This window comes from Hippocampus guttulatus, chromosome 1 (genome assembly GCF_054856545.1).
Source record: "Hippocampus guttulatus isolate MCC_2025c chromosome 1, RoL_Hgut_1.0, whole genome shotgun sequence".
In the NCBI taxonomy this organism is placed as follows: Eukaryota; Metazoa; Chordata; class Actinopteri; order Syngnathiformes; family Syngnathidae; genus Hippocampus; species Hippocampus guttulatus.
The window spans coordinates 19,232,294-19,505,624 of record NC_141261.1 but is presented as its reverse complement, the minus strand read 5'-3'; the positions used below and the strand labels follow the sequence as shown (position 1 = coordinate 19,505,624).

Below are 273,331 nucleotides of genomic sequence, written 5' to 3'. Positions count from 1 at the left end.
GCTACCCGAAGATTTTTCAAAAATGTTTGAAAATGGAGAAAGATGGGGGAGGGAAATATATTATTTGTTTTAAGATGGTTTATGTAGGAGGAAAATCATGACACAAACATTCTTAACGTTTTCTAATGCTGCAAAAATGTGCGGAATACAATTTAAATTTCAACATTTCTGTCAACGAAGATTTGTGTCATAGCCTGCAACACAAGCTTCTATTAGCAGGGCGGGATGCCAGGCAGGTGGCTGTTGCAAAAAAAAAAAAAACAATAACAACAACGACAACAACAAGAACAAAAAACGGCTTTTCATGTACAATTCACCGAGGGTACTGGCAAAGAATGGGAATCTAGAGGGCAGATAGAAGCATTTTAAAATGGTACATGTGAGCTACGTAGTTAACACGCTTCACAAGTGTGTCGAATGCCTCCGCGTCTGGTCTCGATGAAGGTAGGTAGGCATGCATGTGTAAATGTGTGCGTATGCGCGCGTGTGCGGTAACGAGTCGATCGCGGGAGGTTGGTTGATCGAAAAGTAGATCTTCGGTCAAAAAATTTTGGGCACCCCTGCTCTACAGGATGCAGTGCAGGGAAAAATATAGTATTTGTCGCCAACTTAATCATTTTGGTAGTAGGCTAATATAGATAGATACATACAGCATGTGTTGCCTTCATTACACGGCTTATAGAAGGTTTTTGTTTAATTGCGGCTCCAGACAGATTTGTTTTTGTTTCTTTTGTCCAATACGGCTCCTTCAACATTTTGGGTTGCCGACCCCTGGGATAAACGGTTAAGAAAATGGAGGGGTGGCAAAGGCCCTAAAAGAGGTACAGTATATGATGACACGTATGCCAGATTGGACAGTATAGAATGCGAGAAAGATCTTGTTGAGATAGAGATGGAAAGTATGTGCAGCAGGTTAGGGTGATTCAGGATAGAGATGGAAATGTTTTAACTACTGCCAATACTGTGCTGGATCGATGGAAAAAATACTTGGAGGAGTTGATGAATGAGGAAAATAACAGAGCAGGAAAACTAAAAGAAGCAATTGTGGTGGATCAATAAGTAGCAATGATTGGCAAGGAAGAAGTTAGAAAAGCACTAAAAAGGATGAATCATTGAAAGGCAGTCGTTCCTGTGGTGTTTTGAGCAGGTTGGTGAGAAGAAACCTGAGAAATGGAGAAAGAGTGCGGTGGCGCCTATTTTTAAGAACAAAGGCAATGTGCATTGTACCAAGAACTATCGAGGAATCAAGTTGATGAGCCACACAATGAAGTTGTGGGAAGGACTTGTGGAAGTGGAAGTAGATTCGGGACAGAAGTGAGCATTGGTGAACAACAGTCGGGTTTCATCCCTTGGAATCTACAGTGCTACAGATGCGTTATTTGTCTTTAGTGCAGGATTGTCTCTTTGTCGCTCAAGAGAAAGCCTATGATGGGGTATCCAGAGGGGAACTGCACCAAGAAGTCTGGAATGGCGGAGAAGTATGTGAAAGTACGGGACATGTATGAGGGTAGCAGAACAGTGATGAGGTGTGCTGTAGGTGTGACAGCGGAGTTGAAGGAGGAGGTGGAATGTCCCACCCTCTTTGTAATGGTGATGAATAGGCTGACTGATGATGATAGGCTGAAGTTCCCATGGAACGTGATGTTTGCAGATGACATTGGGATCTGCAGTGAAAGTGGGGACAAGGTGGGGGAACACTTCGAAAGGTGGAGGGAGGCATGCGCTGGAAAGGAGAGGAATGAAGATTAGCACAAGTAAGACAAAATACATGTCTGAGAATGAGAGGAAGAGTGAGTCTATAGGGAGAAGAGATAGCGAGGGTGGAGGATTTGAAAGAGTTAGGATCAACAGTTCAGAGCGATGGTGAGTGTGGTAAGGCGGTGAGTTTGGACATATCCAGAGGAAAGATGGTGAGTCTATCGGTAGAAGGGTGATCAGTATGCAGCTGCCAGGAAAGAGAGCAAGAGGAAGACTTACGAGAAGTTTGATGGATGTCGTGAGGGGAGACGTGAGGGCAACTGGTGTTAGAGAAGAGGATGCCAAAGATAGACGTTGGCTGAAATTGATAACACTGAGCGGAACAAGCCACAAGGAAAAAAGAAAGACAGAAATGCAATGAATTAATGTCTCTTGTACATTTACTCGCGTCCTGTATTTATCAATCCATCCATCCATTTTGTGATGCGCTTCATCCTCACAAGGGCATGTTGGAGCCTATCCCAGCTGTCCTCGGGCAGTAGGCGGGGGACACCCTGAACCGGTTGCCAGCCAATCGCAGGTCACACAGAGACGAATAACCATTCGCGCTCACATTCATACCAAGGGATAATTTTGGAGTGTTCAATCAGCCTGCCATGCATGTTTTTGGGATGTGGGAGGAAACTGAAGTACCCGGAGAAAACCCACACAGGCACGGACGGGGAGAACCTGCAAACTCCACACAGCTAGGACTTAGCTGGAATCAAACCCGGTACCTCTGCACGCGCTAACCACTCCACCACCGGGCTGCCGTCCTGTATTTAATGAGTGTTAAAGGAGGCTTAAAGCACATCTTTTTAGCTTAGCTTTTGAATGACTTATTTCTGTACTTATTTTAATTCTTTTAATTCAAGGCTTTTTTTAAGCGCCGGTGTTTCCCCATGATCGGCGCATCTGTCAGCTCTTCAGAAGCCTGACATTCCACTCTGTTGGCCAGGTCCCTCTTGTATCTTATCCAAAGCCAACAGTCTCGGATTTGGGTTTGAAATTGAAGTTATTTTAAATTGGACAAATCAGTTCTGTTGTTAAATCCAGCTTGTTTCATCTGAGTCAACTTGCTCAGGTAAAAAAAAAAAACCTTGCTTTCTCAACAACTCTTATTTGGATTATTGTTATACTATTATGTAATATGTAAATCGCTTTGTTACAACTGCAGCTATTGTGAAATCCGCTATATAAATGAACTTATATTGTATTGTATTGTCAATCAATCAATCAATATCTTTTATTCAACTAGGTAAAAAAAAAATCTTGCGTTGATTTATTTGTATGATGATCTTAAAAGTTGGGAACCTGTGAAAACAAAGCACGAATTTGAGAAGAGGACACACACTGAATGTAGTAGTCCACTACACCAGGACAGCTGGGTTAGGCTCCAGCACTTGGGAAGATAAGCGGATGACAAAATGGACGGATGGATGTTTTGAGCAAGTGACTTTGGAGATGCCGTTGCAGACGCTTCCTGTGTTACCTTAATAGTATTGTGTTATTAGCTGAAGAAGAAGAAGGCACATTTCAAACAAATATATTGGAACATAGCCAATAACTAGCAGCTCACTCTTCAACTATTTGCCCATGCCCGATGCACTCGGCTCCGGTACGCCGTATTTAACGATCGACAGGCGAATCGGTGCAGCGTCGGCTGTGATGCGGACTTTGTATCGTTCTGTCATGGTAAAGATGTAGGTGAGCCAAAGGGCGAAGCTCTTGATTTATCGGTCTATCGACATTCCTACCCTCATCTATGTTCACGAGCTGTGGGTTGTGACCGAAAGAACGAGACCCCGGATACATCGGCCGAAATGAGTTTCCTCCGCAGGGTGTCCGGGCTTTCCATTAATAAGGTGAGAAGCTCAGTTGTCCGGCTGGGGCTCCGAGTCAAGCCGCTTCTCCTTCACGTCAAGAGGAGCCAGATGAGGTGGCTCGAGCATCTGATTAGAATGTCTCCTGGACGCCTCACAGGTGAGGTGTTTTCCTTGCATGTCCAACAGGCAAGAGGCCCCAGGGATGACCCAGGACACGCTGGAAATACTATGAATGCCTTGGCGAAGAGCTGGAAGAAGTGGCTGGGGAAAAGATAGTCTGGGCTTCCCTGCTAAAACTGTTGCCCCCACGACCCGATCTGGGATATGCCATAGAGAATGGATGGATGGAGAAACAAACAAACGGCAAATTAACAACGTCTTGAGTTTCTGAGCACTCTGAGTGAAGCAGCATGCTCGGAGCGTATTTCCAAAGGCACCCACAATGAGAGAATGGAGAATTTGGGGGGGCGATGAGCTCTAATTTTCATAGTCTCGGTTTTTGTCAAACAAATTTCTTCTCAAATTAAATGGACTTTCTTTTTTTTTTGGACCGGTCTGACTTTGAAGGAAGAAACCCACAAGAGATGAAGATATGATCGCACATGAAACCTTGCAATAGAGTGAAGCTGCAATAACTGAACCGCGATGAAGCAAGGGAACACCCTCTTCCACAATGCATCTTGAAAAGCAGTAAGCAACTAATGGCCATAAAACAAATAATTTATCCCATGATACATTGCACCCATTTTTTGTATCCTTTTCCTGGGTAATGTTTGATGAGTTGGGCGAGAAAATACTTTTTGATACAAGTCGAACAACACACACACACACACACACTACTAAGTGCTTAATTTTATATAATACACGCGGCTTAAACAAGATTATAATTTTTTCTTTTTTTTTCTTTGTTGAATATTTGTTACGGAAGTTGGGTATGGCCAGTGTAAAAAAAGGAATTACTGGCACACCGGAGTCGTGCTTCGGAGAGATTTTTCATCTGACTGAGGAGTTAATGAAGTCGTCTTCGACAGCAGTATAGTGACAGGTAGAAAACAATGTAGTGGTCTTCCATGATATAGCAAAAGTGACAATAAACTTGTTTATACACCTGTTGCCATTCATAAAACTAATAGCTCCCTGCGAGTATCACCTTTGTGTTGAAGTAATGCTCAGATGTAACACCGAGTGAGTCAATCTGTGAGTAGATGGAGACAAAATCATCTGACCGCTTTCGTGTGTGTGTGTGTGTGTGTGTGTGCGTGTGTGTGTGTGTTATGTTTTGTGTTACATGAGTGGTTGATTTCATTTGAGACTTTTGCTCTGAGAAAATCGCGCAAAGTAGTTCCATTCATTCCTCACACATTGTTGCTCACCAGCTGCAGATGTGGCTGTTTAACTCATTTCGTTTAGCATTTAGTGCTCCTACTCTCTACCACTGAAACAAATTCGAAGTTGAGCAAAGTTTGCAGGGAATCCACCGAGTTTGTCAAGTGTTTCGCTTTGTGTGGGACTTAATTGAAAACACACCCAGCCATTTTTCTCATACTTTTTTTTTTCACGCAAAAGAGAACCATGACGGTGTTTAGAATGGTTCGCGGTTAGCTGCAGGTTAGACAACAATCCATTCGGAGGTTTGACGGGTAAACTGCGTTGACTTTTAATGACTCTTACCACCACATTGAAAAATTCGATCCTTTGGATTTACTTCATTCAAACATGTACATGGCTTGAACATGGTTAAAATTAGGAAAGATGATGTAACTTTCTGTTGTTTTCTTCAAAATCAACACATGGTATGAGTTAGTATGACACATTTAAATCATGTGCAACTGAAAACCAAGTAGGTTGTTTTTCAGTGCACTGAACTTTGCATTGTCCTTGATTGACTCTCTCCGGGTTTGACAGACAAGACGCAGAACTTGGCCAGTGCTGGAGTCTGATTTACACCACGCCCATCCCCATTTTTCTCACACCTGAACAATCCCCATCGTTCAGCCATGCCCGTCAGCCATCCACCAATCATCTGGCCCCATCCATCCCAAGATTCACCAAACAGCCATTCACCTGCCGACCTTCCTCTTTACCCACAAAGGATCTGAAACCTTAAAACTTTGATGCATGACAGACAAATACTTTTCCATGAGTGGGGTCAAAAATGGCCCCTACTAGAATAAATGCATTTCATGCACGAAACCGAAAGTCATTTCTCTCGTGTTACTGAAAGATGGTGATTTTCATTATATTTGGTCAACCAAAGTATTATCTCATGTTTGGCATGGCATAGCTTTGATTTGGTTTGGTTTGGTGTTTTGCCCTGGCCAAAGGATTCTTCTGTGTCCAACTAATATTGGTGTGTGTTGTTACATCGTGTGGACCTGATGTTTTCAGCATTTTTTTTGTCCACGACATTCGTCAAAGGAGAAAAATCTGTGCTTGGTGGTTGCGCCTTTTCGGCAGCACGCGTGTACCAGCACTGATTTTGATTGGGAGGAATGTGGGCGCCATTTGACTGCCTCTAATGGGCAGCATTTTTCACAGCCCCGTTTTGTTCAGCGGAAATGTCCGTACTGTCGGGCGGTCTGCGGCTGGATGGATGGATGGATGGATGGCTTGTTGAGCCGACTGATGAGAAGAAAGGATCGTCAGCGCAGAGCGCAGATGCGTATGCGGAACTGGGAGTCGCCGCTTGGAATTTTTCGTCAATGGACGCTACATCTTCTTGTTTGCTTTCAAACTTAGCTTTTAGCAGCCATGTGCACATTTTTAGCATGATGTCTTTGATCCACTGGTGAAAGGACACTTCGATTCTCTCCCCTTTCATCTATAACTGCTTCAAACAACAACGCGTATACAGAAAAAGTGGTTAAGATACCATGACTGTCTGTGTCTTATGTGTTCTGTTGTATTATTTTGTCATTTTATGTTAACTGTTCTGTTGATGGCAGCGCAGGTACCCGCAGCGGGTCCTCTCTCTCCTGTGGTTGAGAGGAGAGAAATTTCATCTGTGCTGTATGTTGCACATAGAGCATATTTGACAATAAAGTTGACTTGACTTGACTTGACTTGAACAGGGCAAGGAGTGGTTGGGGTCAATTTCAATTGTGAGCCTGCATTTTGATGTGGTCTGACAACTCCAGATGGACAAATGTCCAGGTCCTCTTCATCTCAGATGTCAAATCCTGAATCAAAAGCAACGATAAGCTCAAATTCCTCAAGGATCATTTATACAGCAAGTCATCAAGGAATCCATGCGACCATGATACTCTAGAGAAGAACATAAATTACATTTTTGATGGTGCACAAGCATACACGTGTATAATAAAAGTACATTTTTAGAAATCCGTGTCTCAAAATTGTTGGAAGGACACTTCCCATGTGGCACGCCCGTGTTGACGGGACTGCTATTATGAGGTCTAAAAGTGATGATACTACTCCGACGTATGTTGGTGAGACTGAATGTGTGGATCAACAGGAAGTGTATATCCGAGTAAAAAAAGAAAAAAGTGCTAATACAGTAATAAATAATGTTGGCTAGGCCATGGTGAGAATAGAGGAACTCGAGGACGGTTTGCGGGGTGTTAGGTTTGTGGGGGTTCGGGTCAGTCAGTTCATGTCAAGGAGCGGATAAGGGGTTTGGGTTAGAAAAAAGGAATCATGGAATGATCGAGCCGAGGAGGAGCAAAATACACACCTGTTCTATCGAACCATCCTGACAGGCCAAACAACATAATTAGATAAAAGCATTCACATCCGGTGACTCACTGTCATAAAAGACTAACCTGTAAAAAAGACAACAGAGCATTGTTGGTTGCATTTTTAATTGTTACATTGTTTGTCTGTGAGTTTGGCAAGAACTGATTGCCTTTCAACGAACTGAGCGCAACTAATGATGCCATGTGACATGGGATGTAACTTTCTCCAACGATCAACGAATGATATAAAACGGCTGCTCTTCATCATCCCCAGAGTCACGTGTCGAGACAGCAAAGGTAAGATTTCTCAGTTTTACATTTGGATTTTTATTTCTATTTTTATCGATTTTTTTTACACGTCGTCACATGGAAACCACACAAATACAAATGATTTGATAACATTACTCGAGTTATTCTATCATTGCACAGATGGCTCGTCTTCACCTGTTGGCCGTCCTTTGTGGGATCATTGCCCTGAGCCAAGCTGTAAGCCAAAATATGATCGCACGCCCCTCCTTGATGTTTTGCTCCCTGAACTGAACATTGCGCTATTTTTCGTTGTCGTCTTCACAGGAGCGTGGCGCCAAAGACAAAAACAGTAGGTAGCCGTGATGGAAATCTTTCACGCCGCGACAGAATCATTTGATGCCCAACATTTATCTTGCAGAAAATCATTGCCCGAAAGGCTGGACTCAGCTGGACAACAAGTGTTACATCTTTATAAACGATCCCAGGTCCTTTCCAGATGCAGAGGTGCAAAAGGCTTTCACAGAGTTTACTGCTATTAGAATGCCAATCAACGTCTATATTTATTTGTTAATAAACCTAGCGCAACTATTTTTTTTCTGGTTATCATCTCTCTTTCTTTTTCTCCCCATCAGAGGGTCTGCAACATTCTTGACGGGAATCTGGTCTCAATCAACAATCTCTTAGACAATGCATTCGTTGTTGAGCTGATTCGGGAGGGTGCTGGTTCTGTCGTGGACACCTGGATTGGACTCCATGATTCACTTCTGGTGAGAACCCGACCAGTACAACAGTTCTGATCGAATCAAGTCACCGTGTTTACCAGAGGAGTTTTTGCCACATCGAAATTGAATGCGTGTTTCAGGCCAAGTCTTGTCGGCAACTTCAAGGAAGCGAGTGTCCAGTTTTGTTTTCATTATAGCTGTTTTAGGACCTCAAGGGAGGAGAACCTGGTGCCCTGGAACTTGTCCTGTAGCTTCACCTAGAGGTTGACACGTGTTAAACATCTCCAGCCAAGACTAAAACTGATGTCAAATTATTCAGACGTCATAACATCCTCAATAATGACCCAACATTTGTCTCCCGTGCCCCACGCTGCTGGCTCAGTCTTCAGCTGAGATTCGTGTCTAAAATGTGACTTTATCTTACAGGAAGGCGATTTCATATGGACAGATGGCGAAATCTTCAAGTTTTCAAACTTCGGTGGTGGCCAGCCTGACAACACTGGCGGAAATGAAGACTGTGTAGAGATTCAAGCGGGTTTGTATGCTTAAGAATATTTTGCAAGGAGAACGTTGTGTATCCTGATGTGTCATAAAATGTCTTTTCATATTGCAATAAGGTAAACTGATGTTTCTTTAATTCAAGTATGCGTTACTGACCCCATGTTCGTGTTTTCTCTTGCAGGCTCAACATGGAATGATGATGATTGCACCGCGTTAAACCCATATGTTTGTTGCAGACCTGCGGAGAAAAAAGATTGCCATTAATCAGCCCTCTTTGCTTCCATCTTTCATCGCAAATAATCTTTCCTTCATCACTCAACCTTTGAGACAACATCTGCCGTGTCGTTCAATGTCGCTTTGCCGGGTAATTCACTGGTTAATGATTGATTCAGTGGGATCTTTTCAATAAATGACTCCTTTTTTCTAAGCAAACCAATATGTTGGAGTGGTATTCCTTTCCCTTTGCACCCATTGCAGCGTTTCTTGCTTACTCACTAAATGGTGGTTGAACAAGAAAGAGCCAATCGCCTTCTTTTGTCGTTTGATCTCATCGGTCCCGCTCGGTTGCTTTCCTCATTCAGCCATTAACCGTGTCATCGTTTTTCACAATCGCAACACACACTTTCTTCTATCTGGCGGGACGGACACCAGGGGTGGGCGATTCGTTTTGCAAAGAGGTCCCACGAGAAACACAAACCGCTTGGCGAGGGCCGAGCCATCCTGCTTAAGTCCCCCTCGTTGGATATCATTTTCAATGAAGAGCTATGTGTACAGACGTTAGAATTAGGAAATACACATTCGAGGTGGTCATTCAGATTACAGCTTTACACATTGAAAATGCTCATGTTAATTGTGTGCATCAACCGTCAGCTCATATTCGTTGTTCCGAGTCAAGACGCCCAAATGTATTGTGGGGAGTGTAATATTATTGACGATGACGTATAATGCCGCAGCGATGACTGATAAAACACCCAAAGCATACAGTCGATGGTTTTGCCAATGGTTTTGTCAGGCCATATTCTTGTGGCCCACGATGCACAAAATAAGAATTTCGCTAACGTTAGAAAATCTGGTGTTATTTTTGCTAGACTCTTTTCGGAGAGGGACGGGTTTAATGATAGATCCGAGAGGGGCGCCGTATTTTACATCTAATTTTTTCCTGGTGGTCTAGGACAGGGTCAGTCACAAACTGCGGGTGGGCTTGATCTGGCCCCCAGACCATACTTTGCCCAAATCTTGTCATTAGACTAGATCTCGTCTGTTCAAGTGTCAGGAGACTCGTCTTTTCAGACTTCCAACATATTGACATTGTGCTCCGTTATAATTAACATGACAAATCGATAATTCGGGATACATGATGAAATGCTCCGATACACAAAATGAATTTTTTTTTTTGCTCATCAAAGCGTGTGAGATACTCTTCTAAATGTGACTGAAATGCTCTTATACACACTACAGTACTGCTTATCCTACCTATTCAGCGAAGGAGCAAGAAAGCGCTAGGACTTGCGCCTGCAATATTTCCAACATAGCAAGGTTTTCGTTAATCTATCGATTTTCCGACCCCTCCAGCAACTATTTCTCTCAATATATTTCATTTTTCATCATACATTTCTCAATGCATGTATAAAAGATCCACCAGGCAAACCCAACAACAACATTTTGAAGCAAATAGTTACTTTCTTTGTTTCTATATTTATATATCTATATTGTCTCTATATAATCTCACGAATGTTTTTCTTTTACGCTTCCTGATTCAAATCTGGACCCCTCAGGAGCCCGAATCGATTCGTAAACTGCAGAAAATAAATTAAACCCCTTCGAAGGAACTGTTCATCGCCTCCAGCCTTTATTTGGAGTACCAACATTCCCCTCGTCCGAAATTCAATGAACACGCGGGGAAGAGGAGGCCACTCTTCCCCCAACACTGTCAAACGATTGTGATATCGGCATTATAGTCGGGACAAAATTGCGCACTTGGACCTGCAATATAAATCCAACTTTAAAAAGCAAAGAGCACACCAACACATTTTTTATGCAGAAGCAGATTCCTTCATTTATTAGTCATAAGCCTGAAGGTTTTTTTATCGACTGACCACAACCAATGACAACTAAATGATGCAGAAGAAGCAATAGAAAAAGAAGAAGGAATAGATGATTAGACGGAGAAATCAGACTCTTATCCCTGAAGTATTTTTATTCTCATCCAGAAGGTTGTAAAGATGATGTGATGGTCGGATTAGTGTTTCTTGACATGCACATATTTGGCACAAACATATGGACTCAAATCTGCACAGTTGTCATCATGCCACTGTTCAGCTGTAAGAAAAACAAAACAAACATGCCATGAAATCCTCAGAAGACTGAGTTTTGATTCCATTTCTACAACACAAAGGAATGAATTCATTTTTACTTGACGCCTCGATGTCCACGCAGTCCTCAGGTGGGACACCTTCGTCTGGCTGCCCACTCTCAAAGTCAGTGAAACCTCCTGAGCTGCCATCAGTCCAAATGAAGTTACCCTCCTGGAAAATAAAAAGCCCCATTTGAACGAGACACGAGAAAACCCACTGCTTGGATTTTCATCTGATTTCAGGTTGTTTTGACGTGATACTGGGAACAGGAACGTGGAGAACGCAGTCAGGGGATTGGAGTGTGATTATCAAAAGTATCGTTTATCCTGAAAGCTAACTGCACTCATAACGTGTCGTCCCGAAGCCAGCGCGGATCTGACCAGTGTCCACCTGTCGGTGAAGCTCCATGATTTATTCAAGGGCACTGAGCTTTCCCCTTCTCATCAAGACCAATACTCAACTGTACGTGCTTCGGTTAAGCCGGTGACAAGGTTGAATCGAGAGAACACATTCATATTCTAAGAAATGTCTCGTGATCAGCAACCGACATGAATGAATCAGGACTTGAGTACTGAGCAAGGTTTTACCACGATGGAGTCGTGGTATCCAATCCAGGTGTCTTCGAAAACACCAGCACCTGCCCGAATTATTTCAATCACCACTTGGTTCTCCAAGGCACTGTTGATTGACACCAGATTCCCACCAAGAATGTTGCAGACACTCTGATGTGACAAAACCAAACCAGCAAAAGAAAAAAATGACAAAATAATCAGTGTGTATCATGACAGTAAACTGTTATGAACGATGCCGCAACTACTGGCTAAAAGTCTTCCAAACCTCTGCATCAGCAAAGCTTCTCTCATCATGTTGGTAGATGAAACAGCGATTGTTCAACCGAGTCCAGCCTTTAGGGCAGCTCCCTGCAACACAATGTTAAAACAACACAACCCTTTTAGGCGACAACTCAATCTGGGGAAGGAAGGTGAGGAAGGAATCCAAGTGCGATGCTAAGACTAACCTTTCAATGTTTGACATGACTGTGAGAAGAAAAGCAAGATGGCAAATCATGACTGATGAACAAACGCAATCGCACATATACATCCGTTGAAGTCACCGGCAGAAATTTTGACTTACGACTCCGGCCAAGAGTCCACAGATCCCGCAAAGGAGGAGCAAGGAGCGAAGAGCAGATGCCATCTGTGCGGTGACAGAAGAAGACAGTTTTTCATTTGCGCGTTTGACCACGAGGGGTACGAGCTGATCATATTGGTCATCTATCTCACGTGGTGATTTTTGAAATGTTCCATTTAGTGATAAATTTTGTTGCGCGAGGTTACCTTTGCAGTGGTGATGCTCGATGCTGAGAATGACGCCGAGCAGTCCTTTTTATACGTAGGCTTGACGCAGTCCTGGAATGATAAATATGGCAATCATCGTCTTGTCACGTGACACATCAGGCGAGTTCTGCAACAACCTTTGCAAACCCGTTCAGGTGAGTTACCTGTGTAGCTTTGAGGGGGTTTTAACAAACAAGGGTAACGTCTTTTTTCATATGATGTGCACCTGGGCACTCGTGCCGAAATGGAGACAAAATTAGAGGTGACAGGTCAAGTTGATTTGTGTAGCCCTGAACAACAAAAGAGGCTTCACAAGCCCACAGTTGACTCATATTTGCGACATCCCCTGATCTAAACACTCCAAGGAGAAATGGTTGGATTTGATAAGAATGTATTTCTTTTTTTTTTGCATGAACTCCACACACACACAATGAAATGTTACCATTTTTTGGGAAACAAGATTCGTGAAACAAAAGGCGCAAGATGAGAAGCAGGGCAGTGCACCTGCATACACGGGAATGTTCTCTTGACTTAATTGATAGAGCAGCCTAACCGAGTAACGTCAGCATTATTCATTAAGCACAAAACACACCTCGCACACTGCGGCACTTGCATTTGGATGGATCCTTACTTCCTTAATTAAAAACACACCCATTCACGCGGTTGTTTGGTATGCCGCTATCCCAGTCCAATGAAGTCACGATCATTTTCAAAGTATGCGCTTGTTCAGTCACACATTGGTAGACCACAGAAGGAAGGCTTGGGAGTCTAAAAACACCTGAGCAGGAGGTGATGTAAGACCCTCTTGGAATCTTTGTCTTCATAATTACTCTTCATAGTAGAAACCGCAACGTTTGTTGAATATGCATGAATGTGTTTCGACGTCTTGTCACACGCTCTGGCTAACTGTCCTCTTTCCTTTCAGCATTGCTTTCACGACTTTCTGAGCTCGCAACGACATCCCAGCAACACTGTCAGTGAACGGGGACTCGAAGAAGACACTTTTCTGCTTGGATGCTCAATTTTCAGTCACACACATGTTTTGTCATTTGATTTTAAAAAATGTGATTGAAAGTTTTGGCACATCAAATCAAGATTCAGTGAAAACATATCATTTCAGGGTCTCAACGGGATCCCCCTCACACAGTGCACCTTGGAAAGTTAGAATTTTTTTTTTTAATCATATTATGATGTCAGAAAAATTGATTGAACAGAGGGTCAGCCATTTTGGCTCAAATTCTAAGGGTCGTTCATTGACAGTTTCCTACAAGGTAATTCAGTCAAAAGCAGGTCCACTTTATTTCTCCAAGCACCCAGTCTGACTTTGTGAAAATACATGCCTCCTGTCATGATAGACAGCCGCCCAATTTCACTTTACTTTCCTTCATTGTCCATTAGGGCGCGAATGAGTGAGTTTTGGTGGCTATCGTAAATGGATGAGTTTTCTGGCATGCCGAGGCCACCAAATGGCAAACTATTCATGTGCGGGATGAATCGTAGCAAACACAACATCTCCAACAGTGTCTCTGAGATGTAGCACATAGTACATGTAATCTTTACTTGATTTTAACCTTGTAAAACGATTATGGTGGAAATGAAGCACTGTCATCAAAGTATCTTCTTGTAGTGCTTGTTTGCGTGAATGCCTTTAAACCTGAAAGAGGTCAGAGAGAATCCTCAAAAACAATCAAACCTAACCAAGAGTTTCAAGAGGCAAGGTGGCACTCCCGCGTTAGTGGAAATATCCTCTTTACTTCTCTGTTAATTACCAGAACGTCACAAGACAAAACACACCCTAGATAATGCATTAGGGTTGGGACTGATAATTATGGCACACCCAGCGAAGCAGCGTGCTTCGGCTGATGGCTTGGTATGCCACATATTCAGTTTCTTGAAGCCGACAACAGTGGCAACCGCCTCCACTCCTGAGTCCTTAGAGGAAAAAAAAAAAGATATCTATCAATATTAACAGCGAAACTGGGTTGATGTTTGCAGGAGCACGGTGAATGTTGTTTCAGTTCACAATGTTGTCATGTGGAATTGCCGGTCTGGGCTAGAAAAGCGAATCAGCAAGTCTTGCTCTGTCGACTTTTTGTGAATTTATTGTTCTGCCTTGATGTGAATGACCTGATGTGCTTCCTGTCCTGCTTGCAGATCAAACCTACTGTCACGGACGGTGGTAGTGAAGGACCCTAAAAAGCAGGCAAGAGGGAGCCTCCGAGCAGGGTGAATTTGACAAAATGTATTCACAAAATACTGAGAAAACTAAATCCAGAACAAAAAGTCCTGGAAACAACAAGAATCCAAAGTAACAAACGAAAAGCGATGGCACCAGCAAAATACTCACAGGAACAGAGTCAGCAACAGAAACAATGACCCGACACTGAGTGGTCGGGCCGGGAGTCCTTTTAACAGACAACCTTCTCATGACATCATGATGACCAACAGGTGTGCCGCTGTCGGAGGAGCCCTACAGCGCCACCTATTGGTCCCAAACAGACCAACCATAACACCTACCTTCCTGGTGTGACAGTATTCAGTCAATTATTTCGAGTGAAACCACTGATTAGGGGTTCCCTTGCAAGTAAATGCAATCTATTTTTTTAAACCTACAAAAACACTATAATGCTCTGTAGCACCGGAATCAATCTATAGGGGTGTTCACACGGCACACATTTGCTCCGGCGCTGCACCGATGTATTTTGTTGCGATATATTTTGCACCGCAGCAAATTGTGTGGAGCATTCACACGTACAAAGCCGCTCAGCGTGTCAGCACCGGCACAGCGTCGGCGCAGCCCCACTTGCGTTCACACGGCAGTTTCTGCAGCGGAGCAAAAACGACAGAAAACAAATGAGCTGTCGTGTTGGTTCTTTTTAAAACATGTACTGTACACAACTCAAGCGAATACTGGACAGGGACGTCCTTTTCCTTCTCGGTCTCCGTGCCTTCTGCTCGAGAGTGACCGCCCCCGAAAACGTAAATCAACGATGACTTCAATGACACTCAGAAAAGCAAACACTTAATGCGCCAAACAGAAAATCAAGAGAGGAAATCACAAAATAAATTATATGGGCGGCGGGGGGTTGTGAACACACAACAAAGGAACAAACTACACAAACAACTCCGAGACAGTGCAGTCTCCTACAAAAGGAAAGATGTTACCAGCCAAGTCTTGTGTCGTTATTAAACAAACACATGACGGAAGTCCCACAGAGCGCGAAAGCAACGCATTCTCGCCGTACGTAAACTCTTCACAATGGCCGCCCTACCCCCACTACTACTGTACGTGAGATATGAATGAATTTACAAATTTATATTTATTATAATATATTTCAACAACTATGAACACTTTGAACGCGACAACAAAAGCAGAGCAAAGTATGGTTGAAATTGCACATACTTCTCGTTCTTAGGTTGTCCATTATGTATTCAGTAAATGAAAAGTCATTACTTGTAAATATTTTCAAAATTGATTATCATTATCTTTGCACAAATACAAAGGAAAAAGTGGACTTATTGTTAGTTCTATGTAATTTTTCAATGAGTTTACTGGCCCAGCCCTCTTGGGATCAGATTAAGCTGTATTCTACCCCCAGACAAAATTAGATTGACCCCCCTGGGCTAGAACAGGGGTGTCAAACACTGTACAGGTGATGTGACATGTCAATTATCTGGGGTGGCGCCTGAAGGGTCCAATTAGATCACAGGTGATTCCACTGCTATCATGGCCCGCCTTCTGCTTCATTTCACTTTAATTTTTTTAAAATAAAAATAATCCGGCTCCCCCTAAAATAAGAATAAATAAATGTTTTTAAAATCATATTTTACTATGCACACCTCCCCAGGTCTGCCCTGTAGTGGTGAATGGTGATAGGATACAACAACTTCAAACTACAGTTGATGCATTTTTGCAGTTGGGCACTCCACTCACGAATCCACATACCTGTATTCACTTCTTTTTTTGTTTTGTTTTTCATAGATGGTTTTTTCCCTCGTTCTGCCGTTTTTCATGGAAACCGAATATTGAAATTGTCTCACCGTTATTTGAAGAATTTGGAGGACTGTAATCGCACACACGCACATACACGAACGTACATACACAGGCACGCGCGTACACACGCGCTCCCTACTGGTTGCCAGCCAATCGCATGGCACACAAAGACAAACAGCCACTCGCACTCACAATCACACTACGGGACAATTTAGAGCAGGGGGGTCCAAACTTTTTGCCAAGGAGGCCAGATTTTATGTGGTAAAATGTGTGTGTGTGGGGGGGGGGGCTTTGAACAATATATTTAAACAAATTTTAGTAAGCCAATTCGTGTTTCGCATTTGCCTTTTTATTTTAATTGCAAAAATCTTAAGCATGTCTTTTGGTTAATTTGAAACATGCATATTACATGCAACTAAATATTCCTGTTCCTCTCGTTTGAGTTTTCAGGCTCTGGAGGTCAAGTAGTTCTTCTGTAACGTTCATTTCATTGTCCACTCCCCTCAAAAAAATAAGTCACTGAGCAGCGTTTGGGCTCTCGTCGCAAGTCAGAAAAAAAAAAGGGTCAAACTCCTTTCCTCTGTCTCTCAGTTGTCTTTTGATGTCCGATGACACTTCTTCAATCCTGCGTGATTACATGCCAGGCAGACTTTGGCAAACTCTTGCTGCTTCTCAGGACAGATTTTCTTCTCCCTCGTCATCACACAGTCTTTGATAAATTCACCTTTGTTGAAAGGTTTGGAATGCTTTGCGATCATCGGTGCTTACGCATAACTCGCCACTGTGGCGTTCTCATTTGACCCTCGGGCTCCTGCAAAATACTGCTGCCGTGAGAGTAAACTACTTTCAAGCTGCTTCAATTTCTTAGTGACGTGATCTTGACGTACATCTCAGCGTGTCTCGTTTGATAACGTCGCTTGACATTATACTCCTTAAAAACAGCCACTGTCTCTTTGCAAATAATAATAGTAATAATAATAATAATACATTTCATTTATAAGCGCCTTTCAAAATGAGGCAGTCACAGTTGTTGCGTATTTCAGTGAATAAATAGTCAAATTTCTATCCATCCGTGAAGCGTCGTCGTCAACTTTCCTCTTTTTGTTGATTGTTGCAATTTTAGAAAATTAGGGGATAAAGTGTCACACGGGGTGATTTCACGTAGACTGCTGCTGCTATCCAGTGGCTAAATGAGTCATACCATTTAGTGTGTTCCTCCTATGACGCGCTTGCACATTGCGCACAACTTGCGCGAGCCAGACGTCACTGATTTTAGGACAGAGCCCGAGGGCCGGATGAAATTCGACAACGGGCTGCAGTTGCCCCCCGAGCCGGACTTTGGAAATGTCTGATTTAGAGCGTTCCATTAATCTGCCAAGCATGTTTTTGAAATGTGAGAGGAACCCGCAGTACCCAGAGGACTCCAGAGGTCTTTCACTTCATGTTTCTGCAACTTGTAAATGACAGGAAAGTCATTGATGTACAGTCCTGTATATTGATTGTCGGGAAAGGCAGTTGGTAAGGGAGGCTTGATGCTGACTGTAGCGCCCTCAGGATGCGACATTAATGACGACACGAAGTGAAAATGAAAAACAGGTTTTAATTCCTGGCAACCCGTGAGAACTAGTCCCACGAACATGAAAGATACAAAACAAGTGGCATTACAAAACAAATAAAAGACAAAACCATTATGACAATTGATTTCACAGAAGATGCACACAAACCTCGTGGGCTCACACCCATAAGGGGCTAAACACTCGCCGAAATCCTGCCTGTCTTCTTCTTGCCTCGTACAGTAAGTTCTCGGCCCTCTCGTCGTCTTACAAAAATGGTTGCGCAGAGCTCACAAAACGTGTCTCTAAGTGTGCGCCAGTGAATGCGCATGGCAACTCGTGTCGGGTGGCACCTTTCCATGCGATAATTGGTTATGTCCCACAATCACCACTAGAGGACGTTAGAACACCAACGGTGAAACAGCTTTATGGGAACTATAGACAGGAACACTGACAGTGATTTGAGTTGACGTGATGAAGGGTGCAGCAGAGGTTGGTGATGGCACATGTGAAAAATCAAACACATGCAGGAGCAGCAGTACACTTGAACCCACCCACTCCTGTGCTGTCAAACCACATTGACAGGGCGGGTAACATTCTTATGTTAATGACTCGTTCATATTGCTCCAAGACATTTTTCTCAAAGGCGATTGCATTTTTTTGTGTGTTTGGTAAATTGTTGAGGTGTGAAATTGGAAACGAGCCAAATACACTTTCTTTCCACTCAAAGAAAATACTTAACTCACCAGCTCAAATAAGCCCTTGAGTGCAAGGACATTTTTAGTCATTAGTCTTCAATAGCATCAGTCAATATGTTCTGCATTTTCATCATTTGTGTAGTGATAGCATAGTACTTAATTCATCTGACTTCCGTGTAGGCAACGTGGATTCAGTTCGGCAAATACTGTAGTTGTCTGTCCCGGTATGTTTCGTGTGGTTGACTCATGCCAACCAATCAAGGTCGAGTCTGAAATTTGGCTGTCAGCTGGGATAGGCTCCAGTACCCCATGACCCAGAACATGAATAAGCGATTTAGATAATGGATGGACGGATATTTTTTCCCCAGTTGATTGAGCAACTTCAGTTTCTTTTGTGAAATGTGATGAGCGAATTTACGGAATTAACGTTCTGAACTTGTCTAACGTGTCATGTGATGACCTACGAAATTCCAACATTGTCTATAAAATGTTTGCTGGTCATCATTGTCAGCATCCAAATGTCAAGCCTCCAAAGGTAAGATTACCCAATCTTACACCATAATTTGTCAAATATTTTTTTTTTAATTCTTATATGTTGAAGTCAAGATGGCGCCCGAGTAGGCAGCCGTCAGCAAGTGCTCTCATGAGCCTTGCTTTTTTTGTTGTTTTTGTGTTTGTTTTGTCACTTTGTGTTTGTTGTTACGTCGTGTGGACCTGATGTGGACTTTTTCCAGCATTTTTTGGCCACGACATTCATCAAGGAGGAAACTCTGTGCTCTGTGGTTGCGCCTTCTCGGCAGCATGGGTATACCAGCACTGTTTTTGACTGGGAGGAATGTCGGCGCCATTTGACTGTCATTGCTGGACAGCCCCGGGGCGCTTGTGTCTTGCGCCTGTAATGGGCAGCATTTTTCACAGCCCCGCTTTGTTCAGCGGAGAGATCGGTGCTGTTGAACGGTCTGCGGCTGGATGGATGTAAGTCTTGAGGAGCCGACGATGAGAAGAAAGGAGCGTTAGCGCGGAGCGCCGATGCGGATTTGGAACTGGGAGTCGCGGCTTGGAGTTTGAAGTGGATTACGTGGGACAGGAGAAGTGAACTAATCTCTTTTCGTCAATGGACGCTGCAGCTTCGTGTTTGCTTTCAAAACTTAGCTTGTAGCAGACGTGTGCACATTTTCAGCATGACGTCTCTGATCCACTGGTGAAAGGACACTTCGATCCTCTCCTCTTTCATCTAGAACTGCTTCAGACAACAAAGTGTATGCAGAAAAGTGGTGAAGATTGCACGACTGTCTGTGTCCTATGTGTTGTGTTGTGTTATTTTTGTTATTTTGACTTCAAAATGGCGCCGTGTGAGTGGCTGCCTTTCCAGCAGCTCCTATATTTTGTTGTTCTACTTCTTCCTATCATAACTTTGCTGCTGTGAATTGGGAATTTCTCCATTGCGAGACTAATAAAGGTTTTCTTATCTTATCTTATCTTATATACGGTCAAATGTCAACCTGATTTTTAACCACACAAATCCAAATCAGTAGAAAGCAATAATAAAGTCATTCTATCATCGCTCAGATGGCTCGTCTTCACCTGTTGGTCGTCCTTTGTGTGATCGTTGCACTGAGCCAAGCTGTAAGTCAAAATATGACCCAATCTGACGCCTCTTGATAGTTTGGTGTTTTGCTCTCTAAATTGGGCAATGTGTTCTTCTTCTTTGTCATCTTCACAGAGGTTCAGCAATAAAATAGAAGGTAGGGTAGGTTGATGATATCATGCTCACATTTAACATTGCGACGGAATCATTTGATGCCCAACAATTGTGTTGCAGACCATAACTGTCCTCAAGGCTGGACTCAGTTAGATAAGTACTGTTACATCTTCGAACACGAGCCCAGGACCTTTTCAGATGCAGAGGTACGGAAGACTTTTACAGAGGAGTTATGCATACAGTCTACTGACAGTAGAATGTCTGATACTGTCAACTTTCATGATATAATAAACCAACGTGCAACCGTTGAAAATGCTGTGCTTTTCTTTTTCTCCCCCACCAGAGGGTCTGCACCATTCTCGGCGGGAATCTGGCCTCCATCAACAGTCGCTTAGAAAACGCAGTGGTTGTTGAGCTGATTCGGGAGGGGTCTGGTTCTGTCATAGATACCTGGATTGGACTCCATGATTCACTTCTGGTGAGAACCCGACCAGTACAACAGTTCTGATCGAATCAAGTCACCGTGTTTACCAGAAGAGTTTTGCCACATCGAAAATGAATGCGTGTTTCAGGCTAAGTCTTGTCATCAACTTCAAGGAAGCAAGTGTCAAGTTTTGTTTTCATCATCGCTGTTTTAGGATTTCAAGGGAGGAGATTCTGGTGCCCCGGAATTTGTCTTGTAGCGCCTCCTTGAGGTTGACATGTGTCAAATATCTCCAGCCAAGACTAAAACTGATGTCAAATTATTCAGACGTCATAACATCCTCAATAATGACCCAACATTTGTCTCCCGTGCCCCATGCTGCTGGCTCAGTCTTAAGCTGAGATTTGTGTCCAAAATGTGACTTTATCTTACAGGAAGACAATTTCATATGGACCGATGGCGAAACCTTTAAGTTCTCAAACTTCGGTGATGGCCAGCCTGACAACACTGGTGGAAATGAAGACTGTGTAGAGATTCGAGGGGGTTTGTATACTTAATATTTCGGAAGGAGAATATTGTGTCTCTGATGTATCATAAAACGTCTTTTCATATTGCAACAAGGTAAATTGATGTTTATTTAATACAAGTATGTGTTACCTTTTCTGTGAAAGTGGTGAACTGACCACTAGTATGTGTATTTTTATTCTTGCAGACTCACTGTGGGATGACGATGAGTGCACTGACTTAAACCCATTTGTTTTGCATCAGACCCGTGGAGGAAAAAATCACTAATCAGCCATTTTACCATGTGATCTTCTAGAGTAATATATTTGCGAACTTTGAGATCACATCTATGCTGGCATTCAATGTTCATTAGAGGTTCAGTCACCTGTTTCCCATCAGTTCAGCTTATTTTCATGGGTAGCCTATCTTTTCAATCAATTAAAATTTTCTGAGCATGACAATATGTTTGAATGTTATCCCCCCAACCACCACCAACACCCTCTGACCAATTTTAACATGCTTCATCATGGAATGGTCGTCAAACAACAAAAAGCCAATTTGACCTTTTGCTGCTTTATTTCCCAATGGTATGTAGACAATAAAGGGTTTCTCTTCTGTTCATTTTAAATGTTTGTTAACACGGTTCTTCAATATAGGTTAGCTGAAACCCTTTTTATTACATTTAGTTTTCCGTCATTTTATCTTTATTGCCAATTGATCATCATCATCAAGTAATGCAGTGCATCTTTACCAATCAGTAAAATTTAGAATGTTTTTATTTTGATCATATTTTTATGATAAAAAAATACGTTAATGTGTGTGTTTAAAGGGGAAGTCACACTCTTTTTTTTTTTTTTACAATAATAAGACAATGCATTCTTGGCAGCCATACTAGTCTAAACACTATATTCACATTGATATAGTATTTGGGGAATATGAGTTAAGGAGTAAAATCCACCCGTTTTTGTCGATTTCAGTGGGCGGCCATTTTGCCAGTTGCTCTCCACTGAAAATGACATCACAGTTTCTCAGGGCTCATGTAACAACCAATCATCGCTTAGCTTCAGAAAACAGGTGAGCCGTGATTGGCTTTGAGAAGCATCCATTGATTTTTTTGAACCAGTCACTCTCAGTGGAAATTTAATGTACCCCCTGTACATGCCACTGTCTTATTGTGACGGTCCCAAGCCGGGATAAATACAGAGTGTTGTGTCAGGAAGGGCATCTGATATAAAATTTTGGCCATAACAAACATGCGAATCAAACCTTCGAATTTCACACCGGATCGGTCGAGGCCCGGGTTAACAATGATGGCCATCGATGCTGTTGACCTACACCAGGGGTGCCCATTACGTCGATCCTGATCTACCGGTAGATCTAAAACAGGTCCCAAGTAGATCCGAAGAGTGTAGAGGAGAAAAAACACAAACAACCATTTGTGTGTCTTTGTACATGTTAGTAATATACTTTTTTGTGTTAATGTACGCTGCACCATAATCATCCTATCAGTCTCCTTTTCACAAAATAAATATTTAAAAAATAAAATAAAGCAGGTAAATCTTGAATTTATGGTGGCGCGTGATGACGTCACCGGAAGTTGTTTGCGCTCAGCAGTCTGCAATTCCAGCTCTTTTATCGACATTATTCTCATTCAGAGTTTGCTTCGTGTACAATTCACCGAGGGCACGGGCAAAGAATAGAAACCTAGGAGGGCCCAGGGAAGCACTTTAAAACGGTACGTGTGAGCTACAATAGTTAACCGGCTGCAAAAGTGCATCGCCTGCCTCAGTTTCAGGCTGTTTCTCATCATGGCGTGTGTGTGTGTGTGTGTGTGTGTGTGTGTGTGTGTGTGTGTGTGTGTGTGTGTGTGTGTGTGTGTGTGTGTGTGTGTGTGTGTGTGTGTGTGTGTGTGTGTGTGCGTGCGCGCGCGTGCCGGTAAGGGTAGATCCCGTGAGGTTAGTTGATCGAAAAGTAGATCTTTGGTCCAAAAAGTTTGGGCACCCCTGACCTACACAGTGCCGGTGGAAAATGGACTACTGTTGGTCAAAGAAGGAGAGGAGGAAGGTGTGTCCGTAGGAATAGAGAAAAGTGGAATGCCAAGAGTATAGTACTGAGAGTAGGGATTTTGAATGTTGGAACTATGACAGGAAAGGGTTGAGAGTTGGTTGACATGAAGCAGAGAAGGTAGACATACTGTGTGTCCAGGAGACCAGGTGGAAAGGTAACAAGGCTAGAAGCTTAGGATCGGGGTTCAAGTTGTTTTATCTTGGTGTAGATAGGAAGACAAATGGATTAGGAGTAGGAGTTAAAGAGGTAATGATGAGTCTGAAGCTAGAAATTGAAGGTGTGATGTTGAATGTTGTTAGTGGGTATGCTCCACAGGTAGGATGTGAGTTGGAGGAGAAGGAGAAATTTTGGTTGGACCTTGATGAAATGACACAGAACATCCCTAGAAGGGAGAGAGTTGTAATCGGTGCAGACTTCAATGGACATGTTGGCGCAGGAAACAGAGATGATGGACTCCAGATGAGGAACGCAGAAGGACAGATGATGGTTTAATTTGCTAAGAGGATAGAAATGGCTATTGTGAATACTTTTTTCCAGAAGAGGCAGGAACATAGGGTCACCTATAAGAGTGGAGGCAGGAGTACACAGGTAGACTACATTTTGTGTAAACTGTGCACTCTGAAGGAAATCAGCAACTGCAAAGTAGTGGTAGGTGAGAGTGTAGCCAGACAGCATAGGATGGTGGTGTGTAGGATGACTCTGGTGGTGAGGAAGATGAAGAGAGCAAAAGCAGAGCAGAGGACAAAATGGTGGAAGGTGAAAAGGGAAGAGTGTCGCTTAACTTTTAGGAAGTAGTTAAGACAAGCACTGGGCGGTCAGGAGGTGCTTCCAGATGACTGGGCAGCTCCAACTAATGTGATTGGGAGACAGGTAGGAAAGTCCTTGGTGTATCATCTGGAAGGAAAGTAGAAAAGGAGACTTGGTGGTGGAATGAGGAGGTGCAGGAGTGTATACAGAGAAAGAGGTTAGCTAAGAAGAAGTGGGACACTGAGAGGACTGAAGAGAGTAGACAGGAGTACAGGAAGATGCAGTGCACAGTGAAAGTAGAGGTGGCGAAGACCAAACAAGAGGCCTACGATGACTTGTATGCTAGGTTGGACAGTAAGAAGGGAGAGACTGATCTATACATGTTGGCGAGACAGATAGATGGTAAGGACGTGCAGCAGGTTAGGGTGATGAAGGATAGAGATGGAAATGTATTGACAGGTACCAGTAGTGTGATGGGAAGATGGAAAGAGTACTTTGAAGAGTTGATGAGTGAGGAAAATGAGAAAGAGCAAAGAGTAGAAGAGGTGACTGTTGCGGACCAGGAAGTAGCAAAGATTAGCAAGGATGAAGTGAGGAGGGCACTGAAGAGGATGAAGAGTGGAAAGGCACTCAGGCCTTATGATTTTCCTTTGGAGGTATGGAAGTCTTTAGGGTAGGTGGCAGTGGAGTTTCTGACTGGGTTTTTCAACAAAATCTTAGATGGTGAAAAGATGCCTGAGGAATGGAGGAGAAGTGTGCCGGAGCCCATTTTTAAGAACAAGGGAGATGTGCAGAGTTGTAGTAACTACAGAGGAATGAAGTTGATGAGCCATACAATGAAACTATGGGAAAGAGTAGTTGAAGCTAGACTAAGCAGAAGTGAGCATTTGTGAGTAGCAGTGTGGTTTCATGCCAAAAAAAGAGTACAACAGATGCAGTATTTGCTTTAAGGATGTTTTTGAGGAGTACAGAGAAGGTCAGAGGGAACTGCATTGTGTCTTTGCAGATCTAGAGAAAGTGTATGACAGGGTGCCCAGAAAATAAATGTGGTATTGTATGAGGAAGTCTGGGGTGACAGAGAAGTATGTTAGCGCGTTGCAGGACATGTATGATGACTGTAAGACAGTGGTGAGTTGTGCTGTAGGTGTGACGCAGGAATTCAAGTTGGAGGTGGGACTTCACCAGGGCTCAGCTCTGAGCCCCTTCTTATTCACTATGGTGATGGACAGGCTGACGGACGAGGTTCGACAGGAATCTCCATAGACTAATATGTTTGCAGATGACATTTTCATCTGTAGTGAGAGCAGGGAACAGGTGGAGGAGAAAGTCGAGAGATGGAGGTTTGCCCTGGCTAGAAGAGGAATGAAGGTCAGTCGCAGCAAGACGGAGTGAGTACATGTGTGTGAATGACAGGGATGCAAGTACAAGAGTGAGGTTACAGGGAGAAGAGATAAAGAAGGTGGAGGATTTTAAGTACTTGGGGTCAACTGTCCATAGCAATGGAGAGTGTGGAAAAGAGGAGACGAAGCGTGTACAGGCTGGCTGGAACGGCTGGAGATAAGTGTCAGGTGTGATGTGCGATAGAAAAGTTTCAGCTAAGATGAAAGGAAGGGTGTATAAAACTGTGGTGAGACCAGCCATGCTGTTTGGACTAGAGACAGTGCCACTGAAGAAAAGACAGGAGGCAGAGCTGGAGGTAGCAGAGATGAAGATATTGAGGTTCTCTTTGGGAGTGACCAGGTTGGATAGGATCAGTAATGAGTACATCAAAGGGACGACTCATGTTAGAAGTTTTGGAGAGAACGTCAGAGAGGCCTGACTGAGATGGTTTGGACATGTTCAGAGGAGAGAGAGTGAATATCTTGGGAGAAGGATGCTGAGTCTTGAAGTGCCAGGCAGGAGGCCGAGAGGAAGACCAAAGAGGGGGTTTATCGATATAGTGAAAGAGGACATGAAGATAGTGAAGAGGATGCACAAAACAGGATGGCAACTGTAGCGACCCCTGAAGGGAAAAGCCGAAAGGAAAAGAATAAGACTCTCAGTGGAAATTTAAGGTATTTCCATTGCACTAGTCTTTATCTTTAAACAAAGAGCACCATCTACAGGAGTAAAAATGAGCGCAAATGCTTCATGAAGCTGTATTTGTTGACTGTTGCTGAGCCATTGAAAGATGTCATACCGGTGTTAACCACTGGATGGCAGAGGTAGCTAACAAGCACCTCCAACTCCGGGGCTAAATTGTGAAGAAGAGTGTGTCACGGCCTCAATCTCAAACGTACACAACCAATACAGTAGTGAAATGCTTTGTCCAAAGCATTCACAGTTTGTTTAAAGTGCATCAGGATTTTGTAAATTTGTCTCCTCCAAAAAAATGGACATCTGCTTAATGTTACAAAGGCATGCAGTTAATTAATTGGACAAATGACCGTTGTAATGGAAGATTGAAGTTGGGCAGTTGCTCTTTTCTACATGCATTTGAAAACTTAAGTGAGTATGAAGAATATGAAGATTTAAAAAAAAAAAAAACAGGCATATGCACAAAGAGTATTTTACATCTCGTTCGGAACTGCGCGGCCCTATGCTGCCCCCCAGTAGCACTGATGGAAAAATTGTGTCCCCCTCCATCATTTAAGTTGCTCATCCCTGGTCTTATGTTGCATTTTCACCTATCGCAGCAGGGTCCCAACGACTGTGCATCACATGATCAAGGGCGGTTCACTGAAACTCAAACGCATAATATCAGTCATCCAAATCTGTTTTGGACCTAATGGGTGAAATATGTCTAAACACGGCATTGATAGATCTGGAGTGCACTGTGTGTCCGTGTCCATCCATCCATTATCCGAGCTGCTTATTCTCACAAGAGTTGCAGGCGTGCTGGAGCCAATCCCAGCTGTCTTCAGGCAGTAGGCAGGACACACCCCGAGCTGGTTCCCAGCAAATCTCAGGGGACATATAGACGAACAACCATTCATACTCACAGTCACACCTAGGGACAATGTAGAGTGCTCAATTAACCAACCATGCATGTTTTGGAATGTGGAAAGAAACCAGTGTATGTCTGGTCTAGAAAACCCATGCAGGCACGGGCAGAACATGCAAACTCCACACAGGAAGGCCGGAGCCCGGAATAGAATGCCAGACCTCCGTATTGGGAGGCGTGCGAATCATTCGTCCAATCCTCCGTATGCAAATAACACATGCAGGGACAGCAACACACTCATAGTCATAGAAGCATTCACACCCAGTGGTTTGCACCAAAACAAGTTTGTCAAAGACGATTGAAAGTGTTCTTTTAAATGGTTAATGTTTGTATGTAAAATTGGACAAAAGCCCAATATTTGAAACCGCCAGGCATAGCAACCCCTTGAATACGATGACCATTGTCGTATAATTTCATTCGTCATTATGTTCCTATTTTTTTAACAGCCACTGATGGTGGAGTGCAAGGATCGGCAACTTAAAAGATGTTTTTGATACCGTTGCGAATGAAGGACCACATAGGACCCTGATCTTCCTCACCAGACGTATGACCAAAAAGCCATTTTAAATATGTACCGAATGTCGTGGTCCTGTCTTGTTTGCTTTTTGTTTCAGTCTCCAGCTGGCGAATGGGTGTTACCTCCTGAGTCACACCTCTCAAATCCGGCCTAATTCCCTGCCTGCTTTACAAACCAGGCCATCAACTCATTGTGAGATTATTCACACCTTTGTCTCCAAGTGCTTAATTCTCTAGATGTTCTTGACATTGTGCATCATAGCCTCTTGCCATGTTTTTCTTCTTGGTATCTTTTCGTGTAAGTAGTTCTTGGCATATTTTGGTTGACATTCTCGCGTCTTGGAATTCCTTGTCCTTTGAGTTTGACAAGTGGTTCTCGTTCCTTGCCTTTTGCAACCATTTTTCTTTTGTTTTCGCTTTTTCATGCTTCTTTGTTACCAGCGGCCTTTCGGTGTACTTTTGTCGGTCTAGCGTTCTTTTGGAAATAAATATTTCTTTATTTTTGTCAAGTCTCTTGACAACGTTTGTGGACTCCAATTCTGTCGGGGAGCATTCCACACACCCAACACTGAATAAGTCCCAGGCCGTGAATGAATGAATAGTGGAAATCTGTGTATAATTGACCGCCATTGCAATGCATTGTGGAAAATTGGGCAGTTTGTCAGTATGTCATCCTCGTCGTTGCGAGCCTACCTTGGATACATTTATTTCTCCGCAGCATTATTTTCTTTCTCGACAGCAAAAATAACACAGTATGTATGTAGCCACGCATACATATTTGTGTAATACCCTATGTTTGGCAGACAACTTGCCGGAAATACATAATCCAGAGGTAAAGGACCTCAGCGACGCAGTACACAAGCACATTTATGAGCAAGGAGGAAAGCGTCTGCTTCATTCCTGTGGTGTGTGACATGAACACGTGTTTTATTGATGGTAATAAAAAGCGTAGGCGGCCCGGTAGTCCAGTGGTTAGCACGTCGGCTTCACAGTGCAGAGGTACCGGGTTCGATTCCAGCTCCGGCCTCCCTGTGTGGAGTTTGCATGTTCTCCCCGGGCCTGCGTGGGTTTTCTCCGGGTACTCCGGTTTCCTCCCACATTCCAAAAAACATGCATGGCAGGCTGATTGGACGCTCTAAATTGTCCCTAGGTGTGAGTGTGGGCGTGGATGGTTGTTCGTCTCTGTGTGCCCTGCGATTGGCTGGCAACTGATTCAGGGTGTCCCCCGCCTACTGCCCGAAGACGGCTGGGATAGGCTCCAGCACCCCCCGCGACCCTAGTGAGGATCAAGCGGTTCAGAAAATGGATGGATGGATGGATGGATGGATGGATAAAAAGCGTAAATGACATCTGTTCTGTGCGTCACCGTTTAAATCGGCCTACTCACATGCGGGAGCCAGTTAGTCCACACACACATGTGAACAGGTTATTCAGAGTTCTGAATTTTGACCTTCACCCAAATATTAACTACACGTACCTGTATATGTAAGCAATCAAAAAGGAAAGAAGGGTAATTCCTGATCCTGTTCAATGCAAAACAAATCTCCATTTCTTGGCTCTCCAAACACATACTAAATTTCGACCACCATTAAAAAAATGTCCAAATGGTCCATCCTAATTCAACCAACAAACACAACTACACTAACTATAAGATACCTCATGAGAAAAATGACAACTTTGAAACTATTCATACCTCAGCATATGTCGAGGGAAGACTTTACCAAAGTGGGATCAAAACTCTGTTGTGCTCCTTGAAATTGAAAGGAAAGACATGCTCCCTCACAACACACAACCAATTGAAGACATCCCCATTTTCTTCCTGAGAGCAATCATGAAGAAACGATTATGTACACGACTTCCTGTACTACATTTTCGGTAAAAAAAAAAGTTGGCATTTGTTATAGCGGGTTTCACTTCACAGAGTGGTTTATGTGAAAGTTATTTAACACAATATTCTGAAATATGCCACCTTTGCATTGAAAAATGTCTTGCGTGGCTTGGGAACTTGTTGCCCCATTGGCGGTTGTAGTAACAAGCAGAAGAAGTTGAATCTGTGACTACAAGAACCTTTTGAACTGGCTAACGGGTTGAGGAGGAGAGAATGTTGTGTGTTGCACTTCCAGTCGCCTCTTGCGGCTGAAAATAGAGGGCAGCCATCTTGCATTGCCTCTGAAACTGACAACTTCTGTTTTGTTTTTTTCACTGAAAACCTTTTTTCAGTGCACGTTTAAAGCTAAGATCCCGTATGGCGTCATGAGAACCTCACAAAAACGAGCTTCACTGTTTGCATTGACAATTCAGAGCATATCATCTCCGTGCTATGATTCATGACTTAATAGGGGTTCACATTTCACAGCATTTAGAGCGTCTCTCGGGCTTTTGGGTACGGCCGTACACCACACGGTGTGGAATTTTTAATGTCGGGACAGAAAATAACGTCACTACGCCATGAAGAAATCACTGTATTCAAGTTATGGTCGCTTAGCAGGGCCAACACAAGATGACCACCGGTGGCTTTGCTGGTCATTATGGCGAGTAGGCATAACCTGGGAAAGCTCAGCATGTCATAGAATCATGTAACTAAACGGGCCAATCACGAGAGAGGATATACGCTACAGTGTGAACTGTACCTTGAACTGTCTACGCGCAGCAGCAGTTTCTGTCGTGTGCGTGCATTGTGTCTCAGACATGTGGCAGATGTGCTACGCAGCATAACGCATCAGTCACGTGATGCAATGCCGCCATTGTCGCCCATGCGAATGAGTAACAATCAAGACGTTTTAAGCTCATAAAATTCTAAATTTTACTGTGCGGACTTCAGACACCCCACTCCAACCTGCCACCTTCAGAAGTTCTCCGATGACTCTGCGATTGTTGGCCTCATTACAGAGGGGGCGATCGGGAGTACAGGGGAATGACGAAGGACTTTGTGGACTGGTGCCAGCAGAATCTCCTCCAGATCAACCCTAGGAAAACTAAGGAGTTGGTTGTGGATTTCTGCAGGAAACAGTCCTCACCGGCACCGATGAACATCCAGGGTATGGACATAGAGAGGGTGACCTCCTACAAGTACCTAGGTGTTCTTCTGAACAACAAACTGGACTGGTCTACAAACACGGACAACCTGATTAGGAAAGGACAGAGCCGACTCTTCCTACTCAGGAAACTGAGGTCTTTTGGGGTTCAGGGGTCGCTCCTTAAGACTTTCTATAACTCGGTGGTGGCCTCGGCCATCCATTATGGCATTGTCTGCTGGTCAGGCAGCATCTCAGCCCGGGACAGAAAGAGACTGGAGCGACTGGTCAGGAGGGCCAGTTCTGTCCTGGGTTGCTCCCTTGACACTCTGGAGGAGGTGGGCAACAGAAGGATGCTAACTAAGCTAAAAGCTATGATGGACAGTCCCTCCCACCCTCTCCAGCCCGCCCTGACAGCACTAGGTAGCTCCTTCAGCCAGAGACTGTTACACCCGCGCTGCAAGAAGGAGAGATACAGACGCTCGTTCCTACCAACTGCTGTCAGGCTGCTGAATAAAAAATAGCAACAATAATATTTAATAATTGAATGATGTGGAAAACAACTGTTTTATTTATATTGCACTTAATTGGACGGTGTTTGTTTGTTTTTTCTTCTTTCTGCCTACATTCTTGCTGCTGGAGGCTGTAAATTTCCCCAGTGTGGGACTAATAAAGGATATCTTATCTTATCTTATCTTATCTTAAATATCGGGTGGGGCCAATCGTTCTATTTGCGGCTGCTGAAGTTAACATTTAAGTGGAGGCCACCACCGAGTATATTACACCAAAATTCATTTTGGTGTAATATTTGCAGGTGTAAACTTAACATTCTTCCCTCAACACTTCCTAGGGTTAGCTAAATGAGAGGTCCGTCAGGTTTTTATTAATTGCTTAATACCGTATATATTAACATAAGAGTCCAATAAATCAAAATATTAGCTTTAACTTTGACTCACAAATAAAATTAAGAAAATAGTTTCATCAATTCACACACACATAAAAAAATATGTTTGCTTTTGGATTTGAGTGTTTAAATATGTTGTCTTGTCATGAACTTTCCACACACCCAGCAATACAGTCCCTTATACGAGGCTCCTATCTGTGTTATGACATTAGATGACCACATTTTGCAGATTTGCACCTGTCGCTGCTCGGTCTGGAAAAATCAGGATTGACTTTAACACAAATGTACAGTACTACTAGTTGTCAAAGTTCTTTGGTCCTCAAGGCTCAAAAGTTCTCAATACATGATTGATAGACTCAGGGAGCGCATGACGCTATTATGCAAACGCAGTGACGCCCTGACACACAAATAAATTCTCACCTGTGCCGTCAAACCATACCTCACACTAAATTGCACACTTATGTTAAAGAAACATTTAATGCCAGTGGCTCACTTTGTTCCAAGACGAGTTTGTCAAAGATGGTCGAATATTTCTGTTTAATTGGTTCATGTTTGTCACGATGCAGGGTGGTGGTGGACCCCAAAAAGCAGGCAGGAGGGAGGAGCAGGGTGTATTTGAAGAATTGTATTTAAAACAAAGAAAACTAAATCCCAAAAACACAAAGTCCAAAGTATCAAACAAAAACCATGACTAAAGCTAAAACATAACAATGAACTAAACATGACAGAAACTAAGAGCAAACAGCAACACACATGACAGTAGCAAGAAGCAACAATGACCCGACACTGAGTGTTCGGGCTGGGAGTCCTTTTAAAGCCTCAATTAGTTATGACCAACAGGTGTGCAGCTGCCGGGGGAGGCCTACAGTGCCACCTGTTGGTCCCTAAACCGAATCATGACAATGTTTGGGTGTGAAATTGTAACCGAGCCAAATATTTTTGTGTGCACTTATTGAACTCACCAGCTCAAACAAGCCCACGATTCCTGTATTATATTTCATGATAATTGGTGCTACGATGTTTGATATATTGAACTGAAGAAGACCAAAGTGGAGGTTTATGGATGTAGTGAAAGGGGACATGAAGGTAGTTAGTGTGAGAGAACAAGACAGGCTTAGAGAGGCAACTGATTCGCTGAAGGCAAAAGTCGAAAGGAAAAGAAGATGACGATGTTTCGCATTGATTATATTGCTTTTAGAGCCACTGACACTATCTTGGTTCAGTCACCTGACGTCTGTGCAAGCAGTGAGGAAATATATTTTCTTGTCTGATATATGACTTAATTCAACTGAACTTGTCTGACGTGTCATGTGACACGGGGACAACATTCCAAGGATGTCAACCTAATGTATAAAAGGTTTACTGGTGGCCAATTTTGACATTCAAGCATCCACACTGCAAAGGTATGCTTACTCAATTGCACATCCTACTTTTTCCCCCACCACTCATGCATAATTTTTTTTTAAATTCTTACACATGGTCAATTGTAAATCTGATTTTCAACCACGCATTCTATCATCGCTCAGATGGCTCGTCCTCACCTGTTGGTTGTCCTTTGTGTGATCGTTGCACTGACCCAAGCTGTAAGTCGAAATATGACACGGCGACTCTTCTTGATAGCTTTGTGTTTTGCTCTCTGAACTCAACATTGTGCTTTTCTTCTTCATCATCTTCACAGAGACACAGCCACCCAGAAAGTAGGTGGCTATATTTACTGTAAATCCTGCTCCTGCTTTTAACTTTGCTACAGAGTCATTTAATGCCCAACAAATACATTGCAGAAAATCAATGCCCGAAAGGCTGGACTCAGCTGGACAAGTACTGCTACATCTTCAAAAATGATCCTAGGACCTTTCCAGATGCAGAGGTATGGAACACTTCCAAACATTACTTTCGTACACAGTGTACTGCAATTAAAATGCTGGTTGATGCTTCGTGCGACTGTTTAAATTCTGGTCATTTCTGGTCTAATTTTATTTCCCCTTCAGCGTGTCTGCAACATTCTCGGCGGGAACCTGGTCTCGATCAACAGTGCCACAGAACACGCACTGGTTGTTGAACTGATTCGGGCGGGGGCTGGTTCTGTCGTAGACACCTGGATTGGATTGCATGATGCAATTCTGGTGAGAAACCGACCAGTACAACAGTTCTCATCGGATCAAGTCACCGTGTTAACCAGAGGAATTTTTGCCACATAGAAAATGAACACGTGTTTCAGACTAAGTCTTGTCAGCAACTTCAAGGAAGATGGTTGTCGTCATAGTCGTTTTAGGACCTCAAGGGAGGAGAACCTGGTGCCCTGGAACTTGTCCTGTAGCTTCACCTAGAGGTTGACATGTGTTAAATAGTTACAGTGAACACATGATGAACAAGTATAGTGAAAAAGTGAAAATGAACCAATCGTTTGTCTCATGTGCTCCATACTGCAAGCACAGTCTTTAGGTGTCTAAAATGCTCCTTTTTCTTACACAGGAAGGGGATTTCGTATGGACCGATGGCGAAGTTGTTAATTTCAGGAACTTTGGCGCTAACCAGCCTGACAACAGCGGTGGAAATGAAAACTGTGTGGAGATTGAAGCAGATGGTTTGTATGCTGAAGCACATTTTGGAAGGAGAATAGAGTGTATCTGGATGTGTCATAAAGTGTCTTTTCATATTGCACTAACGTATCCTGACGTTTATTTCATACAAGTACGTGTTACGTTCTCCGTGAAAGTGGCGCACTTAACCCTTTTGTGTTTTTTCTTGCAGACTCACTGTGGGATGATGATGAGTGCACCGACTTAAACCCATTTGTCTGTATCAGAGCTGTGGACGAAAAAGATTGCCATTAATCAGCCATCTTTCCCTTCTTCTCATCAAAAATAAGATATTTTCTGAATCATGTTAACTTTTGAGATGATTTCTGTGGGATTCTTCTGTGTTCAATACAGTTTCATTCGCTTGTTAATGATTGTCACCATTGGTTAGCCTTTCTTTTCAATAAATTTATTTTTTCTGAGCATTAAAATATGTTTGAGCGTTATTCCCCCCCCCACACACACACACACGCTCCCTTCACTTTCAACATTATTGTTTAATTATAGAATGATAGTTCAACAATAAGCAAATTTTTTTTTTACCTCTTGCACTGTAATATGTTGCACAGTCCTTATTGTAAAGGTCTTTTTTTCTTTAAAATAACATTGCTGAAACCCATGTATATATTATTTTCATGAGATCACGATATCTTTACTGGTAATTGATAATAATAATCATTTAAATCGTGGAGAATTGCTTTTGGGATCAGCCAATCCTCCATCAAGCATCTCCAGTTGATCCAAAATGCTGCTGCTTGTCTCTTGACATATAACGCCGACTCTGGCGTCCATTCTGGTGTGGACCTGATATGGACTGTTTTCAGCGCTTTTTGGCCACGACATTCGTCAAAGGAGAAGTATCTGTGCTTGGTGGTTGCGCCTTCTCAGCAGCACGCCTGTACCAGCACAGATGTTGATTTGGAGGAATGTCGCCGCCATTGACTGTCGGTGCTGGACAGACCTGGGGTGCTTGTGTTTTTTGCGCCTGTAATGGGCAGCATTTTTCACAACCCCGTTTTGTTCAGTGGCTATGTCGGCGCTGTTGGACAGTCGGCGTTGGTGCGGCTGGATGGATGGCTGCTGAAGTTGAGGATGAGGAGAGAGGAGCGTTGGCGCAGAGCGCCGATGCGTATTTGGAACCGTGAGTCGCCGCTTGGAATTGAAATGGATTTCCATGGGACAGGAGAAGTGAACCAATCTCTTTTTTCGTCAATGGATGCTACAGCTTCTTGTTGACTTTGAAACTTAGCTTGTAGCCGACGTGTGCACATTTTGAGCATGACGTCTCTGATCCACTGGTTAAAGGACACTTTGATTCTCTCCTCTTTCATCTGAAACTGCTTCAAACAACAAAGCGTGTGACGGAAAAGTGGTTAGGACTGCACGACTGTCCGTGTTTTATGTTATGTGTTGTGTTTATTATTTTACTTAATGTTAACTGTTTTGTGAAGCGCTTTGTTACAGCTGTCGCTGTTGTGAAAGCGCTATATAAATCTGCATGTATTGTATTGTATTGTATTCCCTGTCTCGATGTACATTTTAGAGTTCTTCTAAAGATTCCATTATTTGTTTTCAAAGCTTTAAATCGTCTCACCCTAATCTTACCTCTCTGGGCTCCTCCACCCCTACGCATATGCCTGATGCCTCAAGTCTGCAGACCAGATGCGACTGAAGGTGTGGAGGACAAAGCAAAGGCTCGGAGGCGATGGAGCCTTTTCCGTTGCCGTACCTGTCTTGAGAATGACCTCCTGCTCGACATGAGACAAGCCCCCTTGCTGCTCATCTTTAAAACGTATCTTAAAACTAATTTCTATTCTTTGGCTTTTGACTCAGCATGAAACTTGAGTTTTAATTTGACTCTTTTTTGCTTTTTCCTGTTGTCTTATCCAGGGAAACCAAGACAACAAGTATTATGCAAAAAATGATGAGATTTATTTGAGAAAGAAAAAAAAGCACAGTATTTTCCATACAGTTTATGCTTGCAAATTGTTGAGGTGTGTTGAAATCCATTAATGGTGTGTTTAAAAAGTCAAGTGACATATGTTCCATAATTGCTGTATCCGCTCTATTGGGATACATTTTGGATCATTTAGAATTAGTGAAATAGATGATCTAGACGACGTTAAATTGTATCAGATTGACCTTGGAGCAAAATTTGCCTTTATTTACTCACAAACAGTCCCGGCGGTGTCTATTGAAGGTGAAACATCAGAATGTAAATTTTTGGAGATTAGGCTTTCTTGATTTATGGGAATGTTCAAAATGGAGTCAATCACTGAGCAATGTGAGCTATACAGAAAAGAGCTGCTATGTGATTTCACAAAATTCCAGACCTGGAAATAACAGAAGAAGTAAGGTGGAAAGGTTTCACTGAGTATTACTCAAATTAACTAAATCTAGCAAAGATATTTTTAATAGAGAGATCCCTTACTTAGTCTGACAAGAAGACCTGAACTCTGCCACAGAAAAAAGGCAAGAATCCAGAGAGTCTGGAGAAATCCCTGAACATAAGCAACAAAGGCTAAAACCAACAACGAATGCCCGTTATCTTAGTTCACTCAGGTGGCACAACAAAAATCAGCATCACTTTGTAAAGTATATTGCCACGTGGGCTGAGGATCATGCAGGTTTTGGCGGCAACATATGAACACGCTTGAACCTTCGCCTGTGCTGTCAAACCATACTTCAGAACTAATTACATTCTTAAGCGAAAGAAAGCATTCACTGCCAGGGGCACACGTTGTTCCAAAGCAACTTTGTCAATCTACAGTATGGCTATAATGGTTGATGTTCGAGTCTGGAATTAGTCAAAAGCCCAATATTTCAGTGTGCACGTGCTGAAATCCTGAAACTGGAAGCCCAAACAAGGCCTTGAGTGCAGTGAGCATTCTAGCATTGCATTTCATGACTCATTATGTTCCATATTTTGTGTTACATGTGCTTTAAAAGCCACTGATGTGGTTTCACTCATGTGAGGGGTTCAGTTCCTACACTGGATTGTGTGAATGTGAGTGTCAATGGTTGGCTTTCTCTGTATGTGCATTGGGATTCATAGGTGACCAATCCAGGGTTAAGAGGACTTTTTGCCTGATGTGTACAAAACTGTAGAGTAAAATTGCTTCGCTCCATCCGGCAGAGGGCGTCAAACACGCGACTCAACATGTTAATTAGTTATGACATGCCTGCTTGGCAATCACTGGCTGCAGATGATCACATGACATTGCTTGTCCGATCAGTGCTGGGGAAAATTTAGTTTGCTTAGTAGTCAACGTGTGACTGTCGTGATAGTACGTCGTACAATTGAAAAAAAAAAAGTATTCTTATCTCCTGAGATTGCATTGACTTTTTTCTGTTTTTTCATAAATGTGTTTTTGAGATTTTGAATTATATATACAGTATTTATGTTTCACTCATGAAGTCTTTGGTTAATGTGCATATTAACTGGTAGGGTTCGGTACCTCTAAAAAGGTGAAGAACCACTGTTCTAGACTATAAAGGAACAATGTACTGCCCTGTGTCAGAAAGCTTGGCCTCAAACGCAGGTCACGGTTCTCACAATCATGACAATGACCCAAAACACAACGTAAAACACCCAAGAATGACAAAGGGCAAAACATTCGGCTCTACTCAAGTGGCCTTTGATGAGTTGTGATCTAAATTCTATTGAACATCTGTGAAAGGCGCCAAACATGCCGTCTGGAGAAAGCACCATTCATAGCTGAGACACCTGGAGCACTTTGCTCATGAAGAGTGGGCCAAAACACCTGCTGAAAGGTACAGAAATTTTCGTGAAAGTTGCAAAATTCATTTTCATGCAGTAGTTGTTGTGCAACAAAAAAGTAAGCTCGGGGCAGCATCATTTTTGTCAAGGCCTGTTTCAGGAATTTGTGTTTATTACAGCGAGACAGCGAGCCTGAGGGAGCCGGGAGACAACCAGCCAGCGCGCGTGAGAGAGCCGGGAGGCAGCCAGCCAGCGAGCGTGAGGGAGTCGGCGACGACCGCAAGGGAGCCAGCGACCACGAGGGACCCAGGAGACGTCCAGCCAGCAACCGCGAGGGAGCCAGTGATGACGGCGAGAGAGCGAGCGACGACAGCGAGGGAACCAACGACGACCGCGAGGGAGCCAGCGACGATCACGTGGGAGCGGGAAATTCACATCCCAAAAACATGGACTTCCAACCCTTTGAAGATATTGACTATAAGCCATTCGATCCCGAGAACAATTTGGACCCAGACAACAACTTCTTCCAGAACAAACAAAGGGTAACAAACTCTGACTATTACCTGGATGAACAATTCAACACTAATATAAAATTGGAAAATGCACTTTCAGTAATACACTTAAACAGTAGAAGTCTCCATAAAAACTTCACAAAAATCAAAGAATACCTGACTAAATTCAATACATTTAAAATAATTGCCATATCAGAAACTTGGCTTGATGAAGATAAAACAACTGAAATGGAAATAGAAGGTTATGAAATGTTTGCAACTAATAGGGAAAACAAAAAAGGAGGGGGGGTTGCAATATATGTAGACAAAGCACTTAAATGCAGTAAAATCGAGAGATTGACAAACACAATAGAAAACCTAATGGAATGTCTAACCATTGAAATACATAATAAAAAGGCATCAGATATCATCATAAGTTGCATCTATAGGACACCAGGATCATGTATTGACACATTCAATAAAAAACTAACAGATATGCTCAGTTACAACAACGATAAGAAAACACGAATAATATGTGGTGACTTTAACATTGACTTATTAAACCCAAATGGACACAAAAAACAACCGACTTCATAAATACTATGTACAGCAACAGCTTTTTCCCAGTAATCCTGAAACCTAGCAGAATAACAGTTGACACGGCCACATTAATAGATAACATATTTATATATAAGATTGATCATAAAATGGAAAGTGGACTTCTCATTAATGACATAAGTGACCACCTACCTGTTTTTGCAGTTTTTCATAATTATTTTGATAGAAAAGCTAAGTCAACAACTCACATAACAGAAATAAGACTAAGAACCCAACGCTCCACCGACGCCTTTAAGCAAGACCTAGAAAAACAAAACTGGACCGAAGTCTACTCAAACGAAGACCCAAATACAGCGTTTGAAGTATTTCAGTCTACCATAATCTCCTTATATGATAAACATTTTCCATTAACTAAAGTCTCCAAAACGTATAAAGACCCAAGTAAGCCATGGATAACGAAAGGCATAGAAAACGCATGTAAAAAGAAAAACTATTTATATAAATTGTTTTTAAAATTGAGAACTGAAGAAGCAGAAAAAATATATAAGACCTATAAAAATAAACTAGTAAATATTATAAGAACCAGTAAAAGAGATCATTATCATGCACTATTAGAGCAGAATAAAAGTAACACACAAGAAATATGGAAGATACTTAACCAAGTAATCAGAAATAGTCCTAAAAAAATGGATTATCCTGAGTATTTTGTCAAAGGCAAAGATACTATTTTGGAAAAAACTGCAGAAATAGCAACTGAATTTAATGAGTATTTTGTCCACATCGGCAGTAACCTAGCAAAACAAATTCCTGATCCAACAAACTTGTTTGAAATATCAGATATCAGATATCAGATAATAGATAGATATGTAGAAAAAAACTCCTCCACGATGTTCCTTACTGCTGTAAAACAAGAAGAAGTATCAAATATTATAAAAAAAAATTAAAAATAAAAAGTCAACTGATTGCTTTAATATTGATATGACAATAATAAAGCAGATTATAGAATATGTAGTGCGACCTTTCATGCACATATGCAACCTGTCATTCAAAGCTGGTATCTTTCCATCAAAAATGAAAATTGCTAAAGTTATTCCAATCTATAAAAGTGGAGAAAGACATCGGTTTACAAATTATAGACCAATATCACTACTACCACAATTTTCAAAAATATTAGAAAAACTATTTTCTCGCAGACTTGATAGCTTTATACAAAAGCATGCGCTGTTAAGTGAGAATCAATATGGCTTCAGGGAAAAACGGACCACCTCAATGGCAGTTATGGAGTTTGTGGAAGCAATAGCCACTAATATAGACAACAAAGAATTTACTGTTGGGGTTTTCCTAGATCTAAAAAAATTTTGACACAATAGATCACAGTATATTATTGAAAAAACGAGAAAGATATGGCATTAGAGGTGTATCTTATAAATGGATAAAAAGTTATTTAGAAAACAGATATCAGTACGTGCAACTCAACAATAAAAAAACGAATCAACTGAAAATCACTCACGGAGTTCCTCAGGGGTCAGTGCTTGGTCCAAAACTATTCATCTTATATATAAATGATATCTGCAAGGTCTCAAAACAATTGAAATGTGTCCTATTTGCTGATGATACAACTTTCTACTGTTCTGGAATAAATCTGAAACAGCTCCTGACAACCGTAGAAAACGAATTAAACAAATTAAAAAACTGGTTCGACAGAAATAAATTGTCACTTAACCTGAAAAAATCGAAGTTAATTGTTTTTGGCACAAGACCAATCAAACACCAAGCTAAAATTATGGTAAACTCAATTGAGATAGAAAGAGCGTATGAAACCAAGTTTCTCGGATTAGTAATAGACTCAAAACTATGTTGGAAGCCACATATCGATAACGTAAAAAGAAAAATAGCCAAAACCGTAGGGATCCTCTACAAAACCAAGGAAGTGCTAAATAAGAGATCTTTGTACACATTATACACTTCATTATTATTACCATATATGACCTACTGTGTGGAAATATGGGGAAATGCCTGCAAAACAAACACACTCCCTATTCTCAACCTACAAAAAAAAGCAATTCGAATTATTAATAGATCAAAATATACGGAACCCACAAATCCACTATTTATCAAATTAAATACGATGAAATTTTATGACCTGGTTGACTTTAAAATCGCCCAATTAATGTACAAAGCACACAATAACCTGCTCTGCCAAAACATTCAGAAGTTTTTCGAAATTCGAGAAAGCAGCTATGATTTAAGAGGTACCAATTTATTCAAAAAACTCAAAACAAGAACAAACATCAAGCAAAGAAGTGTATCTATCAAAGGTGTTAATCTGTGGAATAATCTCGAAACGGACCTGAAAATGAGTAAATCGCTTGCTGAGTTCAAAAACAAATTCAAAAAAATAGTACAAACAACCTACATCAATCAGAGTTAAAATGATAAATTCAAAACATTAAATATAATGATAAATCAGAACTAAGTTGATAAATAGAGAAAGGTATATAAATATCCATTATGAATACAAGAGAAAATTGACACAAGAGTGTCAGGGTGTGGAAGTATATAATCCCGATACAAACCAAAAGTTGTAAAAATATCACGGTTAAGGGTAAAGTATGAGCCTTAATGGAGACTTCTTTCTTCTTACTTTTTTCTTTTCTGATTGATATAAAAAAGATTTATTAGATACAATCACATAACGGGGTAGGACTAGGTAAGTTTTTTACTTCTTCCTTCTCCCTTGAACATAATAACTGTGTTGAATGAAGATTGATTTCTTTCTTTTTACTTTTTTTATCTACCTTATTTTCTGTCAAATTATTACTGTATATATGTTTTATGTTCAATAAACAAACAAACAAAACAAATATTATATATGATTATGTTGAAGCACAATTCATAAGCAGCATCTGGTTTTCATTGGTTAATTTTCATTTTAGTTATTCTATCATTTATATATTTTTTTCGTTCATGAGCAGAGGGGTACTAACAATTTTGTTTGCGTATGTGTATGAGACAATACCCATAGTATCTTTCAATATTCATGACCGCTTTATTTGCTTGTTAATGATAAGCGGTTCAGAAAATGGATGACAGTTGACAGTTAAGCTTTTTTCAATGGATATCTTTTTTCGTTTGAGTGTGATTTCTTAGCCGTTGCAAGAATTTCAACCTCTAATGTTTAATCACAAATATGAAAAAGCTATATCTTACCTTCTTTTTTTGTATTTTACAGTGTATGCAGTGTAAAGTAAGTGCAACATTTTGATGGGATATTGGAAACGGGCGGCCCGGTGGTTCGACTGGTTAGCGCGTCGGCCTTACAGTGCAGAGGGGCAGGGTTCGAATCCGGCACCGGCCTTACTGTCTGGAGTTTGTGTGGGTTTTCTCCGGGTACTGCCGTTTCCTCCCACATTCCAAAAACATGCAAGAACATTCTAACTTGTCCCAAGGACTGATTGTGATTGTGAGCGCAAATGGTTGTTCCTCTATGTGTGCCCTGTTCAAGGTCACACCACCTACTGCCCAAAGACAGCTGGGAAAGGCTCCAGCAAGCCCCGCAACCCTTGTGAGGATAAGCAGCTTGGATAATGGATGGATGGATGATTGGAAATTTATTTTATTGCTAGATTATAGAGCACGACTGAGAACTAAATTATAAGTAGTAGTAATATTAATGAGCCAAATAATGTATCAGCAGTCCATCAGAAGGATGTCTTCTACCATACCACTACAGGAAAAAAGTATATTATACTGTATAGTTTTTGTCTTCCGTTTGAGGTTATCCTAATTCCCCCAACCTCCCGAAATAGAGTGGCTATGTATAGATGGGTGAGGATTCCAAGAGCCACCGGTTCATGTTATGTGTGTCATTGCCGAGGTGCCTCACAAACCTTTGTTCACCACAGGTGTTAATATCTCATTAGTTCAGATCTTGTTGGGCTGAGGTAGTAAAGAAGTCCAAACCAGTTTTGTTTCCTGCAGATCATTAAAAAAAAAAAAAAAAAGACGATAACACAATGGCGACAAATGCCTCTTATTACCCACATTCACTTTTTACATTTTATTGCAATGAAATTCAATTACATTATTCAATTCCATTAAAATGGGGAAAAATAGGACAAAAATATAAAAGGAAATTTAGAAATGACAAAAAATGTGTGAGTTATCACGATTAATTATGAGTTAATTATGATGTTGCATTATTAATCCCGATTAAATGTTTTAATCGTTTGACAGCTCTCTCTCTCTCTCTCTCTCTCTCTCTCTATATATATATATATATATATATATATATATATATATAGCACAGCACAGCAACCTCCCTGAACAGAACCCAGTTACCAAAACAGTGGCAGACATACAGGAAAGAGTCTCAGATATGAAGAACTGGACAGCACCAGGCCCAGACATGGTCCACACCTACTGGCTAAAGAAACTCACAGCACTCCATGAGCGCCTAGCAGCACAAATGAACCAGCTGCTGAGGGATGGGACTCACCCAGGATGGCTAACCAAAGGGCGAACAATCCTGATCATGAAGGATCCCTCAAAGGGTGCAGTCCCATCCAACTATCGGCCAATAACCTGTCTCTCCACAACATGGAAGCTCATGTCAGGCATCATTGTGGCTAAGATAAGTGGGCACATGGATCAATACATGAGCGAAGCACAGAAGGGCATTGGTAGAGATACCAGAGGAGCAAAACATCAGCTCCTGGTTGACAGAACAGTCGCACAAGACTGCAGGTCCGACATACCAACCTGTGCACAGCCTGGATTGATTACAAGAAAGCCTATGACTCGATGCCACATACATGGATCACTGAATGCCACTCATCAGCATCCTCAATACGCTCGCCCCTGTCAAGTCCCGCTCTGTCCTTTTTACTCGGTCTGCCCCTTGGTTCACCCCTCATCTCCGTTCCTTGAAATCCCAAACCCGGCAGCTTGAGAGACTTTATAGGAAAACCGGCCTCACTGCTCACGAGGACATCTATGCAGCTCAACTATCCCTCTACAAGGATTCCATCTCTCAAGCAAAATCACATTACTACTCTGGACTCATCTGCTCCAATGCTGGAAATACAAAGACTCTCTTTTCCCTTTGGAACAGAATCACTCAACCCCCTGACTCCCTACCACCTCACTTTTATTATCGTGACACCTGCAACGCACTTCTCTTCTTTTTCAACGAAAAAATCAACAGAATCCACCAGCATCTGGGCTCCTCTGTACCTTTCCCCTCCTCTGACCTTCTCACCCCTTGCAAACTGTTCTCTTCTTTTGAACTCCCCCATCTCTCATTAATTTCAGACCTCATCATTAAATCCAAGTCCTGGGTACGACGTTAAACTGCATCCAACTGGTCCTCCAGGTTGGGGGTTGGGCGTGAGGTTAACAACCTCACCCTGTAAAACAAAACCTGTTACAGAAACGACGAGAGGAAGCCATTCCGGTAAACCACGGCGAAGAAGAGACGGCACATCCTTGGATGTATCTATGACGGGGCCGGGTGAAATCCAGCAGGAAGCCCGACCCCTGATGACCCCGATCTTTGGAACCAAAACCAACACCAGAGTAGGCACCTGGAATGTGCGCACAATGTTCCAGTCTGGTCGCATGGACCAGGTGCTGAAGAATATGAGGGACTATCGCCTGGACATCTTAGGCGTTAGTGAAATGAGGTGGACGGGGCAAGGGCGTCTCGTGGTTGATGGAGCAACTTTTCTGTACTCTGGGAAGCAAGACCACCATTCTCATGGAGTCGGCATCATCCTCTCCAATAGTGCAGCAAAAGCATTGATTGGATGGAAGCCGGTGAATGAACGGATTATTACAGCAAGGCTCTACACCAGATATGCCAAAGTAACCATCGTACAAGTCTATGCCCCAACCGAAGCTGCCTCAGCGGACGATAAAGACACCTTCTACAACCAGCTCCAGACCGTGCTTGAGGAGATCCCCAGACATGACATCAAAATGCTGATTGGAGACTTCAACGCAAAACTGGATGATGACAGAAGGGGCCTGAATGCCACAGTTGGACCACATGGGTCTGCAGGCTCCACGAACGACAACGGGGAGAGACTGTTGATGCTAACCAGTACCAACGGCCTGAGCATTGGCAACACCTTTTTTGAGCACAAGCGGATCCACAAAGTAACCTGGGTTTCACCTGGTGGCGGGACCCAGAACGAACTGGACTACATCTGCATCAACACAAGGTGGCGCTCGTCATTGCTCGACGTTCGCTCCCACCGAGGTGCAGATGTGGGTTCAGACCACTTCCTTGTGGTGAGTAAAATCAAGCTGAAGCTGAAGAAGGTGAAAAAGGTGCAGCCCAAGAGACCTTACGCAGTGGACAAGCTAAAGGATAACAACATCTCAGAAAGCTTCTGTGAGGAGTTGAGTAGGAAGCTCAAGGTATCACAACACCTTGCAAACATTGAGGAGCAGTGGAGTATGTTCTCTTGTGCCATTGCTGAAACTGCAGAAGCAGTTATCGGCAGAAAGAGGGGTACCAACAAAGAGAGATGGATAACAGACAACACCTGGAAGTTGATTGATGAAAGGAAAGTGGCCAAGATAAAAAGAGAACAAAAGAGGAGGCTCCGGAGCTGGAGGATGGAAGACGAGGAGTACAGGCGCTTGGACAGGGCAGTGAAGAAGAGTTGCAGGAAGGATAAAAGACAGTGGCTAGAAGAGAAAGCAAGAGAGGCACAGGAAGCAGCCGAGAACAACAACACGACGACCCTATACAAGATCGTGCGGGAGCTAACCAACTCCAGGAGCAGCTCTAGCGTGCCAATCAGGAGCAAGGATGGCAGGACACTTCTAAGCGACGAGGAGCAAGAAGCAAGATGGCTGGAACACTTCAGGGAGGTTCTCAACCAACCAATACCTCCCGTGCTCTTCAATTTCGATCAAGAGACACCAGCTCCAGCTCTAAATATTACATCGAAAGAGATATCCGAGACTGAGGTTGTCAGAGCAATCAAGGGCCTTAAGAACAACAAGGCACCGGGACTCGATGAGGTAGCTGCCGAGATGTTGAAACACGGCCAAGACGCTGTTGTGGAGAGCCTTACCCACCTGTTCAACCTGATTTGGCATACTGAAGAGGTTCCTGCCGACTGGAGACGTGGGGTCATTGTCACGCTTCCTAAGAAGGGAAACCTCGCAGACTGCAATAACTGGCGGGGCATTACACTGCTGTCAATCCCCAGCAAGGTATTCTGCAGTGTCCTGCTACATCGCCTTAAAGATGAAGTGGATAACATCTTGAGGGAAGAGCAAGCCGGTTTCAGGAAGGGAAGGTCTTGCGCTGAACAGATCTTTACCCTTCGAAACATCATAGAGCAGTGTCAAGAACTTCAGACACCACTCATGATCAACTATATCGATTTCAAGAAAGCCTTCGACAGCATCCACCGGGAGTCACTGTGGCAGATCGTCCAGCTGTATGGTGTACCCCTCAAGTACATCAACATCTTCAGGTCATTGTACCACAACTCAACCTGTTGTGTCAAAACCAACAGTGGCACAACTGATGATTTTGACATTGTCACTGGTGTAAGACAGGGTTGCATTCTGTCACCCCTACTCTTCATCATCATAATTGACTTTGTGATGAGGAAGTCCATCACAGGGGAGGAAGTTGGTATCAAGTGGGGAGGGAGCAGACTAGCTGACCTGGAATTTGCAGATGATTTGGCTCTGTTAAGTCACACCCAGCCCGCACTCCAGGAGTTGACCAACAATCTGCATGAGCACGGAGTTAAGGTCGGTTTACGAATTAGCCAGGAAAAGACCAAGGCCATGGCCGTCGGACAGCACCAACACCTTCAACCACTCACTCTACACCAACATGACATAGAGTACATTGACAGCTTCACATATCTTGGGAGTAACATCTCAAATACAGGTGGTGTGGAGAAAGACGTCAACAGTAGACTTGGTAAAGCTGCGGGAGTGTTCCAACGCCTCCGCAACATCTGGTCATCGAAAGCCATCACTACGACCACCAAGCTACGCCTCTATATGTCAGTGGTTATCCCAACAGCGATTTACGCCTGTGAGACATGGATGAAGACAGCCAACATTACCAACAAGTTAAATGTCTTTCATCGGCGTTGCCTGAGATCCATCCTGAGGATCTCATGGAGAGACCACATCACCAACGAGGAGGTGATGAAGAGGGCAGGAGTGGCTGAACTGTCAGACATTGTCTCTGAAAGGAGAAGGAAAATGATCGGCCACGTACTCCGGCTGCCAAGAGAGAGACCGGCAAGTGTGGCCATGGACTGGATGCCAGAGGGTGGAAAGAGGAAGAGAGGTAGGCCAAAGAAGACGTGGAGACAGACTGCCAAAGAAGACCTCAGTGAGATGGGTGTCAGCTGGCATGGAGCAAGAAAGGTCGCCAGTGACCGGAACAAATGGAGGAGGCTCGTCGCCCAATGTTCCAAATAGGAGCGGGCGGAACTAACTAACTAACATTAAATCCAAGACTTCCTCCTGTCAGCTCGATCCCCTCCCCACAGTTCTGGTCAAATCCTGCCTACCCTCTCTGCTTCCCTTCATCTCAGCCATTATCCATTCCAAATATCAAAACTGCAGCTCTCACCCCAATCCTGAAAAAACCCGGTTCAGATCCCAATGACTTCAATAACCTACGCCCCATTTCCCATCTTCCCTTCATTTTGAAAATTCTGGAGAAAACTGTCGCCTCTCAGCTCCACTCCCACCTCACCGACAATAGTCTTTATGAACAATTCCAGTCCGGCTTCCGTCCCCGTCACAGTACTGAAACAGCCCTCATAAAAATCACAAACGATCTTCTCATGGCAGCAGACTCTGGCCTAATCTCCATCCTCATCCTCCTTGACCTGAGTGCAGCCTTCGACACAATCTCTCACCCCATCCTCCTCAACAGACTCTCTACCATAGGCATCACCAACACCCCTCTACGTTGGTTCCACTCATATCTCACTGGCCGCTCTCAGTTCATTCAACTTGATTCTTTTACTTCACAATCCCTCCCCGTCTCTTATGGTGTTCCCCAGGGTTCTGTCCTAGGTCCGCTCCTTTTCATTGTCTACCTCCTTCCACTCTGAAACATTTTCCGCAAATTTGGCTTACACTTTCACTGCTTTGCGGATGACACCCAGCTCTACCTCTCCAGCAAACCCGACGCTTCTCTCCCACACTCATCCCTCTCTCACTGTCTCTCAGAAATCAAATCTTGGTTCACCCATAATTTCCTCAAGCTAAACAGCAATAAAACTGAACTCCTACTCGTCGGTACCAAATCCACTCTAAACAAAGCCGACAGTTTCTCCCTCATAATTGATAATGCCACTATATCTCCTTCCCCCCAGGTGAAGAGTCTGGGTGTCATCCTTGACAGTTCACTATCCTTTCACTCCCACATCAATAACATTACCCGGTCCGCTCATTTCTACCTTCGCAATATAAACCGCCTCCGTCCCTCACTCACTCCTCACACCACTGCTATCCTTGTTCACAGCCTCGTCACTTCCCGTATTGACTACTGTAACTCACTCCTCTTCGGTGTCCATCAAAAATTCCTCCATAAACTTCAACTTGTTCAGAATTCAGCAGCCCGGATCATCACGAGAACCCCCTCCTTCCATCATAACACCCCCATCCTCCGACAGCTCCACTGGCTTCCTGTCAAACTTAGAATCAACTTCAAATTACTTCTCTATACATTCAAAGCCATCCATAACCTTGCGCCCCCCTATCTGTCAGATCTTCTTCAAATCTCCATTCCCTCTCGCTCACTCAGGTCCTCATCCTCCCTCCACCTTTTTCTACCCTCTGCCCGTCTCAGTACAATGGGGTGCAGAGCCTTCAGTCGCTCTGCCCCCAAACTCTGGAACTCACTTCCTCCCAACATTCGTAATATTGACTCTCTTTCCATATTCAAAACCCAGCTCAAACCCCACCTATTCAGACTTGCCTACCCGCCTTAAATCTTTCTTTCTTTGTCTATTCATTTCATTTCTTTGTCTCTCCAGCCCGCCCTGACAGCACTAGGTAGCTCCTTCAGCCAGAGACTGTTACACCCGCGAGAGATACAGACGCTCGTTCCTACCAACTGCTGTCAGGCTGCTGAATAAAAAATAGCAACAATAATATTTAATAATTGAATGATGTGGAAAACAACTGTAAATAGCACTGCGATTTATCCATTTTGTATTTATATTGCACTTAATTGGACGGTGTTTGTTTGTTTTTTCTTCTTCTTTCTGCCTACATTCTTGCTGCTGGAGGCTGTAAATTTCCCCAGTGTGGGACTAATAAAGGATATCTTATCTTATCTTATCTTATTATTTTATCTGTGTTTTACTATTGCTCTTGGTTGTACAGTGTCCTTGAGTGTTATGAAAGGCGCTTGCAAATGTGATGTATTATTATTATTATTATTATTATTGAATGTTTGGAGTTGTATATGGTGAACAGGACCTTAAGAGCCTTCGTTGCGAACTCGATGAGAATGTGGAAAACCACACTTGACGCCAATGGCAAGCCACTTACCCAAGTGTCCGTCAAATGTGGCATATACCAAGATGATGCACTCTCCCCACTGCTGTTCTGCATAGGACTGAACCCCCCAAGCCAAGTAATCACCAAGACAGGCTATGGATACCGCCTCATAAATGGAGCTACGATCAGTCACCTCCTCTACATGGATGACATAAAGCTGTATGCTAAGAGGGAAAGGGACATAGACTCCCTGATCCACACAACCAGGATCTACAGCAGCGACATCGGGATGTCATTCGGGCTTGAGAAATGTAGTCGGATGGTGACTAAGAGAGGAAAGGTAGCCCGCACTGAAGGGGTCTCACTCCCTGAAGGAACAATAGCAGACATTGAGGGCAGCTACAAGTACCTCGGTATACCACAAGCCAATGGCAACCTCGAACTGGCAACAAGGAAAGCGGCTATGGCCAAATACCTCCAGCGAGTGAGGCAAGTCCTAAGAAGCCAGCTCAATGGCAAGAATAAGACCCGGGCAATAAACAGCTATGCCCTGCCAGTGATCAGATACCCTGCAGGAATAATAAGGTGGCCAAAGGAAGAGATTCAGACCACGGACGTTAAGACCCGAAAGCTCCTAACCATGCACGGAGGGTTCCATCCCAAATCCAGCACCCTGAGACTGTACGCAAGCCGAAAGGAAGGAGGCCGGGGACGAGTGAGTGTGAGAGCCACTGTCCAGGATGAAACATCCAAGCTCCATGAATACATCAAGGAGAAGGCTCCAACGGATGACGTACTCAGAGAATGTCTCAGACAATGGGGAACAGAGGATGAGGCGCTGGAAGAGGGACCATCATGGGAGGACAAGCCCCTACACGGGATGTACCACCGAACCATAACTGAAGTGGCTGATCTCAAGAAGTCCTATCAGTGGCTAGAGAGGGCTGGCCTGAAGGACAGCACAGAGGCACTCATCCTGGCTGCTCAGGAGCAGGCCCTGAGCACCAGAGCCATCGAGGCCCAGATATACCACACCAGACAAGACCCAAGGTGTAGGTTGTGCAAAGAGGCACCTGAGACGATCCAACACATAACTGCAGGGTGTAAAATGCTGGCAGGGAAAGCCTACAGGGAACGCCATAACCAGGTGGCTGGCATAGTCTACCAAAACATCTGTGTGGAGTATGGACTGGAAACCCCAAGGTCAAAATGGGAAACACCTCCGAAGGTGGTGGAGAATGACAGAGCGAAGATCCTGTGGGACTTCCAGGTCCAGACTGACAAGATGGTAATGGCGAACCAACCAGATATCGTGATCATAGATAAAGGGCAGAGGAAAGCCGTTGTAGTGGATGTAGCGGTCCCAAGTGATGGAAACATCAGAAAGAAGGAACACGAGAAACTCGAGAAATACCAAGGGCTCAGAGAGGAGCTGGAGAGACCATGATCTATTTGGAAGAATGTTCCAAAGGCATGATATCGTGAGTTAGTGCTTGTAATCACAAAGATGAGAAGCATACCATTTTACCGTCGCAGTCATGTTGGCACCTTTTTCATGTCATTAATCGGGTGATGGTAAAATTCCATCTAAATATTAGTGTTGTTCGCAACAATGGGTTCTTGACTCTTGTCCTTTGTTTTGGTGAGCAATTTGGGCTGTCAATTAGATTGGCTCATAAAACAAACAACCAGTAATGATCGTGAAGAATTTTGTAACCACTTAATTCTGGTCTCCTTTTTGTACAGCACGATCCTTTGGCGGGTATGTGCGTGCAATTGTTGTCAAAACAAAGATGCCAGCGAATGGGAATCAAGTGCTGATAGAACGTTCCCTTGTGAAACTACCCTTTGTGTGAAACAACCCATCTTCATTCTACACTGTTGTCCATTAATTAGTTTGATGGCATGACTACCACATTCTACATTCCAGAGCTGCCACGAGGTGTTTTAAAGCAACTGCCGTTCATTTGCTCACCTGCATTCTCAGCATTAAGCCTCACAACTGTCGAGGTAACACGAGACACCTTTACATTCTGCCTTGTTGAACTTAACGGGAACCGTGCCTTTTTCCCTAACTCCGGCAGACCAGGTACTTTTTTTTTCTTGTCGATCCCTAGATGGCTTTGGCTCTTCGCCCTTTGATCCTCCTTTGCGGAATCAGTGGACTGCTGACCGGAGCTGTAAGTCAGTCTCTTTTGCTGGATGAAATAAGCACATATTTTCCTGCAGTCGGATTTTAAGAATATGCTTTTCTTCTTCACAGTGGTCTAAGCCTTCCATTGCAAAGAAAGGTCGGAAATTGTTTCTCGAAACTTAAAAGCAAAATTTATTTTTGTCACCGTTTAATATCAGATTTGAGCCACATGTTTCTAATTTTCTTCCTAAAAACAATTGTGTTTGCAGACAATTGCTGTCCTAAAGGCTGGACTCAGTTGGATTGTCGCTGTTTCATCTATCAAGATAGCCCAAGGCAGTTTGCAGATGCAGAGGTATGGAAAACAGACTGGTGTCACAAAGCAATGTTCCATCTGTTTCTCGGATTATTGACTAAATATCATGGGTTCATCTAAATGAAGTATTCACATTCCGGACTAAGTTGTTGTTTCTTCTTGTAGAGCATCTGCAACATTCTTGGTGGGAATCTGGCCTCTGTCCACAGTGCTCTGTAATATTCTGTAGTTCTTGAAATCATTCGGGCAGCCTCTGACTCGACCGTCGATGTTTGGCTTGGACTCCACGAGGCAGTAGAGGTGAAACACATCCTAATTCTTGAAACAACTGTCAACAATGATTTTAAGATAAATCACCGCCCAATAATCATCAACTAGAGATTGACATTTGGGGGGTGGGGGGGGGGGGGTCCCATGAGATTCCCACGGGATGGGACTCAACATGATGTTTCATCACGGAATTGGGAAGGTACAGGAAAAAAAAGCTCACGGGATCAGGACGATCCAACAGAGGGAAAAAAAAGCACCGGATCGATGCGCAGCCATGTCCACTGAAAGTGTCACAACATCGGGACTTGCTATCTCAATCTTAAACCATACCTGTCAACTTGTACGTTTTCCCCGTATTTTATACGTTTTTTTTTATCATTTCAAATCATACGGGGAAAAAAAACACAATTTTAAAAAAAAACAATTGTGAACCGATCTCACAAAGACCATTTTGGCTGAAATCCAGATCGTCTCACCTGCCGGTGGACAACGACAATGCCGTCGTCAATCGCTACTATTGTCACGGCAAACCAGCAAAAGTAATCCTCAATGGTTTCTATTTTTTTTCATCGCTGCGTACGGTAGGATTGATAAAGCATGATGTGCGCATGCGCGGTAAGCCATCTGCATTTCCGCTTGTGTTGCGCAGTGCATGTTTTACAGATTTTTGTTGCTTTGTAAGGGGAATCGTAATCATTTATAAGGGCAGCTATTAGCTGAGTTTGACAGGTACAGTATGTCTTAAACAGAGTCAAGACAATCTTTTTCGGGCAGCATCAATTGTGCACCGCCCTTAGTGCCTTGTGTAATAAGAAAAATATTGATAATAAGTCATTCGGGCTGGGCGCTAAATAGATGACATTATGAATCGCGATAGACACGTGATCAATATCAACAGAAAAAATGTTCAACGACATGTTCTAGACAGGAAAAAAAAACCACGAAGAAAACACCAAGCCCGGACTGTTGCGCGTTCTGCGTGTTGTCGGTAGACACTACAGATTGGGATTAGATTTCTGCCACAATTACAAGTTCATACGAGGACATTTTGAGCACAAAAGTGTGTTTTCAGCACACGTCTGCCGATGCGAAGAAACAGCCGCTGAACCAATGACCAAGTGCACGCATGCAGGCAGTTTGTGCATGTGGAGTTCGTACGCTGTACAAAAAGTACGGCTTGTTTCAATAAATAACCTCAATGCAATTTTTGCCATCAGATTCTGTTGTGAAAGCCAGCACAATTAAACACCATCAGCAACAGACTGCTAAGTTTAAAGTAGACCCATGACAGTTGGTCAACAGTGATGCTTATATGCTGAAGTCAGATCTCGGACCAGCTGAGTTTTTCCTAATTTTTCCCCCAATTTCTACTCGTTGCAGTCAGTTACGGTTCGGTGCCGGGCAGTGCAGATGGACCCGGAATGGTACCGTTCGTTTCTGCTTTGCTTGTGCTGTAAAAATAATTTGTGCTGCTCCGGTTTCGCAGATATCGCGGTGATGACGCTCACACTCTGAGTGCCCCCCCCCCAAAAAAATCCTCAAATCAGTTTTGAAGGGTGCGGGGGGTTATAAACATGTTTCTCGACTACCTTGCCTCAAACTATTCGCAAATCTTTTAAGGAATTGTTTTTGGCTTTTTGTAAAATCTCTCTCTCTTTTTATCTATCTATCTATCTATCTATCTCTCTCTCTCTCTATCTCTCTGTCTCTCTATATATATATATCCATCCATCCATTTTCCGAACCGCCTGATCCTCACTAGGGTCGCGGGGGGTGCTGGAGCCTATCCCAGCCGTCTTCGGGCAGTAGGCGGGGGACACCCTGAATCAGTTGCCAGCCAATCGCAGGGCACACAGAGACGAACAACCACCCACGCCCACACTCACACCTAGGGACAATTTAGAGCGTCCAATCAGCCTGCCATGCATGTTTTTGGAATGCGGGAGGAAACCGGAGCACCCGGAGAAAACCCACGCAGGCCCCGGGGAGAACATGCAAACTCCACACAGGGAGGCCGGAGCTGGAATCGAACCCGGTACCTCTGCACTGTGAAGCCGACGTGCTAAAGTTATAGCTAAAGTAAAGCGATAGATAGATATAGATATCCATATATATGTATATATGTATGTATACATATACATACAGTACATCATATATATCGATATATATATATGTAATGTGTGTGTTTATACAGTATATATATAAAAAACCTCGATGCAATATATATATATTTACCGGTAGAGAGAGAGAGAGAGAGAGAGAGAGAGAGAGATCTATATATAGATAGATAGTTATTTATTTTTTTATTTGCACAATTTCTCCAAAGCATTTCAATGGTCACCAAATACACACAGATTTTTGCTATTCGCAGCCCGGCACTTGTTTTGTCTGTATTTAAAATGGCATCATTGTCATAGATCTAGTTCATAAGCATGTGGTCCTCCGTGGCTCCCCAATCATGCTGATGAAAAATTGTGGCCCCCCTCCATCATTTCAGTCACCCATCCCTGTATTATATTGTGACAAGCATGTGTTTCCCTTCCGTCATGCGTTCCTTCGACTTACAGGATGACAGCTTCATGTGGACTGATGGCTCAGAGGTTGATTTCACTGCCTTCAACAATGACATCGATCCTGGAGATTGCATTGAGGTTGAATTCGATGGTAATTATGGAATAAAAATGTCGACTTCCAAATTTGATCAGACTGGGCTCCTGCTAAAGAATGAGGGAAATGACAAATGATACTCCGAGGATTTTCATTGTCTTTGCACTGTTTTGTTTCCTTCTAGATGGTCTCTGGGACAATGACAGCTGCACTGACATGAACAGATTTGTTTGTGCCAGAGAGGCTGACCAATGCAAGCACTGAACTCCCCTCCAACTCTTATAGAAACTCCAAGCATACAATACCTTCGCTAGTACTGGGATTACTCTTCTCACAACAAAGTTCATTGGTGTCTGTAATCTTTGGTTTATTGCAATTCATTACAACAGATTAGTATATTCAGCTTTATTCATTCAGTCAAAGAAGTTTGACAAAAAAATATTCAGCTTTATTGATTCAGTCAAAGAAGTTTGACAAAAAAGTAAAACAAATTGATCATGCAATAAAACATTCTGGTATTCCATTCATTCACCTTTTTTTTAAATCTACACTGGTGCCTTGAGATTCAAGAATAATTTATTCCTCGACCACATGCGTAACTCAAAAAATTTGAATCTCAAATCATCTTTGCTCGCCGAAATGAACTGGAAGGCCATTAATCTGTTTCAGCCCCCCGCCCCAAAAAAACCCCCCACAAATGTGTTAATAAATAAATAAAGCATTTCTCAATTTAGGGCGACCCGCTGGTCCAGTGGTTAGCGCGTCACCTCACAGTGCAGAGGTCATGGGTTTGATCCCGGCTCCGGCCTTCCTGTGTGGAATTTGCATATTCTCCCCGGGCCTACATGGGTTTTCTCCGGGTACTCCAGTTTTCTCCCACATTCCAAAAACATGCATGGCAGGCTGATTGTACCTTCTAAATTGTCCCTTGGTGTGAGTGTGAGCACAGATGGTTGTTCGTCTCTGTGTACCCTGCGATTAGCTGGCAGCCGGTTCAGCGTGTACCCCGCCTACTGCTCAAAGACAGCTGGGATAGGCTCCAGAACCCCCCGTGGCCCTTGTGAGGATAAAGCGTGTGCCCTTGGTCATCCTCGGGGCTTTCCTCCAGTGGTATGTGCCAGAACACCTCACTGGGGAGAGGTAAAGGTGAACCTCACTGGGGAGAGGTAAAGGTGACATCCTAACAAGATGCCCGGGCCACCTTATGTGGCTCCTTTAAATGCCAAGGATAAGCAGCTAGATTTTGATGAGCTTCTCACCTCATTTCTAAGAAAGGGCCCAGACACGCTGCGCAGGAAACTCATTTTGGCTGCTTGTACACAGCTTATAATAATAGGTGAGTGTAGGAACTTAGATTGACCAGTAAGCGAGAGTTTTGCCTTTCGTCTGAACTCCTTCCTAGCCACAACATTCCGATACAGGGTTCGGATCACCATAGATGCTGCGTCATTCTGCATATCGATCTCCCGCTCAATCCTCCCTTCATTCATGATCAAGACCCAAGATAGTTGAGCTATCTTGGGGTCTTGAGTTGGGGATGAGATCCTGCCTCAAGACCCCGAGATAGTTGAGCTATCTCCAAGATAGTTGAGCTATCTTGGGGTCTTGAGGCAGGATCTCATCCCCAACTCGGAGAGAGCTTTCCACCCTTTCCCGACTGAGTGCCATGGTCTCGGATTTGGAAGTGCTGATTCTCATCCCAACCACTTCACACTCGGCTGCAAACCGCTCTAATGAGAGTTGAATATTGCCACTTGTTGAGGCCAAAAGAACCACATCATCTGAAAAAAGCAGAGATGTAATACAACGATCACCGAACCAGACCTCCACATTGCCTTGGCTGCACCTAGAAAATATGTCCATAAGTTATGAACAGAATCAATGACAAAGGGCAACCCTGGTGGGGTCCAACTCTCAGCGGAGACGACTCTGAATTCCTGCTGGCAGCAACCTGGACTTAGGCGCCCGGTACTCAATACCACATCCCTCTCAAGATCTCATGGTGTACATAGTCAAACGCCTTCTCCAAGTCCGCCTCACAGACGCCAGACTCTGCTTCCTCATGGGAAGACATGTCGGTAGAATCGAAGAGGTCTTCCAAGTATTCTCCCTGCCGATTCACCACGTCCCAAGTTGAGGACAGCAGCACCCAAATCTCACAATTCACAGTGTTGACGGTGCACTGTTCCCTCTTCCTGAGACACTGGGTGACGGACAATTATGCCTCTAAAGCCATCAAGAGGTTATTCTCCATGGCTTCGCCAAACTCCCACACCCGAGTTTCGACCTGCACGTCGCTGATGACACCTCGAGAAAAGACTGCAAAGAATTTTCCAGTGCACATGTTAAACTAAGGTTTGTCCTGTAATTAGCATAACTATTGTTTTATAACCCGTAATGACTGAAATTCTAAAGATAATCACACCAGTTCTGTTACATCTTTGGAAAACAAGAAAAAAATATAAACAAACAAGAAGAGTCCAGTTGCCTTAATGCAAACTTTGCAGATTTTCATGACCTGAATGTGAGAATCGACACAGACATAAAGAAAAAAATTACTTTTAATCAAGCACATTGGTCTTATTTAATGGATATGATGACAGTAATTTGTCCATGACTAAGGCAATTATGCTACTAAATAAAGCATACAGTACAAAGAAAAGCTCTATCTTCTGTGCCATGTACGGACCGACCACCATAAGGCCAGAGCTCGGTTAATGTTGTATATGTTAGTTGTTCCATGTACAGCACTTTGTAAGCAGTGATGGCTGTCTGAATGTGCTCTATAAATACAGTTGAGTTGAGTTGGTTTGGGTCTGCTCGGACCGGCAATTGCTTCCCCCATTGGAGCCAACACTCCACCAGGTCAAGTCAAGTCAAGTCAACTGTATTTATCAAGCACTTTCAAACAGCCATCGCTGCATACAAAGTGCTGTACATGGAGCAATTTAACATGCACAATAAACAGTCAGACAAATCGGTAATAAAGGCGGTAGAAAGCACCAAACAGTAAAACCAAGAACAAATCTAAGTCATGCTGAGTCAAATGCCAAAGAATACAAGTGAGTTTTGAGGAGGGTTTTGAAGATGGGTCTTGCCGAATGTTCAGTGGGAGGTCATTCCAGAGAGAGGGACCAGCAACAGAAAAGGCTCGATCCCCTCTGAGCCTCAGAACCAATCAGATGGTGATTGGTTGACAGCTCCGCCTGATCAGAACACTGTTCGGGTTCTGATCAGGCGCGCCATTCCTCCCAACCACACCCATGTCCCTAGAACCAGTTTGTGTAACTAGGGATCGGTCCGCCAAGTTCCCCCGCCTCCAGCCGCCACCCAGCTCTGTAATTATTTGGGGGAAAAAAAAGAAGCTGTGGCACTGACGTGACAAAGAGCATAAGTGCTTCAGTGATTTACACTAATGGAAGAATGGTATTCTACAAGTCCAGTTCTTACTTTGTAGCTTTGTGATTATTAGTGTCAACATATCATCGCTTTAAAAGTCTGAGATTAGGTGCTATCAATGCAAACTTTGAAACGACCGTATTTTCCACACCATAAGGCGCATCTCAAAGCATTTAATTTTCTCTAAAGCCACTTTGTGTAACTGGGGATTGGACCGCCAAGTTCCCCGCCTTCAGCCGCCACCACATTCTCTAATTATTTGGTAAACAAAAAAAAAAGAATATGTTTTACAATTTACATTCTTCAATGTAGGCACCTTTTGACACGATAAGAACTTTGCAAATCTGCTCATTTCTCAGTCAGCTTTGTGATGTGGATGATGCCTCATGACCGGGAATGACTTTGAGTTCATAACTGTGCATTATCAAGAGTTCGTAGCTCTTGAACCTCTTGACATCTTAATGTGTTTGAGACTGTTTGAGTTTAAAGGTGTATCCAAAATTTTGACCGGCAATCTAAATTAATTTCTGGAACATTCATTCCTCAGTGAACTGGAGTCTATCCCAGTTCACTTTGACGACGGACCATCCTGGACTGCTCGCCAGTCAATTGCCGTTGTTAAGGTCCATCTTTTCTTTCTTTCTTTCTTTCCTCTTTTTTCATTAGTTTATCATTTTGGGAAAAGGAGTAGTTTCAAAGTTTGCATTGATAGCACCTGTCTCAGACTTTTCTGCGACTCACCCTGCAGTACCATCGTGTTTTCAAGCGACGACACATTGACACTAAGAATCAGAAATCTCCAAAGTTGGAGCAGTTTTGTGTTGTGTAATGCAATGCGGCAATACCACCACTAGGGCAATTAATGACACAATCAGTAGGTGCGACCATATCACCAATGAATCCTCCACAGGTGTGTAGGAAGGCAGGTCGGACACCGTTTTCAATCGCAAACACAGAAGGATAGACAGGAGATAAAAGCACTGAATCCCTCAGATGCGTTTTTTTTTTTTTTTACTCGACCTTGCGGCATGACATTTGCACTGAAATGACTACGATGATAAATAACCTTTGACAATTAGACGCCACAAACAAAATCTCGCCATCAGCATCGAATCCTGTTAAAACAACAATTTCAACCCACGTTGAGTGCACGTTGACAATTTGCTTCACCGGCATATTGTTGTAACAACTGAACTTGTAGCATACCATTCTTACATTAGCGTTGTCACTGAAGCACTTGTGCGCTTTGTCCCGTCAGTGCCACAGCTTTTGTAATGTTGTGAGCTGACAAACAAAGACTCATTGGCTACTAATAACTGGGGGGAACACTATTTCGTGAAATGTGTTTTTTTCTCAAATTAGACATAGCATTTTTGAACGACAGAAGCTCCGTGGATCATAGTAGCCGACAACATGAAAAAAAAATTCAGATCTTGCTTATGCAAATTTATTGTGTCATTGTCATTGAATGCACCATGGTTCACACTCCTCCATGTCTCGATAAGATAAGATAAGATATCTTTTATTTGTCCCACACTGGGGAAATTTACAGTCTACAGCAGCAAGATTGTGGGTCGAAAGAAGAAAGAAGAAAAACAAATGCTGCAACGATGTTTTTTCTCCTCACCTTTTTTCATCTCCAATATCTCATTCAATCAAGCTGCTCAGATCTCAACTGTTGATGATTTACTTCTCTATTTTTACATGTTTGTTTGTTCTTTTTTACTTTGTTTGTTTTTTAAGTTGCGTTGTCATCCATGCTGGTTGAAAAAAGTAACAAGCTAAAAATTTAAACCAAATAAAGTCCAATATGTGTTTTCGAACGAAGACAGTAAAAGGGAAACGGTGAAACAAGAAGTTCCCTGTAATTGGGGCATCCTTTTGAAGAAAGAGAAAAAAATAACATGGAATTCACACGTCATTAAAAAAAAAAAGTCAGAAAATGATGTCACTCACCTTGCATGTCACTGATGATACCTCAAGAAAAGACTGAGAAAAATGTTCCATGGCAAGTGTTAAACTAAGGCGTAGTCTGTGATTAGCATGACTATTGTCTTACTGTAATGACTGGAGCGTTTCGGAGAATCACACCAGCACTATGATTATGAGTCATTAACGAACAGCATAATTTTACTTTCACATCTTATGCTATTTCATATTTTTAGAAAATAAACAAAAAAAAAACCCTGCAACAAATTCAACAAACAAGAGGAGTTCACTTGCCTTGATAGTCTACACAGGCACAAAAAAAATCTCACTCACACACACGCACACAAACGCACGCGCACACACACACACACACACACACAAACACACACACACACACACACACACACACACACACACACACACACACACACACACACACACACACACACACACATTAGCTGTCCATCATGTCTGATGATGACACTTGCTCCAAGGGAGGGGATGATGGGTAGGGTGGGGGATGGGGTGGGGGGTTCAGCGACTCTGTCGCTGGTGCCACTTCTCATGGGCATAGAGACCGGTCCTTGAGCCGCAGACTCGACCACAGATGGAGCAAGGGAAACCGGATACCAGGGGGGTACCAGCTGCCCGCTGGTGTCGTTGAATGTGTCTCTCGGTTCGTCTGGCTTGGTTAATTTGGTGTATTTGAGAAATTGCAGTGGCACAAGTGATCTGCCAGGTTGGTCTGTTGAGTGCAAGTGTTTCAAGCTGCGTGGGGTTGATGTTGGCTCGCTTTAGGAGGTCCCTGCTGTAGTCCTTGACGCGCCGCTTTTGCCCCCCAGCAGAACGCTTTGCACCTCTCAGTTGGCCATAGAGGACCTGGCGGGGCAGGCGGGTGTCGGGCATGCGAATGGTGTGTCCGATTCACCGAAGATGTTTCTTCGCCACGGCCGCTTCCATGCAGATGGAATTGGTGCTTTTAAGGATGTCTGTATGGGGAACTCGATCTTCCCAGGACAGGCCAAGGATCTTTTGCAGGTAGCGGATGTGGAAGGCTTCCAAGGTAGTAATGTGCCGGCGGTATGGAGTCCATGACTCTGACCCGTAGAGCAGAGTGGAGAGACATACTGCATTGAACACGGCAATCTTGGTACAGGTCTTCAGGTTTCGGTTTTCGAAGACCCTGCTGCGTAGGCGACCAAAGGATGATGATGCTTTATTGATACGGGTGTGGACTTCAGTGTCAAGGGAGCAGTTTGAGGATAAAGTGGAGCCAAGGTAGGTGAAATGGTCCACTACGTTTAGTGGAGTGCCATTAATGTGAAAGCTGGGGGATGTGGAAGTTGGGGTAGCGAGTTGGAACATGACCTCAGTTTTTTTAATGTTGATCTGAAGACAGATTTGGTCCAGATTGGAAATGATGTCCAGGGCGTGCTGCATAGAGTTTGAACTGTGTATAGTGCAGTCATCAGCATACTGAAGCTCACAGATCTGACAGATTTTTGTCTTTGTGTGAGCCTGGAGCCGTCTGATGTTGAAGAGGCTTCTGTCTGGGCGGTACTCCATATGTCTTCATGTCCCATGCCACGGTGGAAGAAGCACGTGGTGGCAGAGAGGAGGATATTAAAAAGCACTGGAGCCAAGACACAGCCCTGCTTCACCCCAACTTTCACCTTGAAGAGCTCTGACTGGAGTCCTCCGATGAGCACTCTGGCTTGCATCCCATCATGCAGCTGCTGGAGGATGCAGAGAAACTTGGGCGGCACCCCAAATTTGGAGAGGTGCTTCCAGAGCAACTCACGGTTGATGGTGTCAAAGTCTTTGCTGAGATCGATGAAGGTTATGTACAGGTCCTTGTGATGTTCTCTGCTTTTCTCCATTCGCTATCTTAAAACAAAGATCATGTCAATGGTGGATCTAGTCTTCCGGTAGCCACACTGAGTTTCTGGAAGCACACCTTCTGAGATGTGCTTGACCAGCCTGCTGAGCATGATTTTGGCCAAGATCTTTCCTGCGGTGGAGAGGAGAGAGATTCCTCGGCTATTCCCACAGGCTGCTCTGTCCCCTTTCTGCTTATAAATAACAACGATGTTAGCATCCTTCCAATCCTGCGGGACGGTCCCATGTTCCCAGATGTTTTGAATCAGGAGGTGCAGTCGGCGCGTGAGGAGATAACCTTCGTGTTTGAAAACCTCGGCGGGGATGCCATCAGGTCCAACGCTTTTGTTATTATTTAGGCCCGCAATGGCTTGCTGGGTTTCAGAATAGGATGGTGGGGTGTCGAGGCTCATGATTGTTGGCAGGTCTGGAAGATTATCCAGAATGTGTGAGTTGACAGGGTTGGTGTGGTTCAGAAGATTTTCAAAGTGGTTTGCCCAACGGGCAAGGATCTCATGGTGGTCCTTGAGTAGTGCAGAGCCATCAGCTGATCGGACTGGAGCAATTGCCCGCTTCTTGGGACCATACAGTGCTTTGATGGCATTGTTGAAGCCCTGGGTGTTGTTACAGTCTGCCAGGTTTTGGATCTCATTTGCCTTCTGCACCCACCAGGTGTCCTCCATGATACGGACTGCTCGCTGGGTCACTGTTCTAACTGCAGAAAAGGTGGCTTTACGGGTGAGAGATGTAGGGCAGGACAGGAGAGCTTTATGGGCCTCATGCTTTGCTTTCAGAAGTGTATGTATCTCGGTTGAGTTGCAGTCAAACCAATCCTGGTGGCGTCTCCTTGACTGGCCAAGCACCTCCGAGGCTGTGCTCTGGATAGCCTGGTGCAGAGCTGGCCAGTCACCTGATTCCTCCAGGATCTTCTCAAGGTTTTCAGCAAGGAGTCGCCGGAGGTTGGCTTTGGTGGCGGGGTTGTTCAATGCTGCACAGTTGAGCCTTTTGTTGGGAGCTGTCCTTGGATGATGGGGTTGAATGCTCATGAGGAGTTTGGATCTGACCATGAGATGGTCAGTCCAACACTCAGCTCCGCGCATGACACGGGTGATGAGGACATCCCGTATGTCCTTTTGACGGACAATCACATAGTCCAGGAGATGCCAGTGTTTGGAGCGGGGGTGCTGCCAGGTGATTTTAAACCTGTTCTTCATTTCAAATGAATCTGCACTCTGCAACGTGCTAATGTGAGTGGGGCTAGTTATGTTTTATTTTTATTTTTTGAATGGAGGAGATTTGGGGGAGTCATTTTATAATTGTGTTTGGTATTTTATGATTTGTTTACAGCACTTTACTATAAATGTGGTTGCTGTCAAAGCACCAAATAAATAAAGTCGAGTTCAGCAAAGACTCAAGGCTGGTTGTCATCCTGTCCAAATCATGAATGTAGAAAAGTTCATTCAGATCTTTCCGTGATATTTCGAGAGTCAACAGATAACCAGTTGGATCACAACTTAAATCAGAAAACTGGTTTAAGTGCGAGAAATGGGCCAGTGACCGGTTTGATGGGGACGCCTGAGCGGAACACAATAGGAATGGCCGCATGCAGAATTGAGTAGGAGGTGAGCCTCTTTGAAGTTAATCGCCTCCCAAGTAACTTTTTTTTTGTCCTTCTCAGCAAGCAGTTGCGTTACGCATGCAGGAGGAGGAGCGAGGGAGCAAGACGAAAGAGACACTGCAAACACCGATGCCTTTTTTTTGTGTCTGTTAATATGCATTGTCCTAAAATATGACGCCAGCTGGTACTAGTTCGCCCCAAGGACAACATGAATAGTCCACGGGCCTCTTGTCAAAATAGCTCACCAGTGATGGGACACTATGAATTACTAAGAAGAATTAAAACAGAAGAAGAATGTTCACATTAATTCAATTAATGAAACTTAGCATTGCACATGTTTCCCAAATATTCTATATATTTTGCTTAGAAATAAAATATATTGTGTTCAATGGAGAGGGGGTGCTGTTTTTATTTCCCCAAAGGTCATTTTAGAGCTGTATTTTTGATACGGTGATCGTTTTGCTCACGGTTGTCATGCCGTCAGGATCTAAAATTGGCACATGCCTACTTATCGCAAAAGCACAACGACTGCGTGAACGTTGTCCATACGTACCTCTGCATCTGCAAACTCCATGTGGTGGTCTTGAAAGACGAAACAGCGACCGCCCAGCCGAGTCCAGCCTTTAGGACAAGAATTGTCTGCGACACAATTTATTGTTGAAAGAAGAAAACGAGATATATCGCTTAAATATGAGCTCAAATGCTGACGGAACAAATAATGTATTCATCTATTGATTTATTTTGGTAGCCTTGCAAAATGTCTTACGCCCTTTTTTCTCGTGATTGTTTCTCCTTGACCACTGTGAAGAACAAAAGCATGCGATTGACAACAAGTTCATTTCATTTCTTAGGATCTCCATTAGATTTGGCAGTCCATTTCCACTGTTATCTTTCCAGTGCAATACATTACTACTACTGCAAAAAAAAAAAAAAAAAAAAAACGACAACCACCATACAACAATCACAACACGTAAGTACAGTACGGGAGCGAGCTCTCATTCACTGCATTTCGCAAGTGGATTGACATCAGCAGAAAGCCGGGCTTGATCTAAAATATTCTTTCGGTAATGTCTTCAATCGATGTTCGTTGTCTTGTTTGATATGTGTCGGCAGTGCATTCCACGTTTTTTACTCTAAACGTGGTATTACTTTAAAGACGATTACTTTTTACCTTTCTGCTGTGACTCGTCCGCATGCCATTGGGCCTCTGATGTCAATCAATATGACATCACTTGATGTTCAAGATTGCCGTATTGATGTTCAAGTGGCATCAGAGGCCCACTGGGATGTACATTGATAACTTAGCTTTCTTTAGGATTAATGGTCATTCATTAGTTGACATTGATGAAAGCAAGTGACAAAAGAAGACAGCAATAAAACATACAAAACAGTAAAGATGCGTTTGAAACCGGCAGCGAGGATTTGACTTACGACTCCAGTCAACAGTCCACCTTTGCTGCAGGATGGTGTCCAGAGCTCTGTAGAAATCCTCCTTTATATTGTGCTCGGCATTCAGAGTTGGTGCGTAAGCACTGATGAGTGTGGCGAAGCGTCCCTTTGCCAGGGGAATGCGCCATCAGCCTTTCATTGATGCTGGTAGGGGATTCTGGGATGCGCTTCAGCAGTTGGGACTTCACAGCAAAGCCAACTCCATGGTTTCGACGAGTGCCTTCAGGGACCCCTGTGCGTGGACCTATGCAGCGCGCTTGTTGTTTTGTTTCTGGTTTATTTAGAGAGCAGCGTAACATCCGCTGTGACGTGTGCCGCGTTAATCTCGCGAGAAAAAATCTAATCCCGTTAAAATTCATTTAAATTAATGCCAATAAAAATGCGCTAAACTGACACATTTAAAAAAAATACACCATTTCCAGCAACTATCACTCCAGTGTTCTAATGGTACAATGTGTTTGCTCATTGGCTCAGAAGGCTAATTGATGATTAGAGAACCCTTGTGCAATCATGTTCACACATCTAAAAACAGTTTAGCTGGTTACAGAAGCTACAAAACTGACCTTCCTGTGAGCAGATTGAGTTTCTGGAGCATCACATTTGTGGGGTCAATTAAACGCTCAAAATGGCCAGAAAAAGAGAACTTTCATCTGAAACTCGACAGTCTATTCTTGTTCTTAGAAATGAAGGCTATTCCATGCGAGAAATTGCTAAGAAATTGAAGATTTCTGACAACGGTGTGTACTACTCCCTTCAGAGGACAGCACAAACAGGCTCTAACCAGAGTCAAAAAGAAGTGGGAGGCCGCGTTGCACAACTGAGCAAGAAGATAAGTACATTAGAGTCTCTAGTTTGAGAAACAGACGCCTCACAGGTCCCCAACTGGCATCTTCATTAAATAGTACCCGCAAAACACCAGTGTCAACATCTACAGTGAAGAGGCGGCTGCGGGATTCTGGGCTTCAGGGCAGAGTGGCAAAGAAAAAGCCATATCTGAGACTGGCCAATAAAAGAAAAAGATTAAGATGGGCAAAAGAACACAGACATTGGACAGAGGAAGGCTGGAAAAAAGTGTTGTGGATGGATGAATCCAATTTTGAGGTGTTTGGATCACAAAGAAGAACGTTTGTGAGATGCAGAACAAATAAAAAGATGCTGGAAGAATGCCTGACGCCATCTGTTAAGCATGGAGGAGGTAATGTGATGGTCTGGGGTTGCTTTGGTGCTGGTAAGGTGGGAGATTTGTACAGGGTAAAAGGGATTCTGAATAAGGAAGGCTATCACTCCATTTTGCAACGCCATGCCATACCCAGTGGACAGCGCTTGATTGGAGCCAATTTCATCCTACAACAGGACAATGACCCCAAACACACCTCCAAATTGTGCGAGAACTATTTAGAGCAGAAGCAGGCAGCTGGTATTCTATCGGTAATGGAGTGGCCAGCGCAGTCACCAGATCTGAACCCCATTGAGCTGTTGTGGGAGCAGCTTGACCGTATGATACGCAAGAAGTGCCCATCCAACCAATCCAATTTGTGGGAACTGCTTCTGGAAGCGTGGGGGTGCAATTTCTCCAGATTATCTCAACAAATTAACAGCGAGAATGCCAAAGGTCTGCAATGCCGTAATTGCTGCAAATGGAGGATTCTTTGACGAAAGCAAAGTTTGATGTAAAAAAAATCTTATTTCAAATACAAATCATTATTTCTAACCTTGTCAATGTCTTGACTCTATTTTCTATTCATTTCACAACGTTTGGTGGTGAATAAGTGTGACTTTTCATGGAAAACACAAAATTGTTTGGGTGACCCCAAACTTTTTAACGGTAGTAGTAGTAGTATATATATATATATACAGTAAATATTCTCTAGTACGGACTCGTGTTTGCGCTGTCCAATTTGTCCTGATAACAGAAATTCCTCATTTGGGAAATGAGCATGGTACATGTCCTTTATGAACCTGCAACTATGTTGACACAATGCACGTGTAACAACACAATCAATAAAATACAAAAATATATTGTCCAAAAACTGTTTATATAATAAAAACTGCAATACAGGTGTATCCAAAAACAAAATCACAACAGTGAAATACGTACAGTATTTTAATGTTTATTTTTTTTCTGTCTTGGGAAAAAAATGTGTATTTTGGATTGTTTTGTTGGATGCATTCTTTGGTTTATGACAATGTTTGCCTGCGTGTCATACAGTTTTCTTGCTAGTTGCAAGTAACTGTCCCGTTGATCACCGATGTCTGGTAATTCTTGTGCATACTGAAGGATTTTTGTTGCCATTTTCATTGCTTCCTTGCTGGATGGTGGTTTGTCATCAGGACTTGAATCGATGCCTTGTTTTTAAAGTTTCGTAGATTTGCGTCTTTCCGACTCCAAGTGTCTGCTGGATCTTTTTAACTTTGTGTCCAGCCTCGCTCAAACAGATGCATTTCACTCGCTCCGCTCCAGTCGTTACAGTTCTTCTACGTTTCGATGCGATTATCTACACGACGTAAGTGAATAAAGTTAAAATCTTTCGCAATTACAGTAAAACGCACGGCAATAAAAAGGCGCTTACACGTCTTCGTTTCGAATCTGATGAATGAAAACGGCGAAGCAAACACGTTTCTTCGGTCGTGTCGAGTGGGTGCTGCTTTTAAGCTAGTGCCGCATTCTACAGGACGTAAGTGATAAAAGTTAAAATCATTCACAATTACAGTAAAACGCACGGCAATAAAAACTCACTTGCACGTCGTCGTTTAGAATCTGATGATCGAAAAACGCGAAGTGAAAACTTGTTTCAGCATTGTCTTTTCCGTCGCATCGGGTGGGCGTTGCATGTATTTAAGCTCCCGCGGCATTACACCTCCATCTGGGTTACGGGTAGTGGAATTTCCGCTTACGCAACTTCCGGTAACATGTAATATCGTAGTCAAAATGTTAATGCATAGGTTTTTATTCCGGGTGAAGGATATTCCTTTCCATAGAATTCCCTATGGAAAGGTGCTCTGGTTCCCCAGCACCTCACGCAGACCTTGTTTGGCAAGGCGACATCTGAGCCGGCATCTTTCCTCAAGGAGGAAAGAGTCTCAGATATGAAGAACTGGACAGCACCAGGCCCGGACATGGTCCACACCTACTGGCTAAAGAAACTCACAGCACTCCATGAGCACCTAGCAGCACAAATGAACCAGCTGCTGAGGGATGGGACTCACCCAGGATAGCTAACCGAAGGGCGAACGATCCTGATCATGAAGGATCTCTCAAAGGGTGCAGTCCCATCCAACTATCGGCCAATAACCTGTCTCTCCACAACATGGAAGCTCATGTCAGGCATCATTGCGGCTAAGATAAGTGGACACATGGATCAATACATGAGCGAAGCACAGAAGGGCATTGGTAGAGATACCAGAGGAGCCAAACATCAGCTCCTGGTTGACAGAACAGTCGCACAAGACTGCAGGTCCCAACGTACCAACCTGTACACAGCTTGGATTGATTACAAGAAAGCCTATGACTCGATGCCACATACATGGATCACTGAATGCTTGGAGTTGTATAAGGTGAACAGGACCCTAAGAACCTTCGTTGTGAACTCAATGAGGATGTGGAAAACCACACTTGAAGCCAATCGCAAGCCACTTACCCAAGTATCCATCAAATGTGGCATATACCAAGGTGATGCACTCTCCCCACTGCTGTTCTGCATAGGACTGAACCCCCTAAGCCAAGTAATCACCAAAGCAGGCTATGGGTACCGCCTCAGAAATGGAGCTACAATCAGTCACCTCCTCTACATGGATGACATAAAGCTGTATGCTAAGAGCGAAAGGGACATAGACTCCCTGATCCACACAACCAGGATCTACAGCAGTGACATCGGGATATCATTCGGGCTTGAGAAATGTAGTCGGATGGTGACTAAGAGAGGAAAGGTAGTCCGCACTGAAGGGGTCTCACTCCCTGAAGGAACAATAGCAGACATTGAGGACAGCTACAAGTACCTCGGTATACCACAAGCCAATGGCAACCTCGAACTGGCAACAAGGAAAGCGGCTATGGCCAAATACCTCCAGCGAGTGAGGCAAGTCCTAAGAAGCCAGCTCAATGGCAAGAATAAGACCCGGGCAATAAACAGCTATGCCCTGCCAGTGATCAGATACCCTGCAGGAATAATAAGGTGGCCAAAGGAAGAGATTCAGACCACGGACGTTAAGACCCGAAAGCTCCTAACCATGCATGGAGGGTTCCATCCCAAATCCAGCACCCTGAGACTGTATGCAAGCCGAAAGGAAGGAGGCCGGGGATTAGTGAGTGTGAGAGCCACTGTCCAGGATGAAACATCCAAGCTCCATGAATACATCAAGGAGAAGGCTCCAACGGATGAAGTACTCAGAGAATGTCTCAGACAATGGGGAATAGAAGATGAGGCGCTGGAAGAGGGACCATCATGGAAGGACAAGCCCCTACACGGGATGTACCACCGGACCATAACTGAAGTGGCCGATCTCAAGAAGTCCTATCAGTGGCTAGAGAGGGCTGGCCTGAAGGACAGCGCAGAGGCACTCATCCTGGCTGCTCAGGAGCAGGCCCTGAGCACCAGAGCCATTGAGGCCCAGATGTACCACACCAGACAAGACCCAAGGTGTAGGTTGTGCAAAGAGGCACCTGAGACGATCCAACACATAACTGCAGGGTGTAAGATGCTGGCAGGGAAAGCCTACATGGAACGCCATAACCAGGTGGCTGGCATAGTCTACCGAAACATCTGTGCGGAGTATGGACTGGAAACCCCAAGGTCAAAATGGGAAACACCTCCGAAGGTGGTGGAGAATGACAGAGCGAAAATCCTGTGGGACTTCCAGATCCAGACTGACAAGATGGTAATGGCGAACCAACCAGATATCGTGATCATAGATAAAGGGCAGAGGAAAGCCGTTGTAGTGGATGTAGCGGTCCCAAGTGATGGAAACATCAGAAAGAAGGAACACGAGAAACTCGAGAAATACCAAGGGCTCAGAGAGGAGCTGGAGAGAGCCTGGACGGTAAAGGTGACAGTCGTGCCTGTGGTGGTCGGAGCACTCGGGGCAGTGACCCCCAAACTAGATGAGTGGTTGCAACAGATCCCGGGAACAACATCGGACATCTCAGTCCAGAAATGTGCAGTGCTGGGAACAGCAAGGATACTGCGCAGAACCCTCAAGCTTCCTGGCCTCTGGTAGAGGACCCGAGCTGAATGAGGGACGGACACCACCCGAGGGGGGGTGAGACGAGGAATTTTATATATATATATATATATATATATATATATATATATATATATATATATATATATTATATTAAATATGGATCTCGCTGTCTCTCTCTCTCTCGTCTCATGACACCCGCCCAACAGATGGGTTAACCAATCTCACCTCAACACATTTTAAATTCCGTTTTTTTCCCTTTATTTCTTCCAATATAATTATTTCAAACGATATTATTATTTCAAACAATATGTGAAATTGCAAACTACTACTGCAAAAGTCCAACTGGCTGGGGAAAAAAGTTGTGCAAATCTAACAATTATTAAAATTGAAAAAAAAGAACAAATCCAAAGTTCACACAATTTATGGATTTGAAATACTGTAAAATAAATCCAATTCAAGTGTAAAAGGCCTCTCCAAGTAAAAAAGAATACAAATCCAACAACTACGTAAAACAACGTGCTACAGATAAATTAAATACAATTTTCTGCTCGACAGTTTAAAATGTCTCTGTCCCAACATAGCAATTCAATAGTTGTTGTCATCAAGACGGCTCTATAGAAAGCTGTATTGTATTCCTTTTCGCGTAGCTGCATCGAGTGGATGCATAATTCAACCGCAGCCACGATTGTAGCTTCTTTCCTTGTAATGCAGTGCGCCCTATAGATGAAAACACTTTTCAAATAGGCCTTATACTCCGAAGCGCCTTATATTGCAGAAAATACGGTATTATTTTTTGCTATCCCACTCTGTCAAATTTGACTGACAGCAATTAATCAATGAGAATAAACTAATCTGGGTTGAAGAGGTAAAGACAAGTGTAATAAACCTCAAAATACACACACAAATTTTACTTGAACTTTAATCTTAGCCAAGTCATCATGATACTGAGGAAGGCATTATTATAGTTCAGATTCGATTAGATTCGAATAGATTAGAGATAAGACTTGTAGGGAGGATCACGTTGGTCAGCTTCTCTGGCACAAACAAACTTGTTCTCCACACTGCAAGGGTCTTTGTCCCAGAGAACATCTAGAAAGAAACACAAAATTATAGTGTGACGACAGTGAAAATCATCTTCTCGTCAATTTCCTCCCTATTTAATGCCCCAGCCATAAAACATCAGAAATGCAAGTTGGAATAAATTGTAAGTAAAATGCAATCCACCATCATTTTCAATCGCAAGGCAGTCTCCAGAATCGTCGTCAGAGTTGAAGTTAGTGAAATCAACTGCTGAGCCATCAGTCCAGAAGAAGGTGCCTTCCTGGAAGGCAAAAGAACACATTTCAGTGAGTCACGCCAAAATTGAAATGCACGCGTGTATGTTTGTCACAATATAACAGGCCGTGCTGAGCATGTGGCATGATTGTCAAAGTTTGACATCTTGATTAGGAGCATATTCCAAATCTCCTGACACCAGCTGAGGCTGAAGAACAACGAGCTCCTGTGGCATCTCGACAGGATTGTTGTCGCTATCGACTGCCAGGCTGCTGCAACAAGTCTCCAAAGGCACGAGGACATGTCCACAGTGAAGCTGCTCGAGTACTGACAGATGCTGTAACAGCCCTCTGGATAGCTGGTTTCCATGACAAAGTCCACTCAATGTCAGCTCAGGACTTTTGGGTGCCATAAAACTTGTGCTTTTCCCCTTTAAACCCCAAACACAGAGGCTCTCCCAATCAGCTGCGATCAACCGGGTTGGTATCTTAACCTGAGGCAGCCGGAGACCTCTTGATGAAACTTTTTATTAAACAGGTTTTGTATTCTTTGCAAATCTGTGGGTATTATATTTTGTCTCCTTTTAGCTGCTAACCCCCCCCCCCCCACCCCAAAAAAAAAATATCTCAGAAACCTTTTGCAGAACATGTGAGATGTTACATTTCATGAAAGCTATTGTGAAGGCCACCAGAAAACCATAAGGTCAAATTACTAAAATATGCACCAATCTTCTAAACACTTGCAGATTTGCAATCTTTTTTGATAATAATAATAATAATAATACATTTTATTTATAAGCGCCTTTCAAGACACCCAAGGACACTTTCCAATAACAAAAAACACAAAACAAAGAAAAACAATCAGAATAAATAACAAATAACTAAAATAATAAAACAAATAATCACAATATGTGTGCGTGTATAAGATGACTGACATGAGCGTGACTGGATCACTGGATGGACCACTGCTTTGAAAAGACCAGCACCCAAACAACTGTGCCATTAATAACCGTCAGTCACGCAGAGTGGTGCCCTGTATTGTCACTCAATTAGCTTTTATTCAAACTTCGCAAGCGTTCGACTCCGCACATGCATTTTTACCTAAAATAACGAGTGACTTATGCCGCACTATAAGGGGCCCCCTGAAAGAGCTTTTCTTGGCTCCGTTCAAATTTTAGATGGCAGCATGACATCATTTGGGACTGAAGCGATTTTACAATTGTTGTGAACTTATTTATTCAATTTTATTTGTTAATATTTTTATTTTCAGAATTGAAAAGGGTTTCACCTCTATTGCCTCATGGAGTCCAATCCAAATGTCTGAACTGGAATCAGAAGTGCCTGCCGCATTCAACTGGACAATAATGGCATTTTCCAGAGCACTGTGGACCGAGGCCAGATTCCCACCAAGAATGTTGCAGACGCTCTACAAAGTAGAAACAAAAATCCACAGTTCGCTGCTTTTAGAGAGTAGCTCACAGGTTTAGCGCCACCGTGAAATTTCTGTGTGAAAGTCTTTCATGCCTCCGCATCTGCAAATTCCCTTTCCTCATCTTGGAAGAGGAAACAGCGACAGTCTACCTGAGTCCAACCTTGAGGACAGCCTGCAACACAAAAGGGGTTGGGATGAGAAAACGGGATCTGTTGATTCAATCTGGATTAAATGACAAAAAAAAGAAAAAAGTGAGAAATTGTTTTATTGACCTCTGTCTTGGCTGATAGGTTTAGACCACTGTGAAAAAGAGAATATTGTTCAAATCAAATTGCAGAAAATGAGCACAAATGAAGACGGCATTACAAAAAAAAAAAAAAAACATTTAAAATTGAGCACAATAGAAAAGGTGTGTTTGAGTTTGCAGCTGAGGTTGACTAACAGCTCCGATCATGAGTCCACCGATCCCACACAGGAAGAACGATGAGCAAATTGTCAGTACCATCTGGGCAATGACAGAAAATGGATTTCAATATCAGAGTTAAACATATGTTCAACCAAAAAAAAAAAAACTTGCAAAAGCTACGCGTGGAGTTGATTTGGAGAAGCAAGATGTCAAAGTGCGCAGTGTTACCTCTGCAGTGGAAACACTTGATCCTGAGAATCAAAGAAGCGTTCCTTTTCGATCAGCTTGCGAGGAGTCAAATGTGGTATCCACGTAGAGGAGTGCAAGTAATTTGACAACTAGGCAGGTGAGGCGAAACATGTTGTCAAATGTGCCAACAGTTTTGACTTCAGGGGATCTTTTTGCTGCCAAGTGTCAGCACACAGCCAAGAATACCATAAAGTCCAATTAGAGGACAAAAGCAAGTCATTTTTCAGCATTGACAGCTGTGAACTACTGAATGATTACTTCCAAAATCAATTCTTGAGACTTTAAAATGATTGAATTATCAATTTTGAATAAATGCTTCATGAAAACAAAGATTTACCCAAGAAGTTCACAGGCACACGAACACAGACCCAACAACGGCAGGCATCGTCTGACTCAATTAAATTAATTCAACATTCAATGACTTGTTAATTGAATCTTGGCATTCTACCTTAGGTAGCAAGTCGACAGTATTTTCAATCCAACTCTGTGGTTAGATTGCTGCAGAATCGGCACCTTCTCACAAAGACTCGGCAGATTAATACAGACATAAATCTGAAATTTACAGTACATCACCGAAATATTGAACGTGGTATAAGGCACTTAGGTGACAGTCTGAGTCAAGTGCATTTTAGTTTGACGAAACAAACAGCATTGGCGTTAAATAAAGTGCAGTCATTGAATGATTTAAACTTTTTTTTTTGCGCATAGACAACAACAACAACAAAAAACCCCAACAACAATATAAAAACCAAAAACCCAATTTATTTTCAGAAATTGTGAATGGTGAGAAGAGAAAACTCATACAGGGCTCGAAGAAAAGATCACACCTCATGATACAGCGTCATTTTCAGTGTACATATTTATATTCAGTATGAATCAAAGTTATAAAATATAGCATAGATAGAGAGAGAGAGGACACACAGTCGAGTCATTCCAGGCATACGGTTATGACACACCGAGGAAGTCAGTTTGTGAGTTTCGAGATAAGATCCTCCGTATTTCACCGAATATACTTTTGTGACATTTTTTGCTTTGGGGTCTGCCGTGAGAATTTTTCAATGTCACATGAATAAAACTGCGGGTTGGGAAACGGCATTCTTTCAGTTTTTGAACTGCAATGAATTGAAGGCGACACCCCCCCCCCCCCAAAAAAAAAGAAAAGAAAACGCTTTATTGTGTGACAGACATGTTTATCCTGCTTTGTCAAACTTATTTGACTGACAGCAAATAAAAAAATAAGTAAGTCGGTGGTTTGAAAAAGTACAGAACGCCTAGCAAATCAAAGAATACGACGAGAGCACAGATATTAAAGAACACAGACACGATCGATTTTATGACTTTTGGCGGACTCATCAGTGGCTGCATTGGTCAGCGCGTCTAGCACAAACAAATGTGTTCCTGTCGCCGCAGTTGTCGTTGTCCCAGAGATCGTCTAGAATAAAACCCAAGACAGGAATATTACTTTCGATCAAACATGCAAGGAGCCATGATCCCTCTTAAAGTAACGGTACAGGATATTTACCGCTGCGTTCAATCTCAAAGCAATCTCCAGCGCTGTTGTTGTTGTTAAAGGCGGTGAAATTGAATTCTGAGCCATCGGTCCAGAAGAAGGTATCCTGGAAGACAAAGGGTCAAATTTGCCACCACCCAAAGGAAATGTATGCTTGTCATAGCGTGAGACATGTTGATCACGGCAGCGCACGCATTTTTGGGGTCACAAAAACTCAACATCTTCTCTCAGTAGGTAATCAGAATCGGAATCAGAATCATCTTTATTGGCCATGTATGTAGAAAACACAAGGAATTTGTCTCTGGTAGTACACGCTGCACTCGTACCATCATAAACAAGGACATGACAAATAAGTATGGAAAGACGTTCCGCAACGTAAGGGTGCCGTTGTGCCGTGGTACCACCCAATGACAGCTGTGAGACAATTTGCAAAGTATCAAGCAGAGCTAAAGTGTGCTGAAAAATGCTGAAAAACTAGTAGCTCATACACTTGTGGCATCAAGAATCAAGATGCGTGAGACGGTCGCGCCGCAAGGAATTCCCACACCCCAATCCTTGGAATGTTTGTGGGTAAAGCTGCAATCAGACAGAGTTCCGATACACGAAACTTGTCTTTCATTGTTTAACACCACAGATAGGAAGTATAAAAACAATATATAGAACAAAAGCGCTGAGTCCTCGAAACAGTATTTAGTGCCACCATCACCTCAGCGATTCCCAGCCTCAACACCGATCAGTTCAAATATATGACATCAAGCCTTATTCTTATTCTTTTTTATATATTCTTCAACAGTATCATTGCAGAAAATGTTGCGTTATGCTTGTGGCGATAGTTAGTGTCACGTCATTCATCCTGGCTCTCATTTTTTTGTCAGTTGTTTGAAGAATTAGGACGTGTCGCACCTCGATTGTCTTGTGGAGTCCGAGCCAAACATCGACAGTTGGGTCCGAGGCCGCCCGAATCAACTCGAGAACTACGGCATATTCCGAAGCACTGTGGAAGGAGGCCAAATTCCCACCAAGAATGTTGCAGATGGTCTACATGAGGAAACATAAAACAAAAACGTTGAGAAAACATTCAATGAAGCTCACGGAAAGCTAAAGTTCAAGAGATCAACCGTTCTTTCTGTACTTGTTTCTCATCAACGGACAAACCTTCGGTTGTTAAAAAAAACAAACAATAAAAACGACCATTGCTTGGAGCAAACACGAGTCACGTCAACAAGTGGGAATGAATCTGCACTCTACAACGTGCTAATGTGAGTGGGTTTTATTTTTATTTTTTGAATGGAGAAGATTTGGGGGAGTCATTTTATAATTGTGTTTGTTATTTTATGATTTGTTTACAGCACTTTGCTATAAATGTATAAATAAAGTCGAGTTCAGCAAAGACTCAAGGCTGGTTGTCATCCTGTCCAAATCATGAATGTAGAAAAGTTCATTCAGATCTTTCCGTGATATTTCGAGAGTCAACAGACAACCAGTCGGATCACAACTTAAATCAGAAAACTGGTTTAAGTGCGAGAAATGGGCCAGTGACCGGTTTGATGGGGACGCCTGAGCGGGGCACAATAGGAATGGCTGCATGCAGAATTGAGGAGGAGGTGAGCCTCTTTGAAGTTAATCGCCTCCCAAGTAACTTTTTTTTTTTGTCCTTCTCAGCAAGCAGTTGCGTTACGCATGCAGGAGGAGGAGAGAGGGAGCAAGACGAAAGAGACACTGCAAACACCGATGCCTTTTTTTTTTTGTGTCTGTTAATATGCATTGTCATAAAGTATGACGCCAGCTGGGACTAGTTCGCCCCAAGGACAACATGAATAGTCCACGGGCCTCTTGTCAAAATAGCTCACCAGTGATGGGACACTATGACTTACTCAGAAGAATTAAAACAGAAGAAGAAGGTTCACATTAATTTAATTAATGAAACTTAGCATTGCACATGTTTCCCAAATAGTCTGTATATTTTGCTTAGAAATAAAATATATTGTGTTCAATGGAGAGGGGGGTGCTGTTTTTATTTCCCCAAAGGTCATTATAGAGCTGTACTTTTGATACGGTGATCGTTTTGCTCACGGTTGTCATGCCGTCAGGATCTAAAATTGGCACATGCCTACTTATCGCAAAAGCACAACGACTGCGTGAACGTTGTCCATACGTACCTCTGCATCTGCAAACTCCATGCGGTGGTCTTGAAAGACGAAACAGCGACCGCCCAGCCGAGTCCAGCCTTTAGGACAAGAATTGTCTGCGACACAATTTATTGTTGGAAGAAGAAAACGAGATATATCGCTTATATATGAGCTCAAATGCTGACGGAACAAATAATGTATTCATCTATTGATTTATTTTGGTAGCCTTTCAAAATGTCTTACGCCTTTTCTCGTGATTGTTTCTCCTTGACCACTGTGAAGAACAAAAGCATGTGATTGACACCAATTTCGTTTCATTTCTTAGCATCTCCGTTAGATTTGGCAGTCCACTTCCACTGCTATCTTTCCAGTGCAATACATTATTACTACAAAAAAAAAAAAAAAAACGACAACCACCATACAACAATCACAACACGTAAGTACAGTACGGGAGCGAGCTCTCATTCACTGAATTTCGCAAGTGTATTGACATCAGCAGAAAGCCAGGCTTGATATTAAATATTCTTTCGGTAATGTCTTCAATCGATGTTCGTTGTCTTGTTTGATATGTGTCGGCAGTGCATTCCACGTTTTTTACTCTAAACGTGGTATTACTTTAAAGACGATTACTTTTTACCTTTCTGCTGTGACTCGTCCGCATGCCATTGGGCCTCTGATGTCAATCAATATGACATCACTTGATGTTCAAGATTGCCGTATTGATGTTCAAGTGGCATCAGAGGCCCACTGGGATGTACATTGATAACTTAGCTTTCTTTAGGATTAATGGTCATTCATTAGTTGACATCGATGAAAGCAAGTGACAAAAGAAGACAGCAAGAAAACATACAAAACAGTCAAGATGCGTTTGAAACCGGCAGCGAGGATTTGACTTACGACTCCAGTCAACAGTCCACTGACTCCGCAAACGAGGAGCAACAAGCGAAGTGCGAAAGCCATCTGCGCAATGACAGAAAAATGTTTTCAATCTCAGAGTCAGACTCATATTCCAATGAAAACCCTGTAAAAATATTCAACTGTACAAATGATGTCAATTTGTGTCATGTTACCTCTACAGTCACGATGGTGGATGCTGAGGACGATGGCGACCCAGCGAAGAGCAACCCTTTTTATATGTCAGCACTGGAATGTTGATTGTTGCAATCGTGCCATCGGAATATTTTTTGAATTAGTTGACCATGAAGATGATGATATGTTTCAGAGAAAAGGTGGTGCCATAAGACAATGTCCTCCTGGTGTTTTAATTCAAGTCCCACACCCTTGAGGCCTTTGTGTTGACCTACTCCGAACACACCCAACCATTTAAAAGATTCAGTGGCTTTGAAAGCTACACCATCATGGCTTTCAAAGCCTTCGCTGTATACCCCAACACTATCAGAAGCACAGACCTACTTTTAAAACTTTAATGTACAACTAATCATTTAACAGTCTTTTTGTCTTTGTTTCATATCGTTTCTTGACCGCATAGCTTCCAATCCAAACGTTTGTGGGCTATATTGTTTTTTTTTTTTTTTTGTCTGATCAGATTTCTATGGCGCTCCATTTGTGCCCCAAAACAAAATTCGTCATGCGCACTGTCTATGTCTAGTGTGCACGCGACATGACATTTGGCTTTGTCTATTGAATGTTGAACGTGTCATCATGATGTGTCATTCAACAAAATGTTGCGAAAATGGGCTGCTTGATGGCGTCATGGTTGTTTAGGTGTGTAGTTTGGGTATGTCAATTAAAATGTGTGGTGTGGCAATTCATCATTTGACAATGTTATTATTATTCCAGCGAAGCCCTGTAATTAGTACATGTTGAGTTCCAGTTTGTTTGTTTTTTTTCCCCCTAACCTTAAGGGACATTTGGATGGGCTGAACATTGGCACATAAAATATATAAAATAGGTCTACTCTACAGTATATCAGCAGCTCGGATAATGGATGGATGGATGCAATGTCAGCAATAAAATTTACCTCCCTAAAAGAATCTGGTGTGATTGAAGGGATTTTTTTGTGATGAGTAAAACAAGAGATTGGCCCGCCAAATTTTGTTGCGTAGCTCGGAGGGTTTTTTTCAATGTCAGTAGCAATGTTGTTTCCCCCTGGCTTGGTTTAGTGTTTGAGGGTGACCAAATTTCATTTGTACTCCTGTCTACTTGAACCTGTAAAAACATAAAAGCAGTTTGCACAGTATTTTGCATTTATTCACAACTAATGTTCAATTTTGGAGAAATTACCTGCGCGATCTGCCAACGTTGGAGCCCAGTGAGCTGTCTTTATCGTTAACATCTTATTTTGTTGTTGCGATGTACCAGAGGGATCTGTGAGATGAATTCCCATGATGCAGCAGCCATTTTGTATTCCCATACCAGCAGACAGCAAATTATGTTGTGTTATTTCTAACGTGTCAGAAATATTGTCTTTTTACCATTTATTACAATTACAAGACGAGAGTGGAATGGGTTTACGGAACAGTTAAGATCATTTAGAGAGTTTGAAGGGCAACACATGGAAATTTGTCACACATTTACCGTTGTCCAAAAGGTGTACAGTATTTCATTGGGCCACCAGCATTTGCTCGGTCAACAAGGACTGCCTTTCCTAAGAATGTCCAAGATTTTACAATTCATAGGTGTCAAACTCAGGTCCTGGAGGGCCGCTGTCCTGCATGTTTTCCAAGTCTTCCTGCTGCAACACACCTGATTCAAATGAACAGGTTCAATATCAGGCTTCTGCAGAGCTTGCTGATGATCTGATCATTTGAATCAGGTGTGTTGCAACAGGAAGACTTGGAAAACATGCAGGGCAGCGGCCCTCCAGGACCCGAGTTTGACACCTATGTTTTACATCATCATGGGATTTTTAGCGTGGGTGTTTCGGCATGGCACCCATTCACACAATCATAAAAGATTGATTTTATGATTTTAAGCCGCGTGAGTGGCTGCCTTTCCAGCAGCTCCTATATTTTGTTGTTCTACTTCTTCCTTTCATAACTTTGCTGCTGTGAATCGGGAATTTCTCCATTGCGAGACTAATAAAGGTTTTCTTATCTTATCTTATAATCATGGCAGCATTAAAAAGAAATGCCAAATTAGATTTGTCTTTTTTTTTTTTTTTACAGGTGTATTTACCGTTATTGGATCAATAATGATGCCGTTAGATGAAAATGAACCAAAACATAAATGTTGTTTTAAGCAATGCCTGCAGCCTTGTACAGTCTTGTACGAGCGCACACTTTGAAGACAAAGTTGACCAGACCACAAACATCTTTTTTATGTTTTAATTAAAAACATATTTGTTTAAAAACACAACAAAGAAAAAAACCCAAAAGAATACAAAGAGCAGACATGCCACAAAGCAAATTAAGGAAAAACATTTTACAACATAAATTAAAGTAAGCTTAATTCATATTGGGTGTGTGTCAGAGAGTGAAAAAAAAGGTATCTATTCAGCCTCGCACAGTCACACCTTGCTCTTCAATTATTGTCCTTTGTTAGCAGAAGATCAGGTCATGAGTAAGTCAACGGATCTGGTATCCTGGCATGTTGTCACACGGGCGTGGAGCATCTGTTCTGGAAAAGCTGCTCTACCACCGAAGAGTCGGCCAGCGTGGAGATGTCGCCCAGGTCCCGCTCGCCGCCGGCGATCTTGCGCAGCACGCGGCGCATGATCTTGCCTGGAAGAGACAACACTTTAGGGATAAGGACTACGATACATAAATCAGGCATGGGCCAGTTAACCGATTTCAAGATATATCGCCGTCTCAAAACTGACAACGAAAAAGTCCAATCTTTGGGAAATGTTCCATTCCTGCCACTAGATTGAGGAAGGATTGGGTCATTTTCTTATACTTTGATCAATAATGGTAAAGGCATACCCGACTGAATTTCATTCTGAAAATCAATTCACTTTACTGTTGAGTATTTGAGTTATTGGCAGTGGTTATCATTGAAAAGGTGACTGATTCTTAGATAAACAAATGTCACCAGTAAAACGGGGGGGGGGGGGGGGGGGGCGTTGGTAAATTCACTCTAACACCTACAATCACTGAAAAAGTGTGTGTTTGGAAAGGCAAAGTGTCCTCCGCTCCCATTCATTTCCAAGGGTAGCGTACATCATAAAGCGATCAGCAGCTCATGCTTGAACGGTTTCCATGTGTACAGCCTGAGATACTGGGCTCCAGCTCTCCTTTACTGGTGCACTCTGAATAACCAAACGGCACATTTCAGAATCAGAATCAGAATCAGAATCATCTTTATTGGCCAAGTATGTAGAACACACAAGGAATTTGTCTCCGGTATAACACACTGCATTAGTATCATGGTAAACAAGGACATGACAAATAGGTATGCAAGGACATTTCGTAATGTTAGTGAACAAAGATCTGAGTTTCCGAACAATCGGAATGAAACAGTTGCGTGTTCAAAGTGTATTTTCGAAAGCACCCATAATTAGCGAACAAGGATTTTGGGTGCGAGTTTGAACTCCACTGTACTTGGTCTTGGTTTTTGTAGAATAAATCTCCCCCCAAAAATATGACTAAGGCTATGTTCACACCAACTCAATTCAATTTTTTTTCTCGCCCATATGCAACATGTATCAATTTTTTTCATGCAGTGCGAATAGTACAGTTCAGATTTTTTCAAATCCGACCTGGGCCTCTTTCGTCTCTTGGTATAAATTGGATATGTATGCGATGTGTCTGCAGTATGAACGTTCATCTGTAACCCATCCAACCTATAAGTCATCAATAGCCAAATATTGCCTCTGTGCGAGCGAAGGGAGCCAGTGCTCAGGAGACTACTGACAATCGTCCATGAATCTGCAAAGTTGTTCAGCATAACCAAGATGACTTTATCTAACTGACTTGAATTTAATACCACTTGTGATGTCTCTTTTTTTGAAGAATATTTACTATGTAATATCTACCGAACTGTCACTTGAAGTGAGCAACTCCCCTGTCACCACACAGCATAACTACAGCTACAATTGAGAAATTTCCAGATTTTTGCACCCCAATCCGTACCTGATCTGGTCTTGGGTAGCGCTGGAGCATCTTGAATGAAATCGGGTGTGGCAATGGCACCGATCTTTTCACGCACTGTTGACCAACAAGCAATTAGTTTACAATAGTTTTCAGGGAAAGTTTTTAAATCTTTTTTTTTTTTTTAATCAAAATGTTTTTGCAGTAAAAAATATTTCAACACTCAGCAGTATTTAATATCATGATGCACACCATACTCATACTGACCAAATATGCAAATACAGAAAAATAAAGATAAAACAGCACTTGTGTTTTTACACCCATCTTTTATGAATTGAACTCAAACTACTGAAATAAAAATCCACATTTCACAATGTCCTTTTATTGGGCCATCATTGAGTTCAATTCAAGAAAAATTACAACAAATACATAAGTGCTGACTTTATGAAAAAAAGGTTGAGCCAAGTCATGAAAACAACACAGAAAGAGAATTCGGAGCATTTTACTGAAGAGAAGCCACCTTGATTTTTGAGCTGGACCGCCAACGTGTGATTGAAGGCGACACCGTCTCGTAACGTCACAAAGCAGTAGAGACTTTCTCCTTTGACGGGGTGATGCCGACCCACCACGGCGGCCTCGGCGACGGCCTCATGCTCCACCAATGCTGACTCCACCTCTACCGTGCTTAGCAAATGACCTGCAAAGACGCATCAAACTACTGTCAGGTGAAGGCTACACAACATGGCCTTGAAAAAAAAAAAAGGGGGTTTGCATTAAATGAAAATAGAAAAAGTTTTGCCTGTCACCTCTCACGCAAATTTATTCTTGAAATTTTCAAATGTTATTCAACCTTTGTTTCTCTCAGAAAGGCAGTTGAAAACAGATTCGGACTTGCTCTGTTGACATTTGGCAGCAATCAGCAAATGTTAAATAATATTATACATGACTAACAATTTTTTTTTGTCTTGGAAAAAAATACACCTATAAGCTTACAGTAAAAAAAATACTAAAATAAAAATCCAACATTGCTATTGAATAAAGACATTTATATTCTTGTTACATTTCAATACTTCTATCCCCCTGACGAAAGCTCTTCAACCCTGTAAATTAAAACTTAAAAAATACATTTATACAAATACTTAATTTCTATAACTTTTTCCCCATTTGGGTAAAAATTTAACTTTTTGAACTCTGAAGACTCATTTATTTACTTTTGTGTATTTATTTATTTCCCAATTAAAAACATGAAAATGTTATGCTTTTTCTAGAAAAAAAAATTCTCTCTTAAAAAGGAAAACAAATTCTACCCGGGTGAATTCATTTTTTTCTCCCCTGAAGGGGGGAGGGGCGAACTAAACTTCCTTCTTTAATATTCCCCCATTTTTCAATGTGGATGTGGCCTGAGACACAGAGAGGTTGCCCTGACCTGAGACGTTAAGCATGTCGTCTATCCTCCCGGTGATCCAATAGTATCCGTCCTTGTCTCTACGGCAGCCTGCACATGGAAGAAAAACAAAAACCATACAAAACATCCACATCATCAGCATAGCGATGGATTGCAACGCCGCCTCACTGCTGCATCCCCTCACCATCTCCAGTCACGTAGTATCCCGGGAACTTCTTGAAATAGGTGTTTTCAAACCTGCCGTGATTGCCGAACACCGTCCTCATCACGCCGGGCCATGGCTGCTTGAACACCTGTTTGGAGTGACAAGTCAGACATGACGCCCTTCCTTCTGCTACCAAGCCGAGCAGAAATGCAAATGGCGGCGCTTCCTACCAGGTAACCTTCACTCGGGCCCTCCAACTCCTCACCCGACTCGTTCAAGATCGCTGGCACGACTCCGAAGAATGGAAATGTCTGAAAGAGACAGGTTTCGTGGTATCCACCACCAGGATGTGTGAAAAAAGTTTCAAGGACTCAAGTCCAACATTGATCAGTAAGGAAGTCAGCTATTTTGGTATGAAGCAGCCATTTTAGCCATTTCCCGGGTTGGAACTTTAGTTATTTGCATCTAGGAATTTCACACAGATGGGTCCAAATCAGAAGCAGGTATGAAGGAAGCTCAATTGAGAAGATTTTTTTTTGGGGGGGTTGGAGATGAGACCTATTGCAAATGGACTAACCGTAAGCTATTTCGGCTGCTGTTACAGGATAGCGCTATTATTTGAAATTCGATGCTGTGTCGTGCTGTACATTACACACGATGGGATTACCTACTTGATCCATGTATCCCCACTCGCACTGAGAGCACACATTTTAGGCGCTGATAAATGAAATGTGTTATTATTATTATTATTATCGTATGTTGGTGTCTTACATTGTCATTGCTAAGGCGGTTCTATTAGGCTGCCGGCCACTCCGCACATTATATCGGCAGCATTGTTCATTGCAAATCATTAAAGATGCATAGTTCCTAAGGGAACTATGCTTGAAATTGCTTTAGCTCTAAGTATTACTCAAATGATGGCTGGTCAAGTTTCCTTCACTCTTGACCTTTAAGTGTTAAAGTGCAGCATATTTTCCAATAGTGTGACAGTGGACTTCCTCACTTTATAATTGACTTACAGCAGAGCCTGGCTTCATGGGCGTGGCTGCCGGCAGAGGCGTCATCACGTGTCCGCCCTGGAAGACACAACGCACAGTTATAGAGATGTGTCCAGCAGGGGACGCCGCCGAGTGAACTCACCGTCTCTGTCTGCCAGAACGTATCGACGATGGGACATCTACCATCTCCGACCACCTTGAAGTACCACTGCCAGGCCTCAGGGTTGATGGGCTCTCCGACCGTGCCCAAAACTTTCAGAGAGTCTCGCTTGTATCTGTTCATACACAAACACACAAATGTCAAAGTGAAGTGGCGCCAAGATGTGGGGTTTGACAGAAGGGACATTAAGTTGCTCACTTCTGCACTGGCTCGCTGCCGTACTTCATCAACAGCCTGATGGCGGTGGGCGCTGTGTAGAACTTGCTCACGTGATATTTGTCTATAATCCCCCACATGCGGCTCACATCCGGGTACGTGGGAAGACCCTCAAACTGAAACACACACACACACACACACACACACACACACACACACACACACACACACACTCATTCACATACAAAGTAAACAACTCATGTTCAGATCTTGTTAAAGCCAGCCACGACCATCATTGACCCTCACGCAGCTCCGCCCCTGAGCATAGCATGACTTCGGCCCCCCACGCTATCTCACCAAGACGCTGGTGGCGCCATTGGCCAGCGGCCCGTAAGTGATGTATGAGTGTCCGGTGATCCAGCCGATGTCAGCCGTGCACCAGTAAACGTCGTCAGGCCGGTAGTCAAAGACCAGCTTGAAGGTGGCGGCGGTGTAGAGCATGTAGCCGCTGATTGTGTGAAGGACACCCTGGGGAATAATACAATGCCATTTTTTTTGTTGTTTTATTTTGGTTTTTTATTACTACGGGTACAGAATGAGCGACGACTGCGATAATCTATAAACTTGAAATTGAATTTATAACAATACATCACAATGTCTATGTCGGTGAAAAACACATTAAGGTGTCATTTCTGCCAGTAGGGAAAGCCATGACGTTCTCTCAAAAATGCCAACATTCTTTTCTTTTTTGTTTTTTTAACTGTCTTAAATTCTAGTGGGTTTTTTTCCTTTGCTTTAATTCGTTTTAATTATTTGATTGGTAAATGTGGCACGGTGTACAACTGCTAATCACGTCCGCCTCACAGTGCAGGGGTTCAATTCCGGCTTTGGCCTTCCTGTGTCGAATTTGCATGTTCTTCCCGTGCCTGCGTGGGTTTTCTCGGACAGTTGACCAATTATGGTTATTTAATGATGAGTACTCAAAATTCTTGACCATGATTTGAAAAAGGAAATGACAAAAATGTGTTTCTTTTCTTTTTTTTTTTTTTAAGAATTTTTGGAGACATCATGATACATCAAAGCTGATTTTCTTCCAACATTGATTTTTACTTGATTGTTCATCACCGGTAAAAAGATTAGATCTGCGAGTTACTCCGCCATTCCCACCCTTCGTGTTTTCACCAATGAATTCCACGTGGTTTACTCTACCTTGGGCTTGCCAGTGGAGCCGCTGGTGTAGAGGATAAAGAGAGGATCTTCAGACGCGCACCACACTGGTTCACACTCGTCTGACGAGTCAGCCATCAGAGCATGCCAACATTTGTCCACTTGCGGGTTCCACGGCACCTGGCGAGGGGTATGAGGATTCCAATGTTACCAACATTGAACAAGGAAACGCACAAGCTAATGTCTTATACCATCCGAGTCTCACAATAAAAGTGAAAAGTGAAAGGTTAGTCAGACAAATAAGTCTCCAAACACGCAGGAAACGACCCATCAGCATGAGCTAAGGAAAAACAAGTGATGTTTATTGGAGCAAAAAAGAAATAAAATCAACATCTATGTCTACCATACATGGGGTGGTTCTTTGCTGTGACATGTTTACAACAGTAGTGAGACAATCAATAGTGACAGCAGCTTGTGGTTTAAGTCGAAACGTGCACTGTGATTGTTATCACACTTCAAGTGCTCGGCAGACAACAAAAGTATTAGTTACGGTATTTGGAATGATGCAAAGAAATGCAAAATAAGTTGCTAGCTATTATCTTCATGCTGATAAAAATAAATCTGGATGCGTGAGGAAAGCAAGTGTGATGACGGACAGGAAAGAGATAAAAGTGTTCAGTTTATTTAAAAAGCCAACAAACATCTGAGAACATGGACAACCGTTTCTTCTAATTCGGGAGGGCTAGTTGACGCCAATCAATGAGCAATTAATACATTTTCATACATCAATCACAATTAAATTGTTCGGGGTCCACTTAATGTATTTATTGTTTTAAAGAAAAGTGGTTTGTTGTTACAGTAGCAATGTGTAAAAGATACTTCTGGTTAACTTACTGTTATCGGCATGAAAAATAAAAAAAATATTTCTTTGACAAATAAGAATATGTGGAAATTCGCCCATACCTGGCGGTAGACCCAATCTTTTTCGTTAGATTCCAGAAATAACCAAGCAGAGACATTGTCATCTTTTCAGATGTTTGCGCCTATCAGACACACAATTGGGAGGTCGGGTAAAAACAACAATATTTGTACAAATATTTTTGCGATAAGTCTTTGACATGTGTTGTGTGTAATTAAAGCTGCAAGCTTAATGATGACATCTTGTGTTCATCTGTCACTTTACTAGGAGCACCGCCAAATGACTTAAAAGTCATATTGGGGACCTCTAAAATACAGATACTTGCAACAACTGGTGGATTTTCAGGCAGGTTGTTATGGCCTCCAAAAAGCACCATAAAGACAGAAAACATATTTTAAAAAGTCAATTTAACTTCACCATTGTAATTTCATCTCAGTGTCAATGCCAAGTGTGACACACAAAAGGCATACGTGAAAAGCGCAAGCTTGATTGTTTTTACCCTTCAGCAGTTTTTTTTTTGTTTTGATTTGTTTTTTTGTGTGAGTCAACCCTGGTGGTGGAGAAGAAAAAACACAATGTGCGGCAGGGTTTTGGCTGAAAGGATGACGAGTACCTGTGGAACAGGACGAGTTTTTCTTACTCTGCCTGTTTCTGTCTCCTGCTGGAGGGAGGAGAAACGCCAAGCAAGGATGATCATGAAGGGGATGGGTTATTTTCAAAAGGAAAGTGAAAACAACAATATCACGAGATGGAACCCGTCTAAAAAAAAGTCCAAAGGCCATCAGTTTTGTAAAGGTTAAAACAATTACTGTGAAATGTAAAAATTAGAGGAAAGGATTTACAATTTTCAAAATGACAGTGACTAATACCTTTTATGTTTAACCGTTAAAACTTCTTTTGATACTCGTATGACATCAGAATCAATACAAAGCAACCAAATGAGCGTCGCAAACAGGAGAACATAAAAAGCCTTGTTAACTTAGCTGGCAAAGCCTTCAAAAACTACAGATAGCGACTCCGCTTTGTTTTACTTGTGCAGTAGGTGACCCAGGAGAAATACCTCAAATTTAAAAATGATATCTTTCAATAGGTTAGTTTGGGGATCCGACCAGTCGAAAATGTTTCACTTTTGGGATTCGGTGGTTTATCAAAGGAATGAGTGCGTGAAAAAGAAGCTCACCTGGAGGTCAGGACAAGGGCGTTTGGCGGGAGGAGAGCTAAGGCAAGGGTCTTGTTCTTCTTTGGATAAATGTTTCAATACGATGCACCTCTCAAGTGAGAATCCTCTGGACGCATAAAAAAAAAAAAAAAAAAAAAGAATTGACACTACATCGTCTTAACCGTTTTTCTTATTTGTTATAGGATAAATGTGAAGCGGCAAGCATCATCATGAATACCAGCCGTTTCTTTCCTATGAAACGCATGCATGGCAAAAAATAAATTAAAAAATGGTTTTTCGTTATCAGTAACTCAATTTTGTCATTTTTAAGGCAAAAAAAAAAGACAAAACAATAACAAATATTGAAATAAATGTGCGTGCGTCAAGAGTACTTGTCTGTGCATTTCTGCAGAGCTTCATCCGCTAAGAGCTTCAAATTGATCAGCTTGTCCCCACGGTAGAAGCCATCTAAAGAAGGGTGCCAATCACAATTCTTTTTAAACAAGGGAGGGGGGGGGGGGGTAAGAATCACACCCAATAATAACGAGTATGACTATATAGCCTCTTTCAAGAATTCCAACAGTTGGTACTAACTAAATAAGCCTCTTTAAGTGACATTTTACATTTAAAAGTGATAGAAACAGACTTTGCAATGCTTGGTCTACTGCAGGGGTGTCAAACTCATTTTTGTCGCAGGTCAGATTTGAATTATTTTCCCTTGGAGGGCCGTTATGACTGAAACCATATAAAGAAATCAAGAATAGCGGTTTATTCACCTATTGTTTAATGGAATACAACTTTGTCACATGTGCTGTACGTATGTGTAACTTACAGCACAGATGAAATTTCTTCCCTCTCAGCATAAGTTACAGTAATGACGAGTTTGGTAACAAGAAAAGGTTAAATTTGTGTGTGTGTGTGTATTATCACCGGAAGTTGTTAGCAATTACCAGTCTGCAATTGCAGCTTGCGATCAGAGCTGTTGCGATGTTTTTTATTTTATTTCTCTCATTTAAAGTTTGTTTCATCTGCAATTCACCAATGGCACTGGCAAAGAATGGGAATATGGAGCGCCAGGAGAAGCATTTTAAAACGGTACGCGTGAGCTACGATGGTGGTCTTGCACTTAACATCTTGAAAAAATACCCCTACGTCAGTTCTTTACTAAGGTAGGCAGTGATTTCCTTTTCACACACACTTGTATCTACTTTCTTTTTCCGTTTCGTTCATGTTCTGAGCCGTTATGACTGTTGCTCATCATGGCATGCGTGTGCGCGCGTATGTGTCTATGTGTACACATGCAGGAACGGCTCAATCTCGGGAGGTTGGTTGCTTGAAAAGTAGATTTTCGGTCAAAAGGAGTTGGGCACCCCTGATTTACACTATTCCATTTTATGCTGGCGCGGACAAAAAGGCATGTGAATTCACCTGCAGTGATGAGCAGCGAACACTGCGAGTCCACAATCCGGTCACACAGCGACTCAGCAGAGAAACCTGCAAACTATCAGAGGGCATTTCAACATAATTTCCCATCTGCACGCTCAGACCTGCGCTTCCCGCTCCCGACATACCACGATGGAGTGAACGGCTCCGATGCGAGCGCAGGCCAACATGGCCACCACCAACTCCACCACCATGGGCATGTAAATGGCTATTCGGTCCCCTTTCTTGACACCTGCCGCACACAAATGTACACAATGTACAATTAAATGAGCATCACATTTAGTCGCTGCAGATGGGCTCGTGATTAAGTGGAAGCGCCAAAAGTACCCTGTGACTTTAGGACGTTAGCAAAGCGACAGACACTGTTCAGCAGCTCTCTGTATGTCACCGTCACCTCATCACCGGGCTCGTTGCCTTCCCTGCAAAAACAAGCACAAACAAAATAATAATTAGCTTCAAGACAAAGATGTGGCAATTTCATTATGATTTTAATTCGCAAACAGTTCAAAGGAATTACTTTGATCTGATGCACATTTTACTTTTTTTTTTTTTAAGTTGGTTTAGTTGAGGGGTAGTAAGGTAGATAAGTGGTTGGCACATCAGACTCAGATCTAAGATTAGAAACTCTGATTTGAAACTCTGCTTGCCAGACAGCGTGCCGCCACAACTCATGGGGTGGCCGCTTCCATCCCCGCCACGGCTGGGGAAAGAGGCTGGAGGGCAAGAGGGGTAAATCAGGTGCACCTTCCAGTGTCTCTATCAAAATGCTCATTTCAATTATGTGACACAGGGAAAAAGTAAGCATGTCAGATAGCAAAAATAATGCCAAAAAAATGTTGAGGTTCTTTGAAAAGGAGAACATGGTCAAGTAATGAAAATGTTGGTGGTCAAACAAATGGCAAAAAAAATAATAATAAAAATAATAATTCATCAGCTGTTGTGTTTTTTTAAAGTGCTCTGGAAATAAAGATTGAGCCAAGTGGTTTTAATTTCATAAACTACAGAAAGATGTACAAGATGACTTTATCCTGAACACCCCACGCGAATTGGGCATACAACTACATTTAATAATGTTTTTTATCCTGTCTTGGATGTTCATCTATACATTTTGAATCAGGAATACTTTTTCCAAGGCTGAGTCACCAAGTATCCACTCCAATAACGTAGTTGCAGTCGTCATTGTAACAAAAACAATAATCAGCAATTACACGAGACACAAACGCCCCCCCCTAACTCCAAACACAGTGATTTCAAGTAGTGTGTGACAACTTATTGTATATTAAGTGGTCTGTGTTTCTTCATACCTTGTGGATTTTGACACAAGAACGTCTGTGTGCTTTTATTAGTACACTTGGGAACCCTTAAAACCCGAAAGTGCATAATGTTTCCATTACTACACAAACAACTTTTCAATACCTAACGATCAATCTTATGCAGAACAAGGTTTTAATTGCTGGGTTGTCAGGATCATACTGACCAGTAGAAGGCCACTTTGTCGCCCAACTTCCTGTCGTGTACGTTGCGGTCGAGGACGTTGTAGCAGATGTTGGTGGATGCTCCCTCCATGCACTTGATGAAAATCTCACCTTTGGTCACGTCAAAGTTGTAGTCCAGGAATCGACCCGTATGTTTGGCCTTCCAGAAGAAGTCCTTGGCCATGTCGCCCCAGAACTCTGTGGGCCCATGAGACAATTACGCATGCCAAGGAGCTAGGAGGTGGAGTTAATTGTGTTTTAAAAGAATGTGGGAGGGACCATAATAAGTATCATTGGGCACTACTCAATTATTTATTTGTGTCTTTTTAAATTAATGAACACAACATGCATGTTCTTTGTAATGCAGGGGAAGCTGGAGTAACCACGGAAGCAAAGTGAGAACACACAAACTCCACACAGGAAGGGCAGAGCACAGATTCGAACCCTGCATCTCTGAGGTGTGAGACAGACGTGCTAATCACTATTTCTGCCCTTTAAGATTTTTCATATTATTTTCTTTTTAAATGTTCATTTTCAGTGTTATCCAATGACTTTGTGCATCAGATAAATCATTTTTACGTGTTTTTTTCTTGCCAGTGCCCCTTGCACTAATTAGTACTTTAATGTTTCATGAATTATCAGTGATTGCAGTGGTTGTGCAGGAATTGCTTCAACACATAATTAATCAATTGCACACCATCGATTGAACGTTGACGAGCGACTAGTTGGCGGTCGCGTCACACTTACTGTCAGGGTCCTCGATGGATTGCATGTACATTTCCTTGAACTTCTCAAAGGTGGGGACGTGAGCCCCCCTGCGCATCTCCTCACCCCCGTAAAAGACGTCGTCCTCGGGCGCCTTGTCGGGAATCATATTCAGATGATGCCTTGGATGCTAACAAGAACCACAGAATGAATCACTGCGAGTGCGAGCAGGCGCTAGTTTAGCTACACTCAAGACTCCACTGGTTTGTTTGTTTTCCCCCGGGGTTACGTTAGCAAAACAAAGAGTGTCCCTTGCTGGTTTTGCGTCGCTTCGGTGTGATGATGCTTGGATTAAAAAAGAAAAAGAGAGACGAAGTGGTCTGCAGAAATGTTACGTGGAGGACGCAGGCGTCGCTAAGCTAACGAGCTAAAATAGCAGAGACGTGTTACAGGCGACGATGACGACAAGGTTCCGCCTTTTTGTCATTTGAGTTGTTTCACTTTGTTTTTAAAAGTTACATCGAAATTCCAAATGGGCCTCTGGCTCTTCGGGGGCCAAGTAGATGAGGAGTGGTGACCGAGTCCTTAAGTGAGCCTTGGTGGTGGCAAAGTCTACTTTTCCCCCTTATTTGACAAGCACAATGAGTGGCACTGACCTCCGTTTACACCCGGCCATAGCCAATCAGAAGCGTGGTGTGTTCGCTAAACCACCGATTTTGCAAAACTCTCAGTGGTCCAATAAAAGTAACAATGTTCGCTACTCCCGTCCAGCAGCCAATCAAGATGTTCAATGGATCATCTGAAAGCTCCGACTCTACAAAACCTTGAAAATTTTCTTTTTTTTTATTGTTCCTATCGAGATAAAATATTTTATGGCGATCCTACTCTATCATTTCCTGGTAATGTATAGATTATTAATAGAAGCGAATGCAACCATCCCAGGTAGTAAAATCACCTAGTTAAAATGCGTGTTCAAATGCTAGTTTCTCCAAGTATAATGTACTGTAATGCTCTTCAATGTGGTCAAGGATGCACGCAGTCGCTGATGCAATCTGTTCGATTTTTAATAAACAAAAAGAGGCAGCAATTAAGACACGTTCACAGGATCTGCTGCTAGCCACAACTCACATCCATGCGCTCCACACTCACTCACTGCTTGAGCCGACCCCCCCCCCAACCTGGCTCGTCCCCTCTCTATGACGTCACCCCTACTCAACTAACCCAGCCCTCATCCATCCATCCATCCATCTTCTACCGCTTATCCGGGGCCGGGTCGCGGGGGCAACAGCTTTAGCAGGGAAGCCCAGACTTCCCTCTCCCTAGCTACTTCTTCCAGCTCTCCCCGGGGGATCCCGAGGCGTTCCCAGGCCAGCTGGGTGACATAGTCACTCCAGCGTGTCCTGGGTCTTCCTCGGGGTCTCCTCCCAGTGGGACATGCCCGGAACACCTCACCAGGGAGGCGTTCAGGAGGCATCCGAATCAGATGCCCAAGCCACCTCATCTGGCTCCTCTCGATGTGGAGGAGAAGCGGCTCGACTCTGAGCCCCTCCCGGATGACCGAGCTTCTCACCTTATCTCTAAGGGAGAGCCCGGACACCCTGCGGAGAAAACTCATTTCGGCCGCTTGTATCCGGGATCTCGTTCTTTCGGTCACGACCCATAGCTCGTGACCATAGATGAGGGTTGGAACGTAGATCGACCGGTAAATTGAGAGCTTCGCCCTTCGGCTCAGCTCCTTCTTCACCACGACAGACCGATACAACGTCCGCATCACAGCAGACGCTGCACCGATCCGCCTGTCGATCTCTCGCTCCCTCCTGCCCTCACTCGTGAACAAGGCCCCAAGATACTTAAACTCCTCCACTTGGGGCAAGATCTCTCCCCCGACCCGGAGGGGGCACTCCACCCTTTTCCGACTGAGGACCATGGTTTCAGATTTGGAGGTGCTGATTTTCATCCCAACCGCTTCACACTCGGCTGCGAAACGCTCCAGTGAGAGTTGGAGAGCCCCGTTTGAAGGAGCCAACAGCACCACATCATCTGCAAAAAGCAGGGATGCAATACTGAGGCCACCAAAACGGACGCCCTCAACGCTTCGGCTGCGCCTAGAAATTCTGTCCATAAAGATTATGAACAGAATCGGCGACAAAGGGCAGCCTTGGCGGAGTCCTACCCTCACTGGAAACGATTCCGACTTACTGCCGGCAATGCGAACCAAACTCTGACATCGGTGGTATAGTGACCGAATAGCCCGTATCAGGGGGTTCGGTACCCCATACCCACGAAGCACCCCCCACAGAACTCCCCGAGGGACCCGGTCAAACGCCTTCTCCAAGTCCACAAAACACATGTAGACTGGTTGGGCGAATTCCCACATACCCTCGAGGACCCTGCTAAGGGTGTAGAGCTGGTCCACTGTTCCACGGCCGGGACGAAAACCACACTGCTCCTCCTCAATCTGAGGCTCGACTTCCTGACGGACCCTCCTCTCCAGCACCCCTGAATAGACCTTACCAGGGAGGCTGAGGAGTGTGATCCCTCTGTAGTTGGAACACACCCTCCGGTCCCCCTTTTTAAAAAGAGGGACTACCACCCCGGTCTGCCAATCCAGAGGCACTCTCCCCGTTGACCACGCGATGTTGCAGAGGCGTGTCAACCAGGACAGCCCCACAACATCCAGAGCCCTGAGGAACTCCGGGCGGATCTCATCCACCCCTGGGGCCCTGCCACCGAGGAGCTTTTTAACCACATCGGTGACTTCAACCACAGAGATAGGAGAGCCCACCTCAGGGTCCTCAGACTCTGCTTCCTCCAAGGAAGACGTGTTGGTGGAGTTGAGGAGGTCTTCGAAGTACTCTGCCCACCGGTTCACAACGTCCCGAGTCGAAGTCAGCAGTGCCCCATCCCCACTGTACACAGTGTTAGTGGTGCACTGCTTCCCCCTCCTGAGACGTCGGATGGTGGACCAGAATTTCCTCGAAGCCGTCCGGAAGTCGGCTTCCATGGCCTCACCGAACTCTTCCCACGCTCGGGTTTTTGCCTCGGCGACCACCGAAGCTGCGTTCCGCTTGGCCAGTCGATACCCGTCAGCTGCCTCTGGGGTCCCACAGGCCATAAAGGCTCGATAGGACTCCTTCTTCAGCTTGACGGCATCCCTTACTGCTGGTGTCCACCAGCGAGTACGAGGGTTGCCGCCACGACAGGCACCAACCACTTTACGGCCACAACTCAGATTGGCCGCCTCAACAATAGAGGCACGGAACATGGTCCACTCGGACTCAATGTCCCCCGTCTCCCCCGGAACATGGGAAAAGCTCTGTCGGAGGTGGGAGTTGAAACTCCTTCTGACAGGGGATTCCGCCAGACGCTCCCAACAAACCCTCACAATACGTTTGGGTCTGCCAGGACGGACCGGCATCTTTCCCCACCATCGGAGCCTACTCACCACCAGGTGGTGATCAGTTGACAGCTCTGCCCCTCTCTTCACCCGAGTGTCCAAAACATGCGGCCGCAAATCCGATGATACAACCACAAGGTCGATCATCGAACTACGGCCCAGGGTGTCCTGGTGCCAAGTGCACATATGGACACCCTTATGTTTGAACAAGGTGTTCGTTATGGACAGTCCGTGACGAGCACAGAAGTCCAATAACAAAACACCACTCGAGTTCTGATCGGGGGGGCCGTTCCTCCCAATCACGCCCCTCCAGGTCTCACTGTCATTGCCCACGTGAGCATTGAAGTCCCCCAGCAGAACAAGGGAGTCCCCAGCAGGAGTACTCTCCAGCACACCCTCCAAGGACTCCAAAAAGGGTGGGTATGCTGAGCTGCCGTTTGGTGCATATGCACAAACAACAGTCAGGACCCGTCCCCCCACCCGAAGGCGGAGGGAAGCAACCCTCTCGTCTACCGGTGTGAACCCCAATGTACAGGCACTGAGCCGGGGTGCAATGAGTATGCCCACACCTGCTCTGCGCCTCTCACCATGAGCAACTCCAGAGTGGAAGAGAGTCCAACCCCTCTCGAGAGAACTAGTACCAGAACCCAGGCTGTGTGTGGAGGCAAGTCCGACTATATCCAGTCGGAACTTCTCTACCTCACACACCAGCTCGGGCTCCTTCCCTGCCAGAGAGGTGACATTCCATGTCCCAAGAGCTAGCTTCTGCAGCCGAGGATCGGACCGCCAGGGTCCCCGCCTTTGGCTGCCGCCCAGCTCGCATTGCACCCGACCCCTTTGACCCCTCCCACGGGTGGTGAGACCATGAGAAGGAGGACCCACGTTGCCTCTTCGGGCTGAGCCCGGCCGGGCCCCATGGGTGTAGGCCCGGCCACCAGGCGCTCGCCAACGAGCCCCACCTCCAGGCCTGGCTCCAGAGGGGGGCCCCGGTGACCCGCGTCCGGGCAAGGGAAACTGAGTGCCATCGATTTTGTCTGTCATAAGGGGTTTTGTGAGCCGTGCTTTGTCTGGTCCCTCACCTAGGACCTGTTTGCCATGGGTGACCCTGCCAGGGGCATAAAGCCCCAGACAACTTAGCTCCTAGGATCATTGGGACACACAAACCCCTCCACCACGGTAAGGTGACGGCTCCCGGAGAGGAACCCAGCCCTCAAAAACACAAATAACAAGAAACGGATATTACAGAACAATGGAAAATCCATGTCCACCCAACGTGTGGCAGCTATTGTTTTCAACTACCTTGTGCACACGGTTTGCCCACATTACCTTTTTAAATCGCAAAATATGACCATATTTAAAAACAAAAGACTTATATTAGAAAGTAGGAATACTGGAGGGTGTGTTTCAACTACAAGGGTGTCACATTAATGGCTTTGTCAAATTACAAGCTTTTTTGTCTTTCACAACAGTCTCGCCGTCAGACAACCAGATAAATACCGTTCTTTGTCTTGGACCGGGCGAGATTCACACTGCCCAGACCCTGCCGAGTCGTTGCGTGCTGCTGTCAAGATTCAGTCCATCGTCGGAGGTTCGTCGGGGGCTCGGGACAAGCAGCTGTCAAAGTCATGTCAATGGAGGAATGATGTGCATGTGCGTTGGTTTCTATGTTAAGAAAAGACAAAAACGGTATAGACCCGTTCCTGGATGGAGGGGACTACATGAGGTTACGATGCCTCATGTAAGTTGAGGGGTTCGTTGTTTGTAGTGGATAGCTCTACTTTACGAACGGAAGAAGGAGAGATGGAATCCAAATGCAGTTTTATTAAAAGGGAACAAAATACGTCGGCACCGCAGCACGTTCGAGAACACAACTTTCGTAACTAAATCACTTTCTGCTTCTCTTCAACAGCCAATCAGAACATATCAACATAAAAACATGTCTAAGCAATTATTAAACAACAGAATATAAGTTAGGTATTCTTAACATGAAATAAAATAATAATGAATAATATAACTTGAGCTTACACGCCAAGACAACTCAAAATCGGCTACGAGACACTACGTTTGTCTCCGACATGTCTGTCGGCTCAAAACCGGGCTACATTCGTGTAGTCTGCCGTCGCAATAAGGAGGGTCGCGGGGTCTTGGATGGTGCAGAGGAGTTCACCCAACTGATCGACGCGCTTTGTCGTAGGATGCCGATGGCCTACAGGGGCAAACATCGGACTGCTGAAAAAAATGCAAACATCCCAAAAGACAAATACACACGTGCAAACTAAAAAACACACAAAACAACTGAAAACCAAAACGCGACAAGCAAGAAATGCTGCAAATGACTAAAACGCTGCAGACAGATGAAAGGTGCAAACAAAAGAAAACAAACACATAAAAAAAAATTAACGCAAAAAGGAAATGCTACAAACACACCAATAAAATGGAATCAAACATAACACTACATAACAAACGCAAAATGCCGCGTAAATCCTAAAATACACTAACCCAAAAACTACAAAACAAAATGATGCAATTTCGGACCACTAGGAAGCACCGCAGGACCAGTCCTCTGCGACCAGATCCTCTTAAAAGACCTGAGCGGCATTGTCTTTTGGAGAAAAATAAAATGTACGTTTTACTTCGTGTCTTTTTAAACATATGGACGTTATCTTTTAGAATAATGGAGCAACCGTTTATAAAAGCTTGTATGATATCTATTTAACGCAAGACATACAGGAAGTAAATTTACCCAATAGACAAAGGACTGTGGTGAATAGAAGTTCACGCGAGATCAGAAAATGGAGTGGATCTTGTTTCGCAGGACTGGTCCAAAGGTTATCCCGAGTGGCTTGAACAATCTCGTTTTTGAGTTGTCTTTTATATTACCGCGGCGTTTTTGTTTTGCATTTGCTTTGTGGGTTGTAATGTTTGCTTACACTTTGTTGCTGTGATTGCAGCATTTCTTTCATTTGTGTGTGTGTTTTTGTTGTTGTTGTTTTTTGCATCATTCCCGTTTGGAGCGTATGCCTGTTTGCTACATTTTTCTCACGTGCTGCGTTTTTTGTTTTTAATGATTGCATGCGTGTTTCCTTTTTAAATTCTTTTTCCATCCGTTTTGTCTTTGCAACATTCCTGTGTTTGCAGCGTTCGACAATTTGCAGTGCGTTTGTCTCTGTCGGCCACCTTATCGGACCACACTTCAATTAACGGTCCTTGACACAAGTTGCTTACTGCATTGGCGCCATCTTGTGGCACATTTGGACACATAGGTAAGAATAGTCAGGACTGGCAAGGACTCACTGTACTTTGGTATCAAAGTAGCCATGAAATTAAGACTACTGGGTGCATAAACTTTGCAGAGACATTGTTCCCGCTCCAAACACCCCGCAACATAGAATGAGGAAAAATGATTTGCAAACAGTCCATTTATTAATGAGAAGACAAAATAAAATAAAAAAAAGCAACATACAGGCACTGTCTGATTGTGTGCAACATTCACTCGGTTAAAGGCTTTCAAAGCATGAGACTGGGGCACGTCTCGAGGATTTGGCAGGACCGTCTTGATCGACGCGCTCAAATTTTTGCACCATTTCAGCACCCAAACCCCGGAGAAAGTCCCCGGCAGGATGCTCATAGGATAATGTCATGATACAAATATCTTTCTACACACACACACGCATGCATGCAGTACAATGACCACACAACATTTAACCTGGTTGGACTCAACACGACAGATAACATGGCTCTGTCGGTTAGACTTTTTTGACTATGGGTGAGAAGACCCAACTCACAGTCCCACACCAAAAGGGACCAATATCGCCAAGAGAAAAGAGAATTTGCTAAAAGTAAAAGTCCAATCAAATATGGAGCAAAACTGTGAGCTGTTTCTTTTTTGAATAGTTGGGCCAGTTGGGAATGTCAAAACAGGAGGCAGATAGAGAGACAGAGACAAGCAACCTGGTTGGTGAACTAAAAGTCAGGACTTCCAAGGACATCATTCCGAGGATCATTAAAAAACAAAAAACGTACAGTACATACAAGAACACGCGTGCTTAGAATTTTCTTACACACATGCACAGAATTTTCTTGCACTCGTGTATCAGAAACATCAGATACTTCCCAGCATGGAGGAAGAGGATTTTGTTGACAGAAGAATTGGGAGTCCGGCAGCAGTCTGTTTGCACAGGACTCCAGCGAGGACGTCGAAAATCGGCCATGCCGTCGACGTTTGGAGGGGATAGGGGAAAAAAACAACTTGTGGTCTATTGGTGCTAAAACTCTTCCGGTTCTTCGGCATCCGGGATCTCAAATCCCTCCTGGAGAAAGCCAGAAAGTGCAGATTGAATATTAATAAAACATCTGGAGTCAATCTTGAAGGGGACAGACATTACTGAGAAAACGCAGAGAACATTGGACTACTTGCTGTTCTCCAACAAAGAGCTGAATTGCCAAATTCACACTCAGTGTTTGATTCATGCTCCATCACCATTACAAAAAAGTCTTACTCCTTCCACACTGAAACAACTTAACCCGCACTTTTCTTAAAACACAATGTCAACGGATCTGCTTGTGAGTGCCTGGATGTGAGCTGTGGCCGACAGCAGCTCCTGTCTTCACTGTGTTTGTGTTTTACTACTCTCCTGGTTTCAATAAAGTGCATCAGTGACAGTAGCTTTTCTTTCCCACGTTATAATTTCATTGTAGCATCAAACACACGCACGCACGCACACACACACACACACACACACTTTTTCTTTTCTTTTCATTAAATTATTGAGTGCCCTTAGAGACTGTTCTCCAATTTGGTGTCGATGTGAATTTAAAGTTGTATCTGATTGGTCAAAGTCGGATACAAGCATATAATTCAATATGAAACATCTTTGCGATAAGTATATTGCATGGGCCATTATCGGGATCTTTTTTTCAATGTTTTGCACAGCCCTAATTCTTATCTAAATCATTTGTTTAAAAAAAAAAACCTTACATCGACAGCATAGAGAATATCCACAATCCTCTGCAGTGCAGGATCGCCCTGGCCTTCATTCTCCTGGCAAATGAGCTCGATGTTCCGCAGCTTACCGAAGTAAAAGTCTCTCTCCTTCTCTATGTCCTGAACGGTACACCTCAGTTCCTCCAGCTGTACACCAGCACACAAGCATCATTAGTCACACACTGGTAACACCAAAGATTGACTTTTTAAAAAAAAATATTTACTTCTGACAGGATCTCCGCCCCCTCCTTGTTGGCGGTGGCACTTGCGGACTTCCTGCCTGTTATGGGCACCACCTTCGGGGCGACTTTGGCAACTGGAGGCCTCTGAGGAGCTGAAGAGAACAACGAGAAATTAGATGAACGGGGAAGGATGAGAGAGTGGAAAAAAAAAAACTCAAAACACCCGGCATGCTTGATGAGCGGGGGGGGGGGGGGGGGGCGCCTACCCCGACTGATGGCCTTCTTCGGGGGCTTGTTCAGTGCCGACATGGCGGCATTGGGCGGAGGTGCCGCATCTTGGCCCTTTCTGGCCTCCACCGGGTCATACTCGCTCTCACAGTAGTTGGCATCGAAGAACTTCTTGAACCATTGCACAAACTCAAAGTTGTCTTGGAACTTGCCTTTCACCAGCTTGTCCACTGGAATGATCTGAAAGAAACATTTCTAGCGCATGCCTCGCCTCATATATTGACTGTACCTCAAGGAAAGAGTCACTCACTTTGTCGATGTTCATCTTTTTGAAGGCAATCTGGAGGAGCTTGAAATTGTGGATATACTCGTGCTCCAACTTGGCGCCGAATTTCACTTTCTTCACAGGCACCGAGCCCGGGAACAACATATCCATAAACTGACAGTAGGCAGCACCTACGCAAACAAGTACAGTGGTGCCTTGAAATAAAAGTCTAATTTGATTCGTGACCATGCTCGCAACTCAAGACAGCGAAATGAACAGAAATTCCATTGTCAGTCTTATAAAACCCCAAATTATTTCTAGGCTTGAGACATGGGCTTGGGTTTAGCTGTGAAATTACATTGCTGAGACGGGAGACTTCTCTAGATATCACAGGTGTCAAACTCAAGGCCTGGGAGCCAGATCTGGCCCACCACATCATTTTATGTGGCCCGCGTAAGCAGCTCAAACATGTCAACTTCCATGATCCTTTCTAAAATGTCTATCAAAATGTTAAATAATTATATGTAATAAATAAGAGATATATTTTAAGCATTTTCTTGTTACCAAACCCCTCATGATAGTAACTTAACCAAGAGTTGAATCAACGGTTATTCTTGACTTCTTCATATAGTTTCAGTAGTTAAAATGTGGCCCGCGCCAAAAATGAGTTTGACACCCCTGCTATATATGAAACAATGTTGTGTTCCCTGGGTTGCTGCCGCTGTCATGTGATTGATTCCTGCCTGCCGATTCGCAGACTGACGCATCACGTCCTCTTCCTTTGCTGTCCATGCATGCTGATTCTCTGAGTGAGGATTTTACTTACTTTACTTTTCATGCAATCTATAGACATGTTTGTTTTTGAATAGGTCCATGTTTGAGACAGTCAAGTCCACCTTTATCGAGTCCAAGTCACAAAGGTCCGAGTAGAGACCGAGTCCAGATGAGATCAAGAGTAAACCATAAGATGGAAAAATACTATTTTCACGGCCACACAATTAGAGAAATTTAATTCTGCTCAACATTCTCTTAGTTTACATAGTTTGACATGGTGTTGTATGTGTCCAAAAGTGTCTTCCTACAGAATCTGCAGATTGCTTTATGTTTTTTGACGTTGTGGCCAACCCTAGTTCTCATTGGTTGGTAAAACCAAATTTTATAACACCGCCGGCTGACATGACTGAAAGAAAAAGACTGCATGCTTTGGCGCTTGCAGTCAGGTTAACCAATCAGATGGCTACTTCGATAATCTGAAAAACTTCATTCCAAATTTCTTTTGAAGGAGGACATTCTCTTTCAGGAATAAAAATGTAGTTGGACTCGGTCGAGTCGAAAATGTTTTGTTCGAGTCAAAATCCGAGTCAAATGCCACGGAATCCGAGTCATGTCCAGGACAAAAAAAAAAAACAAAAAAACTAAACAAAAACGTGTCGAGTCCGGACTTACAAAAGCCCTGGTATTAATACTCAATTATGTAAAATTGCACATTTTGAAGGCAACTTTGACCATCATATCTAGGACTATATACAGTGCCACCCCTAGTGAAGAACAAAAAAAAAAAAAGATATATTGTATTGTATTCTAACTATACCACTTGATATTGTAACTATATTACTTGTTTCACGATATGGCCATAATCAACATAATCCAAGAAACAACAACAACAACGTCTACCATATTAATTAATCAAAATTCCCTAACTCAAGAAGCCAACATATTTGAGGCTCAATCTAATCCATTCATAAAATGTTGGACATGTATGAATGTGACGTGTGGCATGTACTGTTATCAGTAAAAACGGTTAAGAGTCTTACCTGAACACAACATCTCGATCTTGGTGAGGTTCATCTGTAGAGAGTCGTTGATCCACACGAGCATGTCATGGCGACTCAAGTTTTCGCTAGTCACCGAGGTGGAGTAGACATTCACGGCCATTGTTTGTCCGAAAGCAGATCACTGGAGGGAAAAAAAAATTCTAAATAATCATCCATCCATTTTACGATCCGCTTATCCTCACAAGGGTCGCGGGGGTGCTGGAACCTATCCCAGCTGTCTTTGGGCAGTAGGCGGGGGACACCCTGAACCGGTTGCCAGCCAATCACAGGCACACAGAGACGAACAACCATCCACGCTCACACTCGCACCTAGGGACAAACTGTTCCTCCTCCACTGATGTTTGTCCCACAAATAACCACAGTTGTCACAATCCAAATACATGACTGGAAATCAGAGCTGATCAAATCATTTCCAAAAAAATCTCTGTTAGGTAAAAAATATTTGATTTTTACATATTCTTTTTTTGGAAGGTCAAACTGACACACTGTTGTCACATTGTTGTGAATTAAAAAAAAAAGGAGACAATTTGGATGCACTATCTTAATGAATTGATGGGGTATCAAATTGGGACTCCTGAGTTACTCAAAATCAAGTGGCTCAGACGTGAGTGCACAAATAACAAACAAACAAAAAAAGTTATCGGGACCTTCCTACAATTAACCAGAATAAATAAGTATAAATCAGTATTTATCAACATGTTTTAAACTTAATCTGAGGTATGTGCTGCTACGTCACAAAATATTTCAAGCGGCACATATAAACAATCATTACCATTACAACACCTATAGACATTCAGTCTTAAACAACTCAAAAAGACTCCCCTTCTCCAACTGGCTGAGAAATTTCAGTTGAAAATAGCCACCAATAAGCTTGTCGGCTGACATTCCAAAGGGTTCTCCAAGTTGACACAAAACATTACCGCAATGTTTTAAAATGTGTTACAGAATCGATTGTTCCATCGATTCAAGGACTAAAAATGTACTTCGCATTCTGTTTATCAACACAAACAAAACCAAATAAACAACAATTGGGCAATATCAGATGAGACCGAGTGATACTGTACTCACTTGGGTTTTGAAAACTTATGAGGTACTTCTTGGGTACAGACTAATGAGAATTGCTACACTTCTGTGTTCCAGGTTCAACTATATGTCAATAACAGGTTATTCACACCCATAGATGAAACAAATTTATGCTTTACATAATTTGGCAGTTATTTAATTGCTGGTTGGGTCTGTAACGTTTCAGAAAATAGGGGGAAATGGTTGATCATTGTATAATTGAAAAACAGATGGCAATTTTTTTCAAGACAATCAGCCTACTTTTAGGAAAGACTACATAAATTAAGAAATAGTGCTCACTTAAGAGGTTGAAATCTGAGTATTTGGACATTTTAAGCTAAAAACGTCTTGAAAAGATTTTTCGATCATCAAAATAACTAGATTAATCAGATCATCGATTATTCAGCTAATTTTGACAGCTCTGAGTACAACTTTTTTCGGAAAAGCACAATGATTAAAAATATGTGGGCCTTGTGGTCATCTAAAAACACTGACAGGGTATGTAAACTTAAAGGCAAAATTGCATATTTTAAACACATCTCCCAGTCCTAATTACTGCTAGGAAGGACTCTCCCAATACAAAACAACAAAATAGGATGGTTGAGAATGTGTATTTTTTTTTGAAAGAGAGCAACACATTCACGTTACATTCCCACGTTTAACGCATTCGCGTCCACCTTGAATTAAGGGCCGCTTTTCGACAAATGCCAAGTACAGAAAGATGATTACTATTATATAACTGTTAGAATTTACGATACACCAGAGGGTAATTGTATCACAGCTGGTTATTCCTGTATATTTGGCTATGTGACAAACTTGAAACGGAACGATTTGGATTTGATTGACACAACAGGGCCGCGTTGTTAGCCGGTTAGCTCGGCTATGCTAAAGCCTCTCCAGACAACGAAAACTAAGCTCGAACGCAACTTTCTGCCCACGAGGAGCTCATACGGTCGGAACTCATCTCCACTAAAGCGACGTGTTACTCGTTTAATACGACTGTGAGTTGAAAGTTTTGTTTTGAAGTAACAGGGAAGTGAAACGGACGAGTTTTTTTTCGCTGCCTCAAGCTGGCCACTGTCGTTTCAATAGAGGCTTGGCGGCGGGTTAGCCACAGCCGACGAAGAACCCACCTCAATGGCCAAAGCTCTGACTCGTTCCGGTGTGTTATGTTAGGACCGGTTCTGTCCAACTCAAGTCTACCGGCAGCGGAAGAAAAAAATAAAATCGATGGGGGTTTTTTCCCTTCCTCTTTTATCTCTACTTTCTTCTTCGCCTTCTTTTAGTCTTAACGTCAATGTGCGAGTCCGCGTTCGCTACCTAGTGCCGTGGAGAGGCCAAGCACACAAAAATAACGGGAAAACAGACGTGTGTGTGCGTGCGTGTGTGCGCACGCACGCACGCGCACACACACTCACGGATAAATCTAGAATTGACATCCACACGCATGAATTATCCATCCATTTTCTGAGCCGCTTTATCCTCACAAGGGTCACAGGGGGTGCTGGAGCCTATCCCAACCGTCTTCGGGCAGTAGGCGGGGGACACCCTGAACCGGTTGCCAGCCAATCACAGGGCACACAGAGACGATCATCCACATTCACACTCACACCGAGGGACAATTTAGAATGTTCAATCAGCCTGCCATGCATGTTTTCAGAATGTGGGAGGAAACCGACGTACCTGGAGAAAACCCACGCAGGCCCAGGGAGAACATGCAAACTCCACACAGGGAGGTCGGAGCTGGAATTGAACCCAGTACCTCTGCACTATGAGGTCGATCACCGGGCTGCCCACACATAAATCATCTCCCCCTCCCAAAAAAAAAATTACACAATGCCATTTATTTTGCATTTCAATGTTTGATTTGGGGCTTTTGTACAATCTTTGGATGGGCATACAAAACATACGTATGTTTTTGCGACTCAAAACAAAATGAAAAATAAAGCACGTTAAAAACAAAACAACTCTACATTCAGGTTTCCTAACATCAAATACTTTAAATGCAAACTATAGGTTTGAGGTGCAACATGTCATGCTGATGGATGATTACATGTGGAAAAATACAATGATTTTAACAAAGGTAGGTGATGCACATAAATCCACAATCAAACGTCTCAGAAAAGAATAAAATCCACCGACTTGAGTGGCCCATCCACAGTCCTGACCTTAACACAATTGAGATTCTGTGGCATGATCCAACATTCCTCGAAAATTTCTGATTTGAAATATTTTAAGAGGAATGGTCCAGAATTACTCTTGATCAATGTGCAGCTCTGATCTGCAACAATAGAAAATGCTTGGTTGAGGTTATTCCTGCCCAAGGATGGTCAAACAATAAACAAATCCAAAGGTTTACCAAACCTTTCCCACCCTGCACAATTAACATTTACTTGGTATGTTTAGGAAACACATCTAATTGTTAGTGTGACATTAGTTAGAGCAGGCCACATCTTCAATATATTACAGAACACAATGGATAGGGTGTCCCCAAAAATGTATTTATGCTTTGACTGGCCATTAATCGTATATTTCTCACAGATTTAGTGTTAATTGATATAGATAACTCTAATGAGTTAAATTAAAGCGAATCACACTGAATTTAAGAAAATATAAAAGGCATAAATGAAAAAACATTTAGTAAGAAAAATGTGATTAGTGGGCAGTTAAAGAGTGAACACATTTTTGGGGCTGTATACAGCTGTAAGAAAAAGAGTGAACCTTTGGCTTTGATAACTGATTGAACCTTCTTCAGCAGCAGTTACCTCAAACATTTTTTTTGTAATCACACAGGAAAAAAGAAAAGGCAAAACCAGTGAGTCTGTTTTTAAAAGGCCGATGGCTTTTACCAACACTTCCATGAATCTTGTCACATTAAATAGAGTCTAGGTCGACTGACTCCTGACTCCGATTAGCACTTGGAAAAATCAGGGTTCATATATTTTTTCCACCCTGTACTGTCATGTTTACATTGCATGCACATTTTGTTCAGTAAAAACAGACCCAGTTGTTTGTGTGCCATTAGTTTAAGAAAGTTTTGACGGCCCATATTTGTGACATAGATGAAAATTTCTGTCTAATTTATGCAGAAATCTAAGCTGTTCCCGTCACGTTTTGCGTGATGGTAGTTGTAGGACCCCAAAAAGCAGGGAGGATTGACCAAAATGCATTTAACAAAAAATACACACAGGAGTACAATGGAAAAAACACGAAGTCGAAGTACTCAAAAATGCCTGGAAATCACAAGTATCAAACCAAATTACAGCAGGAAACAAAACATGACAGGAGCACATGTATGCTCACATACTCACAGCTCACAATGACCCAACCAAGACTGGCAGAAACTCAGGGAACTAAATACAAGCCAAGTGACGAGACAACGAGAAACACCTGGACAACACACAAAGGGTTGAGGGAGCTAATTGGTTACACATAAGGAACACTGATAACGAGAACAGGTGGCGAAAAAAGGGCACATGAGGAATCAAAACCAAACGTAATCAGATCGAAACATAACAGTTCCAAAGGGTTCACATATTTGTACTAGTTGTACTCGCAATTTTATGTATATATAAATATACATTTGTGAACTGACAAAACTGCAGGAAAGAATACTTGAAAAAAATCAACATGATTCCCTTTTTTTTTTTTTTTTAAGAAACTTTCTCTTCCTAGCTGAGCTGCTGCGTCAGTAGAGGGATGGATGTGGCGGGGGCTGGGCTGGGCATGCTGGAGGGGGAGAGCTCCTCGCAGGCAAAGTAGTCCTTGAGTGGGGCAAAGAGGTGCCGGATGACGGGAACACTCCAAGCCTTGCCCAGCACCTTCTGCCTCTGCTGCCGGTTCATGTTCCTCACGTCGGTGTAATGTTTGGGAAAGCCAAAGATCCTGACAATGGGTCACAGGTGAAAACTTTAGTCAGAATGTTGCCCGCATACATTTATTCACCCAATTTTTATAAGCACGCGCGCGCGCACACACACACACACGCGCACACACACACACACGCGCACACACACACAGAGTTTGTACTTTTCAAGTTCGGTAATCCAAAGGTTGTCTTCTTTGCTTTGGTAGAGTACTGGAAGTAGCGAGACATTTTTGCCCTGCTTCAGTGAGTTTGGATTGGTGGTGATGGTTCTCACTTTGGTGACCTGCATGGGGACCCAAAAAACAACAGCTCCGTTAACTTGGCGCTCTAGCTAACCCATAGTTGGTCAAGCATGAACTACACTTCATGTTCGTTATGCGTTTCATTGCGAAAACAAAGTCACAGACAATACAAGACCGGTGTGGGACCGTGATCAAATGTGAATTGTTATAATGTTAGTACAGCTAACTCATGCAAGTACCGACATTGAGTGCTAAGAGGCTGTTGTGCAAAGAGGAATTTGTCACTGTGCTAGGTTGTATGAGTTGACATAGGTGGCTTACTCGCAACTCTGACATGTGTCAGTCATCTACAACATTTTCAACAAACGTTTGAGTCACTGTGACTGATGAGACAACGTAGCAGTAAAGCCGTCCAATAAAGCATGATGTGTGTGGAGTCACTGACCCTGGCTTCCCTGCCAATCTCCAAACAGTCTTGCAGGCTCAACTTGTCACTCTGAGATGCTGCAATGGGCCTGGGAGAAAAAACACCACTCAAATGCAATGACAAAAGATGAAATGATACGTATAAATATTATGATGCTCTTCCAGTGGTCATGGATTGCACACATCCTCAATCCAACTATTCTTTACAAAAATGCCATATGAGAGTAATGTTTTCTTATAATAAGTAAAATATTTTATCAAACAAAAATCTGAATATTCTGATTTTTAAATTATTTTTTCAGAGCAGACAAATTGGGTTCTATAAAGATTATTGTAAAGTCCTATTTTTCCTAGATGAGTGTCATCATATTATGAGAATAAAGTTGTATTTTTTAAATAAAATCCATTGTAATACTACACGGGCAGAGTCATATTTTTCCAGAAGGAAATTCATAATATTACAGGGGAAAAAATGAGATTCTCCTCAAAAGAAATCAAATTGCAGTATTTGTATTTTTCGAGGAAAAAATTGCATTATTACATTATGTTGGATCTATTTTTTGTCAAAAATCATGGCAAAGTTGTAATATAAGATTTACGTTGAATTGTTTCAAAACATAATATAAGAATAGAATGGAGTTTCCTCAAAAAATGAACTCATATACTTTTCTCAAAAATTTGGAAAGTGGTAAAAATGCAAAAGCTTAAATTTTCTGCAAAAAAACAAACAAACCCAAAACTAAACAAAAAACAAACGTTGCAATATTATGAGATGATCAAAATGTTGTTTGAATCTATCTGTACAACTATCCTTTTTTAGAGCATTGTCTGAATAAAGCCAGTAAAGTTTTGAGAATAAAGCGTCAAGAGACTCCATCCATCCATCCATCCATCCATCTTCTACCGCTTATCCGGAGCCGGGTCGCGGGGGCAACAGCTTTAGCAGGGAAGCCCAGACTTCCCTCTCCCTAGCTACTTCTTCCAGCTCTCCCCGGGGATCCCGAGGCGTTCCCAGGCCAGCTGGGTGACATAGTCTCTCCAGCGTGTCCTGGGTCTTCCTCGGGGTCTCCTCCCGGTGGGACATGCCCGGAACACCTCACCAGGGAGGTGTTCAGGAGACATCCGAATCAGATGCCCAAGCCACCTCATCTGGCTCCTCTCGATGTGGAGGAGAAGCGGCTCGACTCTGAGCCCCTCCCGGATGACGAAGCTTCTCACCTTATCTCTAAGGGAGAGCCCGGACACCCTGCGGAGAAAACTCATTTCGGCCGCTTGTATCCGGGATCTCGTTCTTTCGCTCACGACCCATAGCTCGTGACCATAGATGAGGGTTGGAACGTAGATCGACCGGTAAATTGAGAGCTTCGCCCTTTGGCTCAGCTCCTTCTTCACCACGACAGACCGATACAACGTCCGCATCACAGCGCTGCACCAATCCGCCTGTCAATCTCTCGTTCCCTCCTGCCCTCACTCGTGAACAAGACCCCAAGATACTTAAACTCCTCCACTTGGGGCAAGATCTCACCCCCGACCCGGAGGGGGCACTCCACCCTTTTCCGACTGAGGACCATGGTTTCAGATTTGGAGGTGCTGATTTTCATCCCAACCGCTTCTCACTCGGCTGCAAAACGCTCCAGTGAGAGTTGGAGAGCCCTGTTTGAAGGAGCAAACAGCACCACATCATCTGCAAAAAGCAGGGATGCAATACTGAGGCCACCAAAACGGACCCCCTCAACGCTTCGGCTGCGCCTAGAAATTCTGTCCATAAAGGTTATGAACAGAATCGGCGACAAAGGGCAGCCTTGGCGGAGTCCTACCCTCACTGGAAACGATTCGGACTTACTGCCGGCAATGCGAACCAAACTCTGACATCGGTGGTATAGTGACCGAACAGCCCGTATCAGGGGGTTCGGTACCCCATACCCACGAAGCACCCCCCACAGAACTCCCCGAGGGACACGGTCAAATGCCTTCTCCAAGTCCACAAAACACATGTAGACTGGTTGGGCGAATTCCCACATACCCTCGAGGACCCTGCTAAGGGTGTAGAGCTGTTCCACTGTTCCACAGCCAGGACGAAAACCACACTGCTCCTCCTCAATCTGAGGCTCGACTTCCTGACGGACCCTCCTCTCCAGCACCCCTGAATAGACCTTACCAGGGAGGCTGAGGTGTGTGATCCCTCTGTAGTTGGAACACACCCTCCGGTCCCCCTTTTTAAAAAGAGGGACTACCACCCCGGTCTGGCAATCCAGAGGCACTCTCCCCGTTGACCACGCGATGTTGCAGAGGCGTGTCAACCAGGACAGCCGCACAACATCCAGAGCCTTGAGGAACTCCGGGCGGATCTCATCCACCCCTGGGGCCTTGCCACCGAGGAGCTTTTTAACCACATCGGTGACTTCAACCACAGAGATAGGAGAGCCCACCTATGGGTCCTCAGACTCTGCCTCCGCCAAGGAAGACGTGTTGGTGGAGTTGAGGAGGTCTTTGAAGTACTCAGCCCACCGGTTCACAACGTCCCGAGTCGAAGTCAGCAGCTCCCCATCCCCACTGTACACAGTGTTAGTGGTGCACTGCTTCCCCCTCCTGAGACGTCGGATGGTGGACCAGAATTTCCTCGAAGCCGTCCGGAAGTCGGCTTCCATGGCCTCACCGAACTCTTCCCACGCTCTGGTTTTTGCCTCGGCAACCACCGAAGCTGCGTTCCGCTTGGCCAGTCGATACCCGTCAGCTGCCTCTGGGGTCCCACAGGCCATAAAGGCTCGATAGGACTCCTTCTTCAGCTTGACGGCATCCCTTACTGCTGGTGTCGTCAAGAGACTCAAAAGTATGTTTTCAAGAAAAAAGTTGTAATACTACAAAATTAAAGTTGTATTTTTTTCAACAAGCTGTATTATTACTATCATTATTATTATTAAGATTATGCAGCACAGCGGACAACCGGTTAGCACGTCCGCCTCAGTACAGAGGTCCGAGGTTCGATTATGGGCTCCGGCCTTCCTGTGTGGGGTTTGCATGTTCTCTCCAAGCCTGTGTGGGTTTTCTCCAAGTACTCTGGTTTCCTCCCACATTCCAAAAACATGCCCGCAAATTGATTGATCACTTTACATTGTTCTTCGGTGTAATTGTGAGTGTGAATGGACGTTTTATTTATATGTGACCTGCGATTGGCTGGCTACCAGTTCAGGGTATACTCCGCCTCTGCCCAAAGACAGCTGGGATAGGCTCCAGCACGCCCACTATCCTTGTGAGGATCAGCAGACTAGAAAATGGATGGATGGATATTTTTGAAAAGAAATAAGACTAAAGTTGTCTTTTTTTCCCCCAATAATAAAATTTGAGGTGGAGGGTGATTGGTTGCAAAGAAGGTTGTCATATTACAAGCATACTACAAGATTAAAAACAAACTCTTTAGGATAATGAGATTATCAATATGTTTCCTCAGCGCGAGTATGTGAGTCATGTTAGTGACCTGCTCATCCCCGGAATGTTCCCCCAGAAGTAACGCGCTCTGTGGGCTGGGCTCACTTTAACAGCATCCACCAGAACCGGGTTGCACTGTCAATCAAGAGAGTGTCAGTGAGCCATTATGAAGGAAGGGAGAACGGATGACGGGGTGGGAAGAGGAACCTCGAGGAAACGGCAGATGTTGACTTTGTCATGTATGTTCATGAAGACGACATTCTCAAAGAGCCAGAAGAACGGCCTGTGGTCTTCTTCTTTGGGCTTAAGCAGCTGCAGGATGCGGTAGAAGTCGAAGAAGAGCCTGCCTGAACCCTCTGAGGAAGGAAATGCATGCAGTTCAGATGCCAGTGATCTTATTCATCTCCGAAAGAAATCATCGTTAACTCTGGCCTCTTAATTAACAGACCGTAGAGTCCTTTTCTGATGGGGTTCACGATGGAAAGGTCGTTACAGGGGCTTCCACCAATCAGCAAGTCAAAAGGACCCAATTTCTCCACCTAGAAGGGGAAAAAAGTGGATTTGGATGTAACTGAATCCAATTTTTTTTCATTCATTCATTTTCCAATCCGCTTATCCTCACTAGGGTCGTGGGGGGGTGCTGGAGCCTATCCCAGCTGTCTTCGGGCAGTAGGCGGGGGGACACCCTGAACCGGTTGCTAGCCAATCGCAGTGAATCCAATTTGATGCTTTTATTTTTTATAGCATTGTTTGTGTATATGTAGTTGCTGTGGACTGTTATTCACATTCACCTCTGTTGCCAGTATGTACTGTCGTACACATTATGCATATAACGTGGTGTACCAGTAGTATTCTGTTCATACATCATTATGATGGGTGTTCATTTCACTTTCATCTGTATTTACTTTCATGGTAAATACAATGCTGCTGACTATTTTCGCTCCTGTTCACATTTCCTGATCAATTTTAGAGTGTTTCAAAAAATCAAAGTCATGTGATTTCCAAGCGGTCCTTGGATCCTTTAATTTTTCTGCAGCCTCTGTCACCCCTGATCTGCTAATGACATGGGTGGGATACTTCCAAGTTAAGTGGAAGCATTGACACTTCAACCAAAGTGGGCTGAGTGTATGTGTGTGTGTGTGTGTGCGCGCGTGTGTGTGCGAGTGCTCGTACAAGTTTCTTGTCGATGCAACGGGTGTCACCAACGTGGACGATCTTCCCGTCGTGGTTGACGAGCCCAACTGCGATGGAATCCTCACAAATCTCTGAGGCGACATACGTGCGGATCTTAAAGCCGAGGTCCTTCAACACCTGGTATCCTGCGACAGGACGAGCCCATGTTAAGATACTGGGCAACTCGCAATTCAGCGGTTGTTAATATATTCCCACTTGGTCTGAAAACTCCACACTGAGCACGTAAACAGGCGTAAACAGCAAAGGTGAAAGTGCTAATACGGTGTGAATGTGTCAAGATCAGGTGTGAACCAGTTAACATGTTCAAACCAACACTACAAAATGTGAGCTTGTTGACAAGCTATTTACTGTATTATTTAGAATTGTTGTTGCATTGTCATGTTTGCACCCATTACTATTACCAATTATCACTTGTCATTCACACCTGAAACATATTCACACACTATACTGAAACATGTTCAGGTCCGATAATGAAACATGCTTACACCTGATAATGAAGCATATTTATATAATAATAATAATACATTTTATTTATAAGCGCCTTTCAAGACACCCAAGGACACTTTACAATAACAAAAAACACAAAACAATACGGGTTGAGCAGCGGCAGCCAAAACGCGCCAGCGTTCACTCAACCCGGAAGTCAGAAACAACTGATGTTGAAAAATAATAAACTCTGATCCCGAAAGATGCTCACAACTGATGATGAAACATGGTCATACCTGATACTTGTCACACTCAAGACCCAGTTCTGAAACATACTCACATTTGAGACTGAAACGCAATCACCTCAGATAGTGACATATGTTCAAAAGATAGACTAAAACATATCTGATACTGAATAAAATTGACATGGTTTTAGAACATGTGTGGATGTGCTGACCTGTTGCAATGCCGTCGAAAAGTGAGAGAACTCGGATGGGTCTTCGTAGGTTAGTGGGGATAGACGGGTAAACGCGGTGGGGCTCCTATAGTGAGAGATGACAGATGACAAAATGGAAAAATGTTTTGAATACTGCAATTTATCATTCCTTAATTCCCAAGCATATTTAATTGTATCGTATCATAATTAATGTATCTGAAATCGTGAATATTTGCATCATAATTAATTCTCTGGACACCTCAAGTGCAGCATATTTACATCAAATTATATGGTCTGTACACTTCGATTGGAGCATAATTACGTCATATCTATCATATATATCACCTCGCAGCATTAGTTTAGTAAAAAGAAAAAAAAATATTGTAAAATCTATATAAAAGTGTGTGCACAGGGAGCCAGTGGAGGGATCGGAGGATGGTCAGGTTTCTGGGAGCCATTTAGCGCGCGTGGCATCATCCAATCAAGGCTCAGATTCAGGTTTGTACAGTCTGGTTTTTATGGGAGCTTCACAGTCCAGTAAATTTTTGCAGACAGAATTAAAGCCATTGCAAAGTTCTTCAACTGATGCAGTAGAGCACTCATTATCTGGATTAAAAAAATTCAAAAAAATGTGCAGCTGTGGAAGGGTTAATTATGCAACTACTACCACAGGAGCGCACGGATTTGGTACAGTGCAATAGAGGGCAATTTAAAACTAGACAGGCAAATGCTGATACTTTGAAACGCAGAGGTACATCATCACCAGCCTGACATACACATTCCAAGTAGGAGCCATGTCAATGTGCATGTGGACTGCAAATTATGCTCTGGAAACCTCCGGATGCAATAATTAGTGACGAAAAATGGGACAAAGGATGTCAAGCCAAAACTCACAAACTCCATGGCGCTGTTGTTGGCAAAGAACTGCTGGACGCGAATGCTCCAGTCCTCTCTGGGAAGGAGGGCGCGGTGAGTTCGGTGGTCCTGACACATATAGCAGATCCACGGGTCCACATGCTTGAGCGAGTCAAAGGTCCCGCGGCCCACCAGGATGTTGAGGCAGTCATTGCAGTAAGATCTTGGACAAGAGGCAAAATAGTTGTTGGTGAGTGGTCTTGAAGGGCGGCAAAAGAAAACGCGCAAACGGACCTGCAGCAGCCGCTATTCCCGCACAGAATGACCTCCAGGCCATAGCAGCAGATGGTGCAGTAGGACTGATAGCCGTCTTCGTCGTAGCGATACAAGGTCTCTGTGAAGTTGTCCTGCAGCAAAACATTGTGAGATTGTGAAGGAGAAAGAGTGCAGATTCTTCTGAGTTTAGGAATCAAATCTCACTTAAAGCTTTCTGTTGTTATATTCGTACCGTGCTTTTGTTTGTTTTTCATCCCACATTAACTTAATTGAAGACGAAATTGTATGTGTGTGTCAATGTGAACGGTAATGCTTGGTCGCAGATACCTTATTTATCGAACTATTAGACGCTCTGGAGTAGTTGCACTATCCATCCATCTATTTTCTAATTCACTTATCCTCACAAGGGTCAGGGTGCACTGGAGCCTACTGTCATTGGGCAGTAGGCGGTGTTTATCCTGAACTGGTTGCCAGCCAATCGCAGGGCACACAGAGATGAAAAACCATCCATGCTCACACTCACACCAAGGGACAATTTAGAGTGTTCCATTAACCTGCCATGCATGTTTTGGAATGTGGGAGGAAACTGGAGTACCCGGAGAAAACCCACACAGGCACGGGGAGAACATGCAAACTCCACGCAGGAAAGCCAGAGCCGGAATCGAACCCTGCACCTTTGCCCTGTAAGGCGGACGTGTTAACCAGTTGTCCACCGTACCGCGAAAAAAATGCATGAAGAAGAAAAAATCTCACACTGGGCTGTAAGTCACATTCTTGGGGCAAAATTTATTTGACAAAAACCGAGACCAGAAAGAGTATAGGTTGGACTGGCACCCAAAATCCCTGTTACCTAATCGTAATGATGGCAGCAAAGGAGTTCGAGTTGGATTTGAAACTTTTGTTTTCAACAATGGAAATGTTTTTCATTTTAGTTTAAAATGGCTTACCTAACCTGAAGGAAGTGGCACTGCACAAAAGGTATTTGCCAACTGCTTACTACATTTCATCCCCTACTTTCTTTTGATGGTTGGCAAATACATTTGGTGCATTACTACCACCTTTACGTTAAGGTAAGCCACTTTAAGCAACATTTTTCCGTCATTCGAAATGGAAGTTTCAAAACCAATTGGAATTCGATCACTGTCATCAACACAATTGGGGAACCGGGTTTTTGGGTGCCAGTCCAAGCTCTGATTTTAACTCTTTTATTCCCCGTGATAATAATAATAATAATAATACATTTTATTTATAAGCGCCTTTCAAGACACCCAAGGACACTTTACAATAACAAAAAACACAAAACAATACGGGTTGAGCAGCGGCAGCCAAAACGCGCCAGCGTTCACTCAACCCGAAGGTCAGAAAGAAACCACAGGGGAGGGAGAGAGGGAGAAAAAAAACCCACGCTCGATGTTGATATTGATATGTCAATAGTAAAACAGATCATAGAATTTGTAGTGCGACCCTTTACATACATATGCAACCTGTCATTTAAAGACGGTATTTTTCCATCAAAAATGAAAACAGCCAAAGTCATTCCAATTTTTAAAAGTGGGGAAAGACAATTCTTTACAAAATATAGACCAATATCACTGTTACCACAATTTTCAAAAATATTAGAAAAATTATTTTCTCGCAGACTTGACAACTTCATATGTAAATACATGCTACTAAATGAAAATCAATATGGCTTCAGAGAAAAACGGACCACCTTAATGGCAGCAATGGAGCTTGTGGAAGCAATAGCTACTAATATAGATAATAAAGAATATACAGTCGGGATTTTTCTTGATCTAAAAAAAGCTTTTGATACTATAGACCATACTATATTATTGAATAAATTAGAGAGATATGGCATCAGAGGCACAGCATATAAATGGATTGAAAGTTATTTAGAAAACAGATATCAGTATGTGCAGTTCAAAAACAAAAAATCCAATCTACTGAAGATTAGCCATGGAGTGCCTCAGGGGTCAGTGATTGGACCAAAACTATTCATTTTATATATAAACGATATTTGTAGGGTATCAAATCATGTGATGTATAAATATGGCTTGAAAAACCACTCTGGCCACCTACCCATGACATATTTTTATGTCTTTTGTGTTTTTTGAGTCATGGTGTCCAAAGGGTATGACGCAGCCTTTGACTAAGGATCAGGATTGTCTTCATGGTAAATCATTTAAAGATCTGGCCAATATGGTAAGTTCCTTGACAGTGGCTGGTGACCAGTACAGAGTCTACCCCGCCCCTCGCCCTGAGTCAGCTGGCTCACCCAAGTGTTGCTATCTGACTCGGTCTATGATGGACGAAAATACTGTACATAACAACTGCCCCCACATAGAGTTTCTTGTCCAATTATTTGGCAACTAGGCTGGGTGAGCCTTCTTACTTTGCACCTCAAGCAGAGACCTCCTTTGAAGAGCGGGTGGAAGATCTCCACGTTGTCACTCCCGCAACACAGACAGAAGCCTGCGGATGCAATGACAAACTTCATTTCAATGCATGGCGCTGAAAATGATACCAGATTGCTGATGGGATTTTGGGACGCTTTTCTTGATCGAACACACAAACCTTCAATGTCTAGTTTCATGTCCACAATCTTCATAATCATCTCCTCTGCACACACAAAGATTTTTTTTTTTTAGCAACGTGTAAATGAGACGGCAAGAAACACTAAATCACTAAACTTAAAGTGCATCAAAAGTGGGGCACCCCTTAATTGTATAGTGTTATTAGAGCTATTTTACTTGATAATCCAGTAAATATACAATTAAATGTATAATGAAATAATCAAATTTAAAAACCCTTTTCTAGCTAATGAAATGAAATTAAAAACCAATTTCTAATATCATATGAAAAAGAGTCAAACAGTTTTTTAAATTAAAATATTGTTTAAAAAAGTATAGGTTCACATTGAACGAGTAACTTGTAATTTGTACTGTGAATGAAGCCAATCTCACCTCGGCGTGTCTGGTTGGGCTGAGTGTAGGTAACGCTGTTGGATGGGATGATCTTATTGTACACTCTAGTTAATGACTTCCTCTTGTGCGTATGGTCAGGCGAGTTGTTGACGTCCAATGCCATGCCCAGCGGAATGTTAACATCCTTTGACCGCCTGCGCCCACCTTTGCCTTTCTCACACTCGTCTTTGTCCTCCTTCCCCCAGTCTCCTGAATCGGCTGTGGATCTTTTCCTGGAGCTGTGTTTCTTGCGTTTCCGCTTGGCGATGCTCCGCGGGGTCTGTGACGGTGTACTGGTGGAGATGCTGGTCTCTCTCTTCATAAGTTTCTTATTTATTACTTTTTCGATGACTTCTGATTTGATCACACCTTCATGAGAAGCAACATGACAGCACTTAGTAAAAATAACTTGCCCATTGATTGTTTCAGTCCAAGCGACATTTCAATTGCGGATCACACATTGGATGAGAGGTGAGCGCATCTATCTGCCTTACAGTTCTGAAGTTCCGGCTTTGAATCTTGGCTCCCGCCCTCTTGTGTGGAGTTTGTATCTTGCAAGGTAGTCCAGGTTCCTGCCACATTCCCAAAATATGTGTCAGGTTCACTAAAGATTGAAAATTGTAGATTTGTAGGTGTGAATTTGTATGGACACTTTTTTGTCTGTATGGGCCTGGTGATTGACCAAGAGTTGAATTGGATCCAGCCCAGCACAGCCGTGACCCCAATAAGGAAAAGTGTGAGAGAAAATCAACGAATGGACATTTTATGGAAACTCACATTTCACTTGAGCATTATGTAACAAACAACATCCAAAAGTTAGGATCAAAATAAGTGTTCCCATCTTCATTTCTCGCATAGTCTGTTTTAGTCAAAATATTAGGAAAACATAATGCCTGCTTGTACCATTCTCACAGGCCGCAGCGTCGGACATGTTGATATCATCAAAATCATCTTTCTCATCGTCACTGCTCAGCACGTAGATTAACTCTGCCGGAGATCCATTTGAAGCTGGAACAACTGCAAATACACATGAGCTGCAGTACTACTCATGACATTTGATGATGTTTTGCCATTTCTGTTGAAGAGGATGTAAATGTAACATTGTCATTCTTTGTATAGACCTTTTTAAAATATTTGGACTGTTCTGTTCAGCTACTGTATATCCAAAATGGATTAGGGCAGGGGTCCCCAACCTTTTTTGAGTCATGCACCAGTTAAGACAAGTACATGCTGTTCCCATCACTACTTTTTTATCATTACTTTTAAATTGCCAGTCTTAAAGCGCTGGTGATGACAACAAAGAAAATTATAGAGTAATTGAACATTTTATTCAAATTTTTCACATTCCTTTCAAACATTCATTCATTTTCCGTTCCGCTTATCCTCACAGGGATCGCGGGGGGTGCTGGAGCCTATCCTAGCTGACTTCGGGGAGTAGGCGGGGGACACCCTGAACCGGTTGCCAGCCAATCGCAGGGCACACAGAGACGAACAACCTTCCGCGCTCACACTCACACCTCGGGACAATTTAGAGTGTTCAATCAGCCTGCCATGCATGTTTTTTTTTTTTGGAATGTGCGAGGAAACCGGAGTACCCGGAGAAAACACACGCAGACCCGGGGAGAACATGCAAATTCCACACAAGGAGGCCGGAGCTGGAATTGAACCCGGTACCTCTGCACTGTGAGGTTGACGCGCTAACCACTGGACCACCGGGCCACCGCCTTTCAAACAGTTTTATTCAATAGGACAGCAAATGGATAAAATAAACCAGTAAACTAGATGACATGATGGAATGCTACTTTCATCCGGTGGTTGCCGGCTAGTTATTTTGACTAAACTGCTAATGTTTACGTGATCAGGTTGTGCAAACTCTGCTCGCATTTTCATGCTGTCCACTTGGTCACTTGGGTGGTACTTGTTCAAACAACTCAACAGGTTTCTAGTATTGTCTTATTTTTGACGACATGCCATGCACAACAGCTTCCTCCACTCCACGTCGTATTCGAGATACTGCCAGGGGAGGAACTTCTTTTGAGAAAATAGCTTCATCTTTGGAAGTAATGGCCGCACACCACCTGCGCGTTTAGATATACGTTTTGTCAATTTGTTATTCTTACTTGCTGTGTACTGCTTTTCTTCTTTCATGTATTGGCGAATGCTGTTTATTTCAACTTGCAAACCAATGTTAGAATGGAGACTCAGATTAGTCAAACACATTTCTGCAACGTCTGATGGCGTAAATATATTCACAGCTCGCTGCTAGTCATATAATATCATGAATCTCGATCATATAATCTCCAGGCCCTTTTTATATTGCCCTTTGAAGGGTAATTGATGGGTTGGGTGGTGTATTTGACTGATGCTCAGCAAAAACAAAAAAACAAACAAACAAAAAAAGAGATCTTGGTCTTGCCCGGTACCAGTTTGTGGACTGGTGGTTGGGGACCTCTGGTTAAGGGTATTTTGCAATTCCTTAATAAAAAAGAAAAAAAATCTAAATGACTGCAGCGGAAACTGTGATAAATCAACTGAATATCGAAAATACCGGTAGCTAAAGTACATGATAGTGACAGCATCATTTCACCTCGCGAAAACTTGTTTTTTATGATATCTGAATAAAGACATCTAGATACATTTCATTTTGGTGAAATAAAACAATGAAAGGAGCTGCTTTCATCGTTTGTTGGCTGTGACCGCTCCTTTGCCAATGCAGCCCTCCCTTCCGCCGGCCTGTGCTCGTCTATGAAATTAACGACGTAGTAACAAAAGGATTTGTGCAAGTCGCCTGTATGGGCGTGGTGAGCAGGGGCTTATTTGCATGAAAACTCAACTCAACTATGCAAAACAACCATGACGGAATGAATGGATGTGGAAATACTAGGTCTTACTTTTTGACTGGAAACGTTCCCCAATCCGAAATTGTGTGACCATGTCTGTCACGTCAATCACATCTAAAAAAACAAATAAGGCAAAAATGAACATAGGGCCAAGTTAGTTTGATTATTGCCATGGAGTTCTTGTACCACACTGGAAAGAAAAAAAAATACATACTCTGAGAAAAAGACACAATATATTAAGGCAAAAGAAATTCAGAAACTAAATGAATAATGGGATAGTTTTCTACATCTTATCTTAAAAGATTAGTTACTTTTTCGGTAAAAAACATCTTTATTTTATCAGACTAAAGGCATCTCTTATTTTTCTAGAATGTCTTGATATTGCACAATAAAGATGTATTTTTTCGAGAGAAAAAGGTTTACGACTGCAAAATGAGTCACATTTCTCCAGAAAAAGTCTTAATATAACAAGATTTAAGAAGTATTTTTCTCAAGAATTGTCTGAAAATTACAAGATTAAAATCATTTTGTAGAAGAAGAGACAAAAGCCACATGTTAAGCCACCCCCCAAAAAAATCAGTCCCCAAAGACTGAGATTTTATATTTTCTGAAAAAAGTGGCAATTACAGTACAAGATTAAAGCGTGATTTTTTTCTAGAATGTCTCAATTGTTCATGAAGAAAGATTCTAGAAAAAAGTGCTTCCTAATACAAGATCTGTCATATAGAAATTGTCTAGAAAAACATCTTATTTGGCTAAAGCTGTACTTTTCAAGAAAAGTTATAATATACAGGTACTGATTATTTTCCCCCAGAAAGTATCATTATTGAGGGAATAAAGTTATGTTTTATCCGAATAAAGTCCTTTGATTACTACGTTAATCTCATATTAAAAAAAGATTTATATTATACTTTTCAAGAGAGTCGTCATATTACAAAAATATTAATCATACAATATTAAAATGTATAATTATTATTTGGTAAGATTCCAATGCCCCCCCCCCCACAATTTGACTTGATGTCAAAACTATTACTGGTACTTTTTCCAGGTAGCATAATTATTTGTTTGCTTTCCAGTGTGGCCCCAACACCCCTTGAATAGTGTCCCACCAGATGAATGGTCTGTATAGCCTGAGGAATCCGAATCACACAAGTCCCATATAACATCATCCTGTTTTTGTTTGGTCTTGACCAGCAGTTCATGTGCTGGAGGTAACGTTTTGGATGGCTCTTCTCGATTGTCTGACAGAGCCCAGGTACCCGTGAGAACCTTCAAACAGGAAAACATAAAATTAAAAGCAGTGATAAGAAGGGCCCTATCCTTTCTTTAATTTGTCCATCCTCACTAAACTGCATATTTATTGTTTGTTATTATATTGAGTACAGTATATTTCCATAAATATTCTCAAAGCTTTTGGTGTGGGACAAAACGCTGAGGACATAATGTCAAGGTACCGCAGAAAGACAGATAAAGAATTCAATGAAGTTTTTTTTTTCGTGGGGATGTTAACTTGAGCAAGATAACTCACTCGCTAATGTCTAAGGACACGGAAGATTTTTGTATTTGGCACCATTAACCACCAACCGCAATGCATCACGGGATAGTTAGCAGCCAACGCAGGAATATTCTATGCGGGAATTTCAATGTTGGTTCCAAAAACGGACTTCAAAATACGTAATAAATACAATATAGCAAATAAATCAAGAAAATTGCATTATTATCGGATTATTACAATCGTTTAACGCGGGCAGACATAAAATACATTCTTCGGAGTTGACGACCGAAAGTGGTGGTTTCTTGACCAATCACATTGGCGCGGGGAGCAACATAACCAATAGAATCAATGAGATTCGCGCATTTTCTCTAAACTGATTTGGAGTCAGATTAAATTCGCGTTTACGAACAATGTGAAGTACTCAAACCGAACTCAAGTCAGCTGACCGCTGATGTCCACACCAAAAGGCAACATGGCGAAAAGCAATCCAATGAAAGACTATCGATCCAAACAATACCGCAAAACAAGGTGGATAACTAACACACGAGATGCTTCATAACGAAATGTGGCACCGACGTTCGTAATCATCTCGACCATCAATTCTAATTTGTAGTAGATGAAGTAAAATTGTGGACAAGAGTACAAGTCACTCAACGAAATGAAGTTACTCCCATTCACGTGAACGTCTATCTTCGGCAAAAAGTTATTCAGTTACGCAACTCAAAACCAATTGGGAACGTGAGAGTATTAGGTTAATTTACCTAAACTGCTGTTTTGTAGTCCATTGAATAAAATGTGGTAAGTCAAGGTTGAACAAATATTAAGAAAAAGCACGTTGGTGGACTCACCATGGCGACTTCGCTCTGCGTGGACTGGGCATTTAAACCAGCGCAAAACTGAGGGACCTCGGGGCCACTTCCCCTCAAACAACGACCCCCACCCCGGCCCCTACGCCCCCACCCCCTCTCCCCGCCGAGCCTACTACCTGTATTAACCTCTATACCCCCAATTTCATAATTCCCACAAAAAATATATATACAGTATATTTGACTCGTTTAAAATGTAACGAATAAAAACACTATTCAGACTTTAAGGTCGGCGATGTTGTGCAAAAAAAACCAAAACGGTACTACGTCACCAAAAATTTGCGAGAACGCCCACAGCGGCTAGCTATGGAGTAGCTAACCGTATGTTTACATGCTAGTTGTAATAAAAACGTATGAGAACCCTTTGGAACTACTTGTGTCTCTCTGCATAATTTGGGTGCAAAATATGATCTGATCTTTGTCTAAGTCACAAGAATGGACGAACACAGTTTTCTATGTCAAATATCACACATAAAATAATCCATGTTGTGACTGATCATCTCGTAAACATCATGTGCCAGATAAATAAAGTCTGAAATTCTAACATTTAAGTTTCAAACAAGTTTCTGGAGCAAAAATCAAGCAAGTCACGTCCCCACTCAATTCAGGAAAAGTAGGATTTGAAGTAAGGATAAGTGGAAGTCTGGATAAGTTTATACTTTCTCATACCCCCTTTTGAGCATGTGATAATCTTCTTATCCTTTGCCAAAATTGTATTTTTCTTTATATGTATTTTCTTCCTTGACCGACACATAGAAAACTGTATATTTTCAATTTCCATTTTAATTTGAACATTACCTGATTTACATGTTCGAAATAAAGACAATAATTTTGATTCGGTTTATTCATGACAATAGGACAGGACTGTTTTAAACCAGCCGCAACTGCCTTTTATTGAATACAAACTCTACAGAAGATTTCAAAAAAATATACAGTACTTTTCTACTAACAGTTTAAATGAATGTTTAAAAAAAAGTATCAAAAATAAGCTAACTTGTTTAATGCTAGCAATGAAGTACTAAAATGCAAAAACCTTCTCAGTTGTAATTTTGTTAAATGAAAGGATCAAAAAAAATCTATGAGACATGATAACTCTATGGATGAATATGCTCTAAAACTGGTGTCAGCATTTTGACAAAACACACTCAAAAAGAGCAGGTTCAAACATACAACAGGAACATTTTTATGAGTGAAACATGTAAACAGTTCTCTTTTGGTCCCTTAAGAAAAAAAACAAGTAAACACAGACACTGAGTAGAACTTTTTTGTGTGTGTTGTCATTGTGAAAAGAATGTTCCAAACGTTCCAGTGATTAAAGACAATAGAAAGAAAAGATATTTCTTTGAGGTAATATAAGTTTGGTTTTGGTGACAGCCACAACACACCCACAAAAACAAACAAAAAAAAAAAAACCCAACACATGTTCCGTTATGACACTTGGAACAATTACAGTAGTACTAAAAATACAAAAGCTTAAGCTCTGACAACTTTAAAGTCGTCAGTGCTTGTCGGCACAGAATACTGCGTGTTTTTGTCGACATTACAGTAAACAGATTCGCATCAAGATACTTCCCAAACAATAAGGACTTTTCAAAAACTGGGGTAAAAAATACACCAAGATTCACCCAATCATTTTGTTGTTCTTTTTGTTTGCATTCGCTTATTTCAAGTATTGTTACCATAGAGCAGGGGTCTCAAACTCAGTTCCTGGAGGGCCGCTGTCCCGCATGTTTTCCAAGTCTCCCTGTTGCAACACACCTGATTCAAATGAACAGGTTCAATGTCAGGCTTCCGCAGAGCTTGCTGATGATCTGATCATTTGAATCAGCTGTGTTGCAACAGGGAGACTTGGAAAACATGCAGGACAGCGGCCCTCCAGGAACTGAGTTTGAGACCCCTACCATAGAGGGACCTTTCAGGAAGATGAAGCTAACTTTTAAACACGATAATCATACCAAAAAATAAAACACGTAAGTCTATCAACTCCTCATTTTTTTAAAGAAAACATCAGACTGTCTTCTCGAACAAAGAGAACAAAAAGTAAATCAAGACCAGCTAAAACGTGAACTGAAAAAAAAGAAGAAAATCCTTAATCTCACTATCTTCCTTTGCTATCAATTCTTCCTAAAGAGTTCTCACAAAAAAACCTCCTTCCACAGCCTTGCTATTAACTACAAAAAGTGAAACAAAGGCATACTGGCCAAGGAAAAGGGACGGTAATACCAACATAGTCCCTCCAGACTAAAAATGACCTTGAAAGACTGCTAAGCTAATGTAAGGTGGTTTGGTTTCCATTTCCTGGTGATTGTCAGTGTCTATTTGCGGGTAATAAATGCCCATTTGTTGGTTGTGCCTAGTAACATGTATCTTACGTACAGTATTTGCTAATGACAGGTTTGTTGCTGGTGAGGGTGATGACTATTTCCTGATAACAAATTGTGTCAAAATTATGGTAATGGTTGGCCACAATGCAGTGGCGAAAGGCACTGTCTATTCGTTGGTGATGTCACATGTATGTTTCCTGGTGGTGTCTATGTGCTGTGATTTGCTGTGGTATCTGTTTTCAGGTTCTGGCCTCGATTTGATGATCACAGGGTATTGTGGTGTCAATTTGCTGGTGACGTAGGATCTTTGTGCTGGTTCGTGGTGGCATCTAGTCGCAGGCAAAGAAGTCTTTAAGGGGTGCGAAAAGATGCCGGATGACAGGGACGCTCCAGGACCGGCCTAGGAGTTTCTGCCGAGCACCTCTTCCCATGTTGGACACGTCTGTGTAGTGGACTGGGAAGCCAAAAATCCTGAAAGCATTTTTTTCAAAGTTACAACTTAAATCGTGCCTCCCTGAAGGTGCCAAAACTGAAGATTAGGATGCTAGAATGCAACTGTCAATCAAAGCTACCATCTGATTGACTGTGTGGTTACCTCTCCAACTCAGTGCACCATAAGATGTCCTCCTTTCCATTCATCAAGACTGGGAAGTGTTGGTCCTTTCCCTGTTTGATGGAGTTGGAGCGTGTGGTGATGGTGCGAACCTTACCAAACTGAAAAAGATGACGTTTTGTTTGTTAAAAAAAAAAAAGGAAAAAAAGGAAAAAGGCTCACATCTGCGATTCACTCACTTTAGCAACTCGTCCGTGTTCCAGGCAGTCCTGAAGCTCAAGCTTGTCCATTCCAGATGCACACAAAGGTCTGGAATGGAAAACACTCATGTCATTGTAATTATTATGCGGAATGTACTGTAGTCTTGCAGAATGTGTATATGGCCTAAAGCGGGTTTAGAGCCTTGTTTCGCACCTGTTCATACCCGGCAGGTTTCCCCAAAAGTATCGAGCCCGGTGGGCTGCAGAGACCTCAATGGCATCAATCATCACGGGGTTACACTGCAACCAACGCAAAGAATATATTTCTAATGAGCAACTCAAAAGAGCGAAAACAAAAAAATAATGATATTATTTGTGTGTGTTCGCAGTGGTGACAGCTATTGTCTATTTCAAGGAGACAGGGGGTGTCAATTGGCTTTGGTGATGGTGGAATCTCAGAGCTAGGAATGAGTGGTGTCTATTCCCGGGTGACGGGTGCGGTCTGTTTGCTGGTTTAAAATGGTGTCTATCAACTGGTGACAAGCGATATCGATTACTTGGGGACGTTTGGAGTGTGATGTGATGGGTGGTGTCTCGTAGCTGTGTGTGGCCTTCATTTGTAGGTGATGGGGGGTATCAATATGTTTGTAATAGTGGTGTCTACTTGCTGCTGCTGGTGGGGAAAGAAACAGTTTGCCTTCTGAAACGAGTATTGAACTTTTATGTACTGGGGGTCATGTGTGACGTCTATTTCCAACTCACGGGACGTTCCATTACATGGTGAATGGTGTTGAGAAGATAATTGGTTGATAAGAAGTAGTGTTGATGTGCTATTGACAAGTGGTGTCTATTTGCTGATAATGGGAGTGTGTATTTTTGGCCGGATCTTGTCTATTTCCTGGTGCCAAGGTGGCGTCTATTTACTGCGTGTGGCCTCAATTTGTTGATGGTAGAGTATTGATATGCTCCTGGTGGTGGTGTCTTTTTCATGGTGACAACTGGTGTCCATTTGCTGGCACTGAGTGTCAAACCTTTGAATTATGTTGATTTCATGACAAAAAATCAACCATAGAAAAAAAGGACATTTTAGGAGACCATCAAGCCTCTCACCTCCAGATATCGTGAGATATCCCGCTTGTCGTTGACACCCATGGCGACCACGTTCTCGAACATCCAGAAGAATGGACGATTCTCTCCTTCTTTGGGCTTGGCCTCGCTGAGCAAGCGGTAAAATTCAAAGAACAACCTCCCTGTGCCTTCTGGAGCGACAAAACCTCATGAGAGTAAGCTCACTGTCACATCAACGCACCATAATGACATTACGTTTCTCTTTCTACAGTGAACAACCATTTGCATATTTTTGGGGGGCGACACTATTTGTTGAAAAAAATTGCATGTTTGCTGTTTTGTGCAACCCAAAGTATATGAAAGTGAAACCCAAAGTATATTTTTGCTTTTCTTCCAAGTAGTTTAGTTTGCCTGTTTTCGTTAACATTTATTTCTCAACTCAATTTTATTTAAAAACTACCGCATCTGCATACCAAGGGCTGTACATAAACTGACAATCAGACATACAGAAATAAAAACAGTTAAAACAAAAAATAAAATTAACACGTAAACACAACAAAACACAAAAAGAATGCCAAGTCTCACAGTGAATCGAAAGCCAAAAAATAAAAATGTGTTTTCGGATGAGTTTAAAAGATGTACAAATGTATGTAATGTAAATTATGGATGTAAAATGCCAAAAGGTGACCTCAATGACTTTCAGTTTGTGTCACGTGTTTGTGAGCAAGTGACACAAACTGAAAGTCATTGTTTGTCCATGTCTGATAGCATGCGCTAGCATGCTATTTTGGCTAGTGGAATGTTCGCTAATACGACAGTTGAGCCTCGTGTGAAGGTGGTTTGTTTGTGTTGACTAACTCATTTTTTTTGTGTTCATACACACATACAGTTAATACATGCAAGAGCAATACCAATATGTTATTTAACTTCACATCTTGCCACTCTAAATATTTGAATTCCTGGAGACATAATCCAACTTGCTTTGTGAGATCCTCTGCTTTGCCGCCATTTTGAGGCATCTATAGGCAATTACAAATGCCTTTTCCGTGGGACATCAATTACTCGCATATTTTTTGCTGTTTGCAGCATATCCCTCCCTTAGCCGTCAAAGAGCAGGGGCTCACTGTACCTCAAATGCACCTTATTCACATCATATTTCTGGACTTACCAAAGAGGCCCTTCCTGGCTGGGTTGACAATAGACAGGTCGTTACATGGACTTCCTCCTATCACCAAATCAAATGGCCCCCATTCCTGAATCTGAGGAAGAGAAGCAGCACCGTGTCAAAAGAATGGAGAAACAGTTTTAAAGAAGTCCAACATGGTGTTCCATTGTGGCGTCATAGAACAACAACACTGTCAACATTTTGGCCCTCACGTTTTTCCTGGTGATGTCCCGAACATCGTGCACGTATTGGATCTTTCCTTCATGTCGGACCACGCCGACAGAGATGGAATCCTCACACACCTCGGATGCCACGTATTGGTCCACCTTAAAGCCCAGATCTCTTAGGACCAGGTAGCCTGCAAGCAGTAATACACAATTAATGTGAAGAGCTTATTATGCTTTTTTGTAGCGCTCTCCTGTCCCTGACTTACCGGTGGCGATGCCGTCAAACAGTGAGAGGACTCGGATTGGTCGCCTCTGTTCTGCTGGGACTGCCGGATAAATCTTTGGGGTCTCCTGGAAGGACAGTCAACAAATTAATAAGTGATCCTGCTTCATATATACCAGGGGTCTCAAACGTAATTTATGCGGGTGTTGCTGGAGATAGAATCTAGGCCACATCAAGATGTTGACAATGGTGACAGGTACTGTCTATGTCCTAGTAAAGGTTGACGTCAATTTCATGGTATCGTGGTTTCTGTTTGCTGCTACCAGGGGATGCCTATTTTTTGTGACATTTGTATCTACTTTAGGTGCTCGTGATGGCTGTTTGCTGGTACAAGCTGAAATTCAACTCACAAACTCCTGTCCGTTGTCATTGCCAAAGAACTCCTGCAGTTTGACGCTCCAGTCGTGGCGCCGCTTGAGGACGCCGTATGTCAGCAGTGGCTGGCACATGTAGCAGCGCCAAGGGTCCAAGAAGCGCGCATTGTTCGATGCCCCGCGGTGCACCAGAATGTCGAGACAGTCCACACAGAAACACCTGCAAGGGAGGCACAGTAGAAGCTTCAACAATTAGTCCTATGTGCGTGTAATATGACAAATAAGCCAAATTCCCAGATTTATGACATCAAATCTTAGCTTTGAGCTGCTCTTGACTGAATCCAACTGTGATAAACCTGAAAGGGCCACAAATTTACAAAGGCAGTTGGAATTTGGTAACCCGTTAAATAATCAACACATGCATTGCTGTTTTGATGTCCTGCTCGTGAAGACAAATCCAGAAAAAAAATCGACAAGCAATTTATGGGATGAAGAGTCTGGTTGAATGTTTTTTCAGTTTTTCAGTCCACCATGTCAGTCCAAAAATTCCACATGTCAAGGTTGACTGACTTTGACAATTGGGATACAAGACCAGACCAACAAGACAAACTGACACGAGGACAGAAGCTTGTGACCTATGTGCCACTCATTTAAACTTTCAAGCAGCATATGCCAAGCAAGCCATACAAATGGAATAAAGATATGGGTAATGTGCTTGGACAAGTTGGGACTGGAAAAAAATTGCAGACGGTGCTTCTGAAAAGAACCGAGTGAAGCAAGCGGCACTGGAGATGAGTGCAGTTGACAAGGGCCACAACCTCCATCCATCCATTTTCCGAACCGCTTGATCCTCACTAGGGTCACGGGGGGTGCTGGAGCCTATCCCAGCTGTCTTCGGGCAGTAGGCGGGGGACACCCTCAATCGGTTACCAGCCATTCGCAGGGCACACAGAGACGAACAACCATCCACGCTCACATTCACACCTAGGGACAATTTAGAGCGTTCAATCAGCCTGCCATGCATGTTTTTGGAATGTGGGAGGAAACCGGAGCACCCGGAGAAAACCCACGCAGGCCCGGGGAGAACATGCAAACTCCACACAGGGAGGCCGGAGCTGGAATTGAACCCGGTACCTCTGCACTGTGAAGTCGACGTGCTAACCACTGGACTACCGGGCCGCCCGGGCCACAACCTATCATTTTAAATTCTTCACCTCTTGCACTCATGATGAGGAGTGAAATGAATACAGCATGAACGTTAATAAATGTTTCGGTTTTAATTAAGAATAAAATGGACATTTTTGGCTTTGGTTTTGATTTCGATTAAGCCATCCGGAAAAAGCCATTATGTCATTGTGTTGCCATCTGTGGATGTGTGTGTGTGTGTGTGCGTGTGCAACCTGCAGCAGTTGGCGTTGCCGCACAGCAGAACCTCTCGGCCGCCGCAGCAGACGGTGCAGTAGGACTGGTAGCCGTCGTCGTCATACATGTAGGACGTCTCCAAGTACACGTCCTGCACAGACGTCGACTGCTACATTAGCTTCACTTGACAGCTAGCTAACACAAGCTTTTTGTACAGGGCATTGCAATCTTGCTCAACTGAGTGTAGGACATTGGAGTCCATCAATACTGTTTGCCAAGAACTGAATGAGGATGTTAACTACTACATTAGCTTCCTGTTCCCGTGTGAGCTTGGCTGTTACTGTGTGTTTTGAGTGTTCGCTGTTGCATTGTTACCTTGCACGTTTGGCACAGGCCTCCTTCAAAGAGCGGGTGGAAGGTTGCTGCTCTCATCTTGCCACACGAGAGACAGAACTCTGACACACACGCAACCCAACCGCTCAATGAGCACCTTACTATACAGTTCAGAAAGTGTGTCAAGTGAGAGAATTGTTTACCTTCGATACTTCTTTTATTCTTCAGGACTTCATTGACCATTTGTTCTGGATGAAGAACAAACATGACGATGAGATGCTGTCAATTGCATAGCTGCACGTGAAAACTTGGGCTGGGCGATACGTCTTTTAAATGTCGGTTTTACTGCAGCAATTTTCTTTTTTCCCCCGCTGCATTGGATTAAATTCCACTTTTTTTTTCTTTACGGATAACAATAAAACGTCTTTTATCAAAACATACAATCCCATTCAAAAGTTTGTGGCAACATTTACTGTGCTTTCATAAATTAGCTGCATGGATACGGTTTGAACTCCTGAAGAAGAAAGAACCAATTTAAGAAGAAATAATTTTGAATAAAATTGAACACTATTGGCCTTTTCATGATGATTGTAATGAATACAGTGATCCCTCGCTATTTTGTGGTTCGTTTATCGCGGCCTCAGTGCATCATGGATTTTTTCAAACATATTCATAAAAAAAAAAAAAATATATATATATATTTTCATATACATGGAGTACAGTACTGTATATGTTGCTCTATGTGACTCGCTGTTGTTTTGCAGCTTCTCGCGGACCGTTTCCGGACCTTTTGTGGACTTAAAAAAAATTCTATGTTTAATGGCTGCTACTTCATGGATTTTCGTTTATCGCGGGTGATTTTGGTCCCTATTAACCACGATAAACAAGGGATTACTTTATGTGTCAAAGTACTTGACCTAATTTGACGTATTTGATTTGAAATGAAAATAATGACAAAAGCTTGCACTATACCTCTCCATATATCCATCCATCCATCCATCCATCCATCCATCCATTTGCTAATCTCCTTATCCTCGTGAGGGTCATGGAGGTACTGGAGCCTATCCCAGGCGTCATCTGACAGTAGGCGGGGCACACTGAGCTGGTTGCTAGCCAATCGCAGGGCACACATAGGCAAACAACCATTCACACTTGCAGTCAAACCTCGGGACAATTTAGACCAGTCAAAGACTAAGAGACAATTTTTTAAAAACTGTTTTACTGCAAAAAGCCACATCGTACACATGGGCAAACATAAACATCACTCCATCCCTTCTTCACCCACACCAACAGGCACGCACACACGCACACACACCAAAATGTTTAATTTTCTTCGGTTTAAAAAAAAAAATAATAATAATCCAAGCGAACTTGTGTGTGAGGAGGAGAAATTGAGTGAATGTCGTATAGAATTGTCCAGAGAAGATTGACAAATTGCAAAGCCACTTCCACGGGGACAAACTGGGGACATTTTTTATCCATCCATAATCTGAACCTCTTATCCTCACGGGGGTCGGGGACATGTTCGAGCCTATCCCAGCTGTCATTGGGCAGTAGGTGGGGTACACCCTGATCTGGTTGCCAACCAATCGCAGGGATCACGTTGATGGACAACAACATTCACACTCATAATCACACCTAAGAACAATATTGTCTCCAGTTAAGCTACAATGTGTGTTTTTGTAATGTGGGAGGGAACCACAGTACTGTGCTTCCGATACTTAAAATCATTTATTTTTATTTGTTTCTGTGTCTGTCTTTGAAAACATGTCTCCAATTTGTCTATTAGCTAGTCCCTCAATCATTATGTTAACTATGTTTGAATTCCAAACACGTCTATTCAACAAGACAGAGTTCCGTTTCCGTTGGAAGCAATTTACCTCACTTAACACCTTCAAATTACAGCTAAAATCATTATTCAAGCCATTTACTCTGTTTTATCAATTGCTCTTGCTTTATCAAAAGACAAAGACAGATGTATTTAGTATTAGCATCCGGAAGCATGTACAAAGGTGAAAAGGTTGACTGTCATTGAACCTTACCTCTGCTGTATGACTCCTCAGGCCCAATCTTGCTCTTGCACACGCTGAGTCTGGGCTGCTTGGCACTGGGGGGATACTCAGGCAGGGACACGTCCAGGACTTCCATGTTAAGCGTGGCACTGTCTGCGCGCGCACGCATGCACACACACACACACGCACACGCGCACGCGCACACGCACGCGCACGCGCACGCACACGCACACGCACACGCACACACACACACACACACACACACACACACACACACACACACACACACACACAGTCAAGCCACCAGCAAATAGTGGCTGTGGCTGATCGGCCTCTGCTCACCAGCGCCGCGTTTGGGTTTGAGTCCCTCTTGGCCTTTGGGCAGGAAGCCTCCTTGCGCCCAGTCCATTAAGGGCTTAATTTGTTCATCCGGGTTGTCTGACTCACAGAGGGGGAACTTCTTCTCAGCCCGGATGCTGGCCATCTGGACCATCATGAGATGACATAACACAAATACAATCACTTCAACAATTCGCTGCTAGCAACTCTACCAGTGTTACTGCAATCATGTATGGTAATTTAGTTAACATGTCGCTCCGTTAGCAAATAATCTAAACAAAAACGTGAGTAATTGAGGCTCCCCAAAGCAATGTTTATTTATTGTCTACATTAATAGTTTAACGCATAAATATACTACAAACAATGATTCTCAAAATGGCATGCAGATTATTTAAAACAGAAACAATGCGCTGGAAGTTTGCATGTTTGTATATCTATCCATTCATTTAATATCAATCGACCTATTTGATGTATGAACTGGAGCCTATGGCAGCAATTGTAGTGCAAAGTGCAGTCTCACTGTGCTAGTGGCTGACCTTATCTTTCTTTTGGTATTGTGGACGGGTGAAGGTAAAAAGGGGCGTTTGCAGCATGTGGGAGTGAACACAGATGACTTACTTTGTACTTCCTAGCCATTCCCTTTAAAGTCAGTGTACTAGAGGCACACACAGTCTTTGACATTGTACAAGCAGAAATAGATTCCTGTATAGAGGTATGAGGCGAAAATTTACCTCTAGAGCTTGAAAGATGGCCCTGCGGTAGGACACCAGTTTGGTGTAAGATGCCTGATTGAAGAACTTGGCAAAGGCAGTGATGGAATCCAGCTTGTCAGCAGAGACCTGTGAGGACACAAAGATGGTCAGTCAGCTTATGTCAGGCTCGATGTGGCCTTTCATCTTCTGCTACTCACCTCGGAGAACTTCCCATCCCCGAACCACTGCAGCCACCTCATGCCGTGGTTGGCCTGCCGTTTCCCGGTAGCGCGCCAGGTCACCACCATGCCGGGCCACCAGGAGAAGCCCTTAATCTTCCCCCACACCAGCTCACCAACGCTAAAGCCCTTGTTGTCCTGCAGACACCCAGAGGAGGCAAAACGACTCACAGGCCGCACTTAAGTAGTTCCTTTAATTCAGGGGTGTCAAACTCATTTTTGTCGTGGGCCACATTGTAGTTACGGTTTCCCTTGGAGGGCCGTTGTGAATGTTGAGAAACCATATAAATGTTTAATCATCTCCACATATTACATACACAGCGCAAAACAAATTGATGGTTAACCAGTTTTAAAATCAGAAGTCAAGAATAATGACTGTTATTATGGAGTACATATGACAATTTGAAATTTTGGTTCAGACTTTAGCAAGCATCATGGAACTTGACATGCTTGATTTGCTTTTGCGGGCCACATAAAATGATGTGGCAGGCCAGATCTGGCCCCAGGGCCTTGACTTTGACATCTGTGCTTTAATTCCTTTATTTAACTCATTTAGTGTAATGGGCGTCCGTATTTGTCAACTGGAATCCAAACATTTGTGCCACAGACGAATGTATTCGTCAAAAGTTTTTTTTCAGTGGGTGAGCACAGAAGTGGTGTGAGTTTCAGATCATTAGAGGTAATAAAAAGAAAAGAACAAATCAAATTTAGGCGGAGAATCTCAGCTTGTCAAGTTCATTATGAGGGAGACAAATGCCTACATGTGGAAAGTCGTATGGGTTTCGAAACTTCACACTCGAACAGAAGTATGTGTAGGTATGGCATTAACAGTGTATGTGTCGCAGTCGGTCCTTACGTTGTATTCAGTGTGGGCGTTGCAACTGGACATGGTGGTGGCGCTGCTTTGGGCTGAGTCTTTGGAGTCATGCTCCAACAACTCCAGACGTAGCAGCTCTGCGACCCCCTTGGATGAGTCCGCCCGAGAAGATGGGCCACACTGACGGAGGAAGCCAAGAGTGAGTAAGAGCTCCACAAGGTTCTCGCAATGAAAAACAGCCATACAACATGGACAACAATTTGGGGACACAGTCCAAAGTTGACTCCCAAGATCATCAAACTCTTTCAACATCAGCAACCTCACATATCAGGATTTTCCCTGCATTTAAAATTATGTGATGGCCACCTCCAGCTAATTTTGTGTCTCCCACAACCCGACCGATCGATATCGCTCAACACAGCGTCAGGCTCCTGCTGCATTTTAACTGCAGTTGCAGCATTGCACCACTATTGAGGTGCTATACCAACAGCAGTGCAGAGTGAAGACCTGAAGCAACAACCGAAGAAGAAACAGATCAAATCATGGTTTTCCCCGCTAGTCGGTGCTATTAAGAATAAGAAAACCTTTATTAGTCTCGCAATGGAGAAATTCCCAATTCACAGCAGCAAAGTAAAATATAGGAGCTGCTGGAAAGGCAGCCACTCTCGCGGCGCCATTTTGAAGTCAAAATAAAAGCAAGGCTCATGAGAGCACTTGCCGACGGCTGCCTACTCGGGCGCCATCTTGCAGGCCATATTTACAAATGGGTAAATATGGCCTTTTTCCCCTTTTTTTTGCCTCCAAGCATGCCATGTTTAATAAAATAAAAGTATCGTTCGTGTCAACGTAGCTTTTATGAGTTTTAGAGGTGCAGAGAAATCAGCCTTTTTTTTCGTGGTTTTTTTTTAAAGCAAGGAGCAAAAGTCAAGGAGGGACGATGACGGAATGGTACCCAGGTTGCAGACGAAAGACGGAGGATGGACTGGCAAAATAGTGTGAAGTGCCATTCTCTGTGAATACAGTTGTCACATACACATCTGGTCTCATTAGCTGATATTCTAAATATGTGCACAGATATTTTGATTCTTTGATATTATTCTTTGATTCCCCCATTCAGGAGTAATACACTTTTTCTATCTTAGTTCATGTTTTCACCATATTGGCGATGACCTCGTGTTTCCGTGTCTGTCTGCGAGGTTTGGCGTGCGGCATCAGACCAGCCTGGAAGATGGTTCGAGTGCGCGGCCTCTCTCTCAAAGCAAGCTGAGTCTTGTTCTAAATACACGCACATAAACACCCCCCCACCCCCGCGCGCGCACGCACACACACACGCACAGCGTGCGTTGATTAATGCGGATTCAGCGTTGGTTCATGAGGATTCGTGTTGTCCGCTTACGCCCGCCGTACTTTATTATACGGGTCCCAGTCACCATCATCGCCCTCGGACCTCTTCCTGGTCCTAGCCCGTCTTTCCAGATCATCTGATGAGACAAAGAAATGGAACTGAATGAATAAAAAATCAATTACATTTAATTTTGGTATAGAATATCATTTTCAACCAAGTTTGGTTTCATTTTAAAAATATATATTTAAGATATAAATGAGGACAATCAATTAAAATTAAAGAATAAAATAATATGTATATATTACTATATACAATATTCCATTACACAGTATGACAAATAAAAAACATTAAAATATATTTGAATCAAAATTAAATGTAAATACATGCTATAATAAAGGCGTGAAAATAAAATAAATTAATAAACAATCAAATTGAACATTGCAAATGTATTCAAGTATAATACATTAAAATAATAAACATAATTCAATAGAAACTCAATTCAAAGAAAATACAAAAAATAAATACATTAATAAATACAAAATAAATACTGTGCATTAAGATTATATGATAATGTTTTTAATTATACCCCGAGGTGATGAGGCACCCCCGCTCTGTTTGGGGCTGAAGGGCGACGGTGGCTCAGCCCCTGCCAGTGGGCTCCTCTCATTGGTCAGCTCCACGCCGCTGTCATTCTCCAACATGCCCTCCGGCGGCGGCTGGATCACCTTCGCCTTGGGTGGAGAAAAAAATATGCATGTATCAACAAATTGTACACATACACACGCGCGCATGCACGCACGTACACACACACGCGCACACACACACACACACACACTAACGTATGTGAACTCTTTATTTTTATTCCAATAGTGCTTAAGTATGAGCATACACTTATTTGACACTTCATATAGTCAGTGTAGAAAGACAAAAAGGAAAGAAATTGTGAAAATTACTCAGCATTCACTTTCACTTACATCAATTTCTTGGAAAATGTCTTTTATTTTGCTTCCTCCGTCTTTCATTTTGATCACTTTTACCCTCTCTTCCAGCGTCAGAGCTCTTGTCTTAGCTGCTTGACATCCAATGGTCCGTTATGTAGCCATTTTAGCAATGCAACGTTCTTGCTGTGTCTGAAACTAACAATAACAAATACTTCCTGGACTACTGCGCATGTGGAAATCAATGTGGTGGTTGCTGTTGCCATTTCCGAACGAAGCAGTAGAGGTCACTGTTGGATTAGACTTTGTTGTAGTGAATCTTGTCGGAGGCAAGAGCAGAGAAAAAGATTTCGTATAACGCAACAGGGTTTTTTTTTCATTGTATAAGGGGGCAGGAAAGTGAGAATGGTGTTAATGCATGAAGATTTTTTCACACTCGGGGTATTTTCGTTGTAGGTTTCGTTGTAGAGGAGTTTCATTGTATAATCTAGAGAATTTAATGTGAAGTGCAGACAGAATAGTCAGCAGCATTGTAATAAATATACTGCACATGAATCAATACATGTAATCTAATACAGTACATATCATAAGCGATCACAAATAGATATATGCGCAGACGTCAATATGAACAGCAGCAAGAATAGTAAGCAGCATTGGATGTAGCAAAAAAATAAGTATATGATCACTGCAATTAGTCTATGAACAAGCAGTACAGGATACATTTATCGCTGCTGACTATACTTGCTGTTCACATTCACAACTACAGTATAAGTAAAGGATCAATGTATTGGTGCTCGCAATTTGATTTATTAGTCTTTCATTCTATACTTTCTAAATGAAGTTGTTCCTTATACTATGAAGGGACAAAATAGAAGAGGTTAAAACATGTTTTAGCTTGAAGCTTGGCGCGCCAAGGAAGAGCTGCGAGTCAGGAATGCAATCCGGGGAAGCCGAGCAGAACTATTTTGTTTGGCTGCATGCTCTATGACACATTTGATTGTCAGATGGTCGAGTGCCACACTAAATTAGATCAATCTTTGGTGTGTTTGATGTCTGAAAAGGTGCAGAGGAGACACCCTTGAAGAAATCACCTCAAGGAATATTTGAGCAGAACCTTCCAAATCTGACTGGGACACCTAGACAGTCACACAGGTGCAGTCAGAGACTTCTCCACGGGCTGATGATATCTTGCTGTATGATAACATACCGACTGTTAGCATGTTAGCATTGAATCAACTGCCATTACAAATGATTCCTGATTACAGGGACATATGTCCACATCTATATATATTTTTAATCGATCTGCCTCGGCACTTTTTCAACTCAGGCTGCTATCTTTCTACATGTTAGCACAGCAATTGTAAGCATTTGATCAAGCCTCAATCTAAACTCTACTTGACCTCAAGGCATAACAGGAAATAAAAACAAAAAAAAGTTGCATCTGACAGAGGCTGTCATCAATCATTAGCGAGCTTGTCAAAAGGCAAGACAATCAGCAACAAACGCAAGTGATCCGCAGAAGGAGCAACTTGTAGCGTGCTTCCCGCTGTGGGTGAAGGTGTTTCAAGTGGGCCACGTGACTAAATACTAGCAACTACGGAGCGCCTGTCAAGGAATCTCTCAAGGTAGCTGAAAATATGCTAATTATACACGGTAAGATGGCTTGTAACTGCTAATGGAGGGATGCTCACGGATGTACATACTGTACACTACTCATTTAATGTCAAGGATATTTAAAATTTCTGGATGAACCTAAAATACACTGTAACCTTTATGGGTGAACTTCATTTGACCTATTGTAAACTTTTGTACATACAATTGCTGAATGCTACACCATTTTTTGTTGTTTCACAAGGGGCGAAACGACAAACTTCACAAACAGGTGCTTGATGCAAGACTTAACACATTGACATGGATTTCACATTTTGGGGGCCGTTGAAAACAGAAATCAAATAGGAGCAGATGGTGGAAGGAAGCAGACCCCCTCTAACACCCTGTCCAGACTAAAGTGATTTATGAGCGTGAAAAAGAGGAACAAACGCCAACGGCTACCACCACATTTCACTCTGTGAAGCTTTTGAGTGAAAGGGGCCAAGGTGAGCAAAGTGACGTTAGCAAGAGCTCAGTTCAGAATACATGACAGGACGGTAAAGCTTTATCAAGTTCCTTTATCTTGTTTTATTAGCACAGCAACTGTTACCATCGCTTTTCAGCGATTCTTATTAGAAATAGAACCTGAAAGTTGGACAGATATGAAATCCTAATCCATCTATCTTAGTGCTTTCATGACTTAGGTTGCTATTTTACCATACTGTAGCGATGACAAACGTGTTGTCGAGTAGCCCGCGAGCCTATTCTAAAAAAAGCTCACCAGTGACGGAACATTGTGATTTTCTACATATAGTACTGTATTTTCCACAATAAAAGGCGCACTGGATTATGAGGCGCACCTTCAATGAATGGCCTATTTTGTATTTTTTTTTTCATACATTGTGCCCACCGCATTATAAGACGCAATCTACAATGCATCCACTAGATGGAGCTATGCTTAAGGAAACGCCAACAGAACGATCAGATGTCAGTAAAACTTAATTCATAAATCAGCGACACAGTTCACTTAACCAACAGCAGGTTATAACATTGACTCATTAACTTTGAAAACTCTCTTGCTGCTGCTCTATTTCCGTGTTCAACTGCATAACCGATCGCCTTAAGTTTGAACTATGCGTTGTCAGCATGTCTCGAGCAAGGAGCCATTTTGGGGGGTCGAAATATTACCGTAATGACCATACACAAGGTGCATCATATTTTAAGGCGCGCTGTGAGCTTTTAAGAAAATGGAAGGCTTATACATGTGCCTTTTAGTGCGGAAAATACAGTATTTTTCTGTTTAAAATGTAAACACAAGTAAAGCTTTCAATAAATAAAGTGTTGCATATTTATATTTATGCTTAATAAAGATAAACTTTTTCAAGGTAATTTCATAAAATGCATTTCTGAAGCGTGTATCAAACTGTAGCCCTTTTCCATTGTACTGTTGAGTGAAAGAATCACAATGCCCAACCTCGTTGAATGGTTGCTGGTCTGTTCGGAGCATGTACATGTATTTGGATGAACTAGTCAGTGGCACAAAAAAGGTTGGGGACCACTGATGTAGTGTGGTACAGTATTCTGTTGATAGTGTATATCATACACATAACTGCACTGAATGCAATGCGGACGGCATGGCCAGATGTGAGACTTACCATAGCGGCCATGTTGTTGTTGGTCTCCATGGGGACAGCAGAGTATTGATCAGAGGGCATCGCTGTTGCGGTGGCGGATGGTAGTGATGACCTTTTTTCAAACCTATCAATCAAGAAATCAAGCAATCAAACCAGTGATCTTTTTTATACAGTATTTCAATATGATTGTATATGTCAAAATAAACATGAAATTGTGACTGAATTATTCACATCAATTAATTTATGTATAAAATAGTCCATTAATAAATCCGAATGTGAAATATCAAAATATTAGCATTGCAGGCTACAAACTGTGAGTCATGACTGATTTATTTCTCTTTATTTTATTCTCTTTTTAAAAAAAATAAATTTATGGTGTATTTAAGTGTTTATTGTCACTTCTCATTTTCTGGCACAGCAACACATTAAACCACCAGGAACTCATTGCTGCTTTATCTTATTTAACAAAATTAATAGTTTTATAAATGACATGAAACAAATACATCATTGGTAAAATCAATATTTAAATAAATACTACTATGTGTCATAATCTTTTGTCTTTCAATTAATTAATTGAAATTTTAAGGATGTTTATTGATTACATTTAACTGTGAAAGGCCACGGTAATTTACTTGCCGTGGTTTGCCCTTTTAGCATGGGTTAAAGTGACCCGTCGACTTGAAGAAATACAAAAAAAACAAGCACTGACATGCCGAAATGAACCTCCGACAAAGCCAAAAAACACGCCACCGTGTGTTCGAGCCACCTTCTTTTTTGCATTGTGTGAGGATTAATTACATTCAGCCTGCATGCACATGAGCAGCATAAGTCAACACTAGACTGTGTGTGCGTGTGTGTGTGTGTGTGTGTGTGTGTGTATACATGCCAGCAGACCTCAGGAAACCCTCAGCTTCTTCGAAAATATCCATCACAAACACAAACATTACAAGAGGGGAAAATTCCATGAGAGATGAAATTCTCAGAAAATTTGACATCACGATTGTGTTGAACCGAATGATCACTTTTGTTGAATCCTGGCATATTTGTGGTTCAGCATTCGCAAATTCACAAATTTGTTTTGGTCTCTCAACCTATCCTCTTGTTATGCGCTGAAAATCTTACCGAATCACTGTTTTTGTCCTCAGGCCAGAGGAATAAAATTATTACTTTGAAGCCATCTTGTGGATTCGGTGGTATTGTTTTATTAAATTGTTTATCTGTCTTTGTTGCTGCTACTTCAATGCATGGTCAAAAGAGAAACTGAAAGTATGGACCTCTTAGAATTCTCGTTTTTGCCGAGGAAATTTCCTTTCCTGTCCTTTGCAAGCGAGATGACCAGGACGTACTTAAAGGATAGGATCATTTGAATTCTACAAATGCTGAGGAAAGGTGTCGAGCTGCAATTTTGAAGGCCCCTTAGTCATCGACTACTCCTGAAGAACCTTTGCAAAAGGATTTCACTCACAATTCTTTAAGGCAGCAACATTTAAAGCAACAGGAAAACGACGTTGGCAGACACTCGATGCACTTATATGCTTTCAATCAAAACAGATTTTCATGTTAAAATCTTGTTTGTTAAACTCGTAGTAGCGACTTGTCATTGCTGAAAATTTTAACAACAAATTTCACTTCAACATAGCAAGCAAGTTCATTATCTATTTTGCAGAGCATAATTTATGTTGTTATCGGTATCGTAGTAGTGGAGCATTTTTTTCCGACTCAAAGGACAAACCTACAGTATTGACATTTTTTTACATGAACTTTTTACTAAAGCAGTGGGTGCAACAACAGAGGTACCAGAGGGGCCCATCAAGAGGTGGGGGGGCATCGAGGGAAGGGGGGGTCCACATCAAAGACTGCTGGCTGGAGATTATGGAAGGGTTTGTTCACTTCCTAAACGTGTGTGCGTGTAGAGTTCAATTTGTATGCGTGTGTGTGTGTGTGTGTGTGTGTGTGTGTGTGTGTGTGTGTGTGTGTGTGTGTGTGTGGAGGGGCGGGGGCATGGGTTCACGCTGGGGGCCAAATTCCTTGTCAGTCATGTACTTTGGGATCACTTTATGCTCGGTCTACTCAACAAAATGGCAGCCATTCTGCATGCAGGCGTCTAACGTGACTCTGCTGAGCAAAAACATACTTCCTGTATAGGCTTCACATAGGGTGGACCCCCAGTCCCTTTGCAGTCTCAAATCTCAGTATGCTAAAATTGACAAAAAAGTGTGTATGGGTGTATATTTGTACTGTATTTGTCCATGTGTCTACTGCATGTGCTACAGGCACGGTCTGCTACAACAGTGGTTCTCAAATCATTTTACACCAAGTACCACTTTTTTAATTAGGAAAGATAGCAGTACATAATATTGTACTTTATAAAAAAACAGACAGTCATAACAAAATGATCTAGAAAAAAACATTTTTGCGACACTGCATCAACTGAATGATGATGGGCCTGGTGGGCCTGTCATGGCCGCCTTTGGGTACCATAATCACCTTGCCAAACCGCACGACTTTTTTGTCGTTCATGCTGTCAGACTATCAGATAAATATTCTTCTGTGTCTTGGACTGGGTGAAATGTCTCACTCCAAGTCCATCACTGACCAGACCCAGCCCAATTGTTGCGTGCTTCCGTCAGAAATGAGTCCATCGACACAGGTCCGTGGGGAAGGAGGGACAAGCAGCTGTCTAAATCATGTTCACGGAGGCATTATTTCCATGTACGTTGTTTCTATGTTCAGAAAAGGCATACAAAATAAATAAAATAAATCATGGACGCGTTCCTGGTTGGTGGGGGGAAGGCGGTATGGAATATCTATTCTCCAAAAAGAACTTGAGGTAATACATTTGTGTTCAATGCACCTTGTTTGCTAATTAGTTACTAGCTTTGCAGTTAACAAACTTAGCATGAGTTGAAAAGCTATGTATACTTGGCAATATTTCCCATTTTGTTGAAGTCACTTTTTAAATACGGTACGCCACATTCTGATTGTGTGTGCCACATCCAGTCTCTCGTCATCAGTAGGAGGGAATTGTCTTCCTATTAGTCAATGCCGAAAAACCAATCAAAGGACAACGTAGGATATGTCACACTATGCAGCAACACGAACAAAAATTCGGACAAGCCAGACTTTCGGCGTCGACTTCATATAGCAGCCCAGACGCCTCACAACCAACCAATCGTTGAGTATGTCACACTATGTCGGGAGTGCTGTTGGTTTACCTACTGTCTTCCTGAAACGTTTGGGTTAAATCTGTTGCTTCAAGGGTTATAGACCTGCAACAGAGATGCTATTTAAAGCTGGAATCAAGGTATCTGACTGAAATACTAAGCTATATGGTTGATTCAAGGTCATGAGGTCTAATTCTCTTTGTTTTATGTTTAGTTTGATTGTAAACTTCAACTGGGGTGACAATAACCGACTTGAAACCTCTTGGCTTTTTTTGTAATTTGCTCTAGTGCTGCTTATTGTGAAGGGAGTTAAGTTAGCTGACAACATACAGCATATCTGAAGTCTTTTCCACTGTAGTCTTGTGCATGATATTTGGGTCAAAAATTTCCAACGTATGCTAAATCACTGCTTTTGGAACATATGAGTGAGCACCATGTCTTGACATCTGTGATTGTCTTCCACCGTCCTCCTTTCTTGTGATAATGACAACAGTGTGAAAAGTATTAACAAATCTGAGTTTTTATGTGAAGGCCATAACACCCACCCTTAGTAGCTATAAAATGAAAATGACAGAAAGTACACCAAATAGACCAGCCTTGTAAATGATATTTGGGTCAAAAGTTTTAAACCTATGCTAAATCACTGCTTTTGTATCATACAGTATTAATGAGCACCATGTCTTGACATCTGTGGTTGTCTTCCACCATCCTCCTTTCTTGTGATAATGACAACAATGTGAAAATTATTAACAAAATCAGACATTTTAGGTGAAGGTCATATCACCCAGCCCTAGTAAGTATAAAATTAAAACTACAGTATAAAGTACACCAAATAGACCAGCCTTGTAAATGATATTTGGGTCAAATGTTTTAAACCTATGCTAAATCACTGCTTTTGTATCATACAGTATTAATGAGCACCATGTCTTGACATCTGTGGTTGTCTTCCACCATCCTCCTTTCTTGTGATAATGACAACAATGTGAAAATTATTAACAAAATCAGACATTTTAGGTGAAGGTCATATCACCCAGCCCTAGTAAGTATAAAATTAAAACTACAGTATAAAGTACACCAAATGGTGTTTTTTTTTTTCAAAAAATTTTTTCAAAATCATTTTGTTTCAATTTGAGCTTAAAAGTTGGCCCACTCGTGTTCTCCTGAGGGCAATTCAGCCAAAGACAGCGTGGACTTCAGCGTCCACAAGTCTCACCGCCATTTCGACTCAAGTTTTCTGCTTAATACTCAAACCATTTACTAGGTTTACAAAAACAAGAACGTGTCGGAAGGGCAGAAAAGTTTCGACACCTACACGTGCGTGTGCGTCCTGTGCTGTAAAGCATGCATGCATGGAACACGCCACATTGTCGTAACGCGTCAATTACAGTAAAATAGTCAGGTGGACATTATCATGTGTATATGGAAAGGAAAACACTTACATAAGCATCCAGGATTAAAATAATTGCGCTTTCTCGCCGTGCAATGTTCCACAAGTGGACGTTGTTGTGCACGAGTTTATCACGCAGAGGGAACGTGCTACTGCAGATCCCCACGGTCTCACTGCCGCGCTTTCAATCACCCCCCAAGGAGCACCCACTTCTCGGCCACCTCCTCCGTGGCGGGCGGGGCGTTCTCTCTTCCATTGCGAAAAAAGCCAACCCGCAGGTGAACTTATGGCCTCAGGTTTCACCAGGTGTGGCACAACTTTTGTGCTCAAATGGAGAGTTGGACCAGGAAGTCGATGAGGTTAAAAATAATAATGGTTACATGTAACGCGTGTAAAATAGCTTACAATTAATTCATTAATTATACTCTGCACATTGTCGCACAGCTCTCAGTGGGTGGTACTACGGCACAATGATACCCTTACAACGTCTTTCGATACTTGTATGTCATGTCCTTGTTTATCATAGTTGCTTGTTGTTGCAATACTAGTGTAGCCTGTAATACTGGAATCAAATTCCTTGTGTTTTCTACATACATGGCTAAGAAAGATGATTTTGATTCTGATGAATTAACTAATAGTTAAAAACGAATTTCTCAGATTCAAATTTATACACGGCGGCCCGGTAGTCCAGTGGTTAGCACGTCGGCTTCACAGTGCAGAGGTACCGGGTTCGATTCCAGCTCCGGCCTCCCTGTGTGGAGTTTGCATGTTCTCCCCGGGCCTGCGTGGGTTTTCTCCGGGTGCTCCGGTTTCCTCCCACATTCCAAAAACATGCATGTCACTCTGATTGGACGCTCTAAAATTGTCCCTAGGTGTGAGTGTGGGCGTGGATGGTTGTTCGTCTCTGTGTGCCCTGCGATTGGCTGGCAACTGATTCAGGGTGTCCCCCGCCTACTGCCCGGAGATGGCTGGGATAGGCTCCAGCACCCCCCCCCCCCCCCCCCGCGACCCTAGTGAGGATCAAGCGGTTCGGAAAATGGATGGATGGATGGAAATTTATACACAAATTTATTCAAACTATACACCCAACATACGCAGTGGTTCTTCCCTTTAAACTCGGATGCTTACATCCTGTTAGCGTTATTCTTGGTGGTAGTGCTTTAGGGGTCACCAACATGGCGCCCAAGGCATCACAAAACCCCTAATGTTCAGATGAGTAACCTGCTGTCTTGTTCTGAAATTGCTCACAAGCAGCAGGATATTGTGATTCGGATTCCATAGGAATGTTTGTAGAAGTGATTTTTTTTGAAAGTGTACATTATTTATCGAAGTGTCACATGTTGATATTTGTTTACTAACTTGAAAAATTGTGGCTATTATATGGTTCAAAAGAAATAATGTGATGGTCTTTATTGCTCTTTTTTGTAACGAGATTGATGATTGTTATGAGCTCTTGCAATTGTCTCCCCAAACCTAAACACAATATTGTAAATATGGGAGAATCATCAATTTGTCAGATTTTGCAGTTTATGTTTTGGTAGTAAAATAAACATGTTAGTTTTTTTTCTATAAACTACTGACAAGATGACTCCCAAAATCAAAATCCAAGAATGTCATTTGGTCTGATATTTTCCCCCTCCAAAGCTATAAAATATGACGGGTTGAAGATTACTATGACACATTGAAGATGGCAACGATGTTGACGTACAATAAGCACAAGGATATATTTACTTTCTCAATCCGACAGGCGTAACCCGGAAGTGGATATGAAAAGCTTCTTCAGTCTTTTCCGGGTTTGCGGCGAAGTTAAAAAAAACAACGTTAGGTGTTTTAAAAAATGCAGCTTCACTGCACTAACGATGCTTTACCGCATTCTGTCAACGGCGACTTCCACAACCTTAACAAATTCAACGAGCAGGTAAACCGAGCGAATTTTTTGTGGACATCCGACTAATTTTGCCAAAGGTTGAACGGATGACATAAAATCACAAGCCATCCTTTCAATGCTTGTCGAGCAATGATCGATTCGTCACAAACTTTTGTTAATTTACAGCAATTTCTTCGTCTGGTGGAAATCCTCTTCCAGTTTTTGTTAGAGCCTAAAGAGGTAAACACACACAACCAAATGACTACATGATTTGCTGTGTTTGACAGAAATATAGTCGAAGGATCCTGAGGGAAATGTAGTTAGACTTACGTTAATAACATCCACTATGTGCACATTATTATGTTTTATTTCGTACCTTTTAAAAGGCACGAGGATGCTAAGAGTATAATACAGTGGTTCTCAAACATTTCAGTACCGTTCTCGAGATACTTTATGCAGGTATTGGATCGAAGTCAAAATGTTGGTGTCCTTAAAACACAACAACAGAACATTTTGGGGGAACAAAAACCCACCGTCCTTAAGTGTCGTGTTTTGGGGTTGTAAGAAAGCATTTTGAGAAGCGATCGTTTCATGCGTTCATTGCTAACAACTTTCATAGGTACCACGCACACTGAGTACCGCTAGAGGAAGTCCGCGTAGGAACCTGAATAGTGAAATTACGAGAAGGATTTGAACACACAGCATCATATTGAAGAGAGTAATAAAAGCCCAAAGATAAGCATGTTAGCCCAACGAGCAGATACGTTTGCTTAATAATATTCTACACGTGTATAATAATTGGAGAATATATTTACATATTATAAGGGGACGAGTTAATTGAATTTGTGCATGTGTACGTGTGTGTATAGACAGAGAAGTTGATGCAGCAGCTGAGCGACTTTGCAAGTGAACATAGGATGAGCACAGGACCGCTCAAGAACCTCATGAAGAGTGTCATTCTTGTGCCACAGGGTGACCTTGACACACACACACACACACGCGTATTATAATGTTATGACTTTAATCTTGAAATCCTACTACTTTCCCCCCGAAAATACATAACTATTGTCATAATAATAGAACTTAAATGTAAGAAACATACACAATTAACCCTTTAATCGCAAAAGTACACTACTTTTTTTCTTAAACAGAGACTGACTACTTTGTTTTCATATTTTTATGACTCCAGTCTTGAAAATTGACCACCTTTTATCTTGGAAAATATTTGACTAACTTTTTGTTCTCCTTAATATTATGTGTTTAATTTTGAAAAGACACTACTTTATTTTGAGAGGTGACAACTTTTATTTCCTTTTAATTGTGTTCTTAATATTCATTCAATGCCATGTTAATTTATATGTCACGTAAGCATAAAATGATTTTATGGTGAAAAAAATAAAAAGCAGGTTTGTTTCTTATTCAGGTGCAATGAAGAGAAACCTGACGGCTGAGCAGCTGAAAGAAGACCTGCAGACTTTAGGTCTATATGATTTAATGTTGTAATCCATCTCATTGTGCTGCTCCCTCTGGTGTACCCTCCTCGGCCGCCGGGTGGCGGTTTAATAGTCATGCAGACACAAACAAAGAATAGTATTTCTACTGTAAGTGACTCAATAATATTGTGCTATATTAGTCAGAGATAGATCTACAAGAACAAAGAAAGTTAAAACAATCATATTTAGTTGGTCAGTAAACTTCAGATAGGAGGGACAACAAACTGCCTGCAGCTCATAAGGGGGTTCACGCGTACTTCAAGGCACTGCTGTATACTCAAATTCTTGTTTTGTTTTTTTGTTTGCTGCTGCAGGACTTCACGAGGACAAGGCTGCTCACTTTTCACAACAGGTCTCTCTGTTTCTCTCCTTGTCATGAATATCCCTGGAGAACCCAAGAAGCCTTTTCTTCTTTGAAAAATGATGAATTATATATTAAATGACTGCTATATGTTCACTGAACACCAAAATATGTTTTTTCAAATATTGAATGATTTAATCCTAATTTAGGATTAGGGCCAAATTTGACCCTTTGGGATTTAAGAGTAGCATTTGAGTAGCAGAATTTATAGGGGTCAAATTAGACCCCGTGGGTTCCCCAAGGATATACTGCAATGTCACATATTCTTCTATTTTGAAGGCAGTCCTCCCCTGGGGGTCGGTCCAGTCTCACTAACGCCTGTCCTACCTTGCAGTGGGCAGAACATCGTGTGACGCTGTGCCGACTGGCCATGCGGCAGACGCTGACCGTCAACCGGCTGGTGGACATGGAATGGAAGTTTGGTGGTGCGATGAATTATGATAATAGTCATGTTAATTTCCCCATTGCGGGACAAATAAAGGATATCTTAATCTTAACTGTAGTAATATAAATATTATTACAATTATTCTGTAGAGTTACAATATATCAGTTTACTATTTAAAAAAAATATTTTTATAATTATTTACATAGGTGTTATAAAATAAAGACAAGGCCCCATGGATACTTCCGGTTCAGCATCCACAAATCTGCATTTTCTCTTGTTTATTTATTTTTTTTAGGAAAACACAACCTAAATGTCTTATCAGTGTTTTTTGAAGAATATTTTACTTTTAAATGTATTTTTATTTATTCAATGGCCAACACTTAAATGCGTCTTTTTGCTATTTGTAGGCTGGTCCAGTTCCTACCCGCCATGAATTGCGGGGGTCTGCTGTCTCCAGTTTGTATTATGTAAAAAAAATAAAATAAATAAAAGGCTTTGCTGCCATTGTGAACAGAGGATTAAAATATGCAAAATATGCCAATGATAACAGAAATAAAATTACACCATACTTGTATGTATTCTTTCAGATTGCACTTTTTGAATGCCAAATACTGGTGCTTCTTAAATTGGCACGAGACACAAGACATTTGCCACAAATCATTCTTCGGAGCCCTTAAATAAGCCAAGAATGCAGAACAGATATCTGTTTTTGAATGTAGAGTGTAAAAGTCATAAGTTGTCAGAAAAAATAATCAAGTAAAGTACACATGCCTGAAAAGTCTACTTAATTACAGTAACAAAGTATTGGTAGTTGATTCACATCACAGCCATGCCGCTCAGTGACAAAATCAGAGACACTATGTGCAATGGATGAGAAAGACTTGCGTGATATAATGTTTGTCTTAGAAGATTTGAACTTTATATATATATATATAGTTTGATTTGAAGCCTTGATTTTTTGATCAATAACGTTTCAGTTAAAAACGTTTTGTGTTTTGATGTACAACATTTGTGACTCCACAGTGACTGTCGGTACTAGCGAGATTCAAAAAATGAGCAACATCTTTCTGCAGGTAATACACGCACACACACTCACACACACACACTCTGTTGACCGTGGAGCATAATAATGTGTGCTTTTTTATTTTGGACACATTTAAATGAGTCTGTGTCTGACCAAATAGTACCTAGGCCTCATGTTTTCATTGTAACGTGAGCATTAGCAAAAAAATGGCGTAGTTGGACATTGTGCGTTTATGCCAAATGGTTTCTTTGTCTTCTTGTTTGCAGCTCAAACTGGTTGTCCAGAAGGGGAATACCACCGAAAACCTCTACATGGGTAAGGAATTGTTCCTTGTGAGAAAGCTAGAACATGTGGCCATTTTTGGGGAGAGATTTAAGGGGCGGGGGTTGAGGGGTTTAACTGGATAACAACAAACTAAGTGTATTGTGGGTCATTCAAATGGCACTGACGTTTGATTCATTTTCTTTGGATATTTTAGAATTGACACTGCCCCAGTTTTACAACTTCCTGCATGAAATGGAGAGAGCCAAAGCCAGCATGGACTCGTTTAGCTGAGTGGGTGTGTTTGCTTGTATAGTCTTTCGTCTTTTTGTGTGTATACCTGTATGTATGCCTTGTGTGTTTGGGCACAATTTCCACTTTGTACAAGCCATGACACATTTTAGTCTCAAACGTGCCACAAAGACAATGAACATCCATCCTTCCATCCATAATCTGGATAATCACGGGTGTGCTGGAGCCTATCCAATTAGATTTTGGGCGAGAGGCAGTTTACACCCTTAACTGGTTGCCAGCCAATGACAGGGCGCAAATAGACAAATAAGTGTTCACATTTGCGTTCACAGGTACGGAAAAATTAACCTACCATGCAGGTTTTTGGAATGTGGCCGGAAATGAGTACCCAACAATATACAGGGAAAAGAAATCTATTTACATTAATAAACTTCCATTGAAAAGTTTGTGGTTACCCTGCCAAGTCATGTTCTCCAAAAATCCCACTGTGATATCTACACGTTACTGTTAAAAAACAAGAAAATGTGTGTTTTTATTTTTTATTTTTAAAAGAGACACACATAGTACATTAACAATGTAGATCAGGGGTGGCCAACCAGTCAGAGACGAAGAGCCAATTTTCTTACTGTGTTACTGCAAAGAGACAGAAACACACAGACACACAACTATGCACTCGCGCACATATGCATGCACGCCACGACGAGCAACAGCCGGAGCGCCTGAACATAAATAAAACCTTAAAACACAAACACACAACCCCCCCCCCCCCCCCCCAATTTCCTCCTCCCACCGGTCGACTTAGGTTCAGTCTTCTGGCTCTTGGTTGATTGCGATCGATGTATTGGGCACCCCTGCCCTAAAAAGAGAGGTAATTCGCTGACTAGCTGAGCACTTCGCACCGTTGTCTGCGCATGAGCAGTGATTCAGTCATCTGATTGGTTGACGTCTATGTCAATCAAGTAACGGGATGGATGATAGGCTGACGTAGTACGTTCTGTGTATTAAGCACCGTTGTTTGAATGGCAGCGCCATTTCCGAGGCATTTTCGACAATTGTACAATTGTCGTGTGAAAGTCGGGGAGCCGCATGGAACCAGCCAGAGCCGCGGGTTGGCCACCCCTGATGTAGATTGTATTTCTGATTAATTAATTTACCCAAATTGAAGAAAAAAAAAAGAGGCCCACAACAGTTGTGTCATCCACAAACTTTCGGAAGTACTGTAATTTGAGCTGTATATGGGACTACAGGTAAGGGGGTATCGGTATGAACAGCAGGGTTTTTTTAACAAAGCCTTGCGGAGCACCCGTGTTCAGGGAGATGACGCTGGAGATGTTGTTTTTCACACATACAGATTGATTTCTGTTGGTGAGGAATTCTCATGGCCGTTTGCATTGACCCACTTTGCATGTTCGATGCTGGGGGAGGATTTGTTCATTGATTAAAAATTGTGTGAATGTGAATGATCATTTGTCAATATGCACTATAGAAAATGGATGGTCTTGCATCAGCGTTCTGATTTGGACTAGTGGAGGGTGGCATGAAAATTTCAAGTCTGTTGAAGAAGAAGCAGCAGATGGAGGAGGAACAGGAAGTGAGAGCAGTGTCCTTCAAAACAGGTGGCGGCTGGCTGATGTGGGCACCAGCATTCTTATTAGCATCATGTGACTGAGACAGTAATGAAATAAATAATATTTAAAAAAAGAAATTCACATTTCATTTTAACTGTGATTAAATTTGGTTTTAGCAGGGCAAGAGAAAAAATGCATTTTCGGGGGTACTCCAACTTATTTGGTATTTTAAAAACTATTCTCAAGCGTTCTTTTCGTTTGTTTTAAGATTTGGTCTCACAACTCAACTCAACTGTATTTATAGAGCACTTTCAGACAGCCATCGCTGCATACAAAATGCTGTACATGGAGCAACGAACATATACAACAGTAAAGCAACAAATCGGTAACAAAGACGGTTGATAGCACCGAACAGCAAAACCAAGAACAAATCTGAGTCATGCTGAGTCAAATGCCAAAGAATACAAGTGAGTTTTGAGGCAGGTTTTCAAAATACTACACCTTTTTTATTATTTTATATGTAGATTATTTAAAATTTGATGGGTGGGACATAAAATGCCCCCCAATTCTGGAATGACTAATTTGTGATTCATTTAATAGTTTAGAACTATGAAGAACTTCATTGTTAGAAGTTGCTATTGTGTTTCGATCTAGTCCCAGCTTCCTTGTTTGTGCTGCATTTCATCGATTTTTATTATATATATATATATAAGAAAATAAAAAAAAATCCTCGTCTCGGTGTCCATCCCTCATTCAGCTCGGGTCCTCTACCAGAGGCCAGGAAGCTCAAGGGTTCTGCGCAGTATCCTTGCTGTTCCCAGCACTGCACATTTCTGGACTGAGATGTCCGATGTTGTTCCCGGGATCTGTTGCAACCACTCATCTAGTTTGGGGGTCACTGCCCCGAGTGCTCCGACCACCACACGCACGACTGTCACCTTTACCTTACAGGCTCTCTCCAGCTCCTCTCTGAGCCCTTGGTGTTTCTCGAGTTTCTCGTGTGTTCCTTCTTTCTGATGTTCCCATCACTTGGGACCACTACAACGGCTTTCCTCTGCCCTTTATCTATGATCACGATATCTGGTTGGTTCGCCATTACCATCTTGTCAGTCTGGATCTGGAAGTCCCACAGGATCTTCACTCTGTCATTCTCTACCACCTTCGGAGGTGTTTCCCATTTTGACCTTGAGGTTTCCAGTCCATACTCCGCACAGATGTTTTGGTAGACTATGCCAGCCACCTGGTTATGGCGTTCCATGTTGGCTTTCCCTGCCAGCATCTTACACCCTACAGTTATGTGTTGGATCGTCTCAGGTGCCTCTTTGCACAACCTACACCTTGGGTCTTGTCTGGTGTGGTATATCTGGGCCTCAATGGCTCTGGTGCTCAGGGCCTGCTCCTGAGCAGCCAGGATGAGTGCATCTGTGCTGTCCTTCAGGCCAGCCCTCTCTAGCCACTGATGGGACTTCTTGAGATTGGCCACTTCAGTTATGGTCCGGTGGTACATCCGGTGTAGGGGCTTGTCCTCCCATGATGGTCCCTCTTCCAGCGCCTCATCTTCTGTTCCCCATTGTCTGAGACATTCTCTGAGTACGTCATTCGTTGGAGCCTTCTCCTTGATGTATTCATGGAGCTTGTATGTTTCATCCTGGACAATGGCTCTCACACTCACTAGTCCCCGGCCTCCTTCCTTTCGGCTTGCGTACAGTCTCAGGGTGCTGGATTTGGGATGGAACCCTCCGTGCATGGTTAGGAGCTTTCAGGTCTTAACGTCCGTAGTCTGAATCTCTTCCTTTGGCCACCTTATTATTCCTGCAGGGTATCTGATCACTGGCAGGGCATAGCTGTTTATTGCCCGGGTCTTATTCTTGCCATTGAGCTGGCTTCTTAGGACTTGCCTCACTCGCTAGAGGTATTTGCCCATAGCCGCTTTCCTTGTTGCCAGTTCGAGGTTGCCATTGGCTTGTGGTATACCGAGGTACTTGTAGCTGTCCTCAATGTCTGCTATTGTTCCTTCAGGGAGTGAGACCCCTTCAGTGCGGACTACCTTTCCTCTCTTAGTCACCATCCGACTATTAGCCACTTTCCTTGTTGCCAGTTCGAGGTTGCCATTGGCTTGTGGTATACCGAGGTACTTGTAGCTGTCCTCATTGTCTGCTATTGTTCCTTCAGGGAGTGAGACCCCTTCAGTGCGGACTACCTTTCCTCTCTTAGTCACCATCCGACTACATTTCTCAAGCCCGAATGACATCCCGATGTCGCTGCTGTAGATCCTGGTTGTGTGGATCAGGGAGTCTATGTCCCTTTCGCTCTTAGCATGCAGCTTTATGTCATCCATGTAGAGGAGGTGACTGATTGTAGCTCAATTTCTGAGACGGTATCCATAGCCTGTCTTGGTGATTACTTGGCTTAGGGGGTTCAGCCCTATGCAGAACAGCAGTGGGGAGAGCTTGTTATATGCCACATTACATGGACACTTGGGTAAGTGGCTTGCCATTGGCTTCAAGTGTGGTTTTCCACATCCTCATCGAGTTCGCAACGAAGGCTCTTAGGGTCCTGTTCACCTTATACAACTCCAAGCATTCAGTGATCCATGTATGTGGCATCGAGTCATAGGCTTTCTTGTAATCAATCCAGGCTGTGCACAGGTTGGTACGTCGGGACCTGCAGTCTTGTGCGACTGTTCTGTCAACCAGGAGCTGATGTTTGGCTCCCCTGGTATCTCTACCAATGCCCTTCTGTGCTTCGCTCATGTATTGATCCATGTGTCCACTTATCTTAGCCGCAATGATGCCTGACATGAGCTTCCATGTTGTGGAGAGACAGGTTATTGGCCGATAGTTGGATGGGACTGCACCCTTTGAGGGATCCTTCATGATCAGGATCGTTCGCCCTTCGGTTAGCCATCCTGGGTGAGTCCCATCCCTCAGCAGCTGGTTCATTTGTGCTGCTAGGCGCTCATGGAGTGCTGTGAGTTTCTTTAGCCAGTAGGTGTGGACCATGTCCGGGCCTGGTGCTGTCCAGTTCTTCATATCTGAGACTCTTTCCTGTATGTCTGCCACTGTTATGGTAACTGGGTTCTGTTCAGGGAGGTTGCTGTGCTCCTCTCTCAGGGTCACCAGCCATTGTGCACTGCTGTTATGTGCAACCTCCTTCTCCCATATGCCTTTCCAGTACCTTTCAGTTTCCAGTCTTGGTGGGTCAGCTCTGTTGTTAGGACCCTGCCACTGAGCGTACACTTTCGCAGGTTGTGTTGCGAACAGCCTGTTTATTCGTCTGGCCTCATTCTCTTTCGTGTACCGCTTTAGGCGGCTGGACAAGGCTTGGAGCCTTTGTTTGGCAGTTTCGAGTGCTTCAGGTATGGTCATCTGGATGTACCTCTCGGGTATCGGCCTTTTCATCACACCTCTCTGGGCCTCCGTCAATTGATTCACATCTTTCCGAGCCGCCTTGATCTTAGCCTCCATGGTGGGTAACGTACCTCATGGCTTCCATGGTTGCTCTTATAGCCAAGCATCTCTAGGATCACTGATGCTGAAGTGTATATCAGCTCATTGGTTTCCGTCATCGTTACGGTAGGGATCGCCCTCAGTGCTGCATTCACACTTTCCATGAGACTTTCAGGTGGTACTTCACATAGCCGTTGTAATCGGTTTGTAGGTTGCCCAGCTTTCATTTTCGCCATGATCTTAGCTTTCAGGTCAGTTGCTGCCTCGCTCAGCATTTCATTCATTGGGGCTGGCCTCCCAATCTCATCATCTGCATTCATTGGGGCTTGCCTCCCAATCTCTGGTATGACCTCCTCCTCTGATCTGGCAGCCTGGGGCCCTTCACCATGGAACCTGCGTTGTACCTCATCAATCTCAAGTTGTGACAGCAGTTGCCGTTTGTGGATGTTGGAAGACTGAGCTACTAGTTGTTTCGTGGTCAACCGTGACTGTGGGTTTCGAAGTAACCATTTAGCCCACATTCTCTGCATGTAACCCCTCTGACTAGGGTTGCTTGAGTAGTAGCATTCCAACAGAGCCATGTTATCGCATCTCGCCCATCTCCACTTTGTTCCAGTAGCCCATTTTTCATCAAGGTGCTCTGGTTCCCCAGCACCTGACGCAGACCTTATTTGGCCGGGCGACGTCTGAGCCGGCATGTCATTCATTTTACTGTCTCTCATCATTGTATGAGGTAGGCATTAGCGTGAAGGATCTTGCCCAAGGACCCACACTGGATGGTGTTATGTGCTCATTTTTTGCCCCAGGCGGGATATATATATATTCTGTATATAATTTGGACCTACATTATTTATTCGTATTAGGCAGGGGTGGGCAATTATTTTCCCGGGGGGGCCAAATGAGAATCAGAAAATATTGTGGAGGGCCGGGCCAAAAGTTAGAAATCACTCCTGATTTCGATTTTATTTCTACGTTGAAATAAGTTAATGACATTGTTTACAGAAGCTGATAAGAGTATGTATTATTTCTAGATAATGAAAGTGCAGTTATTTTACAGAAAAATGATTTCTTCAATGAAATTATGCAAAAAATTCTAATTGTGCAACACTTGTAACACTTTTTCAGTAAAATGAACACTACAATGCTTTCTGATTTTAAATTTCCCATGAAGATAGCACAATGTCTTTGTATGCCAGTAATAATGTCACAGAACTCACATTTTTTTTGTCCCAACTGCCAAACAATGTAGAAAAAATATAAGCAAGCATGTTTCAGTGTTTTGATTTTTTTTCTTGTTCAGGAGAGATGAATCTAGCCCAGGGGTGGAGAAACTTTTTGGCTCGGGTGCCACATTGATTTCTAAATTTGACAGGTGGACCGGGTCAGCACAAGATACGGTACGTATAAAAAAATGTATATGTTGACAGTCCATACCAAACATCAACAGAGCAAAAGTATTAAAGTATTACCATCCTTTTTTTTTTTTAAATGAGAACAGTGAAACAGCTGTGATGAACGTCCAAGTATGTTAACAACATACTGTACATGTGCGACAACACAAGCAAACAAAGTGCAACAATATATTGGCCATAAACTGCAGCATACAGTACAGGTATATGACAAAATATAACAAAATTAGGACTATTTTCTCCAAAATGAGACAAGTAAAAGACCTGGTGGCTTTCTTTCCACTCACTGTCTCAAACTTGACCTCCCCTCAATCACCACACAAGACAGCGTTGCTCAGCTGATGTCGTGCATCGAACTTTTGAAGCCAGCCACGGGACGCTTCGAAGTCTTCGATGCCCATACCGCTATGGAAATCGATTGCTCTCTTATTAGCGGTCCCATTTGCGGAAAGTTTTTAGCACGATAACAGTCAAACCATTTCAGGAAACGTTTATTTACTCGACTGTCCGTCGAGCCGCATACATTTCACCCTGAGCATGGAAACACCCAGAATCGGACTGGGCAAGAATCGCTTCCTTGTTTTTCAAAGTCTCGTAGATTTGAGTCTTTCAGACTCCAAGCGTCTCTTGAATGTTTCGTACTTTGTAACCCGCTTCGTTTAATCAGATGCACTTCACTTACTGTTCCTCTTCGTTTGGATGCCATGATCTACAGGACGAAAAATGTTCGCAATTCCAGTAAAACTCAATGCAATAAAGAGTCACTTGCATGTCGTCGTTTTGGAATCAATGATTGAAAATAGCGGCGCGGACACACTTATTCCGTCGTATCGAGCGGAGTTACTTGATTTAGCGCTACTACTGCGGGCTTCCGTATCGTCTCCTTCTTGACCGCGGGCCGTAATTTGCCCAGGTTTGGCCAACCAGTAACCAATAATACTATTAGGCATACCCAAGTTTGGATGGTGTCTTTTTTTGTTTCTTGCATGTGCGGGGCAGAAGTCGTTCGCCTGCAACATGCACGCGCACATTATTTAGCACACTTCGTTTTCCCACTTTAAAAGAGAAGTCAGCAAGGTGCTTCAGTCCAGTCATGTCAACGAGCCACACTTCGCAGAACCTGGAGCAGGATTACGATCACGACAGGGGCCGAACGTTCCGGCAGTGGTGCCTGCGGACGTATGCGAATTCCGGCAAGACGAAGATGGTGACGCGGCGCAAGTACGCATACCTGTCAACTCATACGGTTTAGCCATAGTTCATACGGATTTTGTGGTGAATCTTACGTATATGGCCGCATCGCACAAATCATACGGATTCTGAAAATATCCGCCCCCCCCGACAGGTAGTTCCGTTTGCTTTTGCCCAGAACGGTGCTCGTCTACTCGAATGCTTTCATTTCCGGAATACAACTCTGAACACAGTAATGCCACTAAGTAGAATGAGGATTAGACATTAACCAGACATTGTATTATGGAGATCTACAATAAATATCATTGAAAATTTCGTGGTTTTTTTTCTGTGCCGTTATTTTGACATAAAATGCTTTGGTATGTTATAAGGATTTTTTGCTCTTTATAAGGATTTTTTTGGTAGTTTATACAGGTTGGCGCTCCGAAATGTTGACAGGTATAAGTACGACAACATCTTACAGGCTCTGTTGCAAGACGACCACAAACGGCAGAAGCACAAGAACGGCAAGTTCAAAGTGTGGATCAAGTCCAAAGGCTTTCGGGCCGGAACGCTGCGGGCGGCCGGCAGCACCGGCCGCGCTGACGCCAAAGTCCTGCTCGTGCCGGTCAAGACGACGGTTTGTGGCTCTGCTTCCTTTTTCCATTCACTTCATGCACTCTGTGTGTTTGTGTGTGTGTTAACATTTTTAATTTGAAACCAAATTAAATGAAAGCTATTTATATAGCCCTTAATCAAAGAGTCTCAATTCGGTTGACGATGGTGTTAGAATTGTCCACAGTATTTTATTGCCTGATTTAATTTCTATATCAAAAAAATATTTTAATAATCTATCAATGTATTTATTTTATGTTGTTCTGTAAAGCTACACAATGTCCGAACTAGTCTTTTGCATCACAAATAACTATGAGCAATTTATTTTGATAAATAATTCATAATTTAATGTTTAAACGGTTAACATGAATTTAAAAAAACCTTAAAACCTTAATTTATTAATTTTACTCTGAACATGTAAAAGATCTTTTAGGGGGATGAATAATGTGAAATTATAAATGTTATACTGTACTTCAAAAGTATTCTTCCCGTTAAAAAAATGTACAAGTAATTTTGTTTTATGAGCTGTTTTTCCTTTACAGACTTTAATTAGATTAAAAGGCTGTTGTTTTGAAAACAAGCATTTATTTAGCATAAAACAACAGGTCATATTTAGAATGGATGAAATGACGCAAAACATGTTTTCAATTCTTTGTACAATAAGAAAATGAACGTGCACTTGAATGCACCAACGAGTCTGCCAGCTCGGAGATCATCTTCAGGCAGTAGGTGGCGCTGACTTGACTAAGTGCAGTCTTGGAAACATTTGCCTGAACAAGATTTGTACGCCATAAATATTTTTAACACATTTTCTTCTTTACGTTTCACAAAAGTGTCTCTAAGTCACATATGCGCAAGTCATTAGTGAGATTTTGGTCTTGAAATTCAAGTTACAACACTGAAAAAAGAGATCCTTTGGATTTACTTAATTCTATAACGTACTAAAGTTGCACAGGATCAAAATGTGGTAAACTGATGTACTTGTAGATGTTTTCTTAAAAAAAAAACTAATGTTGGGCATTTGTTTAGCACATTTTAATCATGTGCAACTGAAAATCAAATACTACCTGTATTCTTTTTCAAGTCCCATGTAAGGTTCTTATTATAGTTAATGAAAAGTAACTAGAACTAAAACTGAATAAAATAACATCAACAGAATATCAAGCACATTCGAGAAACATGATGTATTTGTTTTAAACAAGCCATGAGTGAAGTTCAGTCTTTAATAGATTTGAAGCAATACAAGTCCTAAAATAGGCAAACTGAGCCAGACTTGAGACAAGTCATGTTACTGAAGTCTACAACTTTGGGCATTACCATTTAGCATAAAGCTTTATTGAAAACTATTATTTGAATGCTACAAACTGTTTTACTATGGCTTGTTTTTGTTTTTTTTGTTGCATGGCTGGGATATATGCGACACGTCCAGAGTGCGGATGCAGTGTCCCTGAAGCAAGTGGCCGTGGTGGAGGATTTCTATGACATCATCTACACCAGGCGTCCCCAACCTTTTTTGCCCCACGGACCGGCATATGTCAGACAATATTTTCAGGGACCGGCATTTAAGATGTGGATTAATACAACAAAATAATATGGTATGAGCTGCATGAAAACTGTGGTGTTTTCGAAATATAGTAATAAACACAAGGAGCGTCTAATCTGGCCGCAACACTGATCGCTATGGTAATGTTTAATGCCTTCAAAATAAGATACAACGCAAATTCAAAGTGCATGAAAATGACGACTCACCACAGCCCCGAGCTTGATTTTCTGCAACTAGACGATCCCATCTCGGGGTAATAGGAGACAATGACACCTCAAGTGTGTGGTTTATGCCCAGTCTACTTCCTAATTTTGTTTTAGTCGCCGTTGCTGCAGAAACCCGCCACCTCACACAGGTCGGATGTCGGAAATAGCAACAGTGCTATTATGACAATCTCAGAGTATTCAGCCATAACTTTAATCCAGTTGTCTCGAACGTACTTTTAAATTTTGCCCTGCGATTGGCTGGCAACCTATTCAGGGTATCCCCCGCCTACTGCCCGAAGACAGCTGGGATAGGCTCCAGCACCCCCGCGACTCTAGTTAGGATAAAGCGGTTCGGAAAATGAATGAATGAATGACTCCAATCTCACATTTTTTCCACTGCATCAATTGAATACTGTTCTCTGTGGTGTGCCTGCCCTGGACACCAGTAGGCAGTATAAGACTGATAAAAGAGATGTCTTAATTCCTCCCACCTCATAGGTACGACACTAATATTAGTTGCTCTTCACAGAGGATAAAATGTACATGACTGAGTACAGTTATATTTTCCATCTACATGTGTTGCTGCACCGTTTATATTCAAGTTAAGATGGAGAATTTTGGAAATATTGCAAATATTCTATGGAAGTTTGGGGAATTGAGGATAATTTAATGGGAACGTATTATTTTCATCTACAGTGTTCATAGAAATATGTTGTTTTGTCATAAGCACACTTTCATGAAAAATAGAGAGAGCACCCTCCATATTTTCAACCCTAGACACTCCAGTTTCATGCAAATGGTGACAATGGCTTTTTTAGCATGACAACTGAGGATGGAGCTAGGGGGTTTGAATGAAGAAATTAGTTTTTACTTGTGGAAGTGTAACCCAGAGTGTGGAAAAAAATCAAGCTCCGTTAATGTCAATAAAAGCATTTTCACTTGTGGAGATAGCACTTCATGCTCAACAGTTTGTACACTTTCTAATTGGTGTGAGGATCTGTGCATGTGGCGCATGCAACAAACACATTGCTAAACAAATTTCAATTCTTATTCTGATGATGATTCTGAAGATGTTCGTTTAAAGCAGTGAGAAGACAAAGTTACTGACACTGTTCTCCGCTGGCCTCATGGAGGTGCCACAAAAAACATTTAGTTTTCTTTCCTTGGTCTCACAGGCAGCATTTTCCATCAATCAAATTTTATTGTCCTCATATTCTCGCTAGGTTGAGGGATGAGCTGGACCCTAAGTCACCTGACTGATAGCGAAGCGGTATACCCTGGACTGGTCACCAGTTAATATCAGGGCATGTGTGTACAAATAATGAACTGGTTGCCAGTCGAGCCAATCGGCTGAGATTCAAACCCCAGAGATCCAAAATGTGCATCTTGCAGCTCCACCTTCAACTTTTAATTATTGGTCAAAGGCAAATTTGAATTTTAGATGGGTTGATGTATTGCTAAACTTATTTTTGTGGGTGATTGAGACATTGTCATGATGTTTCAGAAAAAAATTCCACCAGCTGATGAAAGTGACCTTTAGTTCATAAATATGATTCAATAAATATGTTACATTTTATTTTAATATATTGTTATCATGATAATCTGACGTTCTTGAGACAAAATGAGGCAGATTCAGAATCAGAAAAGTTTACTTCTATCTCTGCTAAAAGAAAAGTCCAAAAAAATTGTTGACTAGTGTTATTTTTCAAATTCTTACAAGCACAATAGCCTCAATATTGTTAGATTTGTTCCATTAAATGTTTTTACTTGGCGTTTCTTTTTTCACTTCAACACAGATAGCAAAGACGTACGCCTTCCTGCCCCGAGAGGCGGTGACACGCTTCCTGATGAGCTGTGCTGAGTGTCAGAATAGGATGCACGCCCGCGTACACTGCTCCGAAGGTAAAGACCCACGTACACGTACATGCACACACACACACACACACACACGTGCGCGCACACGTGCACTTTTATCAAAGATCAAGAATACATAGCTAATGGAATTGATGCCATAGTGATAGATGGTTCTCAGATTGATAGATACAGTAGATAGATAGAAGTTATATGATACGTGGATGTAGCTCTAGAATAGATACTTCAGAATATGAGTGCATTTGACAGAGATGCACAGCAAGGGGTGCCCTGCAGAAAAGGGAAACCCACAGATTTATTTTCATATTGAAGAAAATAATTATGCATTAAGTGTAGATGTATTTAAAATGATTTTCGAGCAACTTTATATTGAACATCTGGTACTTAAAAGAAAAAGCAATATATTAGGATAATTAAAAAATGTAAATGCAGCAAAAATGCAACCAAATCATTTACAGGAGGCTTAACATTTTAGGGGAGCTTCAGTCACCCGAATGAGACCTCAGCTGTATTTAGATAAGTGTGGAATAGTCCCACATAATCTTACATTCACATTGAAAGAAAATGCATTGAAAAATTCACTCCACTGCACTACAGATTGTTCAACTGTCAAATCTTTGCTTTCTACATGCAATCATCCAGAGAGCTCAATGTTTTTAATACAGTATTTGACACGTTCTTCTGTGCTTTATGGTGTCCTCTTTGCTTACAATGCAATTTGCCCTCCCATCCTCCACAGCCTCCCCCGAATGGTGCACAGCCAGCCCCTCGTTAAGATAGCCACCTCATTAACAGCTTCACACAAAGAACACTGGCCAGGAAGCATGCCTGGATTTAGAAGGGGAGGGGTGGGGTTCAGTCACACAGACAGGACTGCCGCATGATTTCACAAAGCATAAGCATACAAACATGACACAACTCTGCTTGCATGCGTGTGCAGGCGCTTGTGTATGTGGACCCTAGCAGGGGAGCAAGGCAATTAACAAGATTGTGTACACACACACACACATTCTACAGTGATGATGACTTCTGTTAAAGTTCAGTGGTGAATTATTAAATGCAATTAATCAGCATGGAATAGAGCCACTTAAATAACCATGTTAGTGTGTGTGTGTGTGTGTGTGTGTGTGTGTGTGTATTGGAGGGAGGGTGGTTGTATGTCTGTGTGTGAGCAAAGAAAAATGTACTATATACCTGTATATATACAGGTATATATTTACTGTGTTTTATATATATATATATGTATATATATATATATATATATACACTGTATGTATATATATTTTTAAAATCCTTGTCTCACCCCTCGGGTGGTGTCCGTCCCTCATTCAGCTCGAGTCCTCTACCAGAGGCCAGGAAGCTTGAGGGTTCTGCGCAGTATCCTTGCTATTCCCAGCACTGCACATTTCTGGACTGAGATGTCTGATGTTGTTCCCGGGATCTGTTGCAACCACTCATCTAATATATATATATACAGTATATCCATCCATCCATTTTCCGAACCGCTTGATCCTCACTAGGGTCGCGGGGGGTGCTGGAGCCTATCCCAGCCGTCTCCGGGCAGTAGGCGGGGGACACCCTGAATCAGTTGCCAGCCAATCGCAGGGCACACAGAGACGAACAACCATCCACGCCCACACTCACACCTAGGGACAATTTAGAGCATCCAATCAGCCTGCCATGCATGTTTTTGGAATGTGGGAGGAAACCGGAGCACCCGGAGAAAACCCACGCAGGCCCGGGGAGAACATGCAAACTCCACACAGGGAGGCCGGAGCTGGAATCGAACCCGGTACCTCTGCACTGTGAAGCCGACGTGCTAACCACTGGACTACCGGGCCGCCCATATACAGTATATATATACATAATTATTAGAGCTGTCAGTTTAGCGCGTTTTTATTGGCATTAATTTAAATGAATTTTACTGGGATTAAAATTTTTATCGCGAGATTAACGTGGCACACGTCACAGCGGATGTTACGTTGCTCTATAAATAAACCAGAAAGGAAACAACAAGTGCACTGCATAGGTCCACGCACGTTTGTTTTGCCAGCCACGGCAGCGCGAGACACCGGAAACGGATACTTATGGAGTTTATGAATGGAAAGTTTACTTTTAAAAAGTTGCCAGATTGCTCCACTGACAAGACCAAAGTTACCTGTATCATACAGGTATACGATGTATGCCACTGACGCGATTGTTACTTGTTTGGAACTATTTTGTGTGGAAGGTTTCAGTGTTCCGTGTCCATATAAATGGAGCGGGTGGATCTTCTCTGTGTTCGTCTGACAGTGACGGTGCACTGAGGCAGTGACATAACAACGAAAGTTCAGCGGTGCAGTGGTAGCGACCCAGCGAAAATAAAACGTCTCCAGTGTTGTCATTGAACCAAGTGTAGTCATCCGAAATGATGTCTACACAAAACCGTAGAGAGACTTCCGCGCAAGAAGGACCAACAGAATCAACATAGCCTGACTGCTGTGTTCAAAGCAAACTTGAGAAAAACGAAGTATGCAACCATGGCTTAAATCCACTATAGGCTGAGTACTAGTTTACCTTAGATGTGCACTTTATAATGTTATATTGCTCTGTTTTGATTCCATAAAAAGAGCTGTCAAAGCAGCTGTTGTGTGACAAAATATTTTTTTCACTGTTGTTGATGGACAGTAATATTGTGTGAAAGATTATGTGTGAATAACTGCTCCAAGTGAAAAATGTTCATGTAAAATTGAAAATCGAAATTGTTATTTCAGTAAATATTTGCATTTTGCACATAGAAAACTGATTCATGGTTCCATGTTGATGAGAGCATTAAAATGGGGAAAAATAGAACAAAAAAAATATAAAAGGAAATTCAGAAACGATAAAAAATGCGTGAGTGATCAGGATTAATTTTTTGTTCATTTGAGTTAATTATGACAGTTGCATTTTTAATTAAATTAAATATTTTAATCGTTTGACAGCTCTAATATATATGTATTAGAAAAATAATTTAAAAAAATAATAACAAATATATATTTTGTCACACAACAGCTGCTTTAACAGCTCTTTTTATGGACTCAAAACAGAGCAATATAACATTATAAAGTGCACATCTAAGGTAAACTAGTACTCAGCCTATAGTGGATTTAAGCCATGGTTGCACACTTTGTTTTTCTCAAGTTTGCTTTGAACACAGCAGTCAGGCTATGTTGATTCTCTTGGTCCTTCTTGGGTGCAAGTCTCTCTACGGTTTTGTGTAGACATAATTTCGAATGACTACACTTGGTTTGATGACAACACTGAAGACGTTTTATTTTCAGTGTAATCGCTACCACTACACTGCTGAACTTCACCGTCACTAGGGGTGTTCACACGGCACACATTTGCTCCGGCGCTGCACCGATGTATTTTGTTGCGATATATTTTGCACCGCAGCAAATTGTGTGGAGCGTTCACACGTACAAAGCCGCTGAGCGTGTCTGCACCGGCACAGCGTCGGTGCAGCCCCACTTGCGTTCACACGGCAGTTTCTGCAGCGGGGCAAAACGACAGAAAACAAATGAGCTGTCGTGTTGGTTCTTTTTAAAACGTATACACAACTCAAGCGACTACTGGACAGGCACGTCCTTCTCCTTCTCGGTCTCCGTGCCTTCTGCTCGAGAGTGACCGCCCCCGAAAACGTAAATCAACGATGACTTCAATGACACTCAGAAAAGCAAACACGTAATGCGCCAAACAGAAAATCAAGAGAGGAAATCACAAAATAAATTATATGGGGAGCGGGGGGTTGTGAACACACAACAAATGAACAAACTACACAAACAACTCCGAGACAGTCCAGTCTTCTACAAAAGGAAAGATGTTACCAGCCAAGTCTTATGTCGTTATTAAACAAATGCGTTCACATGTGCAAATTTACACTGGTGCTGCTTCGCTAACGAGCATTTGCTCTGGAGCAAATTTTTGAACCACCTCCCTGAGGTGGATCAAATTTGGTCCGGTGTAAGCTGTTTTCCGGGGCTACGCTGGAGCTAATTTGTACGTGTGAACGCTCTACTGGGGCAGCCCCGTCGTAGCACTGGACCAAATCTTGCCGTGTGAACACCCCTACTGTCAGACCAACACAGAGAAGCTCCACCCGCTCTATTTATATGGACACGGAACACTGTAACCTTCCACACAAAATAGTTCCAAACAAGTAACAATCGCGTCAGTGGCATACATCGTATACCTGTATGATACAGGTAACTTTGGTCTTGTCAGTGGAACAATCTGGCAACTTTTTAAAAGTAAACTTTCCATTCATAAACTCTATAAGTATCAGTTTTCGGTGTCTGGCGCTGCCGTGGCTGGCAAAACAAACGTGCGTGGACCTATGCGGCGCGCTTGTTGTTTTGTTTCTGATTTATTTATAGAGCAACGTAACATCAACATGTGACGTGTGCCGCGTTAATCTCGCGATAAAAATTTTAATCCCGTTAAAATTCATTTAAATTAATGCCAATAAAAACGCGCTAAACTAACAGCTCTAATATATATATATATATATATATATATACCTGTATATATATATGCATTCATTCATTCATCCGCCGAACCGCTTGATCCTCACTAGGGTCGCAGGGGGTGCTGGAGCCTATCCCAGCTGTCTCCGGGCAGTATGCGGGGGACACCCTGAATCGGTCGCCAGCCAATCGCAGGGCACACAGAGACGAACAACCATCCACGCTCACACTCACACCAAGGGACAATTTAGAGTGTTCAATCAGCCTGCCACGCATGTTTTTGGAATGTGGGAGGAAACCGGAGCACCCGGAGAAAACCCACGCAGGCCCGGGGAGAACATGCAAATATATATATATGTATTGAGAGAGAGAGGTGTGTGCGTATATCTACAGAATATGTATACAGTCATACCTTGCCTTATTGCAGTTCACTATTTGCAGTCTCGCTGAATCACAGATTTTAAAATTGTACAAATCAAATTTTTTGGATTGTTACTGTAGAGCAAAAATTGCAAGGCAGGAAGAAAGAGTGCGTAAAGACAATGTTGAAGGGTTTGGGTTGATTTGACACTTAAAAAGAAGTCCAAGTGCAACATGTCTGCTGCAAAACAAAACTGCACGCCTATTGTAAAGTAATTGAAAATTTAATCCAGCCGACCACTGCTAGTTACAACAGAGTGTAATCCCAAGCAAACACATGGCCGCTGGTGTACTTTAAATGTCTTTATTGAACAAACGGTAAGAAAATAAACACGTAACAAGCACATTCATAGGCTTGCTGCACAGCCAAAATTGACACAGTCTCACAACACACAAAGTGGGTAATGGGTTAGCCAGTTAATAGCCAGCTGACTCTACATTCTCATTCACAAATCATGAATAATATCCATCCATCCATCCATTTTCCGAACCGCTTGATCCTCACTAGGGTTGCGGGGGGTGCTGGAGCCTATCCCAGCCATCTCCGGGCAGTAGGCGGGGGACACCCTGAATCAGTTGCCAGCCAATCGCAGGGCACACAGAGACGAACAACCATCCACGCCCACACTCACACCTAGGGACAATTTAGAGCATCCAATCAGCCTGCCATGCATGTTTTTGGAATGTGGGAGGAAACCGGAGCACCCGGAGAAAACCCACGCAGGCCCGGGGAGAACATGCAAACTCCACACAATGGACTAAAAATAAACATTTGTTTACATAATTTGAATTTGATATATACACATATCATAAAGGCGACTCTCTTCTGATGCCGTCTCTTTGTGTCCCTTAGCGAATGAGACGATCCAGGGCTTGCCGTCGGATGCCATGGACATCCTTGAGTGGAAGCGAGAACACTACAACAGCAGCAACACTGTGAGTGAAGACACACACACGCACGCACGCACGCACACACACACACACACACATCCATATGTAATCTTTTGTGTAAAACTACAGGATTTATACTTTAATCATTCAAGCATGAGTGCCCACACAAACATTGCAAAACCACTTAGTGAACCTTGTTAGTAGCCTAATGTTAGCATATTGAGCTAAGAAGAACATCGCATTGTTTTACAGCTAATACAAGTATTTGACTCACCTTTGACTAGGCAAAGGTGATTTGACGCATTCAAATGTCAATGCAGACGACTGCATAGAAAACCATATATTTATTAAATTATTTGCAGCTTGTGAGGTGCAGAGCTTCTTTTTGTCCATGTGGTGTCACGATCTTCACTTTCTACACAGTAGTCACGATGACATGAATGTGTGCATGTGAATGTGAGTGTGTGTGTGTGTGCGTGCGTTTGTGTGTGTGTGTGTGTGTGTGTGTGCACGCACGTGCCCACACGCGTGGTCCTGGCCTCTTGAGTGACATGGAAGTGAGCAAATGAGGATGTCTCTAAAGAGCTAAAGCTATAGCCACCGAGCAGGGTCCAACATTAACAGTGGCCCAATAGTCCGGAGCCAAATGAAATTCACTGATGCTGACCTGACCTGGCCCCCAGTATGCATTTTATAAGAAAATGTGATGAAATCAACATGTTCTTGTGTTTTTAATGTGGATTTTAAAAATTTTGAGTTTTATCCACTTAAATTGATCAATAATAGTTGTTGTTTTACCCCCTTCTGTGCACATTTGATGGTCCCCATTCACAGACGCATTGTGTGCTACATCCTCATGTGCATTTTGGCTACTAAGTCTACACTCGTCAATATTTCACCCAAATGTAGGCCTACATATGTAATTATTTCGTTCAATATTGTTTTGAATTGGAATATCTATATACTGGGGAATGGCGAGTGTGTGTATTTTTTTAAGAAGCTGGCTTAATTGGCCACTGACCCCAGGTATTTGTAGGCCAACATTTAAAATTGATAATTTCATCAATGTTAACTACGTGGTAGTTATGTAACTTAAGGCAGTTGTTCTTTGCAGGAGGCACATAATAATATAATAATACATCACATTTGTAAGCGCCTTTCATAACACTCAAGGACACTGTACAACCAAGAGCAATAGTAAAACACAGATAAAATAATAAACAAAGAAAGAAAGATTTAAGGCGGGTAGGCAAGTCTGAATAGGTGGGTTTTGAGCTGGGTTTTGAATATGGAAAGAGAGTCAATATTACGAATGTTGGGAGGAAGTGAGTTCCAGAGTTTGGGGGCAGAGCGACTGAAGGCTCTGCACCCCATTGTACTGAGACGGGCAGAGGGTAGAAAAAGGTGGAGGGAGGATGAGGACCTGAGTGAGCGAGAGGGAATGGAGATTTGAAGAAGTTCTGACAGATAGGGGGGCGCAAGGTTATGGATGGCTTTGAATGTATAGAGAAGTAATTTGAAGTTGATTCTAAGTTTGACAGGAAGCCAGTGGAGCTGTCGGAGGATGGGGGTGATATGATGGAAGGAGGGGGTTCTCGTGATGATCCGGGCTGCTGAATTCTGAACAAGTTGAAGTTTATGGAGGAATTTTTGATGGACACCGAAGAGGAGTGAGTTACAGTAGTCAATGCGGGAAGTGACGAGGCTGTGAACAAGGATAGCAGTGGTGTGAGGAGTGAGTGAGGGACGGAGGCGGTTTATATTGCGAAGGTGGAAATGAGCGGACCGGGTAATGTTATTGATGTGGGAGTGAAAGGATAGTGAACTGTCAAGGATGACACCCAGACTCTTCACCTGGGGGGAAGGAGATATAGTGGCATTATCAATTATGAGGGAGAAACTGTCGGCCATGTTTAGAGTGGATTTGGTACCGACGAGTAGGAGTTCAGTTTTATTGCTGTTTAGCTTGAGGAAATTATGGGTGAACCAAGATTTGATTTCTGAGAGACAGTGAGAGAGGGATGAGGGTGGGAGAGAAGCGTCGGGTTTGCTGGAGAGGTATAGTCATTGCATTTGCCAAACGATACGGCTTCGTCCATTAGTGCTCATCCTAAACCCAAGCCATCTTCCTCATCCCTTGCTGCATCCGCACCTCTGTCCCAATTCAATAAGGGGAGGAAATGAGCTGCCATGCTTCCTGTTTGTGCGTGTGTTTGTGTGTGTTTGCAATGCTCGCATGCAGGTTTAGTCTGTTGCACAGACACTCTTGTTGGTTCACCATATTGCTTCTTTGCTTTGGGAGATATAGTAGCAGCAGTAAGAGTAGTAGCAGTTGCAAACTTAAGATATGAGCGCAATGGTGACAGCACACTCAGCCGACTTCACAATAAGCGACAATATGGCAGGTAGTGAACAATTCTTGAAAAAAATAGAGGCTTCTAGCTATTTTTGCCACTTCAAGTTAAAGCTCCACCTCAAACTTAACATACAACAGAGCATTAAACCTGTATTTTAAACAACAGAACAACTTTGCCATATGAATGCCCGCGTTAGCTTAATGCTAACACATAATGGAAAACTGTTTAAATGGGCTAATGATTGGCATTGATAGTTGCCATGTTACAGCCCTTTATGCAACAGATATTTTAACATCAACAGTGGAGCAACACACATGGAAAGATAAACTTACAATACTCACTGGCATATATTCTTTATCCTCTCTGAAAAACTACCAATATTATTGTGCCTTACTAAGTCACACGCACAAACACACACACACACACACACACACACACATATATGTATATATACTGTCTATATATATATATATAATGTATATTTATATTCCTTTCTTTTGAGGTAGGCCGGAACTTCTTGAGTACAGGAGAAACATGAGAAAATTCTGACATTGTACTACCAGACAAAAATGTCGAAAATAGTTTGTATCCTGAAATGATGACTTGTGGGGTTACTCAGGGAGCATTTGTCACTTTATGTCGCTGGCATTACTTATCGTAAATAAATCATAAGTTCCGGACCATTTGAGTGAAATTGGATGATTGGTTTGAAATTCATGGATTTACTAAATGTCCACCAAGTCTGGAGACGTTCGCAAAATGGATTTGTCAAGTCAGCATCAAAGCATTTGAAACCAATAAGACAGTCACTCAGGAGCAGACCTGAACTTCCTTACTTAGCCGTTAGGTGGCAGCTTGCATCAATAAAGAGTGACAAACGCGCCATCACACATGGCAGTCACTGTACAGGAATGATACTCAACCGTCACATGATAAATAAATAAATATCCATCCAGCTATTATCCGTGCCGATAACCCTCAGTCGCATATATTAACTGCAATTGACATTATTACCAATACAGGCAGTTTTTGAAGTCACACTTTTTATTATTAATTGGCATACAAGTGAATAAAAGAAGCTCAGAATTATTTATTTTAAAGGGGAAAAATCTGCTTCATGCGTCTTCACTGACATGCACTGCTTGCACTAATCCAGTGTTTCTCAAATAGAGGGGCGCGAGGCTCCGTCAAGGGGGGCGCGTTTGACCTCGGGGAACATGCTTTTTTGTTTTTTTACTGTCCTAAAATAACGTGCAGTTGCACCTCCACTACGTTAGGGGGCAGTGTTGCTCTCATTTGCAGAGTTTGCGCAGGGAGCATGCTCAGTGAGGAAATATGACGGGGCGTATGTAGCGCTTGGCTTCAATGTGACTGCAGTGGCAGACGAGGAAAGATCGATGTGCTTACTGTGTCTAAAACTTTTGGTTGCGGACAGCATGAAGCCAAATAAATGAAGGCGTCACTTAAAGACATCACACCCCAATCACGCTGATAAACTGCTTGAGTTTTTTTCAGCGAAAACGTGCCGAATATTGCCAACAATCCAGAGATGTGTTCCGAGAGCCGGTCCTTGGCCTCGAGGACCGGCTCGAGGACCGAGGGGCGGTCCTTGGTCCTCGGCCTTGGCCTCGGAGTCAAGTCCTTGGTCCTTGGCCTTGGATTGCCGGTCCTCGTACACAATGAGGGATTAGAGCCTCGAATCCCTTGTATAAGGACCGTAATACTGTAATCTAATAAATTCCATCCAAGGAAGCCCATATTGATGGATTAACTCTGGTGCTTTAAGAAGGGCGGGTCTACCACTGACAGATAACAGTTAGCGCAACGTATAAAGAGCGGCATCACAGTTAGTTTCAATCACGGTTTGTTGCGTTCGCGATCGGCAGTTTAAATAGCGTGTAAAGCCTTTCTGTAACAGTGGTGTCTTTTATTTAGTTATTTTTGCACAGTCGTCACGTTTGTGCGGTCGCACTAGAATGTTTGTTTGAACCAAGTAATTTGCGTTACAGCTGGAGTCAATAATGTCGGCAGTTCACTTCCGGGTTTGGCCGTTGGGATTTGGAGTCCTTTTGCTCGATTCCAGTTTTGTTTGCTGAATGCTTTCTCATGTTTGGAATAATGAATATTGATAATACATAGTTTAAAATCATGGTTGATTTAATTATTTATTATTATTATTGTGAAGTTGAAGGTATTAATTAATGTAGTAATAGTGGTAGTGGTAATAATAGTAGTACTCAGAGCATGGTTCGAGATTCAGCCATCTCGTTACCGCTGCGTCCCGCGTTCTAGACGCATAATTTTCCCACGGGACGCACAGTTCCAAACAATGTGCGTTTTTGGGACGCAAGGAAATTTCTGTCAAAACAAACAAACAAACAAAAAAAACTACGGCAAGCCTGAGGATTTCACAGTAACAATCGTTACCGGTAGCGTGTCGTTTCCGTGGCGTCATTTTTACGGTACCGAAAAATAGTTTAATTATAAAAGTCACCGCACTTGAATTGACTGTGTGATCGACGCGATTTCACTGCGCCTGTATGTGTGTTTGTGATGTGGTGTGGTGTGTGAGTGTGTTTCTTCTAATTTACTTTCATTTTGTTTTGTTTTCAGTGTTTCGGGGGACACAACAGATGACGTTATGTGCGCATGCGGGTTGTTATTTTAGTCCGCAAACTGAGGAATCGCGCGGATGAAAGTTTGAGATGGCGGCGAAAAAAACTCACCAAGGTCTACTAATTACGATATTTAAGAAATGGGAATGCTTGTCTGATTTTTCCTATGAATCGTCCAAAGGGCGTATCACTAAACTCACCTGTGACGTAGGCACAGAACGCGAGAGCGAAATACGACGCGAGGCACGATTACGAGGCAAATTGGTCATTAGATTTGTAGGCTAATCGCTGTGAAAAATATTATGAAACAGTATTGGTTATTCTATAATTTACTGGTTGTAGCATAGTAACTTTATGAATAAAACATTCGTCACAAGGTGTAGTAATGCTAATGTTAACTGTTGGTAGAACGAATGATGACGTGTGTTAAATTCTTTCGTCAAATTGATCGTAGATTACACATGCATCGTCTTGGGAAGAGGATGTCAAGCCACATCAATACTTACCTGTATTAATGATTACCAGTCAATTAATCTTTGCAGTGTGAGATTGGAAAAAATACTCTGATGATGCCACATGAGTACACCAGTTTTTGATCCATTTATTTTATGGAATAAACCTGGAGTACACAGCAGCTGATGTAATGTTCATTGTTAATGGATCGTTTTCAAACATTGACCCTTGAAACATTATACTTTTGAGTTTCGGAATTCTTGATTATCAATATCAGTCAAAATAGAAAAATGGGTTCCCATGATGAACGTTTACGGAACCCAACATTTGTTATCGTTGTTTCCCATTGGGTAATCCGACGGAACCGAAAAACGGTTACCGTGAATTTCCGAAATCCTCAGGCCTGCTCCTGAATTATTTAAATTTTTGCAGCATTTGTTTATCATTGTATGTATATGTTGTTGTTTGTGTTATTATCATATGCAATTGAATAAGTAGACCCTTTCAGAATTCGAAATTTGGGACTCTCTCAATCCATAATGGCACTCATACTTTTCTGAGCAGTGAGTCCCTGGGACTCGCTGCCGGTAAACTGTAAAATTATCACTGAGAGATTACCGCTTTTTCTGCAGTCAGTGATAGACTTCTATGCAAAGTCATTTCTCAACTTGTGTTCCGTGCCATGTCATGCCTGTTGAGTGTTGATTTACTTCATATTAAGAAACTACTGCACTAAAACATTAATTCATAAATGTATACCATATGATTTTATTTTTTTTTCTCAGTATAAATAACACGTACCCTGACTGTTCTACTGTTTGAATAAAAACACTTCATTCAAGCGTGAGGGAGTGCAAAGGGTTATGATGGAGGGGTGTTGCAAATCATGAAGACCTGCCAAGTGGTATGATAGCATTGTTTTATACATGTCCTCGGCTAGGCCTTAGTTTCAAAATCAGTCCTTGGTCCTTGGCCTTGGCCTCGGAGGCAAGTCCTTGGTCCTTGGCCTTGGCCTCGGAAAATTTCTCCAGTCCTTGGCCTTGGCCTTGCCCCGGAAAATTTTCCAAGTCCTTGGCCTTGGCCTTGGCCTCGGGTTGCCGGTCCTTGGACACAATACTGCAACAATCATGCCGCTTTGTGACTGCTACTTCAGTCAACTAAAATACAGGTCCCGGCTAGACATTGAGCAGGAGCCGAGAGTTGCTGTGTCCTGCTTCAAACCTCGCCTCGAAAAGCTGTGCATTGAAAACATGTTCATTGTATCCATTAATCCAGACATCATCTTTGATTTAAAAAAATAAAGCAGAAATTATTTGATATTTTTTTTGTTTTGCTGGTTGAAGTTTTTTTTTTTTTTAAATATTGTGCTCCTGAGATAATGTTGCTAATTAGTTTGAATGCTTTATTAGTTATTGATTTTATGTAATTTTATTTTTCAGTATCGTATGTTTTGACATGGTCAGTCCAAAAATATTTATTGTTAAATTAAGGATTTAATGTTATTTTGGAATTTCAGTTGCACTTTAAATCTTTTCTGTTCCAGTTACTAAAGCTTTTCTTTGTTGTAAGTTGGTCAATAAAGTTGGTCCATATTTCTTTCTTTTTTTTTATTTTCTTATACGTTAATAAGGATACAGTGTTATGCAAAGGTGGACTTATAACAATTTCATAGACAAATGATAGATACGATTTATAGTCATGCGGGGGCAGGGGGGTGGGTGCGAGATGTTTTCCTCTTCCTTAGGGCATGACAGAAAATAATTGAGAACCACTGCACTAATCATATGGCTGAAAATTAGTGCCAGTGAGTGAACGTTTTCAAAGACATACTGCCCATTTACTTAACGTATTGGAAAGACCTGATTTTCCAACTTTTGACACGACGGACATGTTCCAAGATGGAAATATTTTTCAGAGGTTGCAACATTGCACTTAAAAATAAATTAGTGAAAGGTACATTGTGTGAAAAATGTTTGATTTTTCAATGTTGATGATTTCCCCTATTAATTTCAAGATGTAAAAAACACGTTCTATCACATCACCGTAATTGTTTTTACATAATAATAGGTGATGTTATGTCTAATTATACCTGCACTACATCGGGAGCATCCCCCTACAAGAGACTGCCATGTTTCGCCGCCATTTTTCTGCTATGGATACTCAAAGGAGAAAAACGTAGCCAGTGTAGTTTCTCAACATTATGACTACAACATGTGTAACAAATGTAATAAGATATGCACGTACTTATTCACTTGAGGGAATAGATTACTACATGTCGTTTGTGATGACACTTTGCTTGCACCTCTGCTGAAGAAATTGGTGGTAGGTTCTCTGTAGCACTGTAGTGCATATGCTTGAAAATGCACACACTTCGAGTTTAGGTCATTGCATTCTGTTAGTTCACCATTAAATGGCACTAGATTCTACACACCGTACCTTTAAAGATAAACAAAAGGAAATGGCTTCTAGATAATTTGATTTTGATAAAAATGAAATCTAAAAACTTCCACTAACAACCCGGGCTAAACATAGCTTCTCTCCGACATACAAAGCTGATCTCTCATCCGAAATGTATCACTTCAACAAGCTTCCTTGACACCACTTTCGACAGGGCTTCGGCATACAGTAGTATCTCTACTTATGAACGTCTCTTCGTACAAAATTTTCAAGTTACGAAACGCCTCAACAGGAAAATATTGCCTCTCGTTACGAAAGAAATTTCAAGATACGAAAGGTAAAAATACAGCATGGGTTGCTACTCGCAGCTCCGAGTTTCCTGACTGCAACATACTTATAGCTACTCTGCCATTAGCTATTTCCCCAGCATCATCCTGACATCCCATTGGCTAAGAGGGACTTCTACGTACGTGTCTTTGTGTATCGATAGATAGATAGATAGATAGATAGATAGAAAAGAAAATATATTGTGAAATCGATTGTTAGTGAAATTGTCATTAAAGAAAGAATGTTTATTTTAGGTCGCCCAACCCCAATACAAATACTGTACAGTCGCGCTCTCTTTCTCCCTTTCTCTCGCCCACAGTGACGTCATCCCGGTGACCACGCCCCCACTCGCGACAGCCCAGCCGAGTCTTGGGGTCGTGCGCGCCGCTGCATCCTCCGTCCTGGCGCAGGCAGCACGTTCACGAGTAGATCGGAGACATAACAACAATAATAATGCATCATCACAATAATTGCTATTATTATTAATAATACTGGAGGTATTGAAGAAGACACGTGAGGCGCAAGAAAACAAACATCCGCTTTCTCTCCTTTCTTCGTTGCAAGGGAGTGAAGGTAAGCGCTGCTCTTCGTCTTCCTCCTCGCCCTCCTCATCGGCAGCTGTCATGTTGCGTTCATTTATTCGGTTTCGTAAAGGGCGGACGTTTTTATATTTCCGTGTGTGTGCGCGCGCGCGTCACGCACATCCCAGCTGTTGGTCACTGCGGCTCCTTGTGCGCCATCACTGCTGCACATTGTTCTGTGTATGTGTGTGTGTGTGTTCGTGGGTGCGTGCGTGGGTGGGTGCCTGGTACACGCTGCCCAACGTCCACGCTCACGTGGGGCGGGACAATCGTCAATTGACTCAACCTATACATCTGTTTTAGAGCTGGCTTGCTAGCCAGCTGTGTTCGAGCTCTATCAGTTTGTCTGTGTTTGCGTGGATCAATAATCAGTATGAATGTTTTCTATCTATCTATCTATCTATCTATCTATCTATCTATCTATCTATCTATCTATCTATCTATCATGGCTGCCCGATATTGGAAAAACATGCAATATGCGATGTAGGTGTCGGAAATTGCAATGTCTATTTTTGTGATATCTAACGTATACCTAAAGAAATGAAATGTTTCATTACAATGAAATAAATGCATACCTGTCAACTTTTCGGAGCGCCAACCTGTATAAACTACCAAAAAAATCCTTATAAAGAGCAAAAAATCCTTATAACATACCAAAGCATTTTATATGTCAAAATAACAGCAGAAAAAACCCCACGAAATTTTCAATGATATTTCTTGTAGATCTCCATAATACAATGTCTGGTTAATGTCTAATCATCATTCTACTTAGTAGCATTACTGCGTTCAGAGTTGTATTCCTGCGTTACTTTTTTGGAAAGTTGCCGGAAATGAAAGCATTCGAGTAGACTAGCACCATTCTGGGCAAAAGCAAACGGAACTAACTACCTGTTAGGGGAAGAAAAAAACCCCGGAAATTTTCAGAATCCGTATGATTTGTGCGATACGGCCATATACGTAAGATTCACCACAAAATCCGTATGAACTATGGCTAAACCGTATGAGTTGACAGGTATGTAAATGTTAAAAAAATCATGCAGTAAAATAAGTGGTCTCAAAGTATTCTGAGCTAATTGTAAGAACTAAAACGTATTCTTACCAAATTAATTGCAATAACTTACAATTTATCGATCCATCTAGCCAGCCAGTTAGCGATCTGCATCACAACTCCCCCAAATTTCACTGACTGGCATCCCCTGGAAGGTTTGAAAAACTAAGCTCCTGACACCAGTTTGACAGATTAACTTTAATTTCAGCAGACATGTCTATCATGACACAAAGCACAAAAATGAACCCATGCCCCAAACTGAAGAGAAAAAAATCATCCATTTTGGTCCAACCTAGCAATTTTGGATGGTTCTACCCAAATGAGCCCCAGTGGAAAGCGGGAATCCTTCACTGATGAGCCGAGCTTGCATGACTTTGTTCTCGAATGTGGCATCCAGTCAGAGTTTTGATGATTTTTTTTCAAGGATTGGCCGTGAAAAGAGGGAACGAGGGCCCGTTCATCGCTCCTTGAAGCTCCCATTATTTTTATTGTGTATTCACTCAAGTCAGAAACAGTGAGAAGTTGTAAAAGGTGGCTTTGTTTTTCTGTTGTGAGTGAGCGGGTGGGTGGACCTCGTAGATAAGGGGCATAAAGTTCAGGGTTCAAGGATTTAATGGGCCCTTCAGCAGTATTTCATGAGCTCATGGGAAATGGACTCCCTTGTTGGTGTTCCCATTGGCTACTTGTGGTGCTTGGGGGCTACCTGTTACCCACAGGCACTATGTTGGTGACCACTGCACTAGCGGTATATGGGCTCCTACTGAATTAAATCTTTAAACTGAGCAAAATACACAGTTAGAATGGCTTCAACTTGTTTCACACCACTACAATTCAGTTATATTTAGCTTTTTACGTACAACACGTTTACATTCAACCTTTGAGAACTCTTTATTTTCAAACATTTATTGAGCGACAATTATGCGCAATACTGCCCAAAGACAGCTAGGATAGTCTCCAGCACGCTCGCGACCCTCGTGAGGATAAGCGGATTAGAAAATGCATTGATGGATGGATATTATGCACAATTCATTTGAGCTGAATAATTATTTACCGGTAATTAGGTGTGTATTGTGCAATTTTCTTATTTTCCCATGTTTAAAAACCATGTTGATGCTTGAACTATACGTAATGTTACAGTGGTTTCAAATACACTTTTTAAGACGAAACCTTGTTATTGATGAACACGTGAGCCAAGTGTATTTTAATGATGGTCATTAGGGTGGTACCTGGAGTGGTAAAAGATTTTTAGGGGGTAGTTGGTGTCAAATATTTGAAAACCGTGCCGAGTAACAACTGTTAGCCTGTTAGCATGTACGCGATCCTCTTTCAGGATATTACTTGATCACAACACAGGATAAAAAAAGCTCATCAAGTTTCCTCATCTTTCTATACAGGATGTTAGCATAGCAAAAGTTAGCATTTTAGCATTATATCAGTTCTCATTGGAAATACAGTAGTACGCAAACCAGAAAGAGAAATGGTCTCAATCTTCCTCGGTGCTTTCTCTTATTTTGCTACAGTGTATGTTATCATTTGAGTACCTGATCACAGGACAAAAAGTTCATCCTTATAAGATAAAATAAGAAAACCTTTATTAGTCTCGCAATGGAGAAATTCTCGATTCACAGCAGCAAAGTTATCAAAGGAAGAAGTAGAACAACAAAATATAGGAGCTGCTGGAAAGGCAGCCACTCACGCGGCGCCATTTTGAAGTCAAAATAACAAAAATAACACAACACAACACATAGGACACAGACAGTCGTGCAATCTTCACCACGTTTCTGCATGCATACACTTTGTTGTCTGAAGCAGTTATCCATCTGTCTTTGTGTTCTCTGCATTCAGGATGCAATCTTGCTCAATGTTAGACTAAACTGTGTGCAGGAATTGTTCTGCCCAGTAATACTGTTTTTGTTGACAGTGCCGTAAACCTGACATTGGGTGCTTGCTCAAACTTCTGTTAATTCTTGATTACGAAATGGAATATTTTTGTCTCAACGTGCTCCATGACTTTTTTGTTGCAAGTGGTACTTAACTTGTAGAGCCATTTTAAACGTTGGCCTCAACCAAATGGAAATTCTTCAAGTACAGTGTTATTGCAGCATCTCTGTTTATTTTGTAGTGAATTTGCAGCTCTCAGGAGTGAGTCAAAGTGTGACCAAGCTGTGTCGGGTCACACCCTCTGAGACCCTCGCATGTCTTTTCTCCTCCTTCGTTCAACCCTTGAAAATAAAACATTAACTCTTTTGCTAACAGCACACAAAGTCAATCAATTACTGTATATCAATACATCAAGTTAGGATTGTTGTGGGGAAATATGTCAAATGTGGGTGGGGTCTTGGGCTGGTTAGTCTGGCCTAAAAATAAAGTCATTTAATTTTGTTCTTTATTTTGCCTCATACTTCATGTTCAGCGTAGACACATTTTAGCATAAACATTTAGTTTGAATTTTTAGAGCAGTCATTTTCAAGTGTAGTACATTAAACTAGTAGTGGCACGAGAAATAATCAATTTCAATACAAACATTTCGTGCAACATAAACAATGTTTTAAATGTGACAAGAAGTTTTGATATTGGTGAACATTGGAAGTGTTGTAAAAATGGATGGATGTCATGTACAGTGCTGTGAAAAAGTATTTACCCCCTTCCTGATTTCTGTGTTCTTTTCATATTTATCACACACAAAGGTTTCAGTTCATCAAACCAATTTTAACCCTTTCAGGGATAGCGGTTACTACAGTGGAAAGCTTATCATATTATCAGGTTACAGGGTGCATGAAAGGGTTAATATTACACTGGGACTCCCCACGGAAATACTAAATGCAGTTTCTAAATGCCAATTTAACTTATTAAGGTACCGGTACAAAAAAAATCCCTGCTGAAATAGTTCAATCACAAAGTAACTGTGACAAACGACAGTGTTGGGAAAGCCGAGTTCAATTTCACAGGCAACACCCTAGCACCACATTTGTGGAGCTATCACATAAATAGAATTTCTCAGACAAAGTGTAGCTATTGAAATTATCAGTCTGGAAAAGGTTTCAAAGCCATTTCCTAGACTGTGGGGCTTCAGCGAACCACTGTCAAAGCCATTATCCACAAATGGAGAAAACTGGGAACAGTGGCATATGACCAGCTAAAATTACTCAAGAGTGCAAAAGAAACGAGAACAACATTGAAAGAACTCCAGACCTCACTGGCCTCAGTTTAGATCAATGCATTTTTTTTTGTGGCTTAATAAATTAAATTGGCACATAGAAGCTACATTTTGTATTTCCCTGGGTTGTCTCTGTGTGATATTAAAATTGGTTTGATGAATTCAAACCTTTCTGTGTGATAAACAGGCAAAGCACACAGAAATCAGGAAGGTGGCAAATAGTTTTTCACGGCACTGTACAACAATGACAGCTATAAAGCGTCCTCGTTTTGTCTTGTACAGCACTTAGGCTGTCTAACCTCAAAACCCTTTAAGTGACTCGGACCACTTCACTTTGGCTTTCTCAGAGACGCCCGGTGGTCACACTAGATTACCCCTTTCACACTGTGCCGGAACAGTTTTGCTGTGCTATTGGAAAGGCGGACAGACAGAAAATGGTTTGAGAGAGGACAGACGGATAGGAAAGACAGAACATAGAAAAATAACAGGGAATTCAGTGCCATTTTTAAAAAAGCACATGACAACATTGACGTCATATAGGAGCTCTGTGTGTATGTGTGTGTGTGTTGCACACACACACACACACACACACACACAAAGCCGTTGTAGTGGATGTAGCGATCCCAAGAAAGAAGGAACATGAGAAACTCGAGAAATACCAAGGGCTCAGAGAGGAGCTGGAGAGAGCCTGGAAGGTAAAGGTGACAATTGTGCCTGTGGTGGTCGGAGCACTCGGGGCAGTGACCCCCAAACTAGATGAGTGGTTGCAACAGATCCCGGGAACAACATCGGACATCACAGTACAGAAAAGCGCAGTGCTGGGAACAGCAAGGATACTGCGCAGAACCCTCAAACTTCCTGGCGTCTGCTAGAGGACCCGAGCTGAATGTGGGATGGATACCACCCGAGGGGTGAGACGAGGAATTTATTTATATACTGTGTGTGTGTGTGTGTGTGTGTGTGTGTGTGTGTGTGTGTGTGTGTGTGTGTGTGTGTGTGTGTGTGTAATACGGTAGCTATATATATATATATATATATACACACACACACACACAGTATATATATATATAAATAACCGGGTGACCCAAAAAAAAAAAACGGGCCCCAACTCTAATTAGGCCCTGTTTCTTAGTGTTTTGAAATGAAACTTTGGCCAAAACTAGTTTATTATATTCAAAACATCACATCAAAACACTAGGGTCTTTGGCCTTTTTTTCTCCGTTCGACAGCATATGTTCTAGCTGGCCCCCATTTAGCTCCGTGCATTTCTTGAGGCGCAGCACGAAGTTGTCCATGACGTTCTTACAGAGTGAATTGGTAATGGCTCTCATCTCCTCCCTGATGGCTTTCTTGAGTTCCGTGATGGTTCTGTGTTTCCCTGCGTAGACTCTGTCCTTAAGATAGCCCCAAAGAAAAAAATCTGGGGGGCTTAGGTCCGGGCTATGGGGTGCCCACTCAAAATCAGTCTTGAGACTGATCACTCGGCCTCCGAAGTTCTCTTTCAGCAAGTCTCGGGACATGTTTGAGGTGTGAGAACTTGCTCCGTCTTGCTGGAACCAGAACTTGCTCATGAGCGACGGGTAGATGGTCTGGAGCTCATTCTTGAAGGTTTTGAGGACCTCCACATACCGCTCCTTGGTGACTGTCACTGCTGCGCCAGATTCTTCGATGAAGATTGGTCCAATGATGCCTCTGGCCGAGATTTCTGGTTCCAGCAAGACGGAGCAAGTTCTCACATCTATGAATCCATGAGTGTTTCCACTTATGTTGTTGGTATGGACCAATAACAGCCGTTGCTCCAGGCCCTTGATTAGGACATTTGGAAATGTCCTTGTTGTGTCTAAAGCAGTACCATTGTTTTGTCAGTGAGATGGGTCGAAGTCGGGCATCTCATTTAGTTCGGGGCCCAAGTCAACTGTGGTGGCTTTGAAGACAGGACGGTAGAAGTGATCCAGACTGTGCTATGTCCTGTGAGGGAGGGAGTGGCTTAGCAGTTCCAAACCCTGTGAAGAATTTGAGTCGATAATACAGGACAGTCCACTAGTCTAGTTTAGTGCGGTCACTGTTGTCTATGTGGCGAGTAACTCGTGGCGGCTGTGTGAAGCTAGCTCGACGGGCCAGTGAGCTTTGTCAGGTGTAATCTAGTCCTATGTTGGAAAGGCAAGAGCTTAATAGTGCTCAGGCAGATTTGTGACTGACTGGATTAAGGGCGGGCTCAGCGTGCTCACCATTCGGCTAATCTCTGACATGGCGACTAACCTAGCGTCTGTGTGTATATGATGCCTAATGTTTTATGGAGGCTCTCCTGTTGATTCAGCGCCTTATAGCCCGCCGCTCCTTGACGTTCAAGTTAATGATTGAACGTCACAGCGCGCACAGAGGACACCTTTGAGTATGGAACGCCCCCAAAAATTGGGCATAGGGGAGCAAAATATTGGTGAAATGTCATTATCATACGTGACTGCATCATAGCATGCCAGCTGTCAGCACGCCTCACTAGATCACTTTGAAGCCATTCCAACCATTGTTGTTATTGTGTTTTCCACCATAAGAGTGGAAATTAGTAGTTATACATTTCAATACGGTATGCATCATCTGCGATTGGCCGGCAACCAGCTCGGGATGTACCCCGCCTGCTGCCTGAAGACAGCTGGGATAGGCTCTAACATGCCCCTTGTGAGGATAAGCATATTACAAAATGGATGCATGGATAGTATGTGACATGATTGTCTTATAACATTTAAATTTCATTACAGCGCCCTTTTAGGGAAGGGTGTCAATTATTCACAGATTTTCTGTATTTGCAGATATTTGCAGATGTATTTACGAATTATAGGAGTTCACTGTGTGTGCAGTGTTGATCCAAATCGAAAAAAGCATCGATGCCACGATTTATCATATCACCTTCAGTTAAATATGAATACCACTTGATCAAATATTGATGTTGTGACGTGTCACATAGTTCACAGTTACACTATGTTGAGACACCAGGATCAAACATCCACATTGCAAAATATCATATTCGCATAAGCTACAGTATAACTGTCATATGCTTATTTATGTGCTAGGGTCTTTTTTATCCTGGACTTAAATTATCCTCAGAAGAGGATAGTTTAAGCGTGTTTTTTTTTCCCTCTCCCTACCCAGCGTTTTCCTTTCTGAATTCTGACTGTAATTTCCCCATTGCGGGACAAATAAAGGGATATCTTATCTTATCTTATTGTTATACAGTACGGTAACTATCAAATTTTGATATAGTGTTGTATCATATCGGTTTAATGATCTCTCTCTCTCTCTCTCTCTCTCTCTCACTCACTCACTCACTCACTCACTCACTCACTCACTCACTCACTCACTCACTCACTCACACACACACACACACACACACAGTCAACAATTCTTTCTCATTGTTTTCTCAGCGATCAATAGTCTTCAGTGCATTTCCCTTGACCGCAACCCCTGGTCACCCCTGCAGGATGTGTGTTGTGGGTGGGTGTGTGCGGGTGCGTGTATCTTACAGCCAATAAGAAGCCTGAAGCAAGGCACATCTGGAAAACAATCACAATAATAGTGAACGGGAGTTCACCAGCATTTGGATGCCAACTCTTGAAGCCAACACAAATAGGTTCAAACAACTTCCATCGCATTATTTGTAAAAGAATACAAATAATGCAATGGTATTCTTCATTGAAGACTACAAAAGGGGTGGGCAAACTTTTGTGCTCAATGGCCATATTTGTTTTTTTGATACAGACAGATGTGCCAGGTCTTTTGGAGGTGAATCTCATCATGAAAGAAAGTTCCAATGTACTGAATGTGGAAATGTGTACATTTTTATATTTTATCAAGAAAGTAATTAATTCCCATATTTTAATTATATTTTTGATTAATTGCAGTCTGTTTAATTAATCAATGACTTCATAAAATTAATGGCAATGGTAATTGTACATGCAAAGCTTTTTTCTTGTGCTACTTTTTTGTTATTTACAATGAATAAATGAAGCAGTCTTTATAAAATAAATAAATAAGTGAAGTTGAAAACCCTAAATCAGGTGTGCCCTTTTTTGACCGAAGATGTACTTTTCAAGCCAAGGAACCTTCCGCAATCGACTGTTTTATATACAGGTATATATATATATATATATATATATATATATAATATAGGCGGCCCGGTAGTCCATTGGTTAGCACGTCGGCTTCACAGTGCAGAGGTACCGGGTTCGATTCCAGCTCCGGCCTCCCTGTGTGGAGTTTGCATGTTCTCCCCGGGCCTGCGTGGGTTTTCTCCGGGTGCTCCGGTTTCCTCCCACATTCCAAAAACATGCGTGGCAGGCTGATTGAACACTCTAAATTGTCCCTAGGTGTGAGTGTGAGCGTGGATGGTTGTTCGTCTCTGTGTGCCCTGCGATTGGCTGGCAACCGATTCAGGGTGTCCCCCGCCTACTGCCCGGAGACAGCTGGGATAGGCTCCAGCACCCCCCGCGACCCTAGTGAGGATCAAGCGGTTTGGAAGATGAATGAATGAATGAATATATAATATATATATATATATATATATAGAGAGAGAGAGAGAGATAGATATATATACAGGTATATATCTATATCTATATCTCTCTATATATGTGTGTGTATACAGTATATATATATATATATATATATGCACGTGGACGCATACACACATGCACGCATGCACACGCACATTTGCTCAGCAACAGTCTACGGTCCCGAACATGAACAAAATAGAAAAATAAAGGAGATACAAGAGTTTGTGAAAAGGAAATCACTGCCTACCTTAGTGGGAGACCTGACACGGAGGCATGGGTAGCACTTTTGCTGCGTGTTAAATGCATGAACATCACTATCGTAGCTCGCGTGTACCATTTTAAACTGCTTCTCCCGGCACTCCAGATTTCCATTCTTTGCCAGTGCCATCGGCGAATTGTAGACGAAACTAACTGAATGAGAAGAACAATTTAAAAAGATATATTGCAACAGCTCGTTTTTAGTGAAAGAGAAACTGTTAGGATGCTTAGGGTGCAGTACAGTATACACTAACACAAAAATATATCATATTAAGAACATGCATACAGACATGTATCCCCATTTCCCCCAGTCCTCCCGCAATCGATTTAGGACTAGTCCACGGGTTACCGGTCGATCGTGATCGCCTGGTTGTGCACCCCTGTTCTAAATTGTCCCTATGTGTGATTTTGAGTTTGGTGAGAATGGTTGTTTGTCTATGTGTGCCATGTGATTGATGGCAAGCAGTTCGGGATATACCCCACCTACTGCCCGAAGATAGCTATCCTGTATGTGTGGCCCTCAATGGAAAAGGTTCAACAACAACAACCTTTTTTACTGACGGAAAGTTACTTTTATTGGATTCATTTTGTACAGAACAAAAAATGCCCACATTCAGCATATCCCAGGTGGCCGACCGACTACACATCCGCTGGATCAGGCATTTTCTGATGTACGGTGTTTTTGATCTTTTTCATGGATTTCATTGACATTCACAAGTCTCCAGTCAAGTTGTTGTCTCCAGGGTTCCCAGGGAGACTGGAATGCCAGTGCATCGTGGTTCTGCTGTTTGCGCGCTTATGCCAGGTTGTGCGGTAGGTGTGTCAGAAGTCTGGACAGGAGAATCTGCATAGAAAAAAAGCACAAATGGGAGAATATAGCACATAGCGAATAGCACCGAATCATCTTGGTTGTAATTTTAGGTTGCCAGGGTAACATGGCAACACCATGACAAAGGAGGTTGTGTGTGTGCGCACGCGTGTGCGTGCGTGGGGGGCTGCTCGGAGGCCGAGGTGCTGGGAGTTGTCAGGATGAGAGGATGCAGGCATGGGGGAGGGGCAAGGGAGGGATAAGCGGGGTGGGTGGTGGTGCTGATGGTAAAGGCAGTGGGGGGTGGGTTGGGAGTGGTGATGTTGATGCCAGCTTGAGGGTCCAGCAGCTCTGCACCATGACAACAAAGAGAGACCCTTTCCACCCCCCCATAAGATCATAAACATTCATTCATTTCATTCATAAAATGGACAAACACGTTTCGCGCTCACTATACAGTAAATATCCATATCAGTGTGTTTTACATTACTGTTTGTCCAAGTGGATCAAATATCATTGTCATTGTTGGAATATATCGTTATGGCTTGCACTTTTGTGTTAATACAATCCAAAACTGATATTACACGGTATCGTATTGATTTCACTTAGGCTACAGTGGCAGTGCAACCGGATCAAACTTCGATATATTGCATTGCTGTTGCACACTTGACTCAAATACCAATTTGCTGCTGTGTTGTGTTGTTATCACTTGCAAAACACTATCACTACAGCTGGATCCAGTCTTGATATGCTGTATTATATATAAGCATCGCTTGCGCTGTAGTGTTGACACAAGTGAATCAAATATCAATATTGTGTGGTACGATATTGTTATTGCTTCTACTACAGCATTAATATAACCTGATCAAACGTTAATATTATGTATTGTATCATTATTGCTTGTGCTCGAGTGCTAATCCAACTGGATCAAATATCAATATTATGATGCACACTGTATTGTATTGTTGCTTGTCCGACAGTATCAATACAATGTGAAATATTGATGTTGTGATGTATTTTTGCGACGCACGCGACAGTATCGATACAAGTATAATAATATAAAAATATTTATCCGAGATTTATCGTATATTTTAGATCTGATGTGAAAGCATTGCTGCGACTGGGACAAATATCAAATCCTGATGTACTGTATCTATATCAATTATGCTACAGTGTTACAACATCTGCTTGAAACATCCATTTTGTGATTTATTGTTGTTACTTGTACTACAGTTTCGATGAAAGTGGACCTGTATTGACATCGATATTTGATCCACATTTGTATCAACCATGTAGCATAACTGATAACAATAGCTCACAATTCCTGTAGAAAAAACGATAACGATACAATATACACCACGTTATCGATATTCGATCCAGCTGTGTGTGCGCTGACGTGTAAGTGATAACGATACAATAGCAATATTTGATCCAGTTGTTGTAATGCTGAATGGGTGGGTAATAAGAATACACACTGAGGTTTTGGATATTTTGTCCTGCCTTGGTGGGGATGTTGCTGAGCAGATGAGCGCACAGAGACAAAGATCCTTCCGTTTATCCATGGGCTAACTTGATTAGCTTAGCAATGTCCGTCCGGCCACTGCTCTGCTTTGGATACACACACACACACACACACACACACACACACGCACAAGCCCAGCAATACCTGCTATAGCATCTTTGTGTGTGCTGCAGAACAGCCTTCAACACACCCAATGTGTGTGTGAGTGTGAGCCTGCGCACTGATCGGTCAGTGTGGCCAGCAAATGGATGCTCACGTGGCGAATCGTCTGAAAAGCATCGCGGGCCAACAACAACACAGCACCGGAGAGAAGCGCTTGTTTGAATTTTAGTGATCCATTTGAGCATTTCAGCAAAAATTATGTTACGTTGTTCACGTGTTAAGCCGAGAAGTGCAGCGGTGCCTTGAGCTACGAGTTGAATTGGTTGCTAGACAACACTCATAAATCAAAACACTCGTGTCTAAAATCATTTCCCTTTGAAATTAATGGAAATGTCATCCAATCTAGCTTTCCCAACATAAACATCATATTGTACTTGATAAAAACATACAGTAATGATGAACTTTGTAGTTAAATAGAATTAAAAACAATTGTTTCTTGCCACACTCATAACTTGTGAAATCATTTGTGTGTCGATGCACCAATGGATGGCATATGATATACATCAAGGAAGTTCCACAAAGACAAACTACACAACATGCGCACGTGTCCGAGTGGCTTTACGACTCATTGTGACCGCTTCCTGTTTTGTGTGCGTGGAGCCAGGATGACGCGTCAGTGAGCAGCGAGGACGAGGCCGACATGAGCGAGCCCTCGTGGCTGCCAGCCGAGCCGGGAACGACATCGCAGCTTAGCCTGGCCGGCCGAGCAGAGACCATGCGCCACAGTCCCAACATTGCCGGCAACAGGGAGGACGATGGTAAGACTCCGCTTTTTTTTATCCACACTGGTGTAGTTAATTCAGTCCAACCTCGTTGGGTGCCCAAATGAGCAGCCGCAGACATCAAACCAGTACAGTAAATATTCTCTAGTACGGACTCGTGTTTGCGCTGTCCAATTTGTCCTGATAACAGAAATTCCTCATTTGGGAAATGAGCATGGTACATGTCCTTTATAAACCTGCAAGTATGTTGACAAAATGCACGTGTAACAACACAATCAATAAAATACAAAAATATACTGTCCAAAAACTGTTTATATAACAAAAACTGCAATACAGGTGTATCCCAAAAAAATCACGACAGTAAAATACATACAGTATTTTAATGTTTATTTTTTTCTGTCTTGGGAAAAAAATGTGTATTTTGGATTGTTTTGTTGGATGCATTCTTTGGTTTATGACAATGTTTGCCTGTGTGTCATACAGTTTTCTTGCTAGTTGCAAGTAACCTTCCCGTTGATCACCGATGTCTGGTAATTCTTGTGCATACTGAAGGATTTTTGTTGCCATTTGCATTGCTTCCTTGCTGGATGGTGGTTTGTCATCAGGACTTGAATCGATGTCTTGTTTTTAAAGTTTCGTAGATTTGCGTCTTTCCGACTCCAAGTGTCTGCTGGATCTTTTTAACTTTGTGTCCAGCCTCGCTCAAACAGATGCATTTCACTAGCTCCGCTCCAGTCGTTACAGTTCTTCTACGTTTCGATGCGATGATCTACATGACGTAAGTGAATAAAGTTAAAATCTTTCGCAATTACAGTAAAACGCACGCCAATAAAAAGTCGCTTACGATTCGTTTCGAATCTGATGAATGAAAACGGCGAAGCGAACACGTTTCTTCGGTCATGTCGAGTGGGTGCTGCTTTTAAGCTAGTGCCGCGTTCTCCAGGACGTAAGTGAATAAAGTTAAAATCATTCACAATTACAATAAAACGCACGGCAATAAAAACTCACTTACACGTTGTCGTTTAGAATCTGATGATCGAAAAACGCGAAGTGAAAATTTGTTTCAGCGTTGTGTCTTTTCTGTCGCATCGGGTGGGCGTTGCGTGTATTTAAGCTCCCGCGGCATTACACCTCCATCCGGGTTACGGGTAGTGGAATTTCCGCTTACGCAAGTTCCGGTAATACGTAATATCGAAGTCAAAATGTTAATGCGTAGGTTTTTATTCCGGGTGAAGGATATTCCTTTCCATAGAATTCCGGGGATGGGAATATTTACTGTAGTTGCCGGTTGTATTACGGAGCTTTTGTGCTAATAATAGAAACTAGAACAGTGATTCTCAAAGAATTATATCAGTTGCGAGACAAGAAAGAATCACTTAAATGTTCTGTGTTACTTGGCTTACATTTTGCATTTCCACCCCACCCTTTTTTTTTTTAACCCAGTTCACTTATGTTTAAGTACAGTTCAGTTGTATTTAACTTTGAAGTATCTGAAGACAAATCACTGCAAATATTTATTTCGGTATAGTTTGCACTTAACTTTTGTTTGCAAACCATCCATCCATCCATTTTCCGAACCGCTTGATCCTCACTAGGGTCGCGGGGGGTGCTGGAGCCTATCCTAGCCATCTCCGGGCAGTAGGCGGGGGACACCCTGAATCAGTTGCCAGCCAATCGCAGGGCACACAGGGACGAACAACCATCCACGCCCACACTCACACCTAGGGACAATTTAGAGCGTCCAATCAGCCTGACATGCATGTTTTTGGAATGTGGGAGGAAACCAGAGCACCCGGAGAAAACCCACGCAGGCCCGGGGAGAACATGCAAACTCCACACAGGGAGGCCGGAGCTGGAATCGAACCCGGTACCTCTGCACTGTGAAGCCGACGTGCTAACCACTGGACTACCGGGCCGCACTGTTTGCAAACCATTTTAAAGAAATCATTATTTAGGTATATTTGCTTGTTTTCCTTTTTTTAAGATCAGTGTTCCTGTTCAAACTGCATAATGTTTCAGTGTCTTACAATCATACTAAATATCCTTCTTGGGCTCAGCCTCGTTTTTGAGGCCGACTCCCCTACTATATTTTAGCATTGGCAATTATGTTGGCACTTGGAGAGCGATGCATTTTTGAGGTGGTACTTGATGTAAAAGGTTTGAGAACCACTCAGTGAGGGAAAGCAATTTCTGTGGAAATTGCATGTGAATAATGAGGAGCCGACGGACCAGAGAATGCTGTGCAATCAAATGAATTGTTGAAATGCTGGATGTGGGATTTGAAATTGGGATGCTTGCAATCGGTCAAGAAATGTTGATGTTTATTATTAAACATTAACTTGCTCATTTAGTAGTGAAAATATGTGGATTTGCGGCCGATAATTAGTAGCATGTGTCCTGAATGAGATGGACATTTCTATACACACCCCTGTTGAAATGCCAAAACCACAACCGCAACATTCATTCATTCATTTATTTTCCGATCCGCTTATCCTCACAAGGGTCGCGCGGGGTGCTGGAGCCCATCCCAGCTGTCTTCGGGCAGTAGGCAAGGGACACCCTGCACCGGTTGCCAGCCAATCGTAGGTGATCAGTGTTGTGTTTGTGCCAAACATTCTGGCCAGCAAGTTCAACTTGGTTTAAATGAAACCTCCCCAATACATGTGGCCCAATGTATTACAATCCAACAGTAGGTGCGGTAAATGTCAACTAAAATTAGTGATATTTGATATGTGCAGTTTGCGAACTTAGATTATCATCTGTGTCACTGACTCAAAAATGAAATAAGATACCTTATAGGAAAGTAGTTAGTGATATTTTTGTTGTTTGTGAAGCGGCAACATACAGTACGGAGAGCATTCTGGCCCTTTTACAATTTTTAGAATTCCAAAATTAGTACATAAGTAACTTTGAACCACAGCCTAAGTGCTGTGGGAGGAGCTTAGCAATGTCAATGAATTTTTCATGAGCTCTTTTGTCACTATTTGGCAACAACTATTCATGCATTCAATATTGATGACTGCTCACATTCTTGGTCACATGCATCATGAGCGCCAATTAGTGACATCTCAGCTTATATCTTCCACACACTTTGTTTGGATTTGGTCCGCTAGCTTCCTGGAGCCAATCTTCAACGCCACCCTGCACGTCAGCTTAGTTCTGCGGGAGTCAACAGACTGGAGCTGTGCGTGTGATTAGCTTTTTGTATGGCATCGCATTTAAAGCAGCAACTGTAGCAGAGACTCTTTTATGGTTTTTAGGATAGGAAATGTTATTTGCAGCACTGTCTTGGTGCACTTGATGAAGATTTTATGATATGCGCACATCCATAGTGCGCACCTTAGTTGAGTGTGGTTTCAAGTGTTATGAGTGACAAGAGCTGCCAGGCTGAGTGGAGAAAGATTTAAAGGATGACAGACAGCCCGCAACCCACCTGCCAGTTTCGCAAAAAGAAGAGCACTTGGGGGGGGGGGGGGGATCCTACACCCATTACCTCCTGTTCAGCAATTCGGGTCACTTGTACAGTATTTCAAGGGCAGGGAGAGGGTTCACTCTTTATCAAGAATTGCGGTATGGTATGATCGACAACATGAACAATGATGGAAGATAACATGGAAATATGGAGAAGATGAAGAACAGTGCTCTAACTGACAAGATGGTGAAATGTCCATGATGTGAAACTTTGCCATGGAATGTTGAAAAAACAAGTTTCATCTCATTTCTGTCTTTCCTAGAATCGGTTTTACGCAAATGTCCCGCTCCGAATTGATGTCCGTTTAGCTTCCAAAGTTCCTGACGGGCAGATGTTTCATGCGGAGTAATCCGGATCATGACTTGCATTACCAGACCGGCGATTCAAATGTGGAATTGGAGCAGCCGCCATCATTGGACTGTATGATGGTGGATATGCCTAATCCTTGGATCACATGGACCTGCAGCATCTTCTCATACTGACTACATACAGTAGTGCCTTGACGTACAAGTTCAATTTGTTTCATTATCGCAAATCATCTTTTCCCATTGAAGTGAATGGAAATGCCATTAATCTATTCCAGCCTCACCCAAAAACCCAACATTACAATTTTTTAATAAGGTAAATAACACTGTATCATATTTTAGTTCATGAAAACCTTTGGTCATAATAATGTACACAATTAAAGCGTTTGTACATCATGATTAATTCATTGCGGCTCCGTGTGGTGTATGTAACTTGGCCACCGGGGGTGCAATATTAATCCACACTTAAAACAAGAATTTCACAGCCACTGGGCTGCAGTAAATATTAGCAAAGAATAAAGAATATACTGTATGCATGTGAGTTTGTTCTGTTATGAATATTGCTGTATTGTCGTTCTATTTTTATGTTCAAATGTTCTGTTGTTGACTTTATATTTGGTCATTGTAGCAAATTGCCAGCTTTAACGTAGAAAGTACATGTTTACAACCAAATTAAAATATACAGTATTTTGTTCATTCATTTTGAGCATTTTCATTAAATAGTACAACAAATATGGAACAAAATAAAATAAACAGTGAATAACAAAAAAATTGAACCATCAGGAATAAAGAAAATTCCAGAAAATGTGTACATAATTTTGAAGTTATGATCCTAAATATGACGTTAACATCATTGCTACTTGTGAATGTACATAACAATTTTTTAAAGTACCCTCTAAATGATCTGGCCCATTTGTCCATTTTAAAAATCAGTTGTAGGCCCTTGAGCACAACATTTGCCTACCCCTGGTCCACATCTTCACCACCGTCCCCAATTGATGACTTAAAACGCACCACATCCTTCGAGCAAGATCCACTGGCACCATATATATATAGACTACCCAAACCTCTGGGCAAACATATTGGGAAACCTGCGACCCTCTCTGCTTGGAATGCCGGTTCGCTGACCTCATGCTGGCTTCCTTTGGACACGATTCTTCGTTTCTTGTAATAACTGCGTGTGTGTGTGCTGCGGTGCCGGAAAGTAGGACAGTGTCATCAATGACCCCCCCCCCCCCCCCCCCCTGCCACCTCCATGCAGGAGTGAGATTGAGGAGAGGGTGAGGAGGGACAAGGATGAAGGGCTGTCCATTAAAATAGGGGGTGGGATGGTCTTCGCAGTCTTTGGGTGCGGGCGGTGCAGGGGGAGGCAACAAGCATTAGATGAAATCCTATGAAAGTGAGCCTGATGGTGTTCCACACCATTTTGTCTTTTGTCTTTCTACGAGCAATAATCAATGAATCAATTTTTTTATTGATGGAGTAATTGAGTGATTGTGCAGAACTCACTGGTGAGGAAGCAAAACATGAAACTGAGCTAAGATACGGGGCAGCTCAGCTACAGCTGGTGTAGAATTGATGCAGTCATAATAGTGTGCACCACTTGTCTGTGACCAGCGGAGGCGCTCTCGATTTACTCTCAATGTGAATTAAGCTCGGCTAAACTCAAATAAACAAAGCTACATTCACGGATTGATTGTATTTGGAGTGTGTGTAGTTAATCGATCTGCTTCTGTCGCATTCCGAGCAGCATTCCTCACTCGAAAACACTCACTTTAACTCACACAGAAGCACACCTCCGAACTGTCATGTTTCGGTTTGTGACCAACAGGTGGCACTGTGGGGCTTTTCATGCAGCTACACACCTGTGGGTCGTTAGGTTTTTTAAAAGAACTCCCGGCCGACTACTCTTGGTCGGGTCATTGTTGCACTTTGTTGCTGTCATGTTAGTTTGTTTGTCATGTTTAGGTCATGTTTTTGATCATGTTTCTGTCATTGATAGTTTTGAGCTTCAGGCATGGTTTTTGTTTGATACTTTGGACTTTGCTTGTTTAGGATTTAGTTTTCTGTGTTTTATCAGTACACTTCTTCAAATACACCCTGCTCCTCTCTCCTGCCTGCTTTTTGGGGTCCTCCACCACCTGGACCCCGCATTTACTAAGGACTAGTCCCTATTCCACCATGTGCCTGGCGGCGCTACGTGACACCAACATGCTCGAGGACGTCACTTGAAACAGTCTGAGAGATGCCTTAACTGCCTCGCCAGGTCCTTCTGTTTTGGTTGACAAGAGGTATGTTCGCATGTTTCTTTTAGGTGGTAAGTGTGCTGCAACTATTTTGGGACGGAATTTATTTATTTATGTGGCTAACCGGGCTGTGGCATTTTGAGACAGAGACGGAGAGACCTTGGTAAGAGATGCGTAAATTGCTTTATGGTTTTTGGGAGATTGTGCAAAGGTTGCAGCAATAAAACGTGTACTCAACATTTGAACTTATCTCTCTCTCACACACACACACACACACACACACTCACAGTTCACGCCGAGGTTCAACACATTCAAACAACAACATTCAGTGTAAAACACTTTTAACAGCTTCAAACATGTTCACATCAGGTTTTCTTCTGCTCAGTCATGTTACCTGTCTTAAAACCTGAAAATATTTGAACCAGATGTGGAAATGTTTCAATTTTTTTTTTGCAATCACACCTAGTGTGTGAATGTAGACCGCACGCCTCTCCTGTGCTGAATTTAAAGGGAACAAGTCGCCTCTGTCATGATTCGGTTTAGGGACCAACAGGTGGCACTGTAGGGCTCCCCCGGCAGCTGCACACCTGTTGGTCATAGGTAATTAGGGCTTTAAAAGGACTCCCAGCCCGAACACTCAGTGTCGGGTCATTGTTTGCTCTTGCTACTGTCATGTTTGTTTGTTTGTTTGCTGTTCCTTTGCTGCGGTCTTGTTTGTTCTTGTAGTGTTTTGGTTATTGATAGTTTTTGTTTAAGTCATGGTTTTGTTTGTTACTTTGGACTTTGTTTTTGAATTTAGTTTTCTGTGTTTTATCAATACACTTCTTCAAATACACCCTGCTCCTCCCTCCTGCCTGCTTTTTGGGGTCCACCACCACCTCGCAAACGTGACAGGCTCTGTTCACCCCCACTATGGTGCAAACTCACATTTCTGACTGCGCCCGTCGTCTACCAAAAGAAACCTCCATCCATGTGCACAGTTAGACTGCACTTTGCGCAAGACTTGCGCTGGGTACGAAAATAGGGTGCCCGGTTTCACCTACTTCACACAAAGTTCAAATATGTTCACGTCTGGTTTGAACACTAGAACACCCGTTTCAACTGATCCTACCTGGTTCTTGCATGATTATTAGATGGTTTAAACATCCATCCATTATCTGATCAGGCTAATCCTTACAAGAGTTGTGAGCATGCTGGAGCCTATCCCAGCCATCTTTGGGCAGTAAGTGTGGGTATACCCTGAAATGGTTGCCAGCCAATTGCAGGGCACACATAGACAAATAAGCATCCACATTCACAATCACACCGAGGGACAATTTAGAGTGTTCCATGAACCTGACATGCATGTTTTTGGGTGTGGGAGGAAACGAGAGTACCAGGAGAAAACCCACGCAGGTATGGGGAGAACATGCAAACTCCATACAAGAAGGGTGGGGCCGGAATCAACCCCACGGCCTTCTGCACCGTGAGCCGGACGTGCTAACATGTTCTCCTCTGGTGTAAACATGTTTACGTCTGTTGCCCCATTTTCACACTGTGTACCAACAGTATGTATGAACATCTGGTCCTGGCCATCAGTTTAGTACAGTGATCCCTCGCTATTTCGCGGTGCATTGCGGATTTTTTTAAACATTCATAAAAATAATATATATATATATTTTTTTTTTTGAAGTCCACAAAAATCTAAGTGGTCTAAGTGTGTTTACTAAGTGTTGTTTACTATGCGTGCTAGTGTGTGCGCACTCTGCTCATGCGCGGAAGGTCCACGTGAAGCATGTGTGTGTGTGTGTGCGTGTGTGTGTGTGCGCGCGCGCGCACGCGCTCTGGTCAAGCGCAAAGGCCCACGTGGGGCTTTTTTTTCTTAAATATATGTTATTTGGTCGCTATTTCGCGGATTTTCGTTTATCGCGGGTGCTTTTGGTCCCCATTAACCGCGATAAACGAGAGATTACTGTACTCCCAATTTATTAACTGAAAGCCAGAGAGGCTAAGAAAGCACAAAATGGCTACCCCTTTGGACCGTACCATGCGTTGAGTTGTTGATCATTCGCTTTATCGATTCCGTTGTGTTATTTTATTTTGAAGCCACATTGATCCACAGCACTGTAGTTATTTGTCTTCTAGCAACCGTGCAGTGTATGATGTGCTATTCTATACCAGGATGTACTGTGATTTTATACCAGGATGTACTCTGTAACCTCCACCTCGTCGTCAAGGAAACCTCTCCTCCATCTCTACTGAGTCTCTGCGTGCGCGCACACACACACACACACACTCTGGAAGTGATAATGTACTCACTGCTTTTTTCCCCCCCGAGGTCATCCTTTTTCAGCAAAGAACCTGGAGAAGCTGAAGGAACATCTTTAAAAAAAAAAAAAAACCTCACTTGTACATTATCTTCCATGACTAACAGTGGCTTCAATAGACTGAACATTTTGATGTTAGAATTGTGTTAATTGAGAAACAAAAAATGTGGATGGATTATGCAAATTTTTACAGTAGCTCAATGTGCAATGCTAACAAAAGCATGGCAGTTAGCTGAATAGCAGAAGTGCTAAGGCAGATTGTTAATGCCGTTTAAATATTGACCTGTATTCAGGCACTATTTTTTTGAACATTGATAAAATGCCAGATGTTGTATGCTAACATCTAGCAAGATAGCATTCGAGAAAGGGCTAAAACTGATTCATAAGGCTTTCAATCTTGCCCTAATCAGTGACTGCTTCGATTGAGAATTGATGACAGGCTAACATGCTAACAGCTAAATGCTAAGATGCTGCATAACAGATAGCAACCTGAGTAGTAAAAGCATGCCGGCAGATTGATAAAGCTTTTATATCTTGCTCTGAAATCACGTACAGTGTCAAATGAGCAGTGTTGCCTGTAACGCATCACCGCGAATATGGCAATTTTTTGCCACTATGAAGAGTCATTTAAAAAAGACAAATAATTACTTTTGTAAAGTCAAAAAAGGTTTTATTTTTAATTCAAAAAGAAACTTTATTCTTAAACGCCGCTGTTCAAAATGTACTTCCAGTTTAGTATTTGCAAAGCCGGGTGTGAACTTTATGTTAAGCGTGGTTGTTGGCATCACCTAAATTAACTTGTAATCGAATTTAGTTAATTCTAATATCTAGTAATTAGTGAAGTAACTACGTTACTTTTTCATGCTAACCTTTGGCAACACTGCAGAGGAGAATTGGTCATATGATAGCAGTTGGTACATGTATTCTAATGTCTTGTTATTATTTTGAGCCTGCATCTAAATGAGAGTGTTACCTCTCTGAGAACGTACATTTTTGTACTGGACCTCATCGGAGGTTGTACCTATTGCACTGGGCTGTGTGTGTAGATGGCTGATAAATACAACTGTTACATGATGTGATGTGTTTTTGTCTTGACACTGTATATAGCAGTGAAGATGGAGTTCATCGTTGTTGTCGTCCACTCAGTCAGCATGTGTTAGCTCTCTCTCTCTCTCTCTCTCTCTCTCTCTCTCTCTCTCTCTCTCTCTCTGCTACGTGGGTTTCTTTAGAAGTCCCGCCTCCCTGCACCAACATTGGCTGGCTTCTCTGTGACTGTTGATTCGATGTGCCATTGGACAAAGCAGATGTCAGTCAGTATGGCTGCACTGCCACTTGTCCCAATGTTGATGACGGGTTCTTGACATGCTGATGACATGTTATCGCCACGTTGTCTCTTGCCAAGTGGCTGTCCCCGTTTGGCAAACTGTCACAATCTTGCGTTTGCCGACAAGTCCCTGTAAAACCTTTAAATGTGTTGCCACATTATTGCTCATACGTTGTCGTGTTGCTGCCGTCTTGGCCGTGTGTTGCTGCCTTGTTGTTGGCTTCTCCTTTTCTGACAAATTTTCAAAGGCAGGTTGTTGCTATAATTTCTGTTTTGTGTCGGAATATTACCAACATGTTGCCACTGTGATGTTTCTATGTGGCTATAATTTGTGTCCTCAGTTGATATCACGCCTTGGTGTTCAGTTCGGGGGTGCAAAGGACAGTACTGGTTTAATTTGTGAAACAGAAAGTTATTCAATTATGATATACTACTACTTCCATCAACCAGAGGAGGGTGTGTCACCTGTCAATAATTTTCTCTGAAAGTCATGCAGCAGATGGCACCTTATTTGAATACTTTATGCACACGTACGCACACACACACACACACACACACACACACACACACTTTGCTGTGTATTAAGTAGGTCAGGAGGGCATTGGCAACCATCACTGTTGCAAGCAGCTTAGGACATTCACTAATAGTCGACGCAGGCCCACTCACTCACGCGCGCGCGTACACACACACACACGCACACACACACACACCCCGTTTAGGGATTTTGACACCATGGGTAATACTTTTGTAGACAGCACATGTGTGCTCAGATGTAAAAACTGGTGCATCTTGATTTTCGTGTATGTGCGAGCCTGGAAGTGATTCGGCTATGTTCACGACCACAACGGCGCGAACGCCGATCTGCGCGGTTCTGCGAAAATTACGAGAGAAAGAAAACTCCACCCATGCACACAGTTAGACAGCGCTGTGCGCTAGACTTGCGATGGCCATGAAAACGGACCCCAAATACAAGGAACGGGCGTGTGCGTGTGCGTGTGTGTGTGTGTGGGTATGTGAGTGTGCGCACGAGTATGTGTGACAGCAGTCATTAAATAGTCACATTGATGACAAAAGTGACACTCAATGTTTTGCAGCTCTGAAAGGCTCATTTACATTACAATATTTGTATTCTCCTTATCACACGAGACTCAATGTCAGTACAGTAAGAGCATTTACAGAATTCTTTTTAGATTTTATGTTTGAGGGTGGCCCATATGGAACCGCTTGTAATGTTTTTGCCACTGTATAATGTTGACATTGTGCCATGTTCTCACGTCACGACAGCTGTTTTTCTCTCATGTTGTCATGGTGACATGTCCTGATTTCACAATGTCTCACATTCTTGTGTTGTCCTTTTGTGTCATGTTGTGATGGTGTCTTCTTGTCATGGCAGCATGTCGTGATCAATTTTATTTTGGTCAAAGAAAACTAACAAAATCTCAAAAACTAAAATGGGATAAACATTTTCGTTCAGGAAATAAAATAAAAACGAATATGGTTTTAGAAAAAAACAATAACTGAAACTAAATTTAAAATTTTGCACAAAATAAAAAAAAGAAAACCAATACTAAAACGAACAAAAACGTAACTAAAGCCAATGGTTTTTGAAAAACGTAAGACAATTAAAAGCGAACAAAGTCACCTTAAAAACATGTTAAAAGAAACTAAATTTTAAAAAAATTATAACGAAATAAAAACTGACCACAATGACAATTCCCAAGCTATTATAACCATGACCAGAATGAAATAAATGTTAAATAATCAAGTAAATATGATAGCAGTGTATTTTTTTAGAATGGAAACATACTGTTAACGTGTGTGATATGCCAACTGTGGTAGAAAGTAAGCCTCGTTTTTTGGGCCGTACGTCCCACAACTTTACCCTATCAAGTCAAGTCAAGTCAAGTCAAGTCAAGTCAAGTACATCGACCTTGTGTGTGGGCGGGGTAAGGATAGGGAGCGGGGTGGGGGGGTCAGTTGCCATGGCGATGCCAGGTATAGGCAAGGCAGTCGGAGAGGGGCCGTGACGCCTCTCAGGGTGTTGCGCCGTGGAGCCACCAATCGCCTGCCAGCAGCTCGTGCTGTGTTTTAGAAGGATAATCCATTGTAATCCTGCGTGGGCGTTGAGTGGATGGGTTGGTTTTGGTGGTGTGAGAAGTGGGAGGCATGCCATCCCCATCCTCGTCTCCTGGGATGTGGTGAGGAAGAGACTGAGAGGAGGGGGAGCGGTGAAGGAATTAGCATCTGTTAACACTCTCGCCCCCTCTGAGGGGGAGGAGGGATGAAGCCGCAAACGAAGCATGATGGACGGATGACCCAATCAAGCATCCCCTCACCCCACCATCGTCCATGCATGTATTCCTCAATCCTTCTCATGTTGTCATCCCTCTCTCTCTCTCTCCCTCATCTCAGCATCGTCCCTCCATCACTGACTCTCATCATCCATTTTTCTTTATCGCCATCTCTCCCTGCGTCCATTCTTTCCCCCTCATCCCTTCCTTTATTATTCCCACATTACCAAACCTTTCTCAACCCATCCTTTCATTTTGGCTGACAGCTGTATCTTTCCGCACTTCTCTCCAGCTTCATCCCTTTATTCTGACTGTTTTCCCATTTTCTCTGAATGCCTCCAGCAAGGAGTCGGGATTCCCCGTTTAGTGTGGGGAGGCGTTGAAGGGCTTTCAAAGGGAGATGGGGCCATGGGGTGGGGATGCTGATATGTTAAGGAGTGCGTGCTTTGTCATCCCAAGTTCAACGATCTCCTTGGTGTCATGGTGCTCGGATCCGGACGAGGTCACGGCGGCGTCCATGTGGCGGTGTGATGTGTGTGACACACACACACACACTAGCGTGGTCAGAGGGCGAGGTCATATGATGCATCTGGCGCTCACTCACACAGAGCGTCCTATTCACACACACACAAGGTCAGACTGTGACTGAGAGGCCCAAACTCCAGTAGTAAATCACAATGTATATATGTATGTATGTATGTATGTATGTGTGTGTGTGTGTGTGTGTGTGTGTGTGTTTCAAACAAAGTGGGGTTTTCCAGATGAAAACATGTTTCCTCACATGTTACATGTGATGTACGGGAGAGTGAACACTCGCTTATTTGCAGTTCGTTTATTTCAAATCTACACTCAACTATTTGCTGAAGAATTTACCATGTGTCTGTGTTTTTATGCTCCTTCTGTAAATCCTATCTGAATAGGAATGTGTTACGGTAATTGGTGTGAAGGAAACATGCTCAAGTGACATATCTTGACTGAGAGACAAGCTTACTGAGGAGTAGCTAAATTTAGCATGGGTTGTTAGTGGAGGTCCATTTTCCATTCCGCTTATCCACCAATCGCAGGGCACACATAGACAAACAATCATTCACGCTCATAATCACACCTAGGAAAATTTTGAGTGTTCCATTAACCTGCCATGCATGTTTTTGGAATGTGGGAGGCAACCGGAGCTCCCAGAGTAAGCCCCGCCCGCCCCGCCCAGCCACGGCCACTTCGAAGCCTGGATGGTCTTGATGTGTTGCGTCAGGATGGGTATCTTGACGTCGAAACTGCCAAACAGATCATGGGTAGTGACTGGCAAAACAGTCTTAAAATGTGTTTGTTACCAGAAGAAAGAAAAAGCTAAACTTGCTTGGAATAAATTTGCAGTCATTTGGTTTTTCTATAAACAAAAAGAAGAAAATGGGTTGAAATCGGACATCTGACTTCAATGAATAATTCCGACCACATCGCCCAGCCTCTTTCTGGTCATAAGGTGTCATTTCATTGTGCATGAGCAGAAATATTCCCATCTGGCCCACTATGGCGTTCCCTTGTCCTCTTAAATTGGAAACCATTTCACACAAGTTGATTTGGATGGTGGGGGGTGGGCGGTTGTTTTACATCCTCCCATCAGTCCTCCTCCTTTTTGAGAGAGTCACATTATAGCTGCTGTCTTAAACGCACGCACACACATACTGTAAATACAAACATCTTAGTCCACCATTTGATTTTTTGTTTGAGTTTTGCCATTATTTAACTAGAATGTCACTCACTAGCACATAGCTTTGTCAGAGTGAAACTGCACATAAAAGTGAAAAAACAACAACAACAAAAAATGAATTGAGCACCACATTTGTGTTTGTTAGTCCCAGTATTGAATTTGATTCGATGACATTGGGTGGTGGACAGGTTGCATTGACGTAATAGTGACACCATTTTCTTTCTCGTCACATCACGCCCTGAACAAGTTTTGTGGACATGGGCGTTGTTGTAATCATGGTAAACTATTTCATTGGTTCAAGTGACAAAATAATTCCTGTTAAAAATATACAATAGAATCAACCATTGTGGTGGCCCAAGACTTTTGCACAGTACCGTACGCGTATAGTTTACCAATAATAATGCATAACATTTGAATGAAGTATCATATGTATGTGCATAGATGTATACAGTATACCTCATGTGTATATCTATGTAACTGCAGTATAGGTAAATGTGTACAGTATTTGTATGTGTGTATATATATATATATATATATATATATATATGTACGGTACATTTACATATTGTACACATATATGCACCTATATTGTGTGTATAGATTTCTCCACCCTTCCCCCATAATCATCATAATCATCATCGTCATCCTGCAACATCCTCCCCCCAGCCGTGTCCCCCGTCCAAAGCGAGCCCTCCCACCCCCACCTGACCTCTTTCTCTTGCTAGCTCCTTGCTCTCCAGCCTCCCCGCCCCTCCCTCTCCAACTAGTCCCGACATCCTTCGTCTCCATCTTTCCATTTCGTCTTCCTGCATCCCTTCGTTATGTGTCCTTGCATTATCATGCCGAGACGAAAAGGTGTATCGCCCGTCTGTTCTGCTGCAGTATCGACATGCTGCCGTCAAATATCAAAATCATGATGTGCACGTCTGATGAAGACCAAGAAGGTCGCTCTGTATTTTTTTTTTGCCCTGATCGTGAGACAATATTTTTACCAAATAGAGCATTTATAGCAATTCCTAGCAGACACCTTTCATCCACTCAGTAGTATCAGTAGTAATGGTAGTAGTTACATTAGTCGTAAGAGAAGTGGTGCTATTTGTAGTGCTGATAAAAGAACTACTCACAGCATATGTCTCACTGCTAATACCAACAGTACAAGTACGTCAGAGTACATGCACTTATAAGAATATTATCAACAGCAAGGGTAAGAGTAACAGTATGCCTGAACTGTACTGGTAAGAATATTGCTTATATTGTCTGCTGCTATTTTGTAACATAATCATCATCTGTGCATTCTTCAGCAGCCCACTTTTTCACTCGTCCGTCCATCATCCCGTTTCATCTCTCATCTCTTGCCAGCATTCATTCATCCACATTCCATCTATCCATCATAAAATGTTTATGTCCATTAAAGTGCATGGTGGTGATGATGATGATTGGAGGAAGAGAAGGGTATGGAATGAGCAGTGGGATGCGGAGAGAGGTTGATGCTGTTGTGGAATTGGAAAGCACATAAAATGTGAGATAAATATCCGTCTTTACACTTCCTGTCTGTTTTCAAGATGCACAATTTGGTCCATTCGCTTCTGCTTGGTGATGCTATGTTTCCGCCTGTTGGACATTTTGTGAACTTGCTTTATTGCAAACGTACGCTGTTTTATTACAAACTCCATTTAATTAACCAAATTACATATGGTCAAAAGAAACTACATTCATCAGTACAAATTTAGCTTGCAATATCTTAAATAGGATAATGTTATTTTGGTACAGTATATTACATACATGTAATGTAGAGATGGGCAGCTCCAAAACAAAATATAGTTTGAGATTTTTATTATTTTTTGAACAAGAATTCTTCAAAATCCACAGATAAACATTCAATATACGTTTTCCACAGAAAATGTTGAGCAATGGGAGAAAAAAGAACAAAAAAGAACCATGAATATGCAAATCTGCGGGTACTGAATGGCAAATACATGCGCATTGGTCGTCTGTAGTTTTAAGTTGTCATATCACCAGTCACCACTAGATGGCAGAAATATCGTAGTTGCACTCACACTGGGCTTTATACTGCCCTATACAACAAGGCGAGTAGGCCTAATATTTTTTTGCGGAGTGTTTTTTTTTTTGTTATTGGGTGAGGATAGTGAAACATTTATACATGCATAGAAAAAATTATCAAAAATGAAATATATTAAGGGCACCCATTTTGCTCAAATGCACATATTTTTTTTCCATATTTAAAATATTATTTTTGTCATAACCTGGTTAGGAAGTGTGTCATCCTATGTGGCTCCTCAGCAGCAAAGACAAAACATTGTTGCCCAACTCCAGCATGTAATTGCCCATCCCTGCTCTAACGAATACATATAAAGATGTATGAATGAGGGCGGCCCGGTAGTCCAGTGGTTAGCACGTCGGCTTCACGGTGCAGAGGTACCGGGTTCGATTCCAGCTCCGGCCTCCCTGTGTGGAGTTTACGGGCCTGCGTGGGTTTTCTCCGGGTGCTCCGGTTTCCTCCCACATTCCAAAAACATGCATGGCTCTAAATTGTCCCTAGGTGTGAGTGTGGGCGTGGATGGTTGTTCGTCTCTGTGTGCCCTGTGATTGGCTGGCAACTGATTCAGGGTGTCCCCCGCCTACTGCCCGGAGACGGCTGGGATAGGCTCCAGCACCCCACGCGACCCTAGTGAGGATCAAGCGGTTCGGAAAATGGATGGATGTATGAATGATAGTTCGATAAGTAACTTTCTCTCACCAAATCTTTCCCTCCCGTTATTCCAGATGATTCATCGTCCGAGAGCGGAAGCGGCCTTCCCGCCCTCACCCCTCCATCCTCCTCCTCAGCCATTGTCATCAGGGAAGCCCATGTTGTCAATGGCAACTGTGGCCCCGCCCCGCTCAATTTCAGCACACCCACATCCTGGGCCTCGTCCTCCGAGGATCAGCAGCCCGTGAACCTGAGCGAGCCGCCCCCTCAGAAGCCGCCGCTGGGACCCACACACCTGCCCGTTACCGTGTCAGCAGCGGCGGCGGCCCTGCTCGGCGCCCTGCATCCCAACGTGCCTGAGGAGCTCCGCAGAAAGTATCCGCTGGCCGCCAAACCTCCCCTGGCTCCTCATCCCGCACTGCCCGTGCCGCATGCGCATATCCCGCACACGCACGCCTTGCAGGGCAGTGAGTTGCGACTGGACCGCGACTATGGCGGCAAGGTGAGGGGACTGTAGGGCAGCCTTTACCAAACTTTAGTGAGCCATGGAACATATATTACATGAGATAAATGTCAACGGACGTCAACAAACACAAATGTGTCCAAAAAAATGCTCTTTTAGGAATAATAATAATAATAATACATTTTATTTATAAGCACCTTTCAAGGCCACTTTACAATCAGGAACAAAAACAATAAAACACAGTACGGGTTGAGCAGCGGCAGCCAGACGCGCCAGCGTTCACTCAACCCCGAAAGTCGGAAGAAACCACAAGGGAGGGAGAGGAGGAGGAAAAAAACCACACTCGAACTATCCTCATTTTGAGGATAGTTTGAGTTAGGCAAAAAAAAACTCCTGCACAAGCATATGATGATTACAACAGGTCACAAGACAATGGACAAACAGGAATGGAGACCCTGCACCTTAATTTACACTTCTCAGCACGCACTCTTTTGAGAAGCTTGATTAACTGCAAAAGACGAAATATCTGGCCACAAAACATAACTGCATCTCTACTTTCACTGCGAGGTCACATGTTAAATGATAGTGACGAGATGTTATGAGGTTTGCTGCCGCCACCTGCTGTCGGAGTGACTGAAGCTCACTCAAAAGTCTTTTCTTTTTTTCCTCAAAAAAAAAATCGATTCAGTGATTGTTTGCAACACTCAAGGTCAATGCAATCAGACGATGGCAAAGGACTACTGTTATGTAGATCAGGATTCTTTCAAATATGGGCATTCACGACTGCTGTATAGTAAAGTATACTGACCATGAATGGCAAAAACAAATAAATAAATAAAAACACTAGCAATTAACATCCCCCCAACGATTTATGATCGCCATTATGATCTTGTTTAATCCACGAATATAACAAAACCTATAATCCCAAAACATTATGATTCCATACTGAATCACTTGTATCCCCATATTCATTAAGAATCCCAACATTCTAATTAGTAATGTGTTTGAGTGTGTGTGTCTGTGTATGTGCCTAGTCTCCCATGTACAGTTCTGGTGGCAGCTACGACAGCATCAAGATGGAGCCGAGCGCCGAGGACCTGAGTACCAGCCGTCTTGGAGGTCCTGTTGCCCCCGACGATGACGACGACGAGCATGATGAGCACGATGACAGCGACAAGATTAATGACACAGAGGGTGTCGACCCGGAGCGGCTGAAGGCCTTCAATGTGAGTGAGCGCAGCTACGAGTCTCCTGCATGATGATACGGTGTAGCTCATAACATCGCCATCTTCGGTGTGCTCCTTCAGATGTTTGTGCGTCTGTTTGTGGACGAGAACTTAGACCGGATGGTTCCCATCTCCAAGCAGCCCAAAGAGAAGATCCAGGCTATCATTGAGTCCTGCAGCAGACAATTCCCAGAATTCCAAGAGCGCGCCCGCAAGCGAATTCGCACCTACCTCAAATCCTGCCGACGCATGAAAAAGAACGGCATGGAGGTACTGCATCATGATTATGGCTGATTCCAATATTTGGCAGAATTTTAAAAAAAAATTATATATATACAGTATATATATATAAAATAACCCCTTTTTGTTCCCTTTAATGCTTCCAATAAAGATTTGAATTACAAGCAGAAAATGTTGACTGTTTTACAGTAGTTGTCCTTTGGTATTTTGTCAGCCACAGAGCATCATTTTTTATACAAGACAAAAAAAACGCAAAATTTTATTTTTTACTGGGTAATTTTCCTCTGGCTTACTTGTTCAAGACTCTGCATTGTTTCTGTGTATTATTGTGTTTATTGATTTTATGTTATTAATTTGTTTCCACTGCCCTGGTTTCTAGATGTCAAGTGCTCTATATCTAAAACTGATAGAAAACCCCAATACTGCAGTACTGCGCTCAAGTGTCTTGATTGTCTTGAGCAAGTGTTGCAAGTGAATGAAGCTCGCAAACATTTCTGATGCCATCCTCACGATATCGTTTACCCCAACAGACCCGGCCCACTCCGCCTCACCTCACTTCCGCCATGGCGGAGAACATCCTGGCCGCCGCCTGCGAGAGCGAATCGCGCAACGCTGCCAAGAGGATGCGCCTGGATGCCTATCACGTGAGTCACCACTATTACGCGATCACCTTTCAAGTGTCAAGCATGGCATTTTCTGAAACGTCATCACTATAAATGTTTGTTTATTGAACATAAAACATATATACAGTAATAATTTGACAGAAAATAAGGTAGATAAAAAAAGTAAAAAGAAAGAAATCAATCTTCATTCAACACAGTTATTATGTTCAAGGGAGTAGGAAGAAGTAAAAAACGTATCTAGTCCTACCCCGTTATGTGATTGTATCTAATAAATCATTTTTATATCAATCAGAAAAGAAAAAAGTAAGAAGAAAGAAGTCTCCATTAAGGCTCATACTTACCCTTAAACTTTTGGTTTGTATCGGGATTATATACTTCCACACCCTGACACTCTTGTGTCAATTTTCTCTTGTATTCATAATGGATATTTATATACCTTTCTCTATTTATCAACTTAGTTCTGATTTATCATTATATTTAATGTTTTGAATTTATCATTTTAACTCTGATTGATGTAGGTTGTTTGTACTATTTTTTTGAATTTGTTTTTGAACTCAGCAAGCGATTTACTCATTTTCAGGTCTGTTCACATCTGTTTTCTAAATAACTTTTTATCCATTTATAAGCTAATGCCATATCTTTCTAGTTTTTTCAATAATATACTGTGATCTATTGTGTCAAAAGCTTTTTTTAGATCTAGGAAAACCCCAACAGTAAATTCTTTGTTGTCTATATTAGTGGCTATTGCTTCCACAAACTCCATAACTGCCATTGAGGTGGTCCGTTTTTCCCTGTTAAATTACAATGCATGGTAAAATCCGTCTTTGCCAGGCTTTTATCAGTCAAACATAAAAACAAAAAATAAAAATACAGTGTATCAAAAATCTGATGTGCTAAAAAAAAAGGAAAAACATTTTTAAAAATCAGAAATACATTTCAGGGCACATAAAACCATCTCAGATTAAATAACACTGTTATTTTTCTTGTTGGCAAATTAAGCCAACTTTAACTTTGTGTTTGGTTGTTCCAGGATGAGCAGATCTCACTGGACAAACCCTCCAGTGGTAGCGGCGCCCCAAGGGAGCCAGCGTCACTCGTTCCCTCCGCCTACTCGCTAGCCGCGTCCGCGTTCTCCAACCAGGAGCCACAGGTCTACATCAACGGCGCCGGACTCAGCTATGGTTACCGTGGATACCTGGGGCTGGGCGGAGCGGTTTCTTTGACGACTGGTGCCGCCGCTCAGAGCAACGGTGAGAATGCCGTAAAGAAGTGTTTGTACTTTGTTTCTCCTCATCACTGCCAAGGTTTTTCAACTGATGGATTGACTCCCCTTGCTCATCAGGCCCCACAGACCTGAGCATGAAGTCGCTCTCGTCCACCAACATGGTCGCCGCCACCAACCACTGTCTGGGTGGGCGGGGTGGCGGCGGGGCCTCAGCCCAACTCAGCCAACCGGAGATCGCGGCCGTGCGTCAGCTGATTGCCGGATACCGGGAGTCAGCGGCTTTCCTGCTGCGCTCCGCTGATGAGCTGGAGAATCTCATCCTGCAGCAGAACTGAAGTGCATACACGCACTCATATTCAGCCTTTCTCGGACACGTCCGGGAGAAACTGTGGGAAAAGTGTGACTTGGTAAGTACTTGTGAGGAGGTTATCCTGCTCTACCCACAATCAGCGAACCTCCGATGAAGAGGGACTTTGATATCCCATACCCTCCATGTGTTCCGGCACCCTCTTGGACACGTTGGCTTGTACATAGAAGCACTTTTCCTGCTAACCTTTCCGCCACTTCATATGCACCTCAAACTCCTGTTGACCAGAGCAGGAAATACCTCAATCATCCGCTTTCTGCCTCGTTGTTGTAAATATTCAGCTGAAGATGCTGAGGATGAAGATGTGTGTGTGAGTGTGTGTATGCTAAATGCTAATGACCGCTCCTTTATTACCTCCCACGCTAACGTGGTCGGCACGTCTCTTCGGACCTCCTCCGTCTCTTCTCGATGGACCTAAAGCTCCTGCTCGTCCTCGCTAGCGTCCTCCACAGGAAGAGGAGAGCACTGGGACATTGCTGCTAAAACGAGAGGCGGAGCTTCTGCCATCGACATGCACGAGACCTCACAAATGGCGACGACAACGGACCCCCAAAAGCTTTCTTGTGTTGCATATCTTTGCCAATTTGGCAACAAGTTGCAACATCTACGTTATTGGCTGCAGGGCTGTTTGTTTTCTGGATCAACCGCTGAGCAGCTTCAGGTTGTTGCGAGGAGAACGTTAGCCTAACTTAAAATTGTGTTCTTTTATTTAAAAACGGCACTCTAAGTCCAACATTAACTTTGTTTCACATTGTACAACTAGTCAACAAGATGACCACATCACTGGATGTCGCTATTGTATTTCATCTTAGATAATAGGTACAATTACCTCGGTCTGGATCAGTCAATGAGCAGCCTCATATTTGTTGCGAGGAGAGTTAGCTGACGTTAAAGTTGTGTTAATGTCTTTAATTTGTCCTTAATTTTGTTTTATGTCGCACAGCTACTCAACAATTTTATTTTAAAAAACGTCTGACATGGACTTCGTACTTCCATTGTACAGATAGTCAACAAGTTAGCGTCACCAGATTTCACAAATGACTTAAATTTTACATATGAGATTAGCATGGTCTGAAACAGCTACTGAGCAGCCTCGAATTGTCATGAGGATAAAGCCAGCTTGGTTTAAAATCCTATTAATTTATTTGAAACAAACTTGAAATTTGCCCACATGTAAACACATTGTACAGCTATTCATTGAGTCAGTGGCATCATTGGTCAAATCTTAGCAAAACATCTTATTCTTTCATTAAAACCAGCATTAATGGTGTCATCTCTAAGTACATCGAACTTTCCAAATGCCTCCATTAGGATAAGCACCATCTTGTAATGCTAAAACAAAATGTTTTATGCTAAGTTTATATAACTACAGTAATCCCTAGTTTATCGTGGTTAATGGGGACCAAAACCACCCGCGATAAACTAAACTCCGCGCAGTAGCGACCAATTAACATATATACCTGTATATTAAAAAAAAATTGCCCACGTGGGCCTTTGCGCTTGAGCAGAGCGCACTAACACACACGCACACGCACACACACACACACACACACACAGGCCAGCAATCCCACAGGCGTGCAGCAAGCCGTGTTTATGTCAATTAAGGTTGTTTAGACAATTATGGATGGAGAGACCTGCTTTTGTTCTTATATGTCTCTCTCTCTCTCTCTCTCTCTCAACATAAGACACAGATTTTCGCGGACTTCATAAAAAAAAAATACTAACAATAAAATTACAACAATTTTTTTTTTGAATGTCTGAAAAAATCCGCGATGCATCGAAGCCGCGATAAACGAACCGCAAAATAGCGAGGGATCACTGTAGTGGTAAGTGGGCAACTTTGCTCATGAGCGACTTTGTGTTTAATATTGATTTTTTTTCCCACCAACAAGACAAACTAGCAAGTAGTTTCCAACTTCATGGGGCAAGATGTTAATATGCGGCCTTTTTACTTAATGAACTTACATCTTTTTATCGAGACTTTCAGTACAATGATTGAGGTTGACGTGAGGAAACAGTGGTAGTGGCATAAAATCATGTTATTGTTTAATTGAAGCCAACATTGATGTTGTTCTCACAGCACGTGAGTATGTCAAGCAGTCTTTATACAGTAAGCTAGGCTAACTGACAAATCATCAAATGAAGGTCGTGACTTTGCTAATTGATGACTCTTTGTGTTTCCTTATAAAATTTTTGTGCAAAAACAACATGTTAAACATGTAACGCTGATGCTTGGACAGAGGAAATTTTAAAAGGTGACTTGTTTCCGACTGATGTATTGATTTTATGGTGAAAAGGGGGCAGACGGTGTAGTTCGCACTTGTTTCTCTTGGTCTTTATTTGATTTTTTTTTTACACAATGCAGCTGATAATCATGATGTTCCCTCGACATTAGGCGGTCTCACACTGTGAGACTTTAGCATTTGCCAGAGCAATGAGAGTTAATGTGACTTGTTGTCTTTGTGGAACATTCCCGATTTGAACTGTGAAGGTTATTGTTTTATTTGTTTGACCAATATGCAAAAAAAAAAAAAAAAAAAAAGAAAAAAAAAGAAAGTGAGCATGAGAAGGGTGCTGGTGGGAAGTTGGGAGTGATGATGTCACATGACTCGCGTGTCACTGCGCTACAATCAGGTTCTTAAGGTTCTAAGCCAAGTGTTGGGAAAATATGGCCTGAGGTCACATGATGAATTATTTAATTATAGTTAGAGTATTTGTTGCATTAATTAAAATTGGCCGGGTTTTTTTATTCACTTATCTCCGTTCATTATATTTCTTGGAAATAAAGAAATACAGCATCACTTCATAAAATTAACAATTTCAACATCTACATTTATTTTATAAAATAATTGGAACTCATTAAATTAGTTATTAAAACTACAACTCAAATTAAAATGATTTTTTTTATTGCAGTATACTGTACTGGTTTAATTTTTACCTCATGTACGAATGACCTGGCCCATCGACACATTGTCTGAATCAAATGTGGGTCTTGTGTACAAAGGTTTGTCCACCCTTGTTGAGCATTTGTTAGTACAGTAAATAGAACCAGAACAAAAAGAAATGTGAGTCTCAAACCTACTAAGGCAAACAACAAAAACCAAGCAAAGGACAATCTTTGCCAAGTTGTAATTTGCTGTTTCGAAAAATAATTTTTACTCTGAAATTCTGCCTCCTGATGCCAGATTGTTTTTTATTTTTTCAAAATCAACTTTGTGATTTAAGAAATATATATATATTTACGTATTTGTCTTTTGTGGGGTTTTTTTTCCAAACACAATATTTGTCAGTGTTTGCCTCAAGTACACATTCCGAAAGGTTGCCCAGCATCCATCACATGTCTATGTGCGTTCCTTGAAGAGAAACATCTTTATTGTTAATTGAGTTTATTCCGTCAAATAAGTCCTCATCGGACTCTGAGAAAAATAAGGTTAAGCTGAGCTACGATGCTGGTCGAGCAATCACGAACTTTGTGAACAAATGTCAACATAAGAAGGTTGAATTTGTTTTGTTTATTTTTGTATGGGACAGCACAGTGGAGTGGATTTAGTGATGAGCATGTCTGTCTCACAGTTGAAGGGTTCTTGGTTTGAATCTCTGCTCCGGATCGTCTGTATGCATGTTCTGCCTGTGCTTGTGTGGGTTTTCTCCGGGTATGTCGGCTTCCTCCCACATTCCATAAATGTGCATGCTAGGTTCATTGAATACTCGAAATTGTCCACAGGTGTAAATGTGAGTGTAAATGGTTGTTTGTCTATATGTGGCCTGCAATTGGCTGGCGACCAGTCCAGGGCTGACTTTCGTAACACAGGATACAGCTAGTCAACAAGTCTCGCTAAAAGTCATTTTAGATTAATTAAAGACTAAAAATTGCCCACTGGTGTAAATGTGAGTGTAAATGCTCGTTTTGTCCCCTGCGATTGACTGACGACCATTCCAGGGTGTATGAAGCCTCTCGCCTGTGTCATTTTAGAAAGACTCCCAACTCACTGAGGACACATACACAGGCCAGCTACTTATTAGTGTCTATATTACAAGTTAGCATCAATATTATTTTTCTTCTATTCTGTGGTGGTGGTTTTTGACTTCTGGATTATAATCTAGATCGCTCGGCCTCGTATCGCTCAGTGGAAGTGTGATGTTTACATGTACAGAACTATAACTTTCTGCCCCGTTTTCCCCTCGTATTGCCCAATTTCTTTCATTCTCCGACCCCCAACAACACCCCCGAGCCGCAACGAGGGAAATGAGAAGACCAACATGGAAATAACAGTTAACCTGAGACATGTTTTCAGTTAAGTCTTACACTATTTTTTATTTCAGTTTTTTAAATTTTTTAATAGGCTACCACTTTCTCCAAACACTCCAAACAATTTCTTAACATTTAGCCATTTGTGATTAAGGGATGCTAACAGCTTGCTACAATCGCACATGCCTGAATGAGGAATGCTAACTGCTTGTTAATGTTTCTCCAAAGTAAACGAAGGGATGCTAATAGTTTGTGTGATTGAAAGGATTCTAACAGTTTGCTACCATTAACGTCATGAGTTAATCTGAGAGGCTAACTGCTTGCTGGCATTTAGCTAAAAGTCACTGAAGATATAAGTCATTTTTGAGTGTAACTAAATGATGCTAACTGCTTGTTGGCATTTAACCAAAGGATACTAGAGATGCCCTTTGTTCGGATTTGGAGTTGAAAGGGGAATTAAACCCAAGATGTCAAAATTTGCTTCATTTTAAAAGTGTATATCTTCTTTATCTGACACCGTTTACTTAAATGTAAAGTATTCTAAAAATTATATGTTTCAAACATTGCATTTGCTCATCTATGGGGGGTGCCATTTTTACATCTTTTCACTCTCACAAGTTCAAATTTGCGAGAATGTGAAGCTTCCTTTTAACTTTGTTTACGAAGAAAAACAGTCAGAGTTGGTAAATACTGGACAGACCTACTTAGCTAGCCAGCTAATGGCAGACGTGACTCGGCTGTCTCGCATCGTTCAAGTTGGTTGGTTCAAGTTGCCGTCACTATTGCCACCAACATCAACATAACACCATCTTGAAATCATGTTCAGTCAAAATGCCTATTAATTACGCTGTCATTGATTAAAATGCATTATGGCACTGGTCTACATTAGCAGCTAGAGGTGAACAGCTTGCCGGGCAGCTTTTCATCAAGTGGTGAGTACCCGGAAGGGAGCAACAGCTTGCGGACTATATTTCAACGGCAGTTTAATAGCCAAAAATGAATCTGCACAATTTTACCTTTTGATGCTGACAGCCAGACTCTGTTGCAGTACGTACTGATCCATTTCCAACAAACTGGGCTTTCTCACGTGTTGAATTAGCAGGCAAAGCGCATTGGTAGTTTGAACATCGCTTATGCTGGTATGCGGCTGCGCTCGGTAAACATGGCAACCCGCTGAAGTTGATTGGTTATTTTGTTTTATCACATAAACAATTTTTTGCCGAAAAAATATTTGGTTTTAGGTTATCTTCAAGAGCTTGCTAGCATCCAGTTATGCATCAGTTCGGGATTCTAACTGCGTATTAGCATTTAGCCATAGGCCACTGAAGGAATGCCAATAATTTAATGTTTCTCGACATGTGACTAAAGGATGCTAACATGTTGCGAGCATCTAGTGCATGTGTACATTACAGACTGTAAATGCTTTTTAGTATTAAGCCATACAAATAGTTTATTAGTCTGTCTCCATGCGTGGAGTAACATTTCTCCAAGTGTGCTCATGGATGCTAACAGTTGCTATCATCTACTTGTTCATCAATTAGGATGCCAAGAGTGAGCTGAGTGCCAGTTTGTGAAGAAATGAAACTAGGTTTAAATTGAAAAGCAAGAACCGGCCTCCTATCACTGTTGTTTTTTATTTTATTTTGGGGGTGTTGTAGGGGCTCACACACTCATATACACACACATCAATCGGTGTGAGAGAATGAAAAGCCATTGAGACCCACTTTGGGGGTCTATTAGTATATTTTGCGATCGAGAAGGCTGCAGACGACACACGTCAACCTCAGGAAACAAAAACAAAGTTTTGTACAAACTCTCATTTGCTGCCCTCTTTGATACCATTTTCTATTTATTGTCTTTCTTATTTCATACGACAGTGGACCTACTGTGTTCATAGATGTAAATGAGACTTTCTGTTGTGTTTTGTCAAAGAGAAAATATCATGTCAAACAATCTAATGGTGACTTTTTTTTTTAATGTGCTGTCACTGCGGACATTGTTTTTTTTTCCTTCGGACCTCCTGAAATGTACAACACAAAGCTCAATATACTAATGATAATAAAAACTGTGTCCTAACCAGCAAAGCCTGTGTGTCTTAGAACAAAAGCAATTTAATATATAGAAGTTGAGACTCAAAGGATTGAATAGATTGTTAGGTCCACACAAGTACCACAAAAAAAGAATACTACTGTACCAGAAAAAAAGTCATTCACAAGAATAAAGTGGGACTGTTACGAGAATAATTATTTGCATAAAATGATACATTTATGGGAATTATCTCAACAGTTTATTTTGCTGATTTAATCAAGCACATTTTATGGGACTAATATATGAAAAAAAGTGTGTCCTGCCCGTGCCTGTGTAGGCATTCACTGGGTACTCCTGTTTCCTCCCACATTCCAAAAACATGCATGGCAGGTTAAATTGTCCCTTGGTGTGATTGTGAGCTTGAATGGTTGTTCGTCCATATGTGCCCTGCAATTGGCTGGCAACCAATTCAGGATGCATCCCACCTACTGCCCAAAGAAGGCTGGGATAGGCTCCAGCATGTCTGCGACATGAGGATAAAGCAGGTGAGATAACAGATGGATTAATGTGTGTGCGTATGTTCGTGTGTGTGTGTGTGTGTGTGTGTGTGTGTGTGTGTGTGTGTGTGTGTGTGTGTGTGTGTGTGTGTGTGTGTGTGCGCCCTGGGTAGCTCCTTCAGCCAGAGACTCTTACACTCGTACTGCAAGAAGGAGAGATACTGCCGCTCATTCCTACCGGCTGCTGAATAAAGACATGAAAACCTGTAACCATTGTAAATAGCACAGCCACCTTATGCTGTGTTTTTCTATGCTATTTATTTATTATATTTATTCTATAAATATATTGCTAATGCTATATTTTATATTGCACTTATATTGAACTGTGTACAGTTCTTTTGAAACACTTTGTCGCCCCCCCCCCTCCAATTTTGCTGCTGTACATTGCAAATTTCCCCAGGGTAGGACAAATAAAGGTTATCTTATATATCTATCTATCTATATCTATCTATATATATATACAGAGAGAGAGAGAGATAACTCAACATGGAGCCTGTTCTGGGGTAGGCTCCAGATTGCTCGCGACCCTTGTGAGAATAAGCGGATTAGAAAATGGATGGATAATGAGTACTTAAAACAATCGAAAAATGTTGCCTTAAGAATACCGCTGCTAGCTTAATGCTAATGCATAATCGAGAAAAAAAAAAATTTAACGGGCTAACGGGTAGCATTGCTAATAATAATAATACATTTTATTTGCTTTCTAAGCACTCAACAGTAATGGTGTTATAACCCTTTAAGGAATGGATATTAAAACATTTTTTGTAAGGGGAGGCTAGAATGGGGTGGTCCGGTGCTCCAGTGATTAGCACGTCAACCTCACAGTGCAGAGGTACCTTTCAATTCAACTCCCTGTGTGGAGTTTGCATGTTCTTCCCGGGCCTGCGTGGGTTTTTTTCTCCAGGTACTCTGGTTTCCTCCCATATTCCAAAAACATGTGTGGCAGGCTAATTGGACACTCTTAATTGTCCATAGGTGTGAGTGTTGAGCGTGGATGGTTGTTCATCTCTGTGTGTCCTGCGATTGGCTGGCAACCGGTTCAGGGTGTCCTCTGCCAACTGCGCGAAGACAGCTGGAACAGGCTGCCGTCTGCCCCGCGACCCTTGTGAGGATAAAGCGGATCAGAAAATGCATAGATGGATGGATGGATGGATGGAGGCGAGAATGCATTAATGGGATTTTGGTTTATTTTAGGGTGGAAAGATGAGTGGAGACACGAGTGTTTAGAACGTTGTATTTCAACGCACCATTGGATGCAATCTGAGTTTCTGCCACTCGAAATTACATGTGACGTCACACCGAAAAGTGCCATTGCTCATTGTTGAGAGTGTGGGCGACCGTGAGCCCGCGCACCTGTCAGGTGTCGCACACCCAAGAGCCAAACATACTTTTAAGGAGGCACGTTCACGCCGTCTTTCGTCACGCGTTCAACTTTGTATCTGGCACGGCTCGTGTCAGCCGGTCCAGAACCGAGCGCGAAGCCGCCACCTCGGGAGTCCTCGGCCGCTTCCGCATTCTCGCGGCGGCCCGCGTCCATGCGCCCAACAGGGAAAAAACCGGTCGGTCCGGCTTATCTGGAGCCCGCCGTTGCTGGCCCGGAACAATGCTTCATCCCCGCCGCGCAGGAGAGCAGCACCGCGGCGCGGCTACTTCTGGGCTGCGGTGGCTCGCATTCAGCGGTTGAAGGACGGTCGTAAGATCCGGAGGTCATGGAGGGCTGCTGCCGCTCCTGCATGCCGTGTTTGAAGCGCCTCTGGGACTGCATCTGGCCAGACTTCCGCTACCCCAGCGTGTCGAACCATGTGATCGCCAACCGGGCCGCGCAAACCGCCGAGATCCGGACGGTGTCGGGCGACATTCGCGTGCCGTCGCCCAAGAAGAGGCCGGTCCAACTGTACGCGGCGCTCTTCGACTTCGAGGCCCGCAGCGATGACGAGCTGACGGTGCGGGAGGGCGACAAGCTTTCGGTGTTGGAGCAGCGAGGCGACTATGTGCTGGCCAAGAAACTGACCGGGTCACTGGACTCCGGACTTATTCCTGCCAACTATGTGGCGGTTCTGCAGGACGAGTTTGCCAAACACAAGTGAGTGCGCGCCGCCTAATTTCAGGTCGGTTAATGCCGCCTGGATGATTCACTTCAACGATAGCGAACTGATTTCAGGTCAGTTTCAAGGCTGTCTCAGACCTGCTCCATCGTGATTGAGTTGAAGAACCAACACGAATAAGACACACGAGCAATTAGAAAGTGGCATTCCGTTCTTGAAAAAAATATAAGTTTTGCTTTCTATGTAAAAAAAAATTCTGTTAACTACTGACAACATAACTTCAGTACCCCCCCACCCCTCCCACCAACAGATTTTCATTTAGACAATTTATGTGCAGGAAATATAAATTTGTCATAATACCAGAAAGGACCTGATTTTTTTTGGTTCCATATTTTTCGCCCCAGAGCTGTATATGTTAGCCTTCACACAATCAGGATCTTGGAGCCATCAAAAAAAAAAATAGTAATAATAACAATGACCACTCACCGATTCAATCAGAAGGTGGACCAATCTATTTAAACAATTTGTTAATACTGTACAGTTGACCCTATTCTCAGGGAATTGGGCCTGGTCACGAATAGCCAAACTTCATGTATATTGGCAATTTGAAGGAAAATGTGACTTCCTAAATGGCCCAAAACCTGCTGTTCATGAGAGTTGAGATAACAGAGCTTCATGGGGTTAACATGTTTCGCTTTTGGTTTGGCTTTTGTCCCGATGACATTTATTCTTTAAGAAGGTGTGGCGTCAACGAGGCCGCTAAAAGAATAATAGACATGAAGTGACATTACTGCACGCCTTGTCAATTTTAACACTAGTAGTGTCTTTTCTTGTGGTTATCTTATTTTTACACATGTATGACTATTTGACCCTGCAACAGATTAGGACTAATGGCTTTTATTTATCATCTGAATTTAGATAACCAATATATTGTTGTCTGAAATCAAGTTTATGTACTTGGGCTGTTTCGCCCAGGCCGAGAACAGAATATTTACAATTCCGTTGTTACTAACGGGGGCTCAAAAGTAACGTGACTTTTGAAATACTGTGGCTTTGTTGACGCTGACCTTGCTCTTATTTTAGGTGTTGCGCTGAACCGGTTTAACGCTCAGAGAAAACTGATCCATTACTACAGCTCCTGCACTGATCCCCACTAATGTTAAAAATGTTTAGATTTCATTTTATGTTCTTTATTCATTTCATCTGATGATCTGTTCAAGATGCTGGTCAGCCTCTCTTATTCTGGAAAAAAATGCATAGAAAATAATGCGAATACACTGTAAATAATCCCTCTCAGGGTTAAGTGTTGCACTGGTGTAAAAAGAACTGCGTTTGGGCTCCTGCTTCTTTTAAAAATATATGTCACAGAAAAACCAGAAACCAAAAACAAAATCAGAAAGCAATTTTTGATGTTTTCGTGCATGATGGGGCATTTTGGTGAAACTGTATTCCACATGTGTTTCATTGTATGAGGAGATTTTGTGTCAGAAGTACACATGGATATCAACACTTGCTTTGGCACAAAAAAACAGGACAAAAAAAATCCCCATAAGAATGACATTTTTAAATTAATCTCTCATTAGTTTCGATGTAGTCTGAGTGATACGCCCACACAAATCGTTGCATACACACACACACACACACACACACACATCCCTGATTCTCAGCTAGAAGCAAATGATCCCACAGCCACCATGTTGAACTGTGCCGACCAGTTTAGTGTTTACATTCTTCCGTTTGTATGTTTTGCTAAATCTCATTTCTTTATGTGCAACCTCCTTGCTCCACATATTAGCTCCTCCCACCGTTGAGGATTTGAGGAGAGCAATGAGTGAAGAGGGACCAATTGCGTGAAGAAATGTCATTTTTGCAGGTTGGTGGTGAGGTCCGTAGTTGGCTCTAAAGTGGGGGTGTACGGTGTGTGTGCAGGTGGTACTACGGCAACATCAACCGCACCAAAGCCGAGAAGCTGCTGCTGGCCCCCCAAAACAAAGATGGCTGCTTCCTGGTACGCATCAGTGAGAGTCACAGTGATGAGTACACCATCTCAGGTGTGTGTGTGTGTTTGATAGTTTGTACACTTTTTTTTTTTTTTTTGGTGAAAGGCAGGATTAAAACCAAAAAACTGCATTTTTATTCTTGTCATATTATGACTTTTCTATTTTCTCGATTCTGACCTATTTTCTTTGTAAACTGTCACCTTTTTTCTCAAGAAAACATGATTTTGTTTTTGAAAAGATCCAAATTTGTCCCTTGTAAAATAAAAAAAATCTTATAAAATATTATGAAATTTACTTTTTTTTAGGATTTTAAATCAGGTATTGTTGACTTTTTACTTGAAAAAAAAATGATAGTCTGATTTAATTATGACTTCATTTTATGGTGGATTTTTAAAATGGTTTTGTATCTTCTTTCCCCCTTGCACCTCCCACATAATACCAGTAAAATTTTGATTTTTTTCCCCTGAAATATCACAACTACATTGTAATATATTATAAAATATTGCTTTAAACGCTTTAGATTTAGATTTATTTTCTTTGCAATTGTACCCTTTTTTTCTTGAGAAAATAACGATTTTAGTTAGAAAACTGCTGACATCACCATTAACTCCCAGCATTGACTTTTTGTCGGTGGTCATGGGTTCGATTCAATCCTCCTGTGTGGTGTTTGCATGTTCTTCCCGTGCCTTCGCGGGTTTTCTCCGGGTGCTGCAGTTTCCTCCCACATTCCAAAACACATACAGTATGTGATAGGGTAATTAATCACTCTAATTGTCCCTAGGTGTAACTGTGGGTGTGAATGTTTTCTGTCTATGTGTGCCCTGCGATTGGCTGGCAACCAGTTCAAGGTGTCCCCCGCCTACTGACCGAAAAAAGCTGGGATAGGCTCTAGCACGCCTGTGACCCTCGTGAGGATAAAGCAGTTGAGATGTGTGTGTGTGTGTGCGCGTGTGTGTGTGTGCGCGCGCGCGCTCTGCTCAAGCGCAAAGGCCCATGTGGGGCTTTTTTAAAAATATATATGTTAATTGGTCGCTACTTCGCGGATTTGTGTCGATCTATCTATATTGGTATATAGATAGATAGCTCTCAACGTGGTGCCTGTTCTTAAACAGCTTACCTACTCATCTTAAGAAAATGATTGGTTGTTACCTGAGCCTGAAGCCACTGTGATGTAATTTTCAGTTGACAGAAAGTGGCAAAATGACCGCTCTCTGAGATGGGTAAAAACAGGTGGATTTTGCTGCTTAAATCACATTCCACAGGTACAATATTAATCATAATGCTGTGTTTAGACTAGTGGAAGTGCATAGAACAAATTAAGAAAATGTTTGGATTGACTTCCCCTTGAAGGGTAATTTAAAAAATGTGTTCTTTCCGAAGTGTATATCTAACTGGTAGCCTTTTGTAATAATCAGTAGCCAAGAAGTTACTCTTCGTTTCCGTTGGTGACTCTGTATTACATCATTCTCATAGGTTTAAATGTTTATTTTTTCAAGATGAACAATTCCATAGAATTTTTTTGTTGTTGTAATTTAAAAAAAAAAATTCCTCTCAAAATATCCCGACTCGAAAACAAATAAATATTCCTTTATTTTCACTCCCCCCTCTTTTTTTATCCCCCATTATCTCCCCTGTTCAGCATTGGGGAAGCAGTCCATATACGGTGTCTTCATATCCCAAAACAGTTTTTCGGTGCAACCAAGGAATTGTACATGCTCCCTCTGCGGTTTTATATATTGTGATGGATATTGAAAACACTTTTCCTCTTATATGGACATGTGTATTAAATTTCATCTTTGTTTCACTCTTCCAGCTCGGAGCGATGGGAAGGTGTTCCACTTCCGTGTGCAACGCTCCTCCATCGGCGCCTATTTTGTGTCCGACAAGATCTCCTTCGGGACGCTGGGCGAGCTGGTCTCGTACTATCAGAAGAACCATCGCAGTTTGGGCGTGCTGCTGGCGGAACCTTGTGCTCAGCAGGTAAAGCTTCATGCAGGCGAATATTAATACACAAGGTATTCATAATCATAGTACCATACATGCTGATGAGCTGTTAGCAGCTGACCATGTTGCTCACTTGGAACTCATCACTGATGGCTTTTTTTCCATTTTTACCAATTTTTTTTTTTAAAGAAAAAAAATACGGCTTTATACTGCTATGGTTATGATTTTTTTCTTTAGGAAAAAAAAGGGGTTTTTTTTCAACGTACTGATCTTTAAGGATTTTTTTGGGGGGGTGGGGGGTTAAAAGTACATCTTTTCTCATCACATTTCAAGCTTTTTGGGAAGCTACATACAACCTTTCCCTCCCAAAAAAAACAAACAAACAAAAAATACAACTATACTCTTGTACAATGTGTTTTTGTGCTGCACTTTTTTCTAAAATGAAGCGTGATTTTTGGAGAGCTACAAATTTTTTTCATAAAAAAAAAAACAAAAACTAACTATAATAATTTATTATCAATATAGTCCAACTTTTCCCCCCATCAACACTGAAATTAGAAAAAAACCCCTCAAAATAAAACTTTTTCTGGGGAAAAAACATTATTTTATTCTTATATTTCAACTTTCTTCTTGAAGAAATGAGTCTCATGATTTCAAAACTGATTCTCTCATGATTATTTTGGTTCCGTCCGCTGTAATCTTTGCAATATCACAGCATTAATTATAAACAACATATGTACAATATTGTAATGTAGTAACAATAATTGTACGGGATTAAAACACACTTAAATATTTCAATTCTCAAGCATTTCAATGAGGTGTGCTTGTTTATGTTAACAAGCAGACACAGTGTGACATTGTTCTCTATAAATGTGTTTGTTTTCTTTTTATGGTTCACAAATGTTATTTAAGAAGTGACATTTCAGTCCTTTGTTATTACTATTCAACTGTTTTATGGTTTTTGTTGTTGTTTTTTTAAAACACTTTTACATTGCGTTGACTTAACAAATGTCACACGCTTTCACTGTCGATCTTGTTTGTGGCACACTAACAATAAAAGATGATCACGAAAAGTCGTCTGGCTTGTCTTCTTCACCAGTGGCAAACAAACAAATGTTTTTTCTTCTCGCTTATCCTCATCATCAGCGGAGAGGCTGAGGTCACTCAAGCATGTCCTTGAGAGTTCCTCAAAGAAGAACCAGCATGGAACCTGCCGCGTGTAACACTGATGACACACATGCACCCATACCCGTGCGTCTTGTGACGTGAACTCACATGCTTGTGCTCTGCAGCGGGAGATTTACGACATGGAGCCTTGGGAGAGGCCTCGCGAGGAGTTCAAGCTGCATCGCAAGTTGGGCGAAGGGCACTTTGGAGAAGTGTGGGAGGCTCTGTGGACCGCCGAGAACAAGCGAGTGGCTATTAAGATGCTCAAACAAGGTACAGCACCGCAATCAATGACACGCCACTCGTACACTGGAGGTGTTTCCACGGAGAGCACGCAGTTGAGGCTCACAAACAATATTGTTTCGAGCAGAGGTGTCAAACATACGGCCCACGGGCTGGAACCGGGTCCCAGGGAGGTTTGATCAGGCTTGCGGGATAATTTAAAAGTGAAAAAAATGCATAAAAGACACGGAATGAATATCTTTTAATTTGGATTGGATTGGATACAACTTTATTGTCAAATGTGCTGTATGGGTAACATACAGCACAGATGAAATTTCTTCCCTCTCAACATAAAACAATTAATATGCTCCAATTTATTGATTATCCGCTAGGGAGCACGCTGTTTGGCTCCCATTCCAACGGTGACTTTGTTAAACGCTGCACGATGAAGGCGGCTGACCTTGTATGTCCCGAGACGCGATAAGCTTTTGCCAATATAGGCCTGACGAGGAATACTCTAGCAGACAGGATTTCGGACCTATCAGCAGACTTAGGCAGGCCAATTGAAACGGAGAGTTAAGTCATTTCATCAAATGTTTTGTAAAAGATATGTCCGTTAAATTTCAACATTTTCCGGATGTTCTTATGCTTCTTTATAGCAAAACAAAGGAAAGACATGATATTTTGGTTATTTATAGCAGAGTATGGTATAATTTTAATGGTCCGGCCCATTTGACATCTACCGAGGCCGTGTGTGGCCCACAATGTGAAATGAGTTTGACACCCTTGCAGGGCCAGAGTTAAGTGGTGGACACGCCCATCACTGGCTACTCTGCCACCCCTCTGGCCACGGCAAAGATTGATTAATTGATTAACGTAATTCTGTGCTGCAGATAATTAGTTCTGCCTTACTGCCGTGAGAGTTATACCAAGAGGCACTTGGATGCTCTGCTTCCACACATTTAGATTGACCAACTACTCTTACTGGATATAAATCGGTTTGCACCAACTCCAGCAATTGTTTTTGTAACAGTGATTGATACTTGTCGTGAACATGAATCAAGATTATTACTTTCCCTCCTCAGCAGACAACCGACGGCCTCGTCAAATTGCATCACTCTTTTGTCATTCACGACTGTTGAGTTGTCAGGCTACCAGATAAAAGTCGTACAATGTCTCACACTCCAAGTCCGTCACCGATCAGACCTTGCCCAATCCTCGCGTGCTTCTGTCATGATTCAGTCCATTGTCGCAGGTTGGGGAGGCTGGACAAGCAGCTGTGAGTCATGTCGACGGAAGCATTCTGTCCACGTGGGTTTGTTCTCTGAAAAAAAAAAAAAAAAACCATTCCTGAATGGTGGGGAGAGGGTATGGACTGTCTATTCTCCAAAAATAACTTAAGGTAACAAATTTGTTTAATGACTCCACATTATTGTTCAATTTAAAAAAAAAATCACGAAACAGGCACTGAGAAATAAATTAATATACATTTTAATTACAGGTGGACAAAAAACCTGCCACCACTAAAACAGATCGAGATGACTTCAAGGGTATATTTACAAGGTTTCAGCCTACACTCATGCCACCGAGTGGCATGAAAATGACCAAGATAAATGTATGGCTGAATGTGCCACACTCATTTTAACATTTCTTTTTCTCAGATAACTTCAAACTTTATTTACCGTATAGTAAAGAAATTATGAAGCATGTAAAGTAGAAAATTACTGTGTCAATGAACTAAGGGATGCAACCACATTTGTATTTGCAAAACATATTTTTCAGCGTCAAACAGGCAGGGACACAAATGTTTCCTCCGCATCATCGCTCCACCGGAGAGCAGCCCAAATACTGTCTGTTCATTTTGGGGCCATTTTGTTTGTTTGTTTGTTTGTGCGCACCACATCCAGTCTCTCGTCATAAGTATGATGACACCGCCTTCCGATACAAGAACTAAGTACAGTACATGTCAAACTATGCGGCAAGATGAACAAAAATTCTGACATGCGAGAATGTCATGTCGTCGTCCGGGACACTACACGGGCTACGACATGTCAAGAGCACTCAAAATTGGCTACGAGATTTGTGTGTCTACGGATTGTCTATCGGATCAAAATCTGACTACATTCGTGTAGTCTGAGGTCAGCTCAACATGGCTAAGAAGTTATTGTTTATATCATCCACAGTCATGGTTTCATGACATTAAAAATACACCAACCTTGCCCAACATATAATATAAGCAAGACCAAATCTAAGTAAAAAACAACATTTAAAATTATGAAGAGTTAAGAGATAATGTGACAGACTGAGTCATGGAGCGGCAGTATGCGAAATGCCGTCGGTGACAATTGATCACTCTCATACTGTAGGTTGGTTGTTGGCGAGCGAATCAGTGCATTAGGCAGAAGTAGACCATGAGAGATAAGAAAAAAAGGCATTAAAATATTGCTTTTGTCTCTGCTTGTTTTTTCAGTGTGTTGGGGAAGGTTGTTATATACTGTTTGTGCATTTGATTTCATGAAACCCTGGCTGTGGATGGTATGATGAGCAATGACTTTTCAGCCATTGGACGTTTACAGTGATTGTTTTAGACTGACTCTTTTCTACTTTTCAACATGACCGTGGTATATTTTCTTCTGAGGGCCAAAGTGGGCGCACCAGAAGCAATTGCACAATGTATTGAATTGGCAGCATTAAATCATGACACACACACTCTCTCTTTTTGCTTCGCTTAGGCTCTGATTGGCAGTTTGAACCATTGTGCAATCTCAGACTGAATGGCAAGCAGCATCAGCGTCTAGTGTTTCATGTGGAGGCGTAGGCAAAACGTAGGCAGTTGCCTGGGGCCCAGAGATTTGTCGGGACCGGCCATTAATTTAATATTTTTTTTAAGCTGTTGTTTTGAATTGTTATTCTTTTAGTCTTAATTCTAGTCTTATTACTCACCTGAAAGAAACAACTCTAAGATGCTTTACCTATCAGTTTGACTGCTTCGGCTTATTTTTTCAATGCAAGGGACCACTCCATCTTTTTACTCTTACGTGATGACTTTTGTTTAATTTAGGTCAGTCAATCAGTCATTGTAATGAACATACTGTATAAACCAGGGGTGTCAAACTCATTTCACATTGCGGGCCACATACGGCCTCTGTAGATACCAAGTGGGCCGGACCATTAAAATTATACCATACTCTGCTATAAATAACTAAAATATCATGTCTTTCCTTTGTTTTGGTATAATGAAGCACAAGAACATTAGGAAAATGTTAAAATTTAAAGAACATATCTTTTACAAAACATTTCATGAAACATCTTAGATTTCCTTTCGACAAATGTGCAATTTACTTTGATCATTCAGATCTATGCATTGCCACTGATCCCACTTTTTGTACAAAGGCACAAAAGTTTAACAAGTAATTTGTATTGAAAAATATAGTAATGTATTATAAGATTAAACAAAATGTATAAACAAAGGAATTTTTAAACCATTTACACATGTGCATATGAAATCAAAATTTAATTCCTGCCTCCACTTTACAAACTAAGGAGAAAACAGTGTGCTAGCGGATAATCCATGAATTGCATCTCATTAAAATATTCAGTCTGTGTCTTCTATGCATTTTTTCACTTTTAAATTATCCCGCGGGCCTGATCAAACTCCTTGGGGGCTGGTTCTGGCCTGCGGGTTTGACACCGATGGCCTACAACCTTCGGTATGTACAGGGACTATGTAAGCACACACTCGGGCACATTTATCTATCACTAAGCTCTCACACTATAATCAATATCACATTACAGGATTTAATCAATTTACCACCTTAATTCTGATATTTATATCGTTTTTTTTTTGGGAGGGGGGGTTGTGCTTTACTTTTGAACCTTTCGAACAGCAACCAATTCACACGTTTTCAGGTCAGTTTCATTGACTGCACAAATTAACACCTAAAACAGAAACAAATCATTGCTAAATGTTTGTTCCTGTTTTGGGATTTTTTTTTTGTTGAGGCTTGTACCCCTTAAATCAGGGGTCCCCAACCTTTTTTGCCCCACGGACCGGTTTATGTCAGACAATATTTTCAGGGACCGGCATTTAAGGTGTGGCGAAAATAATACGACAAAATAATATGGTATGAGCTGCATGAAAACGGTGGTGTTTTCGAAATATAATAATAAACACAAGGAGCGTCTAATCCGGCCGCAACACTCTGATCGCGATGGTCATGTTTAATGCCTTCAAAATACTATACAATGCAAATTCAAGGTGCATGAAAATGACGACTCACCACAGCCCCGAGCTTGATTTTCTGCAACCAGACTGTCCCATCTCGTGGTAATAGGAGACAATGACACCTCAAGTGTGTGTTTTATGTCCAGTCTACTTCGTAATTTTGTTTTTGTCGCCGTTGCTGCAGAAAACCCCACCTCACACAGGTAGCATGTCTCTGAAATAGCAACAGTGCTATTGTGGCGATCTCAGAATATTCAGCCATAACTTTAATCCAGTTGGCTCAAACGTACTTTTAAGGTCGCCGTCATTTGCGATCTCCAGCAGTTTTTTTACTCATTTTTTATTCATTGTGTTTTTAGCGGAATCGGTCACGTGACGCAGAAGCGTGGTTTGACGCGTGTCAAGCGTGACACAGATGGATGTAACGGAGAATCCGGTATTTTTTTCAAAATAAAACATCTTTCGTATTCCGAAATAAATAAAACGGAATTAAGGCAAGTTCTTTCCACGCGGCCCCGGTACCAAATGCCCTGCGGACCGGTATCGGTCCGCGGACCGGCGGTTGGGGAACCCTGCCTTAAAACATAGCAACTCCCTCTAATTTCGAACAGCTTCTGAGTATTTTGGTAAAAAGCATATGGGAGCAGTAAAACTATACTGCTTTTTTTTTTTTAGGTCTCACTGTATTGTGTGCATTTTCACCTTTTGCGGGTTGGTCTGGAACATACAGTATGAATGGGAATTTACTATGTAAATGTGTGTGTGTGTTTTTATTTTATTTTATTTTTTTCTCAGAGGACACCAAACAGGACGAGTTTGTGAAGGAGGTGCAGGCACTGAAGAGCCTCCACCATCCCAAACTAATCCAGCTGCTGGCCATGTGCTCCCGAGGAGAACCAGTCTACATTGTCACTGAGCTGATGAGCAAAGGAAGCCTCAAGTCCTACCTGGCCTGTGCGTTAAAAAAAAAAAAATGCTCTCATGTTTCATTTGCCTTTCCGGGCACTTACCGGTAATACATTCACAAATCACTTTCTTTTACATCACATGTCACCTCTCAAACATTGTTGATCAACACAGCATTGAAAATTCATCTGACATTTTATGACTGGTTTCAATGCAGCTTTCATTGAAAAGTGTGCCTGTGTGTGTCTAGCTGCAGAAGGCCAGGTGCTGACCTCAGCTCACCTCATCTTCATGGGCAGTCAGGTGGCTGAGGGCATGGCCTACTTGGAAGACCGGAACATCGTTCACAGAGACTTGGCGGCTAGAAACATCCTGGTGGGAGAGGACCTGGTCTGCAAGGTGGCAGACTTCGGGCTGGCTCGTATTATCAAGGTGTGTGCGTGTTACACAGCAGGTGTGAGTGTGTGTGAGACAAAGATGTGACGTCAGGGTGATGCGTGTAAAATGAAGTTAAGCAAAGTAAATCATAAAAGGTCCAAACAATCAAATTGTCTCTTGTTGCAATTTCACCTGATGCTCCAGAAATGTTTTGCTGCACGGAATCCTTTTCAGTTTGCAAAATGCATCTATTCATGCTTATATTTCATATTTCATCTGAAAATATTATGAAGACACTGGTGAAACTGCTTGTGCAGTATATAATGTATGGCAAACTAATCTTTATCCTTAGTTAGGCACTTGGTGTAATGTGCATTACTAGCTGATCAGCTGTTCACGTCCAGCGCTGCCGTTAGTGAGTTGGACTTATTTTTGCTTTATCTTGAGAAATTTGCCACTTCCGTCCTCTATCTTACACATAATCGGAAACACAATAGGCACAGGATAACATTTAGCATCTTGGTAGCAGTGTTATAAATAGCTATATAACCCTTTTTTTCTACACGTACTCAATGCTTGAGTATTAACCGATACTAAATAAACAATACCACGAGAATTATTATATGTAAAATTTTTTGTGAACAAATGACAGATAATTTTAAAGAAAGTCCCTATATAATGCATCCCAATATATTGTTTTTTTTCCCCTTGAAACTAATTAGAATGTGGCTGTACAATTTCTTTTCAAGGAATACAGTGAAGTGCAAAGAAGTGAACACAACAGTGCTTCAAACCACATTTAGCAATGCATACCATGAGGGGTGTTCACACGGCAAGATTTGGTCCAGTGCTACGCCGTGGCTGCCCCAGTAGAGCGTTCACACGTGCAAATTAGCTCCGGCGTAGCCCCGGAAAACAGCTTACACCGCAGCAAATCTGATCCACATCAGGGAGGTGGTTTAAAAATTTGCTCCAGAGCAAATGCTCGTTTGCGAAGCAGCACCGATGTAAATTTGCACGTGTGAACGCAACTGGGTTAATTTTGCTCCAGAGCAAATGCTTGTTAAGAGTTGATTACGTACGGTGAGAACGCGTTGCTTTCGTTCTCTGTCGGACTTCCGTGATGTCTTTGTTTAATAACGACACAAGACTTGGCTGGTAACATCTTTCCTTTTGTAGGAGACTGGACTGTCTCGGAGTTGTTTGTGTAGTTTGATCCTTTGTTGTGTGTTCACAACCCCCCGCCCCCCATATAATTTATTTTGGGATTTCCTCTCTTGATTTTCTGTTTGGCGCATTACATGTTTGCTTTTCTGAGTGTCATTGAAGTCATCGTTGATTTACGTTTTCGGGGGCGGTCACTCTCGAGCAGAAGGCACGGAGATGGAGAAAGGAGAAGGACCTGCCTGTCCAGTCGTCGCTTGAGTTGTGTACAGTATATGTTTTAAAAAGAACCAACACGACAGCTCATTTGTTTTCTGTCGTTTTGCTCCGCTGCAGAAACTGCTGTGTGAACGTAAGTGGGGCTGCACCGACGCTGTGCCGGTGCTGACACGCTCAGCGGCTTTGTACGTGTGAACGCTCCACACAATTTGCTGCGGTGTAAAATATATCGCAACAAAATACTGTACATCGGTGCAGCGCCGGAGCAAATGTGTGCCGTGTGAACACCCCTATAATAAGCTAATGCTAATGGACCCACCCTCCATCGATTACGTCGTCATATGAAGCACAGTAGCATCCATCCATCCATCCATCCATCCATTTTTGAACCGCTTTATCTTCACAAGGGTTGCGGCACGTGCTGGAGCCTATCCCAGCTGTCTTTGGGCAGTAGGCGGGGGACACCCTGAACTGGTTGCCAGCCAATCGCAGGGCACACAAACAACCATTTGCACCCACAATGAAACCTCGGGACAGTTTAGAGTGTTCAACCAGCCTGCCATGCATGTTTTTGGAATGTGGGAGGAAACCGGAGTACCTGGAAAAAACCCACGCAGGCACTGGGAGAACAGGAAGGCCAAAGCTAGGATCTAACCCACGACCTCTACACTGTGAGGTTGACGTGCTCACTACTCCTCCATGACTTAATATACTTTTAAGTCATAACTTCTGACTTGTCAATGCCAAAGCGTTTACTATCAATATAGAACATGCATCCTTGATTTTTGTAACCTCCATGAATATAAAACACAGCAACACTTTTCCCATGGGAGTATTAACGTAGACTTGATGGTAATGACGGTAACACCACTCAGTTCCAAGAATGCACGGCGTGGAGCAATTCATGTAATTCATGAAGTTATAATGACATTAATCCTTGTAATATGTGCGTTTGTGTTACCAGTAGTTGAATGTGTGTTATACTTAACTGTCACCTTCGTTTGATTTATTTTGTACTATATTGTTATTTATTTTTAAACAAACCGTTACTTTTGTATAAAATTGTGACAGCCAGGTCAATTCCTACCAAGCATTAATGTCAACCTCACAAACACATGGATTTAAAGAAATTGGATCCTAATTCGGTCTACTTAAAGGAGTCTTGCTTTGTTTGATGTGTCGTCGCTTCCTGTCTATTTTGTGGAATACCAACTTTTGCGCCATTTTCCAGGACAGTGTGTACACAGCTAGCCGGACCACCAAGATCCCTGTGCGGTGGACGGCACCGGAGGCAGCCATTCACCAGAAGTTCTCCGTCAAGTCGGACGTGTGGTCCTTTGGGATTCTGCTCTACGAGATGATGTCGCGCGGGAAAATGCCCTACGAAGGTATCGTGTAACATCCGAATATTCAACACACATTTCCAATTGATATGCCGCGAAATGTGATACTGTGACTTGTCCCCCCAAAAAAGGAAAAAAAAACGCAAAATTGAGGAATATAATTAATTTATGGTTTCTTTACACATATATCACAACACCGCAAGAACCTAAGAGCAGATTTGTGTCATAAAAATGTAGAAAGAAGTTTTATATAGCAAATAATTACCCTTTGGGTGGCCTCAACATGGCCATAAAGTTAACGGTTTTGAAAATATACCTACCGTATTGGCCCGAATATAAGACGGTGTTTTTTGCATTGAAATAAGACTGAAAAAGTGGGGGTCGTCTTATATTCGGGGTCTAGACGTTATACCCATTCACGACGCTAGATGGCGCCAGATATTATTGAAGCGAATGCTGAACTTGACTCCCCAGACCAAAGTGAACCCCTGCCACGAAGAATAAAAATAAAAATAGCGGTAGCACGAAGAAGAAAAATAAAAAATACCGGTAAGAAGGAAAAGAGAAGAAAATAATAGAAGCGATAATAGAAAATGGAGAAACGTAGTGACAATCTGGAGAAAAGTGGGTCGAAGATCGGCCAGGCTAACCGGCAACTGAGGAGAATTTATGATGTAATTTACATTTCAAAAACCAGAAGCCATTCAGTTGCGAATGTGATTGCACTTTAGATTTGAATGAGGCAAAATAACATGCTTTTTCGCTCAAATATATTGTTATAATCATTGGTTCCAGATGTACTGTAATTATTTTCTGTATAAAAATTTATTTGGTGTTGAAAAAGTCTTTTTTTAAACTTGAGTCTTGAAAAAGAGGGGGTCGTCTTATAATCAGGGCCTTCTTATTTTCGGGCCAATACGGTATTTTAGTCTCATGAGATTCTCCCATTCCGTGACTATGAAAATTTTTCAGGCAAAAACAACAAGCAGGTGTTGGACCTGCTGTCATCTGGTGCTCGCCTGGCGTGTCCGAGCAGATGTCCTCACAACATCTACCGCATCATGATGGACTGTTGGGCGGGCGATCCTTCCAAGAGGCCTTCCTTCCATGCTTTGCACAGCCAGCTGGACTCCATTTATGCTCGTATCTACTTCAAGACCATCGAGGTGTGACCACGGGGCGGAGAAAAGGAGGACAATATCGCCACCATGGACGCTGACGTAAACGGTCTGCCGTGAAGGAAGCCAGATGGAATTCTTCACTGAGCCACGACTGTTTCCTCAATGACGACTGCAGGCCACAGGCGCTATGTGCAATAATGATGTGCTGGCTGGTGTTTAGCCATATTAACTGCCTGACATAAGATAATCTTTTTGTCCAAACGTAACCTCCAGTTTTTCTTAAAGGAAGACGGTATGTTGGTGATTCCTCAGTGGAGATGGAATTTCCTTTTGGTCATTAGCTTTAGCATTATCATTTGTTAAGAACAAATGTGAGCCCCTGAAAGTGTTCAGGCTTGCAATCATTGCTAAATCACTTTGCACTGACTGTTGGTGGGCAAAGTATGACTCTGTTTTTTTAAAATTAATCTGGCCCTCTGAGCAATTGCATTGTCAAGAGTCCGTTTAAAAAAAAAAACAATTGGGGAGGGATAATTTACTGTACATTTTTCCCCCCTAAAATAAAATGCATTTATTATTGTAATGATAATAATAATTCTTATTATTATAGTTCTTATTAATTATTTTATATTATAAAATAATTATTACAATAATAATAATTCTTATTATTATTGTAATAATTATTTTATTATCTTTATTTTTAATTGTTTCTTAAAATAATCCCATTCTTAGTAGCGAAAATCCACAAGTAATTGATGCCCTTAAAATGTTTACAGTTTCCTATATTAATAGTTTGAGCTGTAAATATGCCACCATTTTTTTACAGATTTTTTTTTAAATCAGAGATTAAAGTAATCCTCTCTAGATTTTTTTTGGGGTGCTGATTCCAAATCTTCCCTCATTTTCACCTACTCTGATCCTTGAAGGCCCCTGTCCTTCATGCTTTACATCATAGGTGTCAAACTCAGGTCCTGGAGGGCCGCTGTCCTGCATGTTTTCCAAGTCTCCCTGCTGCAACACAATTGATTCAAATAAACAGGTTCAATATCAAGCTTCCGCAGAGCTTGCTGATGATCTGATCATTTGAATCAGGTGTGTTGCAACAGGGAGACTTGGAAAACATGCAGGACAGCGGCCCTCCAGGACCTGAGTTTGACACCTATGCTTTACATGTTTCCCTCCTCCAACACACCTGATTCAAACTATCAGTTCATCAACAAGCTCTGTAGAAGCTTGATAATTATCCTGACCATTTGAATCAGGTGTGCAGGAGGACGGAAACATCTAAAGCATGTAGGATAGGGGGCTTCCAGGGACCAGAGTTGGTGACCCCAGCTCTTGCACATCAGATTTTCCTAATAATAAAAATAAACTGAACTGGTTGCCAGTCAAATGCAGGGCACACATAGACAAACAACCATTCACACCCACTGTCACACTTGGCACAATTTAGACTCTAAATTTAGATTCCATTTTGAGTCTAAAGTATGCCAGATGTGACTCTAAATTTTAGCCTACCAGGATAAGCCACTGATGGATTTTTTTCCTCCAACTATACATTACAACCCTTGGTAATATCTATATTGTGCCAGCTTTTATTGGTCAAACCCGCACACACAAACAAGTGATGATCAAAAACCTAATGTGCTCAAAAAATTGTTTGAAATCTCTGTCAAAAATACATTTCAGCACACATAAAGCAATTTATGATTAAAATGTGTTGCTCACCAGTTTTATGATCCTGAAACAATTCAAATTTAATTTCAAACTCACCTTACAAAATAACTGTTCAAACTAAATAGCTTACAGATGATTTTATTCAGTTTTTTTAATAGCCACTGAGCTGAGCAAACGCATGCACGCTTGGCTCTCTGCTATAATTAGCTTCCCCATAACATAGATGTTTGAACAGTCGACATACATCACTTCAACATATGTATTTGACACCAATTACCACTTTCCTATTCGTCAGGGCTTTAGATATCTGGTGCTATTTAGGGAATTACAGAAAGAACCCCCCCCCCTCCCCTGGTAAAGACGATGATAGGTTCTACAAAATAAATTAATATTGATCACTTATAATCGATTTATAACTAGTTTTGTCTTATAAAAAGTTTTATGTTTTACATATGTTGTTTGTTTTTGTTTAAAAAAAAAGATTCTTAAATCTTACCTCATCAAATGGCCCCACCCATTCGTCCTTTTGAAAAAATTAAGAGTGACCCCTGATCACCAAAGTTTGCCCACCCCTCGTCTTAGCACACTTTTAACTGTAGCAAAGACTTGTGACGAAAGCAGCACAGAGTATTATGTTGACTCAGTCTTCCAGCGGCCTCCAGATGGAGTGCCATGTTTACACGGCTGTCGACTTTTTTTTTGACAGGGTTGCATGCGGTGCAATGCAAGAAAACAATGCACCTTTGCTACTTGATGACATTTACATTCTTGAGCCTTCAAAAAAAAAAAAGAAGTGACTAGTATTCTCACAAACTAAATAAAGTATTTTCTCTCTTCGATGTTGACATACTTTGACTTGCTATTTTAGTTTGATCGCGAACTGTTCCAGGAACTACTTGAAAGTTACGGTTTTGAAAAGATAAGGTTTGTTGTTGTTGTTTTCAGTATTGTCCCCTTTTGCCTCACTGTGCCTTTATTTCCCATCATTTCCGAGAGTGTGCTTTTTCTCCTCATATGTACTGTAGTGTGGCTGCTTGGTCTGTGTGGTGACGTGACAGAATGCACACGGAACTAATGAAAAGAAAAAAACAAGAACGAGCGCATGTGTGCCGCCTTCATGGCGCATGCTGCTCGAGTCGCCGAGCAACATTCCAAGAAATCCAGTAGCGTCACTGCCGGTTCAACAGGTGCTGCGAACCATTGTGACCAAAGGCGTCTTTTTCTTCGGCGCTCAATCATGGACAAATGCCTGCGCAGTACATGCCCAGCTCTGTGGCAGAGGTTCTACGGGGACAAAAAGACAAAGGTGGAAGGCAAGAGTGCATCAATCCTGGAACCGCCAACGCCACCACAGCAAGGACCACCAGCCGACAATGATGAGCACGGAAGCACGTATGAGGCGATGTGGGACTTCCAGGGCCGGAACTCAAATGAATTGACATTTCAGACGGGAGACCTGTTCAAGGTCCAGAGCCGCAGCGGCGACTGGTGGACTGTGTCTCAGCTGGACCAAAGCGGAAGCACGCTTGACAGCGGCATCGTGCCCGGAAACTACCTGAAGAAAACTGAGACGAGTATGCAGGTGGAACCGTGAGTTTACAATAAGCTAACACATTTTGATTATCATCTACATATAGATATCATCAGTTCTGATGGTACCTGTTGATGATGCTCCTTTGAGAAGACAGTACTTTGTCCTGTCGCTACTCTGTCCCAATGCAACTTGGACGCAAAGCCACTTTGTCCCCATGGTTACTTTGTCCCGTCACGACTTCATCCCAGCACCTCTTTGGGAAAAGATGATTAGATAAACTTGTTTTTGAATTATGAGTTTGGTCTCAGAAGAAGTTCAACTTGTATTCGTCTTCCCTTTTGCTGTCGAACTCTCAAATAGACTCGAACCCAGGCCATGAGCAACGTTAACCTCTGGAGTCACAAATTCCAACGGCACGACTGTGTGTGTGTGTGTGTGTGTGTGTGTGTGTGTGTGTGTGTGTGTGTGTGTGTGTGTGTGTGTGTGTGTGTGTGTGTGTGTGTGTGTGTGTCAGATGGAACTTCGGGACCATGAACCGTTCAGACGCCCAAAGTCTTCTGATGGCACCGGGAAACAAACCAGGAGCATTCCTCATCCGATCCAGTGAGAACCATGTCGGATATGTCCTCTCAGGCAAGATCATGTCACACCGGTGAGGACAAAACAGAGAGTGAACATGTCATTTGTGATGGAAGCCTGCGTGTGTGCCTGTTTACAGTGCGTTCCAGCTGTCGGGTGAAACACTTCAAGATCGTCCAAACGTCCGACGGTCTCTTCGACTTGGATGGCATGCAGCAGTTTCCGTCGCTGAGCCTCCTGGTCGCGCACTATTGCAACAACCGCCTCCGTCTCAGCAATGAGGACACACTCGGCGAACCCTGCAGGCCGGTAATACTGGCTAGGAAGGGAAAGGGGCTGAGGGGGAGAGAGAGAGTGAAAGAGAGAGGGGTGCTACCATCTTTCGTGGGAAATGTTACATGTTATACAGTATAAGGCAGGTTCTTAGATATTTTTTTGTCATTATAGGCTTCATGTATTTATTTTTTATTTGACTTAAAAAGAAAACAATGCTTGAGAATTCAATGTTCAAATTAAGTCGATGAAATAAAATGTTCTACTTTTGGGGAATCATCAACATATACTGTATGAGTGAGGGGCTACTCATGGTATGACAAAAAAGCTCAGGGGTACGCAACACAAAAAGGCTGGGAACCACTGATATGTAGTTTTTGTGCTTCAAATATTTTTCTAGTTGTATGTATTTAAAAAACCGTCAATATTGCAGTGGGAAGCCCTTTCATTTATCTCAGTTTACCTACCTCATTATTGTGTCTGTGTGGGTCCATGTGTGTGGCCCTTCAGAGAGAAGAACCCTTGTCAGAACTCCAATTCCCAGAGGATGAGTGGGAGTTACCCAAGGAGGAGTTCACTTTGGAGGAAAAGTTGGGAAGCGGCTACTTTGCGGACGTCTACCGAGGATGTTGGAAGTCATGCATTCGTGTGGCCATTAAGATCATCAAGAATGGTATTTACGCTCCCGCGTTGGTCCACCCGCAGGTTCTACGCAGTGACCCTTGTTTTCCCTTTGTCTTCAGACTCGGAGAAGAACCACTCGGAGTTCCAGAGGGAGGTGCAGATCCTCAAGCGCCTGCGCCACCGTCACCTCATCTCGCTGTTTGCCGTCTGTACCGCCTCCTCGCCATATTACATCATAACCGAGCTGATGGAGAAAGGAAGTTTGCTCAACCTACTCAGAAGTAAAAATGTTTACTTTTTTACAATTAGCAAATGTTGGCTTGAGGAAAACTGACTCTTCTTGTTGAATATGTTTTCAAGAAGAGACCTGGATGATTTTCAAAGTTTGACACCATGATTTGATGCTGTTGGCATCTTTTCTTTGGTTTTGTTTTTTTACTTAGTCCTGTTTCGTGACACCCCAGTTTAACGCTGAGCACTGAAATTTGATCGATATGGGTTATTTATTTTTTTCCCTTTGCAGGGACCCTCTCAAACGTAGCCACGATGTCTGTTTGAAATCAAAATGGCGGACTTGCTGTTCAATTTTGTAATTGAGTCCTTGAGACTTTTCTGTGACTTTTCATTCAAACAGCAGAAGCTCATTTTTTCGCAACGGGCGCAACATTTTGAGCACAACCGGGGGAACAACCTTTTGACTCTCATTTTGTCGTCACTTTGAGTTTGCTACAGCTGGCCACCATGCTGCGGTGGCTCATCCGACACTATGCTATGTTACTGTTAGCATTTAGCATCTGACACGCTACAACAAACTACTGCTAGCATTTTAGCATGTAGCATCTTGTTACTGGCCCAATTAGTTATGAACCCTATCAATTCTAGACAGGACTCGCTCCAGCTGCTGCATCTTGGGAGGAGATGCCCTACTGCAGGGGTCGGGAACCTTTTTGACTAAGAGAGCCATGAAAGCAAAATATTTGGAAATGTATTTCAGTGAGAGCTATATATATATATATATATATATATATATACTGTGTATATATAGCTCTCACTGAAATACATTTCCAAATATATATATATATATATATATATATATATATATATAACTCTATTTTAATGAATACATTAGTGAATTCATCAAAATGTCAGTACAATAAGCCGTGAGCCATAGGTTCCCAACCCCTGCCCTACTGCATCCAGGCCAGAAGGGGAGCATCTGACTGTAGTGTGGCGTTATGAATACCACTAACCTTAACTTAATTTTTTTTTTACCAATCTGATACATGTTCGAATTGACCATCTCATTTAATCTGAGTAGACTATGGCGTGTCCTGCCTGGCTGCAGCATCAAATCACATTACAGCGGAGATGCTAGCAACTATTAGCATCTAGTGGCTGACCCATTACACCTAATTACTGCTACCTACAACTGCCATGAAGCATCTGACACATAACATCAAACTCGTAGAAGATAAACTTGTAGAATCCGTATCATGACTCAATCCTTCAGCTGTTTCCTTTGTGTTCATGTTGAGGTCCCGAGGGCCAACAGCAGGATATGACATCACTGTCTGACATGGCTGGCCAGGTGGCTGATGGGATGTCGTACCTGGAGGATCACAATTTTGTCCACAGAGACTTGGCGGCCCGGAACGTCCTGGTGGGAGAAGACTACATCTGCAAGGTAGCCGATTTTGGACTGACCCAAGTCATTAAGGTGTGTGCTGCTTCTTTTTGCAAATTGTAAATGGTCTATTAGCAGAGCTGCTAACTGTCATGGATTGTCTATATATTGTTACAGAAGTGACTGACTGACACCTTGTCATGCATGTAACATTGAATGATACGGATACTTAAAATAAATGAACAAATAAATCATGGACACATTGCTCAAACAGATTTAAAAGAGCAAAAATAATTGGTAGATAATTAAGATCTATGTTTGACAACATGCCACAGACGCCGCGTTCTTCTGCTAGTGGCTCTGCAGACGTAGGGCGCCACTGCTCACGCATGGGCAGTGGAAGCTAGCAGACGAGTCCAACGTTAGCCAAAAGTTTAACATTGAGGCTAACTCCAATCGCTGCTAGCCTTAATCGATTCATATCAACATAGAGGGGAAAGGTTAGTGACACAACGTAAAACTTTACCAAGTTATATCCAATAATGTGCAGACAACAACTGTGTGCTAACAACAACTTTATTCATCATAGGATAACGGCACAGTATTGTTACTATCATAATACCTGTTGGAATATGCCAAACGGCCACGGCTCTGTGAGGGCATGTGAATAGTGAATATTTGTGCCATTAAGTGCAAGACCTCGTTTTGTGCTTTTTTCTACAAAAATCAACTTAACTCAAATTTTTATTAACAGCTAAATACATATACAGTGATCCCTCACTATTTCGCGGTTCGTTTATCGCGGCTTCAGTGCATCACGGATTTTTTCAAACACATACATAAAAAATAAAAAAATTAAAAATTAAATCCCCAAAAAGTCCGCAAAAGGCTCGCGAGAAGCAGTGAAAGTCAGCAAAACAACAGCGAGTCACAAAGAGCAACATATACTACATGTACAGTATATGTTTACTGTATTTTGTTATTCATAAACTAACCTAATTTATACATGTTTAAATCTATTAGTATACAGCATTAAGTCATGTTAATTACTTCCAAATGTACTTCTACATGCATGTATACCATTAAATTTGGCCTTATAAATATTATGTACATGTACCTATATGGGGGGGGGGCGCTACTTTGCGGATTTTCGTTTATCACGGGTGGTTTTGGTCCCCATTAACCACGATAAACGAGGGATTACTGTATATGTGTGTATGTATGTGTATGTGCAGCTATACATTTCTATATATGTGTTGTTTGTTTTAAGTTTTTCGTGTTTATATTAATTTTAATGTTGTTGTTTTTTTAAATATGTACTGTACTGTAAAATGCTTTTACTGTTTTTCTGAACCGTTGTACTGCATATACAGTATATGCAATATGTATTAATCTTATAGCGTTATTATGGACAGAAAAGATGCTGTCTCCACATAATGCGATGTGAGGAGAGGCTATTTATGTGCCTTCCTATGTATTGCTGTTTAGCAGTAGACTTCAAATGGACTGAGCAGTTAATTGTTAGCATAGCTTAGCTATTATAAAAGACCTAAATATAAATTGTCTTGTCTCCGCATGTGAATAGACTTAATTACACTTTCAATAGTTTTTTTTCCTGGTGGAAAAAAAACAGGAAGTGTCATATTGAGGAAGGGTGGGGCATCGTTTCCTCAATTGCAGGCACATTAAGGTGTGTTTGTGAATAGTTACACAATGGCATTTTTGGTGGCCCAGGAGCCCATCTATTTCGCGTACCAGAAAGCCATTCCGCACAAATGGAGCGCGCCGGAAGCCATCAGCCAGAGGAAGTTCTCGGTCAAGTCAGACGTGTGGTCCTTTGGCGTCTTGCTCTATGAGATGGTCACCTATGGAGGTGTGCCCTACCCAGGCAAGTGGCTAGCTGAGCTCGGCAAAGCGCGTGCCAATGAGTGGGATATTCTGAGCTTGATAGGCGCTCCTCTCAGCAGGTCTGAGCGGGCCGGAAGCGGACAAGTTAGTCGGTGCGGGCTACAGGATGCCGGCGCCTCCGGCTTGTCCGCTGTTCTTCTACGAAACCATGTGCAAATGTTGGAATGCCGATCCTGACCTCCGGCCCAACTTCTGGCAGCTGAAGGATCAAATGTACAGTATCTACGATGGGACCATTCTGGCACATATAGACAAAACCGCACCTACAACACCATCGACGGACAACTAAGACGCTTCGGTTTGCGGAAGTGTTGACCTGACAATCTGGAGTAACAATATTTTGACTGGAAAATAGGTACACGCAAATATGTTAGAATATGCTCAACAAATACGTTTGGACGTACTTGTAAATACATTCAAACATACTCACAAATACGTTTAAACGTACTTGTGGGCTAAATGCTACAAATGTAACATTTCCTAAAATGCCCTGAGGTATTGACTTGCGAATGCCGAAAAAAAAGAAGCAGTTATTTTTTACCATTTGGCCATACATTCAGAATTTAAATAAGTAGATATTGTTCCTTTATAAATTTATGGTTTTATTATGTCTGCAGTGCATGATTTACGTTCGGCATTTTTGTCCCATATTGCCTCGGGCTTTTGACTTCTGCATCGTGGCATTCTGGGGAAAAAACACCTTAAATCTTTTGGAACTATACCCAACATTCGGTAAACATTAACACGCAAATTCACATCATAGTTACACCACATTCCAAATGATTATGGAAACGAAATGTAGCAAGACATTTTATCGGTAATAACAAACTGAAAATAGTTATTTGTTGTATTTGCTGCATTAGAAGGTTGTATTTGCTGAAATGAAGGGCTGTTTCAATCAAAAACATCTTCACAGATCAAGTTACTTTTGAACACTGGAGCTCTTATTTGATAGCAGATTTGCATCTCATGAATAGAGGCAAAGGAGCTATCAAAAATGTGAAGTACTGGTACAGAGAGTTAAGCTTTAAAATATCGTGGCTCTAGCCAATTAGCCTGTGACCCACTTACGTTATTATTTTTTTACAGTCCCTCAAGTATTATTTCATCGTTCCTGTGAAAACACCTGTACTTGGCATTTGGCTTTGTGTATTAAATCCCTCTGCTAAAAATTCAACGCAGAGTCCTTTCTGCTCATTTCTGACAATTTTATATTAGAAAGTTTTTCCATTATCTCTTCTTTTTGTTTCAGATATTTATCAAGAATATATAGTTGTATTCTGCTAAATGTTTATGTATTGTATTTGCGTTGAGCAACACAGAGTGATGTTTTATGTACTGTATTTAACCTGGATCACTCCAAAGTGATGTTGAAAATTATGTCGCATGTTAAAATAAAAATACAAAATCATTTAGGGTTTTACAAAGTCTGTATTACAGAAACTGGAGACTATGTTCGAGACAACAAGATTTGTACAGGACAAGTTGTAATCAGCTAAGGCAAAAGCACGTAAGGCAAAAAGCATGTCAGTCGACCACATTTGGATCACGTTGGACTGATACACATGGAAACATCTAATAAATGATGAACTTCTTTTTTTCCCCCAGTATTTGCTGAGTCCTTGTAATCTGACAAAATATGTGCAACTGGCATTTTCTCTGCCGCATTCCTCGTGCTTCTTTTCGTCGCTCAACTTTTAAATGCACGACACTCAATAACTCAAATGTGACACCACCTAAGATCGTACCAACTTATTCCACCTGCTTATTATTATTTCTTTTTTTACACAAAACAATAAAATACAATAATTTGGGGACTATGGCATGGTTTAGTTTATCTAACACATCAACTCACTCACACAAGCATGTACAGACGCGCACACTCATCACCAAGGCAACAGTGGCAGTGAAACTCTCTAAAAGTAATTAAGCACAGTTTACTCATCCAAACAGCAAACACACTTATCTGTTACCATAGAAACATCCACATGAGGAATGTACAGCTACTACTACAACACTAAGACTAACAACACTATGTAAAGTCGCATCTCAAATGCAGTGATTGTGAAGTTTTTGTCAGGGGTGGGGAGGGGGAGGGGTTCTTGTTTGGGGATATCCATCAATTTAACAAGCTTCCACATGCCGAAAGGTTGTTTGGTGTTGGAATAGAGCATCTGAAATGCCAGCCGACATAAAATGACAACAAAACCGTCTTGTGTAATTTGTTGTGAATAATAATTTCCAATGTTTCAGACTAGACGTGTCACAATCGACATCTAATTACTGTCCTGACCAGTCATTATTTTTACTCATCGCTTAATCATTTACATATCTTTTTTAAATATAATGTTGCCAAAAAGCTCAGTAATTATTCTCCAATTTCTTTCGTCATCCATGAAATTCGGCTGATTACGCTTGGCACCAGCAAATTTGAATCAGAGATGTATTTTTCAGACTGATTTAAAAAAAAAGTTTCCCATTTTTTTAGCACATTGGGTTTTCGAGCTATTTTAATTTTTTGGTTTATAAGTTTTACCGACTGTATATAAGCTTATGCAAAGTGGGTTTCACCATACATTGTAATTTATAGCAATTATGTTTCATAAAAAATATTCAGAGATATTACTGCCACACGTATTATTGGTTTTATAGTATTATTGTAATTGTAAAAAAATGAGGTCAGATTCGGGATCAGCACAAAAAAATGTGCAGAAACGTTTACTTGCATCTCTGATTTAAAAAATGTAGTAATATACGATACTCGCTAGCTGCAGCTCTCTTTCAGAAAAAATTAGCAGCACAGTGGAACTTTGTTTTTATATGATTCCTCTTCAGCTGGCTTATTCTGGCTACACTTTTGCCGCAGATTTTGCACAGCTGCTCAGTTTTCTTCCATTTGAAAATGCTCTGTATGAAACTCATCTGCTTCATTTCCGGGAATCCAGCACTCGGTTTACTGCGTGAGCCTTTGTCAAAGTAGACAGTAATGCTATGCTCAAACTGAGCGCAAACTGAACTATTCCTACGACGCGATTACATATAAACTCAGTGTGATGATCCATATTGCCTTTTCTGTTGTATTGTTAGTCAACTGACTGAGTTTATGAAGTCATTACACAAATTAACAACAACAAATTAAGCTCAAAATAAAACATAAAATCAGTTTATATTGTTGCCAGTGGCATGTTGGAAAAGGACTTTATTTAAAGAAGGCATACACATAAAAAACAACGTGCATCTGTCTGTAGGCAGGTGGGGGTGGTATTAAATGGAGATTTCTTTTTTTTTTTCCATGTGCTGAGCCTTGTGCACACATCGTCTTCTTTGATCAGTCAGTTTTGTTAATTAACGAGTTGGATAAAAAGGTCTATGTCGGTGTTGGCGCCGCCGTGGTGGCCTGCTGATGTCCAAGCAACTGTTGCTTAGCATGCAGAGGTCAAACGCGAGCCCAGAGGATAGGTATGGAAACTGGTTGGCTGGATGGATGCATGGAGAATAGGGAATGAATCAAAACTTTGCATAAGCTAGGCGACACTTTGGTCAAGTGATAGTTACTTCTTTTTTTCCAAAAGTAACTAGGACAAAGCAAAGGCCATAATGCCAAATGGATGGATGCATAGAGGAAAGGAGATGGATAAAGGGAGCGAAAAGTGGCTCACAATGGGTTTACGTGGGAACTCAGTTTTGGGAGCAGTACTTCCAGAAGCACACTGTTGAAGAAAAAACAAAGAATAAAAAAACTTGGAGAGAATAGTGGTCACACTAACAAACTTTGTTAGCATCAGTAATCCTTCTTGTTTTTTTTTTGTCCATCACTTTGTATTTACAAGAGGGCTAGTGAATTGTCGCCAATTTCAGTAATTTTTCGAATTTGCAGTGCTACCTTGAGATTTACCTGACCTGACATAAGTTTTTTGAGATGCAAGTCGTTTTGCTTTGACTCAGTTCAACACACTTCTCAAAAAAGCAAATATTGAACAATTCCTAAAAAAGAAACTTTGATGCCCCTCCCAGTTTAATTTTACTGTCGGAGGAAACATGAAGCAAAGATATATAAGATTATAGCAGTCTAGCTTAACGCTAGCAAACAGCACAACAGACATGCTATTGTTAGCATCAATAGTTGCGATTTGAGAAGGAACTGATATTTCAACACAAACAGTGGGGCAGCCAACACATAGATGGATATTTAATTACTCAAAGGCATCTGTTCTTTAAAAGTGTCTAATGTTACTGCAATTTAGTGAGTCATTAACCTCCTTATCCCACTGTGGGGTGAGAACACTTGTGAGTGTTTGCGAAGGTAGCGAATGTTGCATTTTCTTCAGGAATTGTGTTCAAATTTTCCTTGTGACAAGAAAAAAAACCCACTTAAATTGCTGGTGTACGTTTTATGAACGTTTGCAACCTTGAATGAACCCTGATGTGAACATGCAATTGCTACCATCACCAACAGTCACAAATGTTCGCCCCTCAGTGGGATAGGGCCTCAGAAGTAAGGATGACTTCTGGTTCGTGTCTATTTGACTGCGTAATACTGTCTCCTGGTGGCCAAAGTGGGCACACCAGACTGAGCAACACAATGACTTGGATGGCAGCATTAAATCGTGATGCACATATCGTTTTCTGTTTTTACATTCTAATTATTTATGTTAGTCAGTGAACCAATTAAACTCGTATCTCAAGGCACCACTGCATGATGTAAATTTTGGAATTTGATGAAACTTTTACATTTGGCTATTGTGACTCAAATATTGGTTTTACAGATTGCAAATATGTTGTACAGTAGCTGTGTTCTTTTCACTTTTAAGAGCAGGACTAGATGGAATAAAGTCAGAGCAATGTAACGATCACACGCACAAATAATTAAGCAAAGTTGCAACCTTTGTTACCTCTTTTGTTGGTCTTCTTGGACTGTGGTGGAAGCGACTTGCGTGAGACGCGGCCGGTAAGGCTGGGAACGACGACGCCAGCACTCGCCCTGGAAGCTGTGCTATCAGTGGTTGCTGGTAGGACCGTGGTCAACATCACTGCAGCCTCATCATAAGACCATGAAAGACAATTAACAAAAATAGGCAGGGTTGTGCTACAACTGGGTTCTGTCAACGTGGTTGACCTCTGCAAAGGACAAACAATCCTAATTTGGACCAATCCTAGACTTTCATAAACACTGAACTGTTTATGATGCCTCAAGGTAGAGATGCAAAGGATAGACATATGTAAAATACAAGGGACATAAGGACATTTTATTTGGTATGGGTGGCATGGTGGTCGTCTGGCTAGCATGTCCTCCTCACAGCAGAGGTGCAGGGATTGATTCCTCCAGCCTTCCTGTGTGGAGTTTGCATGTTTTCCCCGTGCCTACGTGGGTTTTCTCCGGGTACTACGGTTTCCTCCCACATTTCAAAAACATCCTGGCAGGTTGATTGGGCTCTCCAAATTGTCTCTTGGTGTGATTGTGAGCGCAAATGGTTGTTTGTCTATGTGTGCCCTGCGATTGGCGAGCAAACAGTTCAGGGAGTACCCTGCCTACTGCCCGAAGACAGCTGGGATAGGCTCCAGCACGCCTGCCAGTCTCGTGAGGGTAAGTGGAGTAGAAAATGAATGGATGATTTTAGTGCGGTGTGCACACCTACTCATCACATGCAAAAGTGCATTTGCATATTGTGACACCATAGTCAATTTATCAACATAACCGCCCCACATTATTTTTATCTACCCATGACTTGGCTAAAAGTGGGGTTTCTGGGAGGCAATTGTACTTTCTTAGATTGCGTAAAATCCGGTCATTTGTTATTTGCAACGTGATTAAAAGTCACCTACCATTTTATTTTTTCGCCCTGGATTTCTGGCATTTCCTGAAAAGAAAAATAAGCTAATCAAATAAAGTTATTTATGATATCATTGTGAAATTCATTTCATATCATCTCCAGTAGATCAATCTCAAAGAACATTGGTTTATTAGCACCCAGGTCATTACTTAGTTTAGAAGCTAATCATAGAACATACTGTATTTGACAATAAAGCTCGACTTGAATTGACTTCATGCATTGCAGTTCATCCATTATGCCAAGAAGTCCATTAGAACCAAAGCATTCAGTGCCAAGGTAGCGTTGAGTCATTTTATGATTTTTTTTCATTGGTGGTATGAGTCTGATGTGCTGGCCCTTTAAATCACAAGCACTTTGAGGAATGATAATAAGTCAAACCGCCAGCAGAGGGTAGCAGTGCGAATTCCATGTGTTTGCCAACTATTTACAGTAGGGGCAGGACGTGCTAACTGTCATGGCGCCACAGCACGGTTAACTTTAGACAATCTGAAGCATACATTCAAGCAAGGAATATATTTATGTCTGTATGTCACAGGATAAGTGTCATTACCGTTAGCAGAAATATGTGTATGTTATAAATGAAAAAAGTACAACGATCTTGGAATTACGATGAAAACGACGAGGTTGGTTCGTGAACAGCCGCTGATGGACACTTCGCGAGGCGTGTCAAAAAGGTTCCAGGGCTGGTGTTACAAAAATTACATTTCAAATCCAAATGATAAACTTTTAATTTGGAAGTAACCCCTGTGAAGTCAAACACACTCTCACATCTTCATGCACTCCTGCAATGATTCTTCTTGGATCCTCCACAGTCTTTGTCACAAAAATCTTGACTTTGTCCACATAATGTATTTTGAAAAGGGTCACCTTGATGACCCCCTTGAGCTTTGTAAAAAGGAAAAAAAAAACCCAAACTGAGCCAGGTCAGGTGAACAAGTAGGCTTGCTTGAACCAGGCAAAGTTAATTTCCGCAGGGAACTGTCAGATGCTCAGGGCACTGTGGGGGTGTTGTCATGGTGAAGCAGCTGCGAGTGACCCTGTCACAAGATCATTCCTTTTCATGCAATGAATGAAGCAAATACTGAACGGATCTTTTTGTAGACATCCTGGACTTTTCTGATACACTTCATAAATCTTCCAAGTGACTCTGCATGAATGATAGTGCTACATAGCCTTGATCTAAATCTGAATTTGGATTTACGATTAGAACCGTGCCAGCTAGCATTGTGCTCCACTGTAGAGATGTTTATATTGAAAAACATGCTAGAAATAAATGATCAGTAACTTTAAGGGTTACTGTTATTTTGCCCTCCCTCCCAAAAAAAAAAAAGTTCTCTGGATTTTCAAGTGTGGATCAGGGCCACATGATGTGTGAGAATGCGAACCTCTTGGCAGGAAGGTGATCCTTGTGCTCAGTGTACTGTTGAACGTCCGATGCATCTCCTCAAGAACTGAGATCATTTTTAGTATCTGGACCCGCTTCTCGGAACCGTCTGCCCCCGAATGGTATCTCAGGCCAGCAGTCTTGGAGGTGATTCGGTCTCCTCGTCTCGTCCCTTCCGTCCCAGACGCTCTGCCGTTCACACGCCATTGTTTGAGGAGCTCGCTTTGACCAAAGGCGGAAGACCTTGGCGGTGCAGCTGACAAATGAAAATGAGTAGGAAGAAGACTTGGAGGTTTCATGTGATCTAGGGAAACAAATGTTCAAGAAGTCATTGCCTCGAATGATTTGCTCTCCTGTCAATGCAAGAATCTTGGAGATTTAGTTAAAAGTAACAACTCAAGCTGTCACATTCTGTGCTCCATCCTGCTGCTCTCCTGCAATTAAGCTTGATGTTGCTAATTTGCAATCAACCAGTGCCTTGAGATAAAAGCTTCATTTGTTCCAGGACCACCCATCAAAATGAATATAAATGCCATTACTACATGCAAACAACAAAATGTATTAGAATGTGTATTTTATTAAGGAAATATAACACTCCCTTACATTGTACTTCATGAAAAAAAATGTACGGACATGACTGTTTTTGCCACACTGCATCAATGGAATGGCCACCAGGGCAGTATGAGACAGATATGCATACTTTTCATTGAGATGTCTCAACTCGTCTGAGCTCATCAGTACAGCACTGATGGTTCTCTGCTGCGGATCAAGAATATATTTCTGTGAGTGGTATTATGTGTGTCTACATGTGTTGCAGCACTACTTGAGTTCAGTCAGTTGCTTAAAGGCAACAAAAATGCTATTTAACACTTCACTAAGCTCGTGGACTGAAAGTCTGTTATGCATTCTAACTAAAACAAAGAGATCAGGACATGTTATTCCAATACTAAAGGCCTTAAACTAGCTAGCTGTAGAATATATTTTAGATTCTGCTACTGGTCTATGAATCGCTGAATGGTTTGGCTCCTGTTTAAAGAAATGTGAATGGAAAGTAAACCCAATAGGGCTCTGAGGGCTGCAGACCCGCATCGATTAGTGGAACTCAGAGTTCAAAGCAAAGAAGGTGAGGCAGCATTTAGCCGTTATGCTGCATTGACATGGTAAGATGCCAACTGAAGTGAAGTCAGCCCCAATTGTGAATGTTTGTAAAATCCAGGCTCAAAACGATGCACTTTTCCCATATATATGATTAAAGTTTTTTAGAGCATTTCTAAAATCATTTTCTTACACTCTTTTAGTCATTTTAATGAACTGCTTTTAGTTATTTACATTGCTGTTAAATTTCTTTAACTCTATTGATTGCAAATACTTTTAACTGTACTTTTTATCATGTGAAGCACATTGTGTGATAAGAATAAAGCTGCCTTTCCTTGTTTTTAAATAAACAAAGTGTAATTCTGTTGCTGTTTAGATTGACAGTACACTTCCACTGGCAAGTAAAAACTTGAACAACGGTTCATATCTTGAATAACCCGTAAGTCCGGTGACTCGTATCATTGTACAGGCATCACTGTATACTGTAAGCGCACACTGTTTGCCTGATGACTAGTCCATGGTGTAGTTTCCCTATTGGCCAAAGTGAGCGACGATCGACTCCAGCTTTCCGTTATCCAGAAGAGGATAAGCAGTATGGAAACCATATGCATGGATCTTATACACACAGCTCGACCTCACTGCCAGATTCCTTGTCACCTTCATGCAAATCTCTCCAACATTCCTTCTAAGACTGATCTCCCAGTTTCTTCCTCACCGGTTCCTCATCTATCTCCCTCCCGCTCTGCTTTGCCTGCCTGTTTGAGCAAATATTCTGCCGTCGTCTCACCTGGATTGACGGCCTCCAGTGACTCGGACTCAGTAAGTGAAAGGTTTGCTTTCTGTCCCCACTTGTCTTCACATCCGCTCTACTGTATTTCCCCAGCTAGAAATGCTGACTGTCGCACTGAGCCACAGAGACTCAAGTGCCACACTGTGACATACCAAGCTAGCCTACCTGTTCAATAAATAATGAACAAACTAAATCCATTTGTGTTGTGAAAAACAAGAATCCTGTAGCTATATGAAAAATATCTATTGCAAAGTGGCTGAGCTCACTGACATCCAAATGTTTCTGTCCTTCCATAAGAACGATGAAAACTGTCAAAGCTATTCGTTTGGCTCATGACACTTGAGTTAGCTGGATTCAAAGATCAAATTGGAACAAGGGAGGGACAGGATTGCAGATCCCTCATTTAAAGAAAAAAAATATACTGTATATACAGGTATATGTGAGCAAAAACCATGGTCCAAGCAGCCCTCATCAAAGGATTAAATATTCTGCAAAACCATTAAATGTGAGACAATAACACACACAAAACATTCAATCAGATTTTTCTGAACCTCACCTTCTCCGTCAATAGCAGTCATGAGGCTCTATTTGAATTTTATGTGGGGATTTGCTCTGATATCATGTGTTCTACCTTAATCCTCAATTTCTTGGTCTTGTCATCAATTTACATACATGCACTTGTGATTTTTAAACTCCAGAGAATTGATGAAACAAGATAAATTCGGTTTTAGAATTAACAACATTGGAAAAGATTAGTCAAAAAAACAACAACAACATTGATGTTTAGCAACCGTTTAACGGCCTGAAAAGGCTTCTTTACCTCTCTCTGTCGGTGCTGCCCAGACTTGGGTGGTGACAATCAACATCATAACAGGAAGGAACGGCAATTTTGCAGCTTGACAAAGCATCGTTGATCTCTTTGATGACTTGGGAAGGCCGAAAAATGAAAAGACGATTTAGGTTTTTGGTGTGTCTTTGGATTCTTTGGTTTTGTCTTATTTTGAAGACGGTCCATTGATCATCATCATTTCGTGTGTATTTTCCCCAAAAATATATGTAAAATGGAAGATTTTCAAAAGAAAAAAGAAAAAGTACTATTTCAACCAAGATTCGGTGTTCGTCCACGCAGCGATATATTTAAATAGTTTTCTAGTTGTCTGAATGAATCTTCTCTATCCTTACTGCTGGTTCAAGTTTCAGAGATGCGCCTCTTAAAGAAGAAGGCTTGTCAAGAGTTTGTCGGCGGCACTCGTCTCCTCTTCGAAAAACTTGCCTTTTTAAAATTCTGTGTTGGGACAACCAAGCGGTAAATCTGGGTCCACCAATCGGCTCAAGCTGCTCCGCCTCTTGCTTCTCAATAGATTGGTGACATTTGGGGACTTTGGCAGCCAGCTTTGAGATCCAATATCGTGTTGTAAATGTGTGCTTAGGCTTTAGTGTGTGTGCGTGTGTGTGCGTGTGTTTGTGTGTATGACCTTGGGCTGTGGAAGCAGTGATTAGTTAGTTCTTAATATGTTTGCTCAGGAGCACAGTAACAGAAAGACCCTCTGACGCATGAGGAGACACACGCACACACACACACACACACACACACACACACATGGCAAATACAAATACAGTACATTCAACCTGTTAAAACACAACTTGTACACTAATGCACACTATACAGGGTTTGTTTTAAACCAAAACGGTCCTCATTCCCGCCACAACACACACACACACACACACACACACACACACACACACACACACACACACACACACACACACACAAAAGAAGTGTGATGCACATCAGAGGACAACTTGTCCAAAAGACACAAAAGACAGGAAAGGGTGACTCTTTGTGCTGATTAATGTCACGGATAGGAATTTGAAGGGAGTGACGATCTTGGTACCCAAAATAAGCATTTCCCCCCTGCATGAAAAAAGATAAATGATTTTGATAAATTGAACATACGTCTGCGCGCGTGTACGTGTGCACGTGCATGCGTGTGTGTGTGTGTGCGTGTGTATACACGTGTGCCCGCACGCATGTCAGTTGCTGGGGAAAGAGAATTTTGCTTGTGAACATCCACTCAATCAATCCTCGCACTCTGAAAAGAAAGGGGTGGAGGTGTGTGGGTGTGTGTGTGTGTGGGGGGGTGGGGGGGTCAACAGGTTTTTAAATTAGGAAACTGTTTTTAAAAATGCTACCAAATAAAAATTGGGACAAAAAGGGAATAATGAACACAAATTCAATATGTCCCATATTTATGTAGCCTCATAACTGCAAATTCCTTATGGAGAAGGTCCAGGAGGACACCCCTCAAACATTGAAATATATTCATACTTTGATTTTAGTTGTTTATTATTTTGAAACAGGTGGCCCGGTGGTCCAGTAGTTAGTGTGTCAACCTCACAGTGCAGAGGTACCAGGTTCAATTCCAGCTCCGGCCACCCTGTGTGGAGTTTGCATGTTCTCCCCGGGCCTGCGTGGGTTTTCTCCGGGTACTCCAGTTTCCTCCCACATTCCAAAAACATGCATGGCAGGCTGATTGAACACTATAAATTGTCCCTAGGTGTGAGTGTGAGCGTGGATGGTTGTCCGTCTCTGTGTGCCCTGCGATTGGCTGGCACCCGGTTCAGGGTATCCCCTACCTACTGCCCCAAGACAGCTGGGATAGGCTGCAGCAGCCCCCCCGCCCCCCACATACCCTCCCGCGACACCCTTGTGAGGATAAACGGATCAGAAAATGGATGGATGGATGTTTTTTTTTAAACAATTTATGTCTTTTCTGTGGTGCGTCAAATTTAGATGTGTTCTACCGAAATTTGATGGCATATGTCATGTCATACAGTCTTAGTCACAAAATAGTCGCCCATCAGCCACTTCACACTCAGTTACGTGTATGTGCTTTAGTTAGCCTGCAACACATTCGAAATCACATTTTCAACAGTCCCAAACTGGACTTCCTATTGTCACTTACTTTATTGTCGTTCCAATTAAGCGTATAATCGACATATTTCACATGTGCCTATATATTTCGAATGATCTTTTTTTATATACTTGTATATAAACACACATTATACCGGTAAAAGGCATTAAAAAAGTCGAGGGCAAGATACACTCACACCATGCACACCCGCACCACAAGAGGGCAGTCTTGTTGTTTACAAGGCCCAAACCACGGACAACCACTTGAGGGTTAGAACACAAGCAAAAGCACTTAATTGAGGTCATTTGTTTGATTCTGGACACAGGGCCTTTCTCAGAATGCATCATATTTTCATTTATGAAATTAACCCTTTGATTGGGGGGCCCGGTAGTCCAGTGGTTAGCACGTCGACTTCACAGTGCAGAGGTACCGGGTTCAATTACAGCTCCGGCCTCCCTGTGTGGAGTTTGCATATTCTCCCCGGGCCTGCGTGGGTTTTCTCCGGGTACTCCGGTTTCCTCCCACATTCCAAAAACATGCATGGCAGGCTGATTGATCACTCTAAATTGTCCCTAGGTATGAGTGAATGTGTGCATGGTTGTTCGTCTCTGTGTGCCCTGCGATTGGCTGGCTACCAATTCGGGGTGTCCCCCGCCTACTGCCCGAAGACAGCTGGGATAGGCTCCAGCACCCCCGCGACCCTAGTGAGGATGAAGCGGTTCGGAAGATGAATGGAATGAATGAACCCTTTGATTTTAATGAAATGACCATTAAAAACCCCCACAGGAACTGTTCATTACATTTTTTTTGGAAATTGACACACACTGTGTTCTTCAGTAAAAGCACAGCTAGGCCTACTTACTGTGAAAGGTCAGAGTGGAAGTACTTATGCAACTCCTATGCTTAATTAAAAGTAAAAAGAGTGTTGACTTTAAAATTGACTGAAGTACAGTACTTGATTGACTTGATTCAAGAAACGAGTTAATTTTGACCAAGTAAGGATTAAAACTCCATAAACCTGTTTTGTAATGTCGGAACTGAAACATAAGAAAAATAAATACTCAAGTCGTAGCCTATGCAGACACCTGAAAAATCTACTAAGGTATTTGGACTTCATTACTTCTCCCACTGATAACACCTTGACCACATTTTATGGTACATTTTAAATGTATTCTTACATGTTGTTAATTTGACCAAACAAGGTTCTTCTTTGTCCAGTAAAAGTTTCCCCCAAAATGACAATTACGTTCATCCTTATCATTACGATCTAGTGGCCATTCAAAATAATGTATTTTGTCTGAGGGGCGGAAAAATGCATTTAGAAAAAAAAAGAATGCAAGCAAAAAAAGAGGAGGGTATGTGATAAGACTCAAAGGATGGCAGGCCAAGTGATGGCGAGGAAGAAGAGAGCACCCATGGGAGACAGAAAAACGGAAGGTCACAAATGAAAAGTGTGTGTGTGTGTGTGTGTGTTTGTGTGTGAGTGTGTGTGTGTGTGTGTGTGTGTGTGTGTGTGTGTGTGTGTGTGTGTGTGTGTGTGTGTGAGAGAGAGAGAGAGAGAAACAATGAGACTGAGCGGGTGAGTGATTTGTTTTCAGTGAAAGGTGAGGCCACTTAGCCACGGCATGGAGCTGCCGCGGAATCTATTACAGCGTGTCAAAGGAAAGGCGAGAAGGGTACGGCCCATGCATGTGTGTGTGTGTGCATGACACTGGTGGTGAGGTAACCTTTGATATGACAGTTTCCGCATGTGTGATTGCGTGTGTTTATGTGTTCACTCCATTTTCCATATTAACACAGTGGTGAAAAACATCCATCCTGTTTATATAATCTAAAATATCCTTGCTGAAGTTTGGCAAAAGGGCGCATATTAACAAACAACCACTCACATTCACAGGCATATGTGATTTATCCTCTGCATAGAAAGACTAACATTTTTGTGGCTTACTGAGGAACAGAAGTCTGTCTTCATGTACCGTGTATCCATGTATCTGTATTATACTTCCCCCAGGTAGCCAAGGGGCAACACAATGCAACTTGTCTCCTAAAAAGAAGATAAACTAATAATGTCACACAAACAAAACAAAAAAGATTTAAGCTCTTGAGGTTTCATTTTAAATGTTTATTTTCCAATGTAGAATTTTTTGGAACGTGAGGCAGATGTGTGAACTATTACGTCAGCAAACCGCCTGCATTTTATTAATTATCATTTAATTTCATGGTGTGTATGTGTGCGTGCGTGCATGGGGAAGTAGGGCACTACTTGAAAGCTGACTTATGGACTCTATTTTTTTCATACTGATGCAGAAAAAAATACTTTTAAATTGTAGTGCATTTAATCCAGGGATTCTCAAAATGTTCGGGACTGCGGATAATTTACAGAGGGCATTTTTCATTTATTTTTTTAGCCCTCATGGACAATTTATAATCCCCACGATAAATATAATGACCACAGTACCCCTAATGTAGCAATTAAAACGTTTTTAAGGCAGAAAGAAATTGTGGTATAAAAAAGAAAAAAAAATAGAAAAAGACATGTCAGGATAAAAAGTCAAAAGTCATAATTTCATAAACTTTGCAATAGTTTGAAATCAAAGTTTAACAAAGAAAGAAAGAACACAAAATACAAATGTATTCTCATACTCTTATACCTTTTATTTCCTACACACGCCTTATTTCCACCAAAAATATGAAAATGACAAATAGGCCTTCTGATCTTGACCAAAATAGCTCTTTATTTCTGTAATAATAGACCTTTTGTACAATTGTTTGTCGCAGTCATATCAGGCTGTTACCTAACCTTTGTTTGAAGGTATATGTACTCTTTACAGTGGCTGATACTGGTTTGGCTGTTTTATGAACAGGAATCAGTTCATAAAAGTTTTAAAAAATGCTGTACGTACTGACATGTATAGGTCTTTCTTTAAAATTATTTCTCATTGTTTCTCGGGGGGGGGGGGGATTTTATGGATCAAAAGTACCAGTGGTCTCGGTACAGTATTTGGTATCCGTGTCGATGACTACTCATGAGTTGAATACACATAGTGTTATCAGTTGGAAGGGTATCGAACATCCCTTAAAGCTATTCAGCCATCCATTTTCTAATCCGCTTATCCTCACGAAAGTCATGGATGCCGTCATCTGACAGTAGGTGAGGGCCACCTTGAACTGGTTGCCAGCCAATCGCAGGGCACACATAGACACACAGCCACAAGCTTTAGTTGGACACTTTTTCAAATATAATATTGGACTGTGTTGACTGCCACTGCACAGGGATGAAAGTTAGCTTCTTGTCAGTAATGTGGTAGATTGTTTGCGTCATGGCGAACAAAACCTTTCTGATCAAAGTGGACCCAACAAGAAGAAGACAGAAGACAGCACAGAGGAGGAGGAGGAGGAAGAGGAGGAGGAATTGATGGTGGTAGATGGATATAAAATCAAGTGAGCAGACTGACAGTCAGGGGAGCCATTGATCCTCTTCAATGCTCCCTCCATCCAATCCTTCTTTCCATTGGCAGAAGACAGATAGTGTTTAGGTGGCCTGTATTGGATGTATGGGTTAATGGTCCTACCAGGATGAGACAGATGGAGAAATAAGGAAGAGGGAAAAGATCTCAAAGGAAAGGATGTGCGACAACCTGCCCACTGTGGAACACCATTCCTGTATTGAAAGAAGGCTGCACCATAATATCAGCAAAAACTCTGTGCCGTGGAATAGCTTTCAAATGCTCAACTGCGTCCTTTATTTAAACTTAAAAGTACTGATCTAATTCAAATATTGCGGTTTCCATTTGAAACGTGTATTTTTTAGTTTGACGAAAAGCAAATCACACACCCACTGCCTAAAACTAAAAGCAATACTTTAACTAAAACAAATTAGACTTAAAACCAGCGTGTCCGTGTCACGTGATCACAAATCTTCACATCAGGTCACTCCCTATTGGTCAGTTCAACCGCCACCAATTCAATCTTGCCTCTCTCCGAAGCTTGTCTGTCCGCCATTTTGCATCACGCGGGAGCGGCATGGTCTTTACGAAGATTCGTCCAAAAACAAGGTAAGAATTTACAGTTTTGAAATTTGCTACTCTATAACGTGTTTTACGATATGTATGGGTAAAAGTTGGACAAGTGTACTGTAAGTGTGGCCGTAGATAGGCCAGGATAACGTTACTTTAGCGTGCTCAGGACTATGTTTTCCTGTCGTCTTTTTCAAAATAAAACGTATACGGTATTGTTAAAAGCATTACTTTGCTGTCATGTAGGGCAAATTCGTATTAAAAGTTTTTTTTCAGTCATGCTTGATAATGAACCGGACATACCCCCCTTTTCGGCAAGTTTTAGTGAGGGCAAGTTTTAGTGAGAGAGGCGGCCACGCGCGTTGGGAAAATGGATGGCTTAACTGGGAATTTCAGACTGCAGTACCAAGATAGAGATTTTGGAGCTGCATTAGTGTACTTGACATCTACAACCAAATTGGAGAAGTTGGAATATGAGAGACTGTCACTTTTAAGTGAAGTGAAGAAATGAAATAATGGTACAGTGGTGAAGAACTAAAACAGACAAGACGTTTTCGTTCCGAAGACGGCAAGTTGTGGGAAAGGAAAGCAGAGTGGGTGAGCTCCACCGACGCCTTTAAGCAAGACCTAGAAAAACAAAACTGGACCGAGGTCTACTCAAACGAAGACCCAAATACAGCGTTTGAAGTATTTCAGTCTACCATAATCTCCTTATATGATAAACATTTTCCATTAACTAAAGTCTCCAAAAAGTATAAAGACCCAAGTAAGCCATGGATAACGAAAGGCATAGAAAACGCATGTAAAAAGAAAAACAATTTATATAAATTGTTTTTAAAATTGAGAACTGAAGAAGCAGAAAAAAAATTTAAGACTTATAAAAATAAACTAGTAAATATTATAAGAACCAGTAAAAGAGATCATTATCATGCACTATTAGAGCAGAATAAAAGTAACACACAAGAAATATGGAAGATACTTAACCAAGTAATCAGAAATAGTCCTAAAAAAATGGATTATCCAGAGTATTTTATCAAAGGCAAAAATACTATTTTGGAAAAAACTGCAGAAATAGCAACTGAATTTAATGAGTATTTTGTCAACATCGGCAGTAACCTAGCAAAACAAATTCCTGATCCAACAAACTTGTTTGAAATAGATAGATATGTAGAAAAAAACTCCTCCACGATGTTCCTTACTGCTGTAAAACAAGAAGTATCAAATATTATAAAAACTTTTAAAAGTAAAAAGTCAACTGATTGCTTTAATATTGACATGACAATAATAAAGCAGATTATAGAATATGTAGTGCGACCTTTCACGCACTTATGCAACCTGTCATTCAAAGCTGGTATCTTTGAATCAAAAATGAAAATTGCTAAAGTTATTCCAATCTATAAAAGTGGAGAAAGACATCGGTTTACAAATTATAGACCAATATCACTACTACCACAATTTTCAAAAATATTAGAAAAACTATTTTCTCGCAGACTTGATAGCTTTATACAAAAGCATGCGCTGTTAAGTGAGAATCAATATGGCTTCAGGGAAAAACGGACCACCTCAATGGCAGTTATGGAGTTTGTGGAAGCAATAGCCACTAATATAGACAACAAAGAATTTACTGTTGGGGTTTTCCTAGATCTAAAAAAATCTTTTGACACAATAGATCACAGTATATTATTGAAAAAACTAGAAAGATATGGCATTAGAGGTGTATCTTATAAATGGATAAAAAGTTATTTAGAAAACAGATATCAGTACGTGCAACTCAACAATAAAAAAACGAATCAACTGAAAATCACTCACGGAGTTCCTCAGGGGTCAGTGCTTGGTCCAAAACTATTCATCTTATATATAAATGATATCTGCAAGGTCTCAAAACAATTTAAATGTGTCCTATTTGCTGATGATACAACTTTCTACTGTTCTGGAATAAATCTGAAACGGCTCCTGACAACCGTAGAAAACGAATTAAACAAATTAAAAAACTGGTTCGACAGAAATAAATTGTCACTTAACCTGAAAAAATCGAAGTTAATTGTTTTTGGCACAAGACCAATCAAACACCAAGCTAAAATTATGGTAAACTCAATTGAGATAGAAAGAGCGTATGAAACCAAGTTTCTCGGATTAGTAATAGACTCAAAACTATGTTGGAAGCCACATATCGATAACGTAAAAAGAAAAATAGCCAAAACCGTAGGGATCCTCTACAAAACCAAGGAAGTGCTAAATAAGAGATCTTTGTACACATTATACACTTCATTATTATTACCATATATGACCTACTGTGTGGAAATATGGGGAAATGCCTGCAAAACAAACACACTCCCTATTCTCAACCTACAAAAAAAAGCAATTCGAATTATTAATAGATCAAAATATACGGAACCCACAAATCCACTATTTATCAAATTAAATACGATGAAATTTTATGACCTGGTTGACTTTAAAATCGCCCAATTAATGTACAAAGCACACAATAACCTGCTCTGCCAAAACATTCAGAAGTTTTTCGAAATTCGAGAAAGCAGCTATGATTTAAGAGGTACCAATTTATTCAAAAAACTCAAAACAAGAACAAACATCAAGCAAAGAAGTGTATCTATCAAAGGTGTTAATCTGTGGAATAATCTCGAAACGGACCTGAAAATGAGTAAATCGCTTGCTGAGTTCAAAAACAAATTCAAAAAAATAGTACAAACAACCTACATCAATCAGAGTTAAAATGATAAATTCAAAACATTAAATATAATGATAAATCAGAACTAAGTTGATAAATAGAGCAAGGTATATAAATATCCATTATGAATACAAGAGAAAATTGACACAAGAGTGTCAGGGTGTGGAAGTATATAATCCCGATACAAACCAAAAGTTTAAGGGTAAGTATGAGCCTTAATGGAGACTTCTTTCTTCTTACTTTTTTCTTTTCTGATTGATATAAAAATGATTTATTAGATACAATCACATAACGGGGTAGGACTAGATACGTTTTTTACTTCTTCCTACTCCCTTGAACATAATAACTGTGTTGAATGAAGATTGATTTATTTCTTTTTACTTTTTTATCTACCTTATTTTCTGTCAAATTATTACTGTATATATGTTTTATGTTCAATAAACAAACAAACAAACAAACAGTTCAAAGAAAGATTGCCTGCCTTGTTCACAATGGATAAAGTAAGCTTTTTTAAATAGCAAATACCACTTGTGACCAGCAACCTAAACATAGTATCTCTGATTTAAAGTGCTTTTTTTAGCCTCTATGGTTAAGGTCTCACCACACGGGTGTTATGTAATCATACTGTAATCCTTGTGCTGGTTTTAATTTTATCTACAGTACAACTCCTCTACAACGAAACCTACATGTGCGAAAATACCGCCTAGTGTGAAAAAATATTAATGCTTTAAAGCCATTCCCTCTTTTGTGCTTCCCCCTACGATGAAAAATCCCCCTGTTATGTAATACGAAATCCTTTTCTCCACCCTTGCCTCGCAATGAGGTTCACTACAACGAAAACAAGCCTACCGCAAAAGTCTAATCCAACCTCAGCCTGCCACAGCGACGCCTACTACTTAGCTAGGAAACAGCAACAACCACAACACTGGTTTACACATGCACAGTAGTACAGGAAGTATTTGTTTTTGTTAGCACACGGTTGGAAATTTCACAAGTAGTTTCCGACACAGCACGAACGTTGCTTTGCCTGATATAAAATGGCTACAAAACGGACCTTTGCAGACCAAGGCTCGTCACAAGGAGTTAAGAAAAGAAAAGTTTTAACATTTGAAGACAGGATAAAAATAATAAAGATGAAAGATGGAGATTATGAAATTGATGTAAGTGAAGGTGAATGCTGATGGTAAATTTCGCAATTTCTTTCCCTTTTTTTCTTTCTACGCTCGCTATATGAAGTGTCAAATAAGTGCATTCTGATGCTTATGCACTATTGGAATAAAAATACATAGTACACATATACGTTGTATGTGTGTGTGTGTGTGTGTGTGTGTGTGTACATCCGAGATAAAATTTGCTATAGTGAAAAGTCCCCTGTTGTGAAACATTTCTGGCTGCAAACATGATTTCATTGTAGAGGAGTTCTGCTGTATTTATTTTTAATGCCGAACTAATGAGAATTATAACTGTTCCACTTACACTAAGATGACTGGCTTCTCTGGAAAAGGAGCACAGCAAGCTGACTGAGATAATCAGACGCAAGGGGAGGCCGCTGTCTGAGAAAAGAATCGAGGCATCCTGAAAATTCTTGATCAAGTATGTGCTTAACCACTCATCAAAATTGACCTTGCACAATAGGGCTTGGCTAATAGGGCTGGCTGAAAAGTATATCAGGTCAATTCAGTAATTCGGTACTCAATTACAATCACATTAAACAACTTTTTAAACTCAAAATATGATTGAATAAGTGAGGATAAAGTGACAAATCAACAAGCATTTTTTTTCAAAATACGGGACTTGTTCATAGAGATAGAGTGCCATTTGGATATTGTGTGTTGGTGTTCCTTTGAAATGCTGTGTGCTTGCTGCACACTCGTACATACAATGATTCTTTGCAGCGTTATGGTCCAAATGGCGGGAATCAGCCTAAAATTTGTCCTGATTATCTGTTCATTTTTATGCATGCAGCTAGAAAAACTTGATGTCGACCAAGGTCAGAAGTGTAATTTGGGGGAGAGTGACCAGGATGTCATCGATTTGACTTACTCTGCGTAATGGTATATCGTCATACAGTCTGTGTGTTAGTATTATAGACGGTAGTGGCTGCTGACTTAAATGAAAACAAGTAGGATTATTAATAGTATTAAGGTGAAGCATGTCAAGCGTACATACGTCCTCCCTACAGGTCACTCCAGAGATCAAGTTCATTCTCTTTGGGATGTACATAGTGCAGTGTGCACTAGAATATCATTTAAAAAAAAATCTAATGTTCTTTAAAATGAACTTTAGCAAAATTAGTTTGCTACACAATTTTATTATCAGTTTGGCCCACTAAAGGACATTGAAAAGAAAAAGCACGGTAATTCCATTTCAGGTCTATTATAAGCCATTAGGCATCAAATTAAAAGCTTGTAAGGTTCTCTGTGGTTGCTTTTCTTCAATTTTTGTGATGTTTGATGAACTATAAATACATCTCTCTGCCTTGCTCCTAACAACCCCAGAAGTCTCGAACCTCCCCAACCCCCAACACCATCCACAGCTGCTTCTTATGATCTGCCTTTTTTTTTTCTTTTTTTTTTTTGTGGTCATCCATGGAGGAAAATTAAAAATGTAGATTTAATCGCAGTGGTGGACAGGGGCTGGGGTTGTAATGTAATCAGGATGACAGGGGATCAATGGTGACTGTCTCACACACACACGCATGCACACGAGCACTGACGTATGTCTTGGAAGGGAGGGATGTCGCGATGGGAAGGACATCAGCCACCCACCATCTTCTTCATTTTGCTTGTTTCTGATTCGAGAATTTTTCTGCACAAATTCTGTTGTGATGAGTTTGGAGACTGCTGCTGCTGCTGTAACCATTGCCTACTCCCAATCAATTCTAGTTCTGAGCAAACATTTACAATCTTATCACAACAGTAAATCTCACGCTGATGAAAGACTGTGTGGAGTTTTGAACCTCAAACTTTGACCTTAGGGGGGACTGATGTAGGAGTGGTCCCACTCCACATCTAATTGCAATTTAATCATTAACAGGAACATAGCACACCTGCTTGAGGTGCGTACGCTTCTGCGAGGGTTCAAGCAAAAACCAAAAAAATGTTGACAGAAAAAGAAATTTGCTCCACTTACCGTTAAGCTGTATCCAAATATTTTTTTGCTGATAATCTTTTTAAATCACACTTGCACTGGTGAAAATTTGTTAATAACAATGTTTGAAAAAAAAATAGGTGCAGGTCAAAATTCAACATTGTAGCACATGACCAAATCACACCATTCGTAGAGGAAAAATAGTGGGAGAACCGACAACAAGGAGTTGATTTCCTACCGAATAATTTGAGCAAATGTGCTACTTAAAAGTGCGTATCAAACTGGTATTCCTTTACATTAATCGGTCTCAAAGAAGTAGCTCTGGGTTTCAAAAAGGTCAATGACCCCTTCTTTAAGAAATTAGTTTTCAAGTTAGTCCTCGCAATGACGCTGGCATTTTTGTCCTTTGGTGGATCCGAGCAAAATTTGTTACAGTCAACTTCGAGTAGCAAAGCTGTTTCGATCCGTACACACATTTTGTTATGGATCTCTGATTGGACAAAAAAAAAAAAAAATCTGAATCTGTTGCAGCCAATAGAGATCCCGCACAATGAAAAATGAGGGTTGGAATGTTTGTTCCTGAGAATATACCACCCATCATTGCTCAGTGTGAAACGTTGGTTAATTACTGAAACAGAAAGCTGATTTACTTGCACTTCATAACTTATTTTGTATGAATGGCAAGAGATGGCCACACAGGTTTATTGTACCTTCTGCCATCTAGTGGAAGAGCATTTAATGATTCTGCCTATCACTCCACATTGCTGGCACAGATAGATAGACAAAACTACAACATGTACTGCAAATTTGTCAATGCAGCGTACAAAAAAGTTCTTTGCTGACAAAGACACATTCGTATCGACTGGGCTTCAAGTTGTAGCCACGGAATATGTAAACAGAGCACTAAATGGGAATACGAAGACACGCGCAAACAGATGGGTTGTCAAGATCCACCCAGCCAATCTGTTCAGTGCAAAGCAGGTTAGCTCTAGCGAATGAGTGAGTTAGTATTGACTCAGCGTTTACAACATTGTCTGTGGCTGAAGCGAATCACTCGTTCGGGGCTGCTAAAACGGTGTGTGAACCATTTTCGAATCTCAGGAATTATTTTTAGGATGACAAAAAGTAAATTTCCCAATTCGGAGTTCAGAGCTGATGTTCTTTTGTTTAAACTGAAGTGAAATCATGAGGTCCCTTTCATTTGTGTGTGTGTGTGTGTGTGTGTGTGTGTGTGTGTGTGTGTGTGTGTGTGTGTGTGTGTGTGTGTGTGTGTGTGTGAGAGCAGAGCGAGCGCAACATCTTTTAGCATCATAAATGTCATAGGTCACATGACTAATGCAGCCATTAGTTAAATGTGCTGCCAGTCACATTGAGACAAAGTCAGTGTATGCTTCCATACGGGAGGCTAATACATGAACATTTGATTTCAACTTAGAATGAAGCCTTTATTTATTGATTTCAATCAACCCAAAATAACAGTCTAATAATGTGGAGAATAAATACAAAGTTGTATCGGGCCAAACCGACCAACTTTTGAAGTTCCAACCATCTTTTGCACGAACAATGCCAGTGAAAGCGCCTGTTGGTGAAATTGTAACTTAGTTATTTTACCAATTCCCTTGACTTTAAAAGACTTTCAGGTAAACTACTGATGACTTCATTTAATAAATTAAATTAAATTAAAATTAAATTAAAAGTAAATTAGAATATAAGTTACTTTATTTGTTACATTCAACAGATGCCAACACACCAGTTTAACAAAAACTAACAACCAGCTTTGCCAATATGCAATTGGAAGTATAATTTCAACAGTGACGTTTAAGAAGTTTTTTAAAATGAAACATGAAATAAAGACAATCCTTTTTATTTTACATACTTACTGTTCCTTGGAAAAAGGGAGTCAATGGATTTCACTGAACATAAAGGGCTACTTGTTTTTATTCAATTAAAAATCTTTCTTGAGGCCTTTCGTGAAGATTCCTCCTTAGCCAACACAGTTCATATACCTCACAGATGTGACACATGAAGATGCTGATTCGACAGCATGATTATTGCACAGGTATGCCATCGGCTACCAACAGTAAAAGACCATTCTAAAATGTGCAGTTTTGCTGTATTGGAGAGGTCCAGGGTGGGCAGAGGTCAGAAAAGCAGTCAGGATCTGGTGTGAGCACCTTGTTCCTCATGCAGTGTTGCACCTTCATCATGAGGCTGCCCACAATCAAAGGCTACACAAAATTGGGCATTTTTCAATGTCCGTTTCTGAAAAAGAACTATGTTGCCGACAGTTGCATTTTTGTTGGTTGTTTGGTCACCAACCAAAAGTGTTTTCATCGAACAGTTAAAAATTATGCATCTGGGCCTTCAACAACCTCAAACGCGACTTCTTGCTCAGACCCAAAACAAAATCTGGAAAGTTTCAAGAAGATTGCTTGAGCATAAACGGGTCATCTTGTGTCATGACAAGGTCAAACCTTCTAGACCACAAATTTCACTACGCTGTCTTGATGGCATTGTCATGTCTAAAACGTATAGTGGAACATCTCTGTTTGACAGATGTGACGTTGGACTGTCTCTCTCACAGACACACACACGCACACACTCACGGTATGTCTATAATAATAATACATCTGATCTACCTTCATTGAAGCAGAGCTAAAATCAAAAGCACCCGGGCAGGATCCGAAGCCTCGTCCAAATCCAATCCCTGCTCGATAGCTGATTGATTTGCTTCCACTCCAATTGCATGTCTCTTGACGGTGGCAGTCGGGGGTGGGGTGCTAGCGGAGACAAAAGAGAGATGGCAGCAGAAGAGAAGTAATTGAGAGCGATGGGGAATTCGGAGGGTGGACGAGAAATGGAGATTGAGAAACTAAAAGCCGCCAGTGTGCATTTGTGTGTGGGCATGCGGTTGTATATGCAGCACTGTTTAGGCCCCCTTCTGTCGTCTTCTGTTTGTTTGTGTCTGAGTTCCAGCTGGAGCGGTGGGCGTTTCCCTTCAGAAGCGCACCTGTCTCACATCATGATTATGTCACTACTAAAGGACTGTCATTCCCACCACTCGGCGTCAGATAATTCGCCTTGCTCAAGCCGTTGTTCCCAGTGCAATTTTCTAGAAGTTCCATGATTTTTGCGCCATAGTTTTCTTGCCACGTTGTTGTATTGATTCATAGAAGTAGTGTTTTTGATTCTTGCTTTTATTCACAGTTTGTGCCATACATTTTTTAGGTCCTCTTGTCCTTTTGAGGCAAGCTATTTTTGTTTATAACATACCGTAGAATGAAAAATCGTGAACAGGGCTGCTTTTCTATTACATGGGGCCTTCCAGAAAGAGAAGAAAAACAGCCAATAGTCAATGTTTTCAGTGCGTAAGAGGATCCCTTCCCCCCCTCAAAATGAAAAAAATAATACATGAATCGGTGAATTTGTAAGAAACAAACCATGACCGTAAACTGATTTGACCTTTCACAAGACTACTGCAAGCAACTGCTGGATGTGATTCAAAAGTCATCGGGGTTCCTGCTTTGGCGTTAAGGCCACGGTCAAATACAAAGAAAGAGTTTGCTTTTCTCAAGCTGGGCGTAATTGTATCTTCAAAATGCTATTGCGGCCACCATCTGGTATTAAAAAAATTGGATCCATCCACGAATAACTAACGCATTCATCAATGATATCAAATGCCAATCACAGAAAGCTGGTCAAAAATGGTTCACGGTAGTGTACTGACAACAAACAAACTGATTCCTGATTTGATAATTAGCTCTAGCTCAAACGGGGTCTCATTATAACATGATGTATGCAACCGATAAATGAAAAATGCTCATTTTTACAGCGTTATGCTGTACGTATGTACAAGCCACCTCTCTATAAGTGTAAATATTCCATCTGATTTCATTATGTTAGCAACCACAAATACTGTATGTGTCATTACAAAGTGTTTTTAAATAGTTCACCAATAAGGTCTGATAACTGCAGATAACAGAGAATGTTATCATTTTAAGTAAAGTATCAAATTTGGTCCATAAAACAGACATAGCTTGTCTTTTAGAGTGTAGGAATATGCTCGAGCTGTCATTGCAAGACTGGACATTAGCCATGTTGAGATGAGGTGTTTATTCTGCTGCCTCTTCCTACCCACAATTCCCTCTGACCACAACTGCCTGCCTGACAACCCAAGTGAGACACATAGACCTGAAAGGAAGAGAAGCCTCCAAAACAGCCCCTCCTCACCTCCCCCCAAAAAAACCTAGAGGTGAAGAAAGCGAGAGTAACCCACAGACCGCATTATGGTTGTGGCATTACTTGTATGGTTAATGCTTGAACAGAGAGGAAGTTCCAATCAAGCAAAAAACAAACAAACAAACACCAAAGCACTGATTCAATTAAATTGCTTAGGGCTACTAATATTAGTGCTGTACTGATGAGCTGAGAGAGTGATATAGCAGTAACTATTTGAGTTGGCCCCATAGCAATATGATTGGCTGCTGCATCCACACAGGTCAAGTCCACTAGTCGTCGTACTTAAGTACAGAGTGACAGTACTTCTGACACCTCTGCTAAACTTGTTTACCGTCTAAGAAATTCACACCTTCTGCAGAATAATTTGAGGACTTTCTCAGGATTTGGAACGCATCATATACTGTAGCATCGAGGCAGCACTAGTAAAAATGATAAAATGTGCTCGTGCAAAATGTACATGCTCGAGTTATTGTCTCCTACTGGCTACCCTCCAACTTGGATCTAAAATGTTGTTGTATGTTTCTTTCACCAAAACGGACAAACATTTAAAACTATTGAAAAAAAAAGAAGAAAAATCAGCGAATATACAAACTTGTGCTGAACTGCAAATATGCTTGAAGTCCAAGTGGTAACATCGTCATTCACAACTCGATGGCAGACATGGCTTAGTTGCACTTCCGTCAGATCTTATACTGCCCTGTATTACAACACGAGTAGGCCGAATCATTTTTTTGTGGATTTGGAATGAAAGGCAAGACAGATATAGTATTTCAATATTACAATTTTGACTGCGGTGAAAAAAGAATGAACAAAATGAGTTTTTGTGCTTCATATTGGTGACACATTTTTGTCACACATCTGGTTAGGAAGTGTATGATGTATGTATATGTATATATAGAGTATACAGTACAGTATATATACATAAACTGTATGTATTTTTGCGCTTGAAACCACAGCATGGGATAAGTGTTTGAATAAGAAATTTCTCAGCTCAGTGCGAAAACCCTCATATCTCATATTCTTCATCTTAAACGCTCAGTCCTCCAGCCATAAAGATTAGACACCTCCACACATTGGTCTGAAGTCCAAAGGCCATATGCGCCTTGTTAACAAGACCCACACGAGTCTCTAAGCCTCACTCCTGTGCAACCACAGAAGGTGAGTGATCCACAGACTGGTTTTTGGGTAGGGCGGGTCATTAACCAATATAACCGCTGTGCATGGACGGGAAAACAATGTTACAGCGTGTGCTGCATTTATTATTTTTTTTATGAGGGATTTTATGTTGATGAGGAAGTTACATTTACTTTTAAATAGCTATTTGATATAAATGATGAAGTGTCCACAAAGGTGGAGCTTTTGTAAAGTTTGCATGGGTATGCAATGTATCTATTTGACACTTACTCACCTTTACAAGGTGCACCTGCTCACTCTGATTGTATCTATGACCAAAAAAAGTAATATAACGAGCCCATCAAATAATTACAGTGTACAAAACAGGCTAAAAACAAACAAACTTGAAATTAATACAGACCGGCAGTCTTATTCGTAACACAGATTTTCAAACGAATCACATTGCGGATGCAGTTAATGTTGTTTATGATACTGTCTTGAGATTTGGCTGGATGGAGATTCTCTATAACCCGACTGGTGAATCCTTCCTTTTCAAGAAGCAATCAAGCTCTGATGGAATGTTTTGCTTGCACAAAGATGTTACCAGATGTTAATGCAGTCAACATGATCTCAATCCAATAGTGTAGCGCGACTGCTAAAAGGCCCGGTCAGAGCGCACAGCACACAGCGCACAGCACAGAGCACACACACACACACACAATCACTGCAATCGCCGCCCAATTAACATGATTGTGTGTGGGACACTCGATACACTGAAAATGTGATGGAAGAGAAGCATGACATAGCTTGCTTTTTGCTATGGCATTGTCGCAGATGATGTCATGGCATTCATACTTTTATTTGAATGCAAATGCTTTACATTGAGGTTTTTCTATGGTCGTTTCACAACCTTCCCTCTATTTTCGGGTGTTATCTGCGCCTCTTCAACAAATGACGATTAGGCCCTTAGCCTAATGAATAATTCATTATTCAGCTTGTGAATTATTTACTTAAATTGATGGTTTTCCTGCATCCCTGGATAGAAACTAAAATGTGTCAGCTGTGCACAAAAGGTGACAAAAAGGTTAAGTCGCCATTCTTTTTGGGAGCGGTGGGTGGGATACTTTATCCGGTTTATTTTAATTGTTGGTTGGTTGTGTAAATGATTAAATTTCAACCACATTACCAGTCAGTGTGCCGTAATGGACGGCAGGCAGTCCATCAAGTTTACCTGAATTGTGCAAGGCGCATCAAATTATGCGTTGAAAATGATGGAAATCATGTTGAAAATATTATTTTGAATTTTTATAATATTTTTTACCATGTACCCAAACTTTATGGACACGCTGATTTCTCATATGATGCCGAAGCTCCTTGTTCGAAAGACAATGCAGCTCCTTCTGACCATTGCTGTGAACATCTCTTAACATGAAAGTGGAACTGCCTCCTGTCTCCCGTTTTCATTCCAGCCAATTTCTCCTTTGCATACCTTTTCCTCTGTTGTCTGTGAATCCTCATTCCTCCACCAGGTCTCCTTTCCATCTCTCAGTGCAGATAACCTAAAAAGCACATCTCAACCTCTATGGCAGTTCTCCGCCCATTCTTTCAGCCTCCTCAGAGATTGTGTCAATTTCAATGGAACAACTCTCATGTTGTGTCTGTGCGAGCTTGTGTTTTGTGCATATGTTCCGTGTCTGAACTGGTAAGCAAAAAAGAAATACATATAACATAAAAAGGCCATCAGGTGTAGGACGACGTTGTGATGTGACATTTTCAGTAACAAGGATTCATCCTGTTTTATTGCTCAGGCTAACAGGAAGTCACTGTTACTGGATATGAGAGTCACACAAGCACACGTACCGGTCAACACGTGGGAAAATGTGCCTAAATAATGTCAAATTGTCATATTATTGTGTTTGTGGAATAATTCCTCTGGCGCCATCTGTGAGTTTTACACAAATATGGTTAAACTTGTATGACAAAATGAAACTTCTAGGTCTCATGAAGCAGATATGTAAACACGCATGTGTCATTATGACCTTCAAGCTCAGCAAACTCAAGCATCTTGGATCTGACAAAAGACCGACAGACTGGAAACCACAGCAACCAACGACCCACCCATGATTTCACTGGCAACATTCCTGTCACAAATCTAACTCGGCCACAACATCAGGTTCTTGCCTTTTGAGGTATTAGCCTTGAATGGCTTCCCCTTAGCATCTTCTGCTTATCTTGAGGTCCTATTTGTTACTGTACGATGAATCAAAACGGAGCAGCCTTTGACAAGGAGAGCCTGACCGCTTCACAGTTCCGGTTTTGTCAAATATTTTCAGTGAGTGAGCATCACCTCAAATTGAACGCTGTATAATAAATATGTCACTATTATTTTAGTCATTTTAAGTCAATTTTGTTGGGTCGTGCTTGCGTGAAATTTCATTTTGGTTGCTGTTATTTCTGTTATGTGAAAAAAATTGAAAGGGTTTCCATCTCCCATGATACTCCAGTGCGAAAGCGACCAGTGGGAGGGGGAAAACGACGACACAGAAGACAGCGTCACAAGATTTATCTTTTGATGGGATGAACAGGGAGTTTCCAAAGGCACTGATCAATTAATAAAATCATTGTGAGCATTATTAGCCTGATGCCTTTTCCACCAAAATGAGTTTACGATGCTCGAGTACTAGCTAACACAGTCTTACGAACATGACTGATCCGTTTTTATCAACTTGTGGTGAACCACAGCCATTAAGTGTTTTTTTTCATTAAAAGAAGAAAAAAAACACTCCTCCTGATGCAGATGTCTTTTGTCTGTCTATTATTGTTTTAGGGTGATATCCCAAAGAAACACACCATTAAAAATCATTTAATTTAATTAGAGAGAAATAAGTTGGCCTGCCACCGCTCAAATCCTTGTTCCGTGTTGAACTGTCAAGTGGTGACGATCCAAAATAATTTATAGTGCACATTTACGACAGGTTGGACCAAAGTTCGGTTCATTTAAAACAGATCGGCCATAAAAGTACATAAACATTACAGAAGATCGAAACAATAGCATCATATTGAACACCAAAGTAAGAACTGAACAAATGAAACACAAAGCTTGCAAGTCTTCAGGCATGGTAAGAGAATGCTATTGAGAATCAATGCATTTTAAGAAATGATTTGAAAACTGCCAGAGTGGGGGGGACGAGACTAAATGAGAATAAATGACAAACGTACTGTAAATCGTGTTTTTCTGACAAAATTAAAGTATTTTCGGACTTCTATGTCAATCATTGTGGTTGGATGAGTGAGACTTTGGAGGCCGAACTTCCGTCTAAATCTACAACGGCTTTATGCCACGGAAGGATACAACAATTTTAGTTTACAACAATGCATGCAGTATGAATGTTGCCGATGATCGTGAGTGGAGAGGGTCTTGGGGCTTGCTGGCGAGCGCCTGGTGGCCAGGCCTGTAGCCCGAAAAGGCAACGTGGGTTGCCCTTCCCATGGGCTTACCACCTGTGGGAGGGGCTCGAGGGGTCCGGTGAGCTGGGCGGCTGCAAAAGGCAGGGACCTTGGTGGTCCGATCCCCGGCGACAGAAACTAACTCGAAGGACGTGAAATGTCACCTCTCTGACAGGGAAGGAGCCCGAGCTGGTGTGTGAGGCAGAGAAGTTCCGGCCAGATATCGTCAGGCGGTTGGACACTCTTCCATTCTGGAGTTGCCCAAGCAGTTTGAAATGATATAACACTGCTGTACTTAGGTGTATATTTGCAGTTTAAATTATGAATGTTAATCATTCTAAACATTTTAGGGGACATCAATTACTGAGACTTTTTTGGCTATTTCACGGCAGGGCTCGGTCCTCTGAGAAGATCATCACGGTTTAAAGATACCCCAAAATGACTAAGCGGTAGTTTGAAATGCGTGGCAATAAATGTCACTGTCTGACTTTTTAGAAGACAACAAAGTGATATTTGCATCAGTACGTAACAACTTCGAGAATTAGCTCCAGTATCTTAACGCGGGCATCTTATTTGTTAGAAGCTCTTGGGCAACAAAACACAGACACACCGAGACGGTAATGCGCACACACACACCATCCTCTTCTTTGCCCCCATCGGTTTGTTTTCACACCGGCAGTTTGTAGACAGGTCCTTGTGTGTATGTGTGTGCGCTTACCTGCCACAAAGTGTTTTCCTACAACCAAACACTTCACTCTGACCCAGGGGAACCTGCATTCACACATACGCAGAATTAAACACAAACAAAAAAAAAAGTCTCACACCCCGACCCTGCGAGGCCTCCCGTTAGTGCCTGCTTAGACATCCCACAGTGACACTCGGGAGGAAAGGCAGCCCAGCGGAACCAGGCAGAAGCAAACACAAACAAAATAACAGAAGCCAGATGCCAAAACAAGAGCAAAAGAGCAAGCGATTATGAATGGGAGCGCTTGCTGCTTGGTCTGAGCGTCAGAAGATCATGTAACATTTTCAACTAAAAGCAGGGGTTGTCGTTGCCGGAACGTTTTGACCATGAATGTGTCGTTTGATCTATTGACAATGGTTTGATACATACATTGACACACATTCACTTA

At 42.1% G+C, this 273,331-nt stretch overlaps 15 protein-coding genes and 1 pseudogene across 26 annotated transcripts; 8 read left to right on the top strand and 8 right to left on the bottom strand.

Moving 5' to 3' along the window:
- The first annotated feature begins 7,479 nt into the window (after nt 1-7,479).
- LOC147210827 (ladderlectin-like) lies at nt 7,480-9,159 on the top strand. The gene is made up of 7 exons (XM_086116982.1): nt 7,480-7,552; nt 7,685-7,741; nt 7,829-7,853; nt 7,923-8,008; nt 8,137-8,271; nt 8,653-8,761; nt 8,909-9,159. The coding sequence occupies exons 2-7, from the start codon at nt 7,685-7,687 to the stop codon at nt 8,989-8,991; spliced, it is 495 nt and encodes a 164-aa protein (XP_085973108.1). The 5' UTR covers nt 7,480-7,552; the 3' UTR covers nt 8,992-9,159.
- A 1,745-nt stretch (nt 9,160-10,904) lies between these two features.
- On the bottom strand, nt 10,905-12,483 carry LOC147210826 (galactose-specific lectin nattectin-like). The gene is made up of 7 exons (XM_086116956.1): nt 12,419-12,483; nt 12,216-12,278; nt 12,100-12,118; nt 11,919-12,001; nt 11,669-11,803; nt 11,141-11,252; nt 10,905-11,046 (listed from the first exon to the last, which is right to left on the bottom strand). The coding sequence occupies exons 2-7, from the start codon at nt 12,276-12,278 to the stop codon at nt 10,967-10,969; spliced, it is 492 nt and encodes a 163-aa protein (XP_085973082.1). The 5' UTR covers nt 12,419-12,483; the 3' UTR covers nt 10,905-10,966.
- A 21-nt stretch (nt 12,484-12,504) lies between these two features.
- LOC147210825 (galactose-specific lectin nattectin-like) lies at nt 12,505-21,609 on the top strand. Its single transcript, XM_086129455.1, is given in 8 exon segments — nt 12,505-12,573; nt 20,199-20,283; nt 20,367-20,408; nt 20,486-20,571; nt 20,709-20,843; nt 21,224-21,332; nt 21,502-21,548; nt 21,550-21,609. Coding segments are annotated over 8 exon segments (633 nt in total).
- Nucleotides 21,610-32,992: 11,383 nt separating this feature from the next.
- Nucleotides 32,993-34,528, top strand: LOC147210824 (ladderlectin-like). Its single transcript, XM_086105643.1, has 6 exons — nt 32,993-33,107; nt 33,203-33,221; nt 33,306-33,391; nt 33,513-33,647; nt 33,997-34,108; nt 34,276-34,528. Exons 1-6 carry the CDS (start codon nt 33,051-33,053, stop codon nt 34,356-34,358), a joined length of 492 nt encoding a protein of 163 aa, XP_085961769.1. The 5' UTR covers nt 32,993-33,050; the 3' UTR covers nt 34,359-34,528.
- A 16,971-nt stretch (nt 34,529-51,499) lies between these two features.
- Nucleotides 51,500-54,973, top strand: LOC147210823 (galactose-specific lectin nattectin-like; annotated as a pseudogene).
- Nucleotides 54,974-70,978: 16,005 nt separating this feature from the next.
- On the bottom strand, nt 70,979-73,568 carry LOC147210822 (struthiocalcin-2-like). Its single transcript, XM_086131171.1, has 7 exons — nt 73,504-73,568; nt 73,312-73,374; nt 73,142-73,169; nt 72,962-73,041; nt 72,726-72,863; nt 71,388-71,484; nt 70,979-71,252 (listed from the first exon to the last, which is right to left on the bottom strand). The coding sequence occupies exons 2-7, from the start codon at nt 73,372-73,374 to the stop codon at nt 71,155-71,157; spliced, it is 504 nt and encodes a 167-aa protein (XP_085987297.1). The 5' UTR covers nt 73,504-73,568; the 3' UTR covers nt 70,979-71,154.
- A 748-nt stretch (nt 73,569-74,316) lies between these two features.
- On the bottom strand, nt 74,317-78,123 carry LOC147210821 (galactose-specific lectin nattectin-like). Its single transcript, XM_086119486.1, has 6 exons — nt 78,061-78,123; nt 77,407-77,437; nt 77,194-77,279; nt 75,938-76,072; nt 75,047-75,140; nt 74,317-74,956 (listed from the first exon to the last, which is right to left on the bottom strand). The coding sequence occupies exons 1-6, from the start codon at nt 78,121-78,123 to the stop codon at nt 74,877-74,879; spliced, it is 489 nt and encodes a 162-aa protein (XP_085975612.1). The 3' UTR covers nt 74,317-74,876.
- Nucleotides 78,124-80,436: 2,313 nt separating this feature from the next.
- acss2 (acyl-CoA synthetase short chain family member 2) lies at nt 80,437-92,561 on the bottom strand. Of its 4 annotated transcripts, XM_086116921.1 has the most exons (20): nt 92,543-92,561; nt 91,929-92,076; nt 91,184-91,379; nt 90,034-90,125; nt 89,835-89,938; nt 89,692-89,764; nt 88,656-88,731; nt 88,285-88,390; nt 87,718-87,765; nt 86,228-86,365; nt 85,376-85,546; nt 85,061-85,194; nt 84,845-84,977; nt 84,724-84,780; nt 83,935-84,015; nt 83,744-83,852; nt 83,581-83,649; nt 82,675-82,851; nt 82,197-82,271; nt 80,437-80,846 (listed from the first exon to the last, which is right to left on the bottom strand). In XM_086116921.1, the coding sequence occupies exons 2-20, from the start codon at nt 92,053-92,055 to the stop codon at nt 80,719-80,721; spliced, it is 2,094 nt and encodes a 697-aa protein (XP_085973047.1). In that variant the 5' UTR covers nt 92,056-92,076; nt 92,543-92,561; the 3' UTR covers nt 80,437-80,718. The 4 variants fall into 4 exon arrangements, with proteins under 4 accessions (XP_085973047.1, XP_085973037.1, XP_085973058.1 ...); XM_086116911.1 differs by lacking the exon at nt 92,543-92,561 and having other exon boundaries at nt 91,929-92,528; XM_086116932.1 differs by lacking the exon at nt 92,543-92,561 and having other exon boundaries at nt 87,718-87,762; nt 91,929-92,528.
- A 6,126-nt stretch (nt 92,562-98,687) lies between these two features.
- On the bottom strand, nt 98,688-105,135 carry LOC147210819 (microtubule-associated protein RP/EB family member 1-like). The gene is made up of 7 exons (XM_086116897.1): nt 104,973-105,135; nt 102,757-102,898; nt 100,988-101,133; nt 100,716-100,917; nt 100,492-100,601; nt 100,262-100,414; nt 98,688-99,593 (listed from the first exon to the last, which is right to left on the bottom strand). Exons 2-7 carry the CDS (start codon nt 102,875-102,877, stop codon nt 99,549-99,551), a joined length of 777 nt encoding a protein of 258 aa, XP_085973023.1. The 5' UTR covers nt 102,878-102,898; nt 104,973-105,135; the 3' UTR covers nt 98,688-99,548.
- A 2,375-nt stretch (nt 105,136-107,510) lies between these two features.
- On the bottom strand, nt 107,511-122,874 carry LOC147210818 (DNA (cytosine-5)-methyltransferase 3B-like). The gene is made up of 18 exons (XM_086129436.1): nt 122,863-122,874; nt 121,901-122,060; nt 120,843-120,905; nt 118,855-118,968; nt 118,446-118,523; nt 117,952-118,320; nt 117,563-117,607; nt 117,381-117,460; nt 115,007-115,119; nt 114,752-114,935; nt 113,879-113,963; nt 112,975-113,120; nt 112,250-112,340; nt 112,009-112,157; nt 111,851-111,936; nt 108,395-108,464; nt 107,869-107,990; nt 107,511-107,724 (listed from the first exon to the last, which is right to left on the bottom strand). The coding sequence occupies exons 1-18, from the start codon at nt 122,872-122,874 to the stop codon at nt 107,511-107,513; spliced, it is 2,181 nt and encodes a 726-aa protein (XP_085985562.1).
- A 1,143-nt stretch (nt 122,875-124,017) lies between these two features.
- Nucleotides 124,018-145,285, bottom strand: dnmt3bb.1 (DNA (cytosine-5-)-methyltransferase 3 beta, duplicate b.1). Of its 3 annotated transcripts, none has more exons than XM_086116867.1 (22): nt 145,131-145,285; nt 140,549-140,651; nt 136,952-137,096; nt 136,428-136,501; nt 136,176-136,295; nt 135,060-135,200; nt 134,183-134,341; nt 134,004-134,111; nt 133,276-133,417; nt 132,964-133,086; nt 131,125-131,169; nt 130,964-131,043; nt 130,627-130,739; nt 129,263-129,446; nt 128,896-128,980; nt 128,675-128,820; nt 128,466-128,556; nt 127,340-127,488; nt 126,444-126,529; nt 126,269-126,338; nt 126,072-126,190; nt 124,018-125,947 (listed from the first exon to the last, which is right to left on the bottom strand). In XM_086116867.1, the coding sequence occupies exons 1-22, from the start codon at nt 145,136-145,138 to the stop codon at nt 125,806-125,808; spliced, it is 2,433 nt and encodes an 810-aa protein (XP_085972993.1). In that variant the 5' UTR covers nt 145,139-145,285; the 3' UTR covers nt 124,018-125,805. The 3 variants fall into 3 exon arrangements, with proteins under 3 accessions (XP_085972993.1, XP_085973002.1, XP_085973010.1); XM_086116876.1 differs by having other exon boundaries at nt 127,340-127,485; XM_086116884.1 differs by having other exon boundaries at nt 136,191-136,295.
- Nucleotides 145,286-146,849: 1,564 nt separating this feature from the next.
- Nucleotides 146,850-158,833, top strand: commd7 (COMM domain containing 7). Of its 6 annotated transcripts, none has more exons than XR_015101543.1 (11): nt 146,850-146,996; nt 147,132-147,185; nt 147,815-147,917; nt 148,369-148,425; nt 148,753-148,790; nt 149,134-149,224; nt 150,208-150,257; nt 150,475-150,523; nt 150,687-150,763; nt 157,039-157,135; nt 158,802-158,833. XR_015101543.1 is itself a non-coding variant. In XM_086116829.1 (10 exons), the coding sequence occupies exons 1-9, from the start codon at nt 146,916-146,918 to the stop codon at nt 150,761-150,763; spliced, it is 600 nt and encodes a 199-aa protein (XP_085972955.1). In that variant the 5' UTR covers nt 146,850-146,915; the 3' UTR covers nt 157,039-158,653. The 6 variants fall into 6 exon arrangements, 4 of the variants coding, with proteins under 4 accessions (XP_085972955.1, XP_085972945.1, XP_085972981.1 ...); XR_015101541.1 differs by having other exon boundaries at nt 150,687-150,767; nt 158,802-158,822; XM_086116829.1 differs by lacking the exon at nt 158,802-158,833 and having other exon boundaries at nt 157,039-158,653.
- A 1,553-nt stretch (nt 158,834-160,386) lies between these two features.
- LOC147210815 (nucleolar protein 4-like) lies at nt 160,387-216,156 on the top strand. Of its 2 annotated transcripts, XM_086116799.1 has the most exons (10): nt 160,387-160,527; nt 162,478-162,583; nt 168,314-168,396; nt 189,185-189,338; nt 205,736-206,163; nt 207,159-207,350; nt 207,432-207,620; nt 208,121-208,234; nt 209,244-209,463; nt 209,556-216,156. In XM_086116799.1, the coding sequence occupies exons 1-10, from the start codon at nt 160,411-160,413 to the stop codon at nt 209,771-209,773; spliced, it is 1,821 nt and encodes a 606-aa protein (XP_085972925.1). In that variant the 5' UTR covers nt 160,387-160,410; the 3' UTR covers nt 209,774-216,156. The 2 variants fall into 2 exon arrangements, with proteins under 2 accessions (XP_085972925.1, XP_085972934.1); XM_086116808.1 differs by lacking the exons at nt 160,387-160,527; nt 162,478-162,583; nt 168,314-168,396 and adding an exon at nt 176,866-177,073.
- Nucleotides 216,157-217,958: 1,802 nt separating this feature from the next.
- On the top strand, nt 217,959-235,899 carry srms (src-related kinase lacking C-terminal regulatory tyrosine and N-terminal myristylation sites). Its single transcript, XM_086116788.1, has 8 exons — nt 217,959-218,722; nt 220,614-220,735; nt 222,498-222,664; nt 223,921-224,068; nt 229,038-229,196; nt 229,399-229,580; nt 232,141-232,297; nt 233,225-235,899. The coding sequence occupies exons 1-8, from the start codon at nt 218,349-218,351 to the stop codon at nt 233,422-233,424; spliced, it is 1,509 nt and encodes a 502-aa protein (XP_085972914.1). The 5' UTR covers nt 217,959-218,348; the 3' UTR covers nt 233,425-235,899.
- A 240-nt stretch (nt 235,900-236,139) lies between these two features.
- ptk6b (PTK6 protein tyrosine kinase 6b) lies at nt 236,140-243,202 on the top strand. The gene is made up of 8 exons (XM_086116776.1): nt 236,140-236,640; nt 237,099-237,217; nt 237,303-237,472; nt 237,947-238,109; nt 238,180-238,341; nt 239,596-239,777; nt 241,419-241,572; nt 241,652-243,202. Exons 1-8 carry the CDS (start codon nt 236,153-236,155, stop codon nt 241,879-241,881), a joined length of 1,668 nt encoding a protein of 555 aa, XP_085972902.1. The 5' UTR covers nt 236,140-236,152; the 3' UTR covers nt 241,882-243,202.
- Nucleotides 243,203-246,065: 2,863 nt separating this feature from the next.
- urp2 (urotensin II-related peptide) lies at nt 246,066-251,919 on the bottom strand. The gene is made up of 5 exons (XM_086129428.1): nt 251,513-251,919; nt 248,809-249,111; nt 247,416-247,450; nt 246,485-246,629; nt 246,066-246,136 (listed from the first exon to the last, which is right to left on the bottom strand). The coding sequence occupies exons 1-5, from the start codon at nt 251,598-251,600 to the stop codon at nt 246,066-246,068; spliced, it is 642 nt and encodes a 213-aa protein (XP_085985554.1). The 5' UTR covers nt 251,601-251,919.
- Nucleotides 251,920-273,331: the final 21,412 nt, after the last annotated feature.

Excerpts from the sequence above, each read along its gene's own strand:
- LOC147210827 (XM_086116982.1), top strand. The coding sequence starts at position 7,685 with ATGGCTCGTCTTCACCTGTTGGCCGTCCTTTGTGGGATCATTGCCCTG. Across the intron at positions 7,742-7,828 it reads TCATTGCCCTGAGCCAAGCT|GAGCGTGGCGCCAAAGACAA; the intron begins GTAAGCCAAAAT and ends TCGTCTTCACAG. Across the intron at positions 8,272-8,652 it reads GACTCCATGATTCACTTCTG|GAAGGCGATTTCATATGGAC; the intron begins GTGAGAACCCGA and ends TTTATCTTACAG.
- LOC147210826 (XM_086116956.1), bottom strand. The coding sequence starts at position 12,278 with ATGGCATCTGCTCTTCGCTCCTTGCTCCTCCTTTGCGGGATCTGTGGA. Across the intron at positions 11,804-11,918 it reads GAAGCTTTGCTGATGCAGAG|AGTGTCTGCAACATTCTTGG; the intron begins GTTTGGAAGACT and ends TTGTCACATCAG. Across the intron at positions 11,047-11,140 it reads CGTGGACATCGAGGCGTCAA|CTGAACAGTGGCATGATGAC; the intron begins GTAAAAATGAAT and ends TTTTTCTTACAG.
- LOC147210824 (XM_086105643.1), top strand. The coding sequence starts at position 33,051 with ATGGCTCGTCCTCACCTGTTGGTTGTCCTTTGTGTGATCGTTGCACTG. Across the intron at positions 33,392-33,512 it reads GGACCTTTCCAGATGCAGAG|CGTGTCTGCAACATTCTCGG; the intron begins GTATGGAACACT and ends TTTCCCCTTCAG. Across the intron at positions 33,648-33,996 it reads GATTGCATGATGCAATTCTG|GAAGGGGATTTCGTATGGAC; the intron begins GTGAGAAACCGA and ends TTTCTTACACAG.
- LOC147210822 (XM_086131171.1), bottom strand. The coding sequence starts at position 73,374 with ATGGTACTGACAATTTGCTCATCGTTCTTCCTGTGTGGGATCGGTGGA. Across the intron at positions 73,042-73,141 it reads ACCTATCAGCCAAGACAGAG|GCTGTCCTCAAGGTTGGACT; the intron begins GTCAATAAAACA and ends TTTGTGTTGCAG. Across the intron at positions 71,485-72,725 it reads GACTCCATGAGGCAATAGAG|GAAGGCACCTTCTTCTGGAC; the intron begins GTGAAACCCTTT and ends TTTGCCTTCCAG.
- LOC147210821 (XM_086119486.1), bottom strand. The coding sequence starts at position 78,123 with ATGGCTTTCGCACTTCGCTTGTTGCTCCTCGTTTGCGGAGTCAGTGGA. Across the intron at positions 77,280-77,406 it reads AAACAATCACGAGAAAAGGC|ACAATTCTTGTCCTAAAGGC; the intron begins GTAAGACATTTT and ends ATTGTGTCGCAG. Across the intron at positions 75,141-75,937 it reads GACTCCACAAGACAATCGAG|GATACCTTCTTCTGGACCGA; the intron begins GTGCGACACGTC and ends TTTGTCTTCCAG.
- acss2 (XM_086116921.1), bottom strand. The coding sequence starts at position 92,055 with ATGATTCCCGACAAGGCGCCCGAGGACGACGTCTTTTACGGGGGTGAG. Across the intron at positions 88,391-88,655 it reads CTGCAGAAATGCACAGACAA|AGGATTCTCACTTGAGAGGT; the intron begins GTACTCTTGACG and ends TTATGCGTCCAG. Across the intron at positions 85,195-85,375 it reads ATGGCGCCACCAGCGTCTTG|TTTGAGGGTCTTCCCACGTA; the intron begins GTGAGATAGCGT and ends TGTGTGTTTCAG.
- LOC147210819 (XM_086116897.1), bottom strand. The coding sequence starts at position 102,877 with ATGGCCGTGAATGTCTACTCCACCTCGGTGACTAGCGAAAACTTGAGT. Across the intron at positions 101,134-102,756 it reads GATCGAGATGTTGTGTTCAG|GTGCTGCCTACTGTCAGTTT; the intron begins GTAAGACTCTTA and ends TTGTTTGCGTAG. Across the intron at positions 100,602-100,715 it reads GAAGAAGGCCATCAGTCGGG|CTCCTCAGAGGCCTCCAGTT; the intron begins GTAGGCGCCCCC and ends TGTTCTCTTCAG.
- LOC147210818 (XM_086129436.1), bottom strand. Across the intron at positions 117,608-117,951 it reads GCCCAACCAGACACGCCGAG|AGGAGATGATTATGAAGATT; the intron begins GTGAGATTGGCT and ends TTGTGTGTGCAG. Across the intron at positions 112,341-112,974 it reads GTTGCATCGACAAGAAACTT|GTGGAGAAATTGGGTCCTTT; the intron begins GTACGAGCACTC and ends TTCCCCTTCTAG.
- dnmt3bb.1 (XM_086116867.1), bottom strand. Across the intron at positions 134,342-135,059 it reads ACGCCCACACTGAATACAAC|GACAACAAGGGCTTTAGCGT; the intron begins GTAAGGACCGAC and ends GGGTGTCTGCAG. Across the intron at positions 127,489-128,465 it reads AGCCAGGAAGGGCCTCTTTG|AAGGCACAGGGAGGTTGTTC; the intron begins GTAAGTCCAGAA and ends TTGTCGCTCCAG.
- commd7 (XM_086116829.1), top strand. The coding sequence starts at position 146,916 with ATGCAGCTTCACTGCACTAACGATGCTTTACCGCATTCTGTCAACGGC. Across the intron at positions 148,426-148,752 it reads AGAAGACCTGCAGACTTTAG|GACTTCACGAGGACAAGGCT; the intron begins GTCTATATGATT and ends TTGCTGCTGCAG. Across the intron at positions 149,225-150,207 it reads CATGGAATGGAAGTTTGGTG|TGACTGTCGGTACTAGCGAG; the intron begins GTGCGATGAATT and ends GTGACTCCACAG.
- LOC147210815 (XM_086116799.1), top strand. The coding sequence starts at position 160,411 with ATGACATCATCTACACCAGGCGTCCCCAACCTTTTTTGCCCCACGGAC. Across the intron at positions 207,351-207,431 it reads AGCGGCTGAAGGCCTTCAAT|ATGTTTGTGCGTCTGTTTGT; the intron begins GTGAGTGAGCGC and ends GTGCTCCTTCAG. Across the intron at positions 207,621-208,120 it reads TGAAAAAGAACGGCATGGAG|ACCCGGCCCACTCCGCCTCA; the intron begins GTACTGCATCAT and ends TTACCCCAACAG.
- srms (XM_086116788.1), top strand. The coding sequence starts at position 218,349 with ATGGAGGGCTGCTGCCGCTCCTGCATGCCGTGTTTGAAGCGCCTCTGG. Across the intron at positions 229,197-229,398 it reads CCTCAAGTCCTACCTGGCCT|CTGCAGAAGGCCAGGTGCTG; the intron begins GTGCGTTAAAAA and ends GTGTGTGTCTAG. Across the intron at positions 232,298-233,224 it reads CGGGAAAATGCCCTACGAAG|GCAAAAACAACAAGCAGGTG; the intron begins GTATCGTGTAAC and ends AAAATTTTTCAG.
- ptk6b (XM_086116776.1), top strand. The coding sequence starts at position 236,153 with ATGTGTGCCGCCTTCATGGCGCATGCTGCTCGAGTCGCCGAGCAACAT. Across the intron at positions 236,641-237,098 it reads ACGAGTATGCAGGTGGAACC|ATGGAACTTCGGGACCATGA; the intron begins GTGAGTTTACAA and ends TGTGTGTGTCAG. Across the intron at positions 238,342-239,595 it reads TTTGCTCAACCTACTCAGAA|GTCCCGAGGGCCAACAGCAG; the intron begins GTAAAAATGTTT and ends GTTCATGTTGAG.
- urp2 (XM_086129428.1), bottom strand. The coding sequence starts at position 251,600 with ATGCTTTGTCAAGCTGCAAAATTGCCGTTCCTTCCTGTTATGATGTTG. Across the intron at positions 249,112-251,512 it reads GGCAGCACCGACAGAGAGAG|ATCACATGAAACCTCCAAGT; the intron begins GTAAAGAAGCCT and ends TTGTTTCCCTAG. Across the intron at positions 246,630-247,415 it reads CAGGGCGAAAAAATAAAATG|GCTGCAGTGATGTTGACCAC; the intron begins GTAGGTGACTTT and ends TCTTATGATGAG.